We start from the raw sequence: 278282 nt of genomic DNA on the forward strand, positions 1-278282 counted from the left end.
TCAAGATCTAGCATGTTTTCAGTCTCTTTCTGCCGGTTGAATAATGATAAGTCAGTCGTTGGAGTGTAACTTTCGAGGATAATCAGATACCACGGACCCAGTCTGACTACAGCAAACCCTATAACTATCAACTTGCGCGTATAGACGCAATTGGATACTGGGGGCTGGCTTAACTAAGACTGTGATGGGACCTGATTTTCTTACATGTTATTTCTGCCGAATCAAGTGCGCATGTATTTTTCAGCCTTCGTTAACTTTCTCATGGCCTCATTCCGACGTTGCTGTCTGTCCTGTGTAGACCTGGTTTATAAGCTTACAAAGCTAGCACTTTACTTTTAAAATGTTTCCAAAACAATATCGGATTTACTCGGTACAGGCCAATGAATTCCAGAGACTGTTTATACTTAGACACAGGAAAAAGTACGCAAAATAACCACTTTTTTTACATTCTATACAAACGAATTATTTTTGTACGATTTTCAACGTCTGCTTGTATTGTGCTTTTTTGCAAAATGTCACATAATTACAAAAAAAATAGTCTGTTATTATTTAATCATTTGTGATTGAAGACTTTAGACTCCGCTGCAGTGGCTTGTATGTGTAAACGTTATTCAATAACGTCAGGAACGATAACTCGTGGCGTAACGTCATTCGGTATCGTGTTACCTTAACAGCACTGACCTATGGCATTCTATGCTGGTAAAAATATATAGATGTAAAAGGTCTAGAAAATCAATCTAACAATGTTATATAATTTGTTGATCTAATTCTCTGCTTCCTCCCTGACTGGGGCTGGAACCTGTACTTTACATCAGTCTATTTTTTTGGACAACACCACCTAGTAATGCACAAACATCTTATACTAAAGCTGATAGAAATTAGCTTTCATTTCAGGTGTTTCTTTCTCATAGGTACCAAACAAGGACAACACACAAAGTCAACACAACTAGTCATAACACACAAAGTCAACACAACTAGTCACAACACACAAAGTATTTTTAAGTGTACAGGAATATATATAATGTATATATACATGCATAAAAAGGTAACTTGCGAAACTCATACTAACAATGTATACTGTATACTGTAAACCAAGTAATTTTCGTGAGATTTATTTTCACCACATTCACGAGTAGAAAAATAACGCGATTATGAATTGTTGCGAACTTGTAAAACTTGGATCTTTCCTTATTGAATTACAGCAAGTTAACTTAAAAATATTTAATATTTTGGTTTTATTTAATTATTTTATTTTGTAGCATCTGATGCTAAAGAAAGACAATTGTGGGTGGATAAACTGAGATCCACAGCAGAATACTTTACAGCTCATATGTCAAAAGTAATGTATAAACTTCTTATTTGTCAAATGCAATGTTATTAATCTTTTATATTACATGTTTTACAACTCATTTGTAAAATGCAATGTATTAAATTTGAAATTTTACATACATGTATAAATAGGGTTAGCAATGTCAGAGACAGCAGATTGAAAAATAAGTTTTTATCATTGGCCTTGGTGATTAGGATTCATAAGGGAGACTTCTGTGCTAACAATTTAATTTTATCGTTTGTCTATTTTTACAGAGTGCTTCCTTCACTAAAGACAGATCATCTTCAGGTATTTCAGTCAATGAATTGTTCAACAAGAAAAGATCAGATTCAAATGAACAGATTCACAATCAGCGTGCAGTTGTTTCTAGGTATTTATTAACTGTTCTCATTAAGACAGTGTACAGTATTATAAGATTGATTGGTTGATGGCTACTTATGTTCAGCTGCAAAAATTACATGCATATTCAGGTTAATGGCTTAAAACCTGCTGCAAATATAACATACAAATTCAGGTTAATGGCTACTTAAGTCCAGCTATAAATATAACATGCATATTCAGGTTTATGGCTACTTAAATCCTGCTGCAAATATTACATGCATATTCAGCTTAATGGCTACTTTAATCCTGCTGCAAATATAACAAGCATATTCAGGTTTATGGCTATTGAAGTCCAGCTGCAAAATTTACATGGAATTTTCAAGATGACAGGATGTTAGTGGGATATAAATATACCCTCCTTTGTACAAGACAATCACACTGAGATCTTTATGTTTCTGTACTCACAAATCAAGAAAAGCTATCAACACATTTTTCTGACTCCAGGCCAACAAATCTTAGTTGCATTTGAGACCAACACTCAGCCACAAGACCACCAAGGCAATATAATAATTGTAAAACTTCTTGCTGTGAACATTTAAACATCTTTTGAGATTATTAAAATGTGAAATATTTGAGATTATTAAAATGTGAAATAGAGAAAATTGATACAATCATTTATAAGTCCAATAAAAACATAACATGAACATATTATCTGAAGACCTCTTAAATAGCTGTAAAATATGTGCAAACCAGCTAACAGCAGAAACATAATTATTAGAAAAGAAGCTATGTTCATGACACCAAATCTTTATAAGATCAAAATAGGAAGATGTGGTATGATTGCAAATTGGACAACTTTCCACCAGAGACTAAATAACAGAAGTTTACAACAATGATCATTGTACAGCCATCAACAATGAACAAAACCTGTGTCACATAGTTACACACTTGACAACCCCCCCTAGAAAAGAAAATAAGAAAAGTGATTCCATGAAAAAAAACGAAATATCTGTAGAAGTAGATTTAAAGCTTACCTTATGAGTAAAGCAATATTATATAGCCTCCAAATTGTTTGCCCTCATACATACAGTTCAAGTTTGTGTTACTGTGGATTCATTATTATTTTTTGTTGGATACCAATTTTCGTGGACACAGTTTAAGGGCATACGATACAGTTTTGATCCTGTATTTACAAGTTCATGAAAATTTGCATGTAGGCTAATTTTTACCTGATTAAATCAAATATGTAATAAAAAATATACCTTCACGTGCTACTTTTTGAGTAAAATGAGGTCGAAATTTTGTAGATTTGCTCGAAATTCAGATTTGTTGCATTAATTTCTTTTTCGAAAGAAAGACATAACTTTTTTGTTATAAAAGATAAACACAAATTGTTTTTTGTTAAATAATCGGTAATTTCTGTATTTTATAAATATCTTTAAAAAATATGCAATTTTTTATTCAGAAATAACTCATATTTGTCAAATGTTTATGAATTGAGGAAAAAACGTAATTTTTTACTGCATGTTTATCAAAATTAAAAAAAATCCTCTATTTACAGTTTTATAAAATTTGGGTCACACAATCTCCCGGCAAAATGAAACAAAATGCCGTTTTGAAAAATAGGGGTCCATGAACTCGTTTTTAAATTAAATCAGATTGAATAATAAAAATCCATCGAAAAATGCATCTTTTCCCGATATGTCACCGTTTGACGTCACGAAAATAACAAATTACGTTAGCAACGTCATGACCTTCCCTCTAACTGTATCGTATGCCCTTAACCACAAATTCAAATGTTCAACGAAATACGAATTATCAATAGGTTTGGCCTGTAGAGATTAGAAAAATCTCAAAATCAAATATCCACAAAAAATGTGAGTTTTTCTCAATCTACGAAAATTGATACCCATGAAAATAAATGAATCCACAGTAAGTTAAAAACATTGAACTCTACTTTTACGTCATGCTTCATAAGACCACTAAGACAGGGAGGAAGAAAAATAAAACTGACTGACAAATTGTTGTATACATTTTCAGACCTCCACACAGAGCACCAGCCTCCAGACCTCACACATTAGATCCTTTCAGGGAAGTCAAGGAATACTTAATAGAAGCTGAGGATTATTCACACCATCTTCAGGCAAAATGTGCAGTAAGAAAATTTCTCAATTCTCAAATTTTGCCCATGAATTTTTTGTTTATGTAAGTGGTTTCAAACTTGAGATGGATTTCTTGAATATTTAGGGTGGTACCTAACACTACAGGGAGATAACTCTGTAAAATCAGCTAAACGTTTTAATTACGTTGTGTTGATAAGGGTTTATTAAGATTCTCAATGTTCAAAATTAGTGTTTGTCAAACTGCTATATAACCAGTGTAGTTTTTCTGATAAATCGGTTGGTTCAAATTTTTTAAATTTTATATATTTTTGTCAAAAGGTCAAAGTAAATACTTTGTCAAAATTTTAGGAAAATTAAACGAGCCAAATTAATTTTTGTGTTGGGTACCACCTTAATTATGTTTTTGTGTCAAATATAACTGCTGTTTTCTCATTTTAACAAAGTGACATTTAAAAAAAAAGATGAACCTGAATGGTGTCGTCACACACAGTTGCACAATGAACATATCTTTCACAAAATATTTTCCAACTCTTTATTACCATAATAACTACTACACTTTCCATACAGTTATAAATTTGTTTATTCATATGTATATCCTACTACAAAAACAAGAGGCCTCTGTTTGTCAGCATGAATACTAACTGTTTAAATGTGTGTTCTCAAAAATAAAGAGATAGGCCCAATGATATCTTTCTATAATTTCCATCTGTTGTGTATCTTTTCTATTGAAAAGGGTGTTTTCTCATTGAGGTTTTATAAACTAAAATTTCGTTTATTATGAATAGAGGATTATCATAACCCACTAAATACAGTGTGAGAATCTCCATACATATTGGTCAAATGCTCAGATTTGTTTCTTATTATTGTAATTTTTAATAAATATGTGTTTGAAATTAAACAGAATATTTGAATTTAATTCTGCAATCAGCAAATTTACTATACAAATACATTATCATTTATTTTCAGTCACTTCCAGTATCAGAAGAGCCTATTGGTGGTTTGGATAAGGTATAGACTTGAATTTTTATTGCATTACATGTATAGCATGTAGAAATAGTAAGGGGATTATTTTATATAAATTGTAAAAAGATTAAATATGATAATGGAACAAATAAATTTGATTAAATTTTTCAAAAATGGAGGACTCCACAACTTTCATTGCAATTGTTTATGGGTACTACATCTAAAAGTACCTATTCTATATATCAGTTAATTGTTGAGGGTTTTTTCAGGATTTACTGTTACTGAAAGCCACATCAAGTGCCACCCTGACTTGTCTCAGTCAGTGTTTGAAAATGTTAGAGCATAAACAGGTAAGTAAATACAGTGAAACCTGTGTACACCGAAATTGTATTTGTCACAGAAGATATTGCCAATGACAGGTAGTGGATACTGAGAATCAGAAATTATTGCGTGCATTTATTATTGCGATTTTGTCATTTTAGACAAAATTGCAAGAAATCCTGTTAAAATCATATAAAAAAATTCAAAATGCGAGTTTAAATTATTGCAATTATAACCCTGTCGCATTTTTCGCAATAATAAAAACATCGCAATAATTTCTGAATTTACAGTAGTTTAAATTCATTAAAAAAAATATGAATTGGACAAAAGTATTACACTGTATTATGCTTTACATATTTTGCATTTTAGCAATTACATGTTCCTTGTTTTAATATTCCTTAGTAAAAAAACTCATAACTGTTTAATTTCAGTATTTGAGATATAGTTCAAAGAAATTGTTTAATTTCAGTATTTGGGATATAGTTCAAAGTATGTGTCTGCATTACTTCTAGGAAATAATTTACTGCTTGAAATTGCTATATAAATATAACAGCGATCTCAAACGTCTGCTTTTAAAAAATTTGATTCTTGTTGAAATTTTTAGCTTGTTATTAAACTTTTCCTTATGGTAAATTCTGTGGTGTTTAATATTTGTGACTTATAATCAGTCAAAATCTGTTAAGACTTTTTGTCATATTATTGTAAATCAGTTCTGCACTTAAATAAAAGCTTCAATCTGAACCCTAGAAATTTACATAACAGATTGTAAATAAGTTTATCCCCTTCTATAAAACTAAGTGTAGAGACTGTATTTTCAAACAGATTTTGTTGTTTAAGTGTATTTAGTTTTGCATGTTTATTTTTGTAATTTTTATTTTCTCTTTATTAGGGGGTTGGTTCTCATACACACAGTTTACAGTTAGGAATAGAACCAGCATTAGAAAGAGAAATTCCAAAGTAAGTTGAAGGAAATGCTTGCAAGGGAGGTAACTTTTGATACATAAGGGAGTAATTTTCAGTATAATTTCTTTCATATTATCACCAAAGTGTAATGTTTGATATTCATTATGACTTTATTTACCTAATATTTTTCTTCATCATTAATAATGGGGAAAATATTTTCTTTTTCAAAATTTACAGAATTGAGCTTTTTACTTATAAACCAAAATTAAAGACCTTTGGTTTCTTTCAATAAGCCTTTTTAAAGCTCTTCAAATACCAATTGCTATTTTTGTCGTACAGGGAACGTAGCCATTCTTTCCTGTCAAATGTCTCCGAGAATAGTACACATGAATTATCCCGAGCTGGTAGTTTCTCTTCGGCAAATGTGAAATTCCCTCTTACTGATGACCACCCAGAGGGTAAGTGGTTTAGCAAACCTCAATTAAAGTAACTTTTTAATTATATTTGTAGGTTTGTATATACTTTTGATATGCACTGTTTATTTTGAATTATTTATCTTTTTTTATTCTCTGCCATTAGAGGTATTATGTTTTCTAACATGGTCTGTGTCTATAAGTTAATCTGTTTGACATAACAGAGTTTTACTAGTACTGTGGATTCATTATTTTTTGTTGAATACTAATTTTTTTTGATTTTGTGGCTACAGGTGAACCACGAAATAAAAAGATTAATGAATGACAAATTTTTTAAAGGCTTGTATGAAGACCTCTACAAAACCACGAAATTAGATATCCAAGAGCATACAAGATTTTCTTTAGCAACCAAAATTGGTACCCACGAAAATAAATGAATCCACAGTATATTTGTATGTGCTATCTGGAGTGATGACACACAGCTATATTTTACTTTTATGTGTCATATTGAATCATACCACATTGCTCGAGTTACTGGTACATTTGCATTTGTCATTTTGTAGATGCTGTATGTGTCATTGTCCCTGCAGTAGCATCATAAGCTTATTAGTTATTTTATTTCTATTATGCATACCTGTTTGTAACTTCTCAAAACAAAATAATAAACCTATTAACTAGATGTTTAGTGTTGCTTTGTCTGTATTTATTTTTATTTTATTTCCATATCTGAAAAGATAAATAATAATTCAACCATTTACATTGTAATGTTTTAGGCCCAATTAATCATGAGGAGGAAGTAGAAGATGATGATAGTTACCATGACACCGACCTTGAGGGAGTCGAGGAACACAAAAGTATCATTCTACATCTCCTATCTCAACTCAAACTAGGGATGGATCTAACTAAGGTTGGTATATTAAAAAAGGATATTGAATGTTAATACAGTTTATGTAAAAAGCAAGTTTAAAAGGGTACACCATCACAAAAATAAAGTTAAAATTGTAAACAAATGTTAAATGTGTCACTTACCAGTCAACATATAGTTAATGAGTTTGAACTCAGCACACAGCAGGTGCAGTCTACTCCAATCTTTATTGAGTAGGATAGTCAGTTTTAAGTTCTATGCAAAATATCTGAAATGACAGACCTACTGTCTTGGAAAGGGGACTCACATATTCATTTAAGTTTTGTCAATCCGTACATACAATGTCCCAAAATTGGTTTCTGTTCTCTAACAGAAGTTTACTTCAACTAAATATCATGAAAATTATACTCATTACCACAAAACACATATCAGCTACTTATTTGGATGGCGTCATTTTGACCTTTTATGAGTTATTACCCTCTATAACATTTAATGCAAGCAGGCTATCTGTGTTTTTGTGCATATGCACAATTTTACAGCATTTAACTGTATGCGTTTTTTCATCTTTAGTATTAAACATATTTTACAGGTGGTTCTTCCCACATTTATTTTGGAGAGAAGATCTTTGTTAGAAATGTTTGCCGACTGTATGGCACATCCTGATGTGTTCCTCAAGTAAGTCTTCCAATGATAGAAGATTCTTATGTTTAAGGTGGTATGGGAGTCTAAAATAAAAATGATAGAATTTGTTCATACTTTGCCAAAACGTAGTATCTATTGATATATGTTGAAATATATAATAAAAATGATAGGTCACCGGGCATTTTCTCAAGCTACAGGACGCGACAAAATGACACATTTTGTAAGGATTATACAGGAAAAAAACACCATTTTGTGGTTAGAAACTAAAAACTTGCATAAACATGCAACAATGTCAAGAAAATAAGACAGTAATAAATTATGCACTTGATCAAAACTTCATAGGTAACCACATAATTTTGGTTGCTGTTTGAACCTATACGTAAACTTTGGTAGTAATAACTTTTTCGATAAAACAAATATAAATGTGTTATTACAGAATACCAGATTTACCTGATCCTGAGTCTCGTATGATGGCTGTTTTAGAGTGGTATCTTACCTCATTCCATGCTGGCAGACAGGTTTGTTATATTAACCTCATTCTTTGAAATCATGCAGTTATTTTTTTTTTTTAAACCTACCAAATTCTTTTTTGCTCTCTAGAGTCATTAGACTATCTGCGTTTTCTGTCATTTTTGTTTTTCTTTTATTGTTTTAGCCTTTGTTTTGTTTTGTTTTGTTTAATTTTTTTTTTTAACTATGTTTTGTTATACTAGGATCTTTTAAAGCTAACTATACATTATTGGTTTCGTTCATTGTCAAAAACAGTATGATGACTTATGTGTGTCAATTTGTCTCTGGTGGATAGTCCCGTTGCCTCTTTAGAAATTATACCACATCTCCTTATATTTTTACTGTAGTTAACTAAGTTCTTGACTTTTTGTAGTACATGTATTTAAAATATTTAAATATATATTCCAGGGATCTGTTGCCAAAAAGCCATACAATCCTATCATAGGAGAGACATTCCATTGTTCTTGGAAGTTGCCTAAGAAATCAAAGATGTCTGACGATGAGGGATCGTCTGTTGATACCAATCAATCGTCTGTCAACATAGGGGAAGAAAATATACAACTTATCTATTGTGCAGAACAAGTCTCTCATCATCCTCCAGGTAAGTACTTGTTTAAGTGGAGGGGAAGAAAATGTACAACTTATCTATTGTGCAGAACAAGTCTCTCATCATCCTCCAGGTAAGTACTTGTTTAAGTGGAGGGGAAGAAAATGTACAACTTATCTATTGTGCAGAACAAGTCTCTCATCATCCTCCAGGTAAGTACTTGTTTAAGTGGAGGGGAAGAAAATGTACAACTTATCTATTGTGCAGAACAAGTCTCTCATCATCCTCCAGGTAAGTACTTGTTTAAGTGGAGGGGAAGAAAATGTACAACTTATCTATTGTGCAGAACAAGTCTCTCATCATCCTCCAGGTAAGTACTTGTTTAAGTGGAGGGGAAGAAAATGTACAACTTATCTATTGTGCAGAACAAGTCTCTCATCATCCTCCAGGTAACTATTATTTTATTGTAGATGTGGTAGACTTGGGATGTTATTGTGTGAATGGGAAAAAAAGAAGTGGCAAAGTAGAGGATGAAAATAAGACAGGAAGAGTTACAAAGACAGAATATATTGAATCATACTGTGGATTCATTATTATTTGCTGGATACCAATTTTTTAGGGGTACAGGTGAACCATGATTCAAATAATCATGGAATTAAAAAAAAAAAAAACATTTTCTACAGGTTTTCTTTGCATAGATTGTCAAAACCACGAAATCAAATACAAGTACCCACAAAAATCCAAGAAAATTGATACCCACAGAAATAAATGAATCCACAGTATATTTGAAAGCAATGCTTAAATAAAGTACAGGCTCTAAAAAAGGGTTTAGGGCAGAGGGTGAATACAATTTGTTTTTTCTTATAATAAAACAATTATCAATAAATGGCATGCTTTCTCCATGTGAACAATTCATCAAAAAGCTGCCTAGAATGACAAGAACAAAATATCTTTCTTTATCCTAATCAAAAGCAGGCTTCAGTCATTACCTGTTTATCTTTTCAACGTAAAAACAAGGAATGGTTTCAAAACAAATTTTTACACTATAAATTTTATCAAAGGGAAAAAGTTGCTTCATAGTTGGATTTTTCCTTCAATGAATTTATGTTCTATTTTTTTTTCACATTAATATATTATGTCTTTCATGAGTTTATTTTAATAATCATGTATTATTTATTTTCAGTGTCAGCATTTTATTTTGAATGTCCAGGAAAACAGATGTGTATGGATGCCTCCATATACACTAAGTCAAAATTTTATGGAATGTCTATTGGAGTCAACTTAATTGGAAAAAGTATGTTAGATTGATAAATATTTAATGTTAAAATCAACAATAAAAATCAATTACAGCAATACAAAAATCAAATTGAACCCTTAGATTGCTGAGTGATCAGAATAAACTTTATTTGATACAGTTTTGTTAGTTGCATATATAATATTGTGTTTAAATAGAACATCACATATTCTTTTCTGACTCATTCCTACTCAAACAAGACTACCACATGATGTAGTATTTTCTTTTTCTAAAGTTAGAAATTGTTGTTAGTAAACCACAAAAAGCATCATAAATAGTCATAATGATAATAGATTTGAAAATTACACAGTAAATAAGGTTTCCACTCCCTTAGGCAAGTATATAACTAGCTATTATTTTTAGGTCTATTTGCTCATATGGCTCTTCAACTGTATCCTTCATAAACATCCAGCTAGCTTTCAAACATTTGGCTTTGATGATGGTAAATCCAGAAAAGCACTTTGGATGTATGAAAATTATAAAGATTATATTTCATGTTTAAAATACTGACTATACTATGATCATTCTTGCTAGACAGTCTACCAGGTATTGTATTCAAAATATAAAAAGCCATGATTCTTATAATTTTCAGTTAAATTAAAACTCCTAGCTCTGGATGAGGAGTATGTGTTTTCTATGCCAAGTGCCTATGCTAGATCAATATTGACAGTTCCATGGGCTGAGATGGGAGATAAAATAAACATGACGTGCCAAAAGACTAATTTATCATCAACAGTTACATTCCATACAAAGGTATTTACTTAACACTAACATTCCATACAAAGGTATTTACTTAACACTTACATTCCATACAAAGGTATTTACTTAACACTTACATTCCATACAAAGGTATTTACTTAAGGTAAAGGAACAGTAAATGCGCTATGTCGCAGATTTTGCTACAAAATTGCAAACAACCTTGACTCGTTGAACTACAACTGAAAATCGAAAAAATAATACAGTTATCTCTTTTATTTGCTGAAAAGTTGCAGATTAATTTCTCTTACTACGGGTGAACATTTGTATAGAAAGCACATAAAATCGGCGAAAACCCTTCTAAAATTTGTCTTAAAATCGCCAAATCTCTAATTCTACTCCATAGATTTTTCTTAAAAAACTATATTGTTGACACATAAATTTCTGTTTTAATGATATAAAAAAATCATAGGGTCACCGACTTCGTTTTTTATCTAATGATCAATTTGTTACCTTATTGGTAGTGAAAAACGTCAAAAATCAACGTTTTACGGCCTGCAACGCGATAACGTTACGATTATTTCGACGTTTTGTTGTATTTTCTCACAAAGAACGCAACTTTGAATGATGTATACTGTAAAAACGAAGACGGTGACCCTATCTTTATTTTGCATCATTATATATTTTCTTATGAAAATAAGTATAAATTTGTGGGGTTCAAAACACTTTTCTTGATTTCTGTTATCAATAATGCTCACTCCCAATAATTTTAAAGCCAAAAGCATGAAACTACTTGAGTATGTGAGGAGCTAATGAACAAAATAGATTTAACAAGGATAGCAGAAAATCATCAATATTTAGGTTCAACTGCCTGAGGATATCGGAACCTGAGTTTCTGAATAATTTCTGATGTCTAAACTTCTGAATGTCAAATGTTATGTCTACCTATAGAAAATCTGAAGAACTAGTTAATATCATATGAATATATTATGTTAATTTTAGCTGAAAGATTCAGCTTTGTTTCCATGTGTTTTGTTTATTTTTGTAGCCATTTTATGGTGGAAAACTTCACCGTGTCAGTGCAGAAGTGAAGAACAATTCAACAGGGAATGTTTTCTGTAAAGTTCAGGGAGAATGGAACAATGTTATAGAATTCTCTTACTCAGACGTAAGTTTAGAGAGACAATAAAGTAGTTTTCATTGATAATCGGGCAGAAATTTGAAAAAAAATGAATGTATTCTCTGAGCATAGCACTTTATACCTATGAAATAGTGATCCTTCTTTACACCATCATCAGTGTCGACAATATTTAGGTTTGGTTTTTGGATTCTATATTTTTTTCTTCAGATTTTAATGATTTGTCAAACTTTAAATGAATTTTACAAAATTTAATCAGAAGCTTAATTTTTTATCACTAAACTAGAATATCCACAACCAGGTTTTTCTTTTGTTTTCTTTCAATTTTTTCTTCTGATAAATAGACTTAAATTTTTGGCTGTCAACATTTTACTTTTTATACTGACAGCAGCAACAGCAGGCAGTAGAACCATTTCAATATATTATTACAGTATTAAAATAATTAAAATTTTGTGAAAACCAGGAACTGATATAATTTATATTGACTGTTGTAGGGGAGAAGTAAAACAATTGATGTAACCTCATTAGAAACATGTAAAAAGAAAGTAAGACCAATCGATAAGCAGGGAGATTTTGAATCACGTCGTCTATGGCAACATGTGACCAATGCTTTGAGAGCCCATGATGTAAATACAGCTACAGAACACAAGAGATTAGTGAGTATTTTGTTTGTAACATATGTCTATGTCAATGTATGATGTAAAACACAATCAAATCTATTATTAAGTATGATATAATAGAGATTTGAAAAAGGTGATATGTCAAAGAGAAAACTACCTGACCATAGAAAAGACCACATTAGAAGCCCACCAATGGGTCTTCAATGCAGCGAGAAACTCCTGCACCCAGAAGCGTCCTTCAGCTGACCCCTAAACAAATATGTATACTAGTTCAGTGATATTGGACTTCATACCAAACTCCAAATTATACACAAGAAACTTTGGTTGGCATTGAAGTAGATTACATCAATTTTGCAATTTGTATATAATATTTCCATATTAAAGGATATGATGTGAAATGACTGAACATCTAAGATGTCTGTACATTAATTACAAGAAGCTGGCATGTCAATTGAAACATATGGATAGATACCTATTGATGAAGACTCAAAATTTTCTGTTAAATATTGGTATTTGATTGCTGACCCACATCTTTTTTATTAGTATATAAAATCCATCTATAAATAGCTGAAGGACTGATTATCCAATGGTAAAAAGAAACGAAGAGCAGCTGTCTTGTTTCCATATTACCTCACCTCTCCATGTATTCAATTTGTGGGCTGGATAACAAGCATGTACCTTTATATATGGACTGGATTACAGCACATTTCAGTCAGTATGTAGCTAATGGTAATATCTTTGGTTAGCTTGCTTGTTAGCTGAACCGTGAAGTCATTGTTAGGTAAGTTAAACACCCCTCCTTTAATAGTAGCTTAGTCCTAAAGAAAGAGAGATTTTTTATCAGTTGGGCTAGTCTACTATTAAAGGAGGGCAGTTTACCTAATCTAACAATGACTTCACGGTTCAGCTAACAAGCAAGCTACTGAAAGATATTAACATTAGCTACATACTGACTGAAATGTGCTGTAAAGTAGTTTTAAGTTTTGCAAATTTGAACGTAATCTTTTTCTCCATGTGTGAATTTCATTTTATAGTTTCTTTTTTATTCTAAAGTTCATGACACATTAGTTTGATAATTCATTTTCTTTATACTTTAGTTGGAAGAGAGACAAAGGGAAGGAGAAAGACATAGGAAAGAAACAAGTACTCAGTATCCTACTAAGGTAAGCAAGGAGTGTGGCTTTTGAAATGGTTGCAATTCTGTAGAATATTTTTTATGTAAAAATTGCCTCAAACGCAATCAAAAGCTTATGGGACTCACTTGTTCCAAGACTTATCACTACCTTTTTTGATACACAAAAAAATAGTGCATTGATCATAACATTGTATACATTTCCAGAGATTTATCAATGTAAGTTATGCTCAGATATTCAAGGCACAAAATGATGTTGCACTTGCCAAAAAATTACATACCTTTTACAAGTTGCAGGAATTTAATATCTGTTCTTAAAATAGAATGAACATTGTTAAAATTCTTTGAAAAATTTATTTTTTATTTCATTGATATATCTGCAGAAAACAATATTGAACTCGTTAACCTGACCTGAGTTTTGTTCAGTAAATTCAGTATACTTGTACGTTTCTATTGCAGTATTTCAAGAAAGATGGTGATGGTTGGACCTACAATAATATTTTACAGAAAGGAGATTATAGAGGAAGCCTCTAGCGCTCAGAAGAATTAGTGATAACATAATTATACAACGTTTATCATATAGACTGTGATATTGAAAAAAATGTGCTATATCCGTATTAATTTTTATTGGTTATTGTTTAAAGAACAAGCATTATTTGAATTTTTACAAGTTTAAGATAAGTTTACATATATTTGTTTTTATGTTGAAAGACAATTGAAGGACATGTAACTGTAAGTCTCATTTAAATATATTTTTAGTGGGAGGAGTGTGGAGCATACTTGTAAAAGGACCTAATATTGTTGCTTTTGTATTAAATAAGATGTCATTCTGTAAAACCAGAAATCAAAAGTCAGGGTTTCACACAGTTATAAATGTTTCAATAAAAATTGCTGTTCATGGGAGGCTTTTAAAAATGAAATCTAGTATATGTTTATCACCTTCTGTTTTCTTGATATTAAAGTAAACTTATTTTCAATTCCTGTTTATCTGCCTCACATTATCTCAAAATCATTGACAATTGAAAAATTTGAATACAAATTATATACCATAGTATGTTTGATCATATTATGTAAAAATCCTTTAATATGTTCACCAATACTCTGATTTCTCTGCAATATGATGATTAATTGCTTATTGCCTATTGACAAAACTTCAGCAGGCTTTATAACCATAAATTGTCTAAACTCTTTTGCATAAATACAGTGGACTCTACTTAATTGCATAACAGTGTTTATATTTTCATGAGAATTTGAAGTACAAATCATTTGCATTCCTATTGTAAGTTGCATGACCTTAAGAACTGAAGATTTCAGTATAGTTATTGAAATATGATTACAAGTTTACTGTTCTTAAAAAAGGATTTTTGCAAGTTAACTAATATGTAAAGTAGAAAAAAGGAAAAATGTCAAATGTGTTTATGCAATAAATTTGTTTTTAAAGCAGTATTATGTTTATTTTTTGTAGCAACATTTAAGGATCAATCATTAGTGTCTTGAATGTGTAGGTTTAAAAAAATTCATTATGGAGAGATGTTTTTTTTTATGAAAAAAGTGAAGACTGCTAAAGATTTATGGGCAAAAACCTATATATCTATATATTTATATGATCTATGATGTGTCATTTTGTACCTCCAGTTTCTTAAATAGCTAGAAGTATTTGCTCTAAACATGAAGTATACTTTTATAGAATCTTATATTTATTGAATTTGAAATTTTTAAACTGTTACAACACACTTTTTAAGCTAGCTTGAAGGCTGATATACATAGATCTTTTCATGTGCACATTTTTATGTCCCAAGTAGGGGAGTTATGTTTTCAGTCAGTGCATCTGTTTGTTCCTCCGTTTGTTGGTCTGTCTGTCTGTCTGACCCACTTCACCTTTAAGTTTTTAGTCCATGTAGTTTTTGACGAATTTGGAGTCCAATCATCTTCGAACTTAGTACACATTTTTTTTCTGAATCTTACTGATGAGTAACAATTATTTTCTTGGCATTCAGTTTTTATACGAATGCAAAATTTGAAAAATTTTCGTCGTATATTGCTATCACGTTGGCGTCTGCGTCGCCGTTGTCGATGTCGTCCAAATACTTTTAGTTTTCGCACTCTAACTTGAGTAAAAGTGAATAGAAATCTATGAAATTTTAACACAAGGTTTATGACCACAAAAGGAAGGTTGGGATTGATTTTGGGAGTTTTGATCCCAACTTTTTAGGAATTAGGGGCCAAAAAGGGCCCAAATAAGCATATTCTTTTTTTCACACAGTAACTTTAGTTTAAGTAAATAGAAATCTATGAAATTTTGACACAAGGTTTATAACCACAAAAGGAAGGTTGGGATTGATTTTGGGAGTTTTGGTTCAAACAGTTTAGGAATAAGGGGCCAAAAAGTGTCCAAATAAGCATTTTTCTTGGTTTTTAAGTAATTAGAAATCAATTGGAGTTATCTTTCTTTGTATAGAATAGTAGTTGAATCAACTTTTTTGCACCATAACTTTAGTATAAGTGAATGGAAATCTATGAAATTTAATCAGAAGGTGTATCACCACAAAAGGAAGATTGGTATTGATTTTGGGAGTTTTGGTCCTTATAGTTTAGGAATTAGGGGCCAAAAAGGGGTCCCAATAAGCATTTTTTTTTTGGTTTTTGCACCATAACTTTAGTTTAAGTAAATACAAATCTATGAAATTTAAACTCAAGGTTTATGACCATAAAAGGAAGGTTGGTATTGATTTTGGGAGTTTTGATCCTAACAGTTTAGGAATGAGGGGCCCAAAGGGTTCAAAATTAAACTTTGTTTGATTTCATCAAAAATTGAATAATTGGGGTTCTTTGATATGTCGAATCTAACTGTTTATGTAGATTCTTAATTTTTGGTCTCGTTTTCAAATTGGTCTACATTAAGGTCCAAAGGGTCTAAAATTAAACTTTGTTTGATTTTAACAAAAATTGAATTCTTGTGGTTCTTTGATTTGCTGAATCCAAACATGTACTTAGATTTTTGATTATGGTCCCAGTTTTCAAGTTGGTCCAACTCAGGATCTTATCTTTACCATTCAGTGATAACAAGCACATTTTTACATTTTAATATTTTATGATGTATTTAAATGAGTAATTATTGTTGCAAACTCCATTAAAAATTTGAATTGAGATCAGTTTTGGAATAAAGGATAGGGGGATGTGAAAAAAAATTAAGGGGGGGGGGTTCAATTTTCTCATTTGAAATTTCATAAATAAAAAGAAATTTCTACAAAAAAAAATTTGAGAGGATTAATATTCAACAGCATAGTGAATTGCTCTAAGGCAAAACAAAAATTTTAAGTTCATTAGACCACATTCATTCTGTGTCAGAAACCTATGCTGTGTCAACTATTTTAAAATCGCAATCCAAATTTATAGCTGTATCCAGCTTGAATGTTGTGTCCATACTTGCCCCAACCATTCAGGGTTCAACCTCTGCGGTTGTATAAAGCTGCGCCCTGCGGAGCATCTGGTAACTCATTTAAACTGTCAACAGCAGTCAGGGGCAAGATACATGGTTCTGTAACACCCTTTTCAAAAATGTAATCAATGATAATGATGAATTGAAGGACAGGTAACTTTCAGCCAGTTTTTTTCTTAGGACCTCAAAAATATTTTAGGTTCGTGTGTGCTTTGATGTTGTCGTTTGCATCTAAATACACATTTGGTTTCCAGACAATAACCTTAGTAAATGTAAATGGATCTCTGTAAAATTTTATAAGAATGTTCAATTCCACAAAGAGAAGGTTATGATTGATTCTGGGGATTATGGTACCAACGTTATAGGAATTAGAGACCAAAAACAAGCATTTTTGTAATTTTCTGACAATAATTGTATATGGATCTCCCTGAAATTGTACCACAAGGTTCCATATCACAAAGGAACGGCTGGGAATAATTGCTCCGAACATGCAGGAATAAGGGAACAAAAAACAAGTATATGCATCTTTCTAAAATTGTTCTACAAGGTTCCATACCACAAAGACTAGGTTGGGATTGAGTTTGGGGGTAGTTCAAGTCAAGAAAAAGAGGACACAGGATTGTTCTCTGTATGAAGGAAACCGAAATACTTGATTTGATCAATACTAGGCACAGACAAGTTAACATATCTGGCCATGATATCAGTTTAATAGGATTGCAAGCCAATTTATACCTACTACTATTTTAAAATGTCCATGGGTGCTTTACGTGCAAGACCTACAAAAAACTTTAAAGCCTTAAAGAGCCTTCAAATATATGTGTATGTTGTATATTTGCTTCTGCATACTTTTACAATGCTATACCAATGGTAAAATATGGGTTTTTTGTTTTAAACTGTGGACAAAATTGCTATTTCATAATTTCCAAAATGGAAGCATCCATGGATGAAATCTCCCGCAAACATTGACAGTTTGCATATATACCAATTAATAGTTTTGTCCATACCTCTAAATTTTTCAAAGCTGGAAGAGAAGGAAGTAATTTCCACATTTATATAAAAAAAATCAATCTCCATGTTTCTTATTAGCAATCTTCAAATACACTGTGATATCTATGCATTTCATGCTTTCTCAGTTTACAAATTGTGTTTCAACTTCTAAATTTTCTCTAATTCCTATGCTTTCTTTTCGTTGTTAGATTCGGTTTTCAAGACGTTTGGTCAATAAGAGCCAACAGATGTTGAATTAGTACAAACTAATAACTTTAAAAACATTTACAACTATATTTTAGCATGACGATCGTTGTCACTAGAGTTGAAAGCGCTTATCCATCCGGGACACATGTATTTTAACTTGATGAGTTGGCTCGATTGCTTATTCACAAGATTTGCAGGTTGTATAAGTAGAATGACTGTCCTTCTTTCTTTAAGTAATGGTCTTTCCTGTTGTTTTCTTCCAATACCAGTATTTTTGATAATATTCAACGAGTCAACACAATTATGGCAAACATGAAAGCAAATTTTGCGATTTTGAAATTTGAAGTTTCTTAAAATTGGAGGAGTTGACCAAATAATTCAGGTTTAACATCAGTCTGACCAAAGACATCCTTTACTTTCTATTTGCGTATGGACAAACACAAGGGGATAATAGACGATGGATTTATTGAGAGTTCGGTACGATTCTGGTACTGAAATATGCTCTTCAACTTCATACTTCATTTGGTTTTTACAATTTTATCGAGCGTCACTGATGAGTTTTTTGTAGACGAAACGTGCGTCTGGCGTATACAACTTTCATCCTGGCATCATGGCTGTGCTTAGTTTATTGTTCAATCAATAAAGCATAACAAATTCAAATCTAGGCAACTACAAAATAGTTTTCAAACAGTTTGGTTGTTAAAAAGTAGAAAACAAAATTTATGCGCAAATCAAATGACGCACGATACGGGGCTGCCATCCGTTTTTTTGCAGGAAACAAATAAAGTGTTATTACTCTTCTCAAAATACATACCTTTAGGTTTCATTTTAAACTGTTTTAAACATGTATGTATACCAAACACGTAACACCAACAATTTATGGTATTGTGGTACAAATAAAATGAATTATTATACCTCAGTATGTTTTTTCTATATAAAAAGTAATGAAATAGTTGTGCTATTTAATTCCACAGAACCATTTGCCAGTCAATAGTTTCAAAGACTATTGCACTGGTTAATAGTTCTATAATCATCTTTCCCGTACTTTTTCATGCTTATTTTTCATTGGACGATAATGTGCTGCTTGGTTACGTATGATTTGCAACGTCAAACTCACCTTTATATTGTAAACGGTGGAATCTGTTTGTGTTGATTGTAATTTCACTTACAAGAAGCAATGATAAAAGGGGAAAGAAAATCTTCAATGAAATGTTTTTAAAAGATCTAAAATAAAGTACCTTATTCATAATATGGGTTCGCTCTCCGTATATTAAAAGTGAATAAAATTTGCGTTTTTCGTAATTGAGCTAGAATTTATTATAAGCACGGATAGTTTAACACAAGTATTTCTAGTTTTGATTGAAATCAATGAAATATTTATAAATGCAAAACGAATTATAAAAAAAAGTATAGTTCATCATGCGCATGTATAAAAGTTATGTGACATTTTTCTTTTCTTTCAGCTGATATATTTACACTTTTAAAAAAATAGTTATTTGGTAAATAAAAACACTAAATGGCAGTTTTTTCAGTAAAATAAAACACCTTATGACTGGTTGTACGGGTAATAGCAAGTTCGCTGTGCCTTCGCATACCAACTATTGCTCTCGGCTTTGCCTCGAGCAATAGTTGGTATCTCAGGGACAACAAACTTGCTATTACCCTCACACCCAGTCAATAGGTATATAATATAACAAATTTCAATTAAACCAAATGTAAGTCAATGAATTTAATAACGGCAATTGTTAAATGAACATAAGGGTACACAGTTCATATATCGCAGTAATGTTTGTGTGTAGTACAAAAATAGTTTGAATTCAAATATGCAACTTAAATGACACGATACAGAGCTGCCATACCGTTTCTGCAGGTAACAAGTAAAGTATTATTACTTTTCTCAAAGTACACACCTTCAGGACTATTTATCATATCACTATTTGAAAAAAGTAGATTTTCTCTTTTACCGTCGGCAGATATGAATTTAATTGAATTGGACCAGAAGTTTGCAGCAAAGCTATTTCCAAACTGATCGACTGAAACACCAGAATCAGCAAACGATGATCGCCATATCTGTGATCCACTAAAATCACAGCATGTAATGAATCGATTTTGAAAATCCTCATAAAGAGTATACACAAAATTGTCATTGGCCATGGCTAAGTAACCATATTCTGCAGAAATGTCAACCTTGATTTTCCTGACAAAATTTCCATCTAAATTATACGCATGGATTCCTTTGTTTAATACAAGGACGTAAAGTTTGGAATTGTAGAAAGCTAAGCCGTGACATGAACCACCGATATCAATTTTCTTCGGCACAACTCCCTCATCAATGTTAACAATGTTGATTGATTCAGAATCTCGACATGATACTGCCACAGTATTATTAGTAATAACTGCTAAATCGTAAGGATAGAGTCCGACATCAATACTTGTAGAAAGCTGTCCATCCTTTCTGTGCACTGATACTTGATGTTTTTCACAGAGAGCAAAAACCATTCTGCCGCCAGGAACAATAACGCATCCTGCATAAACACCTTCTTTCAACTGAATCGTCTGTTCTAGTTTCAGTTGTATCTTATCTATATCCCGGATTGCTGTTGTTGGTACAACTATCTGTGCTCTCTTCTGCTCCCATGCTCCTATCTTAATCCCACACGGACACTTACAAATTTGTATTTCACCATAAGAGTTCAATTTTGCAAACAGTTGCTCTAACTGTGGATTTATTTGTAGATTAAGGGAACACCCTTGTGCAGCATCTTGCCGACAAATATTCGAAACCAAATTTTCTTCTTCACATAATTTTTTGTTAAGATCTTTTGTAACTAAGAAGACCTGAACATCCGATAAACCTTCTTTTACTTGTTTTATTGTTTTCCTGGACTGATCAAGGTTTTTTTCCTTATCTTTTATTTTTGACACCAACTGGTCAAGTTCTGACAAATTTTGACTGACTTTAGTATCTAAAGCTTTCAATATGCTTGCCTCCATCTCATCTAATCGTTTAGCTAACCTTTCCTTTAAAGCTCTGATTTTTATAGAGATTGTTTTCTTGTCGTCTTTAATTGTATCGATGTTCTGTTGTCTGTTATTTCGAAGCTTTTCAAGAGTTTTTCCAATCTCTTCAAAACCTCTTTCGATGTCTATTATGTTGGCAGAATTCTTAGCATGACGGGCTAGTTCGTCAATTGGTTTGAGTCCAGTGCACTGTCGATGACTTTCCGGTATGCACAATCCGCAGGCAGTCCCATCATGATCAAGGCAGTAAAATCCTATCGTCTGGTCATGTTTCTCGCACACCTGCTTGATGCAGGAAGAAAATTTTTCAAGACTTTCATACTGATTGATTGGTATTGTCTCGTGTTTTCGGCTCGCCTTGTTAACTTTATGATGACCCAAGCATGTGCTACATAAGCCCTCGTCACAGGTAGTACACCACACAATGGCAGCTTCTGTTATTTGTTGTACGTCACACGAACCACATGTTTTTCCACTTGACAAAGCCATCCTGAAAAAAAGATTTATTGATGTGTCAATTTTGTCATTCATTCATAGATTTAACATTGTTTCAGTTTAAACATATTTTTTTTTATAGTGAATTGGGAAACAAGTTATTGTAACTTTTATTAATCCCTTTCAACTTTGCGGGTGCGAGTGCTGCGTTGTAGCGGCATTAACCTACTCTGTTTCGAAATATACAAGGATGTATTTTACGTGCAAGCGATATGGCTCTCATAACGCGGGTCAACCATTTATCGTCCCCTTCCGATGGACTAGCATCGTTTCTTAAGACCATACTCTCAAATGTTGCCAAGGGAGAGCCGAAGTTCCAGTCGCTGAATGGCGATCGAACCAGGAACCTGTGTGTTAGAAGTTCAATGCCTTAACCGCTACACCACAGCTCTCTTTACATTGATGATTATAATTGTGAAAATAGTTGTTCGGCACTGATTTGAAAATAATCCCTGATTACCCGACCCATAACAAACTCGGACTACCAGAAGTATATTAGTTTTATAAACAATGATATTAACTTTTTAAAATTTATTGAAAATAAGATTTGGTTTACAGAATAGATAATAATTAACCAAGAGACAACAATACTAACGAAGGGCAAAAACAGCCGACGGTCAACAATTGATCCTCAACACAGTTAGAATATCACACACCCGAAGGCGTGCTTCAGCCAAAATGTTACTAATTCAGTAAAAATAAACGTCTTACTTAACTCCAAAAAATATAAATGAACTAGAATTTTAAAACAATCATAGGTCAGAGGCTACTGACTTGGGAAAGGTGCACATATGGGACTGGTTTTAAACATGTGTTGTGAGATTTCAACCCTCCCTTATACCTCTAGCTAATATAGAATTAACAAACACACATGCAGCAACACGCACAGTAAAAATCAGTTTAAAAGAATTCCGATGCCGATGTCCGAATAGGTAACAAAAATAACTCAGAGAAATGACAATGATACAAACATTAACAAAGGACTACTAGTAGTTACTGACATGCAAGCTCCAGACATCAATTATAGAAAGATTTTGTCTTCTCATATTAAATTATTGCATTCATTAACCTTTCCCCCCCCCCCCCCCCCCCCCCCAAATTCCCAAACATCTATATAGAATGTCGAAACGAGAAGAATATCAAATGTAAGGTAAGTATCCTTAATTGTGTTGATTCATAGAACAATACTAGTATGGTGTTTAAACTTTATATTTGAATATAAACCTTTATTCAATATGAATAGTTATCAAAGGTACCAGGATTATAATTTAGTATGCCAGGCGCGCGTTTCATCTACATAGAACTCATCAGTGACACTCAGATAAAAAATTGTTGTAAAGCCACAATAATTTAACAATATATTATGGTTCCGTAAGTCCGATTTTGTTACATTTCGAGTTTGTTATAATTCGGTCATGTATAGGCCGTTTTGTGTTTTGTCGACTTATCAAACAGCGATTTAAAACTATTCATAGACACCGATTGGAATTTCACAACAGTCTAGTTAACGATTACTTACAGACGGACATGCAGACAGTTGCTCTGCGTGTGTAGGTCCCCACCCCGTGGTAATGAAGATATTGTTATCTGAATGTTTCACAACTCAAAAATTGAAAATTTCCAAAAAGACAAATCAGAACATGTTCAAGCATTAAAAATCATAAGAAAAATTAACTACAGGTTCCACAGAGATGTATGGGTATACAATTGATACAATGCAACAACACCAATTTCGATTGCGTAGCATGTGTAGTTTAAGGAAGCTGGCTTGTCATGTTTTAGATTTTTTGTAAGAATCCTCTGGTTTTATCCATTTGAATGCCTAGGAAAATTTTGCCCGGTGACCCCCATTTTTCTTTTTGTCAATCTTTTACATGTATAATTATAAGCCATCTGTAAAAGTCTTGTAAAATTTTGATTACTTTTTAACAGTTTTTGAGAACTTCAACTTATCAATGATAAAGCTATGAAAAGTCATGAGAGAATATTTTCCCGCCAAAATTTTAATGGCTAATATCTCGAATACAAGCACGGCGACCTATATATTTTGTTTTGCTCTTTGGATTCTTTTATTAATCCTCTTTCTATATAAACTATTTTTTGAAATGTTAATTTCTTTGAAACTGAGAAGCGAACTACCTTAAACTAATAAAATGAATATTCGAACATCAAAGAGTGTGGTCTAAGGCCAAAAAGTGAAAATCAATTCAATAACTATGAGCAGCTTCTACAATCAAATGAGCTTGAAAAAAAAACCATTAAGATACTTTAAATCAAAATTAATCTGCATTTAAATGGAACAATATAAAGTGTCAATTCGATTTCCATTATACTTACAAGATATGGGAATTACAAAATATATCAGTTTACTATGTATGATTGCTTATAATACAAAAATAATACATACCTTTTCTGACTTATAGATTTTTTTTGTAGCTACTGTTTGACAATTTTGAAAATTGAACCAGGAAGTTGTATAAATTTGCCCGGCCTAGTTACTGACATGTTAATGTGGTTCGTTAAACTTCAACGGTTATTTCCCTTTAAACATAATTTCAATTTATATGTAGTTGGTTTTTTTTCATATTTATTATAAGCTCAGCATTAAAGAATAGAATATAATTTTATTTTTAAGTCGGGTTACATGAAGAACTACAAAACATGCAATAAAAAAAGATTATTTTTTTTAACCAATACGCAATAGATTGATTTTTTTAAGTATTGCCTATTTCTAAATACTTTACAAGCCGAGCATTTTAGATGTAAGTCTTAACAAACAAAGAGAAAGAGATTGATGTTTAAATCTCTAATTAACGAAAACGTCTATAATGGGTAACAAAATAGTACGGAAACGTTCAAAGAGTGAGAAGTGAGTATTAACGATAGGTAGACTTAGGTATCTCCAGAACCAGTATTAAATATTCCTTTCTTTTAAGAATTATTAGTTATCAAATACATAGTAATTTCTCAATGATTCTTAGATTTAGTGAATGTTGAACATATAGAAATATTTAGTTCGAACAGTTATATGCGTAACCAATGAAATGTTTTATAATCTGAAGTTTAAGATGAAAATTTGTAAAATAAAAAAAACATGTGTTCAATGAAAGTTCAAGTTCTTAATCTGTTCATTTCTTTTTCAACAAAGTTCGCTACGCTATCATCTCTGGCAATGTCCTTCATCATATATCGGTTCAATCGAGAGAGAGAAAAAATCTGCTTCAAACCGCAGTCTGTATTTATAATCTTATATACCAATATCAAACGAATTGCGACTAAACTTTTCAATTACACCCATGTGTTGCAGGATCTCAATATCAACGAATTCAAGTCTAGATCTCCTGATCTGCATCGATGCCTGTTCCCATGCATTTGCAGTCATATATAATCCGACTAGCAACGTTATTACTAGTGAGTTGAATATTGTCATTACAATACCGTACGAAATTTGTTATTAAAAGCCCGAAATATCGTGAGCCTATTAAGTCTATCAATTGAAAACACAACTTTAGAACATAAATGGATTTAGTTGAGCATTATCCGAGGCAGTGCGCTTAACGCTAAAAGAAGATGTGATTACTTTTATTCCGAATGGCTTCTCGCTGTAAGGTCGTTGATAAAACTTAGCATCTAAAACATGAATATTTAATTGAATACACATCATGATACATCGATCTAAGACCCAAATGATGCTGAGAGTCTGTCCTACATGGCAAATATGTTGTTGTTCACTAAGATATAACCCCAAACATCATCTTTCTGTGTGAAAATCACTTTACATCAACTACTTGGTGAAGAAATACGGTATTGACAAGTCACATCTACCAAAGAGGAATTCATTGATAGATATAGGTCTGTTAAATGTTCCATCCGAATTTCAATCAAAAAGATGGAAAATTGAATGTTCCTTCCCTTTACTGGATACACGTGTAACATAAGCATTCTTTCAAATATATTCAATCAATTGTACTATGTATTAGCAACCAAATTTCCCACAATAAGGGCTGTATGATCCAGATGGGTACTTAAAATGTCAAAGATATGTTAAAGTACTATATGCAATCTTAGTGACTTTTATCTTGTTACAGTATTAAAAAAAGTCGCCTTTTCTTACCTTTATATAAGTATTAACCATTCCAAACTTAAAGTCACATTATAAGACTTTGTTATGCTTTGCTTAATTAAAAAATAATGACCAACTCAGATATAGATACCTTTGTTTAGAGAGGTACAAATCCTACTTTGTAAAAAAACCACTGATAAATAAACTGAAACTGAAATCAACAATATGCTTACACATTTGTTATCAACATTTCAATAGGAACCAACTGTGCTCATCTTCTTGTCTGATCGTCTCTTTATTCAAAGCGACTGACTTCATAAAGGATCGTCGTATGAAGATTGAAAAGACGCTATCATTATCCTTTAATTTCATGGTCCTCTACATAGATGTGTCCTTTCACTTTGCAGCAAGTGTGTATCACCAAATTAGACTTATCAATAAGTTTGTACTTATATGAGCAACACAATGGGGGTCACATATGCAGCAGGATATGTTACCATTTCTGGATTACCTTTGTTAATTCAACAAAGTTCTGTTTTTATTTTTCATTTTTTATTTTATTTTTTCGAGTGGGTTCCAAGTTGCTCATTCTTTAGTTTTCTGTGTTCTGGTTGGTACTTTGACTGCTTTTTTCAATAGTTTATCATTCAATAATATTTTAGTTCTAAATAAAGTAGAGGTAAGAGTAAATCTACAATGTTTGAACAATTTATGCACCATATTACATTAACAGACATATAATCAAATGTTTACTACATCAAAATACATTGAATTAATCTTAATACATAATTAAATATTAGGTATAACGCATTGTATTTGTGTTGTACGTATCATAAACATTGTACTGTCAATATTTGCCGAGGTTTAGTTTTGTTATATTATTTTGTACTGATAACAATTGTAGCAACTTATAAGTGGAAAGAAAAATCACAAAAATAATGAACTCAGAGGAAAATCAAATTGGAAAGTCCATTATCACATGGCAAAATCAAATGGCAAAACACATAAAAAAAAACGAATGGACAAGAACTGTTATATTCCTGACTTGATACAGGCATTTTCAAATGTAGAAAATCATGGTTGATTAAATCTGGTTTTATAGCGCTAAACCTCTCACTTTGTTGACAGTCTCATCAGAGGGGTGTCTCCAATACTATTGTGTGCTATATGTTTCCCTTATGTCGACATCTGAATTATTTATCAAACTATTAGCATGAACCGTCCGTCAGATTTTGTACTGCATTAAATATATGTGTGTATTACAATTCAACATCAATAATATTGTATCGTGGTATAAAACAGAAAATATCATAAATTTCAATGCAATAAATAAATCTAATGTTAGTATATGTTAAACAAACATAAGCCACACAAGTCATATTTTTTTATTAATTTATGTATGTTTGAGTAGTACAAAAATAGTGAGAATTCAAATGGGCAGATCAAATAACACGATACAGGGCTGCCATACCTCTTTCGCAGGTAACAAGTAAAGTATTATTACTTTTGTCAAAGAACACGCCTTCCGGACGAGAGATTCCGTCCCTTTTGGATAAAAGATCTTTTTCTCTTTTTCCGTCCGTAGATATGATTTTTAATGTATTTGACCAGTAGTGTGCAGCAAAATAATTACCAAACTGGTCGACTGCAATACCAGAATCTGCGAAAGGTGATTGCCATATCTGAATCCCTCCTAAATCACAGCATGTAATGTTACAATTCCATGCACACTCATTACTTGTATAAACAAACTTGTCATTGTAAATGGATAAGTAGTCATTGCTATCTGGTACGTCTTTTGGGATTGTTCTGTACAAATATCCTTCTAAATCAAACTCACATATTCCCTTGTTATTGACGATGACATAAAGTTTCCTCTTGTAGTAAGATAAACCGTGACATGCACCTCCGACATCAATGCTTTGCTTCACAATCTCCTCATCAATGTTAACAATATTGATTGATTTAGAATCTCTACACGATACTGCCACAGTGTTATTGTTAATCACTGCTAAATCATTAGGACATTTTTCCACTTTTATATTTGTAGAAGTCATTCCGTCCTTTTTGTACACTGACAGTTGATTTACAAAACAAAGGGCAAACACCATTCTACCATCTGGGACAATAATACATCCTCTGTGTGTATCTTTCGTTAACAGAAATTTACGTTCAAGTTTCAGTTGTATATTATCTATATTACGACTTTCAGTAGATATTATAGTCGGAACACTAACTTGCGCTCTTTTTTGCTCCCATGCTCGAACGTTAATCTGGCAGGATTTCCGGTAAACTTGTAATTGTACGTAAGATCTCAATCCCGAAAACATTTTTTCTATGTTTGGATTGATTTCTAACTGCAGAGAAGTTACCTTTGATGCATCTAGTTGGCAAATTGCCGAAGCCCACCTTTCTAACTCGAGTAATTTTGTCCTAAGATCTTTTGTGAGTAAGAAGACCTGAACATCTGATAATCCATCATTTATTTGTTTAATCATGTTTATTGTTGCCCTTGTCTGTTCAATGCTGTGTTCCTTTTCTTTCATTTCTGACAACAACTGGTGACCTTCGGACAAATTCTGATTAGCGAGTGTATCTAAATCTTTAAATATACTTGACTCAATCTCGTCTAAATGTTTATCAAATTGTTCTCTTAAAGACTCAATTTTCTTATGGATAGTTTTCTTGCCTTCTTTTATTTCACTGATGTTCTGAATTCTGTTATTTTTAAGTTCTTCCAATGTTTTTTCAAGTTCTTCAAACCCTGTTTCGACATCCAATAGATCGACGGAGTTTTTTGCATGACTGGCAAATTCGTTTAATGGTTTTAACCCGGTGCATAGCCAATGATTTTCTTGTATGCACATTCTACAGGTAGTGACGTCGTGTTCAGGACAGTAAAATGTTATCTTTTGTTCATGTGTCTTGCATTCCTGTTTGATGCTAGAAGAAAATGATTCAACATTGATATATAGACTGATTGGTATTGCCTGGTGTTCACGACTCGCTTTGTTAGTCTTGTGATGTTCACTGCATATGCTACACAACCCCTCGTCACAGGTCGTGCACCATAAAATCGCAGCTGATGTAATGTGTCTAAATTTGCATGAACCACACAGTTTACAAATCGATGATGCCATCCTGGAATATAAAAGTATTTTACTAACTCCATGCTTCTTGTTTATGGTGTTCATCTTACGTGGGTAATGATCATATCATTCTTAAACTTAAATATGTTAGGATTTTGGCTGGGAACCTTAAGTGAAAGAACGTCTAAACATTAAATTGTGAAATTCCCAAAAATTTTCCATATTTAATCCGACGACTATTCGTGCAGATTCTTACCTCAACAATACTACCAAGTGTATTTTAAGCACTTCAGACGCTTGTAATTTTTGGAATGTTGTTTCATTCTTTTTCACCACATAGTTTAAGATGGATTCAATCAAACTGCTGTGTATTGGTTTATTCTACATTGGATAGAGGTTTATCATGTTTAACCGAGTCTCTGCACTCTCTGGTCATTGTATGTCTTTTGTTGTTTTTTTCAGTTCATTTATATGTTTTGGAATTTAGTGTGACGTCCATTTTCACTGAACTAGTACACATTTGTTTTCTTGGTGAGGGATTTTCTCTCTGTGTTGAAGACCCAGTTCTCAAATCTTCTTTTGCATATTTTATAGTAGCAGATTGCTTTACAATATGCATTTAATTTTGTCATAGTGTTAAGAAAGACTGATTTACATATTGTTTTCGGGTTTCAAAATCTCTGTCTGTTGTGCACTTTTAGAAGATAAAATCTTTTTCAAACATAATGCTGCAAAAAAAGATGGCGAGGTTATACAAAACATCTATTTTATGTAGTTGTTTAACTTGTCATGTCGAGTTCGACAGACACAAAAACAAACCTTAACAATTATGTGTCTTTCTGGACTGCATAAATGAAACAAATACTGTTACCATTCTTGAGCGTTTAAGTTTTGCAGGTTTCGCGAATAGAAAAATGATGTAGATAGTGATATATATAAAAAGATATATAAAGATACTAGAAGGGAAGAACATGTCAAGTATGGATCTCTCGTCATGTTACAATAATAATATAAGAAACTCACGAAGACATATATCACTGCAAAATATCTTGAGGTTTATGAGCCCTTCTGAAGCCTATTTTGTACAAACATTTCAAACTTCAATTGTATCAAAACTACAGATACAATGAATAATAGAGACAGACCATTTTGTACATATTCCCAGGGGATACTTGATGCAAAGAATTATTTGTTACTGTTTCATTGCATTTAATAGACAAAAAGGACTTTGTGGCAAATAAATCAAGATTTAATACAGAGATTTTTGTTATAAAATTTGAAACACAAATTACTCACTTGATTTTCTATGATGTGCTAGTGTTTATTGTTTACAAAAAGATCTTAGCAACCTGAAAATTCCAAACCCCCTCGTGCTGAGTCACTAAAGTCGAGCGCACCCTATAAGGTGTACTTGATTTTGTCCATATTTATATTTGTTTTAACCAATAACTACATTTATAAACTTGTTTTAAGGAAATCACTGCATGCAATAATCCTAAATCTATCAGTCATCAAATTGCCAAATATGAAAGTACAAGGATAAAAGCTGTGTATTTTCTATAAAAATCTGGATTTATTTGCCACAAAGTCCTCTTTTTCTATGATCTACCTTCATCTGCATTCAACGCTCAAAGCAGAATACTTGAAAGCCAATAATTTATATGATACGAAACAGTTGACGAACTTTATGACGAAAAATATGCAACGTGTACAATCAAGTGGCATACATAGTTCTAAATAGCTGGTCGTAAACCATTCTTGGCTGAACCTATAAATGTCAATCTAATGAAAATTATAAAACATACCTTTTCGTAATAATATGTGGTGATTAAGCTACTATTTAGTTCTTTTAAATCTTGACAGTGAAGTTGAACACATTTGCCATCTCACCTGTCAGGTAAATATTGATCGCTATATTATTATCCTTCGAACATACGTGTTATTCACATTTTTCTTTTATATTTACAAATTTTCCTACATTGTATGTCAACAAAAATAATTAATCCGTTATATTACTAAAGTTGACTTGAAATTAAGCTGCATGCTGATGGTTGAATAAGTGATTGTATCAAATTTGAAAAATCGCCAAAATTAAATGTAGGGCATGTATGAAAATATTGAAAATTTCATTTTTAGTGCAAACAATAATTATTCAAATCATGAATCAATGATCGGCAAAACGTACCTCATCTAGAAGGAGAGTAGCGGAGTCACATAAGGGATTGCTGATCGGTTCTGTATAACATTTCTTGTTCACAATGATGCTTTTGATTGATTTAAGGTTTATGCTTTATGATTTGGAACTGTTCTGGACTACCATGATTAATCTAGGAAATGGACCAAATTCAAGTTTGAAATGCCGTACCACAAATTAATAAATTTGCAAAAAAATACACTTGCACCAATGACGATCAACCAATTACTGACCAAACTTGACGAAACGTGATTAAGTGTTAAGAAATACGCAAAATCAAATATAATAAAATTGCGTACTTATTTAACTCGATGTCTACGTGACAAAAAATAATTCAGGCTGTTGAGAATTTTGTGCACGAATTATCAATAAGATAATATATGCATTTTTGTATAATTTGTTACATTTCTGCATAATGTTGCATTTTGTATTTATAAAACCTGACGAGCGTTTATGATTATGGTTGTTAAGGTAATCATGGGATGTGAATATGGAAATCAATCTTTCGGCACATATAATTTTTAACTATATCTCATCCTCCAGAATGGAATACCACCACTAATTCATAGTCCTATTGCTTTCTCTGTAAACTCTTCAACTTCAAGTATTCATAACTACACTATCTTCAGTTTAGATAAGGTGACAGTAATTGCATGTGACATCTATATCGTAGCTTGAATCGTGCTGTAAAACATACTTTTAATTCCATTTGAGAGTGCCCTGGATCCTGGAAGATTGGTAGTGCAAAAAAAGTCTTCTATATAAACTCATCACAGATCCAGGATTAAATTTTATGTGTACGCCAGACGCGCGTTTCGTCTACAAAAGACTCATCAGTGACGCTTGAATGAAAAAAGTTAAACAGGCCAAATATAGTACGAAGATGAAAAATATTAAGGATCCTTAAGAGCATTGAGGATTTCAAAATGTTTTGCAAAGTATAGCTAATATATTACTGGTCCGTTATATATCATTCTATATTAGCAATTACGGTACCAATTTAACTCACACAAGGTGTGTGATTCGACAATTCACCTCTAGTCAGCGATGTCAAGCTCAACAACTTAAATGTAAAAACCGAGAGGTTTCTCTAAAACAGTGATATCCGTAAATAGTAAAATAACAAAAATACCAAACTCCGAAGAAAATTCCAAATCAAACGATCAAACATATCAAACGAATGGGAAATATATGTCATATTCCCGGCTTGATATAGGAGAATGTAGAAAAGGTGAATTGAACCTGGATTTAGAGCTAGCTAAACCTTTCACTTGTATGACAGTCGCATAAAGTACCATTATATTAACAACAATGTGTGAACAAAACAAAACAGACATGATGGTAAAATTGGCAAAGATAGGCAGCAACATTGTGTAATAACCTTAATCACTACCTACCTACCTATTCGTTCCGCTTCTGGTGGAGCATAAGGTCGCCACTCTTGTGTCGATTTGTAATAACTTGTTGTTTTATAAGATGAGGTCATTAGCCTAATGGTTAAACCCAAACTTGGAGGACCAGGGGTTTTGTCGTTGAGGTTCCCGTCCTCTAGATCAATTGCCTTGCTAGGATGATGAGTGGTGATCTACCCAGTTTTCGACATAAGAAAATGCCTGTATCAAGCCAGGAAAATAACAGTTGTAATCAATTCCTTTGATCTGTTTCATCTTTTGGTTTTACCATTTGATTACTAGGGACTTTACTTTATGAATTTTACTGAGAGTTCAGACTTTTTGTAATTTTACTTTTGAATACCGTACGAGTTTGTCATAGTTTATGGTAACGAAATGACCGCTTATATCAAATTCGAAGTATAAGTCTATCACTTTGATGTTTGGATGTTTTCTACGCCATGTTTTATCATTATTTTTCATCAAAACCATATAATATCAACGCTAATGTCATGCAGTGCTTTTTTGCAATGTTGTAGATGTCATATGGTCATTTCTTTCGTTTAGTAGATGTGTCATTGACATATCCCTTCACATCTCCGATTAATAAATGTAATGTAATATGACGATTTGTTTAAATTTTGCTATTACCCTTTCAATAAATTTTTTGTCAGAATAGCGTCATTGCAATTTTTTATCCATGGTAATCCAGGATAGTTTTTATAGAACGCAGCAATTCTTTATCAAGGATAATGGCGAACATTTATAATAAAACATAAATTAAATGAATCATGCATTTAAAGAACAGTCTGAATAAATTAAAAGTGTGTAAATTGTATTAGGTTGAAAGTGTAAGCTGGTTTGCTTTACATAACTTAACAATGTCAATATTTCAGTTGTTCTGTGTTATGATTGAATAAGAGGATTACAAAAAAAGAATAAAATTAAGTACCATGATAAATATCATTTATTCGTTATATTATTTCATAAAACTCAGTTAGACTGCGACATGTTTGTAAAGTATGTTAAACATTGTAGTAAAACAACTCTAAGAAATATCATACAAAAAAGTCATATTTATAAATTAAGTGTTTACAAAACTTTTTTTTTAATACATATAAACGTTTTAATCCTAAATATTTCCTGTGAACAATTACCTTAGTCGTCCAGGATCAGACTAAGGGTCCCTGTTTACCAAGTGAAACCATCTATCCAGGGGAAATAGACGGCAATAAAAAAAAAAGTAGGCCACTTTTAACCTTGGATTTACTTTTAGTGTAAAAAAATATATGTCCATATAATGTTAGAAGCATCTAACAGATCTATACTTTAATTTCAAAATAGTGAGTAAATAAGTATAAAATACCCACATAAAATATGTGCATTTACTAAAATAACCATGATAGGCTCATACTTTTTTTGTCATATTTTCTTATATACAATCATTATTCTAATGCTACATGTATAAACCATAAAAATGTTCTTTGAAACAAGCTATATTATACTATATTAAATGTCTAAATTTTCATTATAACAGACTCCAATTTTTTCTTATCAATGATATCAACGCCTTTCAAAAGAAGAACAAATTTTAGATTATATTTCAAGTTGTGTTTCCAAATTTAATAAATATCTTGTGGTGTTTTAGGCGTTTTGTTAAATTTTATTGAATTCCTAATTTTCCATAGTGTCCATTTAAAATATATGATAATTATGTTTAAAAAATTATCATCTTTAGTTCTCCCGTATTTTTGCCCAATAGAACCCAGTCTATGGAAGAAGCGTATCGATAAAAACTTTTCTTATATCAATGAGCGATATTGTCTAATATCAATTGTAAACATGCAGACATTTCATGCGGAAAATGTTGTTTTTGGCAACGAAAAATTAAGTAAATACTAACTTTTAAACTTATTATTCAAATATAAACAACAATTGAGTCTAAATATACATTCAGAAGTTAGCTAAACGCTAACGTTTATGTCCGTGTAAAATTTGAAGTGCTGTGTTTTTCTTATATACATAAATAAGCAATGCGACACTTTTAAAATATCAATGCGATACTTTTAAAATATCATAGCGGTGTTTTTGTTATATCAATATTAGTACTTATTAGTAGCAATATTTGACTGTTGTACCCATATTTTTACAATTTTACCCATTATGTCTGTTTTGTTTACGCAACGTTGTAAATATGACAGAATTTGACGAGACTGTCATACACATGAGAGGTTAAGCGCTATAAAACCAGGTTCAATCATCCATTTTCAAAATGTAAAATTGCCAGTACCGATGTGGTTAAATAAACTATATCGTAATCAAATAGCTAAGTATCAAATTATTGTTCACATACTATATAACATTAATTTTTTGGCAATTTTATAATGAACGCACCGAAATAATATATATCTGATATGCTCGCAATGCATGTAAGACTTTCTTTATTGATAAAAATGAAACTAACTTGTGACAAAGATGAATCATACTGTTCTCGTTCAGATTGATTCGACAAAATCTGACCTGTACTTTTGAATCTCCTTTTTTTATACAAATTAGACCGTTGGTTTTCCTGTTTGAATGGTTTAACACTAGTATTTTTTTGTTCCTATATAGCGTGGTGCCTGCTGTGAGCCAATCCTCCCCATTACCTCTAGCCAATGTAGAGATCATATATGCATTCTTTATAAGTAAAACAAACTGCGAAACATAAAAGCTCAAGCTTGAAATTCCACATGTAGGAGATGTTACCCGGATTCTGTACGCTGCGGGCCTTTATAATTTATCAAAATGGCTTATTAAGCAACCTGTCATAAACAAAACAAAAACAAGAAAATCCAGACGATATGCGCACCTTTCTAAAACAGGTACACAATTTAAACCTGAAACAAAAAGACTAACAAGTGTGGGATTGACGGTCGAATTTACACGGGTGAAACAATATGATGTTGCGTGCTCTATTAGTTTCAAGTGGCGATTTTGAATTGTAGGATTGATTGCTGGTAACTTTACGTCCAGTGGCAAATATTTTATGCATGTTCAAGACGCAGTTATTAATAAATAATACATCCCGCACAGCCAAATGTACGCCTCACTTTGGAGCATTTTACTGCCGGTCGGAAGAAGACCAAGTGATCATATTTTTATCCCTATTCACCCTAGGCCTTGGGGTGTAAATTGAAGATATAAACAAAATATAAAATTATGTGCAATATACATTGTCAGAATTATAAAAGGTTTTTGCACTCGCTTCGAAACAAGTGGAAAGCTCGGCGAGTCTCGCTTTCCATCGTGTTTCTAAAGCCCATGCTAATACTTTTTATACTAGTATTACAATATACATACATGTATATGATTTTTTTTTATATAATTTATTTATCCACAGAAAGAAATGCATACAGTTATTTTTTACATGTATATAGATCTACATGGAAGTTGCATGCTTGTTCTAAAACCTCCTTTTAATACTGTGAAACTCCTCGGGCTTTTCCCGACGATAAGGCAGCAACCATTTGAGTTTTTAGGCTATGGATTTTCTTGGAAAAAAAGTTTTTTTCCAGTTTTTGGAGAAAAAAATAATTTGTTTTTGACCCTGAGAAAAAAAAATTGTTTGTTTCACCCTCAGCTGCAACTATATGTAATGCTAACATTGAAAGAAAAAACTTGTTTTCGACTTGTCGCCAAAAAAAAAGGTTTGTCCAGAAAAAAAATCCATAGCCCCCCTCCCCCTCAGAAAATCAAATGGTTGCTGCCTAAGTATGTGAGCAATATGTCCCTCAGGGCCTAAAAAGGCAATTTTGTTAATTCTCTTTCAGTCGTGTTGTCACCGAACTTGTACATGTACATTATTTCCACCTCAAATCACACAAAAAAACACACACTACCACCAAATCCCGATGCAAGCGTAAGTAACACGAAAATAAAATCTAAAGGATTTCAAGATCTAGCTATTTCAGTCTCTTTTTTCCGCTTGAATAATAATTAGTCAGTCGTTTAATTGTAACCAGTCTGACTATAGCCAGTCCCGACTATCAACTTGCGTTTATAGGCGCAAGTGGCAACTTGGGGATGGCTTTAATCAGACTGTCACGGGACCTGCTTTTTTCGTTTTATTTTTGCCGAATCAAGTTCCCGTGTATTTCTCAGCCTACGTTAACTTTTTCAGGCTTTACCGTTAAAAATGTCACATAAATACCCAATATTTTTTTTATAATTTTATCACTTTGTGATTGCAAAACCTGATGCATTGGCTTGATTGTGTGGACAGGTATTCCACCAACAGAGGCATCGACCCAGTGGAAGTAATAACATTAACGGTCCCAATTTTCATGCACTAGATACGCATTTCGACAATACAGTGTCTTTGAAGTGATGCTCGTTGCCAAAATATTTGAAATCCAAAGCTTATATAAAAGAGGGAGAGCTATAATCCAAGGTCCAAAATATATAGCTAAATTTGTAAATAAGCGTCCATGTTGATAGACAGTTTCTGTTTCACAAGATTTTTGATTTTCGTTCGATCTGAAGTTGTTCAATTTATAGTCTGAGGCTACTCAGTTGGTTTCTTCAAAGGACAACAGCATTTGTACATTTTAATTTGTTTGGAATATTTATTTTACCATTTGAATATGCATTGCTGTATTGAATTGGATTGTTTGAATGAATGTTTTTTTTTCTTTTAAGTAATGATTTTTTTTTTATTTCGATATTACCAATGTGGATAGGCTATAGGAGTGTGACCTCAAGGGCGGATTCAGCCGTTTCTAAAAGGTGGGTTTCAAACCCAGGATAAAGGGGGTTCAACCATATATCCCCATTCAAATGCATTGATCGGCCAAAAAGGGGGTTTCAACCCCCCGCCCCCCTCCGGATCCACCACTGGACCTTTATTAGAATCGAATAGGTCAGTAGACTATTTACAACCGCATTCAAATTCCGCCATTGCATCATCACGTCAAATAGAATTTGTCGGTTAAAGCATGTGATTGCAAAACAATAGACTGAACAGGTTGTTAACACTTTCAAATATCAATAGGGTCAAGCAACATTTTAAAAATGATAAGATCGTGTAAGCGTTAAACATTAAGCCGGTCATGAAATAAGCTTGTGAATTATGTTTGCGGTTCTTTTGACATGCATTGTGACGTATCATCGTATTAATTCTATATTAGAAAACTACAGCAGTTATATTTAAAAAGTATCGCATTCATAAATTTTTGATATTAAAAAAATATCGCTATGATATAAGACAAACATCGCATTGATATTTTAAAATATAGCAGTATCTTTGACTTTTAGGCGATTTTGGCTTATCCAACAATCTAATTCATCTCGATTGCATTCCACATAATTTGCTACATGACATTAATTAAATTTGTACATCTACAAATGATAAATCGTGCATTTATGTCTCATTTATTCAACAATTCAATTTTCTCGTTTAAATACATCTTGCTTGGTATAACTTAAAATAATTCATGGAAATTATACAGCAGACGTATGTCTTGTTAAATGTCAGCCTGGTTTAAGAAAAGAATCATTACTTTATACCGAGAAATCTTCGTTCCTTCATAAAAATGTAAACATTCGTCTGAGATTTCCCACAATGCAACTCGTTGATATAAGACAATATCGCTCATTGATATAAGAAAAGTTTTTATCGTATCGCACCTTCCATAGACTGGAACCTCCTTTTCACCAAAAGGATTATTTATTCCATGTTTGATTTGATAAGTATTTCTTGGAGATTTTTTAAAATTAACTGGGATGTGCTACAACTGAAAAATAAATGTTACAGAGTTTCTATATTATTGTCATTTTGATAAATGTGGCATTTTCCATTTGATATCTTCATTTTTTTTAATCTTTCTTTAGTATATAAAATATTGTGCATGGATTTCCATTGGAATTCTTTTACTTTATTTTCAATTTTCAAATATTTTAATCTAGACCACATATTTTCCCAAGGTATATTTGTTCCAAATATTTCCTCCCACTTAATTTGACATTTTGGAGATACATCTTTATTTAAAACCGTACGAATATAATTGAGTTTTAACCTCGCTGGTTTGATTTTTTTGGTTGTTTAAGTTAATGATCTGATTCTCAAGGTCATTTGATATGTTTAATTTACTTTCTTAATGCAAATTCTGGTTTCCGCAAGATTTCAAAATTTGCACGAAATCTTTTGAATTTTTGAAATACTAAGGCTTTTCTACCTCAGAAATAGATTACCGTAGCTGTATTTGACAATTTGTTATAGGAATTTTGGTCCTTAAAGCTCTATAACTTCGTACTTTATTGGTCCTTTTTTGTCTTTTTGGATTCGAGCGTCATCGATGATTATTTTGTAGACGAAACGCGCATCTGGCGTAAATACAATATTAAATCATCACATGATCTATAATGAGTTTATTTATTCCCATTTTGAATTTTTCAAACCTCGTCGGTATGCGTCTTTTGTTAAATTTTTTGTCATAAAATATTACACATCGTTGAATATATAATCACAATTCGAAATTTATAGAAGAAAGTTTCCCAACTATTTGATCATCTTAGTATTGATCTTAAGATTATATAAATGATGAAAATTAATTTTTCTTCTTCTATTGCAAAAGATATAAATATATAAGAAACAATTATTTCCATGAAGTTGTTTCTCAAAATATTGACTTTTTGATGTTCACTTACAAAAAAAGCTACTATATATATTGAATCCAACATGTTTTTCCACATATATAATGTCTAGGTTCCTTTATGAGTGGTCAATAGAACTAAGAACAAGGAAGTATTCATTAATTCGTTGTTAAACATTTGTTGTATATATGGTTTCATGTAATTAGTATTTTGGTTGACGCAAGCTGCTTTGTATATAATGCTTTATTCAAAAAAGATTATCGAATGAATTTCATTGTAATTATCGCTGTTAAAGTAAATTTTAAGGTCCTAGAAAATTTAGATCCTGACCTATCTTATAACCACATGCATGTCTGTTGTTGTGAGACCGGATCATGCAGATGTTGACATATTTTTTTTCTTTGTTGTGTCACCACATCAAAGTTACCTCTTATCTATTTCCTGCATGTAGTTTCAGATAGGTTATATATTCCATGCAGTGCTCTTTAAAGTAGTCAAGTTTGATTCAGGGTACTGTATGACCATATATGAAACGCGCGTCTAGCACAAATACTAAATTTACATCCTGGTATCTATGATGATTTTATGTATAACAGTCCAGTCCTTAAAAACAGCACCAACGGAGTAGACCCGATAAAACCCCTTTTTAACTTCTAAAATAAAGCATTTTCAAAAATTTGTTAAAAATGTAAAATTTTAGCTATTCATTCAAAAGAAGAATACTTTTGTTACATGAACAGGGTTGTTTTTTACTTTAAACTGCACATTCATCAGGTACTAGCATCATTACTTCGTGGAAAACTAATAGAATCTTCGAAATATTAGTATTATCCCTAATTTTTATAGATAGTTTTTGACTAAATTGAAAGTGGCCGCATTTGTTTCAGTCTGAAAACTTGAAGATATTTGTCACATACCATATATAAAGATTGAAACTGAACACAAATGCGGCCACTTCCATTTTAGACAAAACACATCTGGAAAGTGACATTTTGTGGCATATTTCAGTATTTTTTAAGCTTGCATTTAGGTGTCCTTCCTAACCAAATCACTTCAAATCTTTAACATTTACTAATTGAATCGACTTGAAGAAGACACTCAAGTGTTATAAAAGTCAAAAATTTGTCAACAGATGTACTTTGAATTTTACGTCAAAATAAGCCCTTACCTTTAAAATACAATTCACATGATAAATGCTGTTGGATTTCATTTCTGCGATTTGGTTTTTGGTCAATTTCTTGATGTTAGTGATCTACAAATATGAGGAAGAGGATATAGTTATAAAACGGATTACAATATGTATAGGCTTACAATATGTATAGAATTCAATTTGGTACTCGATAAAATTAGTATTCACCATCTACTAGTATTAGATGATAGCATGTATGCATTAGTTTTCAAAGCTACAACACTTTCGCTTAATAACCGCGCTGAAGAAGCTTAGTATGATATAACTAATATTTAAGGAGATTTTCTGCATGTAATTGACTGCAATGCAACATCTGCAAGAAGTTAATGAAAACTATATGAATTTGTAAATATAAGTAATATTAAGTAGGTATAAAAATATATATATTATTCGGCTATTGCAATCGAATTCAGTTGTTATCAAAATGTTGCTTGTATATCAGGTATGTCACTATATATATAGCATGCATGTTTAAAAGCATTAAACTAAAATAACACGTGAAAAATTTAAATACAATTTTCACAAATTGTTTAAGCTTATATCAATGAGTTAGATAAAAAAAAATAAAGTCTGTCATAAATCTTTTTTTTTTCATGATGGCTTTTAAATGCTGAAGAGATGTGTTTCCTGTGCAATAGGAGGTTCGAAGATATAAAAAATTTAGAAAAAAAATTAAACATTTTTTTTTTCATTACGCATTTTATTAATTATTTTATTAGTTGTTACTTTATCCTATGGAAAAAAAATCATTCAAAAAAATCTATTCGTTTTGGCCCGGATGACTTTTAAAATGTATATATCATTGAAAAAGCTCCAAAGTATCTCCCTTTGGTGTACAAATGACATTTTTGGCATTAAAATTGAAATATTTTTTTCTAACTCGTCGGTATTTATTATTATTTTCAAATAAGTTGTACTTAAAATAAACGATTGTAAAATTTGAGCTATTTCTGTAATTGAGTTTTAGTTTTATTTTGTTATAACCTCTATTTCTCCTATTAATTCAACAGAAATAAACTTTCCTAACTTTATGACCAACTTTAAGAGATTTCCTAAGTTAGGACCATGTTGTGAAACCACTTAAAACAAAGATATGTTAAAAGACCATCCTCAGACATGTCTTAGTCCTAAGACAGCTTCGTGAAACTGGGCTCTGTCTTTGATTAACACATTTCCATATAAATCACACTTATTCGATTTTGTTGTTTACCTGTTAAGTTGCTAGAACAAAGTTTTTTCTTAAAATACATTATTTTTAAAGACAGAATATGAAAACATATAGAATTGGCCGTCATTCCTAAGAGATTGGTAGCCTTAGAATGCAGATGTTGTATTCTTTTCTAGTTTGCCTATTTCTAAAATTTGATCAATACCAAAATCGATAAGCAAGTCAAGATCTGCAAAATATAAAGTTAGAAAGGCAAGAATCGTCAGAAAATTTCTAATTATAGTATTGACCTGGAAAGACGATATTTACCATTTTATGCGTTTTAGGCCTAATATCTTAAAATCTAAAATATAGAATAGAAATTTTTAATCGGAAACTAATCAGCTGGACACAAGGTTTATAGATAATTCAACATGGCACAAATCGTCGGTCGACACCTTTTTTGTGTTTTTACTCTTTAATGTCAATGTTTATCCAGTTTTAGCGTATGCGACTATTATCTTGAATACTCTACTAGATAGATAACCACTTCATATAGAAAAAAATATCCGCAAGACATCAGTACAGGAGTAATTGTCTTTAATAGTCTTAACTTGTAGTCTGAATTGTCATACAGGAATTTAATATTAATTCCAAAAAGTGTTTGAGATGTTTCTGACATCCGAGTTGCTGTTTAGACGGTGCGTGCTCTTTAGAACACGTATAGTTCTTCGAAAGCTTCTGAAATATCTGCATAAACTAAACAAATAACAAAGATATCAAAGTGACATAATATGTGATGCATTTATTTTAGCGCCAAGTTGAAAATATTTAATGAATATTCAATCTGACTTCATCTCTTTTTTTAAGACATATAAACGTTTTATTCCTAATTATTTCGTGTATACAATTACCTGACTTCAACTTAACTTTCTGCATTTCGTTCGTGCGGGGTTCGAGTCTAGACAGGCTATTGATAAAATGTAGATGATCTATTTAGACAACTTGATCATCTTTCAGTATATAACATGCACTTTTGTGTAAAACATACTTCATACAACTCTGTTCATTCGTTCGGAAATGAAACCCGTAACGGAAAATCAGCACTAGTACTGTATTACTTTCAAAAGTTTGGAAATATTCATTTGTGCATAACTTATAAATCAGCAAGTAATTCTTAAAAAGGTCCCAATACGTATCCATTTTAAAAAGTCTTAATTTCACAAGTGCAACACTTTTTATCGGCAAGAGTTGAACTGACTGACGGAAGTAGTCAACATTGTAATATATTTATGCACTTGATGGGAGGAGATACACTGGGACCAATAACTATTTATAAGGCATAAACAGACATAAAACGACATGGCCAAAGAAAAATATTTAAAACAAACAAAAATACAGCCCACTTCACAGATGACTAATCATTGAACAAAAGAAACACCACCCAACTACGTCATTACACAGATAATTTAAATTCAGAAAGTCAAACTTGCTCAAGATAAATAAGTCGATTATAAATGAAAGTATAATGCATGTCTGCTGCATGATATAGTTGCAGTGCACGCAACAATAATGACATTCTTCGTTATTTCTTTACATACTTATAGAATGTCTTTATGTTTATCTGCAGGTATTATGTGGGCTCTTCTTTGGAGTGGTTTATGTAACTTGTGGCCAAAATGACCAATGCTTGTCACAACCAGACTATCAGTCGCAAGGACTTGACTACAGCAGAGCAGCTGTACGGGGGACAAGGTATCAGAAGTTATGAAATTACTACAACTTAGACATGATATATATGATACTAACACAAACTCAAAATGTCAAATTTAAAAAAAAAATATATCCTAAGAGATTAACAAAAGTATATATATACATCATTACAAGAATTGCTGAATAGCACGCAAATCTGTATATACTGGACAGTTTAGCAGAACATGTTTCTCATCTTCCTTTATATTATTGTATTGCATTGTATATGAAAAGGCCATCTATGTTACAACACAAAGCCTTCAAAACGACTATGCAGTTCTATTCTAAAGGCGCAACACCACACTGAAATTTTACACTTTTATATTTACCAGGCAAATTCAACTAAAAATAAATATTCTTGTTTGAATGATCTATATTTGTATATTTACTGCGTTCATTACACATTACGTAAGGGAACCATTTCTTTCTTTATCTTTAACCACTGTCATTCACCATCTGTGTAATTGTTGTTTTTTTTATAAATATTAACGGTTATATCAAAATAGTTTTTTTGTTAATATATAAATATCAGTATTTACTATCAGTGTTTTCCATTCGGCATTTAAGCCGGGTTTGCCGACCACCTTCTTTTCAAAGCCGACCACCTTTCCATTTCAGGAGGTGGTCGGCTTTTTTTCAAAATTCCGGATTTTTTTCGGTTCCGCACCGTAAAAGTTTAAATACTTATCGCGCCTCGCAGTTTGTTTTCATTAAAAAAAAATGGCGGATCGTCAAATTTCAATGTTTTCTTATATTAATCGGGTGAATGGAAAGGCAGATGACGATGGTGATAAGGAAAATTCCAAGCCATATAAGTCAACTTAAACGGATAGTTGAATTGAAATTGTTGAAATTGAAAATAAAGTATCAAAACAACAGAAACGGCACACAGGTGATCGCGAAGATAAACAGGTTGGGAACAATCACAAAATGAGGGATATCCCTCAAATGAGGGACTGTCCATCAGGCAAGGGGTCATATTACTGTTGAAGAAAAGAAAAACTTAGATTTATTACCTTAAAAGGGGGGAAATCGTTTTATTTGGTACAACTTTTCTACAAGAGTGTCCATAATGATAAAAAGGCCAAAAACAAATATGTGCTAATTTGTTTCTCTTTAAATGTACCCCTCATAAAAGAGATAGTCATTTCATTAAAAGGTTTCCCCTCATCTGTTTCTTTTTAAATGCACCCCTCATAAAAGGGATAGTCATTACATTGAGAGGTTACCCCCTCATTTGAGGGGGTGATAAATATGAACAGGACTTTTAATGAATAATCGTCACCAAAGGATATTACTGTTCTGTGTGCCAAAAATACAGCACTTAAGCGAGGAACAGAACAGGCACTTTGTTCGATAGGCCATGCATTAGCAGACTTCGTAGGAAGAGGGAGTCCTGCAACAGCAATTATGAACTGCTATCCGATATGCACAAAACTAATTTGTCAAATCATTTAATGAAAGGCTGGTAGTGATAGCAGAAGAATGGTTCAATTCCATTAAATGTGAATACAATACTTATCCTTCCATTTGTGACCCAACCCACAGTAAAACTGAAAAAAAATAAACCCCGCTGAAAACGTTAAAAAAATCAACCGGTTGCAAGTGTAATAGTCTATTACAAGACAACTTCATATTTATTAATTTCAATTGTCTTTAACTCATAGTTCTAGTTTCAAATTTACTATAACATCACTTGTTCTTCCATCAAAAAATCTGTTTATTAACTCTACAGTGTGACATTTTCGTCAGTCTGGATCGTTATCTAAAACTGAAGATCCTCTGAAAGATAACACAGAGGATCCATGACACTTCAAAAGACTTCAAGACTCCGTCGAGGTTTTGATGAGTTAAAAGTAAAATCACAAAAATACTGAACATAGAGGAAAATCAATTCGGAAAGTCCATAATCACATGGCAAAATCAAATAACAAAACGCATCAAAAACGAATGGACAAGAACTGTCATTTTCCTAACTTGGTACAGGCATTTTCAAATGTAGAAAATGGTGGATTAAACCTGGTTCTATAGCGCTAACCCTCTCACTTTAATGACAGTCTCATCATATTCCGTTATATTTACATTAATTAAAGGGAAAATTCACGATTTTTCACTTATGGTTTAAATATGTTCATTATGACATAATATATATATTCACAAAGTTTTATTGCTATATGTGCAGTAATAAAGGAGAAATTCAATATTTAATGAAAAAATATTAACTACTTCCTGTAGGTCGTGACGTTTTCTCCTGGTTTTTGCATGCCGGGATTTAAAATACAATCATTAAAAGTCTTGGTTTTTAATCATATTTTAACGTAATCGTAAGCGCGCCGATGACTTACGCTTTATCTAAATAACCATCCGATAATAAGAAGATAAAACGCACAGACGTTCAATTGTACATATTCATGAGATAAATTGTCTATGTTAAACGTATATATTCGAATTATTTTTGTAGACAACACAAAAAGTTATAAATTTATTTTTTATTAATATATTTTCGGACTGATAAGCTGAACAAAGTAAAGTACAATAATCTGTAAAGACAATATGTTGGTGTACTCTTATTGACCTTTTACTATCTCTGCTATGACTTGGTTGATACGATGTGTGTATTCACGGTTCTGTGGCAATACTCGTAGATGGCTTGTTGAAAGGTAAATTGTTATTTGCACTTCGGTATTTAACCACGCCTCTCGGGCACATCTTGCCAGGTGTGACTGTCTATTCGGATCAGTGAATTATAAGACAAGGGAGCATTCAATATACATATTTAAAATATATATTCAAGTTGGTGACAAATAAAAATTGATCGCCGTGGAATTATTTAATTATGTTTGGTGCTATTATTTATTTTAATTCAAATAAGTTAATTTACTAAGAAATACACAATTTTCGTTTAAAGACGGGAAACTTAAATCATATGTCCGATTGAAATGATTTACACCTTTTGTCCTTGATTGATGTCTAATAAAAAGGAGAACTTAGAAATTATAAATAGCTTTACCAAAGTATTTTTATTTGTCTTTATTAGGCAAATAAATGAATGAGACCACTTAGATTTAGACTTTTTAAAAGCCACGTATAAATTAATAACTGGAACTCACTGAAGATAACTCTACCGAAGCGGAATATAATATGAACGAATAAAGAAAAAATATTTTTCTACTTAAGAAGTTTTTAAAAATTGACAGCAAATTTAAGGTCTTCTTGGAATGGAATCGAAAAATTACGAATAGATATTCTTTATCAAATGTGAAAAACGTCAACCAAATTTAATCATAATCGGGGACTATTTGACCAAAGATGTTTAAAAACAAAAGACAACGAATTTAATGTCATCTTTCCCTATTTTTGAATGTAATTATAAGTCTGTTCAACTGGCAAGAATACCCCTAAAGCGGACAAATATCTGAAAAGCAGTTTATTCTTTAAATTTGCTGTCATTGAATATCAAGAAAGAAAATAAATCCCGAAAATGATTTGAAACTTTAATACTCAATAGCTTTCCTAGAAAATATTCACATCCCTCGGGGATTATTAGTGTACGTCCAGTTGCATATGTCGGAACAATTGTGGTGATGACGAATTTCTTTCTTTATTCGAGAACAATCTAATTGATATATAAATCTGTGATTTTACTATGTTCATAACTTCGATGAACCAAAGCAAGTTATAGATCGACCTGTATTTAAATCAAATTGGTCCTCTTCTTCTTCTTCTTTTGGTATACAATAGTCTATCGAATTGGATGATTACATACTGTTAGTATACGCAAGGATTTGTATAGTTAGTATACGTGGACTAGTCTATTTACAAAACTTTTACCCCAATTTGCACAAAATGTATGTTTCTTTCTTATGTTCAATGTATAAATGTACATATTTTAAATTGCGCTGTAGTTCCGTAACTTTCTATCCGGGCGTATAAATGATACGTCGACAAGTGCGCACATTTTTTTAATCAACATTTCTGGAATGATCCAACGAATGTAGGACAGAAAGTCACAGGACAAAAAGTCACAGACAAAAAGTCACGGACAAAAAGTCACAGGACAAAAAGTCACAATTCAGTTTTTAGAGTATTTTTCTTTAAACAAGAAAAAATAGTTTTAAAAACAAAGTTTTTGTTTTTTTCTTGAACTCTTATATATAAAGCAACTTTGTAATTAAAATTTATTCAATAAACATCAATGATGAACAAATAATTGTTCTGAAAACAAAATGTCAAAGTGACTTTGTACTTAAATGGCTTCATGGTGCCAAGAAATGTCCCCTTTGCATGATTAAAATTTGATAACTTTTCATTTAACAAAGCTTATGAACAATGTCCTACACTGAAAAATAAATAGATGTAATAAAAAGAAAATATTTCAAGATCTTTCTCTTATATATTCAAACAATTGTCAAAAAAATAATTGTGACTTTTTGTCCTGTGACTTTTCGTCCTATCAAATTTGTAACTTTATGTCCTGTGACTTTTTGTCCTGTGACTTTCTGTCCGTTTACCGATCCAACTATGTCCTTTACTATTGACAACGAGTAAATATTACATTTTCCCAGAGACATATAATACAATTATATGTCTCTGATTTTCCCAAATTAACCCTTGGAAAAAATACGTATATTTGTATATATCTTCAATTTTTTTTATTTTTTTTTGTATCATTTTTTTTTTATAAATAATATTCTTTACACCAGAAATTTTATTTATAAACAAGCGTATGAGTTAAGTAATGACTAGTATATTATATCACTTTCGGACACGCAAGACAGAGATGTATATTATACATGCAACTGATAGTTCAGTTATAAGTTATCGGCCGTGTACACTGATCAATACCTACAGAAGTGAAACGATGCATGAACTTGCAAGCCCGACAGGAAATCGCTTGAATACCTGACGTGTCACCTTACACCCCTCACAATACCTTTGGGAGTAATACCTTAAGCCATGCGGGTGATCAGTGGAGCGAAGATCCTAATTTATTTGAATAAAGTTTATTACTTTAAAGAATTATGAACGAATTAGATTTTCGAAAACAATTTTCACGGAGCACTTATTTATGATTTGAACTTTGACTTTTTAACCGATTCCAATATTAACAGTTTAAAAATAACAGACTATATGGTTATTAAAAAAATAAGAACATTGTCCGTAGCAAGTAAGTTAGTCAGATAAAACAACCGTACGATTGACAAGATATCGACACGTAATTAAGACTACATCGGTTACTGTAGTTTTGTTTCTTTGTGGTTTATAGACATATCGTGATTTTTATTTGGACAAGATAACAAAATGGCGGAAGGCCGAGAACTGATACTCAAAATTTAAAATCGATGGTGATCTCTTATCTAGCGGAATAAAACTTTAATATTTATAAATTTGAGCATTTTTATACAGAATGGACATAATATCAATTTTTGATTTTTTTGCGAAGTTTCCCTTTAAATTTAATGCGTTAAATAAATAGACACAATAAATAAAATAGACATAATAAATAAAATAGTCAAAATATGGGTACATCAGTCATCATCGTAAAACAATTTTAAAAGGAACAATTTAACAGAACACAAAACATCTACTATCGACGAACACATTGATCGATTTGAGTGTCTGACGTCAGAAAATTTTATACGTCACATAAATTTGTCGTTCAATGTGCATACAAACAATTTTAAAATTTACATACTAGTAGGCAATGTTAGCATACAGGGTTAAAAAATCAAAAGTATGTAAGAATAAATTTCAGAAATAGACCGAGATTTAAATTAGTCCAAAAGTTATATATAGAATTTATAAGAATCCAAAAATAGTTTATTCCACTAAGCTTCAGATAAAGGCCGTTCTATCAATGAACCAAAAACAAAGGTATTGTGAATTTAATAACATACGGACATTTTTTTTTCTTTCTATTTTTATAATTTTTTTTTAAGTATAAAACAGATAGAACAGTTACGACTCAGGAGATCATCAAGTATCGATGTAACAGCAATGTTGAACCGTCTCAAAAAGTACTGTTATAGGTAAGTATGCATTTTTTCATCATGTATAAATATGTTAATGTAGGGGACTCTCTGGAATTTTCTAAACATGTTCAGATTTTAACTGTTTTAATACTGACCTATAATAGTTTGACATAACAGCTATAAGATATGTCCGGCCTTCGGCACCGAGAAACCCCTATCATTGTAGAACATGTGTTTGTGGAAAGCTATATAAGGCTCCGTGCGAGAAGACCAAATATTTATACTAGAATACTTGAATTGTTTTGGGCTCTTTTCCGTTCGTCTTTTTTTAATATCTATTTTGGCTTCTGTTGATAATGAGTTGTCGTGTAATAAATTATGCGATGAACATTATCTGTTACAACTTTTGCTTTTACCATTCGATTCACGGTGCTACTCTTAAAATGTAATCAACGAATACAGATAGAACGCTGGAAAACTGCCAATGACTTCAAATAAGATCATATTTTTTTAGAATTCACTTCACGGGTATAAAATGAGAAATTTAGTCAGGCAAATTTCTACACAGATAAACCAACTTGAGCGAAAACAAACAAAGAGCGAGCCAATATCTGTATGAATGATGATTTTTTATACTAATTCTGCATGTTGAAAATTCCAGGTTTTCAAAAACAAATTAACGATTTTAAGGGAAGAGCATTCGTTTATTTCACTCTACTATCAGATAAATCAAAGATTAAATTTCAAATATATCATGATAGATTAAAATATGATCATTATAGTTACAAATAGCAGGGGGGAGTGAATTCCATAGACATGCATTGCCCCTTTTGTGTTTTTTTTCATATTTTCTTTATCTAATTACACAGTTATGTTGAGGGAAGTTAACCATTTTGACAGACATATATTTTTTTTCGGATTTGTTCAGCGTTTTGAAAATTAAGCGATTTTTTCACAGATTCTGAACTAGAATTTACATTAAATGTCTTTCCAGATCCGTTACCAGGGTTTTCACGATCGTCTCGCAATACTTGGCCGCCGTTAGATATTCTTTCACTATCATTTCTCTCGTTAAACCGAATGACACCCGTAAAGATGGACTATTAGAAAATTAACAGATAACTTTCTTTCTAACCATAATGGTTTCTTAGAATGGTTGTGATAACATTGGTTTAAAAATTCAAATCTTCGTGAATAAATGATTTTTTTAACAAAACAAATGACTTACAAGAGCATATAGTATATAGGTAATAATTACTATAACACGCCTATGTGTTGTTTTATTTTTTATGTAGAAGCAATTTCCGTTCCACTGTCAAACATGACGATTACAAACCAGATACATACACAGAGCCACAAAAGGGGGAATGGGTTGTTACTTCATTATGCGACTCTACTCCTACTTCTACTACGTTTAAAGGACATTGGGTAGATAAATGTTATCTGTACCGTGAGTGGAGGAATTGGGTGTGTCCACATGTTAAGTGTAGCCAGAGGTAAGCATCTGTAACTATGGTAACATTATACAAATATGAAATTTGTATTTCGTTTAAAAGTTGTGCGCACATGATTTAAATTCTCGAGTGCAAATATTTGAAATTTCAACTTTGGCACTAAGAGGCTCCGTAAAAATCCGCTTCTTTTCAAAAACTTTTAATTTCTGATCTCGTTACTTCTATAAATGATAAATCAACAGTTGAAGCGGGGATATATTTTGTTTGTTTTGTCTTTTTATTGCTACATTTAAATGACGACCACGCACCCAGATTTGTATTCTTTCTTATAAAAGTATTTTGAAAACTTAATACTGTCAATTCTGATTAATTAATATTAGTTTAACGTCCAATGACAAATATGCCATACAAATTTAAGACCATTATCTATTCTGTAACTAAACCTATATGAATTGATTATATGATTTTTAAAGGAAGGCTTGAAACTTTCCATCTATAAATTTCTATTTAATATATTTTAAGCACAGTAGCATCTGATGTTCTTGAGACACCGGACAAATATAAATAATGTATTTTCTTTCTTTCTTTTATTTTAGGTTGTGTAATGGAGTAAAAGCACCAAATTTGTACACGTGGTATGTCTGTCAACCTGACAGTTACTATTATATAGAACTACTGCTAGCCTGTTGGGAAAATAAAAAATGGGTCTTAAAAACCAAAAGAGTTTGGTTCCCGCGCTGTTGTGGATGTAAGAAATATTCATGGCAATGTGTTTGAGACATAAATGCAAAAGAATTATCATGGTATTAAAAAAAATATAAACTTACAAACGACTTGTTTTAACTTTTTTATATAATTTTACACATACTAAGCAGTCACCAAAAAAACTGTTTCTACTTTCTTCATTAAAGAGGGACGAAAGTAAAGAAAAGCACATTCAAACTATAGTAAGTTAAAAATGATCTGACAACTCAGTGGCTCAAAATGACAAACAAACAAACAAACAAACAAATAGACGTATAAGGTCACTAGCACACTATGTAACGAATTTGTCTTACCGACTATCTTAACATGTGATATTTAGACTAGTGGACTATAAAAATTAGCAAGTCTTCAAAATTGTTAAACTAGTATTGTGAAGAAACTTCCATTGGTCTATTCAAAAACAAAATGCAAACAATAACAACTTGTGCTTTAAGTGTGTTGTATGGAATTAATTTCAATCGTTCATTATCCATTTAATCGTCTGTTGAAACCTTTAAGATTTTTCTCTAACCGCCGTATAAAGGGACACAACTCCACTACTAACCTAATATGGAACCTTAAAAACCTAATATGGAATATACACGGTCCCGCGGTTGCTCTTAAGCGATCATATTCTCAGAAATGTAAAGGAGGTAAGATAATTTACTATATACGCGCATATAGATATGATTTAATTGATTGAGCAATTTGTTAATATATTGTATGGACTATTGAAGAGCAACACGTTTTTTTTTGGACTGACATTGGGAAAAAGATGATAGTTTGGTACATATATGGAAAGACAGAAATGTTGCCATTCAATTGGTTTCCATTACAGATATTGATACTGATTGAAGATCCTGACAAACAATACAATGTTTACCTTGTTGCATTCGCTAATTATGGTGAATAATTTTTCGCTTATTGTTTTAGTTGGCATCAATTTGTCCTAAGTCAAGGACTATACTGGACCATACTGCGTTGAATAAAATATAAATAAAAATGTAACAAAAAGACCGAGCAGCTCAGGACACTTTGAAAATTTCTTAGATTGGTCGCATCGTTAAAGTATCCAACCATGGGAAATGAAGTTAGTCAAACTTCCATATTCAGTCAATTGTGTTATGCATTTAAAGGGGAATAAAGAATGGTCAAAATGCACAGAAAAGTCGAACAAAAAGCATAAAGAATAGAGAAAATAGAGTTAAAAAGATAAAAAAACAGAGAATAAAGGGGTGCTAGAATAGAAAGAATAGTGAATAATTGACAAACAAATATAAATAATAGATAAAGAAGACCTAGATATGTTAAAGAAAGCAGAAATGAAGGACGCCCATACAGACCCTCTTTTATGGTAAGGGAGGAATATAATACAAATTATCATGACACATATTTACAGGTGAATCTATAAGTTACCAATGCCACAGTGTGGGAACGGAACTGTACGGTTTTCTAATATTTTGGTCATTCGGGAGACTGTCAAGCGGTGCTCCGACATTCGAAAAATAACAAGTTACTTGATGGAAACTTTGACGAACTCTTATGTTCCTATATAACGTTTCTGCTTCAAGTTTTGATAGCTAAAACATTCTTTATGTAAATATGAACCAATAAAATAATAAGAAAGATATATGCATCAAAACGTTTTCCTTAGAATGGTGGAGCTCCGTGTAAAACGATCAAAATTGTCACACAACAGCGATCAAAAATGTCAAATTAACATAGAAAAATCATTGTTTGCTACCTAGATTTTCACATGCACCTTTTCTGATATATAGTCTTACCTGTCTAAAAGTTTCAAAGCCATTGTCCCAGTAGAAATCCAAATATATTCATTTTCTCCATGTCGGATATTTTTATTGACTGTACAATTGCTCGCAAGTTGACTGTAATATCACTCGGAGCCTTCCTGTAAATCACTTGGAGCTTTCCTGTAGAATTGCTTGGCCAAATTTATTAAATACATTGCATATGCATTGCATTGGTTGTTTATTGCTGTCCTATTTGTTCATCTATGGTATTTGAAGTGAAAATAAGGACAAAACCAGTCATTTTGACAATTAAGATTCTATCAAGGAACCCTTTTAAAGTGACTATATCAGAGACAAAAACAAAACGTGTACACTACACATAAAAAAGAAGATGTGATATGATTGCCAAAGAGACAACTTTCCACAAGAGACCAAAATGACACAGAAATTACCAACTATAGGTCACCGTACGGTCGTCAGCAATGAATAAAGCCCATACCGTATAGACATCTTTAAAATGTCCCGAAATAACAATGGAAAACGACTTCGGAAAACTAACGGCTTATTTATGTACAAAAAATGAACGAAAAACAAATATGTAACACATAAACAAACAACCACTGAATAAGTATACAAGACAAAAAGAAAAGGACAGTACAAAATATGTTAAGCATCTAATCTTAAATAAAAATGAAAATAATCCTCGTACAAAATAAATATTTATATATACTGAAAAGATTCTCTGGAAAGTTAATTGGCATATTTTGAATTTTACTTAATATATTATTCACCAATAAGACCAAACTATAAAAATCAGATGAATAATCGGATCATCATACTATCAATGACGATATCAGACCTGGTGCGGATCCCGCCTTTCTACAAAGGGGGATCAAAACCACGGAACACCATAAAAATCGAAAAACAATAGGCTTCAACCACCAAAAACTCCCTCTCCCCACATACCAGATCCGCTAATGCAGGCTGCAGCCATTCAAATAAAACGTTCAAAAATCATTAACACTTTTGAGCGTATAATTTAGGTTAAAACAAAAGTCGATAACAATACCAAAAATCGTAACAGAAAAAGGAGAGAAAAATCATACCAGACATATATTGTAATGGATTGCAGTAGTTTTAATAAATATTTAGATGACAAAAGTATCATGGAAAACATAAACTGATCATGAATGTGGCTGAAGGAGTTTAGCATTATCTACTTAAGAGTTATAATTAGGCATATGCCACTAGAAACTATTACAGCAAAATGCATTGACTATAGCTTGCTTGCTAGCTGGACCGTGAAGTCATAAGAAGGTTAAGTAGGTTACCCTCCTTTCGGAGTAGTCTAGTTGGCCAAATGATGAAAAGAAAAGCTCCGAGTGATTGTACAGGAAGGCTCCGAGTGATATTACAGTCAACTTGCGAGCGATTGTACAGTCAATAAAAATATCCGACATGGAGAAAATGAATATATTTAGATTTCTACTGGGACAATGGCTTTGAAACTTTTAGACAGGTAAGACTATATATCAGAAAAGGTACAAGTGAAAATCCAGGTAGCAAACATTGATTTTTCGATGTTTATTTTACATTTTTGATCGCTGTTGTGTGACAATTTTGATCGTTTTACACGGAGCTCCGCCATTCTAAGGAAAACGTTTCGATGCATTTATCTTTCTTATTATTTTATTGGTTCATATTTACATAAAGAATGTTTTAGCTATCAATACTTGAAGCAGAAACGTTATATAGGAACATACGAGTTCGTCAAAGTTTCCATCAAGCAACTTGTTATTTTTCGAATGTTGGAGCACCGCTTGACAGTCTCCCGAATGACCAAATTATTAGAAAACCGTACAGTTCCGTTCCCACACTGTGAATGCAGTGGCGTGGAAATATTCTTGTCGCAGGCTTATTTAAACTTATTTGTATTGTAAATGTTTTTTTTACACATGTACACGACGTTTTTCCGCGGTTCATACACAAAGTTTTATATTATTTCTTACCGAAAGATTTGCACATACATGTAGTCCTCGAAAATGTATGAGCAGGGAAGACCTGGTTATGCCTGAAAAATCTCGTGATATTGTATATGATTCTATATATTTGATATTTTAACAAGTGACTGAGCTGAATCATTTGTATTGATTCGGAAAGAAAGGGACCGTAGAATAAACATGATGTGTAAAAATTATAAAGCTTTTACATGTGTTCAAAGTATTAGAATTTCAAAGAATTTATAGTGTTAATAAAAGGGATTTTTACCACAAGGAGCCACATCAAGAAATGATTTTTGGGGTATACTAATTTTCGAAAACATGAATCGCAATTCGTAAGTCCGATAAAACGATTTAACAACTTCTGTAAAAATGTCCCAGCTTCGATACAATTATCATACATATTCAAGTTTACGATATGGACAGCTTCAGGGGGGAGTTGCCATTACCGCTTATGTGCCATTACCGCTTATGGGTAATCAATTAAGGATATTGGCCCATATGGGGAAATCATTGCAAAATTCTAAGGTAAATTCTCTAAGGTTTCAATTTTTTTTTATTTATATGGCGGGTATAACTGACACGTCACTGAATTGAAGTTGTAGTATAAGCTGGCTCTTTCCCTTAAACATCATTACTATTTATTGGCATATGATATTATTTTTTTCGCAAATTGCGAAAATAGCCGCCAGCGGAAACCTTGGGCATATCTATATTTTCATATGCAAAAAAAAACACTTGAAACAACGCAAAAAACTATTATTAAAATTTTGGTTGCTCGTCCAATTTTGTCAATATAAACAGAATTATCTTTCAAAACAACTGCATGGCATACAAGTGGTATGATTAGCTTGCTATGAAACCAGCTTAATTCACTATTTTCTTCGGAAATGCATTTTCCAAGTCAGAAATATGGCAGGTTTTTTTCAATTATTCCGTTGATTGACAGTATTTAATTGTGTTAGACTAGATTTCATGGACTGTCCCTTCTTGATTTGCCATCGAGTTCTGTATTTTTTTTTAAACTTTGTTCATGTTTTATTAAAACATTGCAAGCATTGTCATCATTGGATTGGTTGACTGCTTTTAAGTAAATATCCAACGTGTAATGCACATCTTTTTTAGTATAAAAGAGTTATTACCTTCCTCTGTAATGTTTTATACTTTTGTCCATTTGTTTTATTCCATCCTTGTACATCTTCCAATGAAGTGACCTGTCTTTCGTCTGAATCAACTATCCGCACTATAATTACCTTTCAGAGCTCATCTAGGCCACGCAGTTCTCTCTTATTTTGTAGTATTCAACAACCAAATGAATTCTTAAAAAGAGTCCTTCTGTTCAGTTTCCTCATTTGTTGAAAATCTGCAAAAAAAGGATGATATCACTTAAAACTATATAGTGTACTGAAAAGGGCTCCTTTCATTTACGATGACTTTTTTAAAAATTTGGGCAGATATTTTGGAAAGAAAATATCAACTAGAGGCTCTAAAGAGCCTGTGTCGCTCACCTTGGTATATGTGAATTAAACAAAGGAAGCAGACAGTTCATGACAAAATTGTGTTTAGGTGATTGTGATGTGTTTGTACATCTAACTTTACTGAACATTCTTGCTTCTTACAATTATCTCTATCTATAATGAACTTGTCCGTGTAGTTTCAGTGGAAAATGTTAGTAAAAATTTACAAATTTTATGAAAATTGTTAAAATTGATTATAAAGGACAATAACTTCTAGGGGTCAATTGACCATTTTGGTCATTTTGAATTATTTTTGAGTCTTAAATTGTTGTACATTATTGCTGTTTACAGTTTATCTCTATCTATAATTAATATTCAAGATAATAACCCAATTTGGAGGCAGCAACCTAACAATGAATTGTCAGATTCATCTAAAAATTTCAGAGCAGATAGATCTTGACCAGATAAACAATTGTACCCATGTCAGATTTGCTCTAAATGCTTTGGTTTTTGAGTTATAAGCCAAAAACTGCATTTTACCCCTATGTTCTATTTTTAGCCCTTGCGGCCATCTTGGTTGGTTTGCCCGGTCACAAAACACAAATTTTAAACTAGATAGCCTTATAATGATTCTGGCTATGTTTTGTAAAATTTGGCCCAGTAGTTACAGAGGAGAAGATTTTTGTAAAAGTTAACCAAGATTTACGAAAAATGGTTAAAAATTGACTATAAAGGGCAATAACTCCTAAAGGGGTCAACTGACCATTTTGATTTATTGTAAATCTTACTTTGTTGAACATTATTGCTGTTTACAGTTTATCTCCATCTATAATAATATTCAAGATAATAACCAAAAACAGTAAAATTTCATTAAAATTACCAATTTAGGGGCAGCAACCCAACAATGGGTTGTCTGATTCATCTGAAAATTTCAGGGCAAATAGATCTTGACCTGATAAACAATTTTACTCCATGTCAGATTTGCTCTAAATGCTTTGTTTTTTGAGTTATAAGCCAAAAACTGCATTTTACCCCCTATGTTCTATTTTTAGCCATGGCGGCCATGTTTTTTTGATGAAATGGGAATTCAAACACAAACTTTATTCTAGATACCCTTGGAATCAATCAGATGAAATTTGGTTAGAATTGGTTCAGTAGTTTCAGAGAAGAAGATTTTGTAAAAGTTAACGACGACGGACGACGGACGACGGACGCCAAGTGATGGGAAAATCTCACTTGGCTCTTCGGGCCCGGTGAGCTTAAAACCTGTTGAGATTGAATTCGGGAAAATCTTAATTAATACAGACAGAGCTAACAATTCTTCAATCTTGTTGTTACTTTCATAGTGTATTCATTGCTTTCATACTACATGTAAGCATGTGAAGGAATGAAGTTATTCGTCTTGTATGCCATTCTATAAATATGAAAATTGCATGCTGTGTTTAAAGAAAGAAATACGACATAAGTGACCATCATATTTTCGTGCCCCATGCAAAATGTGATTGTCACTTATTTCATTTCGTTCTGTGTTACATAAATTATGTGATGAACAGCGGCTTTCATTTCATAGTAGCATATATACTATTAAACGACAAGACCTCATTTTGGGTGTTGCTTCTCTTCTTTCCACAATAAATTAATCATCATGCCTCTGTGTCCTATGGGTACAGTGCATAATCGCATTTGTCATCCATTCATATGATTATTCAGATTGAGTTATTTTGGGTGAAAATCGAGATAATAGACGTCCGGATATGTTTCCGTCATTGGGCGAAATTTTAAGTCTGATTACACTTCCGGTTTGCGTTTTTCCGTATAGTATACTGAATTGGAAAGTGACAGAGTAAGTTGATTCTTCCTATATTTGCGTAAAAATCATGCATTTAGCAACAAAAATATATCATCTGAACACATATTTTCTTAAAAAAATCAAACTGGGATGGGATCTTCTTCATCCGAAGGAAAAAAGGTTGCGTGTTCGAATCTCGCTGCCGGGGTTGCAAAAATCATCTCCTATAATAAATGTAACTTTTCTTTCGGAGACATTCATTATCACTGAACTATAGTTCACAATTCTTCAGAAAATAACCAATGAAGCAAATTTTAAGATATTTTTGGGGGCATTTCAGAGACTTGTTTCATCGCCATTTGCTGACGTACAAATGTGGTTAATGGCTAAAATTAATCCTCAGATAACCAGCAATGTGATTTACTGTGCATCAAACTTCTATCATTATCGGTTTAGAGTCAAGTCGACTCTTATAACATGTATTTTTTCTGTTAAAACCAATTATTTTTCTTGGAATTTTGAAGAATATTTTCAAAAAGAAGGGCGTAGAAAACTGCTTTTTTGGGGAATAATGACTTTTTTCAATAATTGTGCATTGAGATTTTGAAGAATAGTATCAAATTAATAGGTATAACATGTACACTAGTTAAAAATATATTTTTTAGTGTACCAGCGCAATCGCAAACTTGAAATGCGCTAAAAATCCGAAGTCATTTCTTAAAGATGTAGTATGGTAAAAGAGACAAAAAGTCACTAAAATATCCTGAAAATTTGTTTGGCAAAGTTGAAAAAGATGTAACAAAACATGATTTCGTCAGTGTTGGGGTATAAATAATACAGTTGAAAACACTTTGTTTGTTCGGATAAAGGAACATGTATGACCATGTATATTTCACTGAATTGGAAAATGACAGAGTAGGTTAATTCTTCCTATATTTGTGTAAAAATCATGCATTTAGCAACAAAAATATATCATCTGAACACATAGTTTCTTAAAGAAATCAAACTGGGATGGGATCTTCTTAATTATTTTTTTTTTCGATTATGATTTGTAGACTTAAGTACTTAAATTTTGAAATTTTTGAGTCGGTGCCAGTGGTACAGGGGTATGCTGAACCATCCGAAGGAAAAAAGGTTGCGTGTTCGAATCTCGCTGCCGGGGTTGCAAAAAACATCTCCTATAATAAATGTAACTTTTCTTTCGGAGACATTCATTATCACTGAACTATAGTACACAGTTCTTCAGAAAATAACCAATGAAGCAAATTTTAAGATATATTTGGGGACATTTCAGAGACTTGTTTCATCGCCATTTGCTGACGTACAAATGTGGTTAATGGCTCAAATTAATCCTCAGATAACCAGCAATGTGATTTACTGTGCATCAAACTTCTATCATTATCGGTTTAGAGTCAAGTCGACTCTTATGACATGTATTTTTTCTGTTAAAACCAATTATTTTTCTTGGAATTTTGAAGAATATTTTCAAAAAGAAGGGCGTAGAAAACTGCTTTTTTGGGGAATAATGACTTTTTTCAATAATTGTGCATTGAGATTTTGAAGAATAGTATCAAATTAATAGGTATAACATGTACACTAGTTAAAAATATATTTTTTTAGTGTATCAGCGCAATCGCAAACTTGAAATGCGCTGAAAATCCGAAGTCATTTCTTAAAGATGTAGTATGGTAAAAGAGACAAAATGTCACTAAAATATCCTGAATATTTGTTTGGCAAAGTTGAAATAGATGTAACAAAACATGATTTCGTCAATGTTGGGGTATAAATAATACAGTTGAAAACACTTTGTTTGTTCAGATAAAGGAACATGTATGACCATGTATATTTCACTGAATTGGAAAATGACAGAGTAAGTTGATTCTTCCTATATTTGCGTAAATATCATGCATTTAGCAACAAAAATATATCATCTGAACACATAGTTTCTTAAAGAAATCAAACTGGGATGGGATCTTCTTAATTTTTTTTTTTCGATTTTGAGTTGTAGACTTAAGTACTTAAATTTTGAAATTTTTGAGTTGGTGCCAGTGGTACAGGGGTATGCTGAACTATCCGAAAGAAAAAAGGTTGCGTGTTCGAATCTCGCTGCCGGGGTTGCAAAAATCATCTCCTATAATAAATGTAACTGTTCTTTCGGAGACATTCATTATCACTGAACTATAGTACACAGTTCTTCAGAAAATAACCAATGAAGCAAATTTTAAGATATTTTTAGGGGCATTTCAGAGACTTGTTTCATCGCCATTTGCTGACGTACAAATGTTGTTAAGGGCTCAAATTAATCCTCAGATAACCAGCAATGTGATTTACTGTACATAAAACTTCTATCATTAATGACATGTATTTTTTCTGTTAAAACCATTTATTTTTCACAAGATATTAATACTTATTTTCTAAACTTTTTCCTTAGTGTAGCCCGAGTTTGCATATTCAAAACACGGAATTTAAAAGTTTTTCATGACAAAGAAATATTTTTTACACAAAACACTTTATTAAATTCTTCAACTTTGTATTTGTTTGGCTTTTTAACTATTTTGATCTGAGCGTCACTGATGAGTCCTATGTAGACGAAACGCGCGTCTGGCGTATAAAATTATAATCCTGGTACTTTTGATAACTATTTACACCACTGGGTCGATGCCACTGCTGGTGGACGTTTCGTCCCCGAGGGTATCACCAGCCCAGTAGTCAGCACTTCGGTGTTGACATGAATATCAATTATATGGTCATTTTTATAAATTTTCTGTTTACAAAACTTTGATTTTTTCGAAAAACTAAGGATTTTCTTACCCCAGGAGTAGATTACCTTAGCCGTATTTGGCACAACTTTTTGGAATTTTGGGTCCTCAATGCTCTTCAACTTTGTATTTGTTTGGCTTTTTAACTATGTTGATCTGAGCGTCACTGATGAGTCTTATGTAGACGAAACGCGCGTCTGGCGTATAAAATTATAATCCTGGTACTTTTGATAACTATTTACACCACTGGGTCGATGCCACTGCTGGTGGACGTTTCGTCCCCGAGGGTATCACCAGCCCAGTAGTCAGCACTTCGGTGTTGACATGAATATCAATTATATGGTCATTTTTATAAATTTTCTGTTTACAAAACTTTGATTTTTTCGAAAAACTAAGGATTTTCTTACCCCAGGAGTAGATTACCTTAGCCGTATTTGGCACAACTTTTTGGAATTTTGGGTCCTCAATGCTCTTTAACTTTGTATTTGTTTGGCTTTTTAACTATTTTGATCTGAGCGTCACTGATGAGTCTTATGTAGACGAAACGCGCGTGTGGCGTATAAAATTATAATCCTGGTACTTTTGATAACTATTTACACCACTGGGTCGATGCCACTGCTGGTGGACGTTTCGTCCCCGAGGGTATCACCAGCCCAGTAGTCAGCACTTCGGTGTTGACATGAATATCAATTATATGGTCATTTTTATAAATTTTCTGTTTACAAAACTTTGATTTTTTCGAAAAACTAAGGATTTTCTTACCCCAGGAGTAGATTACCTAAGCCGTATTTGGCACAACTTTTTGGAATTTTGGGTCCTCAATGCTCTTCAACTTTGTATTTGTTTGGCTTTTTAACTATTTTGATCTGAGCGTCACTGATGAGTCTTATGTAGACGAAACGCGCGTCTGGCGTATAAAATTATAATCCTGGTACTTTTGATAACTATTTACACCACTGGGTCGATGCCACTGCTGGTGGACGTTTCGCCCCCGAGGGTATCACCAGCCCAGTAGTCAGCACTTCGGTGTTGACATGAATATCAATTATATGGTCATTTTTATAAATTTTCTGTTTACAAAACTTTGATTTTTTTCGAAAAACTAAGGATTTTCTTACCCCAGGAGTAGATTACCTTAGCCGTATTTGGCACAACTTTTTGAAATTTTGGGTCCTCAATGCTCTTCAACTTTGTATTTGCTTGGCTCTTTAACTATTTTGATCTGAGCGTCACTGATGAGTCTTATGTAGACTAAACGCGCGTCTGGCGTATACAATTATAATCCTGGTACTTTTGATAACTATTTACACCACTGGGTCGATGCCACTGCTGGTGGACGTTTCGTCCCCGAGGGTATCACCAGCCCAGTAGTCAGCACTTCGGTGTTGACATGAATATCAATTATATGGTCATTTTTATAAATTTTCTGTTTACAAAACTTTGATTTTTTCGAAAAACTAAGGATTTTCTTACCCCAGGAGTAGATTACCTTAGCCGTATTTGGCACAACTTTTTGGAATTTTGGGTCCTCAATGCTCTTCAACTTTGTATTTGTTTGGCTTTTTAACTATGTTGATCTGAGCGTCACTGATGAGTCTTATGTAGACGAAACGCGCGTCTGGCGTATAAAATTATAATCCTGGTACTTTTGATAACTATTTACACCACTGGGTCGATGCCACTGCTGGTGGACGTTTCGTCCCCGAGGGTATCACCAGCCCAGTAGTCAGCACTTCGGTGTTGACATGAATATCAATTATATGGTCATTTTTATAAATTTTCTGTTTACAAAACTTTGATTTTTTCGAAAAACTAAGGATTTTCTTACCCCAGGAGTAGATTACCTTAGCCGTATTTGGCACAACTTTTTGGAATTTTGGGTCCTCAATGCTCTTCAACTTTGTATTTGCTTGGCTCTTTAACTATTTTGATCTGAGCGTCACTGATGAGTCTTATGTAGACGAAACGCGCGTGTGGCGTATAAAATTATAATCCTGGTACTTTTGATAACTATTTACACCACTGGGTCGATGCCACTGCTGGTGGACGTTTCGTCCCCGAGGGTATCACCAGCCCAGTAGTCAGCACTTCGGTGTTGACATGAATATCAATTATATGGTCATTTTTATAAATTTTCTGTTTACAAAACTTTGATTTTTTCGAAAAACTAAGGATTTTCTTACCCCAGGAGTAGATTACCTTAGCCGTATTTGGCACAACTTTTTGGAATTTTGGGTCCTCAATGCTCTTCAACTTTGTATTTGTTTGGCTTTTTAACTATTTTGATCTGAGCGTCACTGATGAGTCTTATGTAGACGAAACGCGCGTCTGGCGTATAAAATTATAATCCTGGTACTTTTGATAACTATTTACACCACTGGGTCGATGCCACTGCTGGTGGACGTTTCGTCCCCGAGGGTATCACCAGCCCAGTAGTCAGCACTTCGGTGTTGACATGAATATCAATTATATGGTCATTTTTATAAATTTTCTGTTTACAAAACTTTGATTTTTTTCGAAAAACTAAGGATTTTCTTACCCCAGGAGTAGATTACCTTAGCCGTATTTGGCACAACTTTTTGGAATTTTGGGTCCTCAATGCTCTTCAACTTTGTATTTGTTTGGCTTTTTAACCATTTTGATCTGAGCGTCACTGATGAGTCTTATGTAGACGAAACGCGCGTCTGGCGTATAAAATTATAATCCTGGTACTTTTGATAACTATTTACACCACTGGGTCGATGCCACTGCTGGTGGACGTTTCGTCCCCGAGGGTATCACCAGCCCAGTAGTCAGCACTTCGGTGTTGACATGAATATCAATTATATGGTCATTTTTATAAATTTTCTGTTTACAAAACTTTGATTTTTTCGAAAAACTAAGGATTTTCTTACCCTAGGAGTAGATTACCTTAGCCGTATTTGGCACAACTTTTTGGAATTTTGGGTCCTCAATGCTCTTCAACTTTGTATTTGTTTGGCTTTTTAACTATTTTGATCTGAGCGTCACTGATGAGTCTTATGTAGACGAAACGCGCGTCTGGCGTATAAAATTATAATCCTGGTACTTTTGATAACTATTTACACCACTGGGTTGATGCCACTGCTGGTGGACGTTTCGTCCCCGAGGGTATCACCAGCCCAGTAGTCAGCACTTCGGTGTTGACATGAATATCAATTATATGGTCATTTTTATAAATTTTCTGTTTACAAAACTTTGATTTTTTCGAAAAAATAAGGATTTTCTTACCCCAGGAGTAGATTACCTTAGCCGTATTTGGCACAACTTTTTGGAATTTTGGGTCCTCAATGCTCTTCAACTTTGTATTTGTTTGGCTTTTTAACTATTTTGATCTGAGCGTCACTGATGAGTCTTATGTAGACGAAACGCGCGTCTGGCGTATAAAATTATAATCCTGGTACTTTTGATAACTATTTACACCACTGGGTCGATGCCACTGCTGGTGGACGTTTCGTCCCCGAGGGTATCACCAGCCCAGTAGTCAGCACTTCGGTGTTGACATGAATATCAATTATATGGTCATTTTTATAAATTTTCTGTTTACAAAACTTTGATTTTTTTCGAAAAACTAAGGATTTTCTTACCCCAGGAGTAGATTACCTTAGCCGTATTTGGCACAACTTTTTGGAATTTTGGGTCCTCAATGCTCTTCAACTTTGTATTTGTTTGGCTTTTTAACCATTTTGATCTGAGCGTCACTGATGAGTCTTATGTAGACGAAACGCGCGTCTGGCGTATAAAATTATAATCCTGGTACTTTTGATAACTATTTACACCACTGGGTCGATGCCACTGCTGGTGGACGTTTCGTCCCCGAGGGTATCACCAGCCCAGTAGTCAGCACTTCGGTGTTGACATGAATATCAATTATATGGTCATTTTTATAAATTTTCTGTTTACAAAACTTTGATTTTTTCGAAAAACTAAGGATTTTCTTACCCCAGGAGTAGATTACCTTAGCCGTATTTGGCACAACTTTTTGGAATTTCGGGTCCTCAATGCTCTTCAACTTTGTATTTGTTTGGCTTTTTAACATTTTTGATCTGAGCGTCACTGATGAGTCTTATGTAGACGAAACGCGCGTCTGGCGTATAAAATTATAATCCTGGTACTTTTGATAACTATTTACACCACTGGGTCGATGCCACTGCTGGTGGACGTTTCGTCCCCGAGGGTATCACCAGCCCAGTAGTCAGCACTTCGGTGTTGACATGAATATCAATTATATGGTCATTTTTATAAATTTTCTGTTTACAAAACTTTGATTTTTTCGAAAAACTAAGGATTTTCTTACCCCAGGAGTAGATTACCTTAGCCGTATTTGGCACAACTTTTTGGAATTTTGGGTCCTCAATGCTCTTCAACTTTGTATTTGTTTGGCTTTTTAACTATTTTGATCTGAGCGTCACTGATGAGTCTTATGTAGACGAAACGCGCGTCTGGCGTATAAATTATAATCCTGGTACTTTTGATAACTATTTACACCACTGGGTCGATGCCACTGCTGGTGGACGTTTCGTCCCCGAGGGTATCACCAGCCCAGTAGTCAGCACTTCGGTGTTGACATGAATATCAATTATATGGTCATTTTTATAAATTTTCTGTTTACAAAACTTTGATTTTTTCGAAAAACTAAGGATTTTCTTACCCCAGGAGTAGATTTCCTTAGCCGTATTTGGCACAACTTTTTGGAATTTTGGGTCTACAATGCTCTTCAACTTTGTATTTGTTTGGCTTTTTAACTATTTTGATCTGAGCGTCACTGATGAGTCTTATGTAGACGAAACGCGCGTCTGGCGTATAAAATTATAATCCTGGTACTTTTGATAACTATTTACACCACTGGGTCGATGCCACTGCTGGTGGACGTTTCGTCCCCGAGGGTATCACCAGCCCAGTAGTCAGCACTTCGGTGTTGACATGAATATCAATTATATGGTCATTTTTATAAATTTTCTGTTTACAAAACTTTGATTTTTTCGAAAAACTAAGGATTTCCTTACCCCAGGAGTAGATTACCTTAGCCGTATTTGGCACAACTTTTTGGAATTTTGGGCTCTCAATGCTCTTCAACTTTGTATTTGTTTGGCTTTTTAACTATTTTGATCTGAGCGTCACTGATGAGTCTTATGTAGACGAAACGCGCGTCTGGCATATAAAATTATAATCCTGGTACTTTTGATAACTATTTACACCACTGGGTCGATGCCACTGCTGGTGGACGTTTCGTCTCCGAGGGTATCACCAGCCCAGTAGTCAGCACTTCGGTGTTGACATGAATATCAATTATATGGTCATTTTTATAAATTTTCTGTTTACAAAACTTTGATTTTTTTCGAAAAACTAAGGATTTTCTTACCCCAGGAGTAGATTACCTTAGCCGTATTTGGCACAACTTTTTGGAATTTGGGTCCTCAATGCTCTTCAACTTTGTATTTGTTTGGCTTTTTAACTATTTTGATCTGAGCGTCACTGATGAGTCTTATGTAGACGAAACGCGCGTCTGGCGTATAAAATTATAATCCTGGTACTTTTGATAACTATTTACACCACTGGGTCGATGCCACTGCTGTTGGACGTTTCGTCCCCGAGGGTATCACCAGCCCAGTAGTCAGCACTTCGGTGTTGACATGAATATCAATTATATGGTCATTTTTATAAATTTTCTGTTTACAAAACTTTGATTTTTTCGAAAAACTAAGGATTTTCTTACCCCAGGAGTAGATTACCTTAGCCGTATTTGCCACAACTTTTTGGAATTTTGGGTCCTCAATGCTCTTCAACTTTGTATTTGTTTGGCTTTTTAACTATTTTGATCTGAGCGTCACTGATGAGTCTTATGTAGACGAAACGCGCGTCTGACGTATAAAATTATAATCCTGGTACTTTTGATAACTATATTCAAAACGACAGCATAGTTTTGTTTGTCTAGACAGTTACTTCAATCTGATTGGTTGTTAGAACAATAGATCACATTCCAACGTAAAATTATCGATCGCACTTAGGTGTGTTCGACTTTTGGAAATATTTTGGAGTTGTCTCGCTTTCAATACAGAATTTGTACACCGTCTATTCATATAGACATTTTTTTTAAAAATGAATCATTATAAAAAATTTAAAATTTTTTTAGAGACATATATGCTGTATATATTTCTTTTAACTTTTAAAACATGTATCATCTAGATGTATTTTATTTTTAAACTAATGTAGGAGGATAACTACTAACAACTCTGTATATAGAAAAATTCTCACCAACGAGGGATGTCTCAATGGTGGTAGTATGTAAATATGTAATAAAAATTTTATTAATGATAAAAAAGCTGAACCATTCGAAGGAAACAAGGAAAAAAGGTTGCGTGTTCGAATCTCGCTGCCGGGGTTGCAAAAATCATCTCCTATAATGAATGTAACTTTTCTTTCGGAGACATTCTTTATCACTGAACTATAGTACACAGTTCTTCAGAAAATAACCAATGAAGCAAATTTTAAGATATTTTTGGGGGCATTTCAGAGACTTGTTTCATCGCCATTTGCTGACGTACAAATGTTGTTAAGGGCTCAAATTAATCCTTAGATAACCAGCAATGTGATTTACTGTACATAAAACTTCTATCATTAATGACATGTATTTTTTCTGTTAAAACCATTTATCTTTCACAAGATATTAATACTTATTTTCTAAACTTTTTCCTTAGTGTAGCCCGAGTTTGCATATTCAAAACACGGAATTTAAAAGTTTTTCATGACAAAGAAATAGATGCACTACATTTTTTCAAATACACAATAAGAAAATACATTGAATACGCATACATGTATTATAAAATGACACAACAAAGACAATTATTCTACAAATATTTTTTACACAAAAACACTTTATTAGATATTCAAAACGACAACATAGTTTGTCTAGACAGTTACTTCAATCTGATTGGTTGTTAGAACAATAGATCACATTCCAACGTAAAATTATCGATCGCACTTAGGTGTGTTCGACTTTTGAAAATATTTTGGAGTTGTCTCGCTTTCAATACAGAATTTGTACACCGTCTATTCATATAGACTTTTTTTTTTAAAATGAATCGCCATAAAAAAAAAAAATTTTTTTTAGAGACCTATATGCTGTATATATTTCTTTTAACTTTTAAAACATGTATCATCTAGATATATTTTATTTTTAAACTAATGTAGGACCCCGAGGATAACTACAAACAACTCTGTATATAGAAAAATTCTCACCAACGAGGGATGTCTCAATGGTGATAGTATGTAAATATGTATTAAAAATTTTATTAATGATAAAAAAGCTGAACCATTCGAAGGAAACAAGGAAAAAAGGTTGCGTGTTCGAATCTCGCTGCCGGGGTTGCAAAAATCATCTCCTATAATAAATGTAACTTTTCTTTCGGAGACATTCATTATCACTGAACTATAGTACACAGTTCTTCCGAAAATAACCAATGAAGCAAATTTTAAGATATTTTTGGGGGCATTTCAGAGATGTTTCATCGCCATTTGCTGACGTACAAATGTGGTTAATGGCTCAAATTAATCCTCAGATAACCAGCAATGTGATTTACTGTACATAAAACTTCTATCATTAATGACATGTATTTTTTCTGTTAAAACCATTTATTTTTCTTGGAATTTTGAAGAATATTTTCAAAAAGAAGGGCGTAGAAAAGTTAAACTGTGCTTTTTAGGGGAATAATGACTTTTTTCAATAATTGTGCATTGAGATTTTGAAGAATAGTATTAAATTAATAGGTATAACATGTACACTAGTTAAAGATAAAAAAAATTAGTGTATCAGCGCAATCGCAAACTTGAAATGCGCTAAAAATCCGAAGTCATTTCTTAAAGATGTAGTATGGTAAAAGAGACAAAAAGTCACTAAAATATCCTGAATATTTGTTTGGCAAAGTTGAAATAGATGTAACAAAACATGATTTCGTCAGTGTTGGGGTATAAATAATACAGTTGAAAACATATTATTAATTCGTATTATTTAACAAATTTGATTCGTTTATGCATAGTCACATGTTAAACTATATTTCCGAAGGTAAAGAGAAAACGGCGTATAGCAAAAAGCATATTGACCGGCAAAATGCATATCGCACGGTTATTTTTAGAATATCTAAAAACCGATATACTTTGTGAAGTTATGTAATGAATTTCAGGATATTGTTTAACGTTTTGAAACACATGATTATCAATAATTTGACGGAAAAAATCTTCAAATACATAAGATGTCAAAAAAAAGTAAATTAAATAACAACTGATATGTTGTTATTGTCAAGTAGACAAATTGATGTAATATTTATAAAATTCCAACAAACCTAAATGACGATTTTGATACAAATATGGTCGGAAATTAATAATATAACAAATATAGCCTTTGTATGAGGTCAATACAGGATATATCGACCCAAAGAAGTATATCGACCTCGGACTTCGTCCTCAGTCAATATACTTCTTTCAGGTCAATATACCCTTGTATCGTGTATTCAGTGTATACTTTGAACATACATTAATACTACGAATACAGTGTATTTTTGGTCTTATATCCGTCATTGGACGAAATTTAAGTCTGATTATTAGACCTCCAGTTTGCGTTTTTCTTTTTACTTTGAAACAAATACATATACTACTAATAGAGTGTATTTTCTGTCTGATATCATTTTCAAGTTTACTATCATCGGCGGTCACAGATATAATTTAATAGAGAGGGTCTGAATAATATATCAATTACCGCTGTGGATCAATTATTTAACTGAGAATTGACAGTAAAATGAAAATACACTTTCGGGACGTCTGGAACGGGTGTTTTTAAGATCGAAATTTCAGGATTGACCATTTCTGGATCCTGGATTTCTGTTTTCGAATTTCGGGATGTCGAGATATTTTATTTGTATATCAATATCAGAACCTCGGGATTTCATGTTTTTAAGCCCGGGATATTGGGATCAGGGCCCCTCCGCAGTGACGGATCCAGAAATTTTCATACTCAGGGGCCCGTTGACTGCCTTGGAGGGGCCCGCTCCGGTCATGCTTCAGTGATTCCCTATATAAGCAACCAATTATTTTCCAGAAAAGGGGGGCCCTAAATCCGCCTCTGCCCCGACCCCCCTTAAATGAATGTTCATGATATACAGATAAGCGCTTAAATTATTCATGTGTCATTAAAATTAATAGAGAACAAACAAAAAAAAAGATTTGTTTCTAGAAAAAGGAGGAGCCGGGCTAGAAAAACATTTATCCTGTCCCAAATTACCCATGACTTTTGATACCTTTTCTGAAATTCTCAAGTCACTAAATGTTTTACAAAAAAAAAGAAGATGTGGTATGAATGCCAATGAGACAGCTCTCCACAAGAGACCAAAATGACACCGAAATTAACTTTTAAAGGTCACCTTACGGCCTTCAACAACAAGCAAAATTCGATACTTCATAGTCTGATATAAAAGGCCCCGAAATGACAATGTAAAACAATTCAAATGAGAAAACTAACAGCCTTATTTATGTACAAAAAATGAACGAAAAACAAATATCACTGAACCACTGAATTACAGGCTCCTCACTGGAATGTTCATAATACATGTACACTTAATGTATGTTCATTATGAAATTAATAAAAAAAAAAAAAAAAATGGGAATTTTGGAAATGAAGGAGGAGGGTTGAAAAAACATTTTCCTGTCCCCAAGTACCTATGACTTATGATACTTTTCCTGAAATTCTTAAGTAATTAAATCTTTTACAAAATTCTTCCTAACACACTGTACATCCTTTCAAATACGCTCTGAATGCCCGCGATTTCGCGGGTGTGTTCTAGTTAATTTATATGATAACAAAATATCAGCGTTAAAGTACCAAGATAATGAGAGTTCAGACAAAAACCTTCGTTAGGACATAAAAGGCTCATTACATATAAAGACATTAATTAACAAGTATGATATTAAAATAATAGTATATCTTTATTTTATAGACCTCCAGAACGCATTCGGCACCAAGTGCGGAGAAAGGGTTGCTTTTAAAATTGTTCAAATATAGGGGTGGTCAAAAACATACATTTTTTGATTGAGTTAAGTCTGCCAATTGATATTTTATCGTATGTTTTTATATGTTGTGATGTTATGCTATTGTTTCAGAAAAAGGGAGAAGGTTTGGGCCCATTAAAACGTTTAATCCCGCTGCAAATGTTTGCACCTGTCCTAAGTCAGGAATCTGATGTACAGTAGTTGTCGTTTGTTTATGTAATATATACGTGTTTCTCGTTTCTCGTTTTGTTTATATAGATTAGACCGTTGGTTTTCCCGTTTGAATGGTTTAACACTAGTTATTTTGGGGCCCTTTATAGCTTGTTGTTCGGTGTGAGCCAAGGCTCCGTGTTGAAGGCCGTACTTTAACCTATAATGGTTTAATTTTTTAATTGTTGTTTGGATGGAGAGTTGTCTCATTGGCACTCAAACCACATCTTCGTATATCTATATATTTTATATTAGCAAAGACAGTTGAATTAAGTAGTCTAATAGTTATAACATTTATCGCCATTAAATGATGATCTCATATGTGTGAGCTTCCTAGATTATTTATTTATTTATAACCTGATTATTTAGTATTTCACTCTTTCGTTATTTCTTAACGCATTTCTGTAAGATAATATTAAACTGAGACAAAAAAAGTTTAGCAACACTTTTTTTTTTAACTTTTTTTTGTTGTTTCTGGATTTTTTTTTTAATTTTTACATCATTGGTATAATCCTTAGTTTTACCTGTAATTTTAAACAATCGTTCTTTTTTTCCTGATCATTGATTTAGCGTCATTTCAGCTCAGTCTCACGTGTAATTGATGTTTTACCTTCTGTACATGTAATTTCAAAACGTTATTCAAAATTTCTTTTTCACTAACGTTTATAAACACACTATTGGTAAGAAAAACACATACACCTTTGAAAAAAATGCATTGGGCGTCAATCAGCCCTCTCCGAAAATGACCGCCAGAAAGCTCTTGAACGGTTGATGCTGGAATGGGTGTTGCTGACATCGTGGCTTGATTAAATTTGCATAACGCAACAGTTCAGAGACTAAAAAACAGATATCGACAAATGGCAACTGCACAGGATAGGTCGATATTTCGTAGACCAAAAAAAAATATCGTTTGGGGAGGCGCTACCTTCGCTTTCCGTCAACACGTGACAAGTTTTTCCGTCCACAAAAGTAATGCACGACTAAGGGAAGCTGCTGGTTTACCTGCCAATCCTTCATTGGTGCACTTAGGACATGGCAGAGAATTTGATTTTGAATAACACTGTATTCATTTCTGTATTTTGACCCTCCCGCGCTCCATAAAAAGAAAATCCTAATGAATGTGAGTGATAAACATTCATGTTGCTTCTGGCATGTCATAATTCCATTTTGTTATTATTAAGATTATATGTTGTTATATTATGTTATAAGATAAAATTTCACATTTTTGTTGCTAAATTTTTTTGGCTCAATATAAATGCAAATTAAAAAAATCGCACCTGGGCCTTCTCAAAATTAGGGCAAGTGCTCTTTAATTCTCTTTGACAGCTTCAGACATACTAATTTTTAACTGGACCAAATCATTTCTTTAAACTAATTATGGCCGATTTTTTTTTTACAGAGTGATTGCATTCCCTAATATAAAACATGAAGAAGTAAATTGGGATCGGGGTGTAAAAAGAATTCAATCTAATTAAAATGTTGATCTCTGATACCGTTATAATTCATATGTAGTATAACGGAATCAGAGATCAATATTTTAATTAGATTGAAAAGAATTGTACAAAATCTGAAAGCTGAATACTAAAATTTATGATAAAAGGGATGATTTTTCATTTCCCATCGTTAATTATCCATTTTTAGATGGTGACGTTCCCTTGTCACCATCTTACGGTGTTTATATATCTCAACTTGTACGATTCGCTCGTGTATGTAACAATGTTTTAGATTTTAACAAGAGAAATTTATGTATTACTGAAAAATTATTACACCAGGGTTTTCGATATCACAAACTAGTCAAAACATTTACTAAATTTTATCATCGGTATAAGGACATCATTCGTAAATATAGCTCAACATGCAGACTTCTTATACGTTCAGGTATTTCACATCCAATTTTTATGGAAATATTCTTTATAAAGCACAAAGGTATTCACCTCAGAAACTAACAAAACCTTCGAATAGACTTATTAAGAAGGGATATAATTACGATACTGTTGTCAAGTCATTAAAGATTGCATATTTTGGCGTTAGTATTGAGTCACTGATAAGGTCTTTGCATCGGAACTCAACACATTTATTCTAAAAACAGTTGTTGGCATGACACGGGTTATGTTCTTCTTTTATATGTTATAATGGTATGATACTAAACCCCTAACGGGAAGGATTGTGCCTGATGTTCATATGATGAAATCATAATCTTTCAGTCAGTTTAATTGAAGTCTGGAGCTGGCATATCAGTTAACTGCTAGTAGTCTGTTATTATTTATGTATTATTGTCATTTTGTTTATTTTCTTTGGTTACATCTACTGACATCAGACTCGGACTTCTCTTGAACTGAATTTTAATGTGCGTATTGTTATGCGTTTACTTTTCTACATTAGTTAGAGGTAAAGGGGAGGGTTGAACATGTTTAACCCCGCCGCATTTTTGCGCCTGTCCCAATTCAGGAGCCTCTGGCCTTTGTTAGTCTTGTTTTAATTTAATTTTAGTTTCTTGTGTACAATTTGGAATAAGTATGGCGTCCATTATCACTGAACTAGTATATATTTGTTGAGGGGCCAGCTGAAGAACGCCTCCGGGTGCGGGAATTTCTCGCTACATTGAAGACCTGTTGGTGACCTTCTGCTGTTGTTTTTTTTATTTGGTCGGGTTGTTGTCTCTTTGACACATTCCCCATTTCGATTCTCAATTTTAGGTAATACTGTTCAGACTATGGACTATATTTGTAACACAAATCTCAGGACGATCGATTACTGTGTTTCCGAACCTAATAACATATTCAAATTTGGGTACCAAACTTTCTACGTTTAAATGAACAATTTTAACTATCAAGATATTATAAAAAAAATATTAAAATATATCTAAAGGACGATATAATTGTTCCCAAATCTCACGCATAAAATACTAAAACCAAATTAGAGTTATCTATCTTTAGACAGAATATCAGCAAAATGAATTATTACTATATACGAAGGTGTTTAACGACATTTGACTACCCATGAGAATCTCGCAAGGTATTTAGTTTGTAGCGTTTTATTTGTTTATTCTCTGTTATTACCACTCTGGTTATAAGATAAGATAAGATATTTTTATTTCAACTAAAGTGCCCTTCAAGAGCAAAGTAATTTATTACAATGGTATAACTACTGTTACAACAATGTTGACATAAATTATAAATATGAATTTAACTATTTCAATCCCTAGATGTGAATCCACAGCCAGATCAGAGCCATATCAGGCAGGGTATTCAGCTGATAGCAAGGATTTACCGTATTCTTGCTGGTAGTGTACAGTGGCTTTACCAAAGAATAAAATATAATATTTGTATTCTTCAAAGAGGATTTATAAAAAAAAAATATATAGCACACAAACAACATCATTCCATACCTTTGTAGAACAATGATATTTATAAATAGATGTAGTATAGACAATAAAAATGTTAGTAAATAAACTTTAATACAAAAATTAAACTGCAACATAAATAAAATAAATGTTATTTTGACATTAACCATTTTAATGAGACGTCTCAGTATAGTGTCTTTTCATCTCAGAGGACTCAGGTAATATATAATGACCGAGGTAAACAAAACTTATCATATGTATATTCTTTTGGTAAATCTCCTTTTAAGAAAAGAGGGACAAAAGATACCAAAGGGACAGTCAAACTCATAAATCTAAAACAAACTGACAACTTTATGGCTAAAATGAAAAAGACAAACAGAAAAACAATAGTACACATTTCACAAGATAGAAAACTAAAGAATAAACAACACGAACCCCACCAAAAACTAGGGGTGCTCTCAGGTGCTCCGGAAGGGTATGCAGATCCTGTCCCACCTGTGGCATACGTCGTGTTGCTTATGTGATTACAAATCTGGTAAATAGTCTAATTCGGTAGGTCACATTCATGAAAGGGAATTGGGAGATATATACTCCGTATGTATAGGTGCTGCTGGAATGTTGCTACTGAAAAATGGAAATTTCACAATTGGAAAGTCGAAATCATCTCTTTTGTCGTAAAGTTTTGTTTTCAACCGACCCTCATTGTCAATTACTAGATGCAAGTCAAGATATGAATCCGACTTAACTGTATCTGTAGTATCCTTTATCTCTAGTTCTTCGATGGGATATATGCGTTACACGTAGTCACCAAATTTTAATTTGTTTAGTGCAAGAACATCGTCTATATAGCGGAAAGTAGAGTTAAAGAAAGATTCGTAACAATTTCTTTTTTTAACTTGGCATCAGAAAATTGCCTCAAATTAATAAACGAGTCAGAACAGAACGAGGAAGAATATAATTTAAAAAAATAAGATGTGGTCTGATTGCCAATGAGACAACTCTCCACGAGAGATCACATGCCTAATGAACATTTAATTTGTATTCAGTCTTTTTTCGATGCCATGCGCGTAGCTACGTTTACGTGAAAACGCCCGGGCGTACACTTGAATTGGGTAAACAAATTATTTTCATCTAAATAAAAATGAAAGAATTGGTTAACAGAACATCAATCTTCTACGTCTTTCTTCAATGGCTTGTAATTGCAAATAAAAGTGACGAAAATTAGTATCATATTATGATCATATTATATATTTGTTCATTTTCTGTCAAAGTCTAAATCTACAGTGAATTCTATATACTCACTTTTCTTGTTTTTTATTAAGCAATTCATTATGTTCTAAAATTGGATATGTAGTTGGCATTTCGGTTTTAAATTTCATCAGCAGTGGCAATAATAGAACTATATGTACATGTAGGTTCATTACGTGGTACGTGGTTAAAGTTTGAAGATACCAATTAATAACTTTGTCAAACCTTCGTAAAATGTTACGGTAGCTGGACAAAAACTGTTTATGGTCAAACGAGTATTTAGAGCAAAATGAAGAAATTATACATGATGAGTATTATGAATAAAACGAATGTCTTTTACAATCTTGGTTTAAAATTTGTTACATATCAATTTTTTTTTTTAAACCTTCGTCGAATTTATTTAAACTTTCTTGGGTGCTTTTTTTCATGGTAAATTTCTGTATCAAATTTGTTTTCGTTCATTTTTGAGTTTTATACCGACAGGCGCAATTTAAGTCAGACTAGCCTGGTCACCTTTTATAATAACATATTGTAGAGGGAGGCAAGCTTTCAAATACTTTCTTTCATTGAAATGAGATTACGACTTCGGCTGAGAGGGCATGGTATATATTGTCCATTACATATATTAACAACATTTTGTATACAAATAATACATTCTTTTTGAAGACAAAACCAGTTAAATATATTTAACAAAACTATCTGTCACAGTGATATATGAGGGTCTGGATTGGGGACAAAAGGGAGTTGGAGAGGGGGGGTCATCATTTCTATATTTCTTTGTTCTGTCATTCTTTTGGTCATTCTTATCTATTGAGTAAGAAATATGATTATTATTTCAGTTATGTGTCCCCAGAGACATATATACACAGAGATTGGCAACTCCGTGAAATCCCGTTAAAGATCGCGGCCCAGAATGAGATTCTCGTCGATAAAATTTAGAACATGCAATCAAGTCGGGGATGAATAACCTCGATAGATAATCAAGAGAAGCAATGGGAAAATTATATCAGATCATATTATAATTTCTTTTCTAATAAAAAAACTTGAATGTTATATTTATCTTTAAGCATTTATTGAGAAAAATATTGTTATATGATATGCATTTCATAATTAAAATTTCAAATCTGGTAATGCTCAATTGTTATAACAAGAAAATTTTCGGTACGGCATATATCTTTGCAATAGTTTGTTTAATTACACAGTGAAATTGTTCCGGTAATTAGGTCCTTAATAGAGTTGTGATTGTTGATTCACAGGTGTGCGATTACGCAATTTATTGCCCTCCGATCACCTGAATATTACCGGAGGTGAATTCTAAATGGATTATTACTTGGCAATTGTTTTTTTTTTAAATTTACAAATTCTGACATATTATTTTAACCATGACCAGAACTTTATTTTAACAGAAGCACTCGGCAATACTATAGTGTATATTCAATCAGGAAAACAAAAAGAGTCTTTTAACATGTAAAAAAAAAGAAATGAGGCAACTTTGTCATATCAGAGACATTATAAGTCTCTGGTCATATATATAAAAATATGTAGCCAGTAGAATTTTGTGGCCGAATTTTGTATCGTGAGAAACTGAATTTATATCTGTTTTAATTTAATTATAATGTTAAATTGTCGATTGACCTAAAATGAAATTATTTATGGAACATTTGCGTAAATTTCCTCAATGAAAGTACATTATAGTGTTGTCGAAATCACTATTTTTTGCTGCCATGAAATATTGAATATGAATCCGTCATTATTTGTGTTTTTTTAAAGACTTAATATCACAGACTTTGATTAAAAACAATATGTTTCATAAGTACAGTAAAATGCTCTGCTCAACTCTGGGAACATTATATCTAACGTTAATATGTTCCTGCTCAACTGTAGAATTTTAATGTTTTGTTTCATAAACCACTGGAGTATTTCAACATTCTTATCTTTACTCTTTCCAGAGACATATATACACAGTGAAACTTGAGTTTGAAATTAGAAAGATTTAAAATTGTGCACAAGTTTTATCTGATCTTTTGTGGGTTTATGTTGTTCAAGGTAATTTTCTGTGCAGTTATTTTCATTTCATTTGTTATTTTTTTCCTCTGTGTTACACGACCTTGTACTTTTTGATTTGCCCCTTGACATCTCCTGCTTCTGTTTAAACCTTTACCACAAATATCTCATCTGTTTTAAATAAAATAGTCTCATTCCCGGAATTTGTTATACAGGAATTCATATTAATATCAGATTTTTATAAGCATATCAACTGCTTGGTCTCTTCCCACAACTTGTGTCAGTTAGGACAGAATGCATCAATAGGTACATACATGTACCAGGTCATGGATATAATATAAGTACACGTTATGTGCTTTTGACCTTCACAAGAATTCTTAAACATTCATAAATGTGCAAAGAATATTGTTGTCGTTGGGTTGTTGTCTCATTGACATATATACCTCACATTTCTGTTTAGTCATAGCATCTGTGCCTTTTCAACTTATTGCAGAAAATATTACCATAAACATTTTTTCAAAACAGGAGAGATGAAATAGTGATCACAGAATGAGGACATGTAAACTTAAACAACACAACAGATAAATATAAATAAGCACCATTGACAATTTTTTAAAGGACTTAAACAAACATAGATGGTGACCAATGTAAGCGACTAGTGTACAGTAGCAGAGTGAACATTTCTTGCTTCTTTTTCTACACATTTTGTCATTTTATGTTAACAATTACATATGTTACTTTCCATGGAGAGGAAGGAATTTGTGAATAGAGTGGCCTTCTAATGATAGTCATACATGTAAATCCTTGTCTCATTAGCAATCATACTACATCATCATATTGTTATACATCTACATGTATGGTTTCTTGTAAAAACTATGTAAACTTTGTAAACATAAATAAGACTAATGAAGTTGAACAAGATATTTATTTGCTTTTTTATCCATTTTACAGTCAGGATAAGCACATGTACTTTTCTCTCTTACATAACCATTGTTAGTTTTAAGTATCACATTGATAGTAGTAATCAGTCCACTACATGACTGTGCCGTCACTTTTGGAAAAAGTCATCACTAGTTGTTTCTGTTTGCCAGGGAGTCTTATTTTCAATCAGAAAGACTTGGGAGTCCTACATTCAGCCCATGTATGATATTATATCTCTTGTGTGCTGCACTGATGCAGGTAAATTTGATCAGCATCTTTGTTCTTTTATAGCATGCAGGACCCTGTTAAAAAAAAGAAAGCTGTAAGATACTGAATGTAAATCTATATAAATTGTAAATGTCATCAAAGTGGTGGAAATAATGAAAAAAAAAACCAACTTCTATGCACAAATCAAGTATGTCATAGGAAAGTAATGCATGTGCTGGGTACAATAATTCTCTGAAGATGGAAAAGTTTATAAACTGTAAACGAACAGGGGTCTGTCTTGATATTGAAGCAAAACACCATGGGCGACTGCTATAATACTGATTTTAAATTGTAAATTGCATCAAAGTGGGTGAAAATATGATAAAAACAACCTCTCTATGCAAATTCAGTATGTCATAGGAAAAAAAATAATGTGCTGGGAACAATTATTCTCTGAAGATGGAAAAGTTTTAAACTGTATCCATGGACAGGGGTCTGTCTTGATATTAAAGAAAATTAACATGGCCGTCAGCTATAATACTGATTTTTAATTGTAAATTGCATCAAAGTGGGTGAAAATATGATAAAAACAACCTCTCTATGCAAATTCAGTATGTCATAGGAAAAAAAATAATGTTCTGGGAACAATTATTCTCTGAAGATGGAAAAGTTTTAAACAGTAGTCATGGACAGGGGTCTGTCTTGATTTTAAGAAAATTAACATGGCCGTCAGCTATAATACTGATTTTTAATTGTAAATTACATCAAAGTGGGTGAAAATATGATAAAAACAACCTGCATATGCAAATTCAGTATGTCATAGGAAAAAAAATAATGTGCTGGGAACAATTATTCTCTGAAGATGGAAAAGTTTTAAACAGTAGTCATGGACAGGGGTCTGTCTTGATATTAAAGAAAATAAACATGGCCGTCAGCTATAATACTGATTTTTAATTGTAAATTACATCAAAGTGGGTGAAAATATGATAAAAAAAACCTGCATATGCAAATTCAGTATGTCATAGGAAAAAAAATAATGTGCTGGGAACAATTATTCTCTGAAGATGGAAAAGTTTTAAACAGTAGTCATGGACAGGGGTCTGTCTTGATATTAAAGAAAATAAACATGGCCGTCAGCTATAATACTGATTTTTAATTGTAAATTGCACCAAAGTGGGTAAAAATATGATAAAAACAACCTCTACATGCAAATTCAATATGTCTGGGGAAAGTAATTCATCACGCAATTTGTTTTATTCCTTTTCAAATGAAAATGTTTTGATAAAAATTACGACAGTGCTAAAAATTTCCATAACGTGCATCTCGGCCCAGTTTCTACCATTATTAAATACTGCAATAAAACGTTAATCGTCTCAATATTTTAAATAATAACTACTGCAAACTGAATAAAACAGGGTAATTCATAGTAGAAATTGAAATATATACTTACATTATGCTGTTTTGAAATGCTTGATGTGAAATAAAAATCGAAGCGTGGTGGTGTACTTGTCGTGATAAAATCAATATGGCGATCTCGTTAAAGTCTCGTGAGATGCGTTACGTGGATTAGATTTCGTTGACCACTGTTACAGTTGCCAATCTCTGTGTATATATGTCTCTGGTGTCCCTTTTGAATTTGCCATTGTACTACACAAATGAAACCATTAATCAATTTTGATCAATATCTTATTGAAACCAAACACGGAAAAATATATATATTTCGATTTATTTGTGATAAATTGGATATAATGGATAACAATCAAATAGATCAGCTGAAATAAGTTACGTCGTCCTGACGGATGGCGGGTGACATATTGTTAGTGTACGATTCTTTTTTCATTCAGGTCCCTCATCGAGGTTCGGGCGTACACGTAAAAATAACCTAGCTACGCCACTGGATGCGTCTACGTAGTACGATCTACTATGTAGACGAAATGAAGGTCAACAAAATCATTGATAATAATAGCCTCCACGAAAAAAAATTATGAGACTTTTGTCTTCATTTCTGATGACTGTTTAAAAAAAAAGACTTTTAAATGATATGTCCTTTAAATTATACTTTATTCAAAAAAATTTGTTACATCTTTTGTGTGCCAGAGACATTCATAGATATAATAAGTAGGTTAAATAAATTTCTTCTAAGTTTTTTTAATTTCACATTCAATGTGGAATTGTTTAATCCTAAACACATGGCACTGAATATTCAACCAGAAAATTTTAATTCATATAAATTTTCTCTAAATGTTATGAAGTCTCTAAGATATCCTTTCTGTTTGTTTTGTTCACACATTGGCGTTGATATTATATCATAACGTATAATTGAATATGATTACCATGCAAGTGAGGGTTTGGTTAGCTATTAGACCCGGTTTAATTTCCCATTTAATTTTTCACATTAGAAAATGCCTGTATTTTGATTTTCCACAATAGGAAATGCCTGTATCAAGTCAGAAATGTGACAGTTATTTTCCACTCGTCACAGTTGATGTGTATGAGCTTTTGGTTTTTCCATGTGATAATGGACTTTTCGATTTGTATTTTCCTTAGAGTTCTGTATTTTTTTTATTTTTTTTATATATTCTATGAATCATAAAATAATTTAAAAAGGACAATGTCACTTATAGACTTTATAGTCAAATATGACTTGGCCATCATTTGGTTCTTAAATGGATTTATTTCAATAGCCTGACTTCTTTGTTAAAATAAATGTCTTCATATGATAAGAGTACATCGTACATTCTTTGCTTCAAAATAAGAACATTTTGGTTATCTATATTATCGAAATACGATGAATTTAGTGTTCATTTTTTTTTTAAATTCTTGAGGAAACCTTAGATCCCTTAGCCTCAACCTAGGATAAAAAATTATCTGTATCCAAAAATGCCAAAGTTGATGTCCATATGTTGTATTCATAGGCACAAACACTCTCTGGAGTCAAGGGTTGCGGCCAAAGTAAATATGCTAGAACTTGTTGAGAAGGATAAAAAAAAAAGAATGTGACCAAAATCAGAAAAATATATATTGAAGATATATACTGTTCCCAGCCGAAATTGACGTAACCGGCGACCGTAAACATGACGTATGATATATATAGTAGTTAACTTAGTACTTTAAAAGGAGTCCATACTTAATCAGTTTTGATGTGTTGTGCTTAAATGAAGATATTTTGTATCAATAGTAATATCTCAACTAAAGTCTAAGTCATGTGAAATTTTTAGTCTTTGTGGTATTTAGGCCTAATTTAAACAAGGCCAATGGTCATCTTGGATTAAAAATACATTAAAAAGTATGTTACCCCTTTATGAACTTAATCATTTCAGTTTGAAAAATATAAATATAGAAACATTTGCATATTTACAAAGCTGACCCTGTCCCAGATGTCTTAATGTTATGACAAAAGGATCAGTATTTAAACGGGGGTATTTTAAAATTCCCGCTTAATTGTACTATTTTACAAAGGACAAGTGCGCGTGACGTCACCGCAGTGACTCTTTGGTCAGAAATGGCGAACCCCATATGGTAGATCGAATGGGGCTTCAATATGTCGATAGAAGGGGGTCTGTCAAGTAAAGAATATGGCGGCACCCATGAAAAACATGCGACCGGCTTCAGTGTAAATAAAGGCGACATATCTGACACATTTATTGAGAGAACCGAATCATATCATAAAAAGAACAATGAAGATGAAATTTTGTCATTTCAAGATGGCGACATTATCGCAAAAAATATTGACACTGACATTGAAAATGTACAATTTCTATCAAGCGAAGATCTTGACAGCTTCAGGACAGATCCTCAAAACGATTCCGAATGGTTGAGAAGTAGACATGATAGTGATAACTTTGACATTCCTTCGTCGTCTTCTGATGAGGGTGATTTCTTTGAGGCGAGTGTTGTCGATCTCGCCTCGGGTGGTACCGGTATATCACTACCACTGGACAGTGATGTTTCTGGTGCTCAAATATTCATGTCTCCTTTAAATCAGCCTGTGTTCAGCACAACAGATACAAATCTAGTCATTCCACCATCTTCCATTCATCAAAATATTAACTCTGTATTAAATGCAAACATAATCACAGACATAGGGCAGTTGTCACAGTCTATTAAAAACAATGAACAAACTGATACATGTACTGCCGAAAACTCTCAAACCATAACAATAGTTGGACGGAATGAAGACATAAATAATGCTGCAAGACAAAGTGCAACCTACCATGTAGGAAAGCCGCCAGGTCATATACCTGAACCTACAGTATTGATGGCCCCTATCAATGCCAATAACCCACAGTTAATTCAAGCAACAGCGATTCCACAGACAATTCAAGTGATTCCACCACAGTCCTCAATGACTCCACAGGGGAATTTGAAGTTTGCCACTATTTCCATTTCAACAGACAAACCTTCAAACTCAACCCACATCCTTGTGAATACAAACCAGGGCAACCAGTTATATAAAATCAATACAGCTGATCTACAACAAGCCACAAATGCAATAAAACCAACACAGCCACAGGAGGGACAACATCAAACAATCCCACAAACAGGTTAATGCATTTGAAAGATTTTTATGATGCAATATAAATATAAACATGATAAAAAAATGTTGTAAGATTGCCAATGAGACCAACTCTCCACAAGAGACCAAAATGACTAAGAAATAAATAATTATAGGTCACCGTAATGTTCATTTATGCTGAAAAGGAAACATTTTTCAAAACAACCAACACATTTCCATATACAATGTATATTCTGAATTTCAATGTTTTCCAAGTTGGATCATTAATTTCACCATTGCCTTCCCTATATGCTATTATAAGTACTAGAAAATATGGTATGATCCACAATGATATTCTATAGCTAGAATTCAAATGAATATGGATGTACATTTCGGTCATACAGCCTTCAGCATGAACTGAAATCATAACATACAGCCTGCTTTAAGGTTCATCTTAAGGAATTTAAAAATATGGCTGTTTTTACACCTCAAAATTTTCTATGAGTACAGAGAAACTGGTACATATAGGAAAGTTTTAAGGCATGGCAGGAACTACATGTAGATATATAAAAGTTATATGAAGTATACGTTTCAGAAAATTAAAAACTTGCCTGGATTTTGATGTCCAGTTTTTTCCAGTCTGCAGAAGATAGCAAAATAAACAGACAACCGAGTTACATATGATACGGTCCACTCATTTACATTAGTAGGTTGAAAAAAAAACTTTACGACAAAAGAGATGATTTCAGCTTTCCAATTGTGAACTTTCCATTTCTAAGTAGCAACATTCCAGCAGCACCTGCATACGGGTTATATATCTCCCAATTGATACGATATTATTCCTGTGCTTGCATTTCCTATCATGATTTTCTTGATAGAGGGTTACTGCTCACAAGGAAGCTATTAAACCAAGAGTTCCAAATGGTGAAGTTGAAATCATCCCTTCGTAAATTTTACGGATGCCATCACGAGTTGGTTGACCATTATGGAATAACCGTTTCACAAATGATACCGGATATGTTCCTTACGTCATAACTACAATCCCCTTCCCTTTCATGAATGAGACCTACCGCATTGGACTATTTACTGGATTTGTAATCACATAAGCAACACGACGGGTGCCACATATGGAGCAGGATCTGCTTACCCTTTCGGAGCACCTGAGATCACCCCTAGTTTTTTGTGGGGTTCATGTTGTTTATTCTTTAGTTTTCTATGTTGTGTCGTGTGTACTATTGTTTTTCTGTTTGTCTTTTTCATTTTTAGCCTTGGTGTTGTCAGTTTGTTTTAGATTTATGAGTTTGACTGTCCCTTTGGTATCTTTGGTCCCTCTTTTACACAGTTTAAATCACCTATTGTCTGCAGATGTCAATTGTTCATCTATTGTCCATCTAAATCAACACTACTCACAACATGTATTATATGAAGGGAGATTCTCAAACCTCTTTTCCGACTTCGTTTATTTTGGCACCTTCTGCAGGAACGAAAAAAACTGGAAAGCAAAATCTAGTAAAAGTTTATAATTTTCTAAAACATAAAATGCAGTAACAATTAATATATCTAGTTCCTGCCATTCCTTAAAACTTTTGCAGGTGAATAGATTTGTCAGTACTCAAGAGTAAAATTTGTGGTGTAAATACGGCCTTATTAGCCAAAAGGTTATAATGAACCTTAAGAGCTGAACCCTGACATGAAGAAATGTGAAACAAAGTGAGAAAGGGAAAACCAACAGCCTTTCTATTATGAAACATTTAAATAAAAGAAAAATAAATAAATAGAAAGGTTGAGGGTCAATGAGACAAATCAAGCCATCTTATCTGGTCATATTAATTAATAATAGCCATGTGTCCTACAACAGTTCATTCTTGTAATACATATATATAATAGCCAGAGTCGAGAATACTTGTGAGTTCCTTGATCAGAGACTATATATGAAAATTCTTCAATTAAAATATAATTTCCTAAAAAGACATTTTTTAACATGCATGTAAATTTTTTTATATAAGCTCACAAAAATTGTGAAAAATCTATCAACTCTTGATTTTTTTCTGGTAACTAATGTGAAATATGTTTTTTTCAGGTTATTTGTTGTTAAGTCCTGACACATCAAACAATGGGCTGGTTAATATCGTACAGATGGATGGAGTACAAAAGGTCCTACAGCTAGAAAGCTCACCTAAAGTAGGTCCACATTAGACATTTAGACACTATTTTAGTATACCAAACATCATACAATGTTTGTTATAAAACAAGCTTTTAGTGAAATACACAATACATGATACCCAATGTAATAAAGTGATAATATGAGCAATGTAGGATATAATTATGGGAAGAAACATTGAGTGTAACTCAATTTAATAAGAAGAAAAAAATTAAATTAAAGAATATGATAAAAAATTTATTTATAGGGGGAAAACATAGAACCAGAAATAGTCTGTGTAGTTTATGAAATATCTTCACTTACAACATGGCATGCTGCTGCCTTCCAATTTCTTTCAAAATGTTTGGGCACTAAAAATATATTTCCTTTCTTTATTCAGGTGCTGATGAATTCTATGGAGAATAAGAAGGTGTTTGTTTGTCCAGTAGAGGGCTGTAGTAAGATGTTTAGGAGATTATCAAAATATAAAACTCATCAAATGAGACATACTGGAGAAAGGCCATTTAAAGTAAGAAACTTTTATTGCTTATTATGGAAGATTTTTAAGTGGAATATCCTAAATGTGTATTAAATATGATCAGGGCTAAGCAGATACACATACCTAAATATGATTATAACGTTATTCTGTATGAACATGATGATCATATTTTATATATACATTACAATGACATTCTAGATTTCTAACATCCTTATACCAAGTTTGCTGTCCAAACATGGACTGTTTGCACTCCTGACCATGGAAAAGTACAAAATGACCTTACCAGTAAATATCATCCTCCTCGTTGAAATAACAAAGAAAGACAAAACAAAACATGTTCTTTTTCCCTGTAGCATTGGTGCGACAGGATATAGTAATATTGGGCCTATGTCAAAGTGTCTTGTCTATCCAGTTTTGTAAACCCGGTCAATGGACCAACACAGTTTTTTATTGAATGTATCTTAAAGTTTGAAATCAGCAATGTCTGGGACTACAAATTTTAATACTTCACTACTCATCAATTAATTTAGCAATGTTTCTGTCCCTTGTCAATGTGCATATCTATTTATTCTATTTGCAGTGTTCCAAAGCAGGCTGTGAATGGGCGTTTACAACTCATTACAAGTTAAAACGACATGAAGAATCACACGAGGGCAGGAAGTCTTTCATGGTATGGTTCAAATAATAATCATGGCAGTAATAGCACATTGAATTTTTTTGAAGAAACTAATTGAAATCTTTTTAAAAAAACAACAATGATAGTTATTGATAAATTCAGATATTATTGGATAGCTTACTTTTGAGGAAATGACAGTTTCAAATTTAACTGTAAAATATTTGCAAGAGCTTGTTTTGGAACACATTTTATTTTTGTACAATGATGTATACATGATGTTTACATAGTAAAATTCCACTTGTCAACACTTTTATAGATTAGGTAAACAAAAAATGTGAAGCATTTATTACATTGATTTGATTAAAATGCAACTGACAATTATGTGTAACTATACATTATGATATATTTCAGTGTCCTATACCTGACTGTGGAGGGAAGTTCACAACAGTTTATAATCTCAACTCCCACATTAAGTTACACAGTAGACCGTGTACAGAGCAATGTCCTGTGGAGGAGTGTGCACTCAAGTTTGCTACCAAGAGACAGTTAGATGCTCACATGAAATCACACAGTGGGCATGAAAAAACATACAAGTAATTTATCCCTAACCAATATCTAAAGAGTTTTGTCATGTTGAGGACTTTCAGTATAGAATTTCAATCTTTTCTTTTACAAAGGTACCTAGTTCTAGGTTTCATTAGACATTTGAAGGATCATGTGCATAAAAGTTGATTTATTTTAATGTAGACAGTGGTCTAGAAAGAATATTTATAGGACACTCTGATCTGTAGAAGTATTACTTAGTTTTAAATTGAAATAGAAAAAAGTGGGATCCAATATCCAATTGCATGGGCCCGTGAAATGTCGTGCAGTAGTTTATATGGACTAAAAGTTTGCAAATGTTTGTTGAATCTCAATCACCAGATCAGTTTTATCTTGTGTACTTTATCGCGTTATAATACATTTTTCTAGTAAATATGGTTAAGTTTAACATTTTAAAGTAATAAAAATAAACTTCTCAATTCAAGCAATATTATAATATCACAAAAAATGACAAAATGACAATAATAAATCCTATTATGCATGCAATTATTTCTGAATTTACTCTTTATAATTATATATAATCTATATTTCAGATGTCCTCATGAAGGTTGCGACAAAGTGTTCATATCAGCATTGTCCATGGGTTCTCATCCAAGGGTTCATCAACATAACAAAGATGATCTGACCTGTACATTTGAAGGCTGTGGGAAGGTGTTTGACAAAACGTGCAGACTTAAACAACACATGAGATCACATACAGGAGAGAAACCTTACATCTGTGGCTTTGATGTGAGTTGTACATTAGGGCAATGATTGGTGAACATAATGGGTGATTATCTGTTGTCTAACTTAAAAGGATAATTGTGTATTTATCAACAACCCAAAAATAAGCTGGTCTTCAGGCTTCTTATTATTGATATTCGATTATCAATTAAGGTGGTACCTAACACTACAGGGAGATAACTCTGTAAAGTCAGCTAAATGTTTTAATTGCATTGTGTTTTAAAAGGAATATTAAGCTTCTCAATGATCAAAATTGGTGTCTGTCAAACTGCTATATAAGCGTGTATTTTTTCTGAAAAATACAGTTGGTTCAAAAAAAGATTTTTTTTTATATTTTTGTTGAAGGGTTAAAATCAATACTTTGACAAAATTTTATGAAAATTAAACAAGTCAAATTAATTTTAGTGGAAGTGTTGGGTACCACCTTAAATACCATTTTTCCTCTATTTTTCTATCTTTATATTTTCTTACCCAAGAAAATAAGATAAATCAACAATTCTAAATTAACTTACATGTTATACCCTATACCAAATTTTGCAATATCTTTGTTCTTCTAGTTTTTAAATCATAGGGCAGAGCAAATTTGAAACTTTTCTAAAGTTGTTTAATTCATTAAGATCTAAGAATGATACCTCAACCCTTTCATTCATATATTAAAAGGCAAATGACATTTTTTTTGCTTTCTTTGATTTACAGGGTTGTGAGTGGGCTTTTACAACAGCCAGTAAATTAAAACGACATCAAGCCAAACACACAGGAGTCAGAAAGTGGGTGTGTGATCTCTGTGGTAAAGCCTTCATGAGATCTGAGCATCTCAAAGGTCATAAAATCACACATTCAGGGGATAAACCATTTGCCTGTCCTGTTGAAGGTAAGCAAACAAACCTCCTTTTCTAAAGAGCTTCGAAACAACATATATCTTTTACTGAAAACTAAATTTTAGGTTTGCAGAAATAGGGGAGATTATTGAAAACAGCAATTAAAAAGAATTGATTTTCAGAATTTATCTTTGTGATCATATTCACTGCATTGTTAGTAGCCTGATTCTGATGCATTTTTATGGCAGAAATAAAACCTAACGATGATTTAATGCGAAATTTTATTTGCTGATGTTATTATTACCAGAGCAGAAAGTAGAAAAGTGTTGTCAGAAACAAAGCTAGGGCGCATAATCTGTATTTTTATCATTTTGCAGTTTTGACACTAAATTTTCAACTGTATTTTGCGTGCTTACTTTTGATAAAAGTGGTTGAATTTTTTAGACAACATTAGACTTTAAAATTGCAAAGACTAATCCGCTGTAGGTTGGAATAATGTAAATTGATTAATGTCTATTTCAGGATGTGGTATTAAATTCACTGCCAAAAGTAGTTTATTTGTTCATATCAAGAAGCATGAGAATGGTGGAAAGAAAGTGATGTACCACTGTCCAATGGAGGGATGTCTGAAAAAATACTCTAACAAACCCTCACTGAGGGCTCATATTGTCAAACATGTTAAACAGGTGATGTCTGAGGGTAACAGTACACAGGCTGACAACATAGATATCATGCCTTACCTAGACAATGATCTGCCTGATATTGGACTACTGGCATCTATAGATGGACCCAATTCTTCAGGTATTTAAACTTATAAGATGTGGGATACTGATTTATGTGCTAAAGCATGTGTTTTTAGATTTTCATAAATGTATCATTTCCAATGTGGTTGGGGGAGGATATTAGAATAAATTCTCAATAAGATCAGAATTATTTAGAGATCGAATTCATATATTAATTAGTACAACAGAGTAAGTATAATCATGGTATTAAATAGTAATATCCTAAATAGAAAAAAATATTTAAGGATTTTGTTTTTTTAAATCGATAAAGAGCATAGAACAAAGCAATATAAAAAAGATAGACAAAGTAAACAGTTTGTGCTACTTGCACAAAACGTTCTGACCAACTAATCATCTTAATACCTTTCCAGGATGGTTAGATATATTATACATCATTTATTCCAAAGGTCAAAGTTTTAAAGATATTTTGGCATTTACAGTAGGCAACAACAATTTGTCAATTGATCATTTTTAAAAGGGACAACACTAAGATTTATAAATTTCCATCTTTATTTTTAGAAGTTCCAGATGGTCAACCAGAAGTGACTGATACAGACTGTCCTCAGAATGCCCCAGTCCAAGAAACTTCCTCTGGACAAGTGATGATAGATCCATCCGAATTTATAGCATCTTCTGGTAAGATTCAATCGCATTTATAATTGAAGGTAGTTTTCTAGTGATGAAAACTAAAATGTGAATTTAGTGTACACCATTGCTTCAGACTTGTCATTTAATCTCTTGTGTGATACCTCTTCTTATTTAAAAAAATGTTTTAGTAATAATAATATATTTTTGTTGGCCATAACACTCTCATTCTAAAAACAGATTTTTATGATTTCATATGAACAGAAAAAGATATGTTAGAATTAATTTAAGACTAAAAGGAAATACCCCCAAAAAAATGTTAAATATGAAATTACAAGGATAGCTAGCAAAATTATAAAACAAAAAAGTTCAATGTATCTGATTGTCAAAACAAATGTTTTAATGTATGACATTCAGATAAACATTAAAAGCAGGATTATTATATATTCTATGGCTTCCATATTAGCCATTTATACCTATATTACTTATTCTCTGCTGGTGTTTCAGATAGTAGAGTTTTTCATGTCTTCAGACTGTTTGAAATGAATCGGAGCTCGTAAGGAATTGCTCATCTTTCAAATGAGCATTGAGGGACACCTTTGATATTAAAACTGTCATCTCAAAGTAGGCAATCCTGTAATACATGTAATCAGAAAAATTGGAAAAGATGATTCACATATACAACCAAGATCTGTACATCTCCAAGTTGGTTTCTATTCTCTAACTTCAGTTTGCCTCAACAGAAGGTTCTGAAACGTCTACACAATGCTTATTACCACAATACACAGATCAAGCTTGAATTTTGGTGATGTCTCTTTTACTATTCTAGAGTTATGCCTCTTTACAAATAGAAATATTGCTTAAGTTATCAACAAATAAGGACATGGATTGATTTAGAATTTGAAATATTGTAAAATCATATGTGTATTGCTGATAAACTGTGTTAATTTCTGAATGTCTTTTGGTATCTGTGTAAAGTATTTTATCTATTTGCAGGTATTTCAGAAACATCATTCATTACAACAGATAGTGGTGATGTCCAACAGATAAGTCCTGACGTCATCAACCAGATCCTATCCTCCATGGAACGGCAGGATCAGATGGCCACCACTACTACTGACACAATAGTGACACCCTCACCTAGCACCAAGACAAAAGGTAAACTTGTAATCCAAATAAATACTGAAATAAATGAACATTGATCATCTATGCTGCTTAATTTATTTGATAAAAATGAATATTCATCAAAGCTTGTTAAACAGATGGATTAAGATTTACCTGTTTCAGTCATGTTTGGCATGTTGAAAGGGGAGATATATGTTGTGCTTAATTTATTTGCATTATGAGAACATTATACTTTAATACTAGAAATACAATTTCCATGATCAGTATTTTTCATCAAAAGTAATACATTTGTAAGTAAAATTGTATTTTAGCATGATGTCACAATGGTCAAATAGGTGAAGGAAAACTTGTAGGATAAAATGCAACTGTATTAAGAAAAAGAAAGCATTGATGAAAACAAGATATTAAGACTCTTATGTTAGATTTGCTGGAGACCAAATATTTTTAGAGCCCAGTATATGAAATATTTAAAGTCATCAACATTCTACATTGTCTAAATATGAATACATTACAATCTGGTCATTGTCAGATTAAAATATATTTATCTTATAGGAGCAATGTCCAGTAGTAAATCAGGTGGTTCAGCAAGGACAGATTACCATGGTAACCATCTGATGAGTGAGAGAGCAAAGAAAAGAAGAAACAAGGAGGCATCATCCACTGCAACTGGTGACACTTCATTCCAAGGTAAATATTATTTAACAATGTTGATTTATTACTTTGTTGATTGTATTACATCTGCTGTTAAATTTTTAATGCATGCTCACATACAGTTAAGATTTTGGATTGGAACCAAGGGCAAATAATTTTGATTGTGTGATGGTTATAGGGTGCAATCAACAGTTTTTATAGGCCCGTCTAAAGACCAAACGTAATATGGTATCAACGTTCATCCATTGTCCACTGCTTCCACCAGCTTTTATGAAACTTTGTTGAATTGTTTATATCTATTGACGTAAGCTCCCTTTCCATTTTTATCAAAATATCAGATTTTTTGTTTCCATGTTGTGAAGTTTTCTCCTTAAAAAAGGGGAATTTTTCCAGTTTTCAGACAATAACTCAAAAATGCTTCCATCAAATTTAATGAAACTTTGGTGAATTGTTTATATTTATTGACATGTGTTCCCTTTCCATTTTTATCAATTTTAGATTTTATGTTTCTGTGTTATTAATTTTTATGCTTAAAAAATGGGTGGTTTTCCAGTTTTCATACAATCACTCTAACACTTTCACAAACTTTTGTGAATTGTTTTGACTTGTGCTACCTTTCAAAAATTTAAAGAAAATGATCAACTATAGGTCACTATATGGCCTACAACAATAAGCAAATCCCATACCGCACACTCAGCTATACAAGACCCTGAAATTTAAGACAAATGTTAACAATTCAAATGAGCAAACTAACAGCCTAATTAATGTACAAAAAAAATCATTTAAAGCATAAAGACAAGCTGAAAGGGCAACAGGCATATCATGCACTTGTAGCGCAGCTCTTTATTTTCTATGAAGTCATATTTTGAGGGACCATGAATGATTGACCCTTAATGGTGGTAATGTTAATAAAGATACTTGTATAAAACTAGATATCACTAGAATCGGAATTTTATCTAGTTTATAAATTTCATAGATTTTTACCTTGTAAAATTTATCTTTCAAATGCTTCAGTGTTCATTCGCCCCCCTCAAAACATTAATCTATTTTTAACCGGATTTTTGTAACAAAAATGTAGGTTATTGATTTGGGGATGCACGGCGGGCAGTCAGGCGTGCGGTAACCAAATGTTGTCCGTGCATTTACTCATGAAATGTTCAACCAAAGCTTCCCAAATTTGAATATGTTGTTAATGATGACAAAATGGAGGTCAAGTTCCATAATGACGATTTTGACTTATACCATTCAGGAGTTATGGTTCTTGAAAGATTGAAAAATGGCTTTTCCAGTCGTGTCTGTGCATTTACTCATGAACTGTTCAACCCAAGCTTTTCAAATTTTAATATGTTGTTACTGATGACAAAATGAAGGTCAAACTTAATAATGTAGATTTTGACTTTTACTGTTCATCAGTTATGGTTCTTGTGATATTGGCCTGACACAAATAAATGTTAATAGATCCGGTTTGCTGTCTCTTGTTTTAAAATATTTCAATCATTCAACCTATTTTAATTGAAGCTAGTTAATATATGTTTACAATCAAATACAAAAAACGTGGTAACTTTTGCACCAATTGTGTTGAAAAAAAGGGACTTCCCTCCATATCTATTTTAAGTCGTGGGGAATAACCCTTAATTTTTTTATACGAAACTATATAGGACCCATGGGTTGTTGGAAGGTCAGCACAAAACAAAATAGATTTATACAATATTGTTTGTATTTTATACTTGCAGATTCAGCAGAGAAGAATAACTATATGACAAATTCCTTCACTTCAGGTGATGGCATGACATCTAGAGGGATTACATTCCGAGATCCAGAGACAGGGGTGTTGTATCTACAAACCCAGCTATTACAGGTTAGTTCATATGAGGGTTGTTAGAAGATCATGTTTGATTTGGTCTCTACTTCTGTAATTGTTAATCATTAAAAATTTTAATATTTGTTTTAAAGAAAAGAATATAGATAATTTATTAAATTCAACAAAAAGAGAAAGCTTGAATACATTGTTTCCTCATATTGTATCTACATGTATTTTCTAAACCACAAAAATTCAGGAAAATATGTAATTGACCATTAATGATAGAATTCTTGGAGTTTGATCACTTTATTTAAACTACTTCAGTGGGTACGCTTTAAGGAGGTTGGTTTATTATTTTTTATGGAGAACCACAAATTTAAACATTAAACAAAGTACTTATTTTCTAAAGTCTTCTATGCAGACTTTTCTAAACCACTAAATCATATATCTATGAATATATATATTTGTTCCTCAATCGATGAAAATTAATTCATGGAAATAAAAAATTACTGTGTACAATAAGATTACTTAATGTGAGGAATTTGTCTCTAAAATAACCCAGTTATCCTTGATTAATAATTATTTAACTTTTTAAAGTAAATTTCTCAAAATGCACTGTGCGACACTTATAAAATTAGTAGCTGGCAATGATTATCCTACCTTTGTGGTATGAATTTAAAAAATGTGAACTATAGTCAAGTCACAACTTCTCCATAGATTAAAATGAATATAATGCAAGAAGAGGTTGTTATGAATCAATTATGATTCCAAAGCAGGATACCAAGAAAAATCAAATAAAATGCTTGGAAGCTTTATAGGAACAAAGGATTATTGCAGAATGAATAATAGTAGTTTTACACAAGTTTGTCCTCATTCAAATGTGCATATCCAATCATTTGAAAACTTGTTACTTAAGTTTTATAATTCGTATATAGTGAACATTGGTTCCAAATTATATTTTCTTTTTAAAGGATGACCCACCAAATATGGATATGTACTGTGAAGACCAAGAGATTTCTCCTGACCTGCCAGTGACTTCGTGTACGCCTTTACATGACAATTCTTCTATACCAGAATTTACTGAGTCCACGATAAACTTGCAAGATTTAGAGTAGAATATATATTCCATAAGTTATTGGGTCGCAATAAACTTTCAAGATCTGGAGTAGATTATCTATTAAAATTTACTGGGTACTAGAAACTAACGTGATCTGGAGTAAATCATTACAGCTGATTATACTGCCTTGTTACAGGCATTAATTACAAACTGGTCAAGCAAGCATTTATCATTATACAATAGAATGATCTGATGTGGTTTGTTTTGTTAGGCCAAAAAAAAATATATGTCTGTTTCCTGCTGCCAAGGCAATTAAATCAGGGTTGGTAGGTCAGATTTTTTTTTTTTTAATTTTTGCACTCCCTGTCAGATTTGCAGTCGGTTAAATGTCATGTTTGGTTAGTGTCCTGTACCCCAAAATGATTTAATCCCTTTAAAGAAGCTTTAATTGAATAATCCTCCCAGTGCCGACATTTTTTAAACCTTAATTGTAGCACATTTGTGCTGGGAGCAGCCATTTAATTGTTTTGTTATAGTAAGATACGGATCTGGTTCGGACCTGAAAAGATTTGAATAAAAAGATCTAGGGTCGGTTGGGGAAACAGGAAACCGACATATATTTTTTTTTGGCCTTACATTTGACCAATTTGTAACTTTTACCATCTAATTGTGAATTTTGAAGGGCTTGCATGCATGTCAGAAGCTCATCTAGTGAAATGGCAATATTGTAACTTCAAAGTTCTGATCAACATGATCAATATGTTTATCTGAATGTAACTTTGTAGCTATTTCAGATGAATTGATTCTTGGTCTCATCATTTTCTAAGTTTAAATCATGCCTAAATTGTCTTAATGCAACATTTATTTCTGAAAATACTACATACAGTAGAAAATGTGATAATGATTTAAAGAACACTGGCATATATCATGGCCGCAATGATAATTTATTTTATGTCAATGAGTGTGTAGCTAAAGATAATATCTTTTGTTAGCTTGCTTGCTAGCTGAACCCTCCTTTAAGAGTAGACAAGTTTGACAGATAACAAAACTATCTGTCTGTAGGACTAGGCTACTTCGAAAGGAGGGTAGTAAACCTTACTTAACAATGACTTCACGGTTCAGCTAGTAAGCAAGCTAACCAAGGATATTACCTTTAACTACATACTCATTGAAATCTGCTGTAATTAAAAAGATTTAAATTTTATATAATCCAAAGGAATATTTTCCTTGTTTACTTTTTGTTATAATTTAGGGTTAATTTATTCAGTTATAGGCACAACTGACAAGAATTTGATTTACAACAAAATGCACATTTTATAGTGCACAAAATAAAATTATCTTTGAATTTTGTATTAATGTATTTTGTAAGACTTTGTGATTAATGTTGACTTTTGAAACAAAAGTGCTATTATATTCAATATAATGTACATTATAATTTTGAATGTGCAATATTCCTGTAGTTATAGCTGTTTTAAAAAAGGAATAAAGTGATCAAAGATTTATTGGAAATTCTGTTGGCCCAATAAAATCAACAGAAATTTTATGTATGATTGTAGCAATTGATTTTCTATTAAACTATGATAAAAATATTAGGAATCAAACATGCACAGAATTTTCTAACAATTGAATCGGCTAAATAAATCGGTACTTTGTTAAGAGGCAACACACAACAAGTAAAAAGAAATTGTTTAAAAAACAACTGAATATTTTGATCACTGGAAATATTTGCTAGTAATTTTACATTAGGCATTACAGATCTGTAAACAATGAAAGTATTTAATGGTACAAATGTAATTCTGCACATCCAGTTCTTATACATTTTAAAGAATACTGTTTGGGATTGCTTTAATTTCACAATTTTCAGTTCGGAATAAATTAATATTTAAGTATAAAATGATGTTTATAGGAATACTATTATTTCCAATGCAATTTATACTACAAAAGTTTTGTGTTGTCTGTAAAATTGTTTCTGAAATGTGTAGAACAATTGTCGTGTATTTTGTAAGATTGAATTGTGAATAAGCAGGTTTTACTGCATACTTCATATAGAATGGTTTTTCCATTCATCATTTAGAATTGTATTTTGTTACAATTATAGATGATATATTGTTATAAATAAATCTGTTGTCAGTTATATTTGTTTTCTTACAAATGCCTCCTGAAAGTCGTATAGATTATTGATACGAGAAACATTTTATACCAAAACCAATTTACCTATTTACCAAATTCTGTTTGCACATCCCTCCATTTTGTGTATCTATAGTTGGAATAATCAAATTACTGTTTACTTTTATATGTCTCTTACTGAGTAAGTGGAAGGGGACTTTAGGTTTGTCTGTCAGTCCAGCAAATCAGTTGTGTACACTTTTTTTGTGCATTCTTAAAGATATTGATTGGAAAATTGGTATATAGTTTAATCATGACAAGCTACAGATGAAGATGGAGTTTTGTTCTGGTCTGATGATTTTGTGAAGAGTTATGATCCTTGGACTTGAAAAATTCTCTTAAAAAAACAGTTTTCTACACTTTCCATCAAGATATTGATTGGAAACTTTGTATATAGTTATATCATGACGAGTTATAGACCAAGTTTGAATTTGATTTCAGTCAGAATATTTGTACAGAGTTATGCTCCTTGAACTAAGGAAATTCACTAATATAATCAGTTTTCAACAATAATTATCATCATGCTTGAAGATATTGACTTGATATCTGTTATTTACATATAGTCTACACCATGACAAGTTAGAGATCAAGTTAGAATTTGGTTCCATTACTATGAATTTTTAACTGGTAGGGAAGGGAAATGGGGAATGTGTCAAAGAGACAAACAACCCAACCAAAGAGCAGATAACAATCTAAGGCCACCAATGGGTCTTCAATGATCTTCAATGGAGTAAGAAAATCCTGCACCTTGAGGCGTGCATCCGCTGAACCCTAAACAAAAATAAACTAGTTCAGGGATAATGGACATCATATTAAACTGAAATATATAAAAGAAACGAAAAATAAAAATCATACAAGACTAACAGAGGCTCTTGACGTAGTTTAAAAGAAGTCTGAGTCCAATGTCAGAATAGGTAACAAAATGACAATGATCCATAAATTAAGGTGGTACCATAACACTACAGGGAGATAACTCTGTAGAATCAGCTAAACCTTTTAATTACGTTGCGTTATGAAGGCAAGTTTAAGCCTCTCAATGATCTAAACTAGTGTTAGTCAAACTGCTATATAACCAGTGTAATTTTTCTGATAAAACTTTGTCAAAATTATATGAAAATTAAACGAGCCAAATTAATCTTAGTGACTGTGTTGGGTGCCACCTTAACAAAAGGGGTCTGTATTACCATGCAATACTCTCTGAATTCTTGTTTATTTGCAAGATTTTACATCTGGTTAATTCATTAATATAAGTGTAAAACAAGTATAAATTTTTGAACAAAATATGATTTTTTTGTACTTTCTTATGTACCATATCTCTTTACCATGAAATGAAATATATGGAAAGTGAAACTTTTATTAGTCCTGATAAATGTCAAAAACAAGTTGCTGACTGGTTACAAATTCAATTCAATTCAATTCTAATATTTATTGTCATATAAACTCTGAACAATAAGTTTGTGACAAATAATATAAACATACACAAAATACATTTAACAAACAAAAGCCATAATAAAACAAAAAGTAAAAAAGCAAAATATCTATATATGATATTTAAATATATTTTACCCTGTCCTCAGTTCTAATGCCTGTTTAAAAAAGGACCATAAGGTTTCTACTAAAAAGATGTTGCTGAATTTGTGTTTGCTTTTGAATTGAAATATTTAACTGAATAGAATGAGATAATGATAATGTGTTAAAAATCCTTTATTAAAAATATGTGTGGGATCTTGCACAAGTCAGTTGAAAGCAATGTTGGATAGTTGTGAAAATACAGCTACTATTTGAATATACATTTTAAGGGCTCAGCTATTTTCTTATTACTTGGAAGTCCACATCATTTTTAGCTCACCGGAGTCCAAAGGTCCCCATTTGAGCTTGTGCCATCACTGAAACAACTTCAAACTTTAACTAAATGTTCATATGGGTATCTTGTTTACCAATTGTATCCAAAGTTATGATCCATTGACAAACATGGCCGTAATGGCTAAAAATATAACAAGGGGGTGCAAATGCAGTTTTTAGCTAGCTCATCTGGCCTGAAGGGCCAAGTGCACCTTTCTCATCACTTGGCGTCCGTTGTCCTTCGTCGTCGTTAACTTTTACAAAAATCTTCTCCTCTGAAACTACTGGGCCAAATTAAACCAAACTTGGCCACAATCATCATTTGGGTATTTATTTTTTAAAATGAGTCCGGTGACCCGGCCAACCAACCAAGATGACTTAATTGGTGATTTTAAGGAAATTTTGCCGTTTTTGGTTATTATCTTGAATATTATTATAGATAGAGATACTGTAAACAGCAATAATGTTCAGCAAAGTAAGATCTACAAAAAAGTCAAAATGGTCAGTTGACCCCTTAAGGAGTTATTGCCCTATATAGTTACTTTTTGTAATCTTTTACTGAAACTGCATCGACAAATTAGACCAAACTTGTCTACATTCATCATAACCCTGCATGCTAACCTATAGATGGCCGACATGACGAAAAATAGAACATATGGTAAAATGCAGTTGCAGTTGTTTGCTCATATCTCTGAAACCAAAGTATTTAGAGCTTTGACAATATAAAATTGTTCATTAAGTCAAGATCTATCTGCCCTAAAAAAAATCAGACCATTCAGGCAACCCGTTGTTTGGTTGTTGCCCCTGGGTGGTAATTTTCAGAAAATTTTGCAGCCTTTGGTTATTATACTAGTAGATAGAAATAAACTGTAAAAAGCAATAATGAAAAGCAAAGTAAGACCTAAAGATAAGATAACATGACGAAAATTTTACCCCGAAGGAGTTGTAGTCCTTTCATAGTAAATTTTGACATTTTTCATAATATTTGTAAAATTTTACAAACATTTTCCACTGTAACTATTTGGCCAAGTTCATTATAGATAAAGATAATTGTAAGCAGCAAGAATGTTCAGTAATGTAAGATCTACAAACACATCACCATCACCAAAACACAATTTTGTCATGAATCCATCTGCGTCCTTCGTTTAATATGCACATAGACCAAGGTGAGCGACACAGGCTCTTTAGAGCCTCTAGTTGGCTTATATATCAGAAACTAAAGGATTTAGAGCAAATCTGACAAAAGGGTAATACTGAGGAAAATGTCACAATGTATCCACACTGAAATTTTCAGACCAACCTTTTGTTGGGTTGCTGCCACTAAATTGGTTTTTGTAAGGGACTTTTGCCTTTTTTGTTATTATTGAAGATGTCAGATGGATGTAAATAGAAATACACAGAGTGGAAGTGACCAGGTACTCGTATATCCCAACAACAAAAAGACACTTAGTACTGATCTGGAAGTTTTATTGATACTTAGTTCAAAGCCACTCACAACTAATAAAAAAATCATGCATCTAAAACTTAATATCAATCAGTGCTCATAAGAATTTATATTTTAGTAAAGGTTTTAAGTAACGGTAACGAAATCTCTGGCTTTATAATTTTCTAGTAATACATAATTTACGTTTGTTAAAATCAAAGACATTGATTTGTTTGATTTTTATTGTGGGGATTCTAGGTTTTTATTGACCTACAACTTTCAGTTTCAGTTGAGGATATTGTTTTACTCCTGTCCGACCGTCTGCCCCATTATGTGTATACAGTTATTCAGTTAAACTCATCGAGCTCCCCAGTGACAGTTTGAATCCTATGACTGAGTTTTCTCTTGTACACATGTGTGCTTGTGTCCAGGGTTTAGATGTATGTTAAACAAGTATTTGCTCCTTTGAGAGATAGTTAAACTTTGTCATTTTTTCATGGAGTGTTTACTTGCTTTTCCTTTCTTTTAATTAAATTTATATTAATAAAAATCTTCAAATGTAGAATTCATTAGATACAAATATTCCCTGAGGAAGACGGCCCTTTTTTTCGTTCTCTCAACCCTCGAATTATGCATTCCAAGCTGTCGTACTGACTTTTCTGCAACCGATCTTTTCATGCATACAAGACCGGCAACTTTCTTCATTCAATTAAAAAAAAAACAGTTGCGTTAACACCAGCCTAACTCCAAGATACAATATTCCTGCTTCACGTGATGTTTGCCACGTGGAGCTTACATCATTATTCTTCTTTTTAAATGCTTTTCCCTTAAATATCTGACAAATTTTTAAATAGTTTTACTTTGAAAATCAAATTCATCTGTTCTTCTAGTTATTCAAAATTATAAAAGGTTAAGCTTTTTCATGTCCAGCAGCACATATTATAGTGTTATATCCCTATTGGTAAATCAATTTTTCCCAAATTAAGTTAAGAGAGGGGGGGGGCAGTGAAAAAACTATGTGAATTAAGTTTTTTTATCCTACATTGAACTTTTGATGTCGTCCCTAATGAAAGCAATCTAATTAACTGAATATTGATCTCTGATTTCGTTATTCTACATATGATGTCGTATCAAAAATCCGAGAGATCAATATTTTGATTAGATTCAGTAATGAAAGAAACTTGTTTCTCTCTTTATCCAGTTTTCGTTTGATATATAGTTTTGTTTTCTATTAATCAAATTGAAGAAACCAATAAGTTTTAAAAATAAATTGAAAAACACTAGATGCGTCAAAGCGACCCAGATGGCCCCGTCCCATATAAAGTTGAAAATCTGCAATTTCAATAACACATGTGGACACAAACATGATGGTAGTCTGAGCTCTCACAAATAAATCTGCTGACAATCTGGAGGCGTATAGAAATTATGTATGTATAACTGTGATTTTCAACAATTTTCAAAGTTGTGAACCCTTAATTTTGGCAAAATTAGCGGATTGGAACTTTAAACTTGATCTGTAACTCATCATGATCCACCGTGTAACTCACACACCAAAAATCAAGCCAATATCAAAATCAGGCCAAGTTTAGAGAAAAAAAAGTCTGTATAACAACAAGATTTTCAACAATTTATCAAAGTCCATAGCCCGTAATTTTGGCAAAAATTAGCCGAGCGGAACAAAACTTAAACTTGATCTGTAACTTATCTTGGTTAACTCACATGTTAAAAATCATCCCGGGGCAATATCCGAAAGAGTTTAGTGCGGCGTCATCACTTTGTGTTTTTATTTTGCTTTAACTATTCTGTTTATTTATTCGATCATACATTTTTAAAGACTTAGTCATTACATCATAAGTGCCGACAGGTATAGTGGCGAAAATGGCACCGTTTTTAACTCACCACCAATCAAAACTGCTGTTGTATACATAGACGTAGGTTATAAATTAGCACGATCTTGGTAATATTCGTCCTGAAATATTTAACTACTATTTAGAATTGTTTACGATGCAGGGGGAAGATGGAATGGCAAACAATATAACTTCAAAATGACAAAAAACGTAAAACCATAAAACAATACCAAACCCCAAAGAAATTAAAATCTGAAAAACCCTGTATCAACAATCAACTGCTGATCAAATGACATGTAAAAATCAAAAGGTGAAAAGCCTTAACTACTTGAGATATCTTATAAATTATATAAGATTTCTTATATAAAAAGTATTGATAGGATATCTGATAAACTTAAGGAGATAACTTATATGATACCTTGTTGTTTGTTTTTGTTTCATATTTGGTTTTTTTCTTTCATTTTTGGGCTTTTATACCTCACTATGCATTATGGGTTTTGCTCATTGTTGAAGGTTGTAAGGTGACCTATAGTAGTTAATTTCTGTGTCCTTTGGCTTTGGTCCCTTTTGGGTTCAGAGTTGTGTCATTGGCAATCATACTCCATATTCGTTTTCTTATTTAAGATATCTTATATACCATATGTGATATCCTATATACTAAATATATACTAAATAAGGTATATTTTATTATATAAGATAATTTTTAAAGACAGATTTTATAGGATATATTATATGAGATATCTTATATTTCTTGAAAGATATCTGATATTTTATACAAGGTATATTTATAATTTATAAGATTATCTCATATAGTTTTTAAGATATCTTACATAGTTTATACATGTTATAAGATATTGTATATAATTTCCTTTATAAAATATCTTAGGTTTCTGACAAACTATTTAAGATATCAAGTTTTCTTATATAAAAACATATTTATAAGATATCTAAAATTATAGAAAATATTGTTGTTTAAAAAAAAATTAAAAAAAAAAAAATAAATAGAAGAAAAATATAGATAGATATATAATTATAGGAAATAAAATTGATCAGGAGTTGTCTCCCATAGACGTAGTACTATAAAGAATTATGTTATTTCTCCAGGTCACTATGTTTTGTCAATAACTTGGTTTATATCAGGTTAATTAGTGTAAATGTGTATTCATGTGTTGTTTTTGTTTTTTGTTGTCTAAATGTACTTTAATCATTCTAATCATTTTCTGTGCTTTATTTTGTAATTCATTCATTTGATTGTATAGCTCAAATTTTGGGCACCATGATTGGTTAATAAAAATTATCTTATCTTATCTTATACTTTATAATATATCTTTTATACTTAAAAGAAGATATCTTAATAAGAAAATAAAAGATATATTATTAACGAAATGAGATATCTATATAATCTGTCTTTATAAATTATCTTATTTAATAAGATATCTTATTTAGTATATAAGATATCTCATATAATATATAAGATGTCTTATAGAAATTATTTTAGATATCTTATATATTAAAGGAGATATATTATATAAGACTAGAACACTCCCGTGATATCGCGGGTCCATGACTGAATCAAAGTATATAATTATGTGCAAGCCTTATTTAAGTTTTAGTATTGTCATCTGATAAAGTCATGCCGCATATAAGACACACTGTTTTCTCTGCTTTCAAATCTTTCTGTTTGAACCCGTCGAACTGGAACTTATCAATTATTGGTAATATTAATTATTTGGAAAACAAAAGGTCCTGGAATGGATTATTTTTTAATCAACAGCAGTGTCCTTTATTAGTTATAAATAAAGTTGAATTCTTTGATTCGCTGTTTTACGTCATGAAACTGTACCTATACGCCTTATTTTTAGTCCAGATTTTTAGTATTCGTATTGTTATCTTAGAAAGTCTTACTGGTTAAAATACTACAATTATAGGAAACAATTTGACAATTTAGTAGTGTCAACCCTGTGATTATGACCCGTGTATATAGCATATTAATCCTAAATACACCGTTTGGTGGTGCGCCTGTCAGATGCGGAACGTTCAGATAAGGTAATAGGTAACAGGTGAATATATACTATTGGTATCGGTATCGGACTCGATCCGGAACTTGGCAATATTAATTACGTGTAAAACAAAAGGGCCTGGAGTGGTGTAATTTTTAATCTACACCTTTGTACTATATTAGTTATATATAAAGTTGAATTCTTTGATTCGTAGTTTTTACGTGATGACGGCTGGCAAATTGGACCTCGTAATTTTAGTATTATAGATACTTTGAAATTGGAATAAATAGTAAAACAACTTTCCATAGTAAGACTAGTTTTCCCTGGTTTTAATTTATATGCACATATAAAAATGTTATAACTGGGTCTATTATACTACCGTAGTTAGTATAATAGTCTCAGGTTATAAGAGTTTTGGATTCAGGTAAGATAACTTATATTGTTCTTTAGTCACATTAAAAAGTTTTATCCAACACTTATACTAACATGTATGTGGAGTACAAATTCCATTGCCGTAGCGCATGGCCCTTTAAAGTGAGGCAATTTTGAGGCGAAAAATTTTTGAGCTTTTTTTAGGGGGGTTCGGATGCTTGAAATGGGAGAAGCTTATTTCAGCATTACTATTTATAATAAACAACAAAAACAAAAAATATAACAGCAATGCGGGTTTTTTTTTATTAACGAGCCTAGTAAGTAACAAAACAAGTTTCAATATTAAAGTTAATCTCTGTTGGTCAACCAAAACATTCCGATTCTCCTGTGACCTGTACTAACGAAAAGCTTCAACACACGTTCTCATGTATATATATATGTATTCATGTCCAACAGCAATTTATAAGCGTCTAAAAGACGAGAACATGCTATAAGCATCAATTAATATATTTTTATTATACATAATCATTAACGGTAAAACCATAAGAATAGGTACAGAGAAGACTAGACCAACATTGTTACTTAACCGGATTTTTGACGTTCTAATGTCACAAGTGATCACAAGTTATCTGTAAACATTCAACCTACCTAGACACATTATTCTACTAATTTTTAGGTCATTGGTTTGACCTACCAGGGTTCAAACCCACGATCTACCTTACTAGAATCAATGGATCACGATAGCATACAACCAGACAATGCTGATCATAATAAAAAAGAAACACGAAAAAAATAAAATCAAACAATACCAAAAATATATTTCATACTTGTATATAAAGATAGATAAAAATCATGAATCGCCTTATACATTAAAGACTTCCATAGAAAAGGCGCTTCATGATTTTGTTTAAATTAATAATAAATAATTATTATATTTTTGGTCAAAGAATTATTTTATCAATTAGCATTTGATGCTCAGTGAGTTGATAGTAAAATACATTGGTATACTATAGCGTTATCGATTCAAACATAAACCAAGGAAAGTAATAAGCCAACATACTGATAGGGGGTGTTTAAACTCATGCGTTACATTTTTCTCTTTAAAGAACCCGTATTCAACCAATTTTGTCATTCAATTCAATTCATTTTTTAAAGGCAGTGCTTTAAGGCCTGACTTTTAAGTCATGAGGTTCATCTTTTCATACGCAATCTTTGCAGGGGGTCTTTTGGCCAGAAATAGACCCGGAAATGTTCGAATTTCTCCTCTTCTTTTTATGGTATAATATGGTTTTTGTTTCTTTCATTTACATTGGGGACTAAAGAAACGATCAGTGTGTATTGTTCGTTTTATAGAAATTGTTATTAGTGTGTATTTTGCATTATAAACAGTCAACCTGACTACAAACTATCATTATGTGTATTCCGTGTGGAAAGAGGTCGGGTCAATTTCGAGTGTTATCTGACATCTAAAGATTCTTTAATTAGTTCAGACGTTGATATAACAATGAAAAGTCGACTGAACATGATTAATATTGCATCTTCTATATTCGGTTTATGAACGAGAAACCGTAAAAGCGTTTCTAGTTATGTATGTTGTCTACGTATTATCCTGGTTCCCCGTACTACGTTCCGGGTATTAGCTATTTGATATATGTGATGTGTAATATTACGATCGGGTACCAGCCAATCTACGTGTGTATGTGTATATGATTTCCCGCCAAAATGGCCGATTTACAGCTAAAAAAATAGTCCATAAACGTTCCGTATAATGATATGCAAATTCATGATTAATCGTAACTTTTTTTTATCTTTGTATAATAAATATAACAAAATGGAAACCACAAAATTGAAAATAACATTATTTTACGAGGATTTCTCATATTTTTCTCACTTCCGGCGCAGTAATACGTATGTTTTGAAGAAGCTCGAAGGATTTGACAAAGTGAATTGAGAAGGATCTGGATAGATATACGTCCTTGCTATCAGGTAAAACAATTTAAATGTACAGAACAAAACATTTACTTCACGTAAATAGTACAGGCTTAAGCTTTTTACTGTCTTACACGACTGTAGTCGAGTGTTTAAACGACGGCGGTGACCTACAAGGTACGGGTCATACTGGGTCAAGTCTAAATATGTAAACATCTCCACGTGCTATTAGGTAGAAACATCGTAATGCAATGTCTACAATTTTTCCTCCTTTATACATCGTTTAACCAGATATATTTCTCTTTCAAATACTCTTTAACACGGATTGAATGTACGTATATTTTCTAGTGTTTTCTTGTCCTTATTAAAGTTCATTTGTTGATGTTTAAATATTTTTGAACGACTGAACACAGGAGTGAATGAATGCAACAATTATATATACTGAAGACTTGGGCTGTAAAATGATAGTGTACGTATATCATACTGATAATTATTCTAGCAGTAATTATGTTAATTTAGGATGTAATGACAGGAATTCACGAGTTATGCCTCAGGCTTTCTGAAAAAATATCATTCTAATATGACGTGCTTCTTTAGCTTTGTAAAGAAACCATACTTTATTATCCAATAAAATTAGTTTGCACATGCGTATATTGACTACGGCAGAAAAATGAATTTCGTCAAAATGGTATGCATTTAATGTATTTCCTTAAATTAAAACACTTTCAAACACTAAAATGATACACATTTTGTTATTAATACTTAACAATGACAACAATGTGTTACAATTCGTAATTGAAAATAGTTGACCTAGATACAGCAACGTCCATGTTGGCTGTTCTAACTTCAAAACCCCTCCCCCTAAAAACACGTTTCATCTCTCCTGTTAAAAAGGCATGTCATTGTATATTAATTTCATTGAAACATATGTTCCGACGATAAAATATAAAATAAAGAATAGGTTACTATTACTGTTGTACTGAAATGACAAAATTGTTTCATATTTCTGATAAAATGGATTGACCCTAGCAGGGAATCGAACCCCATTCTCCTATAAAAACAAATAGGCGTAATTACCAATATACCACCAAGGTTTCCAATCCATTTTACAAATGCAACAAGATTGTCACCCAGTATTAATTTTAATCTCATGTATAAATACAGCATTTGAAATCGTCAGATGCACAAAGGCGTGCCCTTTGATCAACTTTAAAAGGTGTAGCCACCGTAAGTATAAATGGATTTCTGTCAAAGGGCCCCTCCTGCCAAGTCTCGAATGTCAGCACAACTTTATCAAGATATCCTCTATCAGATATGAACATATTTACCAATGCTACAATATTAACCGGCGGAATATTTACGATTAATTTAGTAAATAAAGACCTACCCGATTCTCCTTGTGCGTCCACCGCCATTGACGACTGACTTGAAAATGTGCATGTCAGAAATTGACCTCAAAGGAAAAGACTGTTGAAATATAACTTTTCTGTTATATTGTGACACAAATATTGTTTTAGTTAATAAGTTAATTTATTAATATCTGTTTCAATTTTGAATTTTAGAAATTTATACAACTTTGCCAAATTAAACTGGTATGAACTAGTTGGATAAAAATCGACAGGAAGGTTGATGGAAGAGCCTACACAAATACCGTACACTTTATACACAGCGAACATAGATATTACCGTAATTGTCCTAATCAGAATCGAAATAATTGATGCCAGCTATACTTTATTGTAGTTTTAACATGGGTAGGCATTATATTCGTGTTATTTTAGCCCTCGCTATCGCTCTGGCAAAAATAATCACGAATATAATGCCTACCCATGTTAAAACTACAATAAAGTATAGCTGGCATCAATTATTTCTTAAATGACAATGTAAAAAGGAACAAAACATTGACACGAATGATGCTCTCTTCTATGTTATAGTTATTTAGGTATGTGTGTTGCACAAGTTTTAAAAAAACTTAAGTTATAAAACTTTTTTTCAGGGCACAAACCCACTTTAAAGAGACTTGTCTACTGCCATACCCATCCTATTTTCATGCTCCATTTGCAAGCAAGAGACTGAATGGTTTGCAAAATTAAAAATCAGGACGGTGTCCAATTAAAACAAAAGAACTAAACTGGATGAATATTGTAGGAGAAATCTAGAGGAAAGTTTTGATTTGTGAAATTGGTTTTCCTGAAAAGTCATTCATCCTAGCCTGCAGAAAGGAACTATAACTGTCCACCACCAACTGACGAGCTAATGTTGAGCTTCACATATGGAATTACTCAAATACCATCAATGTCTATGTTTTCAGCACAGATTTCACAAGTTATGACAAAGCTGTGCTTTTTTTTATACCTGTTAAAGAGTTGTATACTAAATTTAATTTTTTTATCAATAAATATATATTGTGTCATTTAAGAACTTGTATTTTGTCAAAAAATGCATACTAATGAATGAAAGTGGTGCAGTTCATTTTGCTTTGGTATATAGAATTGAATTACAATTGTTCATGTTATTGGAATGCATATAAAAATAAGGAGATGTGGTACAATGTATATGATATTTAGTGAGTTTATCAAGCAAAAGTGAATAAGAAATAGGTATAAGCAGTTACAGGTACATGTACTACTGTACAATCTCAAACTATGAGAAAAACTCATACCGTAAAGAGAATTTCATATTTACAAGTTTTGTTTTTGTGTTGAATAATTTTCTTCTATCGTTTTAATTGCAAATATGGGAAGTGGTTAAATGCTAATGAGACAGCTGTTATGGCCACAGAGCTTTAATTGAAAACTTCTTTTTCATTCATACCGGTAGATTTTGCCTGGAGTTAGAAACATATCTGCCAACTTCATATTGCACATGGGGGTTTTACGTGAAAGATGGTCAATATAGTCTTACAAAACCTTCAAGGGAGCCTTCAAATGGAAGCAGGACAAGTTGCCCCACTGGCTAATCGCCCCACTTTTTTAAAAACTGCCACAAACTGATTTATCAAATCGCCCCACATGTGAAATTGGTTAAATCATGTTTAATATTACTCCTGTCAACTCGCCCTACTTAAAAAAACGGTAATATTTAGATTAATATATACAATTAAAAATAAAAACTCGCACCACTTTAACGAAAACTAATCTACACAGAATACAAACAAACCAAAAATTAATTTAATTACTACATGTACATGTATTATTGATATATACTGAAATTATAATTCTAAAAATAAAACTGATTGTTGAAGAATAACTGTAAGTTTTGAAGCTTAGTTATTTGCATAACAGTTGAAAAGAAACCAGTTAAATGTATCAAAATGCAATATAAGGAATTTAACTTATATTTAATGGAATAACATCTTTTTCCATATAAAGTGGGGCGAGTTGGCATTACTAAATTCATCCTGGTTAATAATATATTTATCTAGATTTCACCCATTTCCATTAGGTGGGACCAGTTGGCAGGAGAAATATTAACGGGATTTATCACAGTTCACAAGTGGGGCGATATGGTAATTCAGGTTGGGGCAGTTTTTTTGTCGAGCCTGCGACTTTTGTCGCAGAAAGCTCAACATACATTGTAGGGATAGTGATACGGCGGCGGCGATGTTAGCTCAGTTCTTAATAGATTTATATTTTAGAAGGTCCGAGACCTGGATGCTTCATACTTTGTATATGGTTGCCTCATGTTATGAAGATTCCGTCGGTCACATGTCCAATGTCCTTGATTTCATTTTCATGGTTCAGTTACTACTTGAAAAAAAAGTTAAAAATTTTTGTAATGTTAAATTCTCTCTTATTATAAGTAATATGATAACTATATTTGGTATGTGCGTACCTTGCAAGGTCCTCTTGCCCGTCAGACAGTTTTCACTTGACCTCGACCTCATTTCATGGATCAGCGAACAAGGTTAAGTTGGTGGTCAAGTCCATATCTGAGATACTATAAGCAATAGGTCTAGTATATTCGGTGTATGGAAGCACTGTAAGGTGTACATGTCCAACTGGCAGGTGTCATCTGACCTTGACCTCATTTTCATGGTTTAGTGGTTATAGTTAAGTTTTGTGTTTTGGTCTGTTTTTCTTATACTGTTTGCAATAGGTCTTCTATATTTTGTGTATGGAATGGTTGTAAGGTGTACAGGTCTACCTGGCCGGTGTCATATGACCTTGACCTTATTTTCATGGTTCAGTGGTCAAAGTTAAGTTTTTGAGATTTGGCCTTTTTTTCTAATACTATATGCAATAGGTCAACTATATTTGGTGTATGGAAATATTTCATGATCTATATGTCAGTCGCACAGGTTTTATTTGACCTTGATCTCATTTTTTACAGTTCATTGCTCAGTGTTAAGCTTTTGTGTTTTGGTCTGTTTTTCTTAAACTATAAGCAATAAGTCAATTTTATTTGTTGTATGGAAGAATTGTAAGCTGTACATGTCTACCTGGCATGGTTTATCTGACCTTGACCTCATTTTCATGGTTCAAAGGTCAATGTTTAGTTTTCTTGGTTTATGTTAAGATTATGTGACAGTTGTAATAACGCTTTATTATTAGGACTATCAACATAATATCAATGATTAGTAAAGAAGAATAGACATTTCAGTGTGTGCACCCTTGTTTTTAAAGTGGGGCGATTTGTCATGGATTCCCTTCAAATATATTCTAATGTGGATTTTGGCTTCTTCGTACAAAATTTCCATTTGGGAGCCTTGAGCTCGATTGGGGAAATACTCTGCAAAAACTGACAGTTGACAGGTATGGTCATCAAAAAAGTTGACATGTTACTATGTACATTTACCATTATGTTACTTGATGTCCTTGCTATCTTTGTGAACTTTTTTTATGGGAGTCATAGAATATGTGTATACAATCAATAATTAAAAATAGTCTATTTATATTGAAAAGGAAAAGTTCTTATATGTCTAAAGAAAAGGGACGGAAGACACCAAAGGGACAGTCAAACTCATAAATTTAAAGCAAACTGACAAGGCCATGGCTAAAAATGCATTTCATGGGAGGCACAGAAAATATACTGTAAACAGTTGACTAGATATAGGTGAACTAGGTACAAAAGAACTCTAAATCTTAAATTCTACAAACCACCTCTGTTCTATCCATGGAAGATAATGATATAACTGGACTAGAAATACACACAACCTGTAATTAACTGCCTTTACAGCGCTTTCGCGCTTTGATTTATTTTTATTTGTATTCGGAACACATATTTTTTACCGTCACCGCTAGCCTATGGTAAAAGGTGCAATCGCTGCTGCAGAGTGGAAAGACTGTATGTAGTGTCCCGGTAGATAACTCGAAACTCGCATACTGATAATGTAAAATACATTATAATTTATAAAAAAAAATGACACTTCTAAAGTTTGGTAGTCGTTTCAAAAGTGAGGCATTTGCCTCATTTGCCTCCATTACGTTACGGCCCTGAATTCACTACTGTACAATTTAGAATGAGAAGATTTGATGTGATTGTCAATTAGACTACTATCTACCAAAGTTCATATGAAGAAGATACAAAGTCCTGCTTGTATATATCATATATAGGGAATCACTGAAGCTTGACTGGAGTGCTGCCCCCCATCCCCTCTTTACAAAAAGTTCTGGATTGGCCACTGCAAAGACCTATATTTTGACATTTTCCTTATGTATCTAAACAATTTTTTGCAATAACTTACTAGTCTTAATAAAATTTTACTAAGCTAGAGCATAGGACTATTGGCTAATGGGCAGACATATTAAGTTCAAGTATGAATAAAAGAGCAGATTGTAAATGATTTTCCATCAGCACCTTAGGACAAACCATAAGATGTTCAGCTAATGAAAAAAAAGATTCCAGTTAAATAGAAAGAGCTATTCTCTCAAAACAGATAGAAGCAAACCTCATTCATTTTTTGTACATAAATAAGGCTGTTATTTTTCTCAATTGAGCTGACTAGTCTATGGGGTATAGGCTTTGCTTATTGTTGAAGGCTGAACAGTGACCTATAGTCATTTGTTAATTTCTGTGTCATTTTGGTCTCTTGTGAAGAGTTGTCTCATTGTCAATCATACCACATCTTCTTTTTTTATATATACAAAGCTAGATATCCATTTTCTTTTCTTTAAACTGTTCTATTTATTTTTTTTATATCATAATTCAGATATTTTTGTTTATTGCAGATGTATGAACTATGAAGTGCTTCAATGATTAGAGTCAATCTGTAAATAGGAAGGGAGCTAAGATGTCCAACTTTAGAGTGTTTTCAACCAAATGTGTCACATTTTTTAGGAATACATTTATTAATTCTAACTCAACAACATTAAGGAGATCTTTTTCACAAAAGTCTCATCATACATATTCCAATCCTGAAAATAGAATCAGATTAACAAAATTATTAACACAGATCTGTGGAGGATGTATAGCATGTGGATTATCAGCGTATGGTTTAAAGGACAGGAAATTTATTACAAACAAATTTATAGTAAATGCCTTAGAACCTTCAGATGATAATATACCCAGAATGCCTTACAGTTTCCTGGCAGACATTGTAGATACAGCACAACCAGCTGTAGTCTATATTGAAGTTAACATACGGTAATTTGGATTAAAAGCAATGCATAAGACAGAAATAAATCAAGGTATCCACAAAATGAACATCATTGAATATTGTACTGTTACATCACTGTCCCAGGTTAGGGGGAGGATTTATATTTCTCTAACATGTACTACCCAGCCCCATTCTGTATGTATATGTCTGTCCCAAGTCTGGAGCCTGTACATGTAGTTTAGTTTGTTTTTTTGTTTATTTTTTGTACATAGTTTAATAGGCTATTAGTTTTCTCATTTGAATTGATTTACATTGTCATTTTGGAGCTTTTTGTAGATGACTATGCAGTATGGACTTTGCTGATTGTTGAAGGCTGTAATGTGACCTATAGTTGTTAACTTCTGTGTCTTTTGGTCTCTTCTGGAGATATTTCTCTTTGTCAATCATACCACATCTTCTTTTTAAAAACATGGCTGTTAGTTTCTTGTTTGAATTGTTTTTCATTTGTTATTTCGGGGCTAAGCAGTATGGACTCACATGTATATCCTATGAAATATTTTGATAAATTGGTAATTCATGTAGTATAACAAATATTTGGCTTTTACACAAATAAAGTGGCATGACAGAAAATGATTAAACAATTTTACACTTATAAATTTCAGTAATCCTTATGGACATGGCGTTGTGAAATCTCATGGATCAGGATTTATAGTACGTGAGGATGGACTTGTTCTGACAAATGCACATGTGATAAGCCGACAATCAGTTGTTGACGTAAAGTTACAGGACGGTCGTGTAGTAAAGGGGCAAGTTCAGGCTGTTGATTCGGTTACTGATCTGGCTACTGTTAAAATAGATGAAGTGAGTAGTTTTTTTAAATCTTTTAAGACTTTTACAAGTTTTAACTTTTTCAATTTCTATAAAATTTATAGAAAGGGTGTTTCAAAGCCTCCGAGGTTAATACTATCTTTAAGAATGCCAGCTTTTGATTGGTTGGTAGCCAGTGTATTTTTTTTGCATATTCTAACGCATATACATGTATGACGTTACATAACAATAACATTCCCCCTCCATAACATTAACATGATATATCTGTTCATAAATCTATGAAACAGCAAACATTCAACGCAAAGATAAAAAAAATTACAAGAATCAGTTTCCGGTTTAATTTTCCATAACTTTTTAAACTTGAATTTGGTTCTGACAGCATGAATGAAGTTTTCACTACAAAACCAAATATGTACATTATATTTAGTAAATATTATCCAAGATAAGTCAATCACAAAAAAAAAAGGAATGATATTCATATTATCATGACCAAGATTGACAGCACATCAAGATCCTTATTAAGCACCACAATTATTATAATGTATTAAATTTGACCTTGGTGGCCTGTGTAACATTGGTAACTGAATGTCACTAAATGGAATCCATCATCATCTATTTTGGGGTAACAGCTACTGATCCAGAAATTTCAAATTAGAGTGGGTCCACCTGAAAGAACTTTTATCAATTTCTATAAAATTTAAATAAAGGGTTTTTCAAAGTGATAAAAAATTTTGATTTCATTCGATATCTTATTCATTACAAAATGATATTACTTTTGATATCATTTGATATCTTATTCATTACGAAGTGATATATAATTTTGATATCATTTTATATCTTATTCATTACAAAGTGATATTACTTTTGATATGATTTAATACATGTATCTAATTCATTATGAAGCGATATGATATTTGCTTTTTGACATCTATATTTAAGTTGTTTAATCTATATGTTTAGAAAAATTTGCCTGTGCTAAAATTAGGAAAGTCTTCAGCCTCAAGACCAGGAGAATTTGTATTAGCAATGGGCAGCCCTTTGACCTTAAACAATTCTGTGACACATGGTATTATTAGTACTGTTAATAGAGGCAGCCAGGAATTGGGAATGGGAGTTCGTGATATGGAGTATATACAGACAGATGCAGTAATAACGGTATGTTTATCATCTGTATTGTTATATACTGTAGATTCATAATTTGTTGTTGGTACCAATTTTTGTTGATTTTTTGGGTACAGCAGAACCATGAATTTAAATGTTCAACATATTACAATTTTTTTTGTACTTGTATGCATACTTTAGCCACCCACAAAATTAAATATCAACAAAATTGTTAGTTAATTTCCCTCAACCCTCAAAAAAATGATACCCACGAAAAATAAATGAACCACAGTATAGCAAAATCTAATAAGAAAGATACCTGATTAAGTGTATTTTATTGCACTGCTTATAATCAAAGTGAGAAATAATGCATCCAAATATAGATCTACAAACAGATCACATAATTAGTCACTTATATCATTTTTGTCGAGCCTTCGACTTTAGTCGAAAAAGCGAGACTAAGCGATCCTACATTCCGTCGTCGTCGGCGGCGTCAACAAATATTCACTCTGTGGTTAAAGTTTTTGAAATTTTAATAACTTTCTTAAACTACACTGGATTTCTACCAAACTTTGACAGAAGCTTGTGTATGATCATAAGATAGTATCCAGAAGTAAATTTTGTAAAAATAAAATTCCATTTTTCCCATATTTTACTTATAAATGGACTTAGTTTTTTCTGCGGGGAAACATTACATTCACTCTGTGGTTAAAGTTTTTAGAATTTTAATAACTTTCTCAAACTATCCTGGGTTTGTACCAAACTTGGACAGAAGCTTGTTTATGATCATAAGATAATATCCAGAAGTAAATTTTGTAAGAATGAAATTCCATTTTTCCCATATTTTACTTATAAATGGACTTAGTTTTTTCTGCGGGGAAACATTACATTCACTCTTTTGTTAAAGTTTTTAGAATTTTAATAACTTTCTTAAACTATCCTGGGCTTGTACCAAACTTGGACAGAAGCTTGTTTATGATCATAAGATAATATCCAGAAGTAAATTTTGTAAAAATAAAATTCCATTTTTCCCATATTTTACTTATAAATGGACTTAGTTTTTTCTGCGGGGAAACATAACATTCACTCTGAGGTTAAAGTTTTTAGAATTTTAATAACTTTCTTAAACTATCCTGGGTTTGTACCAAACTTGGACAGAAGCTTGTTTATGATCATAAGATAGTATCCAGAAGTAAATTTTGTAAATAAATAAATCCATTTTTTCAAAATTTTACTTTTAAATGGACTTAGTTTTTCTGCGGGGAACCATTACATTCACTCTGTGGTTAAAGTTTTTAAAATTTTAATAACTTTCTTAAACTATCCTGGGTTTGTACCAAACGTAGACAGAAGCTTATTTATGATCATAAGATTGTATCCAGAAGTAAAGTTTGTAAAAAGATTACTCTGTTTTTTTCTGTAATTTACTTTTAAATGGACTTAGATTTTCTTACAATCATAAAATAGTAACAAGAGGAATATTTTTATTGATTTTTTTCCTCATTGTTGTTGAGCCTGCGATTTACAGCAAAAATAGGTGAGACACTGGGTTCCGCGGAACCCTTACAAATTTTTTAAACAAATCGGGGATATGACCTACATGAATATATTAGACCTGCTGTAAAGAATACATGTATGTGTGCTAATATTAATAGAAAAGCAATGAATCTAATGTTCCTTTGATTGGGTATTTTGTAAAAGCAAAATAAAAATAATGCATTGCTATTTTGAGAAATTAAACAGTTTCGCAGATTTTATATAAAAAATTATCTTGTATATTCACTGTATAAGTCTCTTTTATTTACATAGAAACACATGATTTCAAAAAAATTATCATATGCACTCTTCATTTTTAATTTCAGAAAGGAAATTCTGGAGGACCTTTAGTAAACATGGTGGGTATCGTAGATTTTAAGTAAAACAAATATGAGTGTTTCCTTGTCCACTATCTTTGTGTCGAGTTTAAGGAAATTTCACACAATGCTTATTACCACAAAACACAGCTGAAGACTGTATTTGGGTGGGATCACTTTGACTTCTAGAGTTATATCTCTTTTCTAAATTACTGCAATGAATGAAACTGCTGATTTTTTTCATTTCAATTCTCTGATTTAATTAAGTTTGCCTTTCCAAATGTTATAAAACTTATACAGAATATTTATTATCACAAAAATCAGATCAAATTCAAATTTTTGAAGGATCATTTTTTTCCGATCTTGAGTGATCTCCCTTTACAATGTTGTATGCAAGTGGGGGCATCATATGTATCCTATGGACACTTTCTCCATTTATATATAGTTTGTCTGTTTTTGGTGAATAGGTGCATAAATTATTGTTTGCCTTTATAAACACCATTTTATAATCAATGGTAGTTGTGAGATTAGTGAATACAATTGTACTGGTATGTGAATTCTGGTGCAGACCATTACAACTGGTCAGTTGTCAGCTTAGTAGTCAGTGGTTTAATTATGAAATTATTTATAACATGCTTATCTTCAATTCTCTGTTGATAAATTTAGAAAATATTAAGAAAACTAGGTTCCAACTTTGCCATGAAAAGTTGATATTTCACAATGCAAAGATGACATTCAATGATTTCAACTTTCTCTATTTCTTCTTATATGTATACCTTTTGATTGTATAACTCTGAAGTATTCTGTTTTCTAATATATCTTTGCCATTCAGATATGGAGGTTAAGAGTATTACTGAACAAGGTTAATAAAAAAAAGTGTTTCTTCATGCTGCCTTTGTAACAAGTACAGGGGCGGATTTAGGGGTTGCTTATATAGGGAATCACTGAAGTGTGACTGAAGTGGGCCCCCTCTTAGGTCAGTCAGTGGGCCCCCACTTAAATTCCTGGATCCGCCACTGAAGTATACCAATTCAGTTGAATGACTTTTTCTAAATAGTAAAAATTCTGACAAATGGAGATGTGCTTTATTAGAAATGTTATTTTCTATTTATAGAAAGGTGAAGCCATTGGTATAAATACACTCAATGTAATGGCAGGGATATCATTTGCTATACCATCAGATAGAGCTGCAGAGTTTCTGAGAAAAGCAGAAGAGCTGGAAAAGAGAGGCAAGTGATGCTTAATATTATTCTATTTTGTGTGCTACTGTGGATTTATTATAACTCTGATCCGCCAGATAACTGAACCTGTTGACCAAACAGTGGGTTAACTCTGAACCGCCGGTTAACTGAACCACTGGTTACCATGGTTACCGTATCTATATAAATAGGATGCAAACATTAATCCACAATTCTGCCTCCGATGAAGGTCAGTTTTGGGCTAAAACGGTCAGGCTATCAAACATCACCAGGCACTGTTAATTATGTGTATTGGAATATATATACTTTATTATTGTGGATTTATTATTATTTTAGGGAAATTATTTTTCATGGATTTAGTGGGTATAATAGAACCAAGAATTCAACTGTACAACAAAATACAAGTGATGCTTGTATGCAGCTTTTGGCAAAACTAACGAGATAAAATATCCACGAAATCCAATGTTATAAATAATTTCAGCTGACTATGTGGTATGGGCTTTGCTCATTGTTGAAGGCCGTAAATTGACCTACAGTTGTTAATTTCTATTTTGTTTGGTCTTTTGTGGAGAGTTATCTCTTTGGCAATCAAGCCACATCTTCTGTTTAAGGTCAAGGAACAGTAAATGGGCTATGTCGCAGATTTTGCTAAAAATTTGCATACAACCTTGGCTTGTTGAACTACAACTGAAAATCGAAAAAATAATACATTTATCTCTTTTATTATCTGAAAATTTGCAGAATGATTTCTTATAATATGGGTGAATATTTGTATAGAAAGCACATTAAATCGGTGAAAACCCTTCTAAAATTTGTCTTAAAATCGCCAAATCTCTAATTCTACTCCATAGATTTTTCTTAAAAAACCATATATTGTTGACATATAAATTTCTGTTTTAATGATATAAAATAATCATAGGGTCACCGACTTCGTTTTTTGTCTAATAATCAATTTGTTACCTTGTTGGTAGTGAAAAACGTCCAAAATCAACGTTTTACGGCCTGCAACGCGATTACGTTACGATTATTTTCAACGTTTTGTTGGATTTTTTCACAAAGAACGCAACTTTGAATGATGTATACCGTAAAAGCAAAGTCGGTGACACTATCTTTATTTTGCATCATTATAACGGAAATTCATGTATCAACAACATATAGTTTTTTAAGAAAAATCTATGGAGTAGAATTAGAGATTTGGCGATTTTAAGACAAATTTGAGAAGGGTGTTCACCCATTTTGTAAGAATTCAATCAGTAATATTTCAAATGATTATTGAGATAATGCACTATTTTTTCGATTTTCGGTTGAAGTTCATCGAGTCAGAGTTGTATGCCAAAGGAGTAAATTTCGATTAGGGCCATATTTGGCCCCAATTACAAAGTTCATAGTTGCAAGACAATAAATGCTTTAAGTTGCGTTAAAGACACGTTAGAAAGTTCAACAGAACTGTTTTTGTCAAAGTTTATATTCTAACACGTTGATTTTCACATCCAAAAAAGGTCAAAATAAGGGATTTTGGTGAAATTTGACAAAATCAGCTAGATTTCAAACAAATGAAGGACCAGGAAACATAGAGCGCAGACGTCGACAAGCTTAAGATTCAAATAAGACATGTGAAATGTCTTCACAAACATTATTTTAAAAGATCTTTGTTGTCGACGTATGTGCTCTATATTTCCTGTCCAATAATCTATGAAAATTTACCCATTTTCATTGATTTTTTCGTGAAAAATCAATATGAGTACAACTTGTGACGTCATAATGAAACGCAGAAACGTAAAATGTTCAACAAATTGGTTTATATCCTAGCTAGTCAATGTATTAGCTATAATTTATCGTGATATTGGTCGATAAATCTGAATTTGAAATTTACGCTAAAAAAGGGGGCCATTTTAGGACCTTATCGAACATACTCCTTTAACTGAAATCTGTGACATAGCCCATTTACTGTAACTTGACCTTAAATTAACAGTCCAACTGTACCCATTGTTCATGTAGTATTATTTATAAATATATAACTTTTTTTTTATACAGCTGCCAACAAAGGCTGGTTTGGTATGGGAAGTAAAGCTGTTACAACAAGACAGAATCGTTACATAGGAATAACAATGTTTACACTCTCTCCGGAATTCTTGTCAGATTTACAAGCTAGAGTTCCCAACTTTCCACAACACATAACTTCAGGGGTATTAGTACCCACTGTTATACATGGGTCTCCTGCTCACAGGTGAGAAAATATTACTGTTAATATGTATACTGTATTCAAATCTTACTAATACCAAAGAGGCTTGGTATATTCAAGACAGGAGACAGAAGACTTGGAGCTGATAATTAGAATGAGATAAGCACATTCTACAAAGTAGATTAACATTATGACACATACTGTATATTCAAAACACACTAAGATCAACAATAGAGTAAAACTAAAATAAGGTGGTACCCAACACTCTAACTAAAATTTATTTGGCTCGTTTAATTTTCTTAAAATTTTGACAAGTATTTACTTTGACCCTTTGAGAAAAATATAAAATATTTAAAAAAATTGAACCAACCGTTTTCTTAGAAAAATTACACTGGTCATATAGCAGTTTGACAAACACTTATTTTGATCACAACACAACGTAATTTTACTCTGATTTTACAGAGTTATCTCCCTGTAGTGTTAGGTACCACCTTAATGTATCAATAAATTTCAACTTTTCATAAAAGTTAATGGATTTGAAATTGAAGATTTGATGATTTAAAGAAAGACATTAAAACATGGTTGTTTTTTTTTAGCCAATTAAGTGTCCTTTCTCCACAAATGTAATAAAAAATTCAGTTAAACTTCAGAAAATAAAAAGTGATAAATTCATTTTTTTTTAGGTTTTAGTTCAAAGAGCCAAAGTTGTATTTTAATATCTTTCTCAATGTATTTTTTTTTGTAGAGCTGGAATTCAACCTGGCGACGTTATTGTGAGAATCAACGATAAGGATATAAAATCTTCAGCTGAAGTTTATAAGATCTTAGAGACAAGTGAATCTCTCATTGTACAAGTTTACAGACATAATCAGAAATTTCAGCTTACAATTACACCCGATACAATAGATTGATAATATATGTATTGTATTTATTTTCTTTATAGTAAAACTTGTCTCATTGGCAATCATACAATATCTTCCTATTTTTATATGTGAATTACATGTCTAAACCAGACATTCGATATACTGTTCACCTGAAGAGCAGCAATACAAGTACTGTGTATTAATTTATTTTCGTGGGTATCAATTTTCGTGGATTGCTAAAAACTTGTATTTTCGTGGACATTTGATTACATGTTTTTGACAATCTCTCTATACAAAGCCTATTGAAAGTATGGTATTCGTTGAACATTTGAATTCGTGGTTAACCTGTACCCACGAAAGCAACGAAAATTGATATCCAAAGAACAATGATGAATCCACAGTATTGTTCCTTTATTTTGGGAAATGATTGCATGAAATTCACAAAAAAGACTAGCTTCATTAAATTGATAGCTATATCTTCCATCTTCATTTCTTCCTTGGAGAATGTAAAAAGCACAGTGCAGTGAAGTAATGTTTTGTTGTGAATATTCATGTCTGTGTTAACAAAAATAATTTATTAATGTAATATCAGATATTCAAAATATATTAAAAAATATGGAGAATAAAAACCTTTAAGATCTGATCAAATTCTGTTTCATATAGCATACAGATAATGAAAAGCCTTATTCCTCTAATTCAGGATTTGCCTCAAATTTTTAGCAATTGTGTTACTATAAATTATAAAAAAAAGAAGATGTGGTATGATTGTTATTAAGATAACTCTCCAGAAGAGACCAAATGACACAGAAATTAATAACTATAGGTCACAGTACAGCCTTCAACAATGAGCAAAGCCAACACAGCATAGTCAGCTATTTAAAGGCTTCGCAATGACAAATTTAAAAATATTAAACAAGAATATAACAGCGTTATTTATGTACAAAAAATGAACGAAAAACAAATATGTAACACATCAACAAACGACAACAACTGAATTACAGGCTCCTGACTTGGGACAGACACATACAAAAATGTGGTAGGGTTAAACATGCTAGTAGGATCCCCCCTAACATGTGACAGTGGTGTAACAGTATAACATTAGAAGGAACTATAAAAATCAGTTATAAAAGGCTTTACTCATCAAATAGATACAAGTAGAAATACATATAACAAAAAACCAGAGTGGATGTGTCACTGTAAATCAGAACAACAAAAAGACATCAAGTACAGATCTGAGTGTACTCGCAGTTACTGACAGCTAGTTTAAAGCCACTCACAACTCATAAATAAATCCTGAATCAAAAGACTAAATCAATTTTTGTAACAGTAATATTTAGTAAGGTTGTTTTTTACTAATAGTTTGCTTGATGGAAAATTGATAGTATATCTAACATATTTGATTGATTAACTTTTAATAATATAATAATTAGAAAATTATACATATATCTATTGCATCAAAGAGGACTTATATAAATATCAAACAAACAGCAGAATCATTTTTATTTTTTATTCAAACAGTTTAAGACTTTGAATTGACAAGTGGCATAAATTTTGCTGTTTTATAGAATATTCTTTATATACAACCCCAAAAATTGAAAAAAAAATGATAATTTATTGGTATCACGTTGTCATTGTTGTCCGAAGACAGATAGTTTCCAGATGATAAAACTAGTATAAGTAAAGAGAAATCTATAAAAAAAAATGCATCAGGTTTATAACCATTAAAAGAAGGTTGAGATTGATTTTGGGGGTTGTTGTCCTTAGAGTTTAGGAATTTGGGGCCAAAATGGGGCCTAAATTAGCATTTTTCTAATTCCAGACCATATCTTGTGGTCGTGGAACGTTGTATGGATCTCTCTCAAATTATATGACAAGGTTCCATACTAGAAAGTGGTCCTAAGGATTGGATTTGGGGAGTTATGGATCATAGGGTTTAGGAATTAGGAGAAAAAAGGTGAAAAAACAAGGGTGTATTGGTTAATGGAGAATTACATTTAAGTAAAATACTAAATTTGGACTACCTCCCTTACACTGGTTTAAATTATTAAATGGGTTATCATGGTTGCAAACTCCATTGGAAACTTAAATTGAGATTTTTGACCATATCTTGAGGGATTTGTTTTTTTTGGGAAAAAGTTAGGGGGAGGGGGTAAAAAAGAAATGTTGGGGGAGGACAATTTTTCTTAAGATTTCAAAAATTAAAAATAAATCTTCAAAAATATATGTTTTGCCAATTTCTCAACAGCAGAGTGTATTGCACAAAAGCCAATAAAATGGGAGATGTAATTTTTTTTATGGGGGAGTGGGGGTGAGTTAGGGGGGTCAATTTGCAACAGAATGGTGATTTGCACAATATAAAAAAAATGAATATAAATTCAAATCATATAAACAATTCTTAGTTCTTTGACTACAGTTATTCTGTGTCCGAAACTATTAGTATTATGTGTATAATATTTAATTACAATCCAAATTCAGACCTGTATCAAGCACGAATATTGTGTCCATTATTGCCCCAACTGTTCAGGGATGGACCTCTGCGGTCGTATCCAGCTGCACTCAGCGAAGCAATTTATTATATTTCTCGTAGCTAGTGCCCCTTTAAATGCTAAAACTTATCTTTAAGTTTCTGTACAGTTATAAAATCTTTCGCATTGATAAACAATAGAAATTCCTGTACAAAATCAGGAATATGGCAGTTGGTTTCCACTCGCGTTTGATGCAGGAACATATAAAAAAAATATCAGTTTTTAAGCTAAATGCAAAATAAGATACAAATCCCATATAATGATAATGAAAAATAAACTCGATAGTAAAGATGCACATGGACTTCATAACAATAATGTTATTCAAAGATGTGATAAAACTTGTATTCATGTACGATTAGAGTTATGTGGTTAATTAATTGAGCAGTCCTGATAACCGGTTTTTCAGTCAGGCGGCACCACAATGCGTATATATATCGTGATGTCTCATGAAGTCCGCGATTTTACCAATTTTATTAGATATGTCCTATTATCGGTGCAAAATCTAGTTAGAATGCATTTTGTGTCCGAGGATACATGGACACGTTTGTATATAACTACATAAACAGATAAACAAACAATTCTCATTTTTTTGTCATTTCGCGGGTCCTCTGGTTTTATCCATTTGAATGCCTTGAAAAAATTGACGGATGACCCCCATTTTTCTTTTGTAAATCTTTTACATGTATAATGATAAGTCACCTGCAAGAGTCTTATAATTTTTTTTTTATTATTTTCTAATAGTTTTTGAGAACTTAAACTTGTCCATGATAAAGCTATGAAAAGTCAAGAGAGAATATGTTCCCGCCAACATTTCAATGGCTAATATCCCGAAAACAAGCACGGTTACCTATATTTTTTTTTTGCTTTTTGGATTCCTTTATAAGTTTCCTATCAATATACAATAGTGCTTTAAAAAGTAAATTACTTTGAAACCGAGAAGCGAGCTCCCTTAAACAGGTCCTAAGTTACCCAACAATTAGTCTCCAATGTAACAATAATATTTTTATTATTGTTACATTTCCATGTAACCGTAGCCAGTGCCTATTGTGCATATTTACGGTATTCAAAACTGACTCAGTATTCGACCTGCTTGTAAAAAAAACATCATATTTTTATTGGCATTTATCTCTATTTCATTTTTATTCTCATTTGCCTACAATGTCACTGTTAGCGTGGTTACTCAAGGATAATATTGGTAATGTTACTTAGTTAATATATATAGATATAACCTTCACTAGATAGAAGTAGAACATGGAAGTAGAGAGAGAAGTAGAACATGGAAGTAGAGAGAGAAGTAGAAATGTCTACCAACCAGCTTCAACTGGTTAAAACCGGAATATTGTTCTTTCCCGTAGTCCGGTCTGGTTATTAAAATTTCAGCTCTCTTCCGTCAATAACAAAATTCGTGGGTGGAGTTTCGAAATATTATAAAATTTGTATTAATGGCAATATTTTCAAAAGGTGTAAGTTGACAATAGTATTTCGAAATTATTTTATATAAAAAGATGGCAAGTAGTCCCGAACCTAGTATATTGAATCAACCGATGCCGCAGAAACCTGTCGCAAATCCAGGCCAAACAGTAACACCTGCAAAAGTTTCTGCAGTGGAGCTTTCAAAAAAGTTACAGAAATGTATGCTGAGGTATGTTTTCTAATGTTTCTTCTGTTATCAAGAGTTGAAATGACTACTTTTTTCTGAAGTAATTACACCATAATAAAGAAACAAAATTTTAATAATAATACCCCCCCCCCCCCCCTTTTCCATAAAGACAAATATTTGCTTTAGCTGAGAGATATAATTGTATTATATATCTCTGGCTTTAGCAAGTTTGGGGAATCCAAAGGCTATTTTGCTTTTTATGCTATGAAAACAATTTTTTGCTTATAACATGATAAAAACATGGTAAACTTATCATATTTTTAATTTTGTGCAGTTGCGATATGTTTCTACGGACATGTACAAAATGTATCTGTTCTAAGAAAGGAAATATTGACTATTATTAAGTTAAAAATCTTTCATTTGGAGTTCAGTTAAATGTTCTGACATAACCACTTTAAAAAAAAATCTTGTTTTAAATATTTAAAAGATAAAACTAACAAATATGTCATTCAATGATAAGAGCATTGAATAATAATTTGACCCCTTGTACTGTTTATGAAAAATTGCTGTTTCTTGTCAAATATTTCATTTGTTTAAAAGAAAGTTTATGCCTGCTATCATTGCCTATGTAATATTACAAAATGTTACCAGAGGCGGATTTTAGAGGTTTTTTTTTTTTTTGGGGGGGGGGGATTTATAGATTATATAGGGAATCACTGAAGCATAACAGGTAGTCAATGGGCCCTGTAACCTCCAAAACTACAAATGTAACTGTGCAGCTGTCTTCAAATAAAGTACTGTAAACTGAAAAATTATTTCATGCATTTATTATTGCAATTTTGTCATTTTAGACTTGATTGCGATTTTAATTTTTACGATTTTTGAGAAAAATCCTATTAAATTCATATAAAATATTATCAAAATGCAAGTTTAAATTATTGCGTTTACAACTCAGTCACATTTTTCAGAATAAAAGCCTAGCACTAATTTCTGAATTTACAGTATTATATAATTATATTTATTATTATTTAAATACATTTTATCATGTTCATGATTGCATTTTTTTGTTGATTTTAGACTTAAAGGAGAGTATATGGGAAATGAAGGGCAAGGTGTAGACTATGAGAAACTAAGATTAAGTCAACAATTCAAAGAGTATGAGGAATTAACTTCACAACTTCAGAATGTCAATTTGACAGATTTGTCTGAGAATGAAAAGAAAGCTTTCTTCATCAGTATCCTTTCAATTTTATTTGTAGAAATCCTCAAAAGGGTCAAAGTAGACTTTTTGAAAAATGTCAGATGATATATGATTGTATTTATTGTCTAAAAAGGTTACAGATTGATTGATTGCTGCTTCACATCCAGTGACAAATATAACATGCAATTTTCAATATGATATTATGTTTCTGTGACATGAAAATACCTACATTGTATATGTACTATACCTATATGTAAACTAATAGTCCTTAGACTGAACTTATTGTCATGTACATGTATGACTCCAAATTTTGAGAGAAAAACATCAAGAGATATTATGATAATTATATATCATGCAGATTTTTTACCACCAAAATTTTGCAAAGAACCGCCACAATCTTAGTATTAGGCAATAGAAATACAAAGAACCAACACAATCTTAGGATTAGGCAATAGAAATACAAAGAACCGCCACAATCTTAGGATTAGGCAATAGAAATACAAAGAACCGCCACAATCTTAGGATTAAATTAGGCAATAGAAATTCAAAGAACCGCCACAATCTTAGGATTAGGCAATAGAAATACAAAGAACCGCCACAATCTTAGGATTAGGCAATAGAAATACAAAGAACCGCCACAATCTTAGGATTAGGCAATAGATATAATAGTGAGGACCAGTAGATTTTCTTCAAGGACCATCAGGGAAAAAATATTTCACGAACTCTGATCATGTATAACTTGAATGCAGGGTGAGAGAAAGGAGATGTTAAATTAAAGATACAGCAAATATTATTAACACCTTTGTGTCTCTAATATTGTCTAACATGGTGAGAAAAATCATAATTGGTACTTTTCTACTCCTCAAAAAGCTTAATTGTTTTAACTGGTTTCAATAAGGTTAACAGTCTGACTTTAAAACAGTTTGATAAGATCCTTAGCCTGAAAATTGGTGTTGGTTCAATTTATCATATTTTTTGGGGGGTCTTACAAAAAAGGTAAGTTATTTTTTTTACAAAATGACATTAAGCACATGATCATGATGATGAACACAACATTTTTAAAATGATGTGAGTCACAGGAAATGATATTTTAATAGATTAGGTTTAAGTAAAAATTTATTTAATCTGATCCGTCATGTACATGTATTTATCAATTAAACCAAAGTAAAAAAATCTTGTGAGGAAACCTAACTTAATTTTATGCCTCAAAGGCTTTTGAAAATGTTTTATTGAAATATTTATGTGAAACCAGCAAATTTACAAATCTCCCCATATGCTCATGGTAAAAAATTATCTTCAAAAATAGAATTCTTTATATAGCTTCAAACCTATTTTCCGTAAGGAAGAAAACTCAGAACCAAACATTTTTATGTTTTGCCTTATATTTAAAAGGATGAATAATGCCTTATGAATAATGAATAACATTTTTTTTTTATGTAAAATAGAAATAGAACTAAGAATGAAGAAGACCAAATTTATTTTTAATATTTACAAATTACACAATAAACAATGATAAATAATCTATTTGTTCCAAATGATTTCACAAATGTATATATAACTCGTCTAAACATCAACCCAACAATGTTAGATCTGTAAATTTGCTTATATATAATATAAATTGAAATTTGAATTCACAGATGATACCAAATTTCCTTATTTTTATATTAGTGTTTTATAACAGTCAAGTCAGTAGTTCTCATGAAAATTATATTTTACGTAATATTCAGATTTACAATCATGAATCTAATTTACATAAATCTTGTGAAAGTTTGAAATTGACAATAAATGTTACACAATTTAATTTGGCATGTATTTATTGCTATATTGTTGCCTGTTTGATCTTTGAAATCTTTTATTATGTTATTTCTTTAATATGATTTTTGCAAAGACTAATCTATTGAGTTATGTTCATAATGTTAAAATAAAGTGTCTGCAAAACTGAAAATTATTTTTTAATCGTGATAATCTTTTTCCTTTCAGGCATGCATGTGCATTAGCATGTTGTGATAACAATAAAAATACCAAAGTGTGCAAGCCGAGTTAGATAATTTATTAATGTAGACATGCATGTAAAATCAGTAGGGTGCAGGGGTATCCTCCAAGCACTCAGTGTTTATGCATTGAACTTACATGTAATCAAGGTTTTATATAGTAAAATTTAAAACTATGTAAACCCTTGATATAAACGTTAAAAGGATCAATTGTTTTTTGATAAAATTTCTGTGATAAATTGAGATTTTTTTTAACCTAAATGTATGTACATGCCGTGGTACATGCAATGTAGTGACTCCCTTAGACAGATTTTCTCAAAGTGTTCTGACTATCCTTTAAAATACAACTTTTTATTTTAGAGCTGCTCCTGTATTTGATACATAAGGGGTTCTAGTAGACTAAGTAGAGTCCCCCAAGTAGGTCATTAGGTTGCTTAATTTGACCTCAGATCAGGCTTTACTTAAGGGTTTGAAGACCACAGTTACTTTTAAATGTGATGTCTTGTCACCAAAACTAAGAAAGTAAGATTTTGTCAATTTGGAGCCACTTTGATGCATACTGATACAGATTTCGAATTTTTACATAAAACATGAAAATCATCAAATTATATAGATGATACATTTGATTGGTTTTTACTTTATCTGCACTTTGTTCACTTCCACTTTTTGTTTGAGTTTGTGTTGTTCAGTTTTCAGTTCTTTAGGTTTGTGAAGGTCTTTTCCATCTCTCTTCTAGCCATGTTGTTGCCCATGAATTAAAGTACATGTACCCATATTATTCATTATGTATATTCCAAATCTTTGTTTATTTGTACCTTAACTGCATTCAGATTTATATAATGCTCTTACTATTCATGGTTTGGCAAAAATGGAAGTGTTACCAGATTCTGTTTTAAATGTCCAACAGTTCTGGAAGAAGACTTCTTATAATGTAGCAGGCCATACATTTAGCTTGGATGATATAGAACATGGGGTATTAAGAGGTATGTAAAGTTCATCTTTTGGTCATCCTTTGATATTTAGTGAAGACCTTATTTTATTGGGAGACTCAAAATATAAGATTTCTTGAATATAGCATGAACTTGAAGAAATTGTTAAGTATTGCAATAAACTGATATATTGTGACAACCTAATACATGAGATGGGATATTGTCATGTGAAAGTGCTTTTCTAGCAGCACTTGTAAAATTGTTATGTCAGACAATATATTTTAATGGTGACAGCTGAAGTTAGAAATGTGAAGAGACTATTAAAGGTGTCATCCTACACATGAGAGACTATAAATAGATGCAAGACCTTGAAAAAGTTTTGACTTTCTTCAAACTTGATATAGACATGATTTTAATGTAATTGTTTAAAGGTTTCAGACTGGTAATAGCTTGTTATTCCACCTTCAATTTTTATTGAGCTACCAGTATTGGTAAATTGTCCATGGATTGAAAGTTATGTTTTTATTTAAAGTCAGGAAATATATCATATAAGAGTTGTAAATATTCATGTGTAATGAAATATTTAAGAGAATTGAAATTGGGGGAACTAAGAAAATTAATTGATTATTAGATATATATTCAAACGATAAGTTGGCAAATATCTATATTCAGATATTAATATATTTATATTTGATTAATTAATAACTTCAGTACTGAATATTTTTAGTTTTCAAAAGCATCAAAGTTTTATGTTATTTTTCCTTGTATGTTACGTACTACATGTACATAGTACGATCAGCTCAACTTATCTATAATCATAGTTTTTTAAATTTCAGTTTATATTCTTATGCATGAAAAGTTTAATATCAGAATTCCTTTTTAAGGAAAAATTTATGATCTGTTTTGAATATATGCTCTAATTATACATCTTTATGAATTAATTCATGTTAATACAGTGGTATCTATCTTAACTTAACCATTTAACCATTTTCAACTTGACATTAGTTAACTTAGATTTGTATTCAATTTAATTTATTCTAATAATATATTTTAAAAAATGTAATTGAAAGTTCTGATATCAGATTTTGCAAGACGCTTACTGAAAAAAAATTAATGGCGAGTTTTGTTCATACAGGTTTTACAATATATCAAAATGTTAAACTGTTATAAATAGTTTTCCATAGTTAAGTTTAAATTGATTGCGATTAAATTGTGTGATAAATATATTTATAGAAAACTTGAACCCTATTATGAACTCTGATCCTATCCCAAATTGTTTGTTTAAAGGTCTTAATCTTAAGGTAAAATATTGTGAAATGTCCGATTTCTTCACACAGTTAAAATATTTATTAACATGCTTTTGTGTAGAATTTGTTCAATCCTTTATAAATGACATGCTTTTGCAGTATTTCACAATGTAAATGTAAAATATAACTTATATATAATTTAGGGTTGATCTTTAAACTTATTGGAAAGAATGGATTTTGTAATTTTTACATTACAAATTTTAAATGCCAACAATTAAATTTTCTATTTATAAAGTCACTGTAATTAGAGATCAATTGTCGTTAAAAATAAATAATATTTATAATGTTAAATAGGATTATTACAATAACATAGACCACTTTCCAACGTAAAACATCTTTTAAATCCTAAATTTCATCCGTCATTCTAAAAACTGGAGTCCAAAGATGCATTAAGATTGAAAATTGTTGTAACAATGAAGCACTCATATAATCATATTTATGCCCCACCTAAGATAGTAGAGGGGCATTATGTTTTCTGGTCTGTGCGTCGGTTTGTTCCTTCATTCGTTCGTCTGTCCAGCTTCAAGTTAAAGTTTTTGGTCGAGGTAAGTTTTTGATGAAGTTGAAGTTCCTCGAGTTCTGACCCCAATTTTATGGTCCACTGAACATAAAAAAATGATATTGCGAGTGGGGCATCCCTGTACTGGAGACACATTCTTGTTATCAAAAGTTTAAAAGTAATCTAAACTTGATGATGTGATTTTCGTGCTCTATTTTGTCATGGGGACTGAAATGATGAATTACATTGCAATCAAATTTCTTCTCATTGTTAGCAGTGGCGAATCCAGGGGGGACCCCTTTTTTTATGATCAATGCATTTGAATGGGGAGATGACAAGAACCTTGACTTGCCTTGTAAAATCCTTAATAGTGAGATACCAGCATATGCACTGCAGATGAACTTTAAGTACCCTCATGATCAGCAATTCGTTATCATGCTGATAATCATGTGATGAAAAGTCGTTGCTTTTGTTATCATATCAAAAATTTATCTACGTTTATTGATTCATAATCTGAAATACATTCTTTGTAAAAAAAAACTTGTCAGCCTTGACATCTGGTATAAAACAATAACACTATACATAAAGTCACATAATACATTGATTGTTTATTATTGAATGTTTACATGTAAACTAGTGTAAATAATACAAATGATAATATTACTGTGTTCATGCATTAGCTTGATTGGGTGTTTCTTATTTACATCAATATGTAACCTATGATTAATACAAAATAGAATACTTCAATAATTTAGGAAAAGGGGGGACTTCTTTAACAGTTTGATCATATTATTTCTAAAGCCTGTTATTAGCAAAATATCCAATCACATTAAATGACATTTTCGTGTAAATATTTAAGCAGACACCTATTATTTAAAAAAATAAAACATCGCATGCAGATATTTGGGTGAAAATGAATTGTACTGTAAATTGAAAAAGTGCAAGCAATAATATCATGACCAAAAGAAAGTATGAACCAACAGGCATACCACAAAACACTACAAAGTTCACAAACTCAACTAACCAGCAGGGATTGATACAGGTGCTCTAAAAAGGAAATGATTTTCTGTTGACCTAGCTAGGCTTAAGGCTGGAACATACTTTTTATGCCCCATTGATAGGCATTATGTTTTCTGGTCTTTGCCTCCGTGCGTTTGTCCGTCCATCTATCTCCTTCATGGTTAACGTTTTTGGTCAAGGTAGTTTTTGATGAAGTTGAAGTCCAATCAACTTGAAACTTAGTACACATATGGTATATTACCTATGGTATGATCTTTCTTATTTTAATGCCAAATTAGAGATTCTATATCCCATTTTCATGGTCCACTGAACATAGAAAGTGATAGTGATAGTACTTGGGACACATTCTTGTTATAAAATCTTTTTTTCACATGCAAAGATTAATCTAATATTAAATACTGTTAACAAAGAATGATATTCCACATGCTTCTCTCCCCCTCCCCCAAATGATTTCTGCATAGGAGATGAATTAGTAGTAACAGTGTTGTGTGTATAGTTTATGTACTGCAATGAAACTAGAAAAAGGGAATATTAATGAAAATATATAACAATACTTTGGTAACACTATCATGCTGAAAAAAGTTTTTCCCAAAAAACAAATTCAAGTATATTCAGAAAGGGTAGGTCTGTCAAACTTGACAAATCCAAATACTTAATTATAGACGGGTCTTTCTAAACATACAGAAAAATCGAACAGTGCTTCAATAGGTTCAAAAATGTTGTTCTCTCCAGATATTTTATTTAGCATCTTGGTAAACAGCTAGGGGAAATTGAAATACCATTTTGTTTCTAAGAATTATAGCATCACATCCATAACATATCTATAAAAAAACCCACTTCAGATAGCATCACATTTAAGATTATAGCATCACATTACCATGATGCTAAAAGTCCCTAGGATAAACACTGACATATACATACAAATTACTCTAAAAAAGGCACCATATTTGATATTGATATAGATAAATGTCAACTCAGATGCTCTATTATCGCTATTTTGTGCATTTTTCTTTTGATCTTTTTTTGTGATAATTTTCATATCATGCTTCTCGCTTGATATGAAACAATTATCACTAGAAACTAAGGAGGCCACGTGGCGTTGCTAACGAAATTGACATGAAATTGACAACGTCGTAATAGGTAAAATAGCGATAAATAGATTATCATTGGTCATCTCAACTCGATTGCTTTTCTCACTTTCGCTGTACCAGCTCAAGCGAGAAAATCAATCTCGTTGAGATGATCAACGATAATCTATAATTATCAATACAACATTATTAGATAGTAAAGATCTGACAATACATTGTAATAAGAAAGTAAGACCAGGAAGATTTTTTAATTATAATTCATTTGAAGTCTTCTAGTACAAGTCATGTAACCTACTAGCAGTAACTCTGTAGAAAATAACATGTTCATTAGCAATAAACGTTAATCATTATAATCAATAAAATAACAATTCATCTAACAAACGTCATGAAATATGAATAAGTGCAAACAAGTTACCAAATACTAACCATATAATTCAAACAGATAAGATTTCATTTTAATTTGTTCCATGGAGTGACTTTGTCACTATGATTACTTGAGTAACAGAATCAACACAGTGAGTTCCTTGGGGATTGAACTTGTGAATAGTAAATTAACTGTAATACATTGTAATAGGGGACAAAGATAAAACTGTCAACTTATTAATATTATTGTTATTTTCAGCTTATGATATTGATGTTTTTTGGTTGGGTCAAGTTGTTTCTTTAAAATATTGGGAGGGGACTACAGTGGTTTCAGCAATCGCATATTATAAAAAATAACCAACCATACCAAATAATTAAATATTGGCCACAAATAGAGATAAAGTATGTCGTTTTGGTTTGTATTTTGGTAAGCTAAGTAACCTCGAAAACTTCAGGAGATAATTCAACCAAATTTCCACAGATTTTCATACAAGAATTAAATTTTTGTCCTTGCTGTTTAAAATTTAAAAACATATGTTTATTAAAATCAAAATCAAATGAGAAATTGTAATGAAATATACAATGATTTTTCAAAACAGGTTAATATGATGAATTTATACAATTTTGACACAATTCTAATTGCCTAAACAATATTTAAAGTTTAATTGTATGTTCATTATGCGTACAATATAACACAGCTCCTGAATGTTATACTACAGTATCTTATCCAATCAAAACACCAGAAATCAGTCTGTTTCATAGTTTTTCATACAAAATTGAGAACAGCAAGATTTGTTTTTCACTGAATGACCTTGTGTGTACTGTACAAATTTTACAAGCATTTTTATTCTTTTTATTTCCAGGAAACAAACCACATCCCTCTTCAATGAATCCTCCATTCAATCCAAAAGATCTCCGACTGAAGTTTGTCTGTACTCTGGACCCAAGGATACATTTTGCCTTAGTTTGTGGTGCAGTGGTATGTTTATAAATATGTACTTGGCTATCAATATGATACTGTAAATTCAGAAATTATTGCGAGGTTTTTATTATTGTGAATAATGGGACAGAGTTGTAAACGCAATAATTAAAACTCGCATTTTGTAATATTTTTGCTGAATAAAGCCTGATTTTTCCCAAAATCGTAAAAATTAAAATCGCATTTAAGTTGAAATTGACAAAATCACAATAATAAATGCACGCAATAATTTCTGTATTTACAGTAGTATCAAATCTTAATTACTGTTTTACTACCATGACACAAACACCAAATTTGGTGGAGTTTACTGATGCAACTTTTACTTTGATGGACTGTAAATGATTAAAACAAAACACACAATGATAAAGCTATATAGGTCAACAACTTGTGTTGTAGGAGATAACAGTAAACTTGAAAAAGGAATAAAATGATACAACTTATGTGTAGTAATCATTAAGTGAACATTTCATATCAGTTTAGTTACCCATGAATGCATGAGTGATGTTCTCTTTATGTTTTCTACAGGAAATTAAGCTTTAGATAACTAAAAAACAAATGAAACCAGATAGATATATACTGCATAATAAGATCAAATAAAAAGAAAGAAAGCTACGTGTACATGGAAAGTGCAAATACAAGAAATTAAGATGATTTATTTAATGTTGCTTTACAGTTCACAATAATAGAACCAGAAACTTCAATATGATGTAACATACAACTTTCCCACTCAGAAGTATTAATATCATATTTTTATAAAAAGTCATTATTCTTATTATGTGGAATCCCATTTAATTAATTTTCTGCGAAGGTGTGTCTCATATAAATTTTTCTCTATCGATATCAAAGTTAATAGCTATCTTGTCAATACCATGTATACTGTGATATACCATTGTTAATTTATGGTAGCCTGGAAGATATGAAATAGATATCACTTTGAGAATACAACAAAATAAAGAACACATCTAGTTGTATATTCTTGATTAATAATCTTCGTTGGGTCACTGTCCTTTATACTTGATCAACTCTATCGAACATTGTGTTTTTTTTTCTTTAAAAAATCTTGTCATGAGACAAATACTTTGGTGTCCATGTAATGTTGGTTTGCTGTTTTTTTATTAGGGCCCCGCCGAAAAGGCGGGTCGCCCTATAGTGATCAGTCTGTCCGTCCGTCCGTCCGTCCGTCCGTCTGTCCGTCCGTCTGTCCGTCTGTCCGTCCGTCCGTAACACTTTCGTGTCCGCTCCATATCTAGAGAACCATAATGATTTCATACTTTATACTTTACATGTATATTAACCACCACCAGAGGGTGTGTCATGATGTATGTACAACTTCCTAGGTCAAAGGTCAAGGTCAAAAACTTTGGTTTCAGTTGACAACCCTGTGTTCTTTGGTGAAGATCGTGTCCGCTCCATATCTAGATAACCGTTATGATTTTATACTTAATACTTAACATGATTATTAACCAACACCCAAAGGTGTGTCATGATGTATGTACAACTTCCTAGGTCAAAGGTCAAGGTCAAAACCTTTGGTTTCAGTTGACAACCCCGTGTCCTGTGGTGAAGATCGTGTCCGCTCCATATCTAGATAACCGTTATGATTTCAAAGTTTATACTTGTCATCCATTTTAACCACCACCAGAGGGCGTGTCATGATGTATGTACAACTTCCTAGGTCAAAGGTCAACGTCAAAAAAACTTTGGTTTCAGTTGACAACCCTGTGTTCTGTTGTGAAGATTGTGTCCGCTCTATATCTTGAGAACCATTATGATTTCAAATATTATACTTGACATCCATTTTAACCAACACCAGAGGGTGTGTCATGATGTATGTACCACTTCCTAGGTCAAAGGTCTGTCTGTCTGTTGGTCTGTCCATCGCTAACAAATTTGATCCACACTATATTTTGAGAGGACAGCTGTTATTATTTCATACTTTATACCTGACAAACATTTTCAACTTAACATATATATTAAATGTGTCATAATGTATGCATCCTAGGTCAAAGGTCAGTCCGTTGGTCTGTCCATCCGTTCGTTGTTCTTAACAAATTGTGTCCGCTTTACCTCTCGAGAACCGTTAATATTTCATACTTTATACTTGGTGGGTCATAATATATTGAAGGCATAATTCTAAAAATATGTGACAAATATCAATTGGGCAGCATCTTTAAACATTGTTCAAACATCAATCCATATATCCAGAAGTCACCTTAGAGTAGTCAACAATGAGTTCACATCATGCAGTCATATCACTATTATACTATGAAAGTAAGTTGAGAATATTTATCAGTTTTAACTTAAAATCTTAGATTAAAATCACATGTGAGACTATGTAATAACTTCCAAATAATGCTTCATATCAGATTATCCATACAACTTATTTACCCCACATTATTGACAGCGGGGCCCAAAGAGATGGCTCCCATCTCAATGAAATCTAGTTTATATTTATTTCCTCAATTTGTACCTATTATTTTTATTTGTCTCCAGTCATGTCCTGTGATCAATGTTTACACGGCTGAGAACCTTGACACAGCATTGGAGGATGCAACCAAGAATTTCTGTAAACAAGAGGTGTCAATGTTTACAGAAACAGACGAGATCTGGCTGTCAAAAATATTTCAATGGTATATGGATGATTTCGGCAAAACAGATTTAGATGTTATTAAGTGAGTATTTTTTCATACCAAAGGAAGTTTGTTAGATTGTTACCGACTTAACAATGTTCAAGCTACGACTTAAAGTCTGAGATATAAACATAACGTCATGTCACTTAAAAAGGTTTTTTACACTAGACTAAAATACATACCATGTGGGAGAATTGTAACTATAGAATATGAAAAAATAGGGTTCAATCATAAAAGGGAAATATTAGTTAGACTGTTAGAGTCATCTGAGTATTTGATAAGGGTAGATAAACAGTAATAGTGACAGAATTTCTCGTTACATTGAAGACCTGTTGGTGACCTTCTGCTGCTGTTTTTTCTATTGTCGGGTTGTTGTCTCTTTGATACATTCGCCATTTCCATTCTCAATTTTATATATAATTATCATAATATTCATTTTTAAAGCAATGAACTTATGATAGTTAATTTTCCATTAAATCAAGTCTGCTGTTGTAGAATTTTTCTTGAATTTACACAAGTTTTATCTTGGGGTACGTTATAGAGGATTGCTGCTCTTTTAATTGGAAAATTATAGGTGTCAAGACTTAAGGATTGTAGAAAAGTTACCTTAGAATCAGTATGTTTTGGCTTTAACAGCTGACTGTACTATATTGGTTTACATCCACTTAATTTGGACTCTGGTGGATAGTTGTCTTATTAGTACCAAACCACTGCTCCTGTTTGGGATATTAGAGACATGGTCATGAATTTAACTTAAAGGTCTTTTCTTCTGCAATTCAACAATTCAACAGTCCCTTCAGGCCTTAAAGAAAACTACTGAATTGAAGGAAATCTAGCACATTTTCACTGGAAACAAGATGTCATTGGGATCATCAAATGAAGTTACTTTACCTTTAGGTTAAGAGAAAAAATGTGTAACACTCCAAACATTTCCTTTCCAGATTCATAATTCCTTATTTGGAATTAAGTAAACAAGAAATGGCAAAGACATTATGTTCAATGGGAAATGTCAAGGTCAAATATCAAAATTATGATTGGAGCATAAATAAAATGGCTGCACAAAAAGTTTGAAGCTATGAAAAGTTATGTTGTAAGGTAAAATATTCAGCCCTCCTTAAAAAAAAACATTGTTGTAAAATACTTCCTAACTCACTTCAAAGTTAGTTTTAGATACCTCTGCACTCAGTCAATTATTTCATATATTTGAATTTTGTTCAAGGCTGAATTTATTTTTTTAAAGTTTTATGTAAAAAGATGACATTTTGAAAACTACATTTTATATTTCTTAAGTCTATGATCAGCTTTAGACTTTCAAAATTTCAAAGAAGTTATGTTGATTAAAAGTTGGGCATAGAAATAACGTTGAATATTGCAAGAGTACCTCTACCACCCTCAAACCTTATTCACCCACCTTAAACCCTTCAAATTCTGGTTATAATTTTCAGCAAAGATGTCACAAGTTTAAAATGTGACAGTTTAAGTTCCAGGAGTTTTTGTAAAAAAAAGAATCATTACTTGTTACCAAATCATATAATCAGAACACGGAATGGAAACTGCAAAAATGAAATATTATTGAAACTTGAAAGTACATAAATAATCAGTTTATATGGTAATTATGTCTGTATTCCTACTCTGTATATACATCCTACCAATCATTCTGTTGTCATAAAATGTTGTAAAATTGTTGTATTGTATCATAGTTAAATCAAGTAGATTTAATTTGGTACATGTACATGTATTATCAATTAGTACTTATACTATACAATCAATGCAGTTCTAAAGAATTCATAGTAACTTAATACTGACAATAGGTTCTAAGATTAAGAGAAAGGAATTTGTGAGCTATTCACTTTTAAAAGCTTTTTGGATTTGTTTTTTTATGTGTTCTCATAGTTCATACAAATTTTATTCTTGAGTTTCTTGCAGTTTCTTAAACAGAATTGTTTATAAATACAAATGTCACTGCAAAAGTTGAATTTAACCTATATTTCTGCAAGTGACTGAATACTTAATAACAGTTTCCCTTTTAGTGTTATTTATTCACTGACAAAAAATAATTTCTTCCATGTTTCTAATGAGAATTCTTTCAAAGGCTGTTGTAATATTTTAATTGTATATAAACAAATGTTTCTTTTTTGAGATGTGGTTACTTGTATAATTGCCAAAAAGATAATTATCCACCAAAGTTTAAATGAAGTGGATGTAAGCAATATTAGGTGACAGTGACTATGCAACCTTTAACAATGAGAAAAACCCATAAGCAGCTATAAATGCATCTGACATGCAAAATGCACATTTAATTTATATTATCTAAATTCCTTTATTTTAGATGGACTATTCCCTATTTAGAGTTGAATATTCAAGAAAGAGCCTGGACTCTCCTGGCAAAATTACAAAGTTATGGAACTGTTGATGTTAAATATAATGAATATGATTGGAGACTTAATAGAAAGGGAGTTAATCCATTAATTCTCTAAAAGTCAAAGAATAAGCAAAAAATGATATAAGAAGATTAGAAAACCAGGACTAGGAAAAAGAAAACTTGCTTATTATAATTATAACATTTTTGCCATTTGTTAGCTTTTCTGGTAAGGTGTCTGAGCTTCCAAATATTATGGGACGAGGAATATTTATTTTTTTACACATATAATTGTTATTATTGTTGATTTTTTCTATATACAGTTTTCTTTCTGTTAAAGATAACATCAATATGCACTGTGAATATTAAAAATCCATACTTGTATGTTAAGTGTCTATTAATGTTTATCATGTTTATTGTTAAAAAATTGTCGGATCAAGACACAAGGGTATATATATATATTGTCGCTAGTGTAGTACTATCACCAAATATTGTTAAAATATAATGCTAAAGATGTTAATTTGTTCACTTATATTTATGTCTTTTCCTTCATTATTTGTTAGAATGAACAAATATTTATAAAACATTGTGCTAATATATTAAATTTAATATAATTTCTATCTCATTTTACAGAAAAAAATTAAGTACATAATATTAATGATGATTTAATTTGATCTTTACAAAACCATATGTTGCAGGATGTACCATTTTAATCAGATTTATATTCAAGTTTTAATCTTTTTTAGTTGTAAAAAAATGTTATTGTTAAAAATCTTTATAGAAATTACTTCTAAAATTTTACATTTTTGCATTGTTTTAGGAAATTTATCTTTATAATCCAAATAGACATTTATAAATAATCATGATCATGTTTAGTTATACAGGGATTATTCATAATTATGAGGGCAGAAAGATTTGACAAATCTGATTTGATACATTTTAAAAAAAAAAATAATCTTATCACTGAAAGGGAAATAATAGATTTAATATGATAAGAATATTTGAATTACCTCCCTTGGAACATTTGACCAACTATCTGGATTAATGCAGTATCCACTGTCAGTCAGTGACCAAGTGTTTATTAAAAGTTGACTTTAAAGATAAGGTTATTATGGTTTATAAATGAGTTATGTTTCTTGTTAAGCAGCTTTGTCAATTTTTTTTATGTTAAGTGGATATCATACCTATGGGAGTTTTTATTGACTTTACACTTCACATTAACTCACATGGTTGACCCCAATACTGGATATTAATTTTTGTAAACCATCAATATTTTCAAATTGAAAGGCCCACACAAGGACATAGTGCAATTTTTCCTACATGGCATAAATGTCAAATTAAATACCCTTTAAAGATTATAATCAAGTGTCAAGGAATTCTTTAATACATTGTTTTAATAAGATAAATTTTAAAACATGAATATCATCTGACAATTTCACCCGACTCAAAGAGTATCTTGAAAACAGGAATTGTCTTTGTTGTTTTCAACGACAGAAGCAATGCAGCTTTTAGAATATATGTTGCACAATAAATATTGGTAATGCATACGATTTTTACAGAAAATATCCTTAATTCTGATATTAGATATTGATTATTAAGTATTTTATTTGGCTGAATGTGTTTGTTTGTATGCAACAGTCTTTTTTTTATGAATGTAACACATCTCCCATAAAATATTTATTGATTAAATTATTTTGCACATGTATGAAAGATTTCAAACCCAAATCCCTAAAACATGAAAACTGAAAATCTCTGTTTTCAATAGATTTAAATATTTCAATAATTTCTCTCTCTCTTATGTTGTTTTGGTTCTTTACATTGTTGACATATAACTTCCATTTATACCTCAAGCTGTTACCTCATTGGAATTTATTGTCAGCATTGTCATGAGCAAATATTGGCATTAAACTAAAACTTCAGCATAAATATTTTTAATTTAATTAATGAGTATATTTAGTGAGATATATTATATCCTTGTTTTCAAAATTCCAATAGGGAACATACTTTATATAATTTAAGATATAAAGATATATTATAAACAACAAAAAAGAACAAAGTTGTTTGAAAACCAAAGATTCACTTTTTTGTCCTAAAGTATTCTTTTGATACATAAAACCTGTTGCCTCTTTCTTGAATCATCAGTTTTCTTTGTTGTATGATATGCTTTCACTAATGAACTTTTCTCTTCTCTCTTTTCATTACTGTACAGGTTTTCTTTATATTTTGTCTCATTTTATCAATATCGGTGCTTTCTCTTCTTAATATGTGATATTATAATGCATGCATGTTTTGTATAAACTGCTGTATATGTTTCATGACATAGTTCTTTTATTGTAAATGTATTGATCTAGCATTTTTCACATTTTGTTTCTGTAAAATGATATTTTAGCAGTCTAGTTAAAAATCTTTTATGTCTTGTAATGTATAATTTCAGATTTTTTTTGTTCTCTTCAGAAAAACAAATTGTATAGTCCCTAGCTAAATTAACCTGGTAATAATTTGTGCTTTAATTTATGCTATAGTAGTCCCTTTTTTGTTTACGTACAATTTCTAAATGTAGTTCAATTTAATATCTTTGATTGCTACCTAAATTTCTAAATTTATTTAAATTTAATTTAACTTCTTTCATGTAAGTTCTGTTGCAAGTTTGTTATTTTTCAATTAATTTAAAGTTTTTAAAACTTTTAAATTAAAACCTGTCTCGTTGCTTGAGTAGTAAATTGTGTTCATGTACATATACTGATAAACAAAGAACATAATACATCTTGTTGATTACTGAATCTGTTTTGTGTAGAATATTAGCAAATGATTAGAAATTTTATATAGATATGCCCTCACCACAAACATGTAATGTGAATCATGTGCGAGTCAGACAGTGATTCATAACTTGCAAGGGTGAAAGAATACGTAATCAGAACAGGAATTTTTTTATATGTAAGATAATTACACTAGCTCTATCAATACCATTATATAAAATACAATTATAATGGAACCAAACTTAAAGGGAAAAGTTAATATAGATAAGCTGTTTAAAACTTATATATGATATAAGCGCAAAAGAAGAATAATATGCTTCAGTAAATACATGTATATACAATACATGTATACATAACTACCATATTTTTTTTTGTCATATCTTAGCAAACTTTCTTTTAACCTGGCAAAGTATTTGTTAAAAGAAAATAGTATAAAAATTCCACTACTTTTTTTATAGAATGAAAAGTTGAGGATCAAAGTGGAGTATAAATAAGATTAGTATTAAAGTTTTGTGAAATTGAAATATTATTACTATTCTAGTCGGTGTGTTCTAAAATGTCTCTTGTATTTATTTTTCAGGCATGAGATATTACACATTTTTTAAATTACAGGATAAAGATGTGCAGTCTTATTGCTTTTAAGAATTTAAAATTTTTCACTGGAAGCAAGTATTTTGACACAAATTGCCTTTTCCTGCCCCCAATTATAATAAATATTCGAAAATATAAAATTGAAAGTTGTCCATTTATATGTAATATTCAAATGTGTTATTTAATTAATATGGGAGGTTTTTATACGACCGCAAAATTTGATTATTGTCTGTCTGTATGTTATATTTTTGGGGATCAATTAAGTGATCTGTCTTCTATCGACTGTTAAGTTTGAATCTCTTGAAACAGCTTGGATTTAGATACCAAATGACCAGTAAAATCAACAAGAAAACAGTTGATGACATTAAAAAACTACTATACATTTACAATTCAAATGGAGAGGACATGTACAATTTTTGGACTGAAAACAAATTAAAAGTAAAGGAATAGAATTCAGAATGGGAATACTTTAGTTTTCTTAATTGTTGAAGTTTTTTTTACATATGTATTGTTAAGGCAGAAAGTTATTTATAAGTAAAATTGCAATGTTCATATATATATTGTTAAAATTTTTGAGATATATTTATGTTGTACTTGGCATTTTTAAATGTATTGATAAAGTCTTCCATAACCAATTGTGAATGAAATCAAAAACCGTCTTCAGATATAAAACAATGAATAGGCCAAATAAAATTATAAACAAGGTTTAGACTACCTAAAAATATCCGTAACTTTTTGGAAGTCACCATTGTAAGTTCACAAGATGAAATTTGTATATTTGATGGTATTTCAAACAATGAATTTAAAAAAAAATAAAGACTTTCTAATACCCTTTATTTCAGTTATGTATAAAATGAACCACACATTTGATTTTATTTGGCCATACTCTTTCTTATAGATAATAAACAACGGATTACATTTAAGTCATTATTGTCATTTTCCTTGATTATATTTATTATACTTCTGAAATGTTCTTGATAAAAAATGGCAAGTGTTTTTTTTTCTATTTTTTTCAACTCTTACACCAACAACAGGTCCTATAGAATTTGCATTGTCATGTTTACATGGCAACGACCATGGAGTTCTTTATATTACATATAATAAAAAAATTCTTATTATTTAGATCTTTATTTACTTTATAAACTTTTTAAATGATTTTTTCAAGTTCTTTGTTTTTTTTTATACCACACACAGCAATGTTAATAAAATTTTCTTTTAAAAACTTTACTGGTCCGGTAATTATACTCCTTGAAAAAGGTGGGAAAAATGTCTAGGGGGATATCTAACATCATAAAAGTAAGACAGACAAAATGAAGGCAGTTAGAAGTTAATAGGCAAAGAGACGACAACAGTCCATGATTAACACTAAGGTAACCAAAAATAGTCTACATACCACACTATGGTGGCAAATGGCAAACAACAACAGTTCACATACAACACTATGGTGGCAAATGGCAAACAACAACAACAGTTCACATACAACACTATGACGGCAAACAAACAACAACAACAGTTCACATACAACACTATGGTGGCAAATGGCAAACAACAACAACAATTCACATACAACACTATGATGGCAAACAAACAACAACAAAAGTTTACAGACAACACAATGGTGGCAATGGCAAACAAACAACAACAATTCACATAGAAAACTGTTTGTTTTCTTGTTTAAAGTGTTTTACATTTGTCATTTCAATGCCTTTTTTTGGTGACTATGTGTATGGGCTTTTGAAGTTTGTATAGTGACAGATAGTTGTTAATTTCTGTTATTTGGTCTCTTGTGAAGAGTTGTATCACTGACAATTGCACCACAACTTTTTTTATATGTGGCAAATAAACATTAAACAACAGATAACAGAACATCAGTCAAGAAACTTAAGATCAACACAAAACCCACTCATAATGTTTTAATAACAGATTAGCAAATGTTTTTTAACCTTATTTGATGTTTGAAATGAAATCCGTAATTCTGATCATAGAGATAGAAGAGCACTACTGCATGAATAACACAAATATATATTAAAATATAATAGCAATTCTACAATACTGAAAACATTAGCAACAAGAATGTGTCCAAAGTACACAGATGCCCCACTCCCACTATCCTTTTGCATGTTCCATGGACCGTGAAATTTGGTAATAATCTAATTTGGCATTACAATTAGAAAGATTATACTATAGGGAACATATGTAGTAAGTTTCAAGTTGATTGGACTTCAATTTCATCAAAAACTACCTTGACCAAAAACTTTAACCTGAAATAACTCAATAAAAGTAAAGGATTTACATCTTTGGTTAACAGAAATTCTGTTAAAAAGTGCCATTTTGGCATTCTACAGCTATAATAAGCATTTTAAAGCAATTTATATTTAATACCTAACAGGCATGCTGACTTTCTATCTGACAGCTTTTTTATTCCTGATATTTGTGTTTCTATGCTTAAATCAAATTTAATTAACCATTTGTGAACTCTGAATAAAGAGAAAAGTAGATTATCACAGAAAAAAAGTTCAGCATATTTTGTATTCATGGCCCTGGTTAAACGGCCTAATTGATGTATGTAAAATGTGAAGCGCTTTGTACATCAAATCTGTAGTCCATCACAAATATTTCACTAAATCTGTAAAAAAAGCATTTAACTATATTCAGTACACCTTACTCCTTTAAAGGCTAACATTTTTTTTTCCTGTATGATAGTAAGTGGTCAAAATTTATGCCTATTGAGACTAAAACTATATGCAAGTTTTCCATCGAAAAGTGAAAAAACTGGCTGTCAGACCATATTGTCTTTCAAAAAATTTAAATGCAAGAGTCCTTATGCATTTAGACTTCTTGTATCATAACACCTTACCATAGAAATGAACAAACAGTAACACATTTTCACTTCTGATAGCTTCTGTGTGCATTTTTATTTGTCAATATGGACTACCGCCTAAATTGACTCTAAATAATTCTCAGTACTACATTGTCCAAGATCATTTTATACTCATGTGGTATACTTTTTGTAACTTTTCTATACATTTAAAGTACATTTAATATATATGAAAGAATAATACAGGCTTAAAAAACTTCAAAAACTTCAAATTGGCTGAGAAAAATGCATATTTATATAAGGCTTCCCTGAATTGGAAAATCTCTATTTTCAGGCATAGGCGCATATAAATTTGACTTTGGAATAAATACAATACATCTGATAAATAAAATGAGTGTGCAGATGCTTTTAATACTTAATATCTAATATTCAAGAGCATTTAAGAAGCAATTTTTTGCAAAATTTCAAGTTTTTAGGCCAAAATCTTGACAGTTGAAGATATTTAATTTATACGTCAAAAATAAACAGTCAAATGTCAATACTAAAATGACCATAGTTTCTATTCTATCTGACATATGGCCATGAAACTTGGCAAACTATCTCATTATTGCCTAAGCTTAGGTTATGCAAAGTTTTATAAAGATTGGTCAAGTCTTTCTGTCCTATTAGGTCCAAGGACACAGTTATCGTCCTTTGGTTTTCGTTGTCTACGAATATAGTCCCTAGTGTAAACTGAGTGTATAACTTGCATGTTTTATTTAATACACTTTCCCAATTAATTTCTTTATATTAAATGCATGGAATATTAAGTAGGGGGATGTAATTACATGTCAAAAAAATTTGAGTGCTGAAACTTTATGTTAAGTAGTGAACTTGTCCAGTTCTAAAAGGTCAAATTTTATCACGTCTGAAGCTGTCAAACTGAATTTTACACCCCCTTAACACAGAATTGTCAATATTTTGAGTTAGAGCTGGTAGAAGTTTCTATAATTTTGATATTATTTGTCTCACTGGTAGTACACTACACTGTAAAAACATTTTGGAGAAAGAGCAGGTGCGATTTTTTTAATTTGAATTTATTGTCTAAAAGAAATGCACTACGAAATAACTGTGTTCTCGGGCCAGGTAGTTTGATTACTGGCTGTGAAATAAAAATTTTTTTTTTTTACAAAAGGTAAAAATAAAAATTATTATATAAATTCAGATAGGCGTCTTTAAATTTTCTAATAACTTTTTCAAATCAACTTGGATTTTCATCAAACTATGCACCTATCTAAGATATATATCAAGCTTACTGAATCCCATTTCCTTTACTTTTTTGTTGTATAGCTATGAAATTTAAGAATTAAAGTCATCTCGGTAAAAAAAGCTAGGATTTGCAATTGGGACAAAATAGAGATAGGCATCTTTAATTTTTTTAATAACTTTTTCAAAATCACTTGGATTTTCATCAAACTATGCAGCTATCTTAGATATATATCAAGCCTACTGAATGCTATTTCATTTACTTTTTTTGTTGTATTGCTGTAAAATTTAAGAAAATAGTCATCTCTGTAAAAAAAAGCTAGGATTTGCAATTCAGACAAAATAGAGATAGTACACTTTAAATTTTCTAATAACTTTTTCAAAATAACATGGATTTTCATAACTTTAGAAACACTTTATCAGACAATACAGAAACTGACTTAATTTTTCGTCCGACATCTTGGGATGACCGTGAATGCAGTTACGGTCATCAGCTTCACCCCAGTGATTATGTCACTTATAATTATATCAATGGAGAACTACTAGTATAGTTTTACTATGAATTCTTCTCGTTGTTGGTAATGGCTTTCTAATTCTTCTCACAAACAAGCTTGTCTATAGTCTGGGGATTTCTGTTATTTTTGCTAACATTTTTTTTCCATATCCCATGTTAGGATCAATGTAAGAGGTTGAAAATATTTTTCGTTAACTGGAAAGTTGCTTTTGACGATGGATCTAAAAAAAAACTTCTTGATTGTTTCTATGGGGATTCTTTCTCCTGTATATGGATCACTCACGGGGTAAAAATTGGAAAATTGTCAAAACTAATTTGACTTTTATGTATAGCATAGTCCGAATTATATACTAAAAAGGATTTAAATTCACAAACTAGTTATTTTGCACTAAATATTGCTGTGCCATGCCTTTTTTTTTAAATATGATTGAAAAATGAATTGATATACAACAACCTTATCTTAAAAGATTTTTTTTTTGGCACTCAATGATGACCCCACATAACGAATTTTGGGTGGACGTCAATTTGAATTTGACCTCAAACTGAAGGTCTTGAATTACTGGCCATCTTGGCAATTTATAGTAGGTTGGTATATACTTAAGAATTTGAGAGGAACGTTTGATACACAGTATGTATGCAGGGAACTCTTATCGTTTTCTTAATATGTAAGCTTGAAATTGCAGCTTTTTTTTTTGCACTTGGTGACCTTTGACCTTGGATGGAAATTGAAGGTCACATGAACTTAAGATTATTGGTGTACGTCCAAAGTCTCTACGAATTCTGGTTCTCGAAATACATTTTTTCAAAAGTTGTGTCTATTTTTTTCAAGGGAAATAACTCCTTATAAGGGTTAACAACAAAACGATGTATAAATACGTTTACTTTTCTACATTGGCTAAAGGTATAGGGGGTGGATTGATATCTCACAAACATGTTTAACCCCGCCGCATTTTATCGCCTGTCCCAAGTCAGGAGCCTTTGGCCTTTGTTAGTCTTGTATTTTAATTTTAGTTTCTTGTGTACAATTTGGAAATTAGTATGGCGTTCATTATCACTGAACTAGTATATATTTGTTTAGGGCCAGCTGAAGGACGCCTCCGGGTGCGGAAATTTTTCGCTACATTGAAGACCTGTTGGTGACCTTCTGCTGTTGTTTTTTTTACGGTCGGGTTGTTGTCTCTTTCACGCATTCCTCATTTCCATTCTCAATTTTATTATTAACATTGCCATCTGTGCTTGTACACGTTGCCGTTTTCAAATCGATTCTAACTCTAATACTTTTTAAGAAAAATGCATTTAGGAAAGAAATTGCTTCAAGGGGATATGACTCTCATAGGGGATGATGAAACCCTATGAGCCTCATATGATCTCATATGGTAATACATCATGATAAGATCTGCCTATTGTCCAATGATATCTTTAAAAACAATGAGGGCACCCATGTTGAAAAAAAAACCAATAATAAGGAGATAACTTCTAAATGGGATGATAGTTCCTACAAAAGTTCATCTGGTAAAACCTATCAATTTATGCTGTTGTTAGTGAGAGTCTCCTGTCTTCAGTCAAATATTTAAAAAAAAAACGAGTTTACTTACCTATCAGATCATGTTCAAATAACTTTATATTAAGTGCTCTATATAGATAAAGAAACTTACCTTGAGGAAAAAGGGTGGTACAGGATTAAATCATATAAATGGACAGAAATCTCTAAACTTAAACTTATATTGACCGAAAATGTAAAGAATGAGATAATAGATTTTGAAATGGTTAATTACGAGGAAAATCAGGTTGGTGACGAGGCTTCAGATAATATTTCAAGCCTTTCTTGTAAAGCAACTCCAAAAACTAAGAGGAGGAAGACTCTGAGAAAAAGAAATTTAAAGTTTGGTCAGACAATGTTATAATGAAACCAAGCGTCAAATAAATAAAATAGGGAACAAAATAAGGAATAATCCAAATAATAATAGTTTAAAGCAAAAGTTTTTTTTGTAAAAAAACAAACTTGAAGAAAATGGTTAAACAGAAAAAGTATGAATATAAACAAAAAATTTATAATTGTTTAAGTGAATATTTCAATCAAAATCCAAAGGAATATCGGAAACTTTTAAAATCTCTTAAGGTTAAAACAGAAAAAGATGAAATACCAGAGGTATTTTAAAAAGATGAAGAAGTTTTAATAAAACGTTTTCAAAATCAAGGTAAACCTTCATCTATAAAGAATGCTTTTATGATAGACATTGAATATTGTGTATAATTCGGAGTTTAGTATGACGTCCATTATCACTGTACTATTATGCATATTTTAGGGGCCAGCTGAAGGACACCTACGGGTGTGGGAATTCTCGCTACATTGAGGACCCATTGGTTGCCTTCGGCTGTTATCTGCTCTATGGTCGGGTGGTTGTCGCTTTGACATATTCACCATTTCCTTTCTCAATTTTATTGAATCACAATTAAAGCTATTAGAAAATAATATAGACTTCAAAGCTGAAACAGATGCTTCACTATCTTGTTCAGAAGTGAATGAGGTAATCAGAGGACTAAAACTTCAAAAGTCTGCTGGACCAGATATGATTATAAATGAAATAATTAAAACCTCAAATCAAGCAATAATGAAGTCAATTGTTAAACTATTTAATTTAATTCTAAAAACGGGTATATACCCAAAATCATGGAAGGACTCATATATAATCGCACTTCATAAGAAGGGAGACAAATCTGATCCCAATAATTACAGAGGTATATCTTAAATCATTAATCTTCCTAAAATATTCAATACTGTACTCAATAATATACTAATCACAAGTGTGGATAAACAGCTGAATGACTTAAGAAAGGCTTTTGACTCTGTATGGAGGACAGCCCTTCTATATAAATTATGCAAAATGGGAGTAGGAAAGTCTTTTTACATGAAGAGTAATAAAACAACAATATTTAAATACAAAATCCTCTTCAAAATATAAAAATCACATTTCTGACTATTTTGACACTAGAGGTGCAAAACAAGGGGACTCATTAAGTCCTACTTTGTTCAATATTTTTATAAATGATATCACTAAAGGTTTGAAAGATGACAACTTAAGTCCATTGGAGCATATAAATAGTAAACTAGGCTCCCTCCTGTTTGCTGATGATCTGCTTTTACTATCAGAATCTAAAGAGGGTCGCCAAAATAGTCTTTTGCTAATCTCACGGACAATGACAAAGTTATATATATACTTAACCCATCAACACCAACACAAGTGAATAAACAAGAATCCTTTATAAAAAAAAGTCAATGGGACTGAGGACAGGGGACCCTTTAATATTTACCGGAATTTGTGTATATATATTGAGTAATTTAGTTATTGTCTTTATTTGTTTTGTTGTTATATGTCACAAACAGAAAACTTTATATGGCAATACAACTTCAACGGAGTGAATTGAATTGAATTGAATAAATGTCGGTCAGCGATGTTATTCGAAATAGAATTTTACTTAAACATTTACGATTTTCAGTGGCGGATCCAGAACTTTTCCTAAGGGGGCCCCGCTGACTGACATAAAAAAAGGGGGGGGGCTCCAGTCATGCTTCGATGATTCCCTATATAATCAAACCAATTTTTCCCATGAATCCCTGGATCCGCCTATGCTGCTTGTGCTTGGACACGGACTAAAAGGTGTCAGTGTCAAAAATTGGAAGTTTGCCGAGCTTGATTTGAATGATTAGATACGTCATTATAATTTTTGTAATTAGTTTATGCATAGAAAAAGGGGAATAATATACTACATAATTCTTTTAAGTTACTTTTTATGCTCAGTATGCTCCTCCACGAAATTGACCGGTCATTATTTTCTAATTCATGAGGGACTTGACAGGGGGTAAGTTTCTCCCTGCTCCCGCCCTTCTTCTCCCTTCTCCAAGCCTCTTTTCCCCTTTAATCGGAAATAGTCCTGTCAAGGACGGTAGTAAAATCGTGAATGTATGACCCCAGCTTAACTCTGATGCACACCGTTTCTCGATGATTTTTTTAAAAGTATAAATCCAAACTAAAGTAACACAGGCAGGATAATGTGTGAAAATACGGGGAACTTTTGTGACACTATTAGTGCAGTTTCGTAAGAAACCAATTCGTTTTAATGGTTGCAGAAAAACGCTGCTTGCAAAATAGAAAAATAAAATTCTTTTGGAAAATAATACGAATATCAAAGATACATAGTTCAAGAATCAACAAATAAGAATAATAAAATTGTCCTTGAACTTGGTTATTTTGGCGCACAACTTTCCCTTTATGTTCCAAGTGTAAAATTGAAAATGAAAAAGAGGAATGTGTCCAAGAGACAACGATGCCGACCATAGAACAGACAACAGCAGAAGGTCACCTATATATAGGTCTTCAATGCAGCGAGAATTTCCCTGAATTTTCCTGCTTCAGCTGGCCCCTGAACAAATATATACTAGTATTAGTTCAGTGATAATGGACGTCATAATAAACTCCAAATTATAACCAAGAAACTTAAATTATACATCATATATACAAGACTATAACCAGTTTTTCAATATTTTTGGACTGAACAGAAAATATGGTTCCGGAATCTTGTAAACAGTTTTAAATGTGCACCTGTTGGGTTGAAATAAAAAAAAAATCCGACTACGTTACATATTTTTCTTTCAATTCCTTTTTTTTCAAAAACAGGGCAATGCTTTGAAAATTTTAGGGGGTGCACGCCAGTCACGCCCCGCCTAAATCCGCCCCTGTACTGCTTTGTAAAATAGAACAAAATGATCATAAAGTTTAACGCTTATCATATATTTTGGTCACTCGACAAAATGCTGCGAGCATACTGTTTTACTCGTGTCAATTTTTCCGCTCGTCCCTCACTTAAGGAGACTCGCGGGTATAAGATTAAAAAAAAAATAAACACTTATTTTTCCGTACAAATTGTTTAAATCACCTTTAGTAGTTCTTACTTTATCATATTATACAAAAATCATTTTGCACTTACATTTAGGGCTTTCCGTTTTTAGATTTCCTCTTAGTTTTTTTTTTCTTGTTACTTTTTATTAGCACTTTCTTGAATCTTTTGATTAACTCATTTAGATAATTGTTTTCCTGCTAAAATAATTCAAATATATACATATTTGTATCCTTTTAACCCCCCTTCTCTCCTTTCTCCCTTTCCCCGCCCCTCCTCTCCCTTATCCCATCTCTCCCATGCCCCCAATACCCTGTCCAGGCCCTCATCCATATTTTTTTGCTGCTCGAACGGTTATCATTTTGCTCACTAAACCCCTGTTGGAAACATGTACATAATTATAGTCTTCAAGTCAGTGTCACAGAAATCCAATCCTGGCCTCATACCACAAGCTTTCTTCCCATTGGTTACAATGCATTTTTTTGGTTAAAGGTCAAATTGAATTTAAAAATTTGCACCGCCTCAAACATGAAATAAATGTAACTGCTAATAAGACCATTGTTATTTGAACACAATATGCTTGTCACAGGACAATCCATAACTGCTTTTCTTTAGAAAGCCGTATTAAAATGTCAAATGTAGGATTTGAATCTAGAATAAGGGAGCTACCATTTGATTTTTATGGGGGGGCTAGGATGAAAAATTATGTCCTGCTTTTTTTTTTAGTTGTAATCTCTGTCCTGCCTTTTTATTTTTTACTCAATTCGGTCCTGCCTTTTTTTTACTAGTTTATCCTGACTTTTTTTACCCAAATTGCCATCCTGCCTTTTTTTTTACCAAGATACTCATCCTGCCTTTTTTTTTACTCAAAACTCCTGTCCTGCCTATTTTTTTCAAATTTCATCCTAGCCCCCCCCATAAAAATCAAATGGTAGGTCCCTAAATTAAAGAGGCCAAATCACAATTTTCACTTTCATTCAACAATTAATTTTACACATATTTTGCTTAAATATTTTAATATATATGACAACTTAAATAGTAAACATTTCAAATAAAACAGTAGTCAGAATACTTGGCAAGAAATACCCCAGGCCACATAATAATTGGGAACTATATAGACCAAGATTGCCGCTTCACATCGATTTGACATTGTCCGATAGAGGGCGTAGTAATTATTCGAGATCATTCGAGTGAACCCTCGATAATCTCGAGTCTTTTCTTGCGAGATATTTGAAGGTAATGGTTGTGCCATGAAACGATCCTCTTTAATAACATGAATAACGTTGTCTTCATAATAAGAAAGTGAATTCCAATTGATTTCTAAACAAATAACAATGGATGTAGCAGATTTTGACAAAAAAACCATCACCCATTCGACATCATTCTACACGTAGATGTCCATGAATTTTTTTTCAAATTTCGCTGTAGTCAAATTCGGGGGAGAAGTAAGAGAACCCTATACAGAGAGAACAATTTATCCCTCATCGCAACCAAAGATAATATTCCATTTTACAATCAGAGGAGTAGCTAATAATCCTCAATCTTAAGGTTCATCATGACAAACGGAAAAATATGGCTGTATTTACATGCCGAAAATTACTCTGAGACTAGTACAGACTTACCTGTGAACTTGGAAACGTTTTAACGCCTGGCATCCACTAGACATAATAAAGTTGAATGCATTTTGTGTTTCAGAAAGATATTATCTTTTTGGGGTTTTGATGGGCATTTTTTCCCTTCATGCAAAAGGTGTGAAAATTAACTAAGTTGTGGTACAACTATGAGATGCTCCATCAGTAAAAAAAACGGTTTGTTATTGTATTGTTTTGATTGTCATTGACATGGACAATAGGTATCTTTACAACTATAGGTGAGTTGAAAGAGTTTATCTGAGTCAGATGTGAGTGGACAGTATCTAAGTAATTCAGGTGTTTGTTTATTTTTGCACCTTCTGCAGAAAGGAAAAAAATGCCCATCAAAAACCCAAGAAAGATTTTTATCTTTCTTAAACACAAAATGCATTTAACTAATATATATCTAGTGGATGCTAGGCATTAAAACTTTCCAAACAGCACAGGTAAGTCTACACAGGGTGTCTTAAGTCTTAAATCCAGGCCCATGTTTTTTCTCTACAATGTAATACCCAGATGGTGTAGTTTACTAGTAGTTACTAATAGTCCCTCTCGCCAGATTGAATCATATATAGATATAGAAAGATGCTTTTTCAATATCAATAAGACATGCAAGTGTGATTTCTCCTTTATTGAATTTTTCTATTGTGTTCTGAATAAATCTGATCAGGCAGTTTGATGTTGAGTGTTATTTTCCTGAATCCTTGTTTTTCTTCTATAAGCTTAATTCCTTCTATGAACGCTGTCAGCCTGTCAAGAACAATTCTTTCAGTAATTTTGCACAAGACACTGGTTAAACTTATTGGGCGGTATGATGATGGTGAGTAGTAATTGATTTTTCCTTGTTTCCTTAGGAATTTTATGTTTTTTGTCTTCCATTCCTGTCGTAGCAAGCCATGTTTAAATGTGAGCTTCACCATAGTTCGTATTGCTTCTATGGGTTTTTTTCCGGCAAACTTCTGGGAAGTGGCCGTCAGCTCCAGGTGATTTACCTATTTCTTGTAGGCATATTGCTGCCTCAACTTCATCTGTGGTAACCACATAATCCAATTTATGTTCTCTTTTTAGCTCACCTGTCCCGAAGGGACAAGTGAGCTTATGCCATCACTTGGCGTCCGCCGTCGTCGTAAACTATTTCAAGAATCTTCTCCTCTGAAACTACTGGGCCAAATACTTTCAAACTTTAACTGAATGTTCCTTAGGGTATCTAATTTATAAATTGTATCCAAAGTTTTGATCTATCAACAAACATGGTCGCCATTGCTAAAAATAGAACATAGGGGTCAAATGCAGTTTTTGGCTTATAACTCAAAAACCAAAGCATTTAGAGCAAATCTGACATGGGGTAATATTGTTTATCAGGTCAAGATCTATCTGTCCTGAAATTTTCAGATGAATCAGACAACCCGTTGTTGGGTTGCTGCCCCTGAATTGGTAATTTTAAGGAAATTTTGCTGTTTTTGGTTATCTTGAATATTATAATAGATAGAAATAAACTGTAAACAGCAATAATGTTCAGCAAAGTAAGATCTTCAATTAAGTCAATTTGACCAAAATTGTCAATTGACCCCTTAAGGAGTTATTGCCCTTTAAAGACTTTTTTCACAATTTGTTCATCATGTTGACTTACTTTAAAAAATCTTCTCCTTAGAAACTGCTGTATCAATTTCAGCCAAACTTAGGCTAAATGAGTTTCAGAGTATCTAGTATAAATTTTATATTTTATTTCCTTGTATGTCAAAAAACATAGCTCCTATGGCTAAAATAGAACATAGGAGAAAATGATTATTTCTTTTGGCTTTTGAAGAAAATAGGACGATCCAAAAAACATTTAAATAAATTGAAAAGCCAAAATAATCATTGATGAGAGATTTAACCAAAAGAATTAAGGTGAGCGATTCAGGCTCTTGAGAGCCTCTTGTTTTGAAATGGCCCTTCTACTGTTGTAGAGTTATGCCCCTTTACAAAGGGAAAAATTGCCATTTATTTTTGTTTCTTTTCTTTAACTTAAGTTTGCCTCAACTTAATGTTATGAAACCTATAAACAATGCTTATTACTACAATATGCAGATCAAGTTTAAATATTGGTGCCATCACTATTACTGTTCTAGAGTTATGTCCTTTACAAATGGAAAAATTGCTAAAAAAAAAATCAAAAATATCAATCAAATAAATCTTTTAAATTGGAATTATCTCCCTTTGTCCATGATTGTCTTCAACTACAATCAATTCTTTTTAAAATTTTCTTTCAGAATTGGAGTTTACTCAGTTATCTTTCTTTGTCCAGAATCAACTAAAACCAATGCTTAATACAATGCAATATTCAATATTATTACCAACTGATAAATTAAAGCAATTGTTACCATTCAGTGCTTACAAGCACTTTGATTACCATTCCAGGGTTATGCCCCTTTTCAAATGAAAAAATTGCTGTTTTTTTTGTTTCTGTTCACTTAACCTTAGTTAGTTTGCCTCAAGTAAATTTAATGAAATTTATATATACATGTAATGCTTAATACCACTAAAACATGTTTAAGTTTAAATTTTGGCAGCTTCACTTTTAAAGTTCTTCAGTTGTGTCTCTTTTTAAAGTTATATGCTAGTGGGGGCATCAAATGTGTCCCTATGGACACGTTTCCCATTTATTAATCCATGCTACATTTCAAAATACATTTGTAGCATTTATACGGATTTAAAAAGCAGACAAACACGTCTTATATAACATTTATTTATGCATCATAGATTTAAATAATGCTAATTTTTAACTACATCAATTTATTTCAGTACCCAATCAGACCAGCCCATTTGAATTACGACAAAATTGAACACTTAGCAGCAAGAGTCAAACCACAGCAGAAGAAGGTAAGTTATAAAGAATTAGATTCTGGGTTTCTATTTTACAAATTGAAATTCAATATTTTAAAAAAACATTTTGTGATCATGGCATAGTATAATAGATAAAAGAATCCACGAGCTACTGCATATACTGCTTAAACACTCTTTTACTCGCATTACTTCAAAAGTAATATGTGTGGTTCCAGTGAAATTCATACTAAACTCAACTTTAAGAGATTGCTTATTTTTAAAGATTAATAATTTAAATCCTGATTTTACAAATTATCAACCACTTTTAAAGCTAAAACAACTTTTAAATCCTAAATCTGAGCTTTTGACAGAAATTGGTGACTTTATAAAGCAATCATTAGAATTGCGAAAATGAGGTCCATGTCCATCAAAGGCTACATTAATTACCATTTATAACTATGTTTTTTTTTATGTTTATATTTGTAATTCTTCACTGTCTGTATTACATGTTGTATTTGTGTTTGCTTGACCCATATGGGTGTATTTTTGCAAATAAAATTATTATTATTTAAAGTATAGGTAGGAAGTTTGTTTTCTTCTTAAGAATATAAAGAGAACTTATTTGAAACTAATAGTGCTAAGCACCTCTTACACTAAAAATGACCTATCAGCAGAGCTCCAGATAAGGTGGGTATTTGCGTGATCATGCAATACAAATAATAGAAAACCCAATGCAATTAATTGCCCATTGATGGGTTCAATAACCCAATTAATTCAAAGGAAACCCCAATTATATGCCAAAACCATGAGTTCTCAACCCTTTTATTGGGTACCGTTTGCGTTATTTACCCTTATCTGTTTTCACTTGTTGCGTAAATCTATTTTTATAATATTTATAATTGGAAATGTCCTTTCGTTCTAAAAATAGATCACTGCATCAAGTAGCTGAAATGGATCCCTGTTGGAATTTTCCAATGCTCAAAAGGTACACATGTTTTTGAAATCATTTTGATCTTCTCGGCGTCTATCCAATTAGCGTGTGTCATGTCATAATTTTTTTGAATTGCTCGAGATTTATCATAACAATTTACATTAAATTAAAACGAAAGTGAATGTCCGGTAAAACTATTGAATAGAAGCATGTTTTCGGCTTCTTTTGGATAACTGAGGGAAAGATATGATGATAAAAAGACTCAGCCATTGTTTTTAGGAAGCGTCCGTCGAACGCATGGGCGTCTTTGCGTACCTGAACGAGAACATTGCTAATAAGCAAGGGACTTCTTCAAAAACTGAATCAGTTGCCGTTAGAAAAAGTGAAAGGCTAAATTAATTATGAAAGGATATGTAATTGGAAACCAAAAGTTCTTATAAGTGACAATTTAACCCAGATTTATATAAATTGAATAAAACAAAAAAACATTCAAGTATAATTAGAGTTTATGACTATTCATTTTACGGTTAATGAGTGAATACACACACAGGCACTCTCATAATTTTTTATATAAAGGTATATAAGAGAACAAAATCTGAGACGAGTGCCTGGGAATACACATATCCGTTATTTACAGTTTACATAAGTTGCGAAAAAATACAAAGCTGGCAGAAGGTTTGAAACGGGACACAAATTAAACCTACAATTGCTCGTCAGTAAATTAATAAAATAAAACATCTATAGCACATATTATTCAAAGAAAGAAACATATTTAAGATGGAAAAACATCTGGGGTTGATATAATTGCCTAAATATTCAATATTGTGTTGATGAAAAAACCCAATACATTAAGGAGCTTGGTGGTGAAAAACCCAATTTGATATTAACTTGAGGGGTGAATTGGAATTGATAATGCAATTACAAATCTTTATCACCCAATTACATAAGTAGATGGTGGGTAAAAACCCCAATTTGTGAATTCTTATCTGGAGCTCTGTATCAGGTAAAGTGTAGAGTAGGTAGGGAAAATAGAACTACACATTTTTTTTGGCCTTAGAATCCGCATTCTGACAGACTAATTATTATTAAACATTGTTTAACGTGTTGGCTAGGAGGTTATGCATATAAAATCACAAGAAGCATTTAAGTAAGAAAATTAAAAACCAATTCTTCAGAAAACAATTGAAGGTCTTTCTATCTAGATAATAAGAATGAAATTAAAAAACGATGTTAGAAAATGTCACCTCGTGTTGATGTTATGTGGTAAATCAAACTGATATAAAAAAAATAAGATTAATAGGTTTATGCAGTGCTAATTGTTTTATAATGTTTAGCAAAGGTCAAAATCTGGAACATCAAATTAACCTTTGACCTTGACCTTAATTTTAAGGTCATAGATCAGTGATCTCAAATCAATAGAGTGTCCCCAGGTAAATCACTTGTATGGTTGTGGAGAAATTCTGATTTCAACTGCATAAGGGGAGAAAACTCCTATAAGGGTTAACCAAAACTCTTCCACTTAAATAAGTTGAAGTTGCGCCTTGTTGTAAACAGTTTTTAAACAAACACATCATATCATTTACTGTAACAGTTTCTATTGAACAACATTAACAAGTGAAATTCAAAATATAAAACGATCACTCCAGTCAAAATTAACCAAATCATTCTTAATCATAGATGAACAATTTGGTCAAAACAGTTGGTTAAAATCTTTTACGGTTTAAGAGATATAGTGATAACAAGAAAAAGGGGACGCAGGGAGATAACTCTTATAAGAATAAGTGTTCGGTCACACAGGGTCAGTTTTGAACCCCCATTACTGTACAACATTATTGGCCTAAAATCCATTTGATATGTACATTTTTTGTAGTAAGACAAAAAAGCATCACAGACGGAAAAAAAACCAAAAGGTCTTTCCACGAAAAGTGGAAATAAAATTGAGAATGGAAATGTGGAATGTGTCAAAGAGACAACAACCCGACCATATAAAAAACAACAGCAGAAGGTCACCAACAGGTCTTCAATGTAGCGAGAAATTCCCGTACCCAGAGGCGTCCTTCAGCTTCCACAAAACAAATATATACTAGTTCAGTGGTAATGAACGCCATACTAATTTCCAAATTGTACACAAGAAACTAAAAGACCTACTTATATGTTAAATGAAGTTTTACTTTATCATTTGCACAGTTGTCCATATTTACTTTGATAAACACAGTTCCATCCAATTACCCAATTAGGTAAACAAAGAAATGATAACTGTAAAAACAACTGCAGTTCTGGAAATTTTGTTTTGAAGTTTTTAAACATGAACATGGATTGCAAAACTATTGTTATGGTAAGAATGATTTCTGGAATGGAACATATTAATTAAAATTAAAATGCAGTGTTGGACACAGCCAGTCGCCTGGTCGTCAAATGCGACCAGAACCTTGATTGGGCGATTAGAAATTGTCAAAAGATGGATAGTAACTGGCCCAAAAATAAATCATTGGGCAAGTGTATTATCATTCTCAAACTTGTAGTTAACTCTTATAATAAATCACCCCAACTTCAGAACATCCATTTTCTGAAATCCTCTGGTCACATCATTCAAACATGCAAGTGCATTAAAATATCAATATGGAGTATACAAACGAATCCCGACAATGTGCTTGTTAATAGTGGGTCAAAAATAAATTTACTGACAATGATGGTTGCTAAACTATTTGTGTTTTCTATAGGCTAGCTAGTCATTGACAGTAAAACCTTGTCTGGCCAACTTCACCAAACAAGGGCAAAGGGAATTATGAAAAGAACTCCGGCATACAAGGATACATCCAAGAAGCCGTCAAAATGTTTTTCATACGAGTGTGGATAGTAAAACCCCCACGGACAGAAACAAGTGCATGTGGCAGTGACATAAGAAAATAACTTGTTTTTAAAATGTCTTTTTATTAGCTCATCTGGCCTGAAGGGCCAAGTGAGCTTTCCCATTACTTTGCGTCCGGCGTCCTGTGTCTGTCGTGCGTCTTTGTTAACTTTTACAAAAATCTTCTTCTCTGAAACTACTGGGCCAAATTAAACCAAACTTGGCCATAATCATCATTGGGGTATTTAGTTTAAAAAATGTGTCCGGTGACCCTGCCAATCATCCAAGATGGCCGCCATGGCTAAAAATAGAACATAGGGGTAAAATGCAGTTTTTGGCTTATAACTCAAAAACCAAAGCATTTAAAGCAAATCTGACATGGGGAAATTTGTTTAACAGGTCAAGATCTGTCTGCCCTGAAATTTTCAGATAAATCGGATAACCTGTTGTTGGGTTGCTGCCCCTGAAATGGTAATTTTAAGGAAATTTTGCTCTTTTTGGTTATTATCTTGAATATTATTATAGATAGAGATAAACTGTAAACAGCAATAATGTTCAGCAAAGTAAGATTTACAAATAAGTCAACATGACCGAAATGGTCAGTTGACTCCTTTAGGAGTTATTGCCCTTTATAGTCAATTTTTAACAATTTTCATAAAATTTGTAAATTTTTATTAACATTTTCCACTGAAACTACTGGTCCAAGTTCATTATAGATAGAGATAATTGTAAGCAGCAAGACTGTTTAGTAAAGTAAGATTTACAAACACATCACCATCACCAAAACACAATTTTGTCATGAATCCATCTGCTTCCTTTTGTTTAATATTCACATAGACCAAGGTGAGCGACACAGGCTCTCTAGTTGTCAATCTTTTCTCTTAAGGTGGTACCTAACACTACAGGGAGATAAAGATAACTGTAAAATCAGCTAAACGTTTTAATTACGTTGTGATGTAAAGGGAATTAAGCTTCTCAATGATCAAAATTAGTGTTTGTCAAACTGCTATATAACCAGTGTAATTTTTCTGACAAAACGGTTGGTTCAAAATGTTTGATTCTTTTTATATTTTTGTTAAAGGATCAAAATTTTATGAAAAATAAACAAGCCAAATTAATTTTAGTGAAAGTGTTAGGTACCACCTTAAATTCACATATTCTTTTGTATTCCTCTCGAGTCTGTTTGTAGAACTGTTTGTCAAATTCATCGGTTTTTAGATGTTTACCCTCAAAAATTGTTTTTTGAAAATTTTACTTTCCCTATAACAAATTCTTTTGTCCCTATAATGCACATATTTACATTTACATTTGCTTTTTATTGGTTTTTGCTATTTTCTATTTTGTTTTATTTTTGTGCAACTAAGAGACGGAAAGCAGTGCACCCATTCAAAACAGGAGAAAGAGGATAATTTGTATGCACTAATTTTTCACCTACATGTATTTTGTTCTTGTCAGACATCCATACTTATAGAAAAATATTCTATTTTATTGGCGACAAGTTGAACACAATTTTTTTCTTTCCATATTAGCATTACATATAGTGGCAGCTGAGGGTGAAAGAAATTATTTTTTTCTCCACAAACTGGAAACAAACTTTTTTTTCCATACCCCCTCGTCCTAGAAAATCAAATGGTTGCTGCCTTGCAATTTTTCCATGAGTGATTTTAGATAAATGTGTTTAATGCAAAGACCCTAGCTATAAGTCAATCAATATTAAAGCCAAAATATGCAATTTTTAATGACCTTACAAGTATCGTACTTTAAAAGACTGTTATAAATCAATATAAAATAAATAAAGGAACTAAAAGAGCAAAAAAACCCAAATTTCAGGGGTTCAAATTAACATTTGGTATTGGAAGGTACTGTGTGACCTGTGACATGCCAAACTGAAAGGTCCACAACTTAAATTCTTTTATTTCTTTTAATTGAAATATTTCATAAGTCAGTAAGGCCACACCAATTTAATTTCTTGTACTACATACTTTTTTATGTTTGAAAATTGACTCTCTTTGAATTCAATGGAACCCCAAATGAAAAAAAAAATGATTTGGTTGAGTTTCTATTGTTAAGAATGCTTTTACGTCAAAAGTGATGTTTTAGTGTAATCTTTTGAAAATATTACCCATAATGCATTAGATACTGAAACAACGTAGTGACAAATATTGTGTGTTGCTAAGATATAATGATTTATGACTATTTTTTCAGAAAGATGGCTGAACTGTGGATACAACCAGATGTAAGTTGTTATTATTAGTATCAAGGTTTAAACAGCTTTAATATAAACAGTAGAATTAAGTTTTATATTAACTAAAGTGTTTGTCTTGTGTCTTCATGACATAGCTAGATTTCCTAAGTTTTTCTTGCTCATTATGACCATAGTAGAAAAATAAATCTTGTTTTGACAAGTGGCTTTAAAGCTCACCTTTCCAAAGGCACTTTGCATCCCGCTGTTGACCTCATCAGTCTGGTGTAAACTATTTGAAATATTTTCCACTCTGAAACTACTGAACCAATTCCAACATAACTTAATTCAGCTGAATGATCCTTAGGGTATCTAGAAAACACAAGGCGGCAATGGCTAAAAAAAGAATATAGAGGTAAAATGCAGGTTATGGCTTACATCTCAAAAATCAAAGCATTTAAAGCAAATGTGACATGGGCTTAAAGTGTTCATTGGGTGAAGTTCTTTCATGCATGAAACTTTTAGTTGAATCTGATAACCTATTGTTGGATTGCTGACACTAAATAGGTAATTTTTTAGGAAATTTTTCAGTTTTTGGTTTCTTAAATATTATTAATGATAAATATAAATTGTAAACAGCAAAAATGTTCTACAAAGTGAGATCTACAAATAAGTTTATATGATCAAAATTGTCAATTGACCCTTCAAGGAATTTATTTTTAATTGGCCTTTAAAGATATTTTTTACAATTTGTTCATCCAGTTTGCTTATATTTTTTTTTTACTTCGAAAAATGTTCTCCTTAAATGAATCTGCTAAATCAATTTCAGCGAAACTTAATTTAAATCTAAATTTTGTATTTTATTTCCTTGTACATTGTATGTCTGTCTGTCCCGCTTCAGGTTAAAGTTTTTGGTCAAGGTAGTTTTTGATGAAGTTGAAGTCCAATTAACTTGAAACTTAGTACACATGTTCCTTATGATATCTTTCTAATTTTAAAGCCATGCAAATTAAACTTTTGACCCCAATTTCACGGTTCACTGAACATAGAAAATGCCACAGAGATGGGTCCGATTACTTTCAATGTAATTGATTAAATTACAATTACTTTGTCATTTGTACGATTAAATTAAATTAATGATTACATCATTTCTAAAAGTATCTGATTAAATTAATGATAACATTGGCAAAGTAATCATGATTACATATGATTACAATGAATTTAAAAACAAAACATTTTGAATGATGTGAATGAATAAACGTTCAATATAACTATCATAACAATAGCATTTTTAAGAAAGTATTTTATTTGGTTCAATTATAAAATGATAACTTCAAATTAAACTTCATCTATTTAAATAAACACCAAATTTAACTACATATATACACTTAATCACCTGTAAATAATCTCTGAATTATTTTAAATTAAATTTAATTAAGAAATATCATAAAGAGTTTTTATGTTTGTCTTATGACCTCTTTCATAATGTATATGTATTCCAAGGTGTAGTTTATGGAAGTTTAAATATGGATGAAATAAAGTTACTAGTTAAAAGTATGTTAAATTTTACTAGAAATGTTTAATCAAATTGTAAACAATATATGTAAGTACTAAACAGCATTGCATTTTACATGTCCAGTCCAAATACATTTTAAAAAATTTTAAACAACATATTTGTCCAACATTTTATTTAGTTTGTACTAATTAGATAAATTTTCATGTCTGATTTAACTTTTATCATATCAAGGATTTGTATAGTTAAACTATACATACTCAATTGGTAATTGCAATAAAAACAAACCTTAATTAGTCTTCTACCTGTCAATTCAAAGTTGACAAAAATCACAAAAATTAACAAAAGAACAGTATTACTTGAATATAAAACAGTTATAAACAAATATTAATATGAAGATCATTATAAAACGATGAATATACATGTATGTACAATATCTTTTACTAAGATAAAAGGTATATTGTATTAGATGATGTCACTGCTTAGGCTAATGATGACTTTTCAATACTATAACAGTTTATTTTTTTACTGAAGTAGACATGCTTAAAGTAACCAAACCATTTTAGCATGTAAAAAATTTATCAAATATGAATAACAAAGAGGTTCATTTAATGACCAAAAACACAATTTTAGATTTTTGTCATTGTAATCAGAATGTACAATGTAATCAAAAAGTAATCATGATTACAGGGTATTTTGAAAAGTAATTGATTAAATTAAATTACATGTAATCAGATTTTTGGCTGATTAATGATAACTCTGATTACTTGAGAAATTGTAATCAATTACAGCTGATTAACGATTACAATTACAATTACCCCAAGTCTGTAAAGCCAGTGGGGCAACCGTGTACTTTGGACACATTCTTGTTTATATATATTATGTGAAACAATATTTTCTCTTTGATATAGGTAGAGGAAGAGGAAGATTTTATTTTTTTCAAGAAAAGTATAGCTGATTTGGAAGAAGAGTAGGTTTATAAATAATGTTTTGTTTGATATTATTGTACAATATTGAAAAAATAGGAATAGAGGGAAACTAAAAGGTAAACAAGCAAATTTAAAGGTGTAGGTTCATTAAGGCCCCTTTTTGGCCCCAAAATATAGTTTTACAAAATTGTGAAAATGTTATCTTTTAGCTATTGACTGGAAAGTACAAAAACTAATTGAATCAATTGAAATAGACACTTAAGTGTTTAAAAAGTGTCCAATATCTTTCGTTAGATGAACCTCGGCCCTTACCAGACCTTCTACCTTACAGATTGCCTTTGTTTCACATAAACACACTGGAAAAGCTGTATTTCAAAACTAAATAATGATTTGGTTCCAGAAAAAAACAAAAGCACATTTATATATAAGACCATGCCAAATGAAAATCTTGTTTGGGATTCCCTGCTTGTTGAAAAAAGTAATAAAAAAAAATAAACTTGCATACAATGATTGTCTAACGCATTCTGAACTTTTAATTTAATTTTTTTAAGTTAATTGTGCATTTGACACAGATCAAGAGCTACATTTTAACAATGTCTTCAAGATTATCAGTTATCTGAGCCAACATATTACTGCAGGATAGTTGTTATACATTTAGAGTTCTTATTTACAGTAATATGAAAATGTATAGGATAGTCGTTATACATTTAGAGTTCTTTTTTACAGTAATATGAAAATGTATAGGATAGTCGTTGTACATTTAGAGTTCTTTTTTACAGTAATATGTTTTATAGTCCGCTAAAATCAACGTAACAACTAACACATAATATTAACGATGCAGGCCACATATGTGACAGTTTATGTTTCAAAATCAATCTTATCAAAAGATACATGTATAACATTTGCAAACACTTCAATTAAAGGTACCAATTATGAATTTAGATAATATACAGCAGTGTTCTCCCTAGAAATTTTGGATAGCATCACATTTTGTGTAAAAAAAATTAACGATTTCTTTTTAATGTCATTTGCATAGATGCCAACCATTACGATTTTTCCGTAGTTTTTCCGATTTTGCGATACAAACTACGCTATTACGGTCAAAGTCGTATAGTTACGGATTCCCAATCATCGCCGTTCAATTTTGTAAATCGCAGATTTTTATCATTACTTTTCCGTCCTGGTCCGGTATTTAGAAAACGACAATGTAATGTTTCGGGTTTCTCGGGAGTTATCAACCTATTGATGGGAACTAACTGACTTCCGAAGAGGAAAACTTGCATTTTATGAAGTAGCTTTCCCCCTTTCTCTACTTCTCCTTGACAAAACGAAAATGTACGAGTCGAGAACATCTAAACAATTAATGAATGGAATTCATACTACAGACAACATGTTGAACGACAAATTTTAGTGCACATCATTTTGCAACCACTCGTCAGTAATTTTTATTGGTAAATGCAAGTTTTTGAATGATTACTGAAAACTTTTCAAAAATACGGAAAATTTGATTGTTTGTTACTGATTGTCTCAAAAGGGGTTGGCATCTATGCATTTGTCGTGTCGCGCTGATGCTCTATTTCCTTTATATGTTTTAGTTTATAATGTTCAATTCATAACTGAGAATACAATTAAACTATAACAACAAAAACAGTTGTTTCAGTTTATGTTTTCTTTATTCCTTTATAGTTACAGAATTATTTTTTTCCTCTTGTGCCAAATAAAAATAAATATGTGCTTTCAGTTACCCAACAATAAGTTAAATGAATGAATGGTTCATTATAGTGCAACCTGTATATATATACAAAACTAAATATCTAATACACAAAATTAACTATTTTTTAGCTCACCTGGCCCGAAGGGCCAAGTGAGCTTTTCCCATCACTTGGCGTCCGTCGTCCGTCGTCGTCGTCCGTCGTCGTTAACTTTTACAAAAATCTTCTCCTCTGAAACTACTGGGCCAAATTAATCCAAACTTGGCCACAATCATCTTTGGGGTATCTAGTTTAAAAAATGTGTGGCGTGACCTGGTCAACCAACCAAGATGGCCGCCACGGCTAAAAATAGAACAAAGGGGTAAAATGCAGTTTTTGGCTTATAACTCAAAAACCAAAGCATTTTGAGGAAATCTGCCATGGGATAAAAATGTTTATCAGGTCAAGATCTATCTGCTCTTAAATTTTCAGATGAATCGGTCAATCGGTTGTTGGGTTGCTGCCCCTGAATTGGTAATTTTGAGGAAATTTTGCTGTTTTTGGTTATTATCTTGAATATTATTATAGATAAAGATAAACTGTAAACAGCAATAATGTTCAGCAAAGTAAGATCTACAAATAAGTCAACATGACCAAAATGGTCAGTTGACTTGTTTAGGAGTTATTGCCCTTTATAGTCAATTTTTAACCATTTTTCGTAAATTAAAGTAATCTTTTACAAAAATCTTCTCCTCTGAAACTACTTGGCCAAATTAATCCAAACTTGGCCACAATCATCTTTGGGGTATCTAGTTTAAAAAATGTGTGGCGTGACCTGGTCAACCAACCAAGATGGCTGCCACCGCTAAAAATAGAACATAGGGGTAAAATGCAGTTTTTGGCTTATAACTCAAAAACCAAAGCCTTTTGAGGAAATCTGACATGGGATAAAAATGTTTATCAGGTCAAGAACTATCTGCCCTGAAATTTTCAGATGAATCGGTCAATCGGTTGTTGGGTTGCTGCCCCTGAATTGGTAATTTTGAGGAAATTTTGCTGTTTTTGGTTATTATCTTGAATATTATTATAGATAGAGATAAATTGTAAACAGCAATAATGTTCAGCAAAGTAAGATCTACAAATAAGTCAACATGACCAAAATGGTCAGTTGACCCCTTTAGGAGTTATTGCCCTTTATAGTCAATCTTTAACCATTTTTCATAAATCTAAGTAATCTTTTACAAAATCTCCACTGAAACTACTAGGCCACAATCATCTTTGGGGTATCTAGTTTGAAAAATGTGTCCGATGACCTGGCCATTCAACCAAGATGGCCGCCACGGCTAAAATAGAACATAGGGGTAAAATGCAGTTTTTTGCTTATAACTATGAAACCAAAGCATCTAGAGCAAATCTGACAAGAAGATAAATTGTTAATCAAGTCAATATCTATCTGCCCTGAATTTTTCAGATGAATTGGACAACTGGTTGTTGGGTTGCTGCCCTTCAATTGGTAATTTTTAAAGAAATTTTGCCGTTTTTGGTTATCTTGAATACTATTATAGATAGCGATAAACTGTAAACAGCAATAATGTTCAGCAAAGTAAGATCTACAAATAAGTCAACATGACCTAAATGGTCAATTGACCCCTTAAGGAGTTATTGCCCTTTATAGTCAATTTTTAACAATTTTCATTAATTTGGTAAATTTATGTAAATTTTTACCAAATATAGTTCTCTGTTACTAATGGGCAAAGTTCATGATAGATATAATTGTAAGAAGCAAAATCGTTCAGTAAAGTAAGAACTTCAAACACATCACCATCACCAAAATACAATTTTGTCATGAATCCATTTGTGTCCTTTGTTTAATATGCACATAGACCAAGGTGAGCGACACAGGCTCTTTAGAGCCTCTAGTTATAGATAGAGATAAACTGTAAACAGCAATAATGTACAGCAATTTAGACTCAAAAATAAGTCAAAAAGACCAAAATGGTCAATTTGTCACGGAATAGAAGTTCCTTCATAATGTAAATTCCAAATGGAAAAAATATTTTGGAATATAACTTCCACAGGAATAAATATTACAGTAGATGTTCCTTAAGGAATAAATAGTATAGAATATTTATTCCATCAGGTACAGGTATTATGCCATTGTTTATAATAAAGTTTCCGCTGGAACTTCTGTTAGGTGGAACAAATATATGTTGACAAATTGACCCCCTAAGAAGTTATTGTCCTTTATGATCAATTTTTAACAATTTTCATAAAATTTGTAAATTATTTTACTAACATTTTCCACTGAAACTACATGGACAAGTTCATTATAGATAGAGATAATTGTAAGCAGCAAGAATGTTCAGTAAAGTAAGATGTACAAACACATCACAATCACCTGAACACAATTTTGTCATGAACTGTCTGCTTCCTTTGTTTAATTCATATATACCAAGGTGAGCGACACAGGCTCTTTAGAGCCTCTAGTTTCATTTACATCTAATACATCTAAATCAACATTGTCTGTTGTGGAATCCCTTGTCAGTAAGTGCCAAAATTATTTTGGTGTCAACTTCCTTTTACCTCTTTAATGCGAACACCTGTGAAAACCAAACAAAACGCAGTCTTGTGGATGTTCAGTTTGGGCAGGTGTCACTGTAACGGGTATATATAAAAAAAGATGTAGTTTGATTGCCAATGAGACAACTCTCCACAAGAGACCAAAATGACACAAAGATTAACAATTATAGGTAACTGTACAGCCTTCAAAAATGAGCAAAGCCCATACTGCATAATCAGCTATAAAAGGCCCCGAAATGAAAATTTAAAGCAATTCAAACCAGAAAACTTACGGCCTTATCTATATAAAAGAAATCAATGAAAAGCAATAATTATGTAACACATAAACAAACGACAACCACCGAGTAAATGGCTCCCGACTTGGGACAAGCACATTCATACATAATGTGGCAGGGTTATAAACATGTAAGTGGGATCCCAACCTCCCTAATCTGGGACAGTGGTATAACAGTACAACATAAGAACGAACTATAAAAATCAGTTGAAAAAGGCTTTACTCATCAGATGGACAAAAATACAAGCAAGTTCTTTATTTCAGAAATATGTTTAAATGTCAATATGAATTACAATGTATGTTGATTTCATATTCAGAATAGAAGAAATAGATATAAATCAGGATGATTTAAAAAATAGATATGAACAAACTATTAAAGAATTAGAAGAAAAACTTAGGAAAGCACAGGTATACTTCTTATTCTATATCCTTACTAGTAAAAGATCATTGTATACTTATGTTGTATGAATAACTTTACTTTGAACTTGAAATTATAACATCCATAATATATCATTGTTTTGTGTTTTGCTGCACATGCTTGTTGTTAGCATTTAAAGTTCATAGTTAGGCTATTGAGGATCAATACTTAGTCACATTCAAAAAGAAGACAGCAGCAAGCAGATAAAGTTTTCCAAAATTGTGTTATTAAATATATTTATTCCTGGATAGAATATTGTGGTGAATGTTTTGTAAGTTTCCTGAGGTGTTACCCAGAGAGTTAGTTAAAAGGGTCCTTATTTTCACCTACAGGATGTGATGTCTGAGCAGTCTAAGGCAACAGCAGCCAATGCAGAGGCTCTGAATAATCTACTGAAGAAACTGAAGTCTAAGGACGAGGACATACAAGAGTTGATGGAGAGATCTAATAAAGAAATGTCAGATCTCCATAACAAACTTCAACAGTTACAAGCAGAACTTAATAGAAAACAACTAAGTTCAAAGGTAGGTCAAGTTTTCATGAATTATTAATAAGTTTTTTCAACTGTTTGTCAATATATAACAGTCCAAAGGCATTTCATAGTTTTGTTTAGGTCTGAGAATTTTCTTTTTTTAAAGAATTTGGTATCGGCAAATGGCAGAATTGTCAAAATCTTCTAAATTTATTCACATATTGTTGAGTCTGGTTGATTTTGATCCAGGCATATGATATAGATACTTTTAAAGGATGACTGAATTATATAAAAAAAAAGAAACTATTATAGCAACTCAGATTTATATCTAATGATTATATAGAAATATTAGCTAATAAGTCTTGTACTAATAAAATATCAAATTTATCGACAACTTCAAACTGATTTTGTTTTATTTAGAGTTCAGAAGACCAACTTATTGATATTGAACAGGATCACAGACAGGGCATAGACAAACTTGCTGGAGCACTTAAGGATAAGGACAAAACTATTGAGGTAAGAGGGAGAATGTAACCAAGCTTTTTAAAATTGTTTGTGTGTGAAGTTCATAAGTCGTTTTCATTTCTGCACATTATTTGTTGATGCCCATAGTTGTCTCATTTTGATCTGAGTCACAAACAAGTTTTCTCAAACACTGATTTGAACTGAATTGGATTGATGATTAAAAGTTTCAATATGCATCTATAGTGTACCATACCAGTTCATTTTTTTTTTTAAATTGTTGAAAATATAGGGGTTGTGTATTTCAATGATGGTTTATATCAAAATTCTTGAACATGTCCTGGATATATTAATATTTTAGTGTTGGCTTAAGAAAAAAAATCTGTGTTACTATTAACATAGAGTGTATATGATTTTAATATGTGTTGCTTGTCAATTTCTGCCAGAAAAGATAAGGAAAGATAATAGCAATTTCACAGGCAGTTGTATAAAATGACAACAAATAACTATAGATCTTATTATTTATGTAGACCTTGGTAGAAAGTTGGCAGGAAAAAGACAAACTAATCAAAAGATTACAGCAGGTAACTGCAGCTTCACGTGGAACTATAATGGATAATAACAGGCTTAGAGATGAGGCCGATGAACTTAGGAATCATTTAGCTAAGAAAAAAGGTATTCACAATATAGTTTTAGTCTTAGTGGGGTTTTTAAAAGAAAAACTAAATTAAAAATGTCCTATTATAGGACTTTCATAACTGCCTATAAGGTATGGGTTTTCCTCATTGTTGAAGGTTGAACAGGTTGAACTTATTTTGATCTTCATCATTTTGATTGCTGTCTCATTGTTATATATATATATAATCATATCACATTTTAAAGTTAGATTTATTTTATGGAGATCATTGATAATTTTTACCATAAAAATGAAATAGAATGTTTAACAGTTGAAAGACTTGCCATTAAATGTTATCATTGAAAAAAACTTAATCAAATACTATTATTTCACAGATGAAATTAGCGAATTAAAGCTTCAGTTAGACAGAGATGGATCAAGGAGTCTCAAAGCAGGATTTCATGTAGCCTTAGAGGAACTGAAACTTCAATTGGCAGTTAAAACAGAGGCTCTTAAAGCTGCTAAACAAACAGAAGAAGACTTCAGGGAACAAATTGTAAGTTGGAGTGAAAAACTTTGTTAAACCTATGTGAAGCTTTAATTTTTGACAGATGGGGCATTTAGTGTAACCATTCCCTTGCGAAAATGGTGCAGGATATCACAAGATATCCCCAGGATATCTCAGGATAATCTTGAGAAAAATCACAGGGCAATCTTGAGATATCCTGATCCTGAGATAGGGTTAAACATGGGACGGTATTGGAACATGGATATTCCAGGGATATCCAGAGACAGTCCAGACCATAAATATCCTAGTAGAAAATCCTGTGATAATCCTGTGCTCAGGATTCCTCAGGTCCTGGTCTCAGGAAATTATCCTGATGTCAGGATTTACAGATTTGCTTGCATTGAGTAAGCCCTGGGATAATCCTGGTATATCCTGTGAATATCCTGACAATGTCCTTAGTTTGTCAGGATTAGATTTGCTTGCATTTTAGTTGGTCCTGGTATATCCTTAGAATATCCTGTGAATATCCTTAGAATATGTCCTTACTTCAGGACCAATAAATGTCTTGCATGAATTCTATTTATAAGAAATTACAAAATTTGAGTAAAATCCTTTTTTAATGCACATTTTTCTTCTATTGCAAATGTTTTCTTAAATTAGTTTAAATCCATATTCCTTATTTTAAACAAGGGCAGATCCAGCCATTTCAAAAAGGGGTGTTCCCAACCCTGGATAATAAAAGGGGGTTCAACTATATGTCCCTATTCAAATGTATAGATTGTCCACAAAAAAAAACCCCAGAACCCTCCACTGAATACACAACTGATAAGGTAGGTGTTTGCCCTGGTATCATTTTTAAATGCACATTTTTTCTATTGCAAATATTTTCTTAAATTATTTTAAATCCATATTTACTTATTCTAATCAAGGACAGATCCAGCCATTTCAAAAATGGGGGTTCAAAACCTATGATAAAGGGGAATCCAGCTATATGTCCCTATCCAAATGCATTTGATTATCAAAAAAAAATTAGAACCCTCCTCTGATTATGCCACTGATAAGATATATGTTTGCCTTGGTACACAGGGGTTTGTTTAGTGAGTCGAACGAGGTTTTACTGTCAATGGCAGTCACTATCCTATTTAATGCAAGATATCAACCCCAATTGACTGTAGTAAATATCAATTTATTTATTTAAAGCAAGAATTGTAGTTGTATGAAAAATAAGTACAAATGAGTATTTGTATTGGCCATGTTAAATAGCTTATCTCAAAGGCTGTTGAAGTTCAGATTAAAAAAAATGCCTTGTATTTAATAATTATTTAACTATTAAATTAGATTCTAGTACTAATAAGCAAACTTGTTGGTCATATTTAATTGCTTAATGCCCATATTGTTATCTTAAATTACCAATAACAAGAATGTGTCCAAAGTACACGTATGCCACACTCGCGCTATCCTTTTGCATGTTCCATGGACCGTGAAATTGGGTAATAATCTAATTTGGCATTAAAATTAGAAAGATTATACTATAGGGAACATATATGTACTAAGTTTCAAGTTGATTGGAATTCAATTTCATCAAAAACTACCTTGACCCAAAACTTTAACCTGAAACTTCCACTTTCATTTTCTATGTTCAGTGGACCGTGAAATTGGAGTCAAAAGTCTTAGAAAGATCATATAATAAGTAACATGTGTACTAAGTTTCAAGTTGATTGGACTTCAGCTTCATCAAAAACTACCTTGATCAAAAACTTTAACCTGAACGAACGGATGCACAGACAGACGAACGAACGGAGCCACAGACCAGAAAACATAATGCCCCTCTACTATCGTAGGTGGGGCATAAAAATGGTACGCCAGTTGAGGATCAAGGAGAGGATTCTGGGGGGTTGGAACCTTTTTTAGCAAGATCAATGCATATGAAAGGGTTTAAATTACATAGTTTGAACCCCACCCCTTTTTTAAAATGGCTGGATCTGCACCTGTACCCACCCAATATTAAAACTAAAGTAACAATGCGTCAGATATAATAATATAAAAGGATACATTGAAAGTTTCTGCTTCTTTCTGTAATATTTTGTTGTCTCTGTTCTTCCAAGTAGAATCGCTGAATAAATGTAACTAAAATCTCCACTGAATCTGTTTTACTATCAAAACTGGCAGCTTCATTTTGATATTTAATCATTCAATCCCCTAAAAGTATAAAAAAAATCCACAAAGAATCAATTGTTCTAGATGTTTTAAAGCAATAAAATTCAATTGAAATGTTGTTGCCTGTTTATACACTACATCGGAAGCTGTTAAGGAATCAAATTCATTTCAGAACCCTCCCCCTTTTTATCCCCTGAAGATTAAAAAAACTGGCTACTTATTATTTTCACAAAAGAACAATTCAAACAATTCAAAAACTATAAATTTTAGGTAACTACCAATAATCATATGTGGAAACAATTATTCATTTTGTTTATATAATTAAAAATAAATTTTCAAATATGCTTTCAGACTTTCTGATGTTGCTTTGCTCAAAGAAACCATAAAAAAAATCATAGTTCCTCAACAAATTATATTTTATAATAATATACACATGTCTGTCATGTTAAGGGCATACGATACAGTTACAGGGGAGGTAATGACGTTGCTAACGTAAAATATTATTTTTGCGACGTCAAACTGTGACATATCGGGAAAAGATGCATTTTTCGACTGATTTTTATCATTTAAACTGATTTAATTTGAAAACGAGTTCATGAACCCCTAATTTTCAAAACAGCAATTTGTTTCATTTTGCAGGGAGATTATGTGACCCAAATTTTATAAAACTGTAAATAGAGGATTTTTTTTTAATTTTGATAAACATGCAGCAAAAAATGATGTATTTTCCTCAATTCATGAACATTTGATAAATATGAGTTATTTTTGAATAAAAAATACATATTTTTTTAGGATACTTATAAAATACAGAAATTACCGATTATTTAACAAAAAACATTTTGTGCTTATCTTTTATAACAAAAAAGTTATGTCTTTCTTTCGAAAAAGAAATTACGGCCACAAATCTGAATTTTGAGCGAATATACAAAATTTCGACCTTATTTTACTCAAAAAGTAGCACATGAAGTTATATTTTTTATTACATATTTGATTTAATCGGGTAAAAATTAGCCTATATGCAATTTTTCACGAACTTGTAAATACAGGATCAAAACTGTATCGTATGCCCTTAAATTAAATTTGTAATGCACTTATCTGAAATCTTTCTGCATGAAAATGTCTTTTCCGTGTTTCCATCAGCGTAATCTCCATTTTGGTGATGTATTACCCAAGAGTGCACTTACGCTGACGTTGAGACTGTGACAATCTCGCCCCAGATAATATTGGCCAGAAGTTGATCTGTGCCGTAACGGAAGTATGAAAATAAATCAAGGGTGTCGCAAACAAATATTTATTAATATGCAGTTTTATTAAGTATAATAAAAAAATAATCTTTAGTTTAAACGGCACGTGGTGTATGTGAATAAACAAGTGGACTCACTTGGAAGGTATGTTTAGGGCCGAACTGTTCAGTACGATTAAAACCACGAGGTCAAGGTTTGTTTACATTGTACATACGTTGAGAAACGTCTGTCGTTGGGCCTATCTATCATTGATCTGATATTTTTCTAAGTTATTTATATGCCGGACGACAATTAATAGAAAGGTACATATGTGAACTTGGAGAAAATCAGAATTTACATCTATAGGGAAAGGAAGAGTAAAAAAAAACTTCTTGCAGCAAACCAGTAACGGCAGTGACAGTCCCACACGCAGTGTTACCAGTTTTAAAACAATAAAATGTACCACCGGTATTGACTATTGTAAATAAAACCAAACACTTTGCATATATACGGCAATGACTAAATTATGTGTTTTTCAACACTTCCAAAATAGTTCGGAATGTGATTTATTAGGGCCCCGACTAAAAGTCGGGTCGCCCTATAGTGATCAGTCTGTCCGTCCGTCCATCTGTCCGTCCGTCCGTAACACTTTCGTGTCCGCTCCATATCTAGAGAACCATTATGATTTCATACTTAATACTAAAGATGATTATCAACCAACACCAGAGGGTTTGTCATGTTGTATGTACAACTTTCGAGGTCAAAGGTCAAGGTCAAAAACTTTGGTTTTAGTTGACAACCCCATGTCCTGTGGTGAAGATCGTGTCCGCTCCATATCTAGATAACCATTATGATTTCAAAGTTTATACTTGACATCCATTTTAACAACCACCAGAGGGCGTGTCATGATGTATGTACAACTTCCTAGGTCAAAGGTCAAGGTCAAAAACTTTGGTTTAGAGTTGACAACCCCGTATCCTGTGGGATTGTGTCCGCTCCATATCTAGATAACCGTTATGATTTCAAAGTTTATACTTGACATCCATTTTAACCACCACCAGAGGGCGTGTCATGATGTATTTACAACTTCCTAGGTCAAAGGTCAACGTCAAAAACTTTGGCTTTAGTTGACAACCCCGTGTCCTGTGGTGAAGATCGTGTCCGCTGCATATCTAGATAACCATTATGATTTCAAAGTTTATACTTGACATCCATTTTAACAACCACCAGAGAGCGTGTCATGATGTATGTACAACTTCCTAGGTCAAAGGTCAAGGTCAAAAACTTTGGTTTAGAGTTGACAACCCCGTGTTCTGTGGGATTGTGTCCGCTCCATATCTAGATAACCGTTATGATTTCAAAGTTTATACTTGACATCCATTTTAACCACCACCAGAGGGAGTGTCATGATGTATTTACAACTTCCTAGGTCAAAGGTCAACGTCAAAAAAACTTTGGTTTTAGTTGACAATCCTGTGTCCTGTGGTGAAGATTGTGTCCGCATTATATCTTGAGAACCATTATGATTTCAAAATATTTTACTTGACATCCATTTTAACCAACAACAGAGGGTGTGTCATGATGTATGTACCACTTCCTAGGTCAAAGGTCTGTCTGTCTGTTGGTCTGTCCATCGCTAACAAATTTGATCCACACTATATTTTGAGAGGACAGCTGTTATTATTTCATACTTTATACCTGACAAACATTTTCAACTTAACATATATATAAACCAACACCAGAGAATGTGTCATAATGTATGCATCCTAGGTCTAAGGTCAGTCTGTCGGTCTGTCCATCCGTTTGTTGTTCTTAACAAATTGTGTCCGCTCTACCTCTCGAGAACCGTTTATATTTCATACTTTATACTTGGTGGGTCATAATATATTGAAGGCATAATTCTAAAAATATGTGACAAATATCAATTGGGCAGCACCTTTAAACATATTGTTCAAACATCAATCCATATATCCAGAAGTCACCTTAGAGTAGTCAACAATTAGTTCACATCATGCAGTCATATCACTATTATACTATGAAAGTAAGATGAGAATATTTATCAGTTTTAACTTAAAATCTTAGATTGAAATCACACATGAGACTATGTAATAACTTCAAATAATGCTTCATATCAGATTATCCATACAACTTATTTACCCCACGTTATTGACAGCGGGGCCCACAGAGATGGCTTCCATCTCAATGATATCTAGTTATTGATGTGTCATTTAAATTATAATCTTAACCTGCTTTAGGCTAATAGACCAATGATTACTCTGAAGTAAATTGGCTGTTATGATAGACAAGCTTTGGAGTTTCTCGAACACCCTGCTGTTTTTATTGCAAAAATCTATTACTTTGGAATACTGTCCTTGTTATGCTTCCATGAACAGGAAGAATAGCAGTAACTGTGTAAATAAGTTAACTGTCAAAATATGTTTAATATCTTTAATTAACACCAATAATCTTTGCACTATGCGATTAATAACTTGTGTATTTCAAAAATGTTTGACAAAATAGTTTTAGTTTCTTCCCACTAATAACTATTCTCTGCTAAAACACTATTTTCATGTGAATATTTACTTTTTTTAACAAACAACAGATAATTTTAATCCCAAAGATTTTCTTTCTTATTTAGTTGAATTTGTGATATAGATTATGTTATTTCTTAAGTCTCAATACCAGGAATCATCCATGACTTTATTTTTTTTTTGCATTCAGAAAGAATTTGTAAAGTATCTGAAAGTTGGATGAATGTTGAAGGAAAAGTCCTGACATATCCTGGTCTATATTATATTTATTTTTTAAAGTCTTGAGATATCCTGAGAATTCCCCTAGTTTAAAGCTGCTTGATTTGAAAGTCCTGACATTTCCTGAAATTCTCCCATGATTTTTTTCCCTAGAAAAAGGGCTAAATGCTTTACAGGATATTTTCAGGATATCCCAGGATAATCTTGAGATATCCTGATTAAAAAAAATGTCAGGATTTATTTCTGCAAGGGTTGTCTGTTGTATGTATGTCAGGACGTCCCAAAATAAATTTGTGTTCACTTACTTAAGTTTGCCTTTACCAAATGTTAGGAAATTATACACAATGCTAATTCCCATAAATTTTATAAAACACAGTTCAAATTTGGATGTAGTCACTTTTACAGTTCTCAAGTCACAAATGTATGTCTTTATAACAGTATCAAGATCACTTTTAATTTTATTAGCAAAAAGTATGTTATCTTTCATTTTGTTTCTAATTTTATAGAATTCTTTACGAAAGCAACTTGAATCGGCTCACCAGAGTATGAAAGAAGTACACACAACAGAAAAACAAGTGTACTACATGAGAGACAACTCTGATGGAAATGGACATTCTGACCAGGTTAGAATTATCTCCCTTGGAATATGTATTTATTTATTCACTGAATAGATCTTTATAATAAACATTTATGTATTAAGTTTAAATTTGGTAGAAGATTAAAGAAATTATCCAGGATGTCAAAATATTCAATGTGTTTTTTATATAAAAAAATAATGAAATTCTTAATCAACTTTCCTTGAAATATTAAGTATGGTTGAACTAAATTATAAAAAAAAAATAGGTTGTTCAAGGATGATATGTGGTTTCTTTTCACAGTACCAGGACTTCATACAAAGAGAATTGAATGAGTTGCAAAGGATTCAGGAAGCTGAGAAACAAATTCTGTTGGATCTAAAGGAAAAATCAATGTTGTGAGTACTTAATTATGTTTATTGCTTTCAGACCCCTCTATAATGTAATTGTTACATATAGAGCCCATGTAAGTCGAACATATTCTTTTTGAAGGAGACAATTTTGAATTCCATATTCCCAAGACACACAACTGATAAAAAAACTGATTTTATTCCTAAAAGTTTATTAACTTTCAAATAGAAAATAATATGTTTTTGACAATATTTAATATTACCCGTATAATTCTTAATTCTCAATGCCAATAAAAAAGTAAAACAAGATTAAGTTACTGTTTGTCTAAAGGAACAAATATTCCACACACACAGACCTGCCAACTTTTGAAAATCTCTATGGGGGATTTAGCGCGTGACAAGATTTTTAAGGGTGTAACAATTTTAGCAACTTTTTTGTGAGCATTGTTTTTTACTCCTAAAACAGTCTAAGTTCTCTACTTTTCTCTGTTGGTATACTAATGATGAGCTTATAGGCCTTGATTTCTTTTATTTGCATGATTCTTGTACTATTAAATTATAAAATTGACAAAATAACTGAAGAATAGAGAAAATGGCATTAAAAATAAAGGATTCAAAGTAGAGACTCGCCCCCCCCCCCCCCCCCCCCTCTTCCCCCTCCACAGACCTTTTCATCTATGAACCTTGACTAAAAACACCTAAAACTGCATGTCCTAATGAAAGAAGGATGCAGACAGATTTTGATTTAGTCTTACTCATGGTCTTATCAGTATCAATGAGAAAATGGATAAAATTTGAGTTATCTTTCTTTGTATTCAGAGGTGCTCTTACCGGCGGAGGCTTATACAGTAACACAGTAAAAGTGTATACAAAATGGCGTCGATTTTAAATCAACAGTAACACGATGTCTGGTTTCAAAAATTAAACAGATTTCAAGATAAACGATGTTTTCTTGAGAGTTCATTAGAGTTCTCATCTTTCAATTAATTATGATTTTGCTGTGGAACTACGGCAAATGTTTCAAATTGTGCTTGTATGATGTCGAATTGATTATTAAAAATTGAAAGGCTGTTTGACCAAATTTGTGTATACAAATTAATTTTGAGGACTGTTACGACCCATTAACTAATCTGATTACATACATCCACTAATTATGACACCTGTTGTGACTGTTGATTAGCGTATGGTCATTAACTTGTCATAATATGTCCCCAGGTAAAATGATTGATATTTTTAAATTGATCAGAAAAATCGGTAAACAATAAATTTTTTGGGTATATTTGTTGAAAATCAGGATTTTGACGTATTTTACCACCCCGATATCGGGATTCGGGTTGAGGGGTAAAAATCGGGATACCGCGAAAATCGGGATAGTTGGCAGGTCTGCACACAGTACATTTAAAGGGGATTAATTATGTTGATATTTAATGGAATATTTTCATTTATATCATAATTTGAATTAAAATATAAAATATTTTATTAAAAATGAATTCAGCTTTGTAGTAGTCAATTCACTAGTGTGAGAAATTAATTAACTGGTTTAATTAAATTTTACAATCAAAATAAAAAATGTATCACAATAATTTAACTGTTATAGAGGGGGTAGACCTGACAAACTTAAAGGGAAAGATAATTTGTCTATTTAGGAAAATAAATTATTATACTAAAATAGTTTTTAAATGCATCAATACAGGAAAATTATTCATTAAAAAGAATCAAATATTAAAACTTATGTAGATTTTAAAAGCAGCAATTTTATATTCTATAGTGAATAATTCTTATTACCCTTCTGAAACCCCTAATGATTTATAAATGAGGGGAAAATCTAAATATGCTATTAAGCCAAATATGTGGTGAACTGTCCATTGGTCAATAGATTTATTCCAATTTTTCTAATGCATGTCCACCTGATTGTGTCTGAGGTTATGGATAAAATCTTGAAAACTAGGAAATAAATATTTTGATAATCCAAACATTTCTTATTGACAAATGTTTTCAACAGCTGGTATACATTTTTAGAGAAATGTATTATTTTTCAGTGAGAAATCACACAATATAGAGGCTGAATTAGCTGCAATACAGACACTGAAAAGAGAATTAGAAGCTGGAATTCAGAGGAATAATAAACTACAGCAGCAATTGGAACAACAGAAATCCAGGTCACCCAGGAAAGGTAACTCTTCCCTTCTCATACATTTCTGGATTGTAAAATAAGTGGTTTTGAGATATTTTCATTGACAGATATACAGTTATACAGATATTTTTTTTTTTTTATTGTCGAGTTGATTTATTATATTGAGGACTGAAATTGATTTGTATTAGATGCTGGTTAAAAAAGTGTAAGAAACAGGATGTCACCGTTGATATGGTTACTGTTCATATTAGTGATATTACTATATACTGTGGATTCATTTATTTTCGTGGGTACCAATTTTCGTGGATTGCGAAAAACTCGCATATTCAAGGTTATTTCAATTCGTTGTTTTGGAAAAGTTTGCATGCATTCCTTTGGAAAATTTGTATTTCGTTGAACATTTAAATTCGTGGTTCCACTGTTCCACGAAATCCACGAAAATTGGTATCCAACGAAAATTAAGGAATCCACAGTATCTTTGATTGCTATTATATTCTTCTATGCAATTTTTATGCCTCACCTACGATATGAGAGGGGCATTATTTTTTCTGGTCTGTGCGTCCGTCTGTTTGTCCATACGTGCGTCATTATGTTCGTCTGTGCATCCTTCCGTGCGTCCATCTGTCCTGCTTCAGGTTTAAGTTTTTGGTCAATGAAGTTTTTGATGAAGCTTAAGTCCAATCAACTTGAAACTTAGTACACTAGTTGCTTATGATATGATCTTTCTTATTTTAAAGCTCAATAGGACTTTTGACACCAATTTCATGGTCCACTGAACATATAAAATGAAAGTGGGAGTTTCAGGTTAAAGTTTTTGGTCAAGGTAGTTTTTGATGAAGTAGAAGTCCAATCAACTTGAAACTTAGTACACATGTTCCCTATGATATGATCTTTCTAATTTTAATGCCAAATTAATTTTTTACCCAATTTCATGGTACATTGATCATGAAAATGATAGTAGAGTGGGGCATCCGTGTACTTTGGACACCTTCTTGTTATGCATACTTCAGTAGAACATAATTGTTTGATTTTTTTCAAGGGAAACAGAAGACCTAATTATGTTTATGCTTCCTTGAAATTTAAATGAATACTTAAGGGGAACAGATTTTTTTGAATTTTTTTTAAATTTACAATATGTGAATATGGGAACAGTAGAACTTTTTTAATGATTTCAGGATCCAAGGATAGTTCACAGGATGACCATTTTGACATGGAAAGAAGATTCAGTGACCAGTCCAGTGATACTGCTAATACTTCTGACTCCAGACGGTCAAGTGACACCACTCCACGTAATCAAGATATTGAAGTTCCACAACATTCCTACTCTTGGCCATTGGTCCAAAATAAAAAGCCACAGCTTCTGAAAACCTGGTCGCCATCATCAACAGATTCTGATATTCCTTTGAATCATCAGAGCTTGTCAGAAAAGTCTGCACCTATGTTGAGAAAGTTTATTCGTCAAATGAAAAATCAGTTTGACAAAGCTGGGAAAGAAAATGATGAATTACGCCGTAAAGTAGATGGTTTTGATAGTCGAGAGATTCCAGGTAGAAATGATAGTGATGTAAGTAGTTTACCCATAATGCATTTGGAAATAGAAAGACTGACACAGGAATTAAGTGTGAAAAGTGAAGAAATCAGGAAACTCAAATCGAGCATAGGCTTTGCTGTTGATAGTATGGACTCGAATGATGTACCAAATTTAACAGACTTGCAAAATGAAAACTTGAAATTGAAAGTACAACTTGGTAATCTTGAAGAATTGAATATTCTTCTTAAAAAGCAGATTGCTTTAAATTCACAAAGTGCTAGTCCAGATATTCTCAAAAGTCTTTTGATGGAAGCTAGAGGCAGATTGCAAGCCCTAGAGGGCAAACTAGAAGCTACTGAGGGCACTGTTAGACTAGCTAGAGGCAGATTGCAAGCCCTAAAGGGCACACTAGAAGCTACTGAGGGCACTGTTAGACTTCAGACCAAAAAGATGAAATATTATCGTAACTTATTAGAAGAAAATGGACTAGTATTTAAGAGTCCTCTAGGAATTGGCTCAAACAGTGAATCAAACATTGTCATGGCTCTTGGAGGTAGAAACTTGTGTAAGAATAACCAGACTCTTTCTTTCGATAACATTCCTGAATTACTGGTGGACTCACAGACAGAATCTTCAGAGTCTGATTTCTCAGAAAAATACAAAAGTTACGGAAATACAAATAATGTTTCTGAGTTGAAGGACCAGGTCAGACAATTGAAGATAGCCATGGATAAATATAAAGCTGTAATAAAATCAAATATGTCACAGGTACAACTATTTATTAAGTCATTGTATTTAAAAAAAAAAAGGATATGTCAATGGCACTGTGCCAAGGTTTTTTCAATTTCTAGTTGTATATGTTTAAAAGATTTAGGTTTCTAGAAAAAAAAATTGATTCAGATAAAAATTTAAAAGAGTAATATGCCTTGAACAGGGTTACTTTTTTATTTAGGTTTTGGTAAAAATGGCTTCATAAATACTTTAGAATCTTACATAAATTGTAAAGAAAACAGGATTCTGCAGACACTTTTGAGTGGTTGTGAGACGAAGTGGTAAACGGTTAAAACAGCAATGTCAAGATATTTGTAGCTGTAAATTTTCTGTTACATTTCAATATTTAAGCAAAATGTGAATACTGTTACATTTCAATATTTGAGGAAAATGTGAATACTGTTGTGTCACAATATTTGAGCAAAATGTGAATCCTGATGGATTTCATATTTGAACAAAAATGTGAATTAATATTGTTTCATATGCAGGATGCCTTAGACAACCATGCCAGAGTTCTGAGGGAGAAAGACAGCATGATTAAAAGACTTCAAACTAGTTTGGCAGAGAAAGAGAGAAATCTTGAGGTAATTGTTTATATGCCATGCCATGAATAGTAAGAAAAAATTATTTGGCTAAAAACAAGTTCAAAATTGATTTAATATTCCCTGTAAGTTTTTTTTTCATATAATCAAATTCACTCATTTAAGTTAACTATTAATTTTAATATTATGTTTACCAAGTATTTCATCATTTATAAACAATCATGTCTGTAATTTTTTGTTATTCAATTTATTACAAATCTTGCAGACCATTGAATAAAATATTAACATACAGTGTAACTTTTTTTTTATTTAGACTTCACAGTGGATTGGCAATTCCAGTAACGAAGAGTTAAATAGATTAAAGAAACAGTTGAAGGAGAAAGATGATTTATTGCAGGTACAGTAGTTATACTCAAATTATTGCCATTATGGTGTAAAGTTGTTAGATCAATCAGATTGGACTATATTTATTTTTTGCTGAAAAATCATTTATTTCGTTCTATTTCCTCCATTGTACTAGTTCTACTTGCTATTTATTTTATTCTTTTTCCTACAAGATCTACTCCCTGAGTCTTAATATGAAAGCTGACTATTTTGACTTCAAGTTGACTACAGTCTTTAATCTTCCTCATTAATTTTGCATTCTTAAAGGTAAATTATCTAATACCGAATAGATAAAGCTCTTCAATGATATTTGCCCAACAGCAGTCATGCTCTTGAGTGCATGTTTCCTCAGGACTACCAAAAGCTTTGTTTTTCAGTAGAAATTTAACCACACAATTCAACTGTCAAGATGGCCACAATAAAATTAATTTTTAACTAAAAAAATCTTAGGGTATGAGAACAAGCAGATAAAGTTTTCCAAAATTGTGTTATTAAATATATTTATTCCTGGATAGAATATTGTGGTGAATGTTTTGTAAGTTTCCTGAGGTGTTACCCAGAGAGTTAGTTAAAAGGGTCCTTATTTTCACCTACAGGATGTGATGTCTGAGCAGTCTAAGGCAACAGCAGCCAATGCAGAGGCTCTGAATAATCTACTGAAGAAACTGAAGTCTAAGGACGAGGACATACGAAAGTTGATGGAGAGATCTAATAAAGAAATGTCAGATCTCCATAACAAACCTCAACAGTTACAAGCAGAACTTAATAGAAAACAACTAAGTTCAAAGGTAGGTCAAGTTTTCATGAATTATAAGTTTTTTCAACTGTTTGTCAATATATAACAGTCCAAAGGCATTTCATAGTTTTGTTTAGGTCTGAGAATTATCTTTTTTTAAAGAATTTGGTATCGGCAAATGGCAGAATTGTCAAAATCTTCTAAATTTATTCACATATTGTTGAGTCTGGTTGATTTTGATCCAGGCATATAATATAGATACTTTTAAAAGATGACTGAATTATATAAAAAAAAAGAAACTATTATAGCAGCTCAGATTTATATCTAATGATTATATAGAAATATTAGCTAATAAGTCTTGTACTAATAAAATATCAAATTTATCGACAACTTCAAACTGATTTTGTTTTATTTAGAGTTCAGAAGACCAATTTATTGATATTGAACAGGATCACAGACAGGGCATAGACAAACTTGCTGGAGCACTTAAGGATAAGGACAAAACTATTGAGGTAAGAGGGAGAATGTAACCAAGCTTTTTAAAATTGTTTGTGTGTGAAGTTCATAAGTCGTTTTCATTTCTGTGCATTATTTGTTGATGCCCATAGTTGTCTCATTTTGATCTGAGTCACAAACAAGTTTTCTCAAACACTGATTTGAACTGAATTGGATTGATGATTAAAAGTTTCAATATGCATCTATAGTGTACCATACCAGTTCATTTTTTTTTTAAATTGTTGAAAATATAGGGGTTGTGTATTTCAATGATGGCTTATATCAAAATTCTTGAACATGTCCTGGATATATTAATATTTTAGTGTTGGCTTAAGAAAAAAAAATCTGTGTTACTATTAACATAGAGTATATGATTTTAATATGTGTTGCTTGTCAATTTATGCCAGAAAAGATAAGGAAAGATAATAGCAATTTCACAGGCAGTTGTATAAAATAACAACAAATAACTATAGATCTTAATATTTATGTAGACCTTGGTAGAAAGTGGACAGGAAAAAGACAAACTAATCCAAAGATTACAGCAGGTACATGCAGCTTCACGTGGAACTATAATGGATGATAACAGGCTTAGAGATGAAGCCGATGAACTAAGGAATCAGTTAGCTAAGAATAAAGGTATTCACAATATAGTTTTAGTCTTAGTGGGGTTTTTAAAAGAAAAACTAAATTAAAAATATCCTATTATAGGACTTTCATAACTGCCTATAAGGTATGGATTTTCCTCATTGTTGAAGGTTGAACAGGTCGAACTTATAATTTTTTTGATCTTCATCATTTTGATTGCTGTCTCATTGTTATATATATATATATATAATCATATCACATTTTAAAGTTAGATTTATTTTATGGAGATCATTGATAATTTTTACCATAAAAATGAAATAGAATGTTTAACAGTTGAAAGACTTGCCATTAAATGTTATCATTGAAAAAAACTTAATCAAATACTATCATTTCACAGATGAAATTAGCGAATTAAAGCTTCAGTTAGACAGAGATGGATCAAGGAGTCCCAAAGCAGGATTTCATGTAGCCTTAGAGGAACTGAAACTTCAATTGGCAGTTAAAACAGAGGCTCTTAAAGCTGCTAAACAAACAGAAGAAGACTTCAGGGAACAAATTGTAAGTTGGAGTGAAAAACTTTGTTAAACCTATGTGAAGTTTTAATTTTTGACAGATGGGGCATTTAGTGTTACCATATTGTCTGTTGTATGTATGTCAGGACGTCCCAAAATAAGTTTGTGTTCACTTAAGTTTGTCTTTACCAAATGTTAGGAAATTATACACAATGCTAATTCCCATAAATTTTATAAAACACAGTTCAAATTTGGATGGAGTCACTTTTACAGTTCTCAAGTCACAAATGTATGTCTTTATAACAGTATCAAGATCACTTTTAATTTTATTAGCAAAAAGTATGTTATCTTTCATTTTGTTTCTAATTTTATAGAATTCTTTACGAAAGCAACTTGAATCGGCTCACCAGAGTATGAAAGAAGTACACACAACAGAAAAACAAGTGTACTACATGAGAGACAACTCTGATGGAAATGGACATTCTGACCAGGTTAGAATTATCTCCCTTGGAATATGTATTTATTTATTCACTGAATAGATCTTTATAATAAACATTTATGTATTAAGTTTAAATTTGGTAGAAGATTAAAGAAATTATCCAGGATGTCAAAATATTCAATGTGTTTTTTATATAAAAAAATAATGAAATTCTTAATCAACTTTCCTTGAAATATTAAGTATGGTTGAACTAAATTATAAAAAAAAAATAGGTTGTTCAAGGATGATATGTGTTTTCTTTTCACAGTACCAGGACTTCATACAAAGAGAATTGAATGAGTTGCAAAGGATTCAGGAAGCTGAGAAACAAATTCTGTTGGATCTAAAGGAAAAATCTATGTTGTGAGTACTTAATTATGTTTATTGCTTTCAGACCCCTCTATAATGTAATTGTTACATATAGAGCCCATGTAAGTCGAACAGGATATTCTTTTTGAAGGAGACAATTTTGAATTCCATATTCCCAAGACACACAACTGATAAAAAAACTGATTTTATTCCTAAAAGTTTATTAACTTTCAAATAGAAAATAATATGTTTTTGACAATATTTAATATTATAATTCTTAATTCTCAATGCCAATAAAAAAGTAAAACAAGATTAAGTTACTGTTTGTCTAAAGGAACAAATATTCCACACACACAGACCTGCCAACTTTTGAAAATCTCTATGGGGGATTTAGCGCGCGACAAGATTTTTAAGGGTTACAATTTTAGCAACTTTTTTGTGAGCATTGTTTTTTACTCCTAAAACAGTCTAAGTTCTCTACTTTTCTCTGTTGGTATACTAATGATGAGCTTATAGGCCTTGATTTCTTTTATTTGCATGATTCTTGTACTATTAAATTATAAAATTGACAAAATAACTGAAGAATAGAGAAAATGGCATTAAAAATAAAGGATTCAAAGTAGAGACCCCCCCCCCCCTTTTCCCCCTCCACAGACCTTTTCATCTATGAACCTTGACTAAAAACACCTAAAACTGCATGTCCTAATGAAAGAAGGATGCAGACAGATTTTGATTTAGTCTTACTCATGGTCTTATCAGTATCAATGAGAAAATGGATAAAATTTGAGTTATCTTTCTTTGTATTCAGAGGTGCTCTTACCGGCGGAGGCTTATACAGTAACACAGTAAGCGTCGATTTTAAATCAACAGACACACGATGTCTGGTTTCAAAAATTAAACAGATTTCAAGATAAACGATGTTTTCTTGAGAGTTCATTAGAGTTCTCATCTTTCAATTAATTATGATTTTGCTGTGGAACTTACGGCAAATGTTTCAAATTGTGCTTGTATGATGTCGAATTGATTATTAAAAATTGAAAGGCTGTTTGACCAAATTTGTGTATACAAATTAATTTTGAGGACTGTTACGACCCATTAACTAATCTGATTACATACATCCACTAATTATGACACCTGTTGTGACTGTTGATTAGCGTATGGTCATTAACTTGTCATAATATGTCCTCAGGTAAAATGATTGATATTTTTAAATTGATCAGAAAAATCGGTAAACAATAAATTTTTTGGGTATATTTGTTGAAAATCAGGATTTTGACTAATTTTACCACCCCGATATCGGGATTCGGGTTGAGGGGTAAAAATCGGGATGATACCGCGAAAATCAGGATAGTTGGCAGGTCTGCACACAGTACATTTAAAGGGGATTAATTATGTTGATATTTAATGGAATATTTTCATTTATATCATAATTTGAATTAAAATATAAAATATTTTATTAAAAATGAATTCAGCTTTGTAGTAGTCAATTCACTAGTGTGAGAAATTAATTAACTGGTTTAATTAAATTTTACAATCAAAATAAAAAATGTATCACAATAATTTAACTGTTATAGAGGGGGTAGACCTGACAAACTTAAAGGGAAAGATAATTTGTCTATTTAGGAAAATAAATTATTATACTAAAATAGTTTTTAAATGCATCAATACAGGAAAATTATTCATTAAAAAGAATCAAATATTAAAACTTATGTAGATTTTAAAAGCAGCAATTTTATATTCTATAGTGAATAATTCTTATTACCCTTCTGAAACCCCTAATGATTTATAAATGAGGGGGAAATCTAAATATGCTATTAAGCCAAATATGTGGTGAACTGTCCATTGGTCAATAGATTTATTCCAATTTTTCTAATGCATGTCCACCTGATTGTGTCTGAGGTTATGGATAAAATCTTGAAAACTAGGAAATAAATATTTTGATAATCCAAACATTTCTTATTGACAAATGTTTTCAACAGCTGGTATACATTTTTAGAGAAATGTATTATTTTTCAGTGAGAAATCACACAATCTAGTGGCTGAATTAGCTGCAATACAGACACTGAAAAGAGAATTAGAAGCTGGAATTCAGAGGAATAATAAACTACAGCAGCAATTGGAACAACAGAAATCCAGGTCACCCAGGAAAGGTAACTCTTCCCTTCTCATACATTTCTGGATTGTAAAATATGTGGTTTTGAGATATTTTCATTGACAGATATACAGTTATACAGATATTTTTTTTTTGTTATTGTCGAGTTGATTTATTATATTGAGGACTGAAATTGATTTGTATTAGATGCTGGTTAAAAAAGTGGAAGAAACAGGATGTCACTGTTGATATGGTTACTGTTCATATTAGTGATATTACTATATATCTTTGATTGCTATTATATTCTTCTATGCAATTTTTATGCCTCACCTACGATATGAGAGGGGCATTATTTTTTCTGGTCTGTGCGTCCGTCTGTTTGTCCATACGTGCGTCATTATGTTCGTCTGTGCATCCTTCCGTGCGTCCATCTGTCCTGCTTCAGGTTTAAGTTTTTGGTCAAGGTAGTTTTTGATGAAGTAGAAGTCCAATCAACTTGAAACTTAGTACACATGTTCCCTATGATATGATCTTTCTAATTTTAATGCCAAATTAATTTTTTACCCAATTTCATGGTACATTGAACATGAAAATGATAGTAGAGTGGGGCATCCGTGTACTTTGGACACCTTCTTGTTATGCATACTTCAGTAGAACATAATTGTTTGATTTTTTCAAGGGAAACAGAAGACCTAATTATGTTTATGCTTCCTTGAAATTTTAAATGAATACTTAAGGGGAACAGATTTTTTTGATTTTTTTTTAAATTTACAATATGTGAATATGGGAACAGTAGAACTTTTTTAATGATTTCAGGATCCAAGGATAGTTCACAGATTGACCATTTTGACATGGAAAGAAGATTCAGTGACCAGTCCAGTGATACTGCTAATACTTCTGACTCCAGACGGTCAAGTGACACCACTCCACGTAATCAAGATATTGAAGTTCCACAACATTCCTACTCTTGGCCATTGGTCCAAAATAAAAAGCCACAGCTTCTGAAAACCTGGTCGCCATCATCAACAGATTCTGATATTCCTTTGAATCATCAGAGCTTGTCAGAAAAGTCTGCACCTATGTTGAGAAAGTTTATTCGTCAAATGAAAAATCAGTTTGACAAAGCTGGGAAAGAAAATGATGAATTACGCCGTAAAGTAGATGGTTTTGATAGTCGAGAGATTCCAGGTAGAAATGATAGTGATGTAAGTAGTTTACCCATAATGCATTTGGAAATAGAAAGACTGACACAGGAATTAAGTGTGAAAAATGAAGAAATCAGGAAACTCAAATCGAGCATAGGCTTTGCTGTTGATAGTATGGACTTGAATGATGTACCAAATTTAACATTAACAGACTTGCAAAATGAAAACTTGAAATTGAAAGTACAACTTGGTAATCTTGAAGAATTGAATATGCTTCTTAAAAAGCAGATTGCTTTAAATTCACAAAGTGCTAGTCCAGATATTCTCAAAAGTCTTTTGATGGAAGCTAGATGCAGATTGCAAGCCCTAGAGGGCAAACTAGAAGCTACTGAGGGCACTGTTAGACTAGCTAGAGGCAGATTGCAAGCCCTAAAGGGCACACTAGAAGCTACTGAGGGCACTGTTAGACTTCAGACCAAAAAGATGAAATATTATCGTAACTTATTAGAAGAAAATGGACTAGTATTTAAGAGTCCTCTAGGAATTCGCTCAAACAGTGAATCAAACATTGTCATGGCTCTTGGAGGTAGAAACTTGTGTAAGAATAATCGGACTCTTTCTTACGATAACATTCCTGAATTACTGGTGGACTCACAGACAGAATCTTCAGAGTCTGATTTCTCAGAAAATTACAAAAGTTACAGAAATACAAATAATGTTTCTGAGTTGAAGGACCAGGTCAGACAATTGAAGATAGCCATGGATAAATATAAAGCTGTAATAAAATCAAATATGTCACAGGTACAACTATTTATTAAGTCATTGTATTTAAAAAAAAAAGGATATGTCAATGGCACTGTGCCAAGGTTTTTTCAATTTCTAGTTGTATATGTTTAAAAGATTTAGGTTTCTAGAAAAAAAATTGATTCAGATAAAAATTTAAAAGAGTAATATGCCTTGAACAGGGTTACTTTTTTATTTAGGTTTTGGTAAAAATGGCTTCATAAATACTTTAGAACCTTACATAAATTGTAAAGAAAACAGGATTCTGAAGACACTTTTGAGTGGTTGCGAGACAAAGTGGTAAACGGTTAAAACAGCAATGTCAAGATATTTGTAGCTGTAAATTTTCAACATTGTTTTTAGTATCTTTATTATCATTGTGCATAATTACCTGTTTGCTTGCAAGAGGAACAAAAATGTTTTGATTATATTTTCAGTCTTAATACTTTTAAAGTATGAGAATGATGCATTGAATTAAATATTCAAACTAAAAGACATTGTTAATAAAAGGTCTTCACCAACAATTATCCGTATGCCATTTTATATACTTTGCAGGCCAAGGCCCAGAAATTAGAGGAAACAGGTGGTTTTGTAGCTAAACATACATGTCTAAAGGAAAGGATAAGAAAATGGGAAAGAAAGTGCCATGAGTGAGTATTTTAATTACTGTATTAGACTGAATTACTCTCTGCTTACAAAAAAAGCATCCCTTTAAAAAATTTCAATCAACAATAACGAAAGCTTAAGAAATAAACATGACAGATAATAATTGAGGGCAGTATAGGAATGAAGATATTTAATGTATTTGTAAGAGATATGGCCTGCTTTCATGCAACTTTTTGAATACTATTATCTAGTATCTTAGAACTATGCATTACCTTCATTCTTGTTGACACACTTTGCAGAATCCACCAATTGTTTTTTATCAATTTGTATTTATCCTATATATGAATGAAATTTTTACTACATAACATAAAGCAAAAAACAACTAATCAATTATAAATGGGAAAAATGACAAAAATCAGAAAGGAAACAACTAAGAAAATTAAGTTGTTTAGAATAGAAAAAAGAGAATGAAAATGGGAAATGTATCATAAAGACAAAAACCTAACCACAAAGTAGAAAACAGCCCAAGGCCACCAATTGGTCTTCAACGCAGCTAGAAAATCCCCCATATGGAGAGCAGCTGAACAATACGGGATACTAGTTCAGGGAAATGGAAGCAAACAAAACATAAAAATGAACCTGAATTAGAAAAAAAACATAGAAGACTAACAGCAACTAGAAGTTTATTATATGTTTAAAAAATTATAGTACAGCATGTTTGTTATAATGGTATAAATGGATACAGTAACAAGTTTTGTATCTTTTTGATAACGTTTTAATTTATTATTACAGAATTGAGTGTTATTACAATGAGGCCGCTGCTAGAATAAAGAAAAGTGCTGATGTTATTGTTAATAGAATGTTGATAGAACTAGAATCTGGAGGAAATGTCCGCTTTGAAGAGGGTTCTCCTACAGATATCTGGTAAGAGAGAAATGAAACAATTTAGAATTTTAAGATACTTAAGTTGCTTAACTTTTTGTAAAATTTTCTCAAAGATAAATGCAGTATATGTTATGTGTAATGCATTCACAAAGATTTCATAGGTATTTGACCTCAAGGTTCATCGAACAAAACCTGTTTCATTGGCATTTTCTCAATTTTAATTGTTGTATCATCTTACAGCTGCCAAACAAAAAGTAGATTTCTGTTTTCATGAAATACTTCTTTGTTTCAAGTTTTCCCATACTATATGTAAACTTCTCTAGAATAATATTGAATATGCTACAGTAAATAATTTACTATTTTATAGAAATATACATTGTAGAATCCAGGTCACTAGGGAACCAGATGGAACTGTATATAAATTTAAAGTTGATTTTTAATGTTACAATTTTTTTCTATCTAGAATTTATGTTTGTCTTACTGATAATCCTGATATCTCTTTGTCTTACTGATAATCCTGATATCTCTTTGTCTTACTGATAATCCTGATATCTCTTTGTCTTACTGATAATCCTGATATCTCTTACTGATAATCCTGATATCTCTTACGATAATCCTGATATCTCTTACTGATAATCCTGATATCTCTTACTGATAATCCTGATATCTCTTACGATAATCCTGATATCTCTTACCAGGTTTGTCTTACGATAATCCTGATATCTCTTACTGATAATCCTGATATCTCTTACCAGGTTTTCATCATGTCCTGATTTGGTGCTGTCCAGATTTTGTGCTAGTGATTATAAGGATCACAATGTATCGGGAATCAAAATCCACAGGATAATAAGGATACACAACAGGATGTTACAGACACGGTTTGACGATATCTTGTCTTCCATTGTGGATGATCCTGATGGAGAATACTATCCATGTAACAGGTAGGTATATATGAAATAATATTACTTGTAGGAAAAGGTTTCTAATGTTTTGTTGTGGTTTCATATTTATGTACAAGACAGTACACAATGGTATATCATCCACATAAATTGAATGTGATCAGTATTATAGAAGTTTAGAAAGGAATAATTATTCCACATAAAAAAGAAGTGATATATGTCATTCTGTTCTTTGTTCATCTTATGCGTCAAACCAGGCTTAAATTTATTTTGGCCTTATTGATTTTATTGAGTTAAAATTGGGTTGTTATACTTCAAGAGAACTGGCTACAAAAAAGCATATGATATATAGATATAGGAAGATGTGGTGTGAGTGCCAATGAGACAACTCTCCATCCAAATAACAATTTAAAAATTAAACCATTATAGGTTAAAGTACGGCCTTCAACACGGAGCCTTGGCTCACACCGAACAACAAGCTATAAAGGGCCCCAAAATTACTAGTGTAAAACCATTCAAACGGGAAAACCAACGGTCTAATCTATATAAACAAAACGAGATACTCATATCAACAAGTCTAAATTTAAAACAACGTTCAAACCTATGATTACGTTAGATAAAAACAGCAATTTTTATATGTGGCATGTAAAAACAAATTACGTTGTAGAGGTGTCTAAATACTCATATATATATGTTCTCGTATATTAAAGCATGGAAAATACATTTTATTATATTTTTAAAAGTCATCTATATTTAATTTAATAATACATGCTACCATAGCTAGATTTATTTTATTATTTCAGAAATACAGGCTACAGAAAGTTGTTAGAATATTTATTTTGGATGCAGGACCCACAGTTATCTAATGGTGCTAATGAACCAGGACATTTGTTAGAGGAAGGTTTCCTAGAGGCTCAAACATATAGTGTAAGTTAAATTTCTATGATTTATACTTTTTTAGTAGTGTTGTCAATGGTTAACTGGTTAACCGTTTGAACGACTGAATACCAAAAACGCTACTCGGTTAACCAGACTTTTTTTTCAATTTTGATAGATTTGATATAAATTTGTAATGAAATCATTAAATAGTTATGTTGTCTATAAAAATTGTTGATGTGGTTATTAATTTGACAGCTCAATTATCCAGTAAATTGATTGCTATTATCAATAAAAAAAAATATAAAATTAATTAGAACCCTTGTCTCTCAGCTCAGGGCAAGATCTTAAGGAAACATAATTAGTATATATGTTTTGTTAACAGCAACTATAAATCAGTTATACGATTAAGTTTTCCCATTTACTTTATTATTTCATTTTTGTTCTTATATTGTGTAGACCTACATTTTAATGTGCAATTTCCGTCGTGCAAATACTGGCTTTGTCATACTTTAAACGATATGCTAACTCAAAAATGGTGAATTGCAAACCTATGTGAATGTAATCAGTGTATACTTGATAGTAGGAGTAACAAGCTTTGACTTAATCATTTTAAATTGAAAAACTCCACATTATTTTCAGAGACAACAAGAGAAAATGAAAGAAACATATCAGTTTCAGACATATTAAATTCTACGAGATCAAAAAGTTTTTCTTTATTTTTCAATCTTAAATTAGTACAAACACTATAGTTGATATGGTGTATTTGATTATTAAAAGTCAAACCTCGCCAGGAATCTTCATAAACAAGCATTATAATACCAAAGGACACTGAACTTCAATTAAGCTTATTATAAAAATGTAAATGTATGTCTCTGATGGAAGATTGTCACATTAACACTCATACCACATTTTCTATATATATATATATATATATATATATGTGTAGGGTACTAAAGATAAGGCCTTCAAACATCAACATAAACTACCAGTTGACCGGTTAATCGGTTGAACGATTATCCGAGTAACCGGTTAGGCAAAAGTGTACGATTTGACAACACTATTTTTTAGTGTTAATTTTTTATTGCCCCCTCTATTCCAGGGGGCCAAATTTGTGGATCTTTATGTATTTACAAATGCAGGTTTTTATTTTTGTGAAATTTATCGCATTGCAATAAAAAAAACATCTCAAAGACCTCAAGTTACAGTGATACTTCTATAGCACAAGGCCAAAACAGAAAATACTTGAATTAGGCAAGTTATATGTCATTAATTTTTGTTGGCTTAATTTTCTTTCTTTCTTTTAGGATTTGAGAAGAGATGGTGCTGTTTCTCTTAGTAATAGTTTGAGTTTAGCAGATAGACATCGGATAGAACATTTAACCAAAAATGGCAAGAATTCAGATTATAGTGATTCATGTTCATTTAGATATGGTAAGTTAATACTCAAACATCATAATCTTATTGAATGTTTATCTTCATTCATCTTCTGAAATGTGCAATATATTTGGTGATTTTTTGTAATTTACACATTTGATTTTATTTTAAGTTTTTCAGTGTCAACATTATTTGATTTTATCTAAATTCTGTTCATTTTTGTCGAGCCTGCAACTTTTGTTTCAGAAAGCTTGACATAGGGATAGTGATCCGGCGGCGGCGGTGTTAGCTCACTTCTTAAAAGCTTTATATTTTAGAAGGTAGAAGACCTGGATGCTTCATACTTTGTATATAGATGCCTCATGTTACGAACTTTCCGTCAGTCACATGTCCAATGTCCTTGACCTTATTTTCATGGTTCAGTGACTACTTTTTTTTTGTAATGTTAAATTCTCTCATTTTCATGGTTCAGTGGTTATAGTTAAGTTTTGTGTTTTGGTCTGTTTTTCTTATACAATATGCAATAGGTCTACTATAGTTGGTGTATGGAATGATTGTAAGGTGTAAATGTCTAGCTGACAGGTGTCATCTGACCTTGACCTCATTTTCATGGTTCAGTGGTCAAAGTTAATTTTTTTAGTTTTGGTCTATTTTTCTAATACTTTATGCATTAGGTCAACTATATTTGGTGTATGGAAATATTTTATGATCTATATGTCGGTTACGCAGGTTTTATTTGACCTTGACCTCATTTTCACGGTCCATTGCTAAGTTTTAAGTGTGTGTGTTTTGGTCTGTTTTTCTTTATTTATAAGCAATAAATCAACTATATTTGTTGTATTGAAGAATTGTTAGCTGTACATGTCTGCCTGGCATGGTTCATCTGACCTTGACCTCATTTTCATGGTTCATTGATCAATGTTTCATTTTCTTGGTTAATGTTAAGTTTATGTGACAGTTGTAATAAAGCTTTATATTTAGGTCTATCAAGATAGTATCAAGGATTAGTAAAGAAGGCGAGACATTTCAGTGTGTGCACTCTTGTCTTGATAATTGCAAGATAAAAAAAATCCCAGGAATATGACATGAAAAATAACTATTGAAAATAGTAAAAACATAGATGAACAGAAAATAAAATCTGTCTTTAAATATTTTCAGGTCAGTTGGTTATTTCTAAAGTTTATCTTGGTAAAAGTGTCAAAGCTTTAGACGATAGACAGTAAGTGAACTTTAAAAGATTAAAGTTAAATAAAATGCATGTAGTGAAATATATTTTCAGATTTTTTTGCTTTGTCATTGAATTATTCATTCGAATGTTTCAAGCGCAAACATGACCAGAATATCGTAGATTGCAATGCAATCCAAAAAAGATTGCAAACCAATCATCGTCTTAGGTGAACGAAAATGATAACTCCCGAAATACCCCGAACGCTCAGAGATTTGTCAACAAAATAATACACGTTACGGAGATACGACAATAACAAAATCTCGCGACGATGTCCATATACGATTGGGAATTTTAGAGCTGAAAATTGGGAAAAAAAGAGCATATTTCTCTTTGGGAAGGGGGCCAAAATTCGGCCCCAAAATGAGGGTTGGAAAATCACTGATTTAAATTATTTATGTCACTACATTCTTTAAAATCATTTTTTTAAATCGTTCAAATTTTACTACCATACAAGTAATCTAATTAGTTATCAAAGGTACCAGGATTATAATTTAGTACGCCAGACGCGCGTTTCGTCTACACAAGACTCATCTGTGACGCTCATATCAAAATAGTACCAATACAAATACAAAGTTGAAGAGCATTGAGAGTCCAAAATTCCAAAAAGTTGTGCCAAATAAGCTAAGGTAATCTATGCCTGGGATAAGAAAATCCTTAGTTTTTCGAAAATTCAAAGTTTTGTAACAAGTTTGTTGTATTTTAGGCCGTACACATACAAATAATTAAAGTATTTACTATACCCCACGCAATGAGTTGCAGAGGGTAAAATGTTTTTGACCTGTCCGTCCCTCCGTCTGTCAGTTAGTCCGTCCATCCATCAGTCCTGTTTCTTGTCATCGCAACTCCTCTCCAACCACACAACAGAATTTCACGAAACCTTTTCAGATAGAAAGGACATACTATGTAGTTGTGCATATTGGCGGGAAATTGAGATTCAATTTTTTTTCTAGGAGTAATGCCCCTTTGAACTTATTTGCTTTAATGTACTACTGCAACAGTTTGTCATCGCAACTCCTCTCAAACCACACAACAGAATTTCACGAAACCTTTTCAGATAATAAGGACATACTATGTAGTTGTGCATATCAACCGGAAATTGCGATTCAATTTTTTTTCTAGGAGTTAAGCCCCTTTTAACTTATTTGCTTTAATGTACTACTGCAACAGTTTGTCATCGCAACTCCTCTCCAACCACACAACAGAATTTCATGAAACCTTTTCAGATAATAAGGACATACTATGTAGTTGTGCATATCGACGGGAAATTGCGATTCAATTTTTTTCTAGGAGTTAAGCCCCTTTTAACTTATTTGCTTTAATGTACTACTGCAACAGTTTGTCATCGCAACTCCTCTCCAACCACACAACAGAATTTCATGAAACCTTTTCAGATAATAAGGACATACTATGTAGTTGTGCATATCGACGGGAAATTGCGATTCAATTTTTTTTCTAGGAGTTATGCCCCTTTGAACTTATTTGCTTCAATGTACTACTGAGTAGTTTGTCATCACAACTCCTCTCAAACCACACAACAGAATTTCACGAAACCTTTTCAGATAATAAGGACATACTATGTAGTTGTGCATATCGACAGGAAATTGCGATTTCAATTTTTTTTCTAGGAGTTGGCAGGAAATTAATTTTTCTTGTACAATTTTTTTTTCTTTCACTTATTTAATTTCTCCAATGACAATGTGGGGACGTGGGGTATGTGAGCGTGCTCACTAAGGTTCTTTAATTTTATAATTCTTTACAAATATTTAACCTGGTTAGATATTCATACAGATAATAATAATAAAAAAAATAGAAATGTTTTACTCAAACATTTAACAGAGAGAATTGAAAGCATTTAGGATAAAAATATAAAAGATTTCTACTAGCACACATTTGTGCTGTTAATTTATTGCATTTTGGAATTAGGAAAAGCTTTATAAAACTCAAACTATAATTATATTTAAGACTATGTCCAACATTCTTTACTCATTAAATTTGATGATAAAAATACTGTTTTTTATAACAATCAGTCAATGAATTTAGATGGTCACAAAACCTATTATTGTTTTTCAGAATAAGCAAAAGTTCATATCCCAAAATAGATGCTGTGTTCAAACCAAGGAAGATGTGTATTTCTAATGGTGAGTTTTATCGTGTTGTATAACAGCAACTATTACTGTTGTTAACAACACTTAGGAATATTGTTTTGATTTCTGATTAGTGACACACTTTATGTTTATCTCAAACTCCATGAAAAAGACTGGACAAAATCAGACATTTACAGATTTTCATACAGAACATATACTGTGCGTCTGTTATTTAGATTTTTAATCTGAATGACTTTTAAGGTGTCTAATACTAAAACATGAACTCAGTCATTCCTGCTTATATTATTCAGAGACTCTTTTTCCTTGGAACTCATACATTTTTAATTTCATTTAAAATTTAAAAGATTGGGAAAGTAAATGGCTTCTTTATGTCAGCCTTGTAAAATTGCTGAGAGCAAGCCAAATTCTTCGTTAACTAAATATTTCCGCTGTTTTCAAGGTGACAAGATCATCTTTTATCTGAAAATACCAAACAAACATTCATATTCAAAAGAAGGTTCATGATTCATCTCTGTTCCCAGGGAACTGCATTTTTTCATGATTGACAGATAATAGAAAGGAGTTACATTAATATATTTGTCCTATTTCAGAAGGTGATACTCTATGTGAATGTAGCGCCAGACAATGTGAGTGGTATTTATTTGACAGCAGACTTGTACTGCCAGAATATGTGGTAGAGTTTGAATATGTCACAAAGGTAAGAATAAAACTTTTGAACTTTTTGTTAAGGATGTATACTACTCTGTTTCAAAATAATAAGACTATTATAAATTGATAGTATATAAAGAAACTAAAAAAGCAGAAAAAAAGAAAGTGTCTGTTTGCTTGTTTTTGAGATATAAGCGAAAATTTGGCAGGATATATTTCTCTCTAGACTTTGCACAATTAAATTTAACATTGGCACCCTTTTCTTTTAAGAATTATGAAAAATAACATGAATTCTATAGGATTTTCAAATATGGCATTTTAGAATATATTTAATTTAATTGTGAAAAGAAAACTAGGGATTAATTGGGAAAATTTAATAATGACAGACAGTACATGGATAAAACCGGAGGATTCCGAAAAATTTGACAAAATTTCAAAAACAAGAGGAGCAAACATCCTGAATCTTGATGTGAACTCTCTTTTTGATCATTTATTGGGTACCAAAGTAAAAATTATATGAAAATATTTCACAGCACATAAGCTTGTACATGAGGTATTATTATTCTTTTATACTTTGTCAAGAAAGGCCTCTGGAATTGCTAATTTAATGACATTTCTTCAAAATTGTTATAATTGTGCAGTTGACAAGTTTATTAGCTCAACTGGCCCAAAGGGCCAAGTGAGCTTTTCTCATCACTTGGCGTCCGGCGTTAGCTTTTACAAAAATCTTCTCTGAAACTACTGGGCCAAATCAAACCAAAATTGGCCACAATCATCATTGGGGTATCTAGTTTAAAAATTGTGTGGTGTGAACCAGTCAACCAACCAAGATGGCTGCCACAGCTAAAAATAGAACATAGGGGTAAAATGCAGTGTTTGGCCTATAACTCAAAAAACAAAGCATTTAGAGCAAATCATTTAGCAAAGCATAGATTAACTTGTGTTAGCTGCATATAATTGTGAGCTTTGCTCACAGATTTGTTACGTTTTGTATAAATATTCAGTCAAAGAAATATATTAAATGTCACAAATTATGATATAATATACTATGACCTACTTTAGAAACGCAACACTAGATTATTTTTGTGGAATTTTTGAATGAATTTGTCACCATCAAAAGCCATGACTGCCTGTTACAGACTCCAAAATGATTGTCAGAAAGATCAACAAATTCTGTCTGACATGTTTAAGGTTCTGTTTTACACCTTCTGATTTTGCATTTGTTCAACCCGTTAATTGGTTTTGGCAATTATGCAGTTGGAACATGAGAGCTTCAAGGGTTGTCCTTCAGTCAATTCTTTGGCAATTTAGTTGATTGAAAGCATTTATGGTATGAATCTGTTTTCAATGGCACTCGGCAGTTTGATTAGCAGTTAATGTTGCGGCCATAAACATGTCTTGCAAATGACGTTGTGTATTCAAATTTTGTTGATGTTTCATTGTCCCAACACGTTGATCTGTTCATTAATGGCCAGCAACAAATCATATCTACTTGTATCGTTGTCGGAAGGACAGTAAAACGAGATTCTGAAGTCATAAAGTATGGTTGCAGCACGTTTATGTTTTCATGTTTGCAGTATTTTTAAGGGCTAATTCAGTTTTTAATTCTCAGTCTTGGCCAAATGGAGATGCAACATTTTTAAACTGAATTAAGTGAGGCAAAGGATTGAAAGAACTGTTTCACAAAGCGAAAAAAATTGAAACAATCTTTCATGGGTCCAAAATTTTGCTTAAGTAATTTGTGCGACTTAAAAAATTCGGTATGTCCAATAACCACAGATAAGTCAGATTTTGATTTTTTGTCCAGAATAGTAGTTGAATCAACTTAAATCATTGTTTTATGCAATGTACAATGTATATTCACTTTTACTACCAACTGATAGATTAAAACAATCTTTACCATTCAGTGATAACAAGCACTTTTATTTACATTTTATATTGTATGATGTATTTGAATGAGTAGTTATTGTTAGGGGCCATTAGAAATTTGAATTGAGATCAGTTTTGGAATAAGGAAAAGGGGGATGTGAATTTTTTTTAATTTAAATTCAACAGCATAGTGAATTGCTCAAAGACAAAACAAAAAATTTAAGTTCATTAGACCACATTCATTCTGTGTCAGAAACCTATGCTGTGTCAACTATTTAATCACAATCCAAATTTAGAGCTGAATCCAGCTTGAATGTTGTGTCCATACTTTCCCCAACCGTTCAGGGTTCAATCTCTGCGGTCGTATAAAGCTGTGCCCTGGAGCATCTGATTGAAATCTTTTACAAAAATCTTCTCCTCTAAAACTGGTGGTTCAAATTTAATCATACTCATCATTGAGGTATCTAGTTTGAAAAATATGTGTGGTGATCCTGCCAACCAACCAAGATGGCTGCTATGGCTTAAAATAAAACATAGTTGTAAAATGTAGATTTTGGCTTATAACTCAGAAACCAAAGCATTTAGAGCAATTCAGACATGGGGTTAAATAGTTTTGGAGGTCAAGATCAATTAACCCTGAAATTTTCAGATGAATCAGACAACTGGTTGTTGGGTTGCTGCCCCTGAATTTGAACTTTTTAAGGAAATTTTGCTGTTTTTGGTTATTATCTTTCATATTATTATAGATAGAGATAGACTATGAACAGCAATAATGTTCAGCAAAGTAAAATCCACAAATAAGTCAACATGACTAAAAAGTCAGTTGACCCCTTAAGAAGTTATTGCCCTTTATAGTCAATTTTTAATAATTTTGTTAAGTTTTGTTAATTTTAACAAAATATTTTCCTCTGTAACTAATAGGCCAAGTTCATTATAAATTGATATAATTGTAAGAAGCAAGAATGTTCAGTAAAATAAGATCTACAAACACATCACAATCACCAAAACACAATTTTGTCATGAATCTATCTGTGTACTTTGTTTAATATGCACATATACCAAGGTGAGCGACACAGGTTTATATAGATTAGACTGTTGATTTTCCCGTTTGAAAGGTTTTATACTAGTAATTTTGGGGCCCTTTATAGCTTGTTGTTCTGTGTGAGCCAAGGCTCTGTGTTGAAGGCCATACATTGGCCTATAATGATTTACTTTTTTTTTAATTGTTATTTGGATGGAGAGTTGTTTCATTATCACTCGCACAACATCCTCCTATATCTATTTAACTTTAAACGGTTAAACATTCTGTTATGTTTCAGTGGAGAGAGTTGGAGGCTGAATTAGAAGATCAGACAGCATTATATCAGAGAGCTAATGCTCTCAACAGCAGAAAGAAATTAGAAAATGACATTAAGGATCTTCGACAACAAGCAGAGTTAGCTGTTTTTGTAAAGGAAGATGCTGTCATTCAGCTTAAACATGTACAGGTTCAGATGAATGACAATCAAACAGAACTTGATGAAATGCAAGCCTCCATGAAGGATATAGAAAGGAAACTTGAGAATTATAAAGCTGATGTACTGAAATTACAAGAAGATTTGCCTGCTTCTGACAGAAGAAATGCTGAAGCTAAAAGAGATGAGCTATATATATTTACACTGTTTACAAGTTTGAGTTTTGGTGGGGTTATTTTAATGCTTAAATTTAAAACAATGCAAAATTTGTAGTTTCCGTTCTCTAACTTAAAGATGCCTTAACCAAATGTTATGAAACTTATACACAATGTTTTTTACGTACCACAAAATACAGATCAAGATGAATTTGGTGGCCTCACTTTAATAATTATCCAGTTACGGCCCTTGATCATTCCAAATGTACCCCACGTGTGCATACCAAATGTATCCTTAAGGATAATATTCTCCATCATGTATCTTAATTGTCTTGTAACAGAGGATTTTAATGGTCTGGTTCAGCATACAAAAATTTTAAAAGTTCTTATGAAAAACAAATCTGTCATGGCTGTTGAAAAAAAATGATGATTTTTTTTATCTAACAAATTGTAATATTGTCAAAGAAGGAAGTGGGGGGAAAATATGTGATTTAGAACAACCATTTTTGACACTAGGAAACATCTCTTTTGTGAACAAAAAGAGACTTTAAATGGTATTTATTTTGCTGCTTCTCTCAGAAGCATATATATAGGAGTATAGAGTAAGAGAACATACTGATAAAATTTGAGTTGGAATAATGGGACCAGAATAATCACCAGATTAGGGACTTGTGACTGTTATCTTGTAAGTCAGCTTCTTAAATTTACACTGTTTATTGGACTAGAACATGTAAGCAAATATCTCCTTGCCATGTTAATATATAGGCTTATATGTTAGAACACTTGCTGGTGGATGTAAAAGATTGATCAATAGACTGGTACCAGTGGTTAAAGTATAATAACCTCACTCAAGTAATTATATGTCTCATTTATGGGCATTATGTTTTTCTGTCTGTCTGTCCCACAAGTTAAATTTTTTGGTCGAGGTAGTTTTGATTGAGTCGAAGTCCAATCAACTTGAAATTTAGTACACATGTTCCCTATGATATGATTTTTGTCGATTGTCGAAAAAGCAAAGTAAGCGATCCTACATTTCGTCGTCAGCGGCGCCCACAAATATTCACTCTGTAGTTAAAGTTTTTGAAATTTTAATAACTTTCTTAAACTAAACTGGATTACTTCCAAACGTGAACAGAAGCTTGTTTATGATCACAAGATATAGTATCCAGAAGTTAATTTTGTAAAAATAAAATACCATTTTTTCCGTATTTTACTTATAGTTTCTCTGTGGGAAAACATCTCATTCACTCTGTGGTAAAAGTTTTTAAAATTTTAACAACTTTCTTAAACTATCCTGGGTTTGTACCAAACATGGACAGAAGCTTGTTTATGATCTAAAGATAATATACAGCAGTAAAATTTGAAAAAAAAATAAATCCGTTTTTTCCGTATTTTACTTTTAAATGGACTTAGATTTTCTGCCAAGAAAAAACACATTCATCTGGTTGAATTTTAAAAAAATAATTAACAAGTTCCAGGTCGAAACCAATACCGATACCGATAGTATATTCACAAGTTACCTATACCTTATCTGTACGGTCCACATCTTACAGGCGCATCACCAAAAGGTGTTTTTAGGATTTGCTATATATACTAGGGTCATACACTACTAAGTTATATCATTGTCACATGTATCCTATTGTAGTACTTTAATCAGCATGACTTTATCAGATGACAATATCAATACTAAATATCCAGGCTAAAATAAGGCTAACATAAAGTTATATACTTTAATTCAGTCACGGACCAGCGATTTCACGGGTGTGTTCTAGTTATGTTATAAAACAAGTACACAATACTGAATATTTCATAACACTGATCAAGTTTAAATTTTGTTGGCAACACTTTTTTGGAATTGTGCCCCTTAATATGAAAGCTAAGGTATCAATGTATCCCATGCACATGTGAATTTTTAATTTTTTTTCTATATGTTTTTCAAATTTGAAATTTTAACTATCTATAGCTAAGATTGAAAAAAAAAAAACTAAAGATAAAATGACAAGAAATAATATCAAAACAAAATTGTAAACATTATATATATATGGCAGGCTGAACACTAGAAAAGATAATGGTAGGCATCTTTTGTAATTAAGTCCCTCATTGTCTTTCAGCCTCATTTTAATCAGGAAATAAAGTTAAAAACAAGTCTATTCCTTGATTTATTGATTTAATGCCAGCTAGAGTGCCTAGAGAAAATTGACAACACTATGCTGAAAAATTTACTATCCTGTTTATCCAATATTTTTTTCTGCCGCAAGTTGGATTCAAACTTGTAACCTCCGTAGGTATTGACATGCTATTTAGATACCTCAGCCATCTAGACCACTAATGTCAATTAAATATAAATCGTACATGTAAAGTCTTGTCCTTCTTTTCAGTACAATTTTTAAAAATGCATTTATGAAAAAAGTGCCTACTATTTTGGTTTTGCCTGCAGCATCCTACAATAGGATGCAAAATTTAGATTACTATATATAGTTAGTATAATTTATGCACTCAATATAGCTAATGGGCTGATTTTTTTTTTAATACCAACCGTCAATATCAAATTTTTTTTTTTTATTTCACCCGGAGATTTTCTACTAGTGTAACAACTTTTTTTTTTTCTTGACAAGGTTTGAATTGAAAATCAATGTGCAACAACTTACTAAATCACCAAGAGCATAAATTTAGATTCTTTCATGCAGTAATGAACTAAAATTTATTTTTTTTGCATGAAAAACACTGGGTCGGAGGAGAAAAAAAATTAAAAATCAACATTTTTAATTTTATTTTTTTTCCTATTTGGCAAAAATTAGGGTAGGAGGGTTTGTAAAACTGAAAATAAAAAAAACTACGGCCTAAGTCACATGGTATCTCTCAAAAAGTCATGTGACATGCTGAATTAAAGTTAAAAAAATGTGTCAGTTTAAGGGGAAAAAGATGTTGTACAGACATTTAGTTAGAAAAATAGAACATAATTATAGTGTAAAATAAATGCATGAAGACATTTGGAAACGTACTAGGTGAAAACTTTATACAGAAAGATGTAAAACATGCCAGATGGGTAGAAATATCTATGCTTGAGACACCGAAAAAATATTGGATTTTTAAAGAATTTTTGTCAAAGTCAAATATATGACCCAAGTTTATGTAAAAGATGTGGTATTCACTACTGCTTACAGAATGATTGAACCTTTAAGAAAGAATTTTTTTCCGTGAACAAATTTAAAGAAAATCTGTTATGGTTTAAACTAAACCAGGCTAAACATGTAACAGAAGCAGAGAGAGAAAAAAAAGGGGGAGAGAATTAATTTTCTTATAAGCTTAATAAAGCATTTCAGTTGTAACTCTAATAGAAATATCTATGCTTGAGACACCGAAAAAATATTGGATTTTTAAAGAATTTTTGTCAAAGTCAAATATATGACCCAAGTTTATGTAAAAGATGTGGTATTCACTACTGCTTACAGAATGATTGAATCTTTAAGAAAGAATTTTTTTCCGTGAACAAATTTAAAGAAAATCTGTTATGGTTTAAACTAAACCAGGCTAAACATGTAACAGAAGCAGAGAGAGAAAAAAAAGGGGGAGAGAATTAATTTTCTTATAAGCTTAATAATGCATTTCAGTTGTAACTCTAATTGAAAAATAGCAGTTATATTACACATCTTTTGGTGGTGTGGCAGTATATTTCAGGAAAATGAAAAAATATTGAAGAGAACTGTTAGAAAAAATATGATACTGCTGAAAACTTATGTTATCCCTTCTGGTGAATTGTTGCGGCAGATCTGCCGCAAACTCTGCAGTAAGGTTGCTGCAAATAGGTTGCTGCAACTCATACCTACCAACTTTTGAAAGTGCCCATGGGCGTTTAAGTGCGCGACAACAATTTCAAAGGTTACAATTCTTTGCGACGACTAGCTGCTATTTTGCGCTTGCTGTTTTGTGGTCTAGAAAAAGTGTCATATTTGTAAGATGAGCTTACATGCCTTCTTCAGTTTATTTGCATGATTCTATTTATTATTTATCAGTAGAAAGTATGAACATGTGACTGCAAAACGAGGAATTAATTTCATGTGTAAGGATATTAAATTATTGTTGACTTTTCCAATTTAAAATTATGCACAAAGAAGGACCATTATCAGGTTGGGAACAACACCTAGGGGTAACCCCTCAATGGATGGACATTAAAAACCACTTTTAAAGTAAAAATGAGCACATATTCATATTATTTGAAGAAACTTTTCCAAAAGAACTATACATCTTAATTACAGTTAACTCTCGTTGTCTCGAACTGGCTTGACTCGAAATTTCGGATGAGTCGAAGTTTTCATGTGGTCCAGAACTTTGTTCCATATAAATGTATGTAATTCGACTCAAATGTTCGAAACAAATGTATATGATCTAATTGTGGTATTATATGGTCAACACATGTCTAAGCATTTGATATGTTATTGGCCTAAAATCTACTATATTTTTCAAAATTATTGGACCCTTCTTTTAGAAAAGTTGATCTAAATATAATGTCAGAATTTCTCATTTTTAAGTTAAAAAATCTACATTTAATGATTTTTCTATTTTATTTTTTACAAGAGTAAAATGACCCCTTGACTAAGATATGTCCCTCGACATTTAAGAGATTGATCGATCCTCATGTGGGTTTTTTTGTTTTGTCCATGTGAAAAATAAAGAACAGTACATTTTACTTTAAATAATTTGGTAATTTAATTGTAATTTGAATATATAAATTTATAGCATTTGTTACAGCAAGTGTAATATATCAATTAATTAGTGAATAAACTACTATTTATTATCTTTATGGTAGTACTGCATCATTGAAGTTTGTCAATCAGTCAGGCTTTTATTCTTATTCTGTGTAAGAACCTCCTTGCAGGTAAATAACAATTTGCCAGGTTGACGATTTTTAAAACAAATTAGAGGAATACAACAAATCTAGGATGCTAGAATATTCTTGAGAGAAAACTTTTTTGATTGGCTGACTAATTTGATCATGAGAAACCTAGAATTTGATTGGCTGAACACAATTGTATTCCATTGTACACAGTTCATAATCAGGAACAATCATATTTTTCGTGTAGATTTTCACCAAATCGTGTTTTGGAGGGCTTTTCTGAGGATCACGATCGTGCCATCGTGATAAAGAGTCAAAATCGTGTATTACACGCCTAAATCATGAAAGTTGCAGGTATGCAGGTTGCAAATTAAGGTTGTGGCAGACTTGCTGTGTGGAGGTTAAAAGTAGGATATTTTCGCTAATATAAACAAATACGTCTGTTCAGCCATAACTTTTAATAACAACTCAAAGAGCCCACGGCGACGTCACTGAAGTTGCCAACGTCGCCAATGGTAATGTACAAAAGATCTACAAACTTAGGAACGTCGTAATCCCGCGGTAATCTCGACATACTGGGGGCCGCAAAAAGTGCAAATTATCTTAAATTTCACATTAACTGTCCATATTTGTAAATAAATCAAATTAAAAAAGTCTCTATCTCCATGAATGAACTAAATTGAATTAACTGAGTTCTTGTTCACATAAATGAAAAATTTGAATTAACTTTGAAAGTCCTTTTGAAAATTGTTAATCTTCTTCATCATTTTCGTCTACATTGGTTGTCCACTTTCGTATCCTCTCCCGGGCCTTGATGCTTGCATTTCGTTTCGGTCTAGTACTTCTTTGCGTTGTGTCTTGATGTTGCTCGTCAGTGTGATCGCTTGTAACATCCGAATGTGTCCCCGATACTTCCAACGGAAATAGTTTAACGATCGGTCGGGAAGTCTCACCATTGCTTGTCTGTATCCGTGCTGCTCGTACATGTCCATCATTGCCTCTGATAAGTTCATTAACTATACCTAATTTCCAATTGACTCTAGGCGATTCATTATGTATTTGAACTATGTCTCCAATTTGAATAGATTGTTCGTTTTTTCCTAAAGTTTTGTGAAATTCACGCAATGAAGTTAAGTATTCGGACTTCCATCTGGTCCAGAAGTGTTGTATTAATAAAGTTTGTCTTTGTGGTTCATATAGGTTGGATCGTTGAATTCCTCTATGTCTATTTGCGGATATGGCAGTGTTGATATTCTTCTACCATACAAAAGATGAGCTGGGGTTAACGTCTCGCAATCTCTGATATCTGATGAAAAATATGTAAGTGGCCTGTCATTTAAAATTCTTTCTATTTCTGTCACGACAGTCTGTAGAGTTTCCATACTAACTTGAGTTCGTCCTAGTGTCTTTTTCAAGCTTGTCTTTGTTAGCGCAATAAGTCTCTCCCAGAATCCACCATACCACGGTGCGCGTTTTGGTATGAATTTCCATTCTATTCCTCGTGTAGACAACGTTTCTTTTAGTGTTGCCGATTCACATAATCTTTTTAGTTCCTCTGCTCCTGCGATGAAAGTAGTTGCATTATCTGATATAAGTGTCTTAGGTATTGATTTGCGGCTTACGAAACGCCTAAAAGCTTGAACAAACGAATGTTCGGTTAGGTTCGGTACCACCTCTAGATGAACGGCTCTGGTAGAAGCGCAGGTAAACAGGCATATATATGCTTTTGTTAAAATTCTATTTTCGTCTCTTACAAGTAATGCTCCTGTAAAGTCCACTCCAGTCACTGTAAATGGGGGTGCTTCCTGTAATCTGATTTTTGGTAAAGGTGGTGGGTCTGGTGCAACGTACGATTTTCCATTCACTTTGCGGCAAATAACGCATTTGCGGAGTAATTTCTTTGCATACTGTCGAATGGTTGGTATCCAAAACGTTTGTCTAATATAGGTGACTGTAGCATTCATTCCACTATGAAGTAACTTTTCGTGTGCGTCCAATACAATTAGTCTAGTTAACGGATGATTTGCCGGTATAAGGTACGGAAATTTCGCTGATTCTGGTATTGGTGCGTTGTGTATTCTCCCGTTACATCTAATAAGACCGGTTTCGTCTAAGAAAAGTCCCAATTGTCGGACTCTGGGTACTTTATTTGTGTTTCTGTGTTGTGCTCCTCTCAGATATGACATTTCATCTGTATACGTAGACTCTTGACAATCTAGAATCCAAGTATTTACTGCTGTTTGAATTTCATTTACCTCCAGTGGTCCGCTTTTTCTGGAAATCCTATCCCGTCTACAGTTGCGTATAAAACGGATGACATACGCGGTAATACGTAATAACTTCATGTAAGATCCATAGTTCGAAATATCCAATATGTTTTTTATACTGCTTAGACTATTTTGGTGCGTCATATTCAAGTTGTCCAATTCCTCTTCATTTTCTCTGTCATCTACCAGTGACTTCAAAACGGTGTTTGTTGCGCTGTTTAGTTCTGGCCATTTTGTACTATCTATTAACCAATGTGGTCCTTTCCGCCAAAGTATACTCTGGTCAAATTTTTCAATTGTAAGTCCTCTTGTTAGAAGATCTGCCGGGTTGTTATCAGTAGGGCAATATCGCCATTTGTATGGATGCATCAATTCTGTTATTTCCTTCACTCGATTAGCTATAAAACGTTTCAAAGTCTTCGTAGATGTTAGCCAATGAAGAACGATGCTGCTATCTTACCAAAATACAATTTTTGGATAATTAAGTGTTGAATGAAGATGTGCAGCTAGTTGTGCGCCGATGATTGCTGCCATAAGTTCAAGTTGTGGGAGGGTTAAGCATTTGACAGGTGCTACTCTGGTTTTCGCCATTACTAAAGTTGTTTCGTTTTCGTTACTCAAATAAGCTGCTGCGCCGTACGCCTTTGGACTTGCGTCTGTAAATACATGAAGTACTAATCCTGTTGATGTTGATGGCTTGCTAAAATAATATCGAGGAATAGTGAATTGTATTGCCTTTTCCAAATCTTTGGTCAAATCTATCCACGTAGTCTTTAAATTATCTGGTATTAGTTCGTCCAAATCTAATCCACATTTCCATAACTCTTGTATCAGGATTTTCGCTCTAATTGTTACCGGACTAAGTAAGCCTAGTGGGTCATAAATCTTTGAAGAATATTTCAAAACTTCTCGTTTAGTTACATGTTGAAGTAGTTCCGGTGTAGGAATATCACGCTTAGGGTAAAAAATCTCGTCGGTACGACTGTTCCACAACATTCCAAGTATTTTGGTATACTTATCCGTATCTAGGACGTTTTCTTCTTTAGCTAATTCTAGTAATTTAGCACTGTTTGAACTCCATGATCTCAAGTTGAATCCAGCTCCAGCCATCAAGCTTCTTGCTTCTTTGAAATACGTAAGTAAATCTTCCTCTTTGTTCATACTAGACAATATGTTATCAACGTAAATATCTCTTTCTAGAATTTTAGCTGTTTCACTGTTTCCGAATTGTTTCAAATGTTTCTGTATTGTGGCGTTGAGTATAAAGGGCGAAGACGTCGCTCCAAATAACACTGCTTTGAACCTGTACGTTTTCAGCTGACTTCCTGGATTTGTAGGGTCACTAAGCCATAAAAATGGGGTAACATCTCTATCTTCTTCGCTCAATCCAACATGTAAGAAAGCTTTCTCAATATCAGTACATGTAGCAAACTGGTTGGCTCTAAACTGTACTAGGAGTTTTGTCAAATCATTTAATTTTGGTGGTGTGTCCATAAGACAATCATTTAGACTTGGATGACTTGGTGATTGACGACAACTGCAGTCGTATACTATTCGTATAGGAGTAGTGCTAGATTCCTTGTGTATAGGGTGGTGTGGAATGTAATGAATTTTCCCGCCTTTTTGTTCATTTTCATCTACTGTCTCACCAAATCCTCTGCGTTCCTGTTCGGCGATTATATCTCCATACTTCTTTAGTAGTTTAGGATCTTGACTAAGTTTCTTAATAACGTTCTCTGTTCTTCTTCTTGTGACTGTATAGTTTGATGGTAGTTCGTCATGTTCCTGTTTCCATGGCAATTTTGCAAAGTATTTATTACCTCTGAGTTCAATCGAAGTGTCTTGATATGTTTCCAAAAAATCTGTATCGTCTATGTCTGTTTCCTTCGAGTTAATACCAATCGATTCCAATCTCCAAAATGTTTCTATATCATGCTCCTCCGTTTTAGGATTAACAAGAATATTAAAAATGCTAGTACCCATCAACGAGTTATCCCTCTTGTCGCTTACTGGACCGGAAAGTAAGAAACCTAACTTTGACCTCACGGCGGTTGGACCATTCCCCCGTATGACTTCATCCTCGACTAAGTCCCAGTAGTAGTCAGCTCCGATCAAAAACGATATTTCGAAAGACTCGTCCTGTGTTACCGGATGGGCTAACTTAAGTCCCCGTAAATAATTCAGTCCTCTGTTGATGTGGCGAATATTGTTCTGCAAAGGTACGGCAATCATTGGTACAATTAGAACGTTTATCGGTATTTTCTGTCCTGCATCTGTTTCTACGTACACTGTCGATTTATCTAAATGTCTTACGTTTTTGTTTCTATCTCCAAATGATGATAACTGTAGAATTTCAGTTCCCTCTGACTGTAAATTAAGTTTTCTGGCTAAATCTTCGGTCACAAATGATCTCTGTGCTCCCTCGTCAAAAAGTATATGGGTGTCTCTACATGAGTTGTCTGACCATACGCGTGCTACTGCAGTTTTTAAGAGAACATTTTTACGTACCTCGACTGACGATGAGTATAAAATTGACGTGTCATCTTCCTTCTGATTCGTGTCATTTACCAAATGTACAGATGTCTGATTAGCTTGTCCATTGTTACCATGAAAATTCATATGCTGTTGGCTGTAATTTGTATTTTGAACGCTTTGTCTACTTCTGTCATTATCGTAGTTCTTGTTGTTAAATTGGCGTACAGTACACAGACTTGTGTGGTGTCTTTTGTTGCAATTTCGGAATAAATGTTTTGACTTACATTCATGTATACAATGTGTTCCAAGGCAGTTGAAACACAATTTCTCCCGTTTTACAATGTTCATGCGTGCTGCTGGATCAGATACGTTTGCGCAATGCGCTGGTGCGTGTACATCGCGGCAGAATACACAAGGTTTAGTGTCTAAATTCTGGCTTATATTTCTTGTATTTAGATCTTGATTTTGGCGGGGTTTTGTTGATTTAGTTCCGGTCAAGAAAGATGATGTACTTGGTAAATTGTCAGAAGTTTCAGTGTCTTGTCCCGCATCAATTATGTTAATTTCATTGCAAATACTTTTCCGGAGGTCTCGTAATGACCAGTTTTCTGTTCCATGTTCACGGGCAAGGTTTTTTTTAATTTCTGCCGGTAATTTTTTCAAAATAATTGGTACAAGTAATGTTCCATACGAGTCTTGTGACTGGCCTTAAGATTCTAACCCTCTGACGTAAGTTTCCATTTGATCATAGAATTGTCTCAAACTAATAAGATGGTTTCGTGGTGATGGAATGTCTAATAATGCTTGCGTGATTTTGTGTGTTTGTCCGAATCTTTCCTTCAATAAAATAAAGGCGTCTGCATAGTTTGCATTGGTGAGCGCAAAACCAGCTATGGTGCGTAAAGCTTCATTTTGTAACTGCGCTTTGAGGTAATTAAATTTCTGGACATCGGTCAATGAAGGGTTTAAATGTATGGCGCATTCATACGAATCCCAGAAAGTTTGCCACTCTAATATATTCCCTGTGAATATCGGAAGTGAGAGTTTGGGTAAGTAGTGATTCTGACTGCTTGCGGATGTATACGGATTTAAATTAGTACTCACTGTGTTGCTAGCTTGAGAGGACAGATTTTGTGAAGACTGCGTGCATGAGTTTTCTGTGAGGTTTGCTGAGACGAACGGTTGAGAGTCAACATTTAATATCTGGGATGAAGTTTCACTCTGACGTGTCTTTGGTGTGGTATGAGTATCTCTAACAAAATTTCTTATGTGTCTGATTTTGGTTTCTAACGTAATACAATACTCATCTGAATCTAGAATTTCACTTTCAATATCTTATGCTTCCGCTAGCTGGAGTATCTGCTCGTTCAAATTGTTCAATATCTTTTGCTTCTGAAGAAGGTTTTCAAATGTTGCGGTCAACTCTTCTGGATCAAAATCTGTTTCTTGCTTCGCTGCATCTATCTTCCGAAAAAGTTTTGTAACAGCACTTCTGTTCCCGGATCTTATCGCTTTGAGCTTGCTTAAATCCATTGGTCACGGTACCATAAATGTGGAGGTTAAAAGTAGGATATTTTCGCTAATATAAGCAAATACATCTGTTCAGCCATAACTTTTAATAACAACTCAAAGAGCCCACGGCGACGTCACTGAAATTGCCAACGTCGCCAATGGTAATGTACAAAAGATCTACAAACTTAGGAACGTCGTAATCCCGCGGTAATCTCGACATGCTGCAAAGTTTTATAACTTTATATAGTTTGTGATGAACTTCTAGCGACTATTTGTGGTGAACCTCTTGCAAACTTTGATAGCCTTATATAGTTTGTGGCGAACTTCTGGCAATTTTTGCAGTGAACTTCTGACAAACTTCCAAAGCCTTATATAGTTTGCAGTGAACTACTGGCAAATCAAGTGACTGTGGTAATAATTGTACCAATAATAGCAAAAACTGCCAAAAACTAACAACTACAAAGTTGATTGATGATGTATGGCCTGTTCAAAGAACTAATTAAATCATAAATAATCTATCATATATAACATCCATTTACTTAATTTTTATATAAAAACACCAACATTAAAACTTCCCTCCTATCATCAAAGAAACAGGGAGATTTTAGTACAGGGATCATGATCAGTATGCTATTAAAAAAAAAAAAAAAGGTTTGTGTAGAATGTGTAGAAGTTCCAGCACACTTTAGGACTGCTTTAAAGTTTGTTTGCAAAGTTCCTTTAAATTTAAGAACATTAAGAGTTTGTGACAACCTTGCGGCAACTTTTAACACACTGGTGAACAACTTTCAGGTTGCAGCAATGTTTCTGTTTCTCTTTTTACAAGGGATGTAGAGGTTTTGAGTTTCTCTAAATTTGAGTTAAAAGAAATTGATTTGTTATACAAGACATTTATTTTTTAAAGTGTTTTATAAGGCTGAAGATCTTCTTTTATTTTTATTAATACACATGTCCTCAGACATGAAGTCTGCAGATATGATTTATTGCACTACACCCTGAATGTTAGTTTATGAATCATGGAAAGACTTGACTTGAAACTTTATCTTTTTAAACTCTAATTTTAAGTATTAAGGACCCATGTACAGTCAAGTCTGTTTTAAGCATGTCACTCGTGGGAAGTGTCAAAAGTGACGGCTGGAGAAAAGTTAACTTTTAAAAGAGGTTCTGAAATATTCCCAGTCCAAAAAAAAACACATGTGGCTGGGATTGAAACTTGGTTAAGTGTTACAGTTGGAAGATTTATTGTTCTGACATGTGAGCAGACAAATATTGAATGGTGGATTCTTGCTCTGTAAATTTAAAGAAGACATTTAAAGGTGTTGATACAATTGGCTTAATAAATTGGTTTAACACTTTCAGTGGTATTAATTGAAGGGAGTGGAATACAAGGAGTCACAAATTTACTTCCTATTTCTAGATCCATAAATAAGATGACCACTGAAATATATAGAGAAAATTCTTGATATAGTATCCAAGGGACCATTTATAGAGATAGTTGACTTTAACAAGTGATGACCTTGAGGCAGGTTTGACTATACTTGATATGGTATCCAAGAGACCATTTATAGAGATAGTTGACTTAACCCTTTCGTGGCAAGTGTATCCTTGAGGATACACAATGCGCAGGGCGAGTGTATCTTTCAGGATACATAAATGTTGTCCCAACAAAAGCTGCAACTTTCCGCTATTTACCGTTCTTAACAGTTGAAATGAATGTTTCAATTAAAATCTACGATATCTGAGGGTATTATTTCAGTTCTTCAACAGAATTAAAAACATTGTGAAAGGTAAATAAATCAAATCGGAAAATTTTATTTTCTAAAATTAGAACCGGAAACACGTTTTGAGGTCATGTGGGGTTTCAAAATGGCTTCTCTCGATAACGAGGAGTTAAAGTACAGCTGCTTTCTGTGTTTTGATGAAGCCCTTTATAATTCTTAGGTAGTTTTAATCATATAATAAAAATAAATGGTTAAATATATCTTAAATACATATGATGGCGATCTTTTTAAAGCCTTTGATTCCCCCACAAATCGGAACTATAGACAAGTAAGTTTTTTTCGCGTTCATGGCTTTGCTACAAAAACAATTCCCGATTTCGAGGGAACAGAGATATGGCTTTGAAAGGCTGGTACTCGAGTGACACATACTTTGATTGAGTATCGGGTGAAATAAGCGGATAGGGCTTTGAATGTACGGGAGAACAATGCACAAAATTGAAAGTAGTTTAGGAAGTGAAACTTCGTCTGCTAGTATTGCAGTGGGAAAATGTTGTCAGACGAAACTAAAATTTGCAGGTTCAGTAAAACTGATATAATTAATGCCGGACAAGAGGTCTTACTTTATGTGGCAAGGGAAAGATGATACTGAGGGCTATAGTGAGTCAAATATGAATGAGAAAGCCAAAGGCAAAGGGGAGCAGGAGGTTAATATTAATTGGTGAGGAGATGGTGGTGATTGGTGGCACAACCAATGAGATTAGTAGTGTTGAAAAAGGTCTACACATATATTTGCTCCTTGTGGGAATACTGGGGTAAGTCATGTCATGGGTGCTGAAAAGGAGGTGTCAGATCATTTCAGACAACTTTATATGGACAATCCTTTTCTTGAATGCATTCTAAATTAACAAAACTGATAACTTTAAGCTTTCCCCTGATTTTTATAGGTGCTGTTATGACACTATCCCAGGGGAAAGGTTGAGCGCTCACAAAAACGTTTAACCCCTGGCACACTCATTATGTGCCTGTCCCAAGTCAGGAGCATGTAGTTCACTGGTTGTTGTTGGTTCATTTCTGTCATTTTCATTTTAGATTAATTGTTTCTTAATCAAGTACATTTAGCTATATATATATAGACAGTTAGTTTTCTTAGTCGAATTGTTTCATATTTCCCATGTCTGGCAGGCCTTTTATAGCTCACTTTACATTATGTTTTTTTTCTCATTGATGAAGGCTATAATTGGTTGCCTTTAATTGCTTACATCCACTGTATTTTAACTTTGTTAGATAGTTGTCTTATTGGCAATCATACCTCATCTCCCTATTTTCATATTCACTACAAAGGCAAAGGCCAAATGACAATAAAAATGCCTTGAAGCTACAAATTACAAATGTAGAAATGAAAGCATTTCTTGGTCTTGCATACCATTTACTAAGTTATGTTGGTTAACAGATCCAATAATGGTCACCTCAATATTTTCTTGTTCAATGATTAGGGACAGGTATACCCATATTTTATGGTACCTTCATTTCTCTAACCATGGTAAATGAAACTTGATTATGTGAACAAAATTTTGATCCTTTCTGTAATATTAAACCTGTTTAATTGTTTCATTAGTTGAACCACTAAAGATCAAAACAAATGTCTTGTTGAATATAATATATATATTGGTCAAGTTAAATGTGTAATAAATGTTTGCCATTTTGCAAGATAAGAGGTTAAACTACCTCTTTGCTATTGTTGACTACAGTACACTTTGGACAGGGGTGGCTAACCAATACATCTACATGTATTATTATTGTTATTATCAAAAAACCTTGCAATGGCTCAAAAAAGTATGTTTCATTTTACTTGGGATAGCTTAATTTGTACTGCCTAAATTTTTTACCATTCATCCAACCTAAAATTTCTTCAGTTGTCTTGTTTGCTGGATTAATGAATATATATTTTGTGCTGGGGTAAGTAGGGGAAGGCCATTACGACATAAGTTCACACACATGCCTTCAAATTGGAACAATAAAGAGAAAAGTCAAGTTTGCTGTATTTAATTTGTTCTTGTTGTTTGTTAAAATTTTATTGTTGAAAGGTCATAATTTAGTTATTCTCTTAGTTAATTGTAATACTGATTATATAATATAATAATATTGTATTAATGGAAAGATAATGCTTAATTTAAAAAAAATCTAAAGTTTTGTGTCACTTGATATGGAAAAAAAATATGCACTGAATTATTAAGAAAGGATGAAACATATGACAGATATGTGTACATATGTAATGAGAATAAGAAATTCGTTGTGTAAGTGATTATTTATATCACATGACTACAATGTATTATGATCTATTATATATATGATAACTATTCTAAAGTATCTATCATAATTAAAGTAGTAATTTAATATATTGTATATACTCAGTGATTAAAGGTTTTTCAAATTACACAATCAGAAAATCTAGAACAAAGCTGTTGCATATTTGTAATAGAGGAAGTTGAAAAAACACCAAACCTTTGAAAAAAAACACCAACTACAAAAGTACTTGTATATATTATAATGGTTGACCCTGGTAAATAAATTAATCTATATATACTTATAAAAAGATAATCATGTCCAACTATATTCTGCTTTTTTATTCTTCTAAAATAGGCAGCATGGACTAATTGAACTAGAGACGTATATGTCTGATTGAACCAAAAATATTTTTTTTTAGCAGATTTTTTTTTTTTTTTTATAAAGTATTGTAATGTTTACCAGGGAAAATGAAACAACAAGCATATCTTGTTTGTTTAATAACACTCTTTAATACCAGTGTTTACAATATCAACAACGTATCCGTGGTATCTGTATATGATCGTAAAGGATGATCTATCACTTTGAAAAGAGTAGTCGTTCGTCGATTGACACAGTTGTCTTTTCTTCAATACAAATGGCAGTCGGAAACGAAAAGTCAAACGGTCAATTTATGAGAGATAAAAAGCTTCGGTTTTGCTATAGACGATGTTTAAATGACAAAAACGAGGGATAAGATAAATAAGAAGACTCGGTAATAATGATTTGCTGAATATTATCCGTTTAAACATATTTTTAACGTAAACAAGTACATCCGAATGTCGACATTTTGGCAACATTGAGCTAACAAGGTAACAAAAACCGATCTTTCAAGCATTGTAAAGACATTATTCTTTGTTTTAATTTTAATTCACTAGGAAAATCTTTTACAGAGCAACCTTTAGAAATTCTGTATCAGTTGTTTAGGCGATCTGAGACTGCGTTCTCGAGTTGGAGCACGTTTTTCAATTTGCAACTTTTCTTGAAGCACCGGACACGAAATTAATTCAGGCTGGGGAATCTGAGCGTGCAAATTTGCCTTGGCCACAGAAACCCGCGGAAAAAATAAATTCAGTAGTGAAAGTGTTAAACAAGTGATGACCTTAAGGCAGGTTTGACTATACTTGATATGGTATCCAAGAGACCATTAGAGATAGTTGACTTAAACAAGTGATGACCTTAAGGCAGGTTTGACTATACTTGATATGGTATCCAAGAGACCATTAGAGATAGTTGACTTAAACAAGTGATGACCTTAAGGCAGGTTTGACTATACTTGATATGGTATCCTAGAGACCATTAGAGATAGTTGACTTAAACAAGTGATGACCTTAAGGCAGGTTTGACTATACTTGATATGGTATCCAAGAGACCATTAGAGATAGTTGACTTAAACAAGTGATGACCTTAAGGCAGGTTTGACTATACTTGATATGGTATCCAAGAGACCATTAGAGATAGTTGACTTAAACAAGTGATGACCTTAAGGCAGGTTTGACTATACTTGATATGGTATCCAAGAGACCATTAGAGATAGTTGACTTAAACAAGTGATGACCTTAAGGCAGGTTTGACTATACTTGATATGGTATCCAAGAGACCATTAGAGATAGTTGACTTAAACAAGTGATGACCTTAAGGCAGGTTTGACTATACTTGATATGGTATCCAAGAGACCATTAGAGATAGTTGACTTAAACAAGTGATGACCTTAAGGCAGGTTTGACTATACTTGATATGGTATCCAAGAGACCATTAGAGATAGTTGACTTAAACAAGTGATGACCTTAAGGCAGGTTTGACTATACTTGATATGGTATCCAAGAGACCATTAGAGATAGTTGACTTAAACAAGTGATGACCTTAAGGCAGGTTTGACTATACTTGATATGGTGTCCAAGAGACCATTAGAGATAGTTGACTTAAACAAGTGATGACCTTAAGGCAGGTTTGACTATACTTGATATGGTATCCAAGAGACCATTAGAGATAGTTGACTTAAACAAGTGATGACCTTAAGGCAGGTTTGACTATACTTGATATGGTATCCACGAGACCATTAGAGATAGTTGACTTAAACAAGTGATGACCTTAAGGCAGGTTTGACTATACTTGATATGGTATCCAAGAGACCATTAGAGATAGTTGACTTAAACAAGTGATGACCTTAAGGCAGGTTTGACTATATATGATTATTTTTTTCACATTTAGAATTTTTGTTAACAATAAATCATGTAAAGAATGACTTTCCTTCAACTTGATCATTAACAATCCTTGTTTCAGAAGTATCTTTTTAAGCAGCAACTGTTTTTTAAAGGAATCATAGCTACATGCATGAGATGCAAAGAGTGGAATAATTAGCAAGAAGACATGAAATTCATTTACAGGTATAATTGGATTGCTGCTACACATGGAAAGTTCACAATGGGGAAATTGAAGTCTCTTTTGTCAAATTATAGCTCTCAGCTGGTCCTTGCTGATGGCTTCTAGGCGACGGCAAGAATGAAGTACAGCGCCATATCTGTTGTATCCTTCTTCTGGTTCAGTGGGTTAGTTGGGATCAACTTTTTTTAGTTACCTTTTAAGAGATCACCTACATTGTGGAATGTGAAATTAAGGGATAATGCTGGATTCTTTTTATCCTTGATTAGTGCCTGTTTGAAGTCTGCCTTAAAAGGGGCAGGGTTCCCATAGCAATGTCAACATTTTTTATTTTAGTTCTTTTTTAAATTTTTTAATAGTTTTCTTAAAACTTTTTACTGTTTTTTCCTTTTTTTCAGATTTATCAAACTTCTCCCTCTTTAACATTATTTCATTATTTAATTATTTAACTTTTCTTATTCTGAATCAGTATTAAGGTCTGCAGCAATGCTTTTAGAAATTTAAATTGTTATTTTCCTGTAAATTTACAGTTTATTAAGTATGAGATAATGATATCTCTTTTGGCTTTTTAATGATCATGTCAATTGGCTAAACAAAGTTTTAGTCTCTGGCAATCTCAATGAAGGTTATTTCACTAATCAGTTAGCTACACTGAAAATTGTAACATCCATTCATTTAAGTTTATGAAATATTTTAATTTCTTTAAAAATTATACTTATGTCCCTCCATCATCACAGTCTAGTACTTCATTTATAAATCTTTTCATTCTATGAAGTATCAACACTAACCTGGGGGGTTTACTAACATGATACTTCCTAAATAGGTTGTTAGGTATTTAAGTGGCATGATAGAGTGGCACAAGGGAGAGAGAGATTGGTGTATGCAATTCTAGTAAGGGTTTGGGGTACTAACCAGATGGAGGGATATGGTTGCTTTTTATTCATTAAGTATGTGTGCAGAATATAATTTATTGGGTTGAGACTGACTGTCGTTAGTAAATGACTTTCTTAAGACAAAATGCCATTATTAGTCTAACATATTATTACAACTTCAGATAAATACCTAATACCTAAAATTCAGAATGGGACATTTAAATAAGGATTTTTTTGGGGGGGAGATGAAATGTAAAATTTGAAAAATGGTCTTTAGACCTATTCATGTTTACAATTTTTTTATTTCATTTCTTTTCTTCAATTTCGATTGACCATTATGATGATATTCAAATTTCAATTTGATGGGGAACAGATAAATGGCAACCTTCTTCTTGAAATCAATTTAATGTCATATTTTTGAAACACAGTTGACATTTCTATAGGAACTAATTACTGTAAACCAACTTATTTTATGGACATTTTATTCGTGTTGCGCCATTTCTATCAATTTTCGCAGCGTTTTTTTTTTCTTCGTGTATCACCCTTTCTATCATATTTCACATAGGATTTTTTCCTGTGTATATACGAAAAAAGAAGATGTAGTTTGATTGCCAATGCGACTTTACACTCCACAAGAGACTAAACGATACAGAAACTAACAGCTATAGGTCACTGTATGGCCTTCAACAATGAGCAAAGCAGAAAAAGATGTGTTATGATTGCCAATGAAACAACTCTCCACAAGAGACTAAATAACATAGAAATTAACAGCTATAGGTCACTGTACCGCCTTCAACAATGAGCAAAGCAGAAAAAGATGTGTTGTGATTGCCAATGAAACAACTCTCCACAAGAGACTAAATAACATAGAAATTAACAGCTATAGGTCACTGTACGGCCTTCAACAATGAGCAAAGCAGAAAAAGATGTGTTATGATTGCCAATGAAACAACTCTCCATAAGAGACTAAATAACATAGAAATTGACAGCTACAGGTCACTGTATGGCCTTCAACAATGAGCAAAGCAGAAAAAGATGTGTTATGATCGCCAATGAAACAACTCTCCACAAGAGACTAAATAACATAGAAATTAACAGCTATAGGTCACTGTACGGCTTTCAACAATGAGCAAAGCAGAAATAAAAAAAATGTATTGTAATTGCCAATGAAACAACTCTCCACAAGAGAATAAATGACACAAAAATTTACAGCTACATGTCACTGTTCAGCCTTCCACAATGAGCAAAGCAGATACCACACAGTCATCTATAAAAGGCTCAGAAATCACAAATGAAAAAAAAAGAGGAGAAAAAGAATCCCATATTGCTGTTTTTTTTCACATATTTTGCATGGATGTGTTTCGTGACTATCTTATTTTTCGGATTACTTCATTCTATTTTGAAATATTTGTGATTTATATTCGGCTTATTTCTTTTCGCTTGAAGTCTCGTTAATAAATTGTCTGAAAAATAAGTTGGTTCACAGTATGCTCCTCTTCTAGTCTTGGTTTCCCCCTCCCTCCCCCTTTTAGCAGTCTCAATAATCCTTTATTCCCCGCCCCACCTGAGTCAAAGGCAGGGTCTTAAATTACATATGATATGATTGCCAGTAAGACAAACTCTTCATCTGAAGACCAAATGTCACAGATTGATGCAGCTGGGGTCTGTAACAAATATGGAGATGTGATATGATTGCCAATAAGACAGTCTTCATTAAGACCAAATGACAGAGATTGATGCAGGGTCTTTAACACTGGAAAAATGACCTTATATTTCAACACCTGACAAATATGGAGATGTGATATGATTGCCAATAAGACATTTATTAAACTCTTCATCAAGACCAAATGACAGAGATTGATGCAGGGACTTTGACAATGGAGCAATGACCTAATATTTCAACACGTAACAAATATGGAGATGTGATATGATTGCCAATAAGACATTTATTAAACTCTTCATCACGACCAAATGACCAAATGACAGAGATTAATGCAGGGTCTTAAACAATGGAGCAATGACCTAATATTTCAACAATGCAAATATGGAGATGTGATATGATTGCTAATAAGACAAACTTTTCATCAAGACCAAATGTCAAGAGATTGATACAGGGTCTTTAACAATGGAGCAATGACCTAATATTTCATATACAAATCCCATTTACATATAAACATCAGATGTGGTATGATTGCCATTGGTTGAAGTATGTTGCTGCTGTTAGATATCCACCCTATCATTCATCTTTACATATGAAGTAGACTTGATTCAGAGGCTTGTTGGGGATAACCAAGGAACTTGCATTTGTACTTTTACCTCACATTCCTCAATTTAGGGATTTCTTTTTTCAAAATTCAAAATTACTTTTTTATTTTTTTTATTTTTGGTTTTCATTTATATAAAGATAATTCAAATAAAGGCAACAGTAGTATACCGCTGTTCAAAGTTTGTTGACATTATTGATTCCCTCTGTAATTCCTACATGTATATATATATATAAAAAAAAAACAGCTAGTTGTAAGGAGCATCCGATATAGGAAGACTGGCTCATATCTTGACCTTAGCCTGGGGTTGTTGGTGAGGTCAGTTGGGAACTATAAAAAATTACAACAAAGGAGACTTCTTTTTTTCTGATTGTGAACCTACTATTATTATGTAGCAATAATCCAGGTATACTTGAATACATGGTTTTTGTATCTCCATGTTGATTATTCCACTCTTTGCATTTGCTACTTGTTCCCTTTATAAAATGTCTCCACAAGAGACCAAAATGAATAGACAACAGTAGTATACCACATAAATTGATTGAGAGAAAAATAAACAAATCTGGGTGACAAACTAAAACCAAGGGAAATACATCAACTATCAGAGGAAAACAACAGAACAACAGAAACACTGAAGTGCAATGGTAAGGGAACGTACATAGAAACAACAAAAAATGACATATATGTATGCATTCCAACTATAAGTTACTGTATGGCCATATTGTAGATTCTGCTAAAAAAAAAGGCCCCAAAATGACAAGTACCAAACATTTCAAATGGGGTTTAAACTAGTTTGACAGTGCCAATGCTCTTTATTTTCAGGCCACTGCCCTGTTCATTGTTTATTTGAGACTTTTAATAGTTTGAATAAATGTTAATAAATCAAATATATGTGAATTTGATTAAAATCAGTGACTATGAATTTGATATCTAGTTCCCCTTTAATTTATAAGCAATAGGTCAACTATATTTGTTGTATGGAAGAATTGTTAGCTGTACATGTCTGTCTGGCATGGTTCATTTGACCTTGACCTCATTTTTATGGTTCATTGATCAATGTTTAGTTTTCTTGGTTAGTGTAAAGTTTATGTGACAGTTGTAATAATATGTTATTCAGGTCTTAGACAGGGTATATACTGTGATATTCCCGGCTTAGAGTTTATATCCCCTGAGCCAAAGGCGAAGTGGATATAAGCCCTAAGCCGGGAATGTCACAGTATATACCCTTTCTGAGACCTGAATTACACATATATTACGGATTACCCCTGACTCAATGTTATTTTCCAGTGCAGGTTTTTGTTCACAACACATGTAAGTTGAAAACCCTGATATGTTCGGCATACATGAAGGATATTCTAAGTTTGCTGCGATCATAATTTTATTAAATTTAAGTATTAAAAGTGTAAATTGCGTGTTTTTGTATCAAAAATGTATTATCATGATTATTGACTGAAGCACGTCAACCATCCTGCTAATGGGAAATTTAAGCTCTTAAATTGGCATACTCAAGTATGTTAGCCTTTTATGGTCATACAACATGCATGCAGTTAAGACTTGACTCCAAGTTCTTATTTTTGCATTTTTTTCTGATTGAAATCAATAAAACATGTATTTTATGACTTGTATATGGAACAGAATAGCTCTTGGTCAAAGTAATCTTATGATTTTTAAGTTTTTTTGTTTTTCTTATGGTAGCCTTTTACAATCTAGGCAAATGGTATATACTCATATAAGAATTCTAAAATCTCACTGTACATACAATTTTGAACCAGTTTAGCCAGTTATCTAGCTGAGGGATATATAAATTGCTCTTATTAATCTATGTTTTACCACATAATTATGGTTCATACAAAAAAAAAAGCCTTTTTCCAATTTCAAGAAAAAAGGGGGGATAATTTCTCATTTATGTCTTAAGTTTGGGCTAATATATTTTTATTTAATGAAGAACCTCTGATAATAGTATGACTGTTAGTAAAGACATAGCTTTCCTAATAGAAATTAATAAATAAAACAATATGATATTGAGAATAAAAAAAGTATATTGGCCAATGGTAATATACATATGCAGTTTTCTTTGAATAACCCATATGTTACTACCAGTCAAATTTGAGCTTAAAATTAATGAAATAGTACTAGGACTAAAGCTCTATGTGTTTTTTATTGCTTGAAATATATCGTAGAATGAAATAAAGTAATGCTCAAGTCAATATAGCAAGTTTGGTACTGTTATAGGTGTAACAACACTAATTCGGGCCCGGCCAGAAAGCACATACCAGAAAGTAGTACATATTTGTACCCGATATTGTCGATCGGGTGACATAATAATAATACAGAAAAAGAAACGGAGGAATATGTCACCCGACATTGTCTATAGGGTGACATAATAATGAGAGTCTAAAGCAGCAAATTCTAATGCAATTTTTATGTAACAACTTTTTTCACTGGCTAAAAGTTAACGTCATGTCCACAATAGACTGTCATATCCTGTTATAAGCAAAGCATGGATACAAAATCTGTATTCTAATCAAACTGTACCTACTATATAGTATATAATTTTCATTTGAACAGTGTGCTCCTTTTGAACACATTTGTGTTTGCTGGTAATTTAATACAATGTACTCAGCAAGGAATGAGTTAATGCATAATTTATTAACTTATATACAGTACTATTTCTATGTACCTGCAGAAAATGTAAAAGGGGCATACTTAGCCTTATGCTTGATTATATTTTGGAAATTTTAAAATATTGAATTTAAATGTTATTTCAATGAAATTGGTAAAGATAAATTTTTATTTGATAGAATTTAAAAATAAAAACAGGATACACAAGGTTATGTTGACCTACATTTAGCATATTAATCTATTGCAATAAAAATCATAATACCTAATAAAATTTGTAGATTTAGCTACCTAAGTCCTTATATATGTATAAAGTAACATTCGTTTATAGTGGAAAATTGTTTTAACGCTGAATAAGCTTCAATTAAAAATCGCTCGCTGGTCCCTCTCTGTGATTACCATTAGATAACGCTGGTTCATTTGCCAATCAATCTTTCATCAAGAGAAGATAAATAATACGATTTTCGTTCAAAGTCTTTTTCAAAAATGTTGAACAGTTCTTTATATTGGTGTGTAATCATTTTAAACGTTTCAAATTTATGAAATTATATTCGTTCATCAATGTTTTTGATACTCCAATAACAAAAACTGAAATAAATTGAATTGATCAATATTCAAAATTATATCAGAAACGTAAACTTAATTATAAAAAGGAACCTTTTAAGTGGAGAGAATACTCGCATAACTTTTTCGAATTGGCACAAAATACAACGGAATGTCACTCTTGCATACAAATGGCGCACCAATAGAGTTAATCAACTGTGCAATCGCCCTCCACCTTCAATGATGATTCTAAATTGTAAATATAACCAAAAGTTGTTAATCTATAGATAGTGAATACTAATGAAAGCTAACCCACTGTAAAAATATTTCTTTGCAATTTTTTAAAACTTCCTCAGAAAAATGCTCGAGCCACTTGACTTTCAAAGCTCAAATTAACGTTTTTACACAATATTTGAATAAAGTAGTTAAAGATTATTCGCTTCTCAAAGTGTAAGACGCAATAAAAATCGTATGCTTGTCCCCCCAAGGGTGACTGGGGTTTAGAAATATGGTCACTTGGTCTTCTCCCGACCGGCAGTAAAACGCTTGCCGAAGTGGGGCGTCCGTTTGGCTGTGCGGGATGTATCAAGTTCGCAGTCACATCCGGTCAGAAGGGGGACGTTAAATCCGATGCCTCGTGTAAGGAGATTACCACGCTCTTTGCACGTTAAGAACCCTTGCAACAACTCTTTGAGGGGTCCGTAGGTGGCCTGTTGCAAGGCAAAATTTCTGTCTCTATCCAATATACCCTCATTTTCCAGTGGCAGTCCAAATTTCCCCGACCATCATCCTTTATTATAACAACCTACCTATTGTATTTATTGTTAACTTGTTCTCGTCCTGAATATGCATGAAATATTTGCCACTGGACGTTAAGCAACCAACAATCAATCAATCGTATGCTTGCACCATCCTACCGAAATACGGATTTAATTAAGTCCTGAACATTTCTACATTTCTTCGTATATTTATATCAAAACCGGTTTTAACCAAATCACAAGTACGTGTTTAGATCCGACTAAATACCTCCGATATCGTCAGGTGAAGTTGCTACTACATTCCGTTCTTGAGTAAATTTGATCTCAATTTGTGTTGAAGTCAATATTTCATTAACTAATTATTACATGTTATAGACTTTTTTTATACTGCAACTATGCCATTTTTAAAGTTAAATTGAATTTGCTGTACTGATAAAGATTTATAATCTGCAATCACACACTTTTAAACAACTTGTTTCACCTACGTTAGTAGAGGGGCATTATGTTTTCTGGTCTGTGGCTCTGTTTGTCTGTTCGTTCATCCGTTTGTTTGTTTGTCCGTCCGTTAGTTTGTTCGTCAGTTTGTTTGTTCATCCGTTTGTTTGTTTGTTCGTCAGTTTGTTCGTTCATCCTGCTTCAGGTTAAAGTTTTTGGTCAAGGTAGATTCTGATGAAGGTGAAGTCCAATCAACTTGAAACTTTAAGTACACTTGTTGCTTATGATATGATCTTTCTAATTTTAAAGCCAAATTAGACTTTTGGCCCCAATTTCATGGTCCATTAAACATAGAAATTGAAAGTGTGAGTTTCAGGTTAAAGTTTTTGGTCAAGGTAGTTTTTTGATGAAATTGAAGTCAAATTAACTTGAAACACTTATTGCTTACAAAATGTAATGTTTTTTTTCTTTCTCAATTCTATTCTGTATGTTATTGTGATAATTTAAATGCTTTATTCTACACCTGTTTTTATTTGAAAAATATATAAATAAATGCCTTCAAACAACATGTGTATATGGGAATTTCAACATTTACTATTTCATTATGGATTTATAAATACATTTATCTTAATTTAGCAGAAAAGGATTTGCAGAACAGGATGCAACCCTCTGGCGCACTGTGAAAAGTCGTAAGATTGTAAGTCCCTGGCGTAGATGGAAAATGCTCGTAAACTTGGCCTGCTGCAAATCAAATCATGCACATGTTTTTTTGTGAGGATGGGTAGGAGGGAACATTTCATTAAAAATTAGACTTGTATGCATGTTGTTTTGTGAGGTATTTCAATAGTAAATTCATTTGTTTTTCTTTCTCATTTCTATTCTGTATGTTATTGTGATAATTTAAATGCTTTATTCTATACCTGTTTTTATTTGAAAAATATATAAATAAATGCCTTCAAACGACATGTGTATATGGGAATTTCAACATTTACTATTTCATTATGGATTTATAAATACATTTATCTTAATTTAGCAGAAAAGGATTTGCAGAACAGGATGCAACCCTCTGGCGCACTGTGAAAAGTCGTAAGATTGTAAGTCCCTGGCGTAGATGGAAAATGCTCGTAAACTTGGCCTGCTGCAAATCAAATCATGCACATGTTGGTTTTTTTATGTGACGGTGGGGAGGAGGGAACATTTCATTAAAAATAAGACTTGTATGCATGTCGTTTTGTGAGGTATATCAAAAGTTAATAAATTTGTTTTTCTTGTTTTTTTACTCTTCAAACATACAGACATTTCAAATAATTAGAAAAATATTCCTTTTTAAACTAAATTTATCACCAAAAAAGTAGTTATTACTTGTGAAATAAAAGGCTACTTGTCAAAAGCAAATATTTTGCTTTTTTTTTTGGTCCAAATTCAATAATTACCTGATTTACTAAATCTGCACACGAGTTTCTTGATAATGGATGCCATGCTAAATTCTGAATTATACATAAGAAACTGAAATTAAAAATCATACTAGACTAACAAAGCCAGAGGCTGCTGACTTGGGACAGGCGCAAAATTGCAACAGGGTTAAACATGTTTTTAGCTCACCTGACCTGAAAAATTTGCAACTAAAAAAAAGTTCAGAACCTAAAATTTTATGGTGCCGATTTCTACTTGTAAAACTAGATATGGCGATTCTTTTCAAATGTCCTGATTTTCAAATGTATCGCAGGACTGGATTTGATTTAAGGTACCCGTTCTGATAAGGCTTGGATGAGTAATTGTAAATTCATCACTGCCTTTAGCGGTTTTGAAAATTAGGTACAGGTTTAGTCATAACATTATGATATCATTTGACAGAACTAGTGTTCTTACTAATCATTTTTTTTTTGAAAACCACAAAGATTGTTTCCATGACATTTGGTATATGGATGTAAAACCCATGATTTAGGAAGACTTTTGTTTGACTGATAAAATAAGATGACTCGTGTTGGCACTGTTTTATCTTATAACATTTTAACAACACTTTTACTTTTTTAGAATTTTGCCCCTTAATATGAAAGCTGTATCAATGTACACGAGTTCAAGATAAAAAAAAAAGCCATTAAAGTTGTGTTTTAAGTTGACAAATTTTAAATTTTGGAATATTATCTAAAAATGTGAATATCTTCAACAATAAAGAAGAATTGGAAGGATACTAATAATAAATCCTCACAACAAAAGCGACACTGCCATGGCCATGTACAGAGACCTTAAGAGTACAAGCTGTAAGAAGTTGCTGATAGCTATTTCAAAGACAATAACAACTAATAGAAATATGCATCTAGGACTAAAATATCAATCAGTACAAGTCTACACCAATGGATTTAGTCATTGAAGAAAACGATGACCTTGTGCTAGTTTATTTCTAATTTGTATGATTTATTCATGATTAACCAAAATTATAGAAACAAAAAAATATTCAAATATTAAATCGTTTTTGTTGTAGCACATGTAAAATTAATTCCAGTCAGACAAAGGGCTCCTGCAAATGAATATGGACCAGGGAATCCCATGAAAAAAATTCAGTAGTGAAAGTGTTCCGCCGTTCGCTACTTCACTGACAAAAATATAAATTCAAAAAGAAAACAAATATCTTTTTTAAATGATTACAGGCAGTTGAGATACATTTTGTTGCAAAGTCGCTGTCACGAAAAACAAGGATACAAATTCAGTTTACCTTGGGCTAGAAATAGTTCATGTGAATTCAGGTCATTATTTGGTCATCTATTTAAAGTCGAAATGCATCGTTTCTTTTGAAGAATAACAAGAGAGACATTCTGATTATCATTGAACGATAACAAAAGAGATGTTTTGATGGTCATTAACTCGTTGGTTTTGACTTTTAAGAAAGTGAAGACAATCAGATAAGATGACAATAGTATGTTATGGAATAATATATAAGTCAAATAATATGTTGTTCAGAATCTGGAAAACAGTACCAGCTTTTGAAGTTCATTTTTCAAAGCCCATGTGGTTTTCAGAGAATCAAGGTCAAAAACAAAAGAAGAACATTGTTGACTCTTCCACAAATGAATAACATTTCCATTTAATTTATGTATCATTCTTAATGAACAGTTTACCAACAAAAAAGGAAAATCAGAGGATATTTTAATTTTCTGTCAATGCTTGAGAAATAGTTGTATGATTGAAATACATGTAACAGTCTTTCGAGAAAAACATTGCCAAGAATCTGTCTGGTTTAAGGGAGATAACTCAATTTGATAACAATTAATTGTATCGACAAGGACGATAACCCATCCTCGCTCCACATGAGGTTACTTGATAATTTGACATGTGCGATAAGACGCACAATTGAGGGGTCGAACACCCGCTGTTTTGTAAAGATAATTTCAGTGAAAACCAATACCAGATGTTATCTATAAGATAATTTCGAATCATGTTTTCTGTATTTTGTTGCAGTTTGTTAAATTGATTGAAGGCCGGAGAGATCTATGTTGAAACCCGGGACTTCTAAAGAAGATTATAAGTCCTATTTAAAACGTCTCACGATGTTTGATCTCAATTGGTAAATGTAAGATACATATAAATAAAAATAGATATTATTTTTTTTAAATGAATTGAGCATCAAACTGACTGAAATGTAATTGAAATTTTAGTACAACTATTTCACATGTAATTGGCTGAAAGGCTGTTGTCTTACGATTCTTTTTTTGTTATTCATATAATCTGATGTCCAGTAGTTGTCGTTTGTTTATGTGATTCACAAGTGTTTCTATTTTTTTTATATACATTAGACCGTTGGTTTTACACTAGTAATTTGTGTGGCCCTTTATAGCTTGCTGTTCGGTGTGAGACTAAGCTCCGTGTTGAACACCGTACCTTGACCTATAAAGGTTTATTTATATAAATTGTGACTTGGATGGAGAGTTGTCTCATTGGCACTCATACCACAGCTTCCTATATACCTGGTACCTCAAGAATTCGAAATGTTTTTCATTTTATTTAATTTCAAACATTCATCGACAGTTCAAAATTATTAAATTTAACAGTATACTTTGAGTGCGGATAACAACACAATTCCTCGAGTAAAATAAAGTGTTGTTGGTTAATGTCGGTCATATTTTTTTCGTAAATTGTTTTGTTATGAATGTAGTCATCTCAATTGAATAATTTTATATTTTTTCATGTTGGGGCCTTTTATAGCCGATTAAATGGTATGTGTTTCTCATTGCTGAAGGCCGTACGGTTGCCTATTATAATTAAATACGTCCACTTCATTTGAACTTTGGAGGATAGTTGTCTTATTGGCAATTATACCACATCTCTTTGTTTTTTTTTAAAATATTTTTTTGGATGTGTACTGGTGGATAATTTATCTTGAAATCGGTACTTTAGATCTTTTGCATGTATTCTGTAGATAAGTTTCGTACCAATCTGACAAGGAAGCCTTTTCTACTAATTTCAACAGTTTTGTCGTGTGTTGTGCTTTCATACCACAGATATATTTGAGCACTCACAAACATTTTAACCCCGCTGAATATCACGGTTTCTAGTTCCGTTTTATAAAGCCAGGAACAAATTACTTGTAACTATAAATGTGGTTGTCGTTTCTTGCTGTCTGAAATATTTATTTTCTTGGTGTTATTGATTAAGCATATACCTGTTCGTTTAATTGGGTTTCCCCTATTTACATTGTTTTGACATTTAACATGAGATCTGTTATATAGCACGTTTCACCCACCGCATTTTTGTGCTTGTCCCAAGTAAGGAACATCTGGCCTTTGTTAGTCTTGTGTGCGTGCGTGCAAGTTTTTTTTTATAAACTTTGGTTCATTTATGTAACGGAGTTAGGTGTGGCGTTCTTTTTGATGAAATATAGTTAACTTTGTTTATAGGGGCAAACTAGCGCACGCGGAATATTCTTGTGTTGCATTTGAGACCAATTTGTGGATTTGGGCCGTTTTTTGCTCTTTGGTCGGATTGTTGTCTATCTTTTTTACACATTTTTCGTTGCCATTCTCATTGCCAATCATACCACCTCGTCTTATTTTGTAAATTATCGTATTAACTTCTAAATTAAACCAGAGATATAAATAAGTAGATATACATATATCTATGAATATCTAGGCTCTGTTTAAATCATTTTTGAAGGAAAAGAAAGCGTTTCATACATTATGATAGCCAAATTATTCAATTAAAGTTTACAGAACCCTATATAGTAGTAGCCTGTGAATTTCGTGGGTGGAGAGTATAGGTCATCCCGTTAAAATTACATAATTAATATCTCAATAGAGACGTAAAAAAATAATCAGAACAAAGGACGAAACAGATTTTTGTCAAACAACATTTTATATATGTATATGAAATAATTATGTACATTAATAATAGAGTATATATCATGGAGGACAACTTTCAAAATAAATCATACATGCATTAAGATGATAATTTCATTTACAATGATCTATTAGAATTAAATTGTAAATTTTACGATTCTGATGATTTTTTAAATGAATATCAATACAAAATAAACCAAAAAAAAAGTCTAAAATATTTATAGTTAACGTTTGAAAAGCCAACCTCACCACTTCCTTATATATATACAAATATTAATATCCGAAAATGCCTTTTAAATTTCCAAACGCTCACCATCGTACATATATACACACACAACACATTGAATTTCAAGTTGATAAGAGTTTGTCTATAAATGCACACTATATATATATATATTATTTAAAAAAAAGATTAATTGAGCTCAACAAAAAACAGAACTTAATCATTTCGTGAAGAATAAACCGAATATAAATGTCCCATTTCGACAATTAAGGAACTTCCTTCAATTAAAACTATTTTGCTTAATAAAATTTGCTATAAATTACATATTGATATGTTATGTGCAAAATTAAAAGAATTTATTCAAATCTAGATCAAAAATTTATGCCGCATGTTGTGTGCAATAATCAATGTTCATACGTATTTTTCAGTAGGGATAACAGTTTTTCTCTTTTCCTCAATCTAGTTGTGACACCAAGGCTCAATAGTTTTTGTTTTATTTCGTCTGTTGATAAAGAATCCAACTCACGTTCCAGTGCACTGTCTACTGGAGCAATAGAGTATTTAGAATCCGCGTTTTCAATTGCACGGAGCACCAAATCTTTCTTTTCATTTCTTTCTCGGAAAATATCATGTTCCCACCAGTCTGTCTTCTTTTTCGTGTATGATCGTTTTGGGCGTTCCATTCCGCTGGACAACATTTCCAGTCGTTTTCTAACTTTCATCGTGTCCATGGCACAGTCAAATTTGTTTGTCTTTTGTTGGTAAATTGTCTTGATGTTATCATTGAGTTTTTCCACTGCCTGACCACTAAATTTTCTCAGTTCTCCATACTTGTGAACAAAGAATGGGACGTGGTATACCATTGCATGCATGTATGGCGTCACATTTTCCGGATGGTAGCCTTTTCGAATATCTCCTAGTATAAGGAAGTCGGTGAGCCATGTTTTACATAATCCAAATACAAATTCTGGTGTCTTTGTCTGAACAACAGATGAATTAACCAAAGAAAAAATTTCCACTAAATCTTTCCAAAGTTTAACTGTCCGATCATGAGTATCGTTATGAATAACGAACATTAGTTTTTCGGGAAGGTTACGAAGGATCTTTTGAACGTCGTTTCCGCGAAGTGAGGTCCAGTCTCTTTCCCCTTTTCCAGTCTTTGGTTTCCAAATATTGAAACTCACACCACATTCGTTGATTTTAGTTACTAAGGAAGCCAAGTAGTCAGATTTAATTTCTTTAGCTGTGGATTGGTCGTCCTTCTCAGCCGCGTCTTCAATAATGTTTCTTAGCAAAATGTCAAAAATTCGCATAGTAAGATGTAACTCATCTAGGATGATATTTTCTGGTTCTATCTCGATTAGAGGAGCGTGTTTTATACTGAATGTTTTTTTAGGTTTCATACTTCCTTCCTTAATTTCGGCAATCGTTCTACTGTGCTCCGGTTGGTGGTAATAATCCCATTCTTTAGACAAATCACCTCGGTCGCCTTACACCATGGACAAGCATATTCTGCGATGGCGCTGCTTAGTCCTAAACATAACTGGATGAATTTCATATACCCGCCGAATAGAACTTCTACTTCGTATGTCTTTTCATCAACGGTTATGTTGCTTACTTTGTAAAGTTCGTTTATCTCATAAAACAGCGGATGCAGTGCTTTCTGGAGATTTTCATAGTTTTCGCTGCACTTTATGATAGCTAATGTCGTTTGATGAAGTTGAGACATACTCTTATCTTCGTCAACTAACACAAAGGACATTACCACGTAATTAGAAATCCGACTGACTTTTGTTCCATCCCCTGAAATTTTTACTGTAAATTTAGATGGCGTGTTTTCTTCTGGTATGGACTGAATAAAATTACGGATGGCGATTATTAACTCGTCTCTGAAACAAACGAATGCCCCAGGAACATTACCGGGTGTGCGCTCAAGAATAATTTTTTCACTAAGCTTGTCACGAAAATTCTTTACTAAATATAATTTTGGGAGATCATTTGTCATAACAGCCAGTTCATGATAAGCCTGGTCACCAATTGCAAACTTATCTAACAAGAAGAGAATCTCTTTCATTCTTAATACATCTTGTTCTATATGTTGGTCAGATTCATCTAGATTTAATTTGGTAGTTTCTCCAGTCTTTGATTGAAAACTTACAGATTTTGGTGTAAGTCCGTATGATTCGGCAAACCAAAGTGCTTTCTCTGTCACCGACTTTAATGATGTTAATTTTACGTACCGTTGAGACTTTTCAAGTTCATCAACGGTTTTCCCGTTGTTTCTTGAAATACTACGTTGCTCAATTATCTTCTTTATCTTCAGCAGGTCTTCATTTTCCTGACGTAGGACATTAGCTTCGTCTTGCAATAAAATAAATGTTTTCTCTGTTCTGGATTTAATTTTCATCTCTTGGCGCAGTTCGTTATGTAAGTTTTTGCACCTAGCAACCAGCTCAACATTACTCGCTTCAAATTTGGAAATTTTAATTGAGAGTTCTAAAACATTTTCAAGTTCAGTTTCATATATAGCAATTTTGGAGCTACCCAGGTTAAGATTTACTTGTTTATTACCAGATCGGTGAGTAGTTCTGTATTTCTGAGAAACGCGACAACAAATATTGTTCAGTCTTTCTTCAACCCTATCAGTCCTTTTGAGCTGGAAAATTTGAATTTGCGTATTCAATATCTCTACATATGAAATGTTAAATTTTTTATTTGCTTTATAGAGTTCTGAGATGAAAGGATTGTTCAGTTCAACTGTCAGCGCAACTTTTCCTCTTTGAAGAAAATCATGATGAAGTTTAGGTGAAAGTTCTGTTGATGAAAATTTGGCAATATGGTTTTCAAATTTATCTTTACAGTAATTAGAAAAATTGTCCGACATTTTGGTGGCCAAATAATACTTTACTTTTGTCGAAAGCGGCGTTTCCTTTTAGGTTAAAGTTTATCTAAATTGCACACTTCAGTTGCGGAAAGCATGCGAACTGTTTCAAATGGTATGATCTTCTGTTGTAGTATGCCATTAGATTTGAAGTACACTTTTTTATGTTGCAATTTTGGAATCAAAGTCAAAGGAAAACTCAGCTTAAGTCCTCTCCCCTTGTCGTTGATCCTATAATACCAGTCATCTGACATTGGTAGCCTTTTCAAGTCTCCAACTCCATTGATCAAAAGCTTCTCATCGGTCAGGAAACAATATCTGTATACATCTAAATCAAGCGGATCGCCGATCTATTTTCCTTACATCTTAATCGCTGCTGTACGGCATCTTCGAACTGCTTTGCGGCATATGACAGACGATCTGACGATATTATTGGACATTCATAGTTTTGTAAACTTTCCTCGTCTATGTGGTCAGTCGGTTCCCATGTACTATCACTTTCAGGAAAGCCATGCCACTTTACAAGGTACAAGAATTCCTGAAAGAACCAATAAAAATAATAAGTTGATAACAGCTATATTATCAGATTGTTACATTGCATTTTTCATATCAGATGTACTATCAGTCCAAGAGACGAAGGCTCGGGGCTGATATATTATCTTTTTTAAACATTAAATTGACAGGAATTCATTTCTAACGATCAAAGAAAATATGCGCATTTAGCCGTGGTAGTTCACGGAGTTACATAAAGATTAAAAGATATTTAAACATGATCCCTTGTGAAATTGAAAGGAGAACAGAAAGTCACAGAAAAAAGTAACCGTGATAAAAAGTCACACATCAGTTTTGAAAGTATTTTACCTTTGAATAAAAACATATTTATTCAAAGAAAGTAGAGTGAGAAAGTCAAAGGATACAAAGTTACGGACATAAAAGGTTACAGGACAAATAGACTTTTAATCACAAATCAGTGTTGAAATTATTTGTCTTTGAATTAGAATACATTTTTTAAGTTGACATGAATTATAATTTATATAGCAATTTTATAAACAAAATGTATCTAAAATATCAATGATATCCAAATAGTTGATTAGAAAAAAAAATGTCAAAGTGGCTTGTTTCTTAAAAGGTATCATTGGACCCTAGACATATATCCTTTACGAGATTGAAATTTAAAACTGTTCCATTACCAAGGCTTATGATAATTCCTTAAACTATATAATTTTAATATGTGTAAAAAGAAGAAAAAATTTCATGAGCTTTCTTTTTTTTTATATTCAAACGTAATAAACAAATCGTTTACGACTTTGTTCTGTCAATGTTGTGACTTTCTGTCCTGTGATTTTTTTGTCAAGTGGAATTCTGTATTACATGAGAAATAAGCCCATACCGGTTTACTCGGCAACAGTTTAACAATATTTTTTAATTCATTTTGTTTTTAGATTATATAGAAATATATGAAGTCGATGCATTAACATCATACATTTTAGCTATTTAGTAGTACTTACATGTTTTTCAAACTTTCTTGCTATAAGTCTTTCTATATGGTATTCTTCAGGAAGGACTTCTCTTTTTTGAACAATGGGCTCTTTTCTTATAACAATACTTTCACCATAACACAGTTCTTTCCAGTTGATGCTCTTTCGATCTCGGAGATAGTGAGAATGCGTCATTTCAAAAGCAGATTATATCTACGTTATGACAATAAACTTAAATTATGTCTGAAAATGAAATCTCGGAAATGTCATATTTATTGACCCTTTCCTGTTTTTAATAAAATAGTACAAACTTCCAGCATCGTTTCCACCATATATCCACAGGTATATAGCCTGAAGCTGACATGTTAATTGTCATGCAAGTACCTGTTCAGAGCTAACAATCGTTATCGTTTTTTTTTATGAAATTATTGCCTTTTAGTTAATATTGTTTCGATTCAATGAATTTTAATTCAGTTGAAGAGCTTGGGATAAAATAAAATGACAAAGCAATTTTATAAACAGCAGTTTATTTTCAATTTATACAAGAGTACTGTTGTATTTAGAGATATATGTTAGTTTCGATTATATAAGTCATCTACAAGTTTCTTTATTTTTATATCATCATGGTAAAATGTGTCTTGAAAGGTTCTAATGTATTGTGGGCACACATTATTCGTATATTTAGTTTTAGCAAATTAAAAACAGAAACTTAGTTTTGATGAAAGATCTATTATCTGATTTTAACTTGCCAATCAAGTTGTCGAATTCAGTGGTGTATTCTATATGCTGTTTTATGCACTGTTAAATCGCGACGAAATAGAATTGTTTTCCTTTAAAATTGTGTATTGAAATCGTGATAAAAATAGCATTAAAAAGGTTATACAAGTATTGTTACGAAAAAGAGCCAAAAGGACCAATTAAAACTATAGTCACTAGGGAAGTTGTCTCATTGACAATATGCATTCATACAGCTACTGCTGAACTTCTTTTTTTTTTATTACCAAATATGAATAGAAGCCATTTAATCTCATTAATAAAAAAAAAAGTGATTGTGTATTGATAAAACACTCAGCTGAACGTGCATCTTTGTAATACAATGCGTTTTAGATAAAGGTTGCATCCTCATACTTTATTTAATATCGGTTATAAGCACGTGAAAACAGACACAAACAAAAACTTTGATTATAATTAACTTCAATCATAAAAACGTGAATTTCATATAATTTGGTGTTTTGTAATTCCTTCAGCCCTAAACCAAAGTATTCCAAAACGTCGTTTACACTTTATCCCATGAATTATTATGTCTCAGCGTGACTGTATAAATAAGATTGTGTAACAGGCTGCTATCTGTTTACACAAACAATGTATCCTGTTGTCAAATAGAAATTGATAGAATAAAAACTTAAAATCGCCTACTTTTAAATCAAATTTGGTGCAAGTAGACAATAACCAATTTAAAAAAAAACTACACCACATTAAACTTTAACTTTTCATCTTTCTATTGGTCTCAACAGGCAAGGTATGTCATCAGTAAAAGTTTTTTATTTATTTTTTCAAAACTGACCACTTTTCCTAAAAAGGACATTTTCTGCAAGAATAACGGCAAATGTAAGCCATTTGACATCCCTTTATGAAAAACCTAAATTTGTTGCATTAAGTTTAAACATTGTTTTAAAATAATTTATATCATTGAAAAGAAGACACATTAAGGATTATGGTGATCTCAACAGTGAAGAAAAGAACTGAGAAGAAAATCGAATATCGTCTGTTAAAGATTATTTTCCATACAACTTCTATATAACGATTGTACCCATGTAGGGTATCTGAATTCACGCATGCGCAATGTCGAACGGACTGATTCTTGACAATGAGGGGGCAGGGGGAGGGGGGTAATTTGTTTACAAATGTACATAGTTATATGCAAATAAGTTTTGAGCATAAGGTAAAGCAAATAAAGAACTATAACCATTACACAAATATTTTTTTTTTACTTTAATTTCATACATATAAAATGGTCATTTGAAAGATGAAAATAGAAGTCAGGAGATTGGGAGAATGCAGGATTTTGCCCTATTAATGCCAGACCCCTGCCATAAAGCACCAAGCTGTATGGGCACCTGGCTTTGCCAACACATGTGACAGCCCCCCTTTTGTTTTAATTTAGCCTCCTACTTCAGTTTCAAGGGAAAGCCCTGTTTTTTTTTCTGTTTGACTGCCAATCAGCAAAATTCTGCTTCAACCCCAATGTGATTATCTGGTTTTCAAGGCTTAACAAATTCAGCTTCTGTAAGCGTACATATGCATTCGACTAAAACAAAGAACAGAACCTAAAATTTTATGGTGCCGATTTCTACTTGTAAACTAGATATGGCGATTCTTTTCAAATGTCCTGATTTTCAAATGTATCGCAGGACTGGATTTGATTTAAGGTACCCGTTCTGATAAGGCTTGGATGAGTAATTGTAAATTCATCACTGCCTTTAGCGGTTTTGAAAATTAGGTACAGGTTTAGTCATAACATTATGATATCATTTGACAGAACTAGTGTTCTTACTAATCATTTTTTTTTTGAAAACCACAAAGATTGTTTCCATGACATTTGGTATATGGATGTAAAACCCACGATTTAGGAAGACTTTTGTTTGACTGATAAAATAAGATGACTCGTGTTTGCACTGTTTTATCTTATAACATTTTAACAACACTTTTACTTTTTTAGAATTTTGCCCCTTAACCCTTTCCTCCATTGAATTTTTTTTTTTTGCATACTTGATTCGCATAGGATTTTTTTTATAAAATGCTGAACATAGACTTTAAAGTATTAAGGGATTGCAAAAAACAACTATTTCATCAAATAAACTTAAGTCAGATATTCCTATGATATTCCTTTTAATATTGGATACAAATTTTATTAAGTCAACTGCAGACACTTTGTCGTCAAAGTGTTTCAACTGAGGTACTACACAGGCGTCAAAAGGCGTCATTATGGAGTAAGGGGGGTGGCGTCAAAAGGCGTCATTATGGAGGAAAGGGTTAATATGAAAGCTGTATCAATGTACACGAGTTCAAGATAAAAAAAAAAGCCATTAAAGTTGTGTTTTAAGTTGACAAATTTTAAATTTTGGAATATTATCTAAAAATGTGAATATCTTCAACAATAAAGAAGAATTGGAAGGATACTAATAATAAATCCTCACAACAAAAATGACACTGCCATGGCCATGTACAGAGACCTTAAGAGTACAAGCTGTAAGAAGTTGCTGATAGCTATTTCAAAGACAATAACAACTAATAGAAATATGCATCTAGGACTAAAATATCAATCAGTACAAGTCTACACCAATGGATTTAGTCATTGAAGAAAACGATGACCTTGTGCTAGTTTATTTCTAATTTGTATGATTTATTCATGATTAACCAAAATTATAGAAACAAAAAAATATTCAAATATTAAATCGTTTTTGTTGTAGCACATGTAAAATTAATTCCAGTCAGACAAAGGGCTCCTGCAAATGAATATGGACCAGGGAATCCCATGAAAAAAATTCAGTAGTGAAAGTGTTCCGCCATTCGCTACTTCACTGACAAAAATATAAATTCAAAAAGAAAACAAATATCTTTTTTAAATGATTACAGGCAGTTGAGATACATTTTGTTGCAAAGTCGCTGTCACAAAAAACAAGGATACAAATTCAGTTTACCTTGGGCTAGAAATAGTTCATGTGAATTCAGGTCATTATTTGGTCATCTATTTAAAGTCGAAATGCATCGTTTCTTTTCAAGAATAACGAGAGAGACATTCTGATTATCATTGAACGATAACAAAAGAAATGTTTTGATGGTCATTAACTCGTTGGTTTTGACTTTTAAGAAAGTGAAGACAATCAGATAAGATGACAATAGTATGTTATGGAATAATATATAAGTCAAATAATATGTTGTTCAGAATCTGGAAAACAGTACCAGCTTTTGAAGTTCATTTTTCAAAGCCCATGTGGTTTTCAGAGAATCAAGGTCAAAAACAAAAGAAGAACATTGTTGACTCTTCCACAAATGAATAACATTTCCATTTAATTTATGTATCATTCTTAATGAACAGTTTACCAACAAAAAAGGAAAATCAGAGGATATTTTAATTTTCTGTCAATGCTTAAGAAATAATTGTATGATTGAAATACAGTCTTTCGAGAAAAAGGGGGAGAGGGGGAGGGGGGGGTAATTTGTTTACAAATGTACATAGTTATATGCAAATAAGTTTTGAGCATAAGGTAAAGCAAATAAAGAACTAAACATTACATAAATATTTTTTTTTACTTTAATTTCATACATATAAAATGGTCATTTGAAAGATGAAATTAGAAGTCAGGAGATTGGGAGAATGCAGGATTTTGCCCTATTAATGCCAGACCCCTGCCATAAAGCACCAAGCTGTATGGGCACCTGGCTTTGCCAACACATGTGACAGCCCCCCCCCCCCCCCCCCTTTTGCTTAATTTAGCCTCCTACTTCAGTTTCAAGGGAAAGCCCTGGTTTTTTTCTGTTTGACTGCCAATCAGCAAAATTCTGCTTCAACCCCAATGTGATTATCTGGTTTTCAAGGCTTAACAAATTCAGCTTCTATAAGCGTACATATGCATTCGACTAAAACAAAGAACAGAACCTAAAATTTTATGGTGCCGATTTCTACTTGTAAAACTAGATATGGCGATTCTTTTCAAATGTCCTGATTTTCAAATGTATCGCAGGACTGGATTTGATTCAAGGTACCCGTTCTGATGAGGCTTGGCTGAGTAATTGTAAATTCATCACTGCCTTGAGTGGTTTTGAAAATTAGTTACAGGTTTAGTCATAACATTATGATATCATTTGACAGAACTAGTGTTCTTACTAATCATTTTTTTTTTGAAAACCACAAAGATTGTTTCCATGACATTTGGTATATGGATGTAAAACCCATGATTTAGGAAGACTTTTGTTTGACTGATAAAATAAGATGACTCGTGTTTGCACTGTTTTATCTTATAACATTTTAACAACACTTTTACTTTTTTAGAATTTTGCCCCTTGATATGAAAGCTGTATCAATGTACACGAGTTCAAGATAAAAAAAAAGCCATTAAAGTTGTGTTTTAAGTTGACAAATTTTAAATTTTGGAATATTATCTAAAAATGTGAATATCTTCAACAATAAAGAAGAATTGGAAGGATACTAATAATAAATTCTCACAACAAAAACGATACCGCCATGTCGTAACAGAGACCTTAAGAGTACAAGCTGTAAGAAGTTGCTGATAGCTATATGACCCGACAATTGTTCGTTCAAAGTTCACATTTAGGATTTTTATATTTTTATAATATTTGCTTTTGATCAATTATTCCGAGTCGACAATGCGTTTTAATAATTTATTAGTTCATTGTATTTTACGCTATTCAAAAGTTACTTGTATTTTACACTTTTCTTTCATAAATTCGATACTTGAATCTATATGGGAATATAAAATAAATCAGTAATATATATATATATATAAACATTGTCATTGTATTAAAAGTCATTGTTTTGTCAAATAAATCTGTTTTCATCACCAACTCTATTTCCATCTGGAATGAACACTAAGAATATCACGCAGATTCTCTTCAATCTGAACTTTGTTACTACATATTTTAAGTTTCAGGAACATTTGTCCGAACTAGTTCTGTAGCACTATATATGTTTATGTACACATTTTTGTACTAATACATTGAATACATCTATGTGAATGTAACCATTTATCAAAATGTCGCTTATACCTGATATCTCTTTTCAATAAAAATGCAAAGTGTAGATCATTTCGATACTTGAAAAGGCATTGTATGAAATATCGCAATACTGATTTTAAAGCTAAATATATATATTTGCAGTGAATAAAATCAAATCATAAATAGCAAAAGTTAACTTACATACAATGTACAATCCCGTGTTTTTCTTACATCACAATTTCATAGATTTACATAATCAAGTACTTCAGATTTTCATATTTTTTACCTTCTAACGGTATTGTTTATAGTATAACAACATTTAAATTTATATTAGGTGGTCATAGTATGTTTGTCGTAAATTTGAACCAAGTGTTTTTTTACACAAGTTAATGGTCGTATTATCAGACAAACATCAGTGACAGTTCATACATCAAGTAACTGCAATTTTGTTACAAAATTGGTGTTATTTTCATGTTCTAACAATGGTATAACGGGTACAGTCGTACCAAACTTTTGGCATTTATTTCGACCCCTTTCGATCATGACTTGGACTCGTCACCCAATTCGTGTTCAAAGGAGTTTCAATATAGGAGTGACGATCCTATGCTGAAACGATCAAACCTTGAAAAATCATTTTAACTGCTTTTTGCATTTATAGAAACTATTGTTAAACTTTTATATTATTTCAAAACTTACATTTTTTCCAAACAACATCACAACACAAGTTCATTTGCATATTTCAAAGTATAAAAAAAGGTACTTCAGATCTTTATTTAGACACAATATAGTGTCTTAAAATTTCTATCAGAACCTGTTTAGTTTTAAAATACACAGCATGTTTACACTCAGACAGAATTTTACACTTGAGTTTTATATATTTTAATTTCTATTTTTCTCAATTTGAAGTTCAACAGTTTGACCCCCCCCCCCCTATTTTTTTACCAACATTTTATATCCGTACCCAAGTTATCATAATATTTTAAGAGAAATATGTTGAGATTTTATTCACTGCAAATATATATATTTAGCTTTAAAATCAGTATTGCGATATTTCATACAATGCCTTTTCAAGTATCGAAATGATCTACACTTTGCGTTTTTATTGAAAAGAGATATCAGGTATAAGCGACATTTTGATAAATGGTTACATTCACATAGATGTATTCAATGTATTAGTACAAAAATGTGTACATAAACATATATAGTGCTACAGAACTAGTTCGGACAAATGTTCCTGAAACTTAAAATATGTAGTAACAAAGTTCAGATTGAAGAGAATCTGCGTGATATTCTTAGTGTTCATTCCAGATGAAAATAGAGTTGGTGATGAAAACAGATTTATTTGACAAAACAATGACTTTTAATACAATGACAATGTTTATATATATATATTACTGATTTATTTTATATTCCCATATAGATTCAAGTATCGAATTTATGAAAGAAAGAGACACAGTGTTCATTTGTTATTTGCGTGGTGACAATATTACAAACTTCGTTTTATACATATTGATTCGTGATTTATTCGTGTTGGTATTTAGACACACTTATATTTAATTACATGTACTTTTAAGATATTTTGAGAGAGAAAATTTTAGACGACAAATGTTCGTAATAGCGCGCTTGTAAATAATGTAAATACAATGTTGCTCTTTTTCATTTTTCCTGTATGCATTTTGAAATATCATTCGTTCATAATTTACACATGCTGATACAGGAGTATCAGATAACGAGCGACGGGGTAATATGACCCGACAATTGTTCGTTCAAAGTTCACATTTAGGATTTGTATATTTTTATAATATTTGCTTTTGATCAATTATTCCGAGTCGTCAATGCGTTTTAATAATTTATTAGTTCATTGTATTTTACGCTATTCAAAATTTACTTGTATTTTACACTTAACTATAATCCTTTCATTTAGATTAATTATCAAAGATTTATATCCGTCTTTAAGATAAAAGGTTTTGTAACAAAGAATATAGATAATTTGACACTAAGTGATAACTGCCGAAAGCCATTCTTGACAAACTTATGCGAAGCATGTTTTTAATCCTTTATCCCCGCTTTCGGCAAAACGCGAATTAATATTATTTAATAAAAAGATATTTGATTGGTTCATTTTCTGTATGCCAATCAGTCTTTTGAATTTGTATTTTATATTTGTTTTTATGTTGTTATTCAGTTATGTTTTGATATTTGAAATATATGGATGTCAAATAAATATGTAAATTAACTTTCCAACAACTTGGACTTTATCTCAACTATCGCTAGTTTCCCCCAGAAACTAATTAACATGACAGAGGGGACCAACAACCTGGTCATACTATTTCAAAGACAATAACAACTAATAGAAATATGCATCTAGGACTAAAATATCAATCAGTACAAGTCTACACCAATGGATTTAGTCATTGAAGAAAACCATGACCTTGTGCTAGTTTATTTCTAATTTGTATGATTTATTCATGATTAACCAAAATTATAGAAACAAAAAAATATTCAAATATTAAATCGTTTTTGTTGTAGCACATGTAAAATTAATTCCAGTCAGACAAAGGGCTCCTGCAAATGAATATGGACCAGGGAATCCCATGAAAAAAATTCAGTAGTGAAAGTGTTCCACCGTTCGCTACTTCACTGACAAAAATATAAATTCAAAAAGAAAACAAATATCTTTTTTAAATGATTACAGGCAGTTGAGATACATTTTGTTGCAAAGTCGCTGTCACGAAAAACAAGGATACAAATTCAGTTTACCTTGGGCTAGAAATAGTTCATGTGAATTCAGGTCATTTTTTGGTCATCTATTTAAAGTCGAAATGCATCGTTTCTTTTCAAGAATAACGAGAGAGACATTCTGATTATCATTGAACGATAACAGAAGAGATGTTTTGATGGTCATTAACTCGTTGGTTTTGACTTTTAAGAAAGTGAAGACAATCAGATTATAAAGATGACAATAGTATGTTATGGAATAATATATAAGTCAAATAATATGTTGTTCAGAATCTGGAAAACAGTACCAGCTTTTGAAGTTCATTTTTCAAAGCCCATGTGGTTTTCAGAGAATCAAGGTCAAAAACAAAAGTAGAACATTGTTGACTCTTCCACAAATGAATAACATTTCCATTTAATTTATGTATCATTCTTAATGAACAGTTTACCAACAAAAAAGGAAAATCAGAGGATATTTTAATTTTCTGTCAATGCTTGAGAAATAATTGTATGATTGAAATACATGTAACAGTCTTTGAGAAAAAGGGGGGGGGGGGGTAATTTGTTTACAAATGTACATAGTTATATGCAAATAAGTTTTGAGCATAAGGTAAAGCAAATAAAGAACTAAACATTACACAAATATTTATTTTTTACTTTAATTTCATACATATAAAATGGTCATTTGAAAGATGAAATTAGAAGTCAGGAGATTGGGAGAATGCAGGATTTTGCCCTATTAATGCCAGACCCCTGCCATAAAGCACCAAGCTGTATGGGCACCTGGCTTTGCCAACACATGTGACAGACCCCCTTTAGTTTTAATTAAGCCTACTACTTCAGTTTCAAGGGAAAGCCCTGGGTTTTTTCTGCTTGACTGCCAACACAATCAGCAAAATTCTGCTTCAACCCCAAAGTGATTATCTGGTTTTCAAGGCTTAACGAATTCGACTTCTGTAAGCGTACATATCCATTGGACTAAAACAAAGTTTAGAACCTAAAATTTTATGGTGCCGATTTCTACTTGTAAAACTAGATATGGCGATTCTTTTCAAATGTCCTGATTTTCAAATGTATCGCAGGACTGGATTTGATTCAAGGTACCCGTTCTGATAAGGCTTGGCTGAGTAATTGTAAATTCATCACTGCCTTGAGCCTTTTTGAAAATAAGGTACATGTTTAGTCATAACGTTATGATATCATTTGACAGAACTAGTGTTCTTACTAATCATTTTTTTTTGAAAACCACAAAGATTGTTTCCATGACATTTGGTATATGGATGTAAAACCCATGATTTAGGGAGACTTTTGTTTGACTGATAAAATAAGATGACTCGTGTTCGCAATGTTTTATCTTATAACATTTTAACAACACTTTTTAGCTCACCTGACGTCCGTCAACGTTAACCTTTACAAAAATCTTTTCCTGAAACTACAGGGCCAAATTTAATGAATCTTGGCCACAATCATCATTGGGGTATATACAATGTTGTTTAAAAAATTTGTAAGGGTTCCGCGGAACCCAGTGTCTGGCCTATTTTTGCTGTAAATCGCAGTCTCAACAACAATGAGGAAAAAAATCAATAAAAATATTCCTCTTGATACTATCTTACGATTTTAAGAACCTTCTGTCCAAGTTTGGTAAATATCTAGGATATAGTTAATGAATCTAATAAATGTTTTAAAAACTTTAACTGCAGACTGTATGTAATATTAACTTGAAGAAAATCTAAGTCCATTGAAAAGTAAAATACAGAAAAAATGAATTTATTTTTTTACAAAATTTACTTCTGGATACTATCTTATTAACATAAATAAGCTTCTGTCCAAGTTTGGTACAAACCCAGGATAGTTTAAGAAAGTTATAAAAATTTTAAAAACTTAAACCACAGAGTGAATGTAATGTTTCCCCACAGAAAAAGTCCATTCAAAAGTAAAATACGGAAAAAATGAATTATTTTTTTTTACAAAATTTACTTCTAAATACTATCTTATTAACATAAATAAGCTTCTGTTCAAGTTTGGTACAAGCCCAGGATAGTTTAAGAAAGTGGTTATGTTTCCCCACAGAAAAACTAAGTCCATTTAAAAGTAAAATAAGGAAAAAATATTCTTTTCTTTGACAAAATTCACTTTTGGATACTATCTTATGATCATGAACAAGCTTCTGTCCAAGTTTGGTACAAACCCAGGATAGTTTAAGAAAGTTATTAAAATTCTAAAAACTTTAACCACAGAGTGAATGTTATGTTTCCCTGCAGAAAAAACAAAGTCCATTTATAAATAAAATATGGAAAAAATGGAATTTTATTTTTACAAAATTTACTACTGGATACTATCTTGTGATCATAAACAAGCTTCTGTCCAAGTTTGGTAGAAATCCAGTATGGTTTAAGAAAGTTATTAAAATTTCAAAAACTTTAACCACAGAGTGAATATTTGTGGACGCTGCCGCCGCCGACAAAATGTAGAATCACTTGGTCTCGCTTTTTCGACTAAAGTCGAAAGGCTCGACAAAAATGTGTCTGGTTACCCAGCCAACCATACAAGATGGCCGCCATGGCTTAAAATAGAACATAGGGGTAAATTGTAGTTTTTGGCTTATAACTCAAAAACCAAAGCTTTTAGAGAAAATCTGACATGGGTAAAATTGATATTCAGGTCAAAATCTATCTGCCCTGAAATTTTCAGAAGAATGGGACAACCCGTTGTTAGGTTGCTGCCCCTGAATAGGTAAGTTTAAGGAAATTTTGCTGTTTTTATGCCCCACCAACAATAGTAAATGGGCATTATGTTTTCTGATCTGTGCTTCCATTCGTCTGTCCCGCTTCAGGTTTAAGTTTTTGGTCAAGGTAGTTTTATGATGAAGTTGAAGTCCAATCAACTTGAAACTTCGTGTACATGTTCCCTTTGATAACATCATTCTAATTTTAATGCCAAATTAGAGAATTTATGCCAATTTCACGGTCCACTAAACATAGAAAATGATAGTGCGAGTGGGGCATCCGTGTACTGTGGACGCATTCTTGTTGGTTAATAACTTTGGGGTATATAGTTGAAAAATTGTGTCCGGTGAGCCTGCCATCCAACCAAGATGGCTGCCATGTCTAAAAATAGAACATAGGGGTAAAATACAGTTTTTGGCTTATAACTCAAAACCAAAGCATATAGAGAAAATCTGACAATGGGTAAAATTGTTTAACAGGTCAAGATCTATCTGCCGTGAAATTTTCAGATGAATTGGACAACCTGTTGCTGGGTTGCTGCCCCTGATAATTTTAAAGAAATTTTGCTTTTTTTATATGCCCGGAATGGGACATATTATGGTATTCAGTTGTCCGTCCGTCTATCTGTCTGTCTGTCTCTCCGTCGTCCACACTTCAGAGACAATAACTCAAAAACACTTTCACCAATTTCCATGAAACTTTGGTGAATTGTTTATATCTATTGATGTAAGCTCCCTTTCAATTTTTATTAATTTCAGATTTTAAGTACACCAGCAATTTTTTTGTTCTCCATTGAGTGACCCTCACAATTGATGTGAATCATACTTTTTTTTATAATGATGCATGAAACATAAGTAAGACAAGTCTTAAGGATAATGGAAGCCACTCCTAACCAAACTGGAAAACCATATATTGGATCAGGGCGCAAATTGAACTTCAACTTTGTTTTATGGTACTTAGCATTGTGTATAAGTTTAAAAACATTTGGTTGAGGCAAACCTAACTTAGAGAACAGAAACCGATTTCTGCAAATTATCAGTAAAAACGGGTTAATTATTACTCTTACCAAAATTTGAACCTGGTTTTATAAGCATGAACTTTTTGATTATTAAACATATATATATATATATATATATTTTTGTATTATATTGTATTATATTGTATATATATTTTTTGTATTATATTAAACTGAATAATTCAGTCCCTCCCCGTAATTGATCTCTCCTACTTGCAAGGGCCTGAATTCCTAACACGATTAAAACTCTTCACAAATCCTAGATTTTGATTGGTGCCCTTTAGAAGAGGTGACCAATCAGCAATCAGCTCAATTTTATCAGATGGGTAAATCCCGAGCTAATTCTAATCGAATGGTTGATGGAAGATTTTTCATTGTCTATGCATTCAGGTGTTAATGTAGTGATCGTAGATCAGCGGAATATAACAACTGAATTATGACGGGTTAGTATTATATTGTTAATATTTTATTACTCTTACCAAAATTTCAACTTCATCTGATAAGCATGGTATTAAACTTTTTAATTATAAGATATATATATATATATACTTTTTGTACTATATATTATTGTATATATTTTTTTTGTATTATATTAAACTGAATAATTCAGTCCCTCCCCGTAATTGATCTCTCCTACTTGCAAGGGTCTGCATTCCTAACACAATAAAACCTCTTCACAAATCCTAGATTTTGATTGGTGCCCTTTAGATGAGGTGACCAATCAGCAATCAGCTCAATTTTATCGAGATGGATGAATCCTGAGCTAATTGAAGATCGAATGATTGATTGAAGATTTTTCATTGTTTTATGCATTCAGGCATTAATGTAGTGATCGTAGATCAGCGGAATCTAACAACTGAATTTTTCAGGTTAGTACTATATTGTTTATTTTTTATTACTGATTACCAAAATTTCAACTTCATCTGATAAGCATGGTATTAAACTTTTTAATTATAAGATATATATATATATATACTTTTTGTACTATATATTATTGTATATATTTTTTTTGTATTATATTAAACTGAATAATTCAGTCCCTCCCCGTAATTGATCTCTCCTACTTGCAAGGGTCTGCATTCCTAACACAATAAAACCTCTTCACAAATCCTAGATTTTGATTGGTGCCCTTTAGATGAGGTGACCAATCAGCAATCAGCTCAATTTTATCGAGATGGATGAATCCTGAGCTAATTGAAGATCGAATGATTGATTGAAGATTTTTCATTGTTTTATGCATTCAGGCATTAATGTAGTGATTGTAGATCAGCGGAATCTAACAACTGAATTTTTCAGGTTAGTATTATATTGTTTATTTTTTAAACTATTTATATTTTTCTTTTTATCTGCAACTGTTGTACAGATGGCAGGTATACAAATACCAGTACATGTTTACTTAAATTGTACCTTACCAATAATGTCCTGTTTTATACTTCTATGTTTTACAAATATTTCAAGTTCACAAGTTGCCTTGGTAGTCCCCTTTTATGCCTTTTGATTGCATAACAAAAATAAGACTAGTAGTTGAAATATTAAAAAGAATGTGAAAGGGTCAAAGTGAAAAATGCATGCTAAAAATGATTTTGGTACATTTTCAGTAAATTCTAAAACATTAAAATGTCTTGAAGGTTTGCCACATGAATATTTCTTTCTTTAATTCTTGACAATTACACCCTTTTTTTTACTGTATAAAAAGATTTGATCAGCGTGTGGTTCGTGATGATTTTGCCATTGTTGGCTGAGTTTAAGGGTCATAATCTGATCAGCTCCCTGGATGTATTGAAATGTGCTAGCAGGTGTTGGAGAAATTGTCAGTTTTGTCAAAAACAGGATTTTTCATTCATCAAAAAAGAAAATTTATTTGATAATTATTAGAGAAACAGATTTATACAAAGTTATTTGTGGATTGTCAGATTTATCCAATCTCAATAGTTAAATTACCAATTTTAAAGTCCTTGTCAAGGCTCTACCAAAACAAAATTGAAAGTGGCGATTAAACCAAAAATAAATCAATGAATCATTCATTATAGAATGTAAAATAAAAAGGTATTTAAAAAAATTGCTTTAATGAATTTTTATTTTGCCGACTTGTTTTTCTTCAAATTAAAACTTAATTTTTACACATATATATGCGGGAACAAAATTAATATTGAGTATCAATTAAGTAATACTTTGTGGAAATATTCCACATCTTGTGTGAATTTTGGATTTTTGATAACAAATTGTTGCTCATTTCTGTATATTGTTTTGTTTATTCTTTCCACTGTTTGTAATTAAAATATTTCTGAAAATTTTCATTTTAAAATGTAATATGTAATGATGAAATATATCAAATAAAAGAATTTTTTTTTTTAAATTTCTGTCTATTGAACATTTTATTAATTATCTCTGGTTTTGGAAACAAGAGGGAAATTCTTGGATGCAATCTCATCGAAGGGTGTAAGGCGCCAACCCCTGCGATGAAACTAGAAACCTCCTCTCGTTTCTAAAACTGTAGATAATCTATAATTGTTAGGAATGAAAAATTGAATAGACAGAACTTTTCAAAAATATCATAATTATTGTGTTCATAGCTTTTTCCAAAGCAATGTTAATGACACATGATATTGTCTCGTTCCCAAATCTATTTCACAGAGAGATAAAAATTCTGAGTAATATATAGCTGTTACATAAAATGATTAGCAAAATTCAAAGATTTATGAAAATAGCAATATGAAAGAAATACATTACATTTTATATAATGATAATATATTAGTAGATATGTTATACTTTGTATTAAAGAAATAATTTTGTCACTGTTTTTATTTGTTATTATCATGATTGCAATCTGTTTCATATACAATCTTTAATAGTACAGGTAACTCAGTTTTTGGACCTTGTTTATTTGCTACAGATTGATGAAAAGGAATTAAAACCCTCAATGGTACTGACTTGACACACAAAATATGGTGCAGAAATCTTTCAAAATCTTAATTTCTTAATTTAAAAATATCAATATGTCATTGTTCAGGAATATGTGGGATAAAAACAATACTAGTTGATCTATAAGAGTGAACTTAGTCTTCTTCTTCTTCTTCTTCTTCCAGGTAAGGAACCGGATTCATTGCTGAATGTTAATGGTTCCGCGCCAAACCTTTATGCAGTGTCGGGCAACACAGAAAGATTTCTCTTGGCTATTTACAAATTACATTTAAAACGTTCGCAAAAAAATATACAATTAAAATTATTTACAACTGGTTTTCCTACTTCCTTTCAGAGCATGCCTTCAGGGCAGCTCTGAATCCCTCAACTGTGTTGGTCGCTGTAACTGTTGTTGGTAGGTTGTTCCAGTCCCTGATTGTCCTCGGGAAGAAAGATTGGCCGTAGGTGTCTGTACTTGTTCTTTCTTGGAAGAAGCGGTTTTTACCTCTCGTCCGGTTATAATTCGGCGTCAAATATTGGTGACGGTCTATACCTATAAGTTCATGCTGGATCTTGAATAGCATGCACAATCTATTTGTTTTCCTCCGTTCTTCGAGGCTTTCCCACTTTAGATTTTTAACCATATTTGTGACACAGCCAGGTGTTCGGTCTGTGTAGTTGTTATTCACAAATCGTGCAGCTCTTTTCTGAACCTGTTCAATTGCCTTGATTTTATTTTGAGCGGTTGGGTCCCATACTGTGCTTGCATATTCCACTGCAGGTCTTACCATGGACACATATGCAGCTGCCTTTACAGGTTTTGTACAGCCTTTGAGGTTTCTACGTATAAACCCCAAAGTTCAGTTTCCTTTGCCTACTGTATTGTCTATGTGTTTATCCCATGTTAGGTTGTTACTGATGGTTACTCCAAGATATTTACTTGCTTCCTCTGTGTCTAGAGTATGACCGTGAAGATGGTACGATGTTTGTATCACTGGTCTATTTTTGGGGGATATTCTAATGACAAGGCATTTTTTGGCATTAAAACTCATCTGCCATTTGTTTTCCCAGTCTTCCAATGCTGTTAGGTCCTTTTGGAGAAGTTCACTGTCAGCTTGGTTGGTGATGGTACGAAAGAGAAGGCTGTCATCCGCGAACAATTTGGTCTCTGATGTAGATGCTGTTTCTGGCATGTCATTAATGTAGGCCAGGAAAGTAATGGACCAAGGACTGTGCCTTGGGGTACACCAGAGAGTACTGGTACTTGTGAAGAGACTGCACCCTCTAATATCACGCTCTGCTTTCTGTTATGTAGGAAAGAGCGAATCCATTTATTGGTTTTGGGGTTGACGCCGTAGTATTCCAACTTGTGTAGGAGGCGGTGATGTGGTACCTTGTCAAATGCTTTTGCAAAGTCAAGCAGGATGATGTCTACTTGGCCGCTACTTTTTATTTTCGATGCAATGTCGTTGATGGTTACAATTAGTTGGGATTCGCATGATCGTCTTTTGCGGAATCCGTGTTGTGCATCCGTTAGTATTTTATTTTTGTCAAAGTGGTCCATGATGTTGCTATGTACAATATGTTCTAAGACCTTACATGTGATGGAAGTTAGAGATACTGGTCTGTAGTTAGATGCTAGGTGCCTTTCGTCTTTTTTAAAAAGTGGAACTACATTGGCATCTCTCCAATCTTGCGGGACTTCACCAGTGTTCAATGATGTTTGATATAGGTCTGTGAGTATAGGAGCAAGTTGTTCTGCTGCTGCTTTCAGTATAAAGGCTGGTATTGAATCGGGACCAGTAGCTTTATGCGGTTTCAGTTTTTTTAATAATTTGTGGACTCCGTTGGTACTAATTTTTATGTCCTTCATGGTGGAGTATGGACTTTTTCCTTTATCCGGAAAGTTATTTAGGTTTTCTTTGGTAAATACTGGTAAAGACCAGAATTTCCTTGCATTATCTTTATAGTCGGAACTGACCTCTTCCATATACTTCTTGTTGGCTTGCCGGACCTCCCACTGCACTTCTTGTTGTAGTCTTTTTTTCCTGTCCTTGTCTCTTTTCTTTTTAGTTTTTCTCGCCTTCTTGTGTGCTTTCTGCTTTTGGTTTATTTTGCGTCTAATGGTTGTATTGATCCATGGATGAGTGTTTCTTCCAAGGGTCATTTTCGTTGGTACTCTTTTCTCTATGGTGGTTTGTACAGTTGTTTTAAGGCAGTGTCTGCGCGTACCCGCATGCGGGTACGAATAGTCAAATTGCCGTTCTAGGCTGCGCGTACCCACATCCGGTTTTCTAATAAAATGCCTTTGGATCGGGTATAAAACGTGAAATATCTACGGAAATTATCGATAAAATGGGGATATCGTGTAGAACGAGTGAAAAGTCTGAAAAATAATATTTTCAAATTGTATTTATCAAATAATGATACATAATAATCATTGCAAAATTAAATGCACAATGATGGAAAATGAACCTGTACAGTCCCATGTAAAAGAAAAACATGATAGAAATTAATACTATTATAAAATTTTAATGCAAATTTAAATAATATTTTTTTTATAAATTAAAAATATACCCATATGATATTTTAAAATAATCTTTAGGTAAAATGTAAAACAGAAACTAAAATATTAAAATATATAAAACTACTAAAATTAAAGCATGAGTTTATAAAAATTAAAATTTAAAGAAGCAAGTAATAATGATTAATGAAACGTGAACGGAGGCTGGTAACATTTGAAATGTGCAGCCGGGTTGAAATCCGTGCCAAAACAATCATATCTGATATGTAAAATGTGTTCCAAATCTTAATTAGTTACACGAATCTTTTGTAATTGATTTAAATTGATATTATAACTTGCTTCTTTAATTTTTATAAACTCCAGCTTTAATTTTAGTAGTTTTATTTTACTTTTTTCTTTTCAGGGACTGTACAGTTTCATTTTCCATCATTGTGCATTTCATTTTAATTAATAAATACAATTTGAAAATATAATTTTTTCATATTCTTCACTCGTTCTACACGAAATCCCTATACTATCGATAATTTTCTTACATATTTCACGTTTCATTCCCGATTCGATGGCCTTTTATTAGAAAACCGGATGTGGGTACGCGCAGCCTAGAACGGCAATTTGACTATTCGTACCCGCATGCGGGTACGCGCAGACACTGCCTTGTTTTAAATGCCTGCCATAAAGACTCAACGCTTCTATCTTTGATGTTTTTGAAGGTAGTTATAATTTCAATTTTATATATTTTCCTTCCTTTGTGGTGAGATCACAGGTCCCGGACCAGAAGTAAATAATGATGTGGTTGTGTCGCTTGATGGCTTTTGCAATTCTAGTTTTTATCAGGTTAACAAGTACTTCGGTTGTTGCCCCCGATTTACACCAAGTTTCTATTGGAAATTCTTTTTGCAAGCAATTGTTCCGTAGGGTATAGCCTTTGCTGTCTGAGACTAAGATTGCAGTTTTGTGTTTGAAGCCAGGAGGAAATTGTGGCTGGTCTGCAATGTATTTTTCTAATTTTCTGCTCATGTGGTCATTTGGTGAATTGATTTATCCCGCTAGATTGTTTACATAGAGATAAACCGGAAGTTGGATTGTCAAACAAAGAGGTACGTTCCCGCCAGTTGTCAAATTTTTTACACCAATACCATGTGAAAGTCTGCTTGGCATCACAATGGGTGAATTTCTGTTCTTAGTTTACAGGCACATTGATAAAGGAGATGTGACAAAAAATCTGAACTAACTATCCCCCTCAGTCACATGGTCTATTGACTTTCAAACTTTTACAAAGTTGACCTGTTGAAGTTTTTTTTATGCCCCTTTTTTGGAAGTATTATGGTATTATTCTGTCCATCGTCAAAATAAGTTAAAAAAGAACAATTGGCATGAATTTGAAACTTTGGTGAATTGTTACATATATTTTTACTTGAGCTCCCATTTTTGGCGAGTCTTCGACTTTTGTTGCAGAAAGCTCAACATAGGTAAAGTGATCCAGCAGTCATGGTGTTATCTAACTTCTTAAAGCTTTATATTGTAGAAGGTTGAAAACCTGGATGCTTCATACTTTGTTTATAGATGCCTCCTGTTACAAAGTTTCCGTCACTTACATCAAATAAGTTAACTACATTTCCAGCTTGCCTCCATATCTAAAATTGCAGAGTATAGTTAGAAGTATGTTTGAGCAAAATTTGGTGCTTTTAACACGAAGTGCACAATTCCTTCATATATCGCACCTATCTGCTGTACTACATGTCCAATGTCCTTGGTCTTATTTTTTATGGTTCAGTGACTACTTGAAAAAAGTTAAGATTTTTGGTAATCTTAAACTATATTTAGTTAGTGGGTATCTTGCAAGGTTCTCATGCCCATCAGACAGTTTTTACTTGACTTCGACCTCACTTTATGGATCAGTGAACAAGGTCAAGTTTTGGTGGTCAAGTTCATATCTCAGATACTATAGGCAATAGGTCTAGTATATTTGGTGTATGGAAGGACTAAGGTGTACATGTCCAACTGGCTGGTTTCATCTGACCTTGACCTCATTTTCTTTGTATAGTGGTTGTAGTTAAGTTTCTGTTTTTTTGGTCCATTTTTCTTGTACTGTATGCAATAGATCTACAATATTTGTTGTATGGAATGATCCCAACAAGTCAGTGAGTTATATTAATTCATTTAGTTTTGTTTCCGCCCTCTGTCGTTAATTTGCCTTATCCAAAATTATTGAAATTCACACACAGTGACAATGTTAATAATCACAAAGTTAGGTCGAGTTAGAATTTGGGCAGTAATTTTTTGGACAATTATGCGCCTTTATAACTTGGAAAATTGAAAATTCTAAGCGTATTCGTGTTTTCAGACTTTTTTTATACATGTTTTATGTTTTATAAGTAAAAACATTAGTAAGAGCCGAATGCACTTTGATGGTGTGGGAATAATCTATAAACAGTAAATGTAAAATATCACAGAGTGAGACAAAGGTATTACTGTACAGCGATGGCGAAAACTATTTCTATAGAGCTTTATATCTTCGGTATTAAGATAGAATACCTGGATGCTTCATACTTTGTTTGTAATAGCCTTATGTTTCGAAGTTTCCGTCTGTCATCTGTTCTTTGGTCTTGACCTATTATAAATGGTCCAGCGAAATATTAAAATATCAACAACAAAAAAATGTTTTCACAGATATGGTTATGTAACGCCTTTTTGGAATTTTGACAATGCAAATGTTGAAACCAAAATAGCAATACGTTAACATGTAAGTTATGGAAATATTCAAAGTTGATGAACCACAACTGAAAGTACCTGGCTGAAAAATATCCATGGAAATGTGCCAATATACAACTACATACAAAATACCATGGACTTATCCTACGTCGTTCCCTTTAAACAAACATAAACTTGTAAACTATGTAAAAGTTTCAATGTCAATAAACCATGATGAGGGGGTGGGCTTTATAACCTCCATAAAAATATGACTTGCAAATGCCAATAAATTTTCAAAGTCAATAGACAATTACTAAGGGACAGGGCCAAATATTATCTATGAAAATGAGATGTTCCAATACCTATACAACTGCATAAAACATATCATTGAACCACCACTTGTGGTTCAACATAAACTAGACCTAATCACAAACTAATACATGGCGAAGCCAACGCCGACGCCGTAAAAATAAAATGTATACGTATTGAAAAGCTTTTAAAAGGTGTGAATATCAAATATGATATGACGTGCTGCATTTCTTGTTTTGCGTCTACATTTTCAGCATTTGGGGATTAGAGTGAGAGTGCAAAAACAAACCAAAAAAGGAAATGAAATTTTCCTAGTTATATATAAAGGAGCAGATCTGTAGTACAGCAGGTGACTTTTTGCGTTTTATAGTTTTTTACCTTTGTGCATGAGCTTTATCAAATTAAGTAGAGTCAAAGTTGAATTAGAGTGCAGCAAAATAAAATGGAAAGATGGAAAGACAGACAGTAAAACGGACGATTAAGGGTAATACATGTATCATGCCCCATACGCCTATCGGCAGGGCATACAAAAAATCCCCCGTCTTTGGTCCTTTCTATAACACCATAATAAAAGAAAAATATAAATCAATTGCTTTTAAAAAGCAATTATACACGGTCTTTCCCCCTTTGAAATTGATTATATGGGGGAGGGTATTTGTTTGTTCGTTTGTTTGTTGCGGTATGGGGTCTATATTATTGTGTTACCGGAGAAGTTTCATGTTTTGTTTGGAAAGTTTTTATTTTATTTTATGTACAGCGCGCGCGCCAGATAGAGGTTTAAACACTTGAGACCTAGCCTCTGTGAACACTTGAAAACGGTATTGAGAGCCTAGTGCCCGTGTTTAAACACTTGAGACCTAGCCTCTGTGAACACTTGAAAACGGCATTGAGAGCCTAGTGCCCGTGTTTAAACACTAGAGACCTAGCCTCTGTGAACACTTGAAAACGGCATTGAGAGCCCAGTGCCCGTGTTTAAACACTTGAGACCTAGCCTCTGTGAACACTTGAAAACGGCATTGAGAGCCTAGAGCTTGTGTTTAAACACTTGAGACCTAGCCTCTGTGAACACTTGAAAACGGCATTGAGAGCCTAGTGCCCGTGTTTAAACACTTGAGACCTAGCCTCTGTGAACACTTGAAAACGGCATTGAGAGCCCAGTGCCCGTGTTTAAACACTTGAGACCTAGCCTATGTGAACACTTGAAAACGGCATTGAGAGCCAAGTGCCGTTGTTTAAACACTTGAGACCTAGCCTATGTGAACACCTGAAAACGGCATTGAGAGCCCAGTGCCCGTGTTTAAACACTTGAGACCTAGCCTCTGTGAACACTTGAAAACGGCATTGAGAGCCTAGTGCCAGTGTTTAAACACTTGAGACCTAGCCGCTGTGAACACTTGAAACGGCATTGGGAGCCTAGTGCCTGTGTTTAAACACTTGAGACCTAGCCTCTGTGAACACTTGAAAACGGCATTGAGAGCCCAGTGCCCGTGTTTAAACACTTGAGACCTAGCCTCTGTGAACACTTGAAAACGGCATTGAGAGCCTAGAGCCCGTGTTTAAACACTTGAGACCTAGCCTCTGTGAACACTTGAAAACGGCATTGAGAGCCCAGTGCCCGTGTTTAAACACTTGAGACCTAGCCTCTGTGAACACTTGAAAACGGCATTGAGAGCCCAGTGCCCGTGTTTAAATACTTGAGACCTAGCCTCTGTGAACACTTGAAAACGGCATTGAGAGCCTAGTGCCCGTGTTTAAACACTTGAAACCTAGCCTCTGTGAACACTTGAAAACGGCATTGAGAGCCTAGTGCCCGTGTTTAAACACTTGAGACCTAGCCTCTAGGAACAAGTGAAAACGGGTCCGTGCAACATTTTAGTTGTATTGAAATTATGATATTTGTAGGAATATGCAAGGATATATACACGCCTATAAAAAAATCCTTGCATCTTCCTTTATAAATGTTTTTTATAGGGTTTCCCAGGATGTGTGTCTTATTTACTTATTTAATCTTATTGTGTGTGCATTGTATTCAATTTTGTATTTAAAGAACCTGACCTGCATGGTTTGAAATGTACGTGCACATTAAATTTTTTGTCGAAAAGGGGAAAACCCCTTTTTCATTTTAACGAAATCGTGTATCTCAGTCATTGGGGTCCTGTGCTGTATTTTGTGACTATCGTTTGTCTTTGTTTTTTCATGTTTAGCCATGGCGTTGTCAATTTATTTTCGACTTAATAGTTTGGATGTCCCTTTGGTGTCCATACCTGCCAACTTTTCCAAATGCCCATGGGAGTTTTGCATGAAAGATGGCTGTAATAGTCCTAAAAATCCTTCAAGTGGGCCTGCAAATACATTTTAATGGGTTTTTTTTTTTTGCTTCTTCATACTTTCATAAGCTTAAAGTCATTGTAAAATTAATTGTTTTGTTTAAATTGTGGAAAAAATTGCTCTTTCAAATTTTCAGTTTGGGAGCCTCCACGGTGGAAATCCCCCCCCCCCCCCGCAAATAGTGGGAGTTGGCAGGTATGGGTGTCTTAAGGAAAACTGCCTACCAGTATTTTATTGATTCATATATGTATAAATTATGAAAATTCAAAATTACATACATTACTTTAAATTTTTCATACTTTTTTAAAGTAGAACTTCAACACTAAGTCATGGTTAACAAAGAACAATAAGCTGTAAAGGGTAAAAAAAAAATGACTAGTGTAAAACTATTCGAACAGGAAAACCAAAGGTCTAATCTAAATTAACAAAAAAAAGAGAAACGAGAAGCATTTAAGAAACACGGCAACAAACGACAACCACTGCAGATTAGGTTCCTGTCTTATTTCCATTAATAAAATTCTCAACATAAAAAAAATACATTTTTTCTAAAATGTAATGTAATTTTCTGTAAGGTGCTTTGTTAATGGGTGTTCTGGTTTTTTTTAACATGTATAGTAAGACTAACCAAATTCTTGCAGAATCATATAGACATAAATGACCCGGAATAAACATATAAAAGAGCATTCCTAATTCAGCTATATTATGTTTTGAAACCTATTTTCAATTCAGTTGGCGGGTTTAATGAGGGGGGGGCAAGGGGTTTCACTGTTATGCTGTTATGGGGCATTTTAGTTCTTTGTTATCTGTTATTCTGAATATATATTTACTGTTAGCTGTTATTGTCTTATTCTTTGTTAGCTGTTATAGGACTATTTTCTATTTTGTTATCTGTTATTGTGAGAATCTATTTGCTGTTAACTGTTATTGAAAATTGGAATGTTAGCATTTTGACAGCCAATCTTTCGTAGAAATAGAAGATAATTGAAAATTGTGATTTGAATGGATAATAGTCTCATTGGCACGCTTACCACATCTTCTTACAATATATATCTATTGGGGTCGTTCGCCCTGTATTTGCAGAAGAATTTCAGTAACATACATCACACACACATATAAAATTAATTGGACCAAGGACCATTCCAGTATATTATTGTTATCCTTTGTAATAAATTCCATTGTCTGTGAACATGTAGCAATTTGTACAAATTATAATTCGCTTATTACTTGTACAATAACTTATAGATCTTATAGTATGGATTTTGTTATAAAAAAAGCATTGGTACACCCTATAGATTTTTTTTATTCAATGACCACACAATACTCTTTATGTTGTACTATTACACCACTGTCCCTGATAAGGGGAGGATTGGAGCCTGGATTCAGTGGTTGTAGTTTGTTACTGTGTTACTAATTTTCTCGTTCCTTTTTTGTGGATAAATTAGGCAGTTAGTTTTCTTCTTTGAATTGTTTTACATTACTAAGTGGTGTGGGTTTGAATTATGGATTTGGGAATTATACAACATCTTTTTCTTTTAGCATTTATATTAAAAGTGATACTCCCTCTCTTTTTATTTAAATGAAAGAGAACCCTGACCACCATATTTTTTAAAAGCTTTTTAACTGCTTCACATGGCGAAAATTGAAGCTCAGAAACCAATGATGCAAATACAGATGTGACGTAAATACCCTTTTTAAAATCATCATACAGCTTCTCCAATGCTGTACCCAAATTTTCCATATTCTATAATTTCACATAAGAATTGATTTTCCTCTAAGTTCAGTATTTTTGTGTGTTTTATTTATTTAATTTTTTATACATGATTGGTGTTTCACTTGATGTCATCCAAATTTTCACAACGTCCAATTTTTATTATACTATCTGAATTGTCACTTGAGTCAATTTCTATTATCAGAATAACCATAACTGGCATGTGTGTTTCAGTTACATGTCCTGTCTCCACTGATCTGGGTATTTTTGTGTTCTATAAGTAAGTTTTATATTGAGGTCACTTAAAAAAATACATATTGTGTGTTAACATCCCTACTATACTTATTGTACAAGTTACGGGAAAAAATCAACCAAGACAGAACTGCCTCAACGACCTCAAGACAACGTCTTGTTTACACAAATTACAATTTTCTAGGTCCATACCACAAGATATATACTAACATCTACGAGTCATCTACTGGATTGGTCCTGGACAGATTTATTTTCATATTTCATTTACTGTTATCTATTATTATCCTTTTTCAATTCCATGTTATCTGTTTTTCAACAAATCAATTCACTGTTTTGCTGTTATGGGGACCCCCCTTAGAAATTAGAAATTCACTGTTTTGCTGTTATGGGGACCCCCCTTGCCCCCCCCTCTTTAATGATAGTATCATATTAGATACATTTTGATACATTCGGGTCCTGGTTATGTATTCCCTCTATTAGACGGAAGTCTGTCAGTTACGGGGAATTTCAAATATAGAGCTAATTTAATTTGGAAAAACGAATCTCACTTCGCAATCGTGCATGGATTTCAGGCACATAATATAATAAAATAATTTACACTATCAAACAAGTTTTAAATCTGACTTTATTTTGCAAACTTTATAAAAAAAATATATATTCAAAACATTTAAACATTCTAGTGACAATGGAAAAATTACATTTACTAATTCTAATTATTTTGAATAAGCTGGGTTTACGAAATTTAAAAATAATTAAATTTATTGATTCTAAAGTATTTGCAGGGAGATAACTCTATATTCTTTCTTTTGATACGACTACATAAATTATCATAACTGTAACTTGTGAAGATCTCAAAAAACCTAATATTATTTAACCCAATGACAGTCGCAGTTGTCACCAGACATGTGTCTTAACTTTGTTTTATAAAATGTAGGTCTTTGATAATTGCTATAAACATATTTTTTCACGTTTGATTGATGCTGTATGATAGACTCTGAGTCTGAGGATAGACTAGTTTAATCTAAGTTTTATTGATTTTAAAAATGACCAGTGAAAGATCGTATAATAGCTCATACATTCATATTCAGAATAGCATATGTGAATCTCCTCATGTTGACGGAAGTTTGTCAGTTTTGGGGATTTCAAAGATGGTACCAGTACATTGCTGGGTTGGCAAATTGTGAAAAAGGATTCTCCGAGTCTCTTCGCAATCATGGGTTCGAACAGGAACATATATATTAAGATAGACTGTTCCCAGGTTCGAATTAGGAACTTTATACTTTTAATAATTTTCATCATCAAACAAGGATGAGTTTATTTCTGTTTTACATTAACGACCAACCAGGCGGTCTACACTCACGTGTCTACACTGCCACAGCAAAGTCTCTTGGGGATATTCAAGTCTCAAGTGGCCAAAACCACAAACCTAAAAACCAAATAAACAGAACAATTTGATTCTATCCAGTTGTGTTAACCTGTTTCCAATCAAGTCCAACTTGATAGAATAATCATCATGTTAAATATTATCAGATAAATTGATAAACTATTTAGGTGCATAATATTGAAAAAATATTTATTTAGTGAAACTACAGTCAATTATCCCCCCCCCCCCCCCCCCAAAAATGAAACCGGAAAAAAAACAGTTATAAAAAGGGAGAAACAACACAGCACTTAATGATAATTGAAATATTGAATAATCAGTAAAATTGTAAAAGAGAATTATTCTACTACACAGTGGTCTCACCAATGACTTGATTTGATCCAGATGTAGCATAGGTTTGTACCTGGCCAGTCCAAACCAAAGACTTGAAAATTGTCATTTGCTACTTCCGCACTAAGTTCATATCATTTCAACATGTCTTCCTCCTGAATATGAACTTATCATGGCTGCCGTCTTGGTCCTGATTTTGCACTAAGCTTGCCACTGGATGTCATGGTCTTTATCATCATTCCATAGTATCCTCAATTTAAAATTAATATTAAAATGATACAGACACTACAAACTGCTCAGAGTCTGAATTGACCAGTTTTTGTGCTCGACCAGTAAAATCGAGCACACATTTTACTCGACTAGTCTCGACATTTTCTCGACTGGACTTAACTGTACTTAAGTGTACTCGACTAGGTCTCGACTTTACTTAATTAGTCTGAAATGGTCTTGACCAAGGGTAGACCTGTCTCGACTAGTCTCGACTCAGTCTGAACCAGTCTCGACTAGTCTCGACTCAGTCTGAACCAGTCTCGACTAGTCTCGACTCAGTCTGAACCAGTCTCGACCTGTCTCGACTATGTGTCTTAATTTAATGTATTAATATCTGTGATTCAAACTGTCTTGACCTTTTTATATAGAGAAGGCCGATTTTTTCCATATACTGTTTTAAAAAAGTGTACAATTAAGGTACAGGTTTAAGAAATACTTTGCTGTGCTAATTACATGTCTGACTTAACCTCAGTTATGTCATTAAGTGGGGCCTGTCGCTAATATAATTTTATGTTTCTTGTTGCGATCGTTGACATCGAAAATCTGATATGAACCCCTTTTTCTCTGGTGTGATATCGGCAGAAAATGAGGAGAAACTATCTCATCGTATATACACATTCTTTTGACAAGAGTTTAATTTAGAGATTTCGTTAAAATAGATATAGCCCTAAATACTTGAACTATTTTCCTTTGTTGATTCCTACATCATGATGTATAGTGTCTAATTACTAGTACATGTACACAGTTAGTTTAAAGTTTAATGAAATAAAAGAGGTAAATGTTGATACCAATAGTTTACTCCAATCATAATTACGGACGATGTACTTTCCTTTTTACTGTGATTAAAAAAAACGAGCAATGTTCTCAGTTTCTTCATACTTGGCGCAGGTCTGTTTTTCTTAAGCACCATCGATGAAGAGTTCGACTGAACACTTTGCAGATCTTTGCATATCACCACAAAATTACAGATAACAGTATATAGCATTGTAATAATTCAACCATCATATAAGTCTGAACTTATTGAGTAATAAATTGTTCTTCGGCAAATATTTCATTAATACACAACAATAACTTATCTTTTTTCTGATTATGTGTAATCTAAAATAAGTTTGCTTTAACATTACAATTGTGTGACTTATATTTCATTTTGATTTGCCGGTTTGATTTGGAAGAATGTCACTTTTCTGACTTGACCAGTACATGTAGCTGTGAATATTTAGCATTCATTTTGCTTTTTTTTATATAGCCTAAAATTATTTATTTTTTGGTATTCTATATTTCAAATCAATTAATGTTTTACATGTCAACGGCATGTGAATTTTCATAATTTCACTAAATATTTATTTATGCAACACTTGGTGTCTAAATTTAATGTATTAATATCTGTGATTCAAACTGTCTTGACCTTTTTATATAGAGAAAGCCGATTTTTTCCAGATACTGTTTTAAAAAAGTGTACAATTAAGCTGGGAACAGTATATTTAATATATATGTTCCTGAATTAAGGTACAGGTTTAAGAAATACTTTGCTGTGCTAATTACATGTCTGACTTAACCTCAGTTATGTCATTAAATGGGTCAGTCGCTAAAATAATTTTATGTTTCTTGTTGCGATCGTTGACATCGAAAATCTGATATGACCCCTTTTTCTCTGGTGTGATATCGGCAGAAAATGAGGAGAAACTATCTCATCGTATAGACACATTCTTTTGACAAGAGTTTATTCAGGGATTTCGTTAAAATAGATATAGCCCTAAATACTTGAACAATTTTCCTTCATTGATTCCTACAACATGATGTATAGTGTCTAATTACTAGTACATGTACACAGTTAGTTTAAAGTTTAATGAAATAAAAGAGGTAAATGTTGATACCAATAGTTTACTCCAATCATAATTACGGTCGATGTACTTTCCTTTTTATTGTGATTAATTCTTGAAGTAATGAATTTGATTTTAAAACAACTCTCAGACATGAGTGGAAAACAACGCTGTTGACTGACACAAATATTAAATTTTTTATCTATTTTCCATAGCTCTATTCGATTATTTCTTAATCATTTTCACTTTTAGTCATACGAAGTAGCTAGATTGCAGTCTTGATTAGTCTTTGTTAGTAACGGAAAAAAAAACGATTCAAGATGACGACAATAGCGCAATAATTTTAATGGATCAGATGGACTGATCTACATCAGTGTATATAAAGTGCGAATCCAGCTAGTTCATTTTTACTGTTATATGCGGGTATGTCTATTGTAGAATAAAGGATCATGGGAAAACTGTATTTGTTTACGTTTTGAAAATATCAAGTTAAGTGATTTGAAGGAAAGTTTTTAACATATTTTCGTTGTGATATGTCTTTATAATATACAAACATAGCATTAAAGTTAAAATAAGTGTTATAAAAGCATCATAATATAGCATATCGATTATTGAAAGCGATCCATTTTATCTATAGATGCGACGAATTATCACTGTTAGTGCAGTCATTATTAATGTAGAATTTTCAAAGATGCGATGAATTTTTATTGTGGAATTATGTGATAAATGCACTTGCAAAAAATGAAAAAACTTAGTTGATGACTTTAGAATTTATGATACATGCATTTTCAAATTGAAATACAAACTCCTCATTCATTCTTCATGAAATATATTGCTTTTCAAACTTGTAACAAAAGCGATTCTCAAAATGAAAAATTCTAGATCCGCAAATGGATACTACCGCAGGGGTAAAACCATACACATTTGGGTTATTGTACACGAAATGCAAAGCTACAATTCATTTTTGTTGATTTTAGACCCTTTGGAACTCTATGTGGGCTATTTCAGAAACTAGGCAAAAAATCCCCAAACTAGATACACGGTTAGATTCAGCATGTCAACGAATCCCAAATATCTATATTAAAGGACGTTTGTCTATAAATTTGGACCCCACAAAATTGAAAAAGGGACCAAAAATAAAAAAAAAAAATGCATGCATCGGATACATTTGTTATTGAAGGAATGACTGTAACAATAGGATGAATATACAAAAATATCTTATTCTGGAGTCTCATTGAGGTGGGGGGGGGGGGGGGGGGGGGGGGGGGGGTTCTGATTCCGGATCCCGCTTACTGTTTTTGGCAGATTCCCATATTCCGCTTATTGTTTTGTCAGATTCCCGTATCCCGCTTATACTATGCTGTTCTCATTTTTTGTAATTATCAGTGTCCCGCTAGACTTCATTTCTCGTTTTTCACGACACAATCATTTGACTTTCACCTGTCACGCTTGCAAAATATCGGCAATCCGGCGTCACGCTTATACCCAAATGCGACCCACTATTTTACTCTATTATGACTCATTATAAATATATTAAAAAAGTAGCGTGGATTTTTTTTTATCCCGTCTTTATCCCGTCTCGTTTCGTTTTTGAGTCATATATAGATGTAGTACATGTATGTGACAATGAGACAACTCTCCATCCGAGTCACAATTTATAAAAGTAGACCATTATACGTCAAAATACAGTCTTGGCTCACACCGAACAGCAAGTTATAAACTGCTCCAGTGTAAAACCTTTTAAACTGGAAAACAGAGGTTCAATCTATATCAAGATGTACGTAATTAGTGGTGAAGTGTCATGGAAATGGATAAAAAAAATAAGGATAAAGATCCGTATACGCTTTATAAGAAACTAAATGGAATACATTTGAAATACATGTTATTTCTATTGAATTTATTAGAGTGTTTTAAAACCAAACTTTCCTCCGCAAGTTAAATTTTATCAAATCTTTCTCTTACTTTATTTATTGTTTGAGCAAGTCGGCTACATTAAGGCTTTACAGCTAATTTCCTAATGCATGTAAAGCAAACCTTTGGTTGGCTTGCTTGCTTTGTTTGTTTAATTGTTCATACAAACTTTGTAAATAAGACATTTTTAAACAATATGAATAGGCAAAGTTTAACCTGTATGTTTAATATTTGAATTAAATTGGGTGTTATCATAATGATTATCCAATAAAAGAAAAGCAAGCAAGTCAACTAAAGTCTTGCCCTACATGCTTAAAGAAATGAGCTGTAATAGATAAAAAAATAAATAATTATACAGTGAAAATGCACCGCATATACAATACTAATGATTCGCTCCACAGTGAAAATGAAAGAATAGTATCATTATTCGACAGTAAACATGACTAGCATTACGAAATCATCACTAGTGGAATTTAGTTAAATATGAAGAAACTGAATGACAAAACATATTCTACGTTATACAACTTTATTGATTGTATTAAAATGAACATTTTTTACTGCAACAACATCTTACCTGTCAGCAGAGACATATATGATACATTATATGTCTCTGCTGTCAGTTATAAAGCACCTGCACGATCTGTTCGTGATATGTGCTAAATATTCACCTATTTTGGTATATATTTCACAGCTGGATGGCTTTAGGCGTGAAACTCCGCTCGCATCTCTTACTTTGTTTTATCATATATTTAGTACAAAATACAGCTATTTTGTATATCTAATAAAGGTTCTTTTTACCAGTCTGTATCACCTATCCTGTATCGCATACCCCGTATCGCATGGCTAAACCCGTATCGCATACCCCGTATCGCATGGTAAAACCCGTAATCCATGCCTTTTTTTTTTTTTTTTTTTTTTAAACTTAAGTCAGTTTTTTTTGTGTTTTTTTTGCTTAAGAATTTTTTTTTTACGTCATTGTTTGGTATGTAACGTCACGAACATCAAGTTTTCATATTGTATGTGACGTCACGAACATCAAGTTTTTACCAAAAAAAATTTGGCACACTAAACGCAACTATAAAAAATACAAAACACTCAAAATTATACAATAATAAATCAAAATATATTCAAAACAACAGATTGTAAGGAAACATAGGTGCTTCGTATAAATAATTGAGCAGTTATTTTAAAGCTTTGAAACAAGCCAAAAGCAGAATTGAAGGTAACCCAGTGCTATGGATCAGAAAACAGTTCATATTATATAAAACTCTTCTGTTGAAATATATTGTTACGGCCAGAAATCGCCTTTAAATTGTAGCCAACAAAAGACACAAATCAATAGTAAAATTTAACAATATTTAATATACAAAAGTTTACAAAAGGTATTACAAAAATATTACTGTTAAGGTGGTACCCAACACGTTCACTAATATTAATTTGGCTCGTTTAATTTTCATAAAATTTTGTCAAAGTATTTACTTTTACCCTATAACAAAAATATAAAAATTTCAAAAATTTTCAACCAACCGTTTTGTCAGAAAAATTACACTGGTTATATAGCAATTTGACAAACACCAATTTTGATCATTGAGAAGCTTAATATTCCTTTTACAACACAACGTAATTAAAACGTTTAGTTGACTTTACAGAGTTATCTCCCTGTAGTGTTAGGTACCACCTTAACTTAACTGTCAAAATATGAGTCCAATCTGTTATCTTTATCTGTATCCGGAAATCTTTCGGAATAGACCACTTTCGAGTTCATCCGTCACCGGCAAAAACTCGTCAATTATGCACGCCTTTATGACGTCATTTACCAGATAGAGGGGGTCGCCTGTATCCCTGCACTATTTACGTTCATCAAGCGTCTTAGTGATCGTCTTTGTGCAGGATAAACTAGAAATAATGGTTGCTCTGTAGGTACTTACTGACAATTCCCTAATGGCAGCAGTGTTGATTGTCAATTTTGAGAATTCAATTTGCCGAATAATTCGTACAATATAGAATTATAGTTTTCCAACCACTCGCTCAACATTGGAAGGGAAGTGACGACGCCCCTAAACGCACAAATGACGGTGATAAAGGCGCGTATAATTGACGAGTTTTTTCCGGTGACGGATGAACTCGAAAGTGGTCTATCCAATTTGAATATTACGTTCACTACTAATGTCACAATCCAGTATGATGTTGTATGTAGAATAAAAGTGTCAATCCAAATGCTGTGAATACTAATGTCTATCAATGTCTATGTCCAAGTTTAATTATGAGAGTTTAACTTTAGTGTCTGTATATATAGTGTTGTTATTGTTCTAGAACACTCTGTAATGGAACATTGTGGAAAATCCTGGAAAGTTACAACGGAAGTTTCTGGAATAACGTAGAAGTTTAAATTACGCATCTTTTATTAGGATCATTCTAGAAAGTTCCAATCATTCTGTAGATTTCGAAAAAGAGTAGGCTAATGCCGCTACAAGGCAGCACTCGCACCCGCAAAGTGGAAAGGGATTAATATAAGTTGTAAAACTTGTTTCCCAATCCACTATAAATAAATAGGTTTAAACTAATCATTCTGTGATTGTTCCAGTGATTCCTAAACTGCACAGTTATAAGATTATTTGGTAAACAACTATCAGGCCATACAACACAAATTAGGCCAACATAATTAAACATAATAATTACAATATCATAACAATATGATAAAGCGTATAATACATGGCAAAATCCGTATCACATGCCGTATCACCCTCGACCAATATCATTCCTCGGGCCTAAAGGCCCTCGGGCTGATATTGATGTCTCGGGATGATACGACATATGATACTGATTTTGCCATGTATTATTCTCTATTTATTAGTATTATGTATTTCTGAACATATACATTTTAACTAATTTTCTTCATTTTCTTCAAAAATTAAAAAAAGTTCGTCTGTTTATTTATCATTCTACATTAGACATTTATGGCATATACAGTAAAAATGATATTTTAGGATCCGCACTTTACATACACTGTACATGCTAACTTCTGTATATAAACAAATTATGTTCGTATATCGTGAGTTGGGTTTGAATTGTCAGTACTAGTATTAGCTTGTATGTAATTTAAATATATAGAATCATGCACTGCCAACCGTGTTATATTTTTTTATTCTTTAGCTGGTTTTATTTTACACTAATGGTTGTTAAAATAAACAATTCAGAAATTTCTTTTGGCACCAGTATTATATTTGAAATATATATAATATAATATAATAAGTCATGATAGCTGTACTTATGGTTACAAATGAGTCACTTATAGCCACTAAAGTCATCGGGACAAGGCTACGGGTCGTCGTACTGCCTTATGCAATAGTTATGTATATATGATCTCTCCCAGTTTTTGATGTTGTTCAGTCTTTTAATAGTATTCTTTTCTTTCTGTGTAAATTTAACTTGACTTGTGGTCAGTATTATATTTTTGCCATGGCATTGACTTGTGAGTTTAACTATCTCTTTGGTATCTTTTACCTCTCTTTTTGTATGCACGATTGGTCACTATATAAATCAATGTGAAACATTTCAAATGATATGAGCATGACATGTTTTAGCTTTAAGCATTGCAGGATAAAAAAAACCACGAAAACAAAACGTATGTATACGACAGCCACTTCGCCAATGGCTTCTTCTTGGCTTTGGAACAACTCGGCATTTTTGTAGGCATTTATTCCCTCCTCTAATCTAGAACTGTCGGGTACCAGTTTAATATTAGAACAGATAGAAAAAAAACCTTTTAAAAAGAGCTTTGCCTGTCAAAATTGGACCAAGCACAAAAAAAAACCCACAGTAACAAAGGACAAAAATAAATCCAAAAATACTCAGTAAGTGATGGGTAAACACGATTTTAACTCAAAATTGAATATGTATTCTAATATTGAATTGACATCAAAGTGAGACACATGGACACATAAGGTGGAATATGCAGATTGTATGCCATAATTAAGTATTAGAATAATAAATACAAAAATCTGAGTCAAGTTTATTTGGTTTTAGCAGAAAATTATTTTACAATGAGAAGACCGACATTGTCAAAATTATTCATTATAAGTTATAACTTAAATATTTGTTGTTTTTAAAACTAGTGAAGTCAAACCACGTTTAAGCCAACCCCAAATGGGTAAATTTGATGGGTAAAATAGTGCATTTAAAAAGAGATATTCCCGAATTCTAACGACTATATTTGCAGAGCTAACCTTCTAAATTTGAACTAACATTTTTATTGATTTTTTTTCTTAGACAACGTACAAGTACACATTCCATAACGGTCAATCAATTCGTGATGGCGTCCATAAATTAAAGAAGGGATGATTTCAACATCACCATTTGAAACTCTTGGTCTAATAGCTTCCTTGTGAGAAAATGCGAACTCCAGAAATGCCCCCACCAGTACATATGCCATACGAAGAAAAGATGGCCTTCGTTATCGACAATTTTGCCAAACATAGAAAGACGAAATTACAAGAAAGGAATATATTAGACATGTTAGATATGCTGCCTATACATACTCGGCAAGAACAGGTTTATGATTTGAATGTATTCAGTTTTTATTGATTTGAATGCTGCTACATATATTTTTAATTCGTCATTTTAGTATAAACAAAGTGCTTTTATCCTAGGTTTTTTACTTCTTGAATTTAAGCAGAAGACATCAGTTATATACATGTTATGATTGACAATTCATAACACTTGTACAACTGGCTAACGGAAGAGGTCTTTAATGATAAATGAAAATAACATTACTGGGATGGAGAGGTGTCTCATAGGCACTCATACCACATCTTCTTATATCATTTCACCTGTAATTTACCTGTTATTTACCTGTAAAATTTCTTTTCATTGAAATTTTAATAAGAGCGAAGCCGAACAACGAAATCGAAACATCGACAACAAAAAGATTTTAAAAATGCAGTCTAGAAAATTTCGATCAAAAATAGGAACATTAGATTCCGCAAACAGTTAGCAAATTAAAAAAAAATCGTCTTATAAAACGTCTTATTTCTTATGCAGCGAAAAAACTGTAATCTGATTGGTTGACTACCCCGGTGTAAATAACATCCCACCCTTGCTCACCCGGGGATTGATAAAATGTTGCCAAATTTTTTTAAAACATTAGAAAATAAAATATCAAAAAAACACAAAAAATTATGAATTTTTCCAAAAATAAAGTAAAAAGAATTGACAATGTGCAGAAACAAGGACATTGAAAAAAATATTACGCTGGGAATTTTTCATGATTTCATTACCATTTTTACACATTTACATCCTGGTTTCAAAATGAGTAAAAGAATTAGTCATCAGAAATAAATTCGTTATCTTTGTGTAATCAGGGGTGTACGAAATTTTACACCGTTATTGAAAATTCATACACCCTGAGGCGCTAGTCCCCGTGCAAAAAAAAAATGAAAGAAAGTCGTTTACCTGTTGGAAAACCATTCCAAGTTTTATATTCTTGAAAGTTTGATTTTTTTACAATCTTAGTCTTTCTAGATTTTTTAGTATATATTAAGAGAGTATTCAAGAGACTCAAGTCCCCGCAATTTTAGATACTTATGAAGCTGTAACGGAAAGTGTAGAACACAATTTCTCTTTTATAGACGAAATGTGAAGTGTGGGTTCAAGTTGACTGATTACATAAAATATTTGTGGAAGTCATTGAAAACATAATGTCGTCTGCAAGTGACAAGCGCATGTGTTTACCTCTATTAGATATTGCATCCAGTTTCTTCTGAACATTTGCATTAGTGGACTGAAAATTAGACTCAAGTGAATGCAGACGATTTTCGGTTGCACTTGACATTGCGGTCAATTTGTGTTGAATACTTGAATTCAATGAACTGATCGTTGTTCCCAAAAAAAATGCGGTGTTTTTAAGATTTACGGCAGTTTCATAGGTTTTGTTGTTCAGGATATCAAGTGTTTTCCCAACATCATGTTCAATAGTCTGCAGTTTTGAAACAGTGCGATGAAATCTTGTTTCCTCGCATTTGCCTCAGATATTACGAAAGTTTGTCGGCTGTCATCCGTCATTACAGACCCCGGCGTTGGCGGTGGTATCGTCTTTCCGTCTAATAAAAATCCGTGACAAACACAAAAAATAACATAGAAATGATAATCATTTTTGACAGTACTAGCTTATTCAACTGACCCAGACAATACATCAATACATTAGTATTTCAATATTTGTACTATAATCAGTAGATAGTATAGTTAGATTAAAAGTTACATATCGATATCCTTATACAGGAAGTTACATTGAAAGGTTCAAAAACCGAGTGGTTTACTTTATTCATTTTCATATATATCAATCAAATGAATGTCTCAATGAAAATTATTTCTTGACTCATAAATAAATTAAATCATATCTGAAGTTACACATTGAATTGTGACTTTAGTTTTCTATGTTTTTTTGTCTTTAGTTTTCTTTGTTGTGTCTAGTAAACTATTATTTGTCTGTTTGTCTTTTCTTTTTTAGTCATTGTGTTGTCAGTTAATTTTCGATCTATGAGATTGACTCTCCCTCTTTTACTATTATTCACATTATTATAGTGGCTAAGGAAACAGCTATAATAGTGAAGAAGCTTATTTCAAAATTATTTTTTTTTAGTACCTCTTTTAATATAATGAAAACATAGCTTAAAATGAATGTCCGGATAACATTACAAGACTCATTATACAGGATAATTCGTACTAAAAAGTGTAATACTACTGTTTAATGATTTCTACTCTGGTATACAGATGTAAAGACTTATACTTATGACTTGTTTTAAGTTTTTTATATAAACATAAATTCACCACAACAAGAAGTCTGTTCGTCTTTCACATTACATGTCGTTTGTTCATTATATTTGTCACTAATTATCACATTTATAACGCTCGATATACATATATTTAGAAGTATTTGTCTACACAGTAAACACACAGAAAGTCAGAGGACAGCACATCACAAATAATGTGTTGTCAATTTTTCAAAAATTAAAAAAAATAAAAGATCTAAAAAAAAAAAGATCTTGATTTTTTTTCTTTTTATTACATTTATATGTTATTTCGGGCGTATGGCATTTGTACCGAATTTTAAGTTTTTCATTCTTTTATTTGTGCTGATTTCATTTTTTCATTTGCGCTGATTTTATATTTTCTGTTTTTGCATTTACATTTAACATAGGAGAGTGAAAACGATCGCGAGAAAGGTGTAAAGTTTTTTTCTACACATCTAAATCTTTAATGTCTTTGCAATTATAAGTCTGCAATATTTAAAGATGAAACTTTTCAGTGCTGTCCGAAATATTTGTATCAGTTATATACTTTACACAGTAAAATAGGAACTACTTATCTCTTATTTACACACTCTCACCAGCGAAAGATGACCAGTGTTATGGAGTGATGTGAAAAATAATTTGCGAAATCTACCATCAAAACAACTTTCCTTTTTGGCTGATGTTATGCGTATGACTTTGAACAAGCAATGCATAACACAATTATGGATCCTTTTCCACAATGTAAAATATATTGTTGTCGTTTTCATCTTTCTCAGAAATGACACAGGAAAATCTAGTTTGTTGGTTGGGCACAAGAGTATAAAGACAAATTAATGCCTCGTTCAAACGTATCTTAATTCGAATTGAATTCAAATCGAATGAGAATCGAATTCGCTAATTGCGTTCACACACTCTTCTGTTTTAATTCGAATTGATTAAAATTTGCTAATTCGAATTAAACACTTTGCATTAGAAAAACGTTTTTGTTAATACGAATAAAAAGTAAACGTCGTCTGAACAGTAAACCGATTTTGACGCGCATTGCAATTCGAATTAGAATTGACGTTAGGACGTAAAACGTTTCGAATGCGAATTAAACTAATTCGTATTAGTAATGGAAATCGAATTCGAATTACGTGTGAATTCAGGAAAAGTCGTATTGCTAAATGGCTATCCAAATTAATCAACAATTCATAACAATTATACAACTGGCTAACGAAAAAGGTATATGGTGTTAAAAAAAAGTACAACTGTAATTTACAAGCCAAAAAATCGGCGCAAGTGAAAAAACAAATCGACACAGATGAAAAAATAAATTGGCGCAAATGAAATGCAGATCGGCGCAGGTAAAAAACGCCGGTTAATTCAAGTTTATGAAGTTGTTCCTAAGATAAATTTATTATATTTCATCCATTCAAAGGGTATATTTCTTAATTGGCACCTCGAAGCTATTTAAGTACTAAGCTATTTTGACTTTAGCTTTTATGACAATTATTTGATCATTATTGATATCTATTGAATAGATTTTTTAATTACAAAGTTGCTTTATAAACAATATATTTTTAAGTGTTTTCTTGTCCAAAGAAATAATCACGCAAACTGACTTTTTGTCCGTATCTTTGTGTCTGTGACTCTTTTTCTTGTGAAAAGTAAAATCACAAAAATACTGAACTCAGAGGAAAATCTAATTGGAAAGTCCATATTCACATGGCAAAATCAAATGACAAAACACATCAAAAACGAATGGACAAGAACTGT

The 278282-nt window shown here is 32.2% G+C and overlaps 11 protein-coding genes and 2 long non-coding RNA genes across 17 annotated transcripts in view; 9 read left to right on the plus strand and 4 right to left on the minus strand.

Annotated features, from left to right (window-relative positions):
* The window catches only part of LOC134683294 (oxysterol-binding protein-related protein 11-like), a 23806-nt gene extending 8600 nt beyond the window's left edge, over positions 1-15206 (plus strand). The window contains exons 6-22 of one of the 2 annotated variants that reach the window (XM_063542491.1): positions 1260-1339; positions 1585-1700; positions 3692-3806; positions 4741-4782; positions 5007-5087; positions 5948-6015; positions 6301-6419; positions 7148-7281; positions 7829-7914; positions 8318-8399; positions 8800-8992; positions 10122-10232; positions 10825-10985; positions 11977-12096; positions 12561-12722; positions 13784-13849; positions 14278-15206. In XM_063542491.1, the coding sequence (XP_063398561.1) occupies positions 1260-1339; positions 1585-1700; positions 3692-3806; positions 4741-4782; positions 5007-5087; positions 5948-6015; positions 6301-6419; positions 7148-7281; positions 7829-7914; positions 8318-8399; positions 8800-8992; positions 10122-10232; positions 10825-10985; positions 11977-12096; positions 12561-12722; positions 13784-13849; positions 14278-14352 (1811 nt within the window). In that variant the 3' untranslated portion in view covers positions 14353-15206. The remainder of the gene's footprint in view (positions 1-1259; positions 1340-1584; positions 1701-3691; positions 3807-4740; positions 4783-5006; positions 5088-5947; positions 6016-6300; positions 6420-7147; positions 7282-7828; positions 7915-8317; positions 8400-8799; positions 8993-10121; positions 10233-10824; positions 10986-11976; positions 12097-12560; positions 12723-13783; positions 13850-14277) is intronic. The other variant, XM_063542492.1, reaches the window with a different exon arrangement.
* Positions 15207-20281: 5075 nt separating this feature from the next.
* Positions 20282-24458, minus strand: LOC134684893 (uncharacterized). Its single transcript, XM_063544209.1, has 2 exons — positions 24375-24458; positions 20282-21962 (listed from the first exon to the last, which is right to left on the minus strand). Exon 2 carries the CDS (start codon positions 21959-21961, stop codon positions 20282-20284), a length of 1680 nt encoding a protein of 559 aa, XP_063400279.1. The 5' UTR covers position 21962; positions 24375-24458.
* Positions 24459-27472: 3014 nt separating this feature from the next.
* LOC134684894 (uncharacterized) lies at positions 27473-28897 on the minus strand. The gene has a single exon (XM_063544211.1). The coding sequence runs from the start codon at positions 28895-28897 to the stop codon at positions 27473-27475; it is 1425 nt and encodes a 474-aa protein (XP_063400281.1).
* Positions 28898-40934: 12037 nt separating this feature from the next.
* On the plus strand, positions 40935-51669 carry LOC134684175 (uncharacterized). Its single transcript, XM_063543456.1, has 6 exons — positions 40935-40968; positions 43304-43437; positions 49204-49210; positions 49375-49454; positions 50693-50893; positions 51448-51669. The coding sequence occupies exons 1-6, from the start codon at positions 40951-40953 to the stop codon at positions 51626-51628; spliced, it is 621 nt and encodes a 206-aa protein (XP_063399526.1). The 5' UTR covers positions 40935-40950; the 3' UTR covers positions 51629-51669.
* A 31147-nt stretch (positions 51670-82816) lies between these two features.
* LOC134683295 (uncharacterized) lies at positions 82817-97369 on the plus strand. Its single transcript, XM_063542493.1, has 13 exons — positions 82817-83884; positions 85916-86016; positions 86376-86504; positions 87055-87144; positions 87502-87683; positions 88227-88422; positions 89113-89287; positions 89757-90035; positions 90536-90652; positions 91598-91759; positions 92279-92413; positions 94111-94235; positions 95150-97369. Exons 1-13 carry the CDS (start codon positions 82882-82884, stop codon positions 95291-95293), a joined length of 2838 nt encoding a protein of 945 aa, XP_063398563.1. The 5' UTR covers positions 82817-82881; the 3' UTR covers positions 95294-97369.
* A 5203-nt stretch (positions 97370-102572) lies between these two features.
* Positions 102573-121649, plus strand: LOC134683297 (serine protease HTRA2, mitochondrial-like). Of its 3 annotated transcripts, none has more exons than XM_063542495.1 (8): positions 102573-102623; positions 112982-113396; positions 114012-114210; positions 115138-115332; positions 117141-117173; positions 118246-118360; positions 120365-120557; positions 121258-121647. In XM_063542495.1, exons 2-8 carry the CDS (start codon positions 113044-113046, stop codon positions 121421-121423), a joined length of 1254 nt encoding a protein of 417 aa, XP_063398565.1. In that variant the 5' UTR covers positions 102573-102623; positions 112982-113043; the 3' UTR covers positions 121424-121647. The 3 variants fall into 3 exon arrangements, with proteins under 3 accessions (XP_063398565.1, XP_063398564.1, XP_063398566.1); XM_063542494.1 differs by lacking the exon at positions 102573-102623 and adding an exon at positions 102630-102823 and having other exon boundaries at positions 121258-121648; XM_063542496.1 differs by lacking the exon at positions 102573-102623 and adding an exon at positions 102639-102723 and having other exon boundaries at positions 121258-121649.
* Positions 106458-109224, plus strand: LOC134683296 (uncharacterized). The gene is made up of 2 exons (XR_010100986.1): positions 106458-106871; positions 108808-109224. It is a non-coding gene; the product is annotated as an uncharacterized LOC134683296 (long non-coding RNA).
* A 3605-nt stretch (positions 121650-125254) lies between the features above and the next one.
* Positions 125255-141837, plus strand: LOC134683298 (uncharacterized). Of its 2 annotated transcripts, XM_063542499.1 has the most exons (7): positions 125255-125542; positions 126578-126735; positions 129523-129675; positions 134762-134877; positions 137371-137549; positions 138449-138602; positions 139837-141837. In XM_063542499.1, exons 1-6 carry the CDS (start codon positions 125406-125408, stop codon positions 138576-138578), a joined length of 873 nt encoding a protein of 290 aa, XP_063398569.1. In that variant the 5' UTR covers positions 125255-125405; the 3' UTR covers positions 138579-138602; positions 139837-141837. The 2 variants fall into 2 exon arrangements, with proteins under 2 accessions (XP_063398569.1, XP_063398568.1); XM_063542498.1 differs by lacking the exon at positions 138449-138602 and having other exon boundaries at positions 125256-125542.
* A 15262-nt stretch (positions 141838-157099) lies between these two features.
* LOC134684176 (uncharacterized) lies at positions 157100-166550 on the plus strand. Its single transcript, XR_010101191.1, has 3 exons — positions 157100-157179; positions 163107-163137; positions 165508-166550. It is a non-coding gene; the product is annotated as an uncharacterized LOC134684176 (long non-coding RNA).
* Positions 166551-167870: 1320 nt separating this feature from the next.
* On the plus strand, positions 167871-186047 carry LOC134684895 (golgin subfamily B member 1-like). Its single transcript, XM_063544212.1, has 13 exons — positions 167871-170478; positions 170821-171012; positions 171381-171476; positions 171953-172097; positions 172434-172594; positions 179183-179299; positions 179555-179649; positions 181641-181774; positions 182911-184034; positions 184526-184621; positions 184893-184976; positions 185560-185751; positions 186039-186047. The coding sequence occupies exons 1-13, from the start codon at positions 170365-170367 to the stop codon at positions 186045-186047; spliced, it is 2559 nt and encodes an 852-aa protein (XP_063400282.1). The 5' UTR covers positions 167871-170364.
* An 879-nt stretch (positions 186048-186926) lies between these two features.
* Positions 186927-204329, plus strand: LOC134684896 (uncharacterized). Its single transcript, XM_063544213.1, has 15 exons — positions 186927-186942; positions 187177-187337; positions 187666-187782; positions 188038-188132; positions 190095-190228; positions 190987-192116; positions 192654-192748; positions 193497-193628; positions 194345-194530; positions 195292-195415; positions 196672-196798; positions 197900-197960; positions 200040-200107; positions 200665-200771; positions 203911-204329. The coding sequence occupies exons 1-15, from the start codon at positions 186927-186929 to the stop codon at positions 204316-204318; spliced, it is 2961 nt and encodes a 986-aa protein (XP_063400283.1). The 3' UTR covers positions 204319-204329.
* A 5874-nt stretch (positions 204330-210203) lies between these two features.
* LOC134684897 (uncharacterized) lies at positions 210204-211670 on the minus strand. The gene has a single exon (XM_063544214.1). It carries the CDS (start codon positions 211668-211670, stop codon positions 210204-210206), a length of 1467 nt encoding a protein of 488 aa, XP_063400284.1.
* Positions 211671-211757: 87 nt separating this feature from the next.
* On the minus strand, positions 211758-213920 carry LOC134684898 (uncharacterized). The gene has a single exon (XM_063544215.1). The coding sequence runs from the start codon at positions 213918-213920 to the stop codon at positions 211758-211760; it is 2163 nt and encodes a 720-aa protein (XP_063400285.1).
* Positions 213921-278282: the final 64362 nt, after the last annotated feature.

Source organism: Mytilus trossulus, chromosome 9, assembly GCF_036588685.1.
Source record: "Mytilus trossulus isolate FHL-02 chromosome 9, PNRI_Mtr1.1.1.hap1, whole genome shotgun sequence".
Classification (NCBI taxonomy): Eukaryota; Metazoa; Mollusca; class Bivalvia; order Mytilida; family Mytilidae; genus Mytilus; species Mytilus trossulus.

Excerpts from the sequence above, each read along its gene's own strand:
- LOC134683295 (XM_063542493.1), top strand. The coding sequence starts at position 82,882 with ATGTCGATAGAAGGGGGTCTGTCAAGTAAAGAATATGGCGGCACCCAT. Across the intron at positions 91,760-92,278 it reads ACCTAGCACCAAGACAAAAG|GAGCAATGTCCAGTAGTAAA; the intron begins GTAAACTTGTAA and ends TTTATCTTATAG. Across the intron at positions 92,414-94,110 it reads TGGTGACACTTCATTCCAAG|ATTCAGCAGAGAAGAATAAC; the intron begins GTAAATATTATT and ends TTATACTTGCAG.
- LOC134684893 (XM_063544209.1), bottom strand. The coding sequence starts at position 21,961 with ATGGCTTTGTCAAGTGGAAAAACATGTGGTTCGTGTGACGTACAACAA.
- LOC134684895 (XM_063544212.1), top strand. The coding sequence starts at position 170,365 with ATGTATGTTGATTTCATATTCAGAATAGAAGAAATAGATATAAATCAG. Across the intron at positions 171,013-171,380 it reads GAAAACAACTAAGTTCAAAG|AGTTCAGAAGACCAACTTAT; the intron begins GTAGGTCAAGTT and ends TGTTTTATTTAG. Across the intron at positions 172,595-179,182 it reads AAGACTTCAGGGAACAAATT|AATTCTTTACGAAAGCAACT; the intron begins GTAAGTTGGAGT and ends CTAATTTTATAG.
- LOC134684897 (XM_063544214.1), bottom strand. The coding sequence starts at position 211,670 with ATGCATCCATACAAATGGCGATATTGCCCTACTGATAACAACCCGGCA.
- LOC134684894 (XM_063544211.1), bottom strand. The coding sequence starts at position 28,897 with ATGTGCATACAAGAAAATCATTGGCTATGCACCGGGTTAAAACCATTA.
- LOC134683297 (XM_063542495.1), top strand. The coding sequence starts at position 113,044 with ATGTCCAACTTTAGAGTGTTTTCAACCAAATGTGTCACATTTTTTAGG. Across the intron at positions 115,333-117,140 it reads AGACAGATGCAGTAATAACG|AAAGGAAATTCTGGAGGACC; the intron begins GTATGTTTATCA and ends TTTTAATTTCAG. Across the intron at positions 118,361-120,364 it reads AGAAGAGCTGGAAAAGAGAG|CTGCCAACAAAGGCTGGTTT; the intron begins GCAAGTGATGCT and ends TTTTTTATACAG.
- LOC134684175 (XM_063543456.1), top strand. Across the intron at positions 49,455-50,692 it reads CTCAAAAAGTACTGTTATAG|AAGCAATTTCCGTTCCACTG; the intron begins GTAAGTATGCAT and ends TTTTTTATGTAG. Across the intron at positions 50,894-51,447 it reads CATGTTAAGTGTAGCCAGAG|GTTGTGTAATGGAGTAAAAG; the intron begins GTAAGCATCTGT and ends CTTTTATTTTAG.
- LOC134684896 (XM_063544213.1), top strand. Across the intron at positions 188,133-190,094 it reads CTAAAGGAAAAATCTATGTT|TGAGAAATCACACAATCTAG; the intron begins GTGAGTACTTAA and ends ATTATTTTTCAG. Across the intron at positions 200,108-200,664 it reads GAAGATGTGTATTTCTAATG|AAGGTGATACTCTATGTGAA; the intron begins GTGAGTTTTATC and ends GTCCTATTTCAG.
- LOC134684898 (XM_063544215.1), bottom strand. The coding sequence starts at position 213,920 with ATGAATTTTCATGGTAACAATGGACAAGCTAATCAGACATCTGTACAT.
- LOC134683298 (XM_063542498.1), top strand. The coding sequence starts at position 125,406 with ATGGCAAGTAGTCCCGAACCTAGTATATTGAATCAACCGATGCCGCAG. Across the intron at positions 125,543-126,577 it reads TTACAGAAATGTATGCTGAG|ACTTAAAGGAGAGTATATGG; the intron begins GTATGTTTTCTA and ends TGTTGATTTTAG. Across the intron at positions 129,676-134,761 it reads AGAACATGGGGTATTAAGAG|GAAACAAACCACATCCCTCT; the intron begins GTATGTAAAGTT and ends TTTTATTTCCAG.